General features: G+C 47.2%; 8 protein-coding genes across 54 annotated transcripts; 2 read left to right on the top strand and 6 right to left on the bottom strand.

The window, feature by feature from the left end:
* The first annotated feature begins 10,317 nt into the window (after positions 1-10,317).
* On the top strand, positions 10,318-28,024 carry pargl (poly (ADP-ribose) glycohydrolase, like). Its single transcript, XM_088624351.1, has 17 exons — positions 10,318-10,504; positions 13,366-13,880; positions 14,556-14,917; positions 15,628-15,744; positions 17,516-17,602; positions 18,163-18,234; positions 20,169-20,255; positions 20,402-20,562; positions 21,095-21,168; positions 21,579-21,645; positions 22,287-22,362; positions 22,448-22,595; positions 23,075-23,153; positions 23,617-23,725; positions 23,805-23,913; positions 25,564-25,692; positions 26,281-28,024. Exons 2-17 carry the CDS (start codon positions 13,385-13,387, stop codon positions 26,391-26,393), a joined length of 2,286 nt encoding a protein of 761 aa, XP_088480477.1. The 5' UTR covers positions 10,318-10,504; positions 13,366-13,384; the 3' UTR covers positions 26,394-28,024.
* Positions 28,025-28,638: 614 nt separating this feature from the next.
* ogdhb (oxoglutarate dehydrogenase b) lies at positions 28,639-78,404 on the bottom strand. 3 transcript variants are annotated; one of them, XM_088624348.1, is made up of 24 exons: positions 78,244-78,404; positions 73,066-73,457; positions 61,003-61,191; positions 59,575-59,677; positions 52,779-52,823; positions 44,805-44,920; positions 43,624-43,778; positions 43,035-43,181; positions 42,522-42,612; positions 41,927-42,106; positions 41,472-41,600; positions 40,429-40,608; positions 39,606-39,758; positions 38,956-39,058; positions 38,134-38,262; positions 37,707-37,857; positions 37,467-37,594; positions 36,683-36,861; positions 36,167-36,238; positions 35,811-35,936; positions 35,174-35,246; positions 33,178-33,341; positions 32,721-32,875; positions 28,639-30,512 (listed from the first exon to the last, which is right to left on the bottom strand). In XM_088624348.1, exons 2-24 carry the CDS (start codon positions 73,285-73,287, stop codon positions 30,392-30,394), a joined length of 3,111 nt encoding a protein of 1,036 aa, XP_088480474.1. In that variant the 5' UTR covers positions 73,288-73,457; positions 78,244-78,404; the 3' UTR covers positions 28,639-30,391. The 3 variants fall into 3 exon arrangements, with proteins under 3 accessions (XP_088480474.1, XP_088480475.1, XP_088480476.1); XM_088624349.1 differs by lacking the exon at positions 52,779-52,823; XM_088624350.1 differs by lacking the exons at positions 52,779-52,823; positions 59,575-59,677 and adding an exon at positions 59,894-59,987.
* A 2,434-nt stretch (positions 78,405-80,838) lies between these two features.
* camk2b2 (calcium/calmodulin-dependent protein kinase (CaM kinase) II beta 2) lies at positions 80,839-157,882 on the bottom strand. 44 transcript variants are annotated; one of them, XM_088624355.1, is made up of 25 exons: positions 157,599-157,882; positions 150,443-150,537; positions 141,672-141,731; positions 141,271-141,325; positions 140,019-140,084; positions 133,727-133,799; positions 128,009-128,111; positions 127,423-127,506; positions 126,859-126,953; positions 126,157-126,279; positions 125,648-125,731; positions 124,431-124,473; positions 121,901-121,975; positions 117,726-117,760; positions 112,296-112,328; positions 108,133-108,201; positions 103,267-103,311; positions 100,816-100,864; positions 99,510-99,608; positions 98,436-98,573; positions 96,586-96,735; positions 94,537-94,612; positions 93,928-94,022; positions 93,443-93,677; positions 80,839-90,919 (listed from the first exon to the last, which is right to left on the bottom strand). In XM_088624355.1, the coding sequence occupies exons 1-24, from the start codon at positions 157,658-157,660 to the stop codon at positions 93,445-93,447; spliced, it is 2,040 nt and encodes a 679-aa protein (XP_088480481.1). In that variant the 5' UTR covers positions 157,661-157,882; the 3' UTR covers positions 80,839-90,919; positions 93,443-93,444. The 44 variants fall into 44 exon arrangements, with proteins under 44 accessions (XP_088480481.1, XP_088480479.1, XP_088480482.1 ...); XM_088624353.1 differs by having other exon boundaries at positions 117,726-117,763; XM_088624356.1 differs by lacking the exon at positions 133,727-133,799 and adding an exon at positions 136,773-136,845.
* A 5,215-nt stretch (positions 157,883-163,097) lies between these two features.
* Positions 163,098-170,140, bottom strand: nudcd3 (NudC domain containing 3). Its single transcript, XM_088624399.1, has 6 exons — positions 169,712-170,140; positions 167,926-168,218; positions 167,270-167,402; positions 165,864-166,007; positions 165,378-165,566; positions 163,098-163,950 (listed from the first exon to the last, which is right to left on the bottom strand). The coding sequence occupies exons 1-6, from the start codon at positions 169,907-169,909 to the stop codon at positions 163,840-163,842; spliced, it is 1,068 nt and encodes a 355-aa protein (XP_088480525.1). The 5' UTR covers positions 169,910-170,140; the 3' UTR covers positions 163,098-163,839.
* A 464-nt stretch (positions 170,141-170,604) lies between these two features.
* mrps24 (mitochondrial ribosomal protein S24) lies at positions 170,605-173,146 on the top strand. The gene is made up of 4 exons (XM_088624404.1): positions 170,605-170,694; positions 171,682-171,762; positions 172,320-172,431; positions 172,633-173,146. Exons 1-4 carry the CDS (start codon positions 170,656-170,658, stop codon positions 172,914-172,916), a joined length of 516 nt encoding a protein of 171 aa, XP_088480530.1. The 5' UTR covers positions 170,605-170,655; the 3' UTR covers positions 172,917-173,146.
* A 346-nt stretch (positions 173,147-173,492) lies between these two features.
* LOC148674313 (protein transport protein Sec24C) lies at positions 173,493-185,798 on the bottom strand. 2 transcript variants are annotated; one of them, XM_088624401.1, is made up of 21 exons: positions 185,434-185,798; positions 184,405-184,814; positions 183,077-183,162; positions 182,374-182,442; positions 181,639-181,750; positions 181,269-181,396; positions 181,001-181,145; positions 180,074-180,183; positions 179,192-179,304; positions 178,863-179,057; positions 177,670-177,763; positions 177,459-177,569; positions 177,122-177,289; positions 176,909-177,005; positions 176,682-176,830; positions 176,082-176,193; positions 175,721-175,842; positions 175,435-175,614; positions 174,643-174,840; positions 174,466-174,555; positions 173,493-174,301 (listed from the first exon to the last, which is right to left on the bottom strand). In XM_088624401.1, exons 2-21 carry the CDS (start codon positions 184,724-184,726, stop codon positions 174,161-174,163), a joined length of 2,742 nt encoding a protein of 913 aa, XP_088480527.1. In that variant the 5' UTR covers positions 184,727-184,814; positions 185,434-185,798; the 3' UTR covers positions 173,493-174,160. The 2 variants fall into 2 exon arrangements, with proteins under 2 accessions (XP_088480527.1, XP_088480526.1); XM_088624400.1 differs by having other exon boundaries at positions 176,082-176,220; positions 185,434-185,797.
* A 418-nt stretch (positions 185,799-186,216) lies between these two features.
* On the bottom strand, positions 186,217-196,782 carry LOC148674314 (pituitary homeobox 3-like). Its single transcript, XM_088624402.1, has 3 exons — positions 196,046-196,782; positions 189,871-190,109; positions 186,217-188,831 (listed from the first exon to the last, which is right to left on the bottom strand). The coding sequence occupies exons 1-3, from the start codon at positions 196,128-196,130 to the stop codon at positions 188,358-188,360; spliced, it is 798 nt and encodes a 265-aa protein (XP_088480528.1). The 5' UTR covers positions 196,131-196,782; the 3' UTR covers positions 186,217-188,357.
* A 14,093-nt stretch (positions 196,783-210,875) lies between these two features.
* Positions 210,876-236,773, bottom strand: hk2 (hexokinase 2). Its single transcript, XM_088624405.1, has 18 exons — positions 236,478-236,773; positions 227,734-227,896; positions 223,993-224,141; positions 223,324-223,443; positions 222,658-222,753; positions 222,403-222,502; positions 221,235-221,418; positions 220,640-220,795; positions 220,303-220,536; positions 219,061-219,365; positions 218,342-218,490; positions 218,047-218,166; positions 217,303-217,398; positions 217,109-217,208; positions 216,691-216,874; positions 216,217-216,372; positions 215,242-215,475; positions 210,876-214,273 (listed from the first exon to the last, which is right to left on the bottom strand). Exons 1-18 carry the CDS (start codon positions 236,538-236,540, stop codon positions 214,129-214,131), a joined length of 2,754 nt encoding a protein of 917 aa, XP_088480531.1. The 5' UTR covers positions 236,541-236,773; the 3' UTR covers positions 210,876-214,128.
* Positions 236,774-243,141: the final 6,368 nt, after the last annotated feature.

A 243,141-nucleotide genomic window follows, 5' to 3' on the forward strand; every position in this document is an offset into this window, starting at 1 on the left:
AAGTACCACAGAGGGAAATCAACACAAATAAGGCACCTGTCCTTGGATTAAAATGATAAACTGTCTCTAATCAACAATATTTAACTCATCCTAGAAAACTAAATGTGAGTAATGAGTTGTGCCACCACATCAGATACACAGATTCACAGGCACTTCTAGAGAAAGCTGCACATACCCTTATACTGCTGTTATGCAGCTGTCCACACTGGCTTCGGTGACATGACCAAGGAAGGCATATCATTTTCATCTTGCAGAGAACGTTGGGAAGCAATAATCCAAAGAGAAAGCAAGCAGAATGCTGGGATACATAGTTAGAACCGTTGAATGTTAGTCAAGGGTTGTTAAATTATACAATGTGCTTTTTAGTTCATTTAGAACATTGAGTACAGTTACCACGTTCTGAAATATATTACTGGTCTGAAATCACTTCGGAGAAGAGCATCCACATACATTCCTACATTAAAATCATATCCTACTCTGAAAGGCAAAAAAAAAAAACAGAATCTCTGTAGTCCTGGAGAGTACCTGTGAGGACATGTGGTTCATGTATTCAGAATCCTCAGGGATATTGACAAGGTCAGCCTTTATTATATCTTTTAATGATGTAATCAACCTTACACCTATATAGCACTGTCTTGGTACTTATATACTCCACTTAAAGCGATTTACAGGTAATGGGGACTCCCCTCCACCACTATCAGTGTGAAACCTCACCTGGATGATGTGACGACAGCCATAGTGCACCAGTATGAGCTATCAGTGGGGAGGAGAACAGAGTGATGAAGCCAATTCAGAGATGGGGATTATTAGGAGGCCATTACTGGTAAAGGCCGATGAGAAATTTGGCCAGGACACAGGGGTTACACCCCTACTCTTTTCAAGAAAAATCCTGGGATTTTTAATGACCAGAAAGAGTCAAGACCTTGGTTTTACATCTCATCCAAAGGACGACATCTGTTTTTACAGTATAATATCCCCATCACTATACAGGAGCATTAGGACCCACACAGATCGCAGGTTGAGCGCCCCCTACTGGTCCCACTAACATTTCTTCTAGCAGCAATGGCAAAGCACATTTATAACTGAAACTAGGATGTGTTTTTTTACAGGAGTTTGGAACAAGCTACCTTGTCAAGTTGATGAAGCAGACAATTTGCCATCATCAAGAATGGCTGCATGAGACCCTAGATGGGTCCCTCTGATTCCACTCATTCACAAAATCTGTCCCCTTGTGGGAGTTTACGAACTGCATTACTAGAGATCCCTGCATACACTCAGCACACTTTAAACATCATCGGTCAAATACACACCTACTGCACCCCATGCGCAAATTCATGTGCAGGGGCTTGACTTTGAAGGCAGTGAGAATGCATGTGTGTCTGTGTGTCTATCTGCAGGAGGTGAATCCTCTGCACAGCTCAGTCAGTCCCGGAGTCTGCAGAGCCCCGTTGCCCTGGAAACGGATGCTGAGATTCTGCATTTTCTTCATTTTTTTTTTCTTCTCCCCTTGATCAACTGAGAAACAGTTCAGTCCCCCCCTCACCCCACCCCACCTCCCCCGACCCACCACATACACAGAGACACACAGAGACTCCTCCGACCTGCTGCAGTCATTAAGCACTGTCACAGCCCAACACCCCCCCCACCACCACCACCACCACCACCACCACTGCCACAGCTCCAATACACACACATTCATAGGCTCACATAGTGTCAGCGCAGGCAACGCGCCTGCTATTGATCTCAATGAGCTGTCTGGCTCTGATGTGCGTGCCGGGGACAGTCATGCACTGTGCTGCAACAATCTGACCTCAAGCTAATCATTGGACAGACGACAGCACAAGACAGAGGAGGAGTTTGCCAGTGTGTGTGTGCATGAACATCTGTATACCTTTATACATGCTTGCACTATAGAAAGTGGCATCATGCAGACCAGTATTAGTTTTTCCTTAACATTTGCCTCATCCTGAGCTGGCTCAATTTTGGGCTTGCGTGGTATTTTGTACGGATTAGATCAGGAAACCATCAATTCATTTCGAATCGGAGCAGTATCTGGGTAAAGTCTGCTGCAAGCTGGAATTTGTAAAAATGAACATGATTGAAAAGCTGCTTCTTCACCCGCATTTGTATAGCCAGATTAATTTCTTAGAGGCTCGGCTGTACTGGATCTTCCTCGAAAGCTAGCTAACATACACAGACAAACTGGGCTCGGGATGCAGTTGAAATGTATTACTTGTTGACACAGTCTGTCCTTTGCCATAGTAAATTCAGAGAATCCCTTACACTTTCACGGACTGGCTAACCCCTAAAGACTGTGAAAGGCCCATACTCACGAACGCACCACCCTACACACACATGTGAGTGCGTGCAGGGCAGTGCTGTTCCCTTTTCTAGCCTTTTTAAGTCAATATTATTTTTTTTTTGCTGGGCGCTCTCTGCATTCCAATGCAGTGACTTTGCCTTTCTGGCCAGAGGAGGCACATTCCTGGAAAGTCGCTGACCGACAATAACAGCTCGTCACAGCGGCGCTGGGTAAGGTAGTCCTGCTGGGAGCTGCTGCCCTGCACTGGAGCAGACAGAGACAGGGCAGAGTCGTTATCTCCTGTCCCACACCCACAAGCCCGGAACCCAGTGTCCCCCTTTATACCAGTAACACCTACTTCAGAACTCCATTGTTTCCTGAACCATTAAGACCAGGCTTGTATGCACTGATCAATCTCGGCTGCAACGGATGAAAAACAAAGAACTTCAAAATATAGTGAGCGACTGAGATGCGTCAATCACTTTAAGGGGGCAGCATGACCCTTTTTGTCTGTGAGATGACATGGGACGCGTGTGTCCTGGCTGAAGCACTTGTCGGGGACGACAGCCGCAATGGAAAAAGGCCAAAGAAAATCTGACTCGCCAGTGCTGTTCTTCTGGGAAAAAAAAACCCCAACAACAGCGTGCTCTCGAACGCAGCGCTGCAGAATCTTCTGCTACGAGCGATTAGGAGAGTGGGGTCGGGGCTGAATCATGTGATGTGTCACACACACTGGAGGATGCAGAATAAAAGCCCTCAGGAAAAGCCATCTGACACAAGAGGAGCCTTTCTCATTTAAAACAAGCTGTTGTGTTTCCTGCCATGGAGGATCTGTATTGCTGGGGGGAAGGGTGGAGGTGGTATTGGGAGGGGGGGGGGTGGTAGTGTCATTGTCGTAAAAAGCCTGAGGCCACGACAGCCTGGGACACTGGAACTTCGGCCACGTCCGTTTCACAACAGGAAACAGCCACTCAAGTACACTGTGTGCTTTTGTTGTTCTTCAGAATGTTGACGATTGGGGATTTGTTGTTTTGTGACAATGGTGGTCCCTGTCCCCCTGGCTTTTCACCAAAATTAACTTCACCGGCGTACTTAACTCTCATTGTCTGTAGGCACTGGTGTAACATTGTACTTGACTAGGCACTGGTGTGTGTCACTGCCAGCCCACTACATTCGGAGTCAGAGCTGTATTCTCAGCCGTACGCTGTGTGTACCTCAGTGCAATCACGAACGTCACTGTCGTACTTCAGCTCTTGTAATCAGCACTGAATTCCAAGTTCCTGTTCCCTGCTGACTGGATGCACAGCTGCCATCATTAAAACTGGTCTGACCTGCACTGCTGTAGACATCCGTATCCCATCTCGACCTGTGGTAGCTATGTTGAGTCCCATTTACTTAAACTCATACTCACATACCAGACACATGGACAGACACTCTGGAGATTGCAGCATTTCCAAATCCTTTTTTTATTACTGAATGTAATAGTCAGATGAGACACATTCTGAGAACTTCTGAAACATAACACTGACGTACTCCCACTAACCACCATGCTTTTGACATAAGCACTTTGGCTGGATTTTCTTTTGCTAGCAGTGATCTTTCTTTCCCTCCCTTCCCCCCCTTTCTCCCTTTCTGTCTCTCTCCCCTCCCCCACCCACCAGTCAACTGACTAACCAGGTCACTTGGAATTTACCCACAATGCCGCTGCCAGGCTGCAGCAGAACAGCATATGGCTTGCATTAGGGATTGACCTGACCTCCGACCTCTTTACCTGACCCTTAATAAAAACACCCCCATCCCAATCTCTGTCAATGGAATGGATGCCCATTAGTTATTTTAATTCAACATTTAATTAAATTAATGATTAGTATACAGGTATATAAAATTCTGGGAAAGACATCAATTCTGTAAAGGGTATTCCCAGTTTGCTGTGGGTCTTGTGTATGTTTTAGGGATTTTAGTGAAAGGCAAGTCTGTAACGTGCACATTTTACTTCCTTCTTTCCAGATTCATTTCTTTTACAATGTCAGAGCTGGTGCAGTGCACATCCAGAGAAAAAAATCAACCTACAGGAAAGCCTGCTCTTCCAGAGGTAGATGAGTTTATTGCCATATGTACATGTAGATTGGAATCCTCACTGCTGCGTCATGACCTCAGTAAAGTTAAGGGTGGCACTGCTATGCCAACCACAACAGTCAGTAACTGACAGGCTACCAAATTCCTCAATGTCCCAACAGCTGGAAAATGTTTAAACTGGAGCCCACATTCTCTGAAAGAATATCTCTTCTGAAGCTGTACATTTACATCAGATAAGATCACACATAACAATACACAGTCTTAACATAGTGCATTACATTGCCAGACGTATTGGAATGGCAGACAAAATCTCATTCAGCCACAGTCTTCCGAGAGAAAGCAGCTCTTTTTGGTTTATTCAATGCACTGTAGGCCTATCCATGTCCCTTATGACTGCAGAGAGCCTAAAAGGACTGATCTCAACCACTTGAGGTAGACAGCTGGAAGACTGCTCTGTGATACTCTCCTGCAGTGCAGTTTCTAATTCAGAAAGGCAGGTCTCCACGGTGTCTTTCTGAGTCACCATTTCAGTTCCCTCCCAGGGTGCTGGATGTGACTGAGGCCGACACTGCAAGTGTCATGACGAATGCAGCTTTATTATTCTTGAAACACTGCTGCATTCCCAGAGCTCTAAGATTAGGGCATCATCTTGCTGGTAGGCACACTGGCTCTCACCCACAGACAGAAGCAACACTGGAATGAGCTACCAGCCATGCCTCAAAGTTGATACCTTGGCATGTTTCAAGAATGCAAAGGAACAAGTAAAGGTGAGCAGTACTGTACTTGTTCCTTTGCAGACTACGCATGCTGACGCAGCTACCCACCTGAACCAAGTAAAGGTTTATACCCCCGAACAAGGCTCCACAGCCAAACCGTTGCGTTTTCCCTCTTCTCTTTTCAGCATGGCATAAACCTCGCTCCCTACATGAACATCTTTCAGGAATGGGCTGGATGAGATCTTCATGTCACTCAGCTACCACCAGCCACACTAGATGAACTCATATGATTGATCCGGAAGCCAGAAGGCCTCTTCTTGTTGGGAACCTTCCTTTATGTTCTTCTGCTGCCAGGGCGTTACTCTGTTCGCCGAAACCACCGAGCCTAGCTCGAGCCACGACAAGCTCGCGCCGTCTGAACGCCACCTCACCCTGACTCTCCAACCTGGAGTGATGTGTAACTGCACTCTCCCCTCCCCTCCCACCCCAGACTCGAGGAAACATCCCAGCCTCCCTGGAACCCTCCTGGAACCGTCTCGGGAACAGCAGAGCTCTGCCCTGCACACACTGCCCTCGAGGACAACACAGCGGACACACGCGCGCATGCAAATGGCAGGTTCGGGGCAACAGGCCTTTCCTGTCAGGCAACCGGTTTGACCCCTCGGCGTACATGTGTTGCGCTGGTCTGTCCGAGCTTTTGGCCGGGGCCCCCCATAGCGTCGTGCTCCACAGTCTTTAGCTTCCACATGGCACTCCTCACTCCTCACAACCGGAATTCTGGAGCCATGGAATCTCCAGTGCCTCACAGGTGGCGATCCGAGCTCTGCGGCCGCTGGCCACCACTTGGAGTGAAATAATAACAATACTATTTGTGCTTCTTATAACGCTATAATTATAATTCTTACTCTTATATAATGCTTTTCTGGACACTCCACTCAAAGCACTTTACAGGTAATGGGGACTCCCCTCCACCACCACCAATGGGCAGCCCCCACCTGGATGATGCGACAGCAGCCATAGTGCACCAGTACTCTCACCACACACCAGCTATCAGTGGGGAGGAGAGCAGAGTAACGAAGCCAAATCATAGACGGGGATTGTTAGGAGGCCATGATTGATAAAGGCCGATTTGAAATTTGGCCAGGACGCCGGGGTTACACCCCTACTCTTTTCGAGAAACACCCTGGGATTTTTAATGACCACAGAGAGTCAGGACCTCGGTTTTATGTCTCATCCGAAGGACAGCGCCTGTTTACAGTATAGTGTCCCCGTGACTACACTGGGGCATTAGGACCCACATGAGCAGCAGGGTGAGCGCCCCCTGCTGGCCCCACTAACACCTCTTCCAGCAGCAACCTTAGTTTTTCCCAGGAGGTCTCCCATCCAGGTACTGACCAGGCTCACACCTGCTGAGCTCCAGTGGGTTGCCGGTTGTGAGTTGCAGGGTGATACACATCAGTATAGAGAGATACAGAAATGATCTTTGTGGTATAATAGGAGGAACAGGCAGCAGGGGGTCACAGCTGCCCTTGGGTGTTTCGGTGTTTCGGTGTTTCACACCACACACGGCCTGCTCTAGCCAGAGGGGGGAGGCTTGTCTTGAAAATCTGCTGGCCCCGGTGTAGATGGCATTTTAATTCTTTATCGGTTTAATGATTGACATTCCCCCGTTTTTGTCCTGTATGGCTGCAGTCGTCGCCGGGCGCGGGGCTCAGGAGTTGAGAATCCAAGGCCGGTGTTTGGCTGGCGCGCAGCGCGAGCGCCCCGCAGTCCCATTTCGTGGAGCTGAAAGAACTCCTCCCCGCACCCAGATACACGCAGGTCCTCCTGGGGAGAACTTCACGGTTTCCGCAGAGAGCCCCATAGAGGCAAGGGGGCAGCGCTCTGGCGTCCCTGGACAGCTGAAGGTCAGATGCAGCTCCCGACCAGATGCCTGCGGGCAGAGTCCTCGGCTGCTCCTCCGCAGACAGAGAGGGCGAAATGAAACGACTGGCCCGCCGCATGGATCTCCCCCCCCCCCGGTCTCCAGTCACATTGCACCGTGTGGTCCACAGCGCCGCACCAGCGCCTGGAGCCAGGTACCCAAGCAGCTTCAAAGCCAGGCTCTGGACATACACTGTACCGCACACCACCACACTGAGCCGTGCTGTATTCATGGGCGCATTCCAAAGGCTAAATAGGGTGGTCTGCTTTTCTGAAATGCACCAGGATAGGTAGTGCTTATATATACATACATTCCAGGGTTCTCCCAGCGCAGTTCAGGTGGGTAGCTGCGTCAGCGTAGGCTGCAAAGGAACAGGTAATAGGTTTATCCCATGCTGAAAAGAGAAGAGAGAAAACACAACGTTTTGGCTGTGAAGCCTTCTTCAGGTGTCCAGGTGTCCTGAAGAAGGCTTCCAAGCCGAAACGCTGTGTTCTCTCTCTTCAGCATGGACTAAACCTATTACTCATTCTTCTGCCTGAGCATCTGCGTCAGGCCCACAATGACGTGTCAAGAGGGACGTGATAGCACCGTTGCTGTGCCTGTGTCTGCTCTCAGTCATGCGCCTCAGTATTGCAAGGTACGCGCTGTGTACGCGAAGGCTGTACATTTCATCCTTGCGAGCCTTGGACTACAAAAAAAAACTCAAATCGTTCAAAATGGAATCCGTGACGGCGCTAAAATCCGTTCAAACGGAAACTCAGTATCAGCGTCACTCAAAAAAAAGATAAACCCGTTTTTGAGATGACGTTTGCGACGTTCACTACTTCTATTTTAATATTACTGAAGGCTAATGGTAATACAAACAGCTTCCATGTTCGGCAGAGATCAACGCAAAGGGAAACATGGGCGATGTCAAGACACACGGCCGTCTGATCAACGAGTTCAGCGAAGGGATTTTTTTTCGCAGAGAGTGCGTGTAGGCACAACGTTCCAATGACGTCATTGCAGCAGACTGAGGCGAGGACAAAGATCGCCATGACAACGCAGTGTAATGCACGAGAAGAGTTACTCCCCTGCTCGTGTTACACGAAAAGTGGCACACAAAGACCAAACACCATATGTGCGTGTCGTGGGACGTAGCGGCGGGGTTTAAAGCCTATTAAAGCTGCATATATCCCCATGTGGTAAACACTAAGGGTGTTTAACATGAGCGCTCACCTAAGGATTAAATTAAAATACTTCAATTCTCCTAAACCATCCACCAGACCAAACAAATAGGTGAGCTACCTAACTAGCACTAGGTTTACAATGAAACAACAGCATCCGGTGAAAAAATGTTGTTCTCAGAATTATCGTGATTATCTGGGGGATTTCAAGCGAAACGTTTCGTAACCAGGGCTAAAAATATGCGACTGTCTACCGCAGTTCTCCTGGAAAAAAATGCGCAGACTGAATTTTACGCCTTATCTGTTCCAAACTGTTCTTACAGGGTCAAGCCTTCAGAACATGATGCCAGGACACCACCTAGCGTCCAACGGGTGTAATACTGCTAAATACACCACCTAGTTAAAATACACATTCGGGTGGGGCTTCAATCAAAAATATTCCAACTCTGAATGTTTTCCCAAGTGCTGCATATGGAAACGGCTGGTAAAAATGTAACGCACGTCATGCTTATTTTATATTTAGAAGACAACTCAAAACAATTTTTGAAAGATCAAGACAAAACAAAACTATGTCGCGGATATAGTTTGGATAGGGACCCCAACGAACAGGATACTTTGTAGCCAACCACGCCACTAAGCAATCGAAAGGGATGCTAACGCTCTTTCCCCCGCGCAACGGGCTCTCTATATCTCCCAGAGCCACCAGTGCCCACAGACCAGACAGTAGTACCGCATTCCAGTCCAGCCATCTCGCAGTTACCATGTCTATCGCTGCCGATACGCGACACACGGAGCACATGACACAAATTACCCACCAGGGTACCCCCACACTCACTGACCCCACGGATCCCAGTTTACCAACATCCCCACTGCCCCAGAAGGAAAGTCCACGGCGCTGCTCTCCGACACTGGCTGCGGTCTGTGACCTGGCGTGACTCCTTCCCCCGCGGAAGGATGTCAGGGCTGAGACTCCGGGATAGTCCCCCCGATGGTCTTTGGCCACCCTGTTCAGAAATGGCCAGCCCGAGCACAGTGCTGCCTTAAGCTCCGCATGTATCCCGTTTCCCCTGAGTCCAGGGAGGTAGATGATGCCAGAGTCTGCCTCCAACTGCTGTCTGTAGAGCTCCACCCGGTGTCCCCTTCTGGGTACCAGCGGTGAAAACCGAGTCCCCCCTCCAAATTCAGCTCTGCCGGGTCCTCCTGACAGGCCAGAGTTCAGAGCAGTTGAAGTGACTCTGTCTTGTCACGAGTGGGGCGCGGGCAGAGCGCTAACGACTCGGGTCTGGGTAACATACTGACTTGTATGCGGACGGCCGGCTGTAAGGATTCACCGTCTGTTCTTCCCCTGTTCAGGAGGCCGGCCCCCGAACCCGGTAGCAGGCACAGACACGGGCAAACCTGTCCCGCCATCCCTCGTGTCACCTCCGAGCCGTGGGGCGTGGGGCGGGTCGCGAGCGTCTGAGCGGACAGCGTGTCTGCACCGCGCTGCTGTTGCAGACCGGCTTAAGCGAGGCTGTAATTCGCCGGTCACGCCAAAAGAACAGCTCTTTGAATCTGAATTTTGTTTCGGTAAAGTTGTTGATAGAGACCTCACTGTCTAAGCTAGGAAGACGTCTAATTGAGGAGAAACTCAAAAGAACTAGAAAGATAAACTCCCCGGTGGCAGAGACACCAACCACTATAAGTCCACAGCACCTGCTGCCACACACACGTTTTTACTGCGTCATATCTATCTCAATAGTATAATACTTCCGGCATAAATTATAATAATATAGTTTACAATCATTACATAATATGACGTTGTAATTGGAAAAAAAAACAAGACTGGTTATATGTATGACAGGGCAGAAATAGTGATGAAGCGAAGCGTTTTTGTTTTTAGAATGAAGATGCCTTCATTGAAACAAAACATTTTGATTTCGGTCAAGAAGTGAACGTCGGCGAGTTTTTTTATAAAGGCTGTTTTAAAAGATTCAATCTTATCTGGCACCACCAGGGGAACCTGTACTCCTAAAATGAAAACACAGCTCCCCTGACTGTGAATTTTGAAAACGAAATCTTGTACCGCTATCCGGTACAAGATCCGCTATCAACACCTCGCCGTACTAGAAGTTACTTTCACTATTGAAAGCCGCCCCCTCAGCGAGCCTGTGATTGGCCGCACTCTCACAGTAATGGCTGTATGGAGGTAGTCACAGTGTCTTCGTCTCATAAGAACCGAAAGAAGTTTTGAAAGAGCTATCCGAGTTAGCGCTCAAAAGAGGGACCAGTGAGCGTTGTTTCTTTCTTTGTATACAAACGATTTCATAGATTAAAGCAGGTAAGTTTTACGACATACGAGAGTCGACACTTCTTGCTGTACGGTTAACTGCATCCAGGCAACAACGTATCAGTAATAGCAGTGTGTTTTGTATGTTGCTTGTTTTTGTGGCCGTTACTGCTGTTGTTTAACAGTGATAATAATATTGTATTGTTTGTGCCCGACGTAGGGTGTTGGTATTACTAAACAGAGGTCGTCAAATATTGAAGAGAGAGTGTGACATATTTAATGCTGAAATACGACGGTACAGGCTCTTCGTGATCCGTCACTTGTATGTGTTAAACATATTCTGTGTATTATGTGTGGAGTGGTTAAAAAAAAGATCAGCAAATTATCAATGCAAATCGGAAAGAGGTCAAGTTTCCGTTTCTCCGAAAACGAAACTGAGTGAAAGAGCAGCGCTCACAAGTCATGTGCGCAGGGGAGTCGATGATTGTAATATTAATAATACATTCAGACGAAATCCTCTGCTTACCCAAATGTTTGTTTACCTCTCGTCTGAGTTTCATTTGCTTTCCTGCTTTAGTCAGTAAAAGCAGTCCACTTCTTACGATTGCTCGTGACGTGCTTGGGAGTGCATCCGTAACTGTGGAAAATACCTCCCGCAAATGTTAACATCTAGATTCAGGCTGAAACCTTCTGCGTCAGCTCAGGACAAAGCAATCGTCAGAGAGCGCGATTCGGTCAGTGTGGTGTTATATATCGCTTTTCATGAGCCCTTCTTTCATGAGCAGTTCTTGTCGGTATTATTTTCTGAGAGTGGGAAGGGTGGCTCTTTCCTTTTAATTTTCACCGGTGCGTGCCCGCCCGACTGCATTTCCAAAGCGAACTCAGCTGGTGAAGTTTCTGCTTCTCTCCCTGATCAGCCTTGCAGTGGTGTTGCTGCGTGTCATCAAGATGGGGGCTGCTCTTCGGTGGTGAAGGAAACGGGTCCCCTCCTGTATCTAAAGCGCTTTGGGATTTTTTTAGATAGAAAGTGCTCAATAAATGCAGGAATTTTATTATTATTATTAACACAACTACTACTTGTGGGCAAGGCCCTGAGGCACCTGAACTCTGCTACAAAGGGCAGATGGTCCTCCCTCATGTGGAGATCACGACAGTCAACATACCCTGCACACAGCGGAGATGCTGCCTCCAGACCCCGCAGGGCCCTCTCCATACCCATGTCGGCTGATCGATTTCCTGCTCGTGAAAATCCAGGCGCATCCTGAATCAACTCCCTGAACGCCAAGAACATGGACACATCTCTCCTGCTGAGAGTAGAGAGACCAGATAACATGCTAAATCATGGCAGCATCTCCCGCAAGACGTCTTGAGGAATGTGGCCCTGTGGCTTCCTCAGGTCTACAAAACAAGCGGGCTGGATTGTCAGACTGCCATGTCAACCTTGATTATCTGCGAGAGAGAACTGGGACAGAACTCACTATATTCCTCCTCAACCTGCCGTTCAGCCAGCGGACAGTCTCCTTCCTTCACTCTGGTGTATATTCCTCGGGAAGGCCTGAGTAGTGTGATCACCTATCGGTGAGACACACCCTCTAGCCCCCGTTCTTAAAGATGGGCACCATCTGCAGGGTCTGACAATCCAGAGACTCTGTATCCGCCTTCCACTCAGCATTGAAAAGTTACCTCAACCCTGCCAACTTAAATCACGTCCGGTGACCTCAATATCCCTAGGTGAATCCCGTCCATGCCTGCTGCCCCTTCTCACCGAACGCACTGTATTGACACACTGTGTGTTTGTCATGCGGACCTCCAGCGTCTATCCAGACAGCGAGATTAATCCAGCTCTCCACAAAATGGCGATCAAGTGACCAATATGCTGTCTTCTTCTGAGTGTCCAGAACACGAGCAGGAAAGATGAAAGAGAATAACCTGCTCCTGCGCAGCATCTGTAAATCAAACCCTATGTGCCGTGACTTAATGCAACTTATTCCTTTTAAGAAAAGGTGTCAGCAATAGTGAGTTTAATCGTGTAATCATTTGATTATTAATGACCATTGTGTGGTTGCTGTGCTCACTGGCTACTCTACAGTGCTTAAAAATGGGAATGATTATTGTACTAATATGGCACTACTTGAAGCATGTAGTCGTTATGACTCAAAATTCTAAAACTTCATTTGGAATGTGGTTTTGAACTCAGATGAGCATGCATGTATTTTAAAGGGTGAAAAGGACCACGTTGAGTATTTTCTTATAAGAAAAATGGTGCAATGGGCAATAAACTGTGTTGCGTGTTAGTTGCATCCTCAAGCTCAGTGTTTCTTAACCTTTCTAACCTTCCGAGGGAGCACCCGAACACTCCTTCCCTTCTTGGGAAACACACAAACACTCCTAACTTCTCAGGGACCACCCAAACACTCCTATCTTCCCAAAGCTTTCCCAAACACTCCTATCTTCCAAGAGCTTACCCAAACACTCCTATCTTCCCAGAGCTTACCCAAACACTCCTAACCTCCTCAAGGATCATCCAAACACTCCTAACTTCTCAAAGCTTACCCAAACACTCCTAACTTCCTCAAGGAACATCCAAACACTCCTAACTTCTCAAATCTTACCCAAACACTTCTAACCTCCTCAAGGATCATCCAAACACTTCTAACCTCCTCAAGGATCACCCAAACACTTCTAACCTCCTCAAGGAGCACCCAAACAGTTCCAATCTTCTCGGGAGACCCTCATCGCTCCTAACCTTCTCAGGCATCACCTGAACACTCCTAACCTTCTTGGGGAGCCCAGCTAGGGTTTCCCATGTGTAGTACAGGTAGATTGTCAAAACAGATAGGCACACTTATACATGCTAAGACTGAGGTTGAGGATGGTGAGGCCTGATGTATTGATGCTCAATTGAAATCTAGGGCTTTGAGAGCAGTAAGCATGGAAAGCATCCAGGACAGCTCATCTTCCAAAGAGGGGAATGAGGTTTCAGCTGAGAGCCCGGAGGAAGTGGGCCAGCCCACGCCACCGACGTCAGAAGAGAAAATGGTAACCTTCAGCTCCGAAGAGCAGCCTGGGGCGGACACGAGCGCCTCCTCCTCTCCCATGGTGTCTCAGGAGGAACTGAGACAAGAAAACAAACGACTACGGCTTGAGAACCAGCAGTTGAGGGAACAAATCAAGAGCCATTTGCTTGAGTTAAAGGAACTGAAACAGATTGTTACAAATGCAGAAAGGGCAGATAAAGGCAGGGGAGAGGTGTCTGCAAACAAGTCTGATGGGGCTCTTGGGCCGCCATTATTCTCATCACACACGGGCGGCCCCATGGTGAATGAAGAAGACCCTGGGAAGATGGAGGAAGAGAGTGAAGCTCACGAGGCTGAGTCTGCCATGGCATTACAGAACGAGGCAGTAATGGAGGACAGAGAGGGAGAAGGTAACACTGTCACCTGCCCGTTTATTTAAAAAAAATATATATATATAACTGGCTTTCGTTAATAAGAAGGTGTTAAAAAACACAATACGTTTTCTTTTGTGCTGAAGGATGAAAATCCAGTCCATTGGGATTCATTAATCCCTTGTCCCTAAAAAATAGAGAGGTAAACAAACATTGAAAAAGCAAGTTCTCCAGAGATCGCAGCAGACAGTGCTGTTCTGTGGCCCCTCACAGAGCAGACTCTTGTGAGGGACTGGGGCCTGTTTTAAGCAGAATAAGTAGGGACGTTTCCGAGCAGGATCCCTCAGAGGTGAATACGGAGAAGCTCGGCTAAAACTTGGCTAAGCTTGATATGGATTTTACAGCCTTAGTATAACAACACCTATGGCACATTAAACAGCCCATGTTTAGTGAAGGCGTATTTCTGTGTATTTTAAGTTGCACGGATGAGTATTGCCAACCAGTGCCTGAAGGACCCGTTATGTGAAGTTGTAAATAATTAAAGAGATTATCTCTTGAAAAATCATTTCAAGAGAAATGATTTTTGTTAAATTTTACATAAATGTTACTGATGACTCTTCTTCCTTTATTGGATGCTTGTTCATGCAGAAACGTGTTGTGTGATCCTTCTATTTGCGGTGAGACAATGTGAAACCTTCCCTCCCTCTTTCACAGATATGGCTAAGAGACATCACCAACACGCAAACAGCAGTTCCCAAGTGTTATCCTGTCTCACCTATGATCAAGGCAACACTGATCAGAGAAACGTCAATACAGTGTGTCAGGTGCAGGACCGCGAGTCTGAATCCCCAAGACAAAGATGGGGTTCCTCAAATTCCGAAAGCCGGGAGAGTCCGACAGTTTCGGCTGGAGCGGAGAGGGAGTGGGAGGAGAAGAAGGAGAGCACCGTGGCCCTGGGTTCAGGCAGAGGTGCGCCAGCGATGAAGGAGTGCGCAGGGATATCAGAGATGAAGCCCAAGCACAGAATGTCTCTCCGTCCCCTCTGCTACAGCCATTCACAAACTGTGCTCATAGACGTAAGGCCGTGCGAAACCGCCGTTTTTTTTCTGTTGTTGAAATAAGAGGAACTGGCTTCTTGTATTTGTTTTTCCTTAGTATTGTAGTTGAGTGGGGTTTGAGAGTAGTGGAGCTGTATGATCCAGGTATCGCGGGTTAGAGCCTGGGACAGGTCACTATCTGACCAGAGGGTGGGGTCAGTCAGTTCTCTGGGATCTCAGTGACGCCTGTGGCATCCTGGGAGCTTGCAGGCTCACGGTGCGGTCAGCCAATCAGCGCTGATCCACTGTTTCAGAGCTGTGCTGCCTGTGATGTGTTAAAATGTGATTGGCTGGAAGGGGGGCAGGTGGGAGGAGTCTTCCTGCCCTTCCTTTGTCCCCCTGTATGTGGACATGGGGATCATAGTCATGGGGAAAGTGTTTGGTAGTTGACTCCAGTGAGTTTGTGAAGTGGAATACCCTTTTCACCAGCAGCCTGTATTGTAGTGCTTATCACCAGGAAAGACTGGCTGCACTTCAAGGTGAGGGATCACCCTGCGCTTAATTGCTATTTGATAAAATTGCTAAAGTCCACAGAGACTAAGGAATATTTGAAGTTGGAGGCTAACCTAACTTACATTTTTTGAAACGGTATTGTTAAGAATAGCTGCCTCCTCAAGCTCTGGGTTCCAGCAGGTAAAATGGTGTTTGAGCTGGATTTTACGATCTTTCTTTTTTCCACATCTTTGTAGGTGAATGCTTTTAAGGCCAAGAAAGAACTGAAACCCCAGGAGGGGAGAGATCACTGGCATGGTGCATTTGTGAAAATGCCTTGCTCTGAGCACAGCATGTACACTAAAAAATCCATGGTAGGGCATGTTTTATTTTGTGAATCCTAATTATAATTTATATAATCAAATTGGTCTATTTATTCAATGATGGCTGTTCCAGTTTTTAACCAGGGGTTTTCCCCCTCTCATGTTGTATGTTGTTGGCAGGGGGATTTCTATATAAAGTGGGATTTTAGTGAACAAAGTACATTTGTCCCGATGAAGGCTTTGGCATGAAACATTAACAGTTTGTTAAATAATACACTTATTTTGAAGTATAAAGTGTACATCCAATGATTCCTTTGATAGTTTACTCTGGACTGCATCTCCACGACATTTGGGAACATGTTCTGTTCTTCTCCTTGTAGGCATCTGATATCACATTTGCTGCTTGCAGCTGTTTCCATTTTCAGACCTGATGTTAAACTGTTGTCCTGTATGTAGGAATATGCCCCAAGTATTTTTTTCCAAATCTATAAATGATTTACAGTTTAGCATGTTAAACGGTGAATAAGTGGAAAACCCAAGTTTGGATTTAGACCTTAGGGAAGATTAATGGGTGCCCCAATGGTTGGTCTCAGCACTGGGGCTCCGGGTTAAGTTCCTGGGGTGCTGTCTGTGCGGAGTTAGTATGTTCCCCTCTTGTTCGTGTGGGTTTCCTCTGGGTGCTCCAGTTTCCTCCCACAGTCCAAAGACATACTCGTAGGTTAACTGGCTTCTGGGAAAATTGGCCCTGGTGTGTGTCTGTCTGTGGGTGCCCTGTGATGAACTGGTGTCTAGTCCAGGGTGTACCCCATTTTACTCCCATTGCTTGCCAGGAGGCTCTGGTTCCCCTGCAACCCTGAATTGGATAAGGCATTTTAGGAAATTTAAGGATTACCGATGAGATGAGAGGGTGCCAGTCAGTCCACCTTGCTCATTCTGTTACTAGTATCTTATTGCTCCAGGATCTTGTCTGGCTGTTTCCTTGAAGGATCCCAGGGAATGTGCTTTCGTAACATCGCTAGTTTGTTCCAGACCCGCACCGCCCCTAACGTAAAGAAGGACCTCCTGCTTTCAGCCCTGAAGGCACTTAGTTTCCACCTCTGTCTTCTCTTATGAATGGGAAGGGGGAGAATGGCATCAAGTCATGTTACAGTATATCACACCCTTCATAGACCAATATGTTTTAGCTACTTTAACGGTATTGACAGATGTGGCATCTTTGAATTTAAGTCATCTCTGTTCCTGACTTGGCTGTTCCTTTATGAACCCTTACTATGGTGTATATTTTTACACTTTTACCAAAGTTGTGTTGTGGTATTGCTGCAGTTTCCTATAGTTTTGACACATTTAATGTGTTGGATTCTGGGTAGTTCTACTTATAATGTACTAAAATAAACATTAATTAGAAACATCTGTTATGGTTAAGACTGATTTTGTGAGGGAGATTGTAGAGAAAGTGTGGTCAATAATAAATCACAGAAATATAATAACTATATACTATAATTAAGTTCAATGTGCAGCAGTGTAGAATTGTGGGCAATGTGTTTTTAACTCAGGAGAATAAAATTTCCTTTGTTTTTTTTCATACTGTCTCTCCAGTTTAAGTGGTGTGTACACTTGACTAATGAGCATCATTTTGAACTTCAGAATAGCACATTCTCTTTTTTTGGAGGAAAACCTTAAGAGACTAGATATACAGTAGCTAGGATGTACTGATTTAAGGATGAATACAAAAGGCAGGAAGTAAGTTAACAACTGGTTTTATTTTGTACCATGAGCACTGGATGATGGGAGTGTTTGATGTCGGCTCTGTCCTTTCTTTCAGATCATGAGTGATAGTGTCAGACGTTGGGAGTCCATTAAGAAAAAACTGTCACGCCTGTCCAAGGAGCCTTCAGTCACTGATGTTGAGGTAGGAGCTGTCTGAACTGGGCATAAGGGGTCATAATTAGTAAGGGCAGCACAGAGAAGCTGTTTGGAAAAACGCAAACTCACGCTGCTGTTTGGCATCATCCTGATGCCAGTCTGCCTTCCAGTGAAATTCTCAAGAACCTTCATTATATAGTGTAGTCACTCATCAGTCATCAGTATATAACAGCACGATTTAGAGTATTAGAGTATAACTGCTTGAATTTGGATATAACTTCTTGATGTACATTATAAGTGCTTGATATAGAGTATAACAGCTTGATATAGAATATAAATGCTTGAATTAGTGTATAACATCATGATATAGAGTACAACTGCTTGAATTAGTATATAACAGCATCATTTAGAATATAACTGCTTGAATAAGTATATAACTGCTTGATTTAGAGTATAACCACTTGAATTATGCCCAGATTAGAGCCCAGACCTTTAGCAGTGAAGAAAAAAGACTTGGGCATGATCTTGGAGCCCCAGCAGAGTTCCCAAGCAGAAAGGGTGCTGACCTACAACACCTGATGCATTTTTCCCCTTTATCCTGTGAAGGAGGCTATAAAGAAGTACAATCCAGCTTATAAGGATGAATGGTCATTTGATGCACTCCATGAATTTTATAAGGTCAGTGAATTCCAGACTCACTCCACTGTGCTTTCCATGTTCACCTTGTGCTGTGTTCTGTGATACAAGCCCTGTCTGAGTAAATAGACCAGCCTTTCATGTCTTATACTCTAGTTCAGTGGTTCTCAAACTTTTTGGACCAAGTACCACCCCTAATCCAACCAAAGCATCCAAGTACCACCTACAAGTCATCATCCCATAGGAACCCCAGAAATTCTCAATGACCAACATGAGCGGGCATACATATAATAAATATTATAATAATAAACTTTATTTGATATAGCGCCTTTAAAGGTGGCTTCTCAAAGTGTTTTACAGAAAAAAACAGTAACAACAACAAATAAAAATAATTAAAAAGCACCATTTCAGTGAGAGGGGTGAGCCTGTTTAGTCGAGCAAAGCAGATGTGAATTAATTTTTCGAGCCTTGATACAATTCACAACGGAGTCTAACAGATTTTAAATCGTCAGGCATTTTCTTGACTGCAAAAGTCTCGCGGTGGATGTTGCAATGCGTCCATTAATTTCTGCAGCAACCTCTCTAATTCGTGCAACTACACCGCTGTGTCGGCTTGTCATTGCTCTAGCACCGTCTGTACAAACTCCGACATATTTTATCCCATTCTCTTCGATAAATTCATTCAGAAGCTAAAGTATGTGCTCTCCTGTAGTTCCTGTTCGTAGCGGCTTACAGAACAGAAAGTCCTCATGGGACATGCCCTCAAACTCGTATCTAAAGTAAAATGAGCAAATTGGCCAAATCGACTACAGACTCATCTAATTGCAGTGAAAAGCATCTGCTCATCTTATCGCGCTCTATCAGCGTACATTTGATATAATCCTTCATTTCAATAATTCTATGAGTGACTGTGTCTTTCAGGGGGCAGCAGGTCGAGCTGTTTAGCAGCTTTTTCTCCTCACATAATACGTCAGCTCTTTTGCCAATGGTAAATAAGGTTCTTCAAAAATAGTATGGGGCTTACCTGCTTTAGCAATCCGCAAGCTTGCATTTTTCAGTGTTTCCGTTTTTATTTCCGTATTTATTTTAAGTTTTTATTTCATTCGCATGGGAGTGAAACACAGAGACGCTATGTGTATTTTTCTCAAATTAATTTAGAACAGTTCTTAAATATTTTTCTGTTATCTATCACGCTTTCCTGTGCTCACAAGATTACCAACATTCGTAGCACGTATTTCTTCGCATTCCTGTGCTTACAACATTGACATTGTTCCAAAATCACGTACATTCTCCTACCTCCCTATTTGCTGGAGATACAGTAGCTTTTTTTAAATACAATTGGTCACTTGCTTCCATACCACGCATTCCTATAGAGTGGTATAGAATTACAGAGTATCTCTTGTGTCCACTGAAGTATTAGCGCACACTGTATCGTAGTATTTAGGCTGCGTATTCGACACGTATTAAAATACAAAATATGAAAACCCATCCTGATTTTTCAGCGCACACGACACAGTTCCAGGGTCATTTGGCGTACCACCTAGCGGCACTCCGCGTACCACTTTAGGTACCCGTACCACAGTTTGAGAACCACTGCTCTAGTTCATCACCTGTTACTCTGCTGTAATTTCAGTCACCATGATGTGCTTTAAGTTTCCTTGTCTTCAGTCAATTCTTCTTCTGTACTATACTTTAAAATACTATAGTTCTATAATTTACTACACTACACTGTACACTTCTGTTCTGTGCTCCACTTGAAGCTTTTCTTTCTTCAGCTGTTTAGAGCTGTTCCTTGCCCCCAATTCTAAAGGTCTGTGTTATTCAACCCCGGTCCTGAAGTTAGGGTCTTTTCCTGCTGAGATGTCAGTTACTTAACAAAACTCTCTCCACTGGTTCGAAAACAACAGAAAATGTCAAAATAAGTCAATGTACACCTTTGGGCCCTGATGTACGCCGACTCTCCCTTCTTCCAACAGAACTCTCCCAAGGACAAAAGAGATTGCTCTCGAACCCTGGGCAAGATTGCCGAGCTGGCTGTCAGTCTCCCAGATGTGTGCCAGATGGTAAGGGGCAGTAAGGGACGCATCCAGATCACGTCTCCTCAAAATCGGCATCAGTCTTTCTGAAGAACGTACTGTTGTCTGAGCGCGGACTGGTGTCAGTTCTCCCAGCTTACCTGATCTTGCTGCTGGTGTCCCCGTGTCTGCAGGCGATCCCTTTGTTGAGGCAGGGCCACAATCACTCCATCACTCTGTCGCAGAAGCAGATCGCCTGCCTGCTGGCCAACGCCTTCTACTGCACCTTCCCCAACCGCAACACCACCAAACAGCACTCCGAGTACAGCAACTACCCAGACATCAACTTCAGCAGGTCAGTGACTCGCGATTCCCCCCTACAGCCACCTGCTTGCCTGTTTCAAGCAACCACTACGCAAAAGCACACAACACAGAGTGCCTTCCCTGAAATCGATATCAGCAGCTGTATCTCGAAAGAGGCCGTCCGTTCATCCTGGGAGCCTGTGTCACGATGTCGTCCTATTCTCCTACTCCATCCCCTGCGCTAAGCTCATAATGACATTGGTTAGGGACCCACGTTATGAGCAAAACTCGAAGTAAAGGTGTCAGGATCATGGAACTCAGCCTTTGCTTTTTCAACCACTGGTGAACCTCAATCGCCAGCATTCGTACTCCCGATATAAGAAGATAAGAAAGGTTACAAACTGGCCCATCCTGGTGAATCCTGCCAGCAGTCCTTTCCACTCAGACTTTGATCTGCTTGTGCAGAGTAGCCCTGGGCTGGTCTCCTGACTCACAGGCCTTACTCTCATTTCCACCCTGCACTCCTTAAAGAGGGTCCTGCAGGGGTGAGGCGTGGTGATGCTGTAACTGTGTTCTTCCTGCAGGCTGTTTGGACAGTACTCAGAACGGAAGCACCAGAAACTCCAGACACTTTTCCATTACTTCAGAACTGTGACAGGTATGTTGTTCATCTCTACTCCTCCACTGCCAGCACAGAAACGCTGCAGGCAGGTATGCTCACAACTGTAGTACACTCCTGCAGGGAGCCCTTGTAGAAATAGCACTCATTCGGAGGCTCTGAAACAGGCTCTGTGCGTATTGTATCCTGCTTGTCAGCAGCCAGTGTCTCAGGCACCATGGGCCTGTTCTCTGTTTGCGAAAAAAGACAGCAATGGACCTGTGTGCCTACAGAATGTAACAAGCCAGCACTGATCACCTCTCTGTTCCAGAGCCAAAACTACTGTCCATCACTGAGAAGACAGTGTAGTGGACACTGGAGTAGTGAACAGGGTTACATTTCTCTCTGTTAATCCAAAGCATTTGCCCAATGAAGAACTACACCTGTTCTTTCTGATTGACCCCTCACAGAGGCATGTCCCCGTGGCCTGGTGACCTTTGAGAGACGGCATCTGACAGAACACATCTCATGGCAACAGTAATTATCGCTCTCTCACATTTCGGCGCTCAAGGAAGTTGAAGGACCAGTTGCGCAGTTGTGAAGACAGTCAGTGAGCGTGGGAGCACTGGTCTTCAGTGTTTCACTAACCGCCTCAGCTCATATGTACAGTTTGCTGGCGACAGTGTGGAGGCAGGGTGTGCACATGCCTGTTCTTAAGAACACACGTAATTAGCCCCATGTTAAATGGCCTTTTTTAGTGTTTTTTCACACTTTTTCGCTTCGTTTTTGTTGTGTTTATTGTTTTGCTCTGAAAAAAAGCATTTGTTTAAAGAGTGGTTTGTAGATAGTATGAAACACAGTGTCCCCCACAAGTTTGAGTAAGCTTGTTGGTAATGGAACTGATGCATTTTGGAAAACAATTTTTTTTTTGTTGGTATCGGCCTCACACTTATCAGCAGGACGGAAACAGTGGACATGTGTAGGTGTATGATAAGCTTCCTTTCCCCTTTAACTCTTGATCACCTGTATTATTGGTGACTGAAATGACGAGGACTGCTATAGTTCCTAATAATGTAAGGACAGCGCTGACAGACAGTAGCAATAGAGACCTGAATTTTGACAGGTGCAGAAAGTTTGTTAAAACTCATTGAAGACTCTCTCCCTCTGTTGCTGCTCAGCTGTAACGACACGATCTCCAAACTTCACGTCCAGTCGGACGGCACCATTGAGACCGAAGGCGAGGGAATGTTGCAGGTAGGGAGGGGCCCCGGACATTTTCAAGCAACACAGCGTACCCCTGTGTCTGCAGCCCCCCGCTGACCTTTGTGTGTGCCCGCAGGTGGACTTTGCTTGTAATCTGGTGGGTGGAGGGGTTCTGGGCAACGGCTTGGTCCAGGAGGAGATCCGTTTCCTCATCAACCCCGAGCTGATCGTGGCGCGGCTCTTCACGGAGAAGCTGGGCGACCGAGACTGCCTGCGGATCACAGGTGCGCCAGTGCCACAGTGCCAGCCGCTTACCCTGCCTTCTGTCCTGCACAGGTGTCCCTGTGTGCCGTTGTGCAAGTAGTGTGGCTACCATGGCAGAAATAGTGACTGGCACAGAGAGAACTGAAGAGGCCAAGTGCAGAGACAGGACAGTGGTGGGACACAGCAGGGATCGTGGGTTTGCACTTGTCTCACTTGCTCCTTAACTGCTGTTACAAAATGATGGGCTTTTTATCATTCAGAAACCAGAGAAATGAATTCTTTTCGACAACTGAATCAAGCCTTTCTCACTGCCGTGAGTCCGATGCGAAAGCTGTGGAGGCTGCTGTATGGAGGAGAGCAGGAGCAACTCGAGGCGTTGAGAGACTTCTGACCCCCTGACCCTCTCTCTCTCTCTCTCTCTCTCTCTCTCTCTCTCTCTCTCTCTCTCTCTCTCTCTCTCTCTCTCTCTCTCTCTCTCTCTCTCTCTCTCTCTCTGCAGGGGCACAGCGCTACAGCTGTTACACCGGCTACAGCGACTCCTACAGGTGGACAGCGCCTTACATAGACAACACGGAAAGGTAGCGTTCTTAGATTCTACTCCACAGATCAGTATGGCAACATGTAATCGATGGCAGCAATTTCTAATCACAGTATTTTCCTGGATACTTAAGCTGCGAATAAAACTTTGCAGTTCAAGTGAAGTAAATTGTAAGGTTTTCAAACCACGCAGCGATGATATAATTGTTTCTTAAAAAAATAACATTAGAACACTTACAAACCAGAGAAGGGCAGTTAACAGCTACAGGATTGATCGGACGTTTCTTGAAGGAAGCCAGGGCATCAGCTTCAACAGCATGGTTGGGTAGCTTGCTCCACACTCACACCTCTCTTTGCGTAAAAAAAAGCGCTTCCCTGTAGTTTCCCCTTGTGCCTCATGTTTGTCCTGAGACTCGTCTGAGGTCACAAGTGTGGCTTTGCAGTCCAGGAACGATCGATGAGGCTCCAGAAAAAGTATCCTATCCTGTCTTTTTATGCACACAGAGACGAGTGGATGAGACTCCGTACAGAAATAGTGGCCATCGACGCGCTCAAGTTCCAAAACCCCAGTGAACAGTTCAATATGGGCAGTGTGACCCGAGAGCTGAATAAGGTGGGTGCCTGACCAGGGGGGAGTGTGTGCGGAAGCCACTGTGCACTGCGGGTGTCTAATGTGTATGCGTGTGTTAAAGGCATACTGTGGATTCTATGAAGACTGTGGAATACACCCAGACTACTACACCCCCATTGCCACTGGCAACTGGGGCTGCGGGGCTTTCCATGGTGACCCTCGCCTCAAAGGTGAGTGAGATGGGATGGGGGTTCAGGGTTCGATATTAATTACTGGCAGCCATCAACTAGAGATCAGTGAGCCTGAGCTGAAATTAAAACACAGGGGCTCTTCAGAGCCTAGGACACTAGACCAGTTCTCTGGAACTGAGTAAAGGCCGTTCAGGGCTAAGCATGCTTCTTCCTGAACCATATTATTGTTGTCACGTTGCCCCCTGCTGGAGCACTGTAAAACAAGCTAGCATTACTATGTCAAACAGCAGAGCCTTACCTGTCCTTCAGCTGTCGGGGCTACTTGCTCAGGAAGAAAGTCAGTTCTAGCTTCGCTCACTTTCCGACAAGGCCCGTCTCATGAAAAACAGCCTTTTTAAGATCTGCCTTGGCGGTGTTCTGGGCTCTCCCTTCCCAGTTCCCATGCTAGTTCCTTGCTTTGTGTTTTGGCAGCCTGTTTACCAGGCCTGCCTGTGCTTGCTTGCCGCCCTGCCCTTGGCTTCTTCATGTGACCCACAGACGCTCAACTCCAGTACTTTCACAGCTGTCACATCTGCTTGCACACCATTTCTTCCACCACCTTTAAAGCACTTCTTCTGCAAATGAAAAGACGTGCACATGTGAGGCACCAGCTTTTGGAAAAAAAGAAACCCTTAGGGATGCTATTTCCAGTCCTTGATTTACTCTCGGGGGACATCTGTTCTGTTCTTCATGCAGCACATACAGTATAATACTAGTAATGGTTCTAAAATAGTAAAACAAAATTAATAGCATATCTTTCCTCTGAACTCGTGGTGCTCCTGGGAGATGCACGTGTTCAGTGAAGCAGAAGGAGACAGAGGTCTCATGTCCTCTTTCTGCCTTCCTGCAGGAAAATGATTTGATGCTGTAAGATTAAACTTTTCTGCTTCTGGATGCAAAGTTCTGAAATATTCCTCGACAGTACATTTCAACGGAGAAAAATAGTTAATATAACAACTAGTAGTGTAATATTAAAATTCTGACAGCAGTGGTGGTGTGGCAGTGCTATTGCTTCTGAATTTCAGGCTGGGTAGAGTTTGCATGTTAACTTTCTACACCTATTGGTTTACACGGGGTGCTCTGGATTTCCTTACACAGTGTGTAAGGTTAGTGCACAGCAGGATTCATGAACCGTCTGTCTCAGTCATAGGAGTGCAGCTCAGTACAATAGCAGTCCCCCTTTGCAATTTATCTTTGTGTACTTTTGGACATATAAAACAAAAGAGAAAGACAAGACTAAATCCTCAATTTTAAACAGTCTATGTCCTCACAAATTGGAGCTTCTCTTTCTGCAATTAAACAGCCAAAAAGTGTCTTTTTGCCACTGGACATGAGGACTTGTTCATACAGTATGTATAGCACATTCTCCAGGACCAGCGCTTCGACACACCAGAGAGAAGAACACGAGAGGTGATGAGAAACTCTGATCGATGAAAGCTACAACACACTACTGCACAGGCTCTTTCAGTTGGTGTGTGGGCTGAACTGGCAATTCTACTTAAATAACAATTAATAAAATACGTTCTTAATAAGCCTCGATGATTAAGAATTTAGATGGAATAAGATGCAGGGGTTAAGAGAGGAACTGAGGTCACTGATCATTCTCTCTCCTTCTCTCACTGGCTTCCTTCCTTTTTGTCCTTTTTTCAGCTCTAATCCAGATCATGGCTGCATCTAAAGCCAAGAGAGGCATAGTGTACTTCACCTGCAAAGACCATGCTCTGGAGAAGGAGATTAGGGAAATGCACTGCTTCCTGACCAAACAGCGCGTCACTGTGGGTGAGTGTGGGAGGAGGCTCTGGCCACCAGTGGGGTTTCTGCTGGTGTCATCATTTGGAAAATGCGAACATACCATGCACTTTCCCCTTCTTCACCTCATGAACGCAAAGGCTACAAAGAAGCATGCATTAATATCGTACACAAGTACGAACTTTGTCTGACATGATGGTTTTGAGCCTACATGGATAAAGAAAAGCTTTTTGTCAAGTGACAAAAACAGGTGTGTCGAACCTTGGTCTTGGGTAGCAACAGTGCACATTAATAACTTAATTGGATCAATCAGTTGTTCAATTTATGTTAAAATGCTTTTTAGAGCATTATCTATTGACCATTTAAGGCTGCCTACAACACTTGCAAGTCCTGCAGGTCTCTCCAGGACCAGACAAGGTACCGTCTGATGACCCTGACCAGGAAAATGTGGGAAACTGTCATATTGCATGGATTGACAAATGCCACTGAAAGTTAAAAGTCAACCTCTTTTGAAATTTCAAAGCTAAAACTGTGAATTCAGGGACATTTCAACAGATACAGCAGTTGAAAGTGTTGGAACACATGAAGATTTAACCTTTTTCTCTTTCTTATCCACAGGGAGACTGTATGGCGTGCTGACTCTGTATTGCCAAAAATATTCCCAAGGAGAGAGACAGTCACTGTATGATTTTGTTTACAAAAAAATAATGGAAACTGCAAGTAAGCACTAAGGAAGGATAAACTGCATTAAACATGAGGATGCTCTCCTTAGATCTTAAGGAGGCAGTATTACTTTCTTACTTTAAACTTTAAGCTCTACATTTATAAGGTGGACCAGCTGGTTAAAAAAATGGTAGTTGGAACTTTTAAGTGAAAACGGGATTAAATACTTTGGCTCTCTAAACAGGAAAAGCCATGACGTCTGTCCAGTCAACTGAGCTCTGGCCTTGAAGGTTGAGTCCAGATCCTAACTGGAAAGCTACTGTTGTGTTTATGTTCATGATAATTTGTTTTAAATTTGTTTTTTCTCCGTGGGTTTGTCAAGTAAAGTAAAAGAATGAACCTTTTTTATTTTTGATTTAACAATCCTGCACAAAATTGTACTGAAGTGCAGTGCTGTACTACTGTAAAGTGGGTTTGAATAAATGACGATCTGCAGGGTGCATCAGGGCTGAGTCCACTGAGCGGCTTACTGAAGTGACATTGCAGCCTGTAACACCTCAACAGTGTAGAGTTCTCCTTCAGCCAATGATCTGGTGTTTTGGTGCAGTTTCAGTGGAGTTTACTACTCCAGTGTGAGGATTGATTCATGGCAGGGGCAGAGAAGAGCAGCACTCGTGACCGTGGCACACTGCAGGTATGCAGGTGTCAGCTCCTTCTGAGCACTCGCCTACGTCATCCAGCCTGCTCCGAGCTGGCTCCTTCTGGGCACTCTCCTACGTCATCCAGCCTGCTCCGAGCTGGCTCCTTCTGGGCACTCTCCTACGTCATCCAGCCTGCTCCGAGCTGGCTCCTTCTGGGCACTCACCTACGTCATCCAGCCTGCTCCGAGCTGGCTCCCTCTGGGCACACGCCTACCTCATCCAGCCTGCTCCACGCTGGCTCCTTCTGGCCACTCACCTACATCATCGAGCCTGCTCCGAGCTGGCTCCTTCTGGACACTCACCTACGTCATCCAGCCTGCTCCAAGCTGTCTGGCAGGAAAGGGTCACACGTCCATCTTCCTGCCATACAAGACAAAACTCCAAGGAACATGTAGTGTATGGAGAATCTGTGCCACACTCTATTAAACCAATCAAATCCTGGAAGTGTCTTCGAGATATCTGTTGTTCACTTCGGTTCATTAGTTACCCCATATATTGCTGTAGAATTTGAAACTGGTTAACTGGCTCACTGTAGCCTCTGAGAGCTTTTCAAGCAAAGAACTGGAATGACCACTTGAGAGGAGCAGATTGGGTTTTTGGGCTTGTAGCTTCCATGCTGTACATAACCTTCAGAATGAAGATACATTGCAGTCGTAAGTATTGCTGTCACTTCAACAACATACCGAAACAAGGTACTACTGCACAAGTAGACTGTGCTACTGCACAAGCCTTCTTGACACTGGTGCCTCAAGATTGTGCCATGATCCATCAGTGAAGAATGCCTCTTCTAGCTATTTACGGTACATAACCTTTATTGTGAAGTTTTTTGAAGTGCCTTCCAGACAAAATTTCTCCCATGCTAGTAAAAGGTTGTTGTTTTTAATAGAAGTAGCTCAGGATACAAACTTCACAATGGAAGCCTCTACCATGAAAAGCAAAATGTAAACATCTGTTATTTACTGTATTGCATAATTAAAATCGTGTGTACCAAGGAAAAATGGCTTTTCACTTCCATGTATTGAACTGAATTTTTGGAATTAACTTCTTTCCTCCAGTGAATTGCATAGTATAACATTTGCAAATGCAAATTTTTCTCTCCCAAATACTTTTTTCAGTGTACTTTGTTCAAATCTTTAAAAATGCTTCTGCTAACCTCCACTATCCCAAAAAAAAACTTGGCCAAAGGAGAAACAATTAAGCACAACTTGGGTATCATTTAAAGACGGTGCTCTAATCTCCCACAACCCAGCTCAGCAGATATAAAGATCATTCAAGCTTTTTCATGCCGACAGCTGGGATATTGTCATGTCTAGAAAATGCAGAAGAGAAATCTTGACTATCTTTCTTTTTTAAAGCTTGTTTAAAGGTTTTCAGTAGGATTATTATTCACCTATCACTTTCATTTCAGCCAATTAACATTTTAATTCCTTTCATAATAGCTTAACATTGATTATTCACCTTCTAAAGTCCCATCTTAGAGGTGCGAAAAAAAAATCTGTCAAGTGTTCAGTGCCTGCTAGGGAAAAGGGGGATAAAGATGGAACAGTTTCTAGACATATCTGTATACGGATTTTGTCAAGGGCCGTTTTTCACAAATTCACAAAAGCTCCAGTGAGAAGATAGTCTTTATTGAATGAAGCAAAATAATACAATGGAAAAATTTAATCACCCATACGAAAATAAATAAGTCAGTTACTTTGTCCTGGAGAGTGGTGATTTTATTTTTCTCATTTTTTTTTTGTTTTTGCGCTGTAAGGTATTGGGTTTGTTTTTCCCTTCACGCTTGTTCCAGGTCCTAAATTTTCTTTCCTTTCATAAAAAATCAAACATGACCCTGGGTTTTGGCACGGGAGATCGGAGAGCAGGAGACGAGCGATGGGGGGGGGGGGGAGGAATGGGGAAAGGCGTGGGTTTTTAAACGACAAGCCAGCGGCGATTTAAATCTCCGTCATTCACTACAGAGGAGGTCTGACGGACGGGAACTGACGCCACTGCCGAGACGCGCAGCCGTACAATTAGACCAATCTGCTGTGGCTAGATTGGACAAACAAAGGTTACAGCTTCCAAAAGCAGGGCCTTAGAAACGGCTTTAAAATCACAACTATGATAAAACAGTTTAAAACTACAGCATGACCCGAGGTTCCATCAATGGCGCCATGTCCTGCCAAAGGCTCATTGTACAGTTGATTATAATCTCACAACAGTATACAAGCTGCACTCCTGACGTAGAAATGTGTTCAAGTGTCTCTGTAACATTGTTTTGGTTTACTACTAACAGTCCAGAGGGAAGACGGTGCAGTAAGTAACTAATGACACAACCCTGGTACAGTGTCAGCAATCCCCCCTCCATTTTACTGAAGCTGTGGAGTTTTTAAGTTTAGGTTCTTTTGTGCATACAAATTCTTTATATCCTACAAACATACGTCGAAAAAAAAAAGACAAAACTGAAAAGAGAAAATGTGTGGTGATGAAGAAGTGGCAGATGTCACAGCATGAACAGGTAGTGGTCATACAGAGCTCAGACTGCACGGCCCGGAGGAGGGTGGGAGGGGTCATTGCTGCACGCCCAGAGACGACTAACTTATTCCAGATGCAGTCAGGCAGGACATCAGCATTGCACACCTACTAATGCATCATTATTGCTTTGGCAGTGGGCTTGGGGTATTCCGTAAGACGAGTGATCATGCAGCAAATTGGGTTTGAGTTGTCCACTTCGCACTGTGCAAATGCCACTATGATTACATCATGGCACAGAGGCTGACTCAGTAGCCTTGAGCTGTCACACCCTGCACCCTTCCCCACTTCGCATGGAGGGATGCAGTAAGATGTCTGAGCTGACCTGATGAGGGGAATAATTGTTTACTCATTGACCTGGCTCTCGATCAAGATAGGAGGAGGGTACAATCTCCGCAGTTTCACCCTTTCGGTACAAGCGTTCAGACAAGATAGGAGGGAGACACTCAGTGCTAGCTATCTCGGAATACACAGATACTCGACACGGTGCTTATTAAAAATGTCCCCATTTAAAGACGACACTGGCATGGATGACTGACTGCCTTAGAAGGTTTATTTTGTTTTCAACAGGTCACTGCAGTTCTGTAGTGTCGCTGGGTGGTGTCGTTCTCGTAGGGAGACGGGTGGCGCTGTGGGGGTGCAGCTGGCTTTCAGGGGGACGTGGGGGCAGTGCTGTCGTGTGCGTGCGGAGAGGGGACTGTGGGGAGGGGTCAGGCAAGGGCTGTTGCTCTGAGCGCCAGTATGGGAGTCCAGGAGCTGCGTGTGGGACGGAGGGGAGGGAGAAGACGGGGAAGGGCTGGGGCTGAGCCTCTTTAACCACAGCCTGGGGTCTGGAGTTGGCGGGCAGGGGGCTAGGACTGGCCTTTGAAGCTGCCCAGGTCCATGGCAGTGTCCAGGAAGCGCTTCAGCTCCTGCAGGTGAGCTTTTTTGTTTCCAGTGGCTGGAGCTGCAGCAGGGTCGCGACCTGCATACCTGCACAAAAACACACACGTGCACACGGTTAGGCCACATACACAAGGGATCTAGGGGCACAAAGATCTGTGAGCACAAACAATAGCACAAGAAATCATGCCACAGGCTAACGAGGCGATCAAAAGATAAACATACAGCAGCAGGCAGAGATGACTGAGGTCCAGTCTATAATATTTGCATGACCGTGAAGTAGGCCATGACTTCCAAACTAATGAAAATGTGGATGGATCTGGCATCTCTAAATCACTCTTTCTTCAAATTGATGCTTAACCTCTAGAAACCTAGTCACTGGAGATCAAGCCCTCGATATTTATACTGTTAAACATTGTGAATTACCAGGGAGGTCTGATCCTTTGCTGTCCCAGAAAAAAAAAAAAACTACCTCTGTATTCCATGTCACTTCTTAAAGTGTCCTTTGATCTAAAGTGAACAAGTGGATATCACCCTGCAACTCACAACTGGCAACCCACTGAAGCTAAGCAGGTGTGAGCCTGGTCAGTACCTGGATGGGAGACCTCCTGGGAAAAACTAAGGTTGCTGCTGGAAGAGGTGTTATTGGGGCCAGCAGGGGGCGCTCACCCTGCGGCTCATGTGGGTCCTAATGCCCCAGTGTAGTGATGGGGACACTATACTGTAAACAGGCGCCGTCCTTCGGATAAGACGTAAAACCAAGGTCCTGACTCTCTGTGGGCATTAAAAATCCCTGGGCGTTTCTCGAAAAGAGAAGGGGGTGTACTCCGGCGTCCTGGCCAAATTTCCCATCGGCCTTTATCAATCATGGCCTCCTAACAATCCCCCTCTATGAATTGGCTACATTACTCTGCTCTCCTCCCCACTGATAGCTGATGTGTGGTGAGCGTTCTGGCGCACTATGGCTGCCGTCGCATCATCCAGGTGGGGCTGCACATTGGTGGTGGTGGAGGGGAGTCCCCATTACCTGTAAAGCGCTTTGAGTGGAGTGTCCAGAAAAAGCTCTATATAAGTGTAAGCAATTATTATTATATTTTGGCAGCACTGTGTTGTAATTCTGCTTCTCAACAGCAGGGATCAGTAAGCTTGTCAAGACTAAATGCAAGTATGAGAGCAAAGCATGAGAAAATGCAGTATTTGGAGCAAAGCTCTGGCAAATCCCAGAGGAAAACCTGCTTTAGTCGTAAAGTTGTAAAACAAAATTCACCTTTTTGTGAGACAATGACCCAAAGCACAAAGTCAGAGCTACACTGGAGTGGCTTAGGAATAAAAAAGTGAATGTCTTTGAGTAGCCCAGCCTGAATCCTGTTGAGGATCTGTGGAAAGATGTTTAAACTGCTTTCCATACGCAATCCTTTCTGAGAATTTCATCATTTGAATGCTTTAAGTCATAACCAATTTGGCTACCAAAGCATGCCACCTACTGGCGTAAAATTCCTACTTCCCTAGAGAGGAGTCACTTTACACAAAACGTGCTTCTATCGCCAGCAGCTACATCACCCTGCAACTCAAAACTGACACCTGACTCTCTGTGGTCATTAAAAAAGGGCGTTTCTCGAAAAGAGTACGGGTGTTACCCTGGTGTTCTGACCACATTTCCCCCTGGCCTTTACCCATCATGGCTTCCTAATAATCCCCATCTCTGAATGGGCTTCATCACTCTGTTCTCCTCCCCACTAAGAGCTGGTGTGTGGGGAGTGTTCTGGCAGAAAGCTTTGAGTGGAGGGTCCAGAAAAGCGCTATATAAGTATAAGGAATTATTATTTGAAGTTGTAGCGTTTTTATAAAGGCTTGTAATGTATCAAATTTGTGGTGCATAAATGAATAATGAATCTTTTCTACAGACCAATTATCCAAACAAGTGTTGGGATAAGTTTAAAAATTCTATCATGTCTGTATATAAACAGGTTGAACATTTTTCTTTAGTTCTTTTATATATTTGAATAAATCACATTACCTGCTTGCTAACCCTTTTATATTATCACTATTTGAATATTGCTGAAAAAAGTGATCACCTGGTATGCTTACAGCTATAATTGGGCCCATTACTACTTGTAGTGGAGATAACAAGTAAAGAAAGTCACTGATCCAGTCCTGTTGTACCACTGGATACTGCAGCCACCCAGTTTAAGGGCAACGGTAACTTGGCTGGGATGTCCAGTCAGACACCGAGATGGCATTCAGTGAAAGACCCCTACTGGTAAGAGGAAGTGCAAGATGCAGGGAAAGTCTGCTTACCAGACTGGCCGCTCGCGACCAAACGTGGTGAGGATGCGTGGTTTGACGTAGTCGTAGTAGCCTTGGTTCTTGTGCTCCTCCTGACACCACACCAGGTCCGCCTCCGGGTACTTGTCAGCCTCGGCCTTCACCAGGTCGAAGGGGAACGGAGAGAGCTGCACAGAGAGTGAGGAAGCGTGGGACAGAGCCAGGGGGCAGGGAGACGGGCAGGGCGCGTGCGCAGCTCCACAGAGAAACAGGCCGACGCCTGGAGAGTAAAAGGCTGTGGAGACGGGCTGAATGACAGAGGGGTGGGCACACCCAAAGAGCACAGGAACTCCAGAGTTCAGGGAGCACCCAGGCCTTGGTTTAAAGCTCCAGGTGCATCACAGCAGCATGGAGACCCTGCTCTGTGTGCGTGGGTGGGTGGGTGTGCATGGGGGTACGCGCACGCGCTGGGTACAGCGTGCAGTGGTACCTGCTCCATGCGGGAGATGGCAATCTGGGACTCCAGCCCGCGTGCCTTGCGCTCCTTGGTCAGCTCGTAATACACCTTCCCCGTGCAGAAGAGGAGGCGGCGCACACCCTCGGGGGACTGTGCCGCCGGCCCCTCCTCCCGGATCAGTCGCTGGAAGTGAGTGCCTGGAAGAGACAGCACGCGCTTTCAGTACAGGCCGCACAGGGCGGAGGGCATGCAGGGGACCCCAGCTTGGTCTCACAACACCGAAGCCAGTCTGAAACAGGCACAGCAGCGTCTGCACTTTCTGCGATGCTTAAAGTAAAGCGGTTTGGCTCATGAACCTTTACTGCAGCACCAATGAAAGTATCCTCACTAGTGGTATCACTGTGTGGTACACCAATACTACCATGCGTGACAAAGACACACTACAAAGGGTTGTGGCAAACCAGAGGATTATAGGATGTGATTTACACCATCCGCTGTCGCAATAAGACCCAATCCATCATTCAGGATCCCAAACATCCCGGCCACAAACTGATCTCCCTCCTGCACTCAGGCAAGCGGTGCCGCACTATTAAAGCACGGACCACTTAGCGCAAGAACAGCTTCTACCCTACCGCAGTCCTCATAGTACGCACTCTCAACAGCTAACTGCAATGCCTCAGACTCAGTGCATGTCTGCATGATGCACTTTTTCCATGGACTACCGTGTTTTTTTCCACTACTACAGTATATACTGATGGAAAAAAGAAATGCAACACCTCCTCCTCCACACTCCTGCCCTCCTGTCTGCGTGGAACAGGCTAAAGAGTGACTCATCTGTGAAGAGGACCTGATGCAACTGCTGGCGAGTCCACCGCAGCCTCTGTCTGGCCCAAGAGTCGGGTGTGATGTCTAGGAGGTGTGAGCAGAGGGCCTCTGACAGGTCGCCTTGCTCTAAGGCCAGCAGCATGGAGCCTTACTGTCCTGTCACTGATGTGGGCACTGGTTCTGCCGGCAGTTTTAGCAGCAGTACAGGTGGCAGATCTGAAACGATCTCTCAGATGGACCAGTCTGACGTGTCGGTCCTGCTCTGGTGTGGTCACTCGCAGGCGACTGGATCTTGGACGGTCATCTGTCTTGCCAGTCTGCTGAAAACGTCTCTGTAGTCGGGACACAGTGGAGCAGCTCACTCCATAGTGTCTGGCAACACTGCCACTTGCCATGCCTGCCTGCAGCATGCCAATGGCCCTCTCCCTTACTTCTGGTGACAGTCGAGGCATTATGGAATACACAGAAAACTGACTCAACGTGGACTTTTTCTTGCAGTGACCTAAGCTTTGAATTAAGGCCTTTTTAAAGGTGAGCTGATCAGGGATTGTTCCACCTGGACCTTGTTGGGTAAAAGTGCACCTAACGAGCTTTCGTGTCAAGCTCGTTCAGTTGCAATGCCTCACTGCACAAGCTGTACTGCTGGTCAGAGGGCTTAAAACAAACTGACAACTTTTTGTGAAAGTACATAAGCGATAACTAGAGTATTCTCATTCCAGAAAATGTTGCGTCTCTTTTTTCCATCAGTATATATCATTCTCCACAACATATTTATTGATTTAAAGTTTGTAAGGTACTGTCTACATTGCATGGTGTTGTCTGTTGTACCGTGCCATTTGCTGTACTGTGTATGTCCTGAGAAATCGGTGCGAGTAAGAATTCCAAATTCTTCGAAGAAGGCTCCACAGCCGAAACGTTGTGTTTTCTTTCTTCACCTTTCAGCATGGAATAAACCTTGTACTTGTTCCTTTACATGTACATATGGCGATACGTTCCTCTACTCTACACATTTAAAATGGAGCTGCATCCCCTTAAATGGAGAGTGTCATCCATTGGACACTTTACAGTAAATATTCCCACGTGGAAAACTCCACAAGTCACAGGTAATGTTTGCCTCTCGTTATTCAAGCACAGCTCTGCAAAAAGACCCCCCAGCTATCAGCCCTGTGTCCAGTCTGGCTGGGTTCAGGGGAGCAGGACTCACCTGGCAGCATTTCATCAAAAGTGGACTTGGCCTCAGGGTGACGCAGCAGAGACTTTGGGGTGAAAACAATGAGCTGGGGAAAAAGGAAAGAAATTAAAACGTTTCAAAACATTTCATTTACGGTGTCCGTTCCTTACAAGAAGCCTCCATCAGGTAGCGGTGGACTGTCAATCTTGGGTCAGACTGCTCGTGCAGAGGACCTGCTTTCATGCAGCTAGCAGTTTGTCACGCTCACCCAGTTCCAGGCCTTCGCTAAAGCCTGGGCTGGCTCAGAAGGCTCTGCAGCAGGAGCCTGGCCTGCTGCCTGGGCCAGCTATCACGCAAGCCGAGGACGGTGAAAAAGCAATCGAAGTCAAGCGCTCGGTAGAGGCGTGACTACTGCAATGTGATCGTTAAGTCTTTTCCCACGTCGAACTTCATGGAAGTGAATACTCGAAACAGAGACGGTAAGCTGGGTCTCCTTTTTTTAAAAAAAAATACTGAGCCTCTTTCGTTGTTAGCCTGAGTAGCTAGCCCACAGAAGAGGAACGGGGTGCGAGCGAGTGTCTGTTATCTGAGACACTGTGGGTGGATCTGGTGCGCAAGTGCGGCGGAGTGCTGAGCTGTTCTGCAGCTCTGACAGAGTGCACCGACTCACTGGTTTCCTGAAGGGCAACAGGATCTGCCTCCGCAGCACGTGGAAATAGTTGGCCGGTGAGGAGCAGTTGACGACGATCCAGTTACAGTCGTACAGCTGACGCACAGCAAAGTCCTCGGTGACTCTCTACAGCACGCAAACAAAACCATTTCCGTAAAGCGATGAAATTCCAAACAACAGCCCCTCATAATTAATTCACCTGTCCTGCCTTCAAATCAGCATCCACAAGGGCCTGTTTCTCAAGGATCAGTTCATCATTTTAAATAAACGATCCGCTTCATTCAGTGTGTTAAGCAGGAGAATACGCCAGTTCAATTTATTCTGGGGACAATGTGCTCGTCTTGTGTATGACGTACCGGGAACACATCTGGGTCATCATTGCACATCTGCAAAAACCTCTCTGGACGAGCGGAGGAGTGCTCTGGGCCCTACGGACAGGGACAGCAAACAGAAAGAGCAGGAGAGAGGAAGAGCTGTTAGACCTTTCCTTTCGTTAGATACAAAAGAAAAACTTGAATCCTCACTTTAACTGGCTAAACCCCGCGAGAGCGCATCTGGTTGTCTCCATACTGCCTGGCCCCTAGAACAGAGAGGTCATGCTGTGCTGACAGCCTGTATATTAACATTGCTCGAAGAGCCCCTGGGGCGTGTTGCATGCTGGGTACCCTCCACTGCCTGCGAATGCAGCCTCCTCCAAGGGCGGTGGCGACTAATCTGTTAACTCGGGGTCAAGGAGGGCCATGGCAGGGTTAAGCCGGAGGGGCTCTTTGAGCGACGTCGACATTCAAACCTTCAGTCCAGGCTACGGCAGAGCAAGACCCAATCCCGGCGGAAGCGCATCCCAATCGAGAGCGAGCGCGGGCGGCGGTTACCATTCCTTCCAAGCCGTGGGGCAGCAGCAGGACGATGCCGTTCTGGCGCACCCACTTGGCCTGGCCGGGGCAGATGAACTGGTCGATGATGGCCTGCGCCGTGTTGTGAAAATCCCCGAACTGGGCCTCCCACAGGACGAGGGCGTTGGGGCTCGCCATGGCGAAGCCGAGCTCGAACCCTGCACAACGAGAGAGCGAGAGAGGAAAAAACAGAGAGGAGGGTGAGGAAGGGAGGGGGGGGGGATAAGAAACGTACAGAAGCACAAAAAAACGCCATTCCCTTGGGATTAGTTAGGTTTTGCTGGTTTTCTTTGCTTTCTTGTATACAGCTACTCTGGTGACTTGCAGGAAGTCTGCAAGTGAGAGAGACACTGCTTCTGCAGTTTCGCTCTCCTTTAAGGCGCTGCAATGCACCATATGGCAAAACCTGCAAGTGGGCGCACTGGCGAAGTCTGCCCATGTGTCCAACACTCGCTCTAGAGTGGAGGCAGAAGAAAGCTGGATATTAAAACAACTGACATTTGATTAGGTAGCTGTGTCAGCATACGTAGGCTGCAAAGGAACAGGTAAAGGTTTATTCCATGCTGAGAGGAAAAGAAAAGGAACACTTTTCAGCTCTGGAGCCTTCTTTGGGTGTGAAGAAGGTGTTTCTTCACCTTTCAGCACTGAATTACTTATTCTAATAAAACAACTGGTGATTCCAAATTGGTTGGGAGGATGATAAAAAACAGCAACACGTTGGCCCTTCCGCATTTCAAAAACAAGAGGAGGAAGTGCGACTCACCCAGGACACCGTACTCGGACAGGGAGCTGTTGCACACAGTGTAAGGGGCCTGGTTAGGAGAGATGTGGTTCATGGGGATACAGGTCCTCTTGTCTACATTCTGATCATGCAGTACATGGTGCCGATGGCTGGTAAGAGGCCCAGAGAGAGGGAGAGTGAGACAGCGATCAAGAGCAGCACGAAGAGTGTCTGTGCTCAGCAGTCCCAGGCAAGGCGAGTACTTGAGCCTGCCTCTCCTACCTGAAGGTCCCTCTCTCCACATCCTGTCCACTTAGCCGGACATGGATGCCCTCTTTCAGCAGAGAGCCGAAGGCCATGTACTCCGCCAGAGCCCAGTCCACCATGCGGTTCTTAATCATCTCCCCACGCCCCTTCAGGATACGGGTCAGACCTGCACGCACACAACACATCGTCCTCAGTTAACGGGAAACCAGCTCAAGACAGTCCAGACCTGCGACAAATTGATTTTGCCATCAATTATCAAACTGATCCGAGTTCTCGTATTTAATACATACAATATTTTATGGCTCTTTACATTTTCAATATGAGTTACTTAATCCATTCAAATCAGAAACAATTACATGAGACAGATTAACACTTAAGAGAAAACAAGACGAAGATGTTGTTTCTTGGGTGTTAGAAGCCCCCTAGCTACAGGTGTGCCTACCTCCATGGATGGTGAAGTCCTCGACGGGCACAGAGGAAGCCACCTGTCCAATATGACCGAGCTCCTCCTCGCTCAGGCCGGTTGATGGGCAGGTCATACTCTTAGGCTGGCCGTCCAGAGTGAAGAAACCTGAAGACACACAATGGAATCGGCAAGCAGATATAAGCACACATACAGATTACAGCCCTACACGACAATGCTTATTGCGCTTGCACACTGACAAGTGCCTGCTGTGCAAGATGGCAACAGACAGTTGCTCGTTCGCACATGCACACACGCATGCACGCACGCAAAGCCTTCTTAACAGCCCCCTCACGCAAGATACACACTCTGGTACACACAAACAGAAAGCAGGCACAGGAAAGCATGCTCAATGCACATTCATGTAGCCCTTCATTCCAAGCACCTGACATCAGTGTCTTGGCGAAATCTGTCCCCCTGGCTTTACCAACCATGGCCTCCTACAAATCCCCCTCTATGAATTGGCTTCATCACTCTGTTCTCCACACTGAGAGCTGGTGTGTGGTGAGAGTACTGGCGCAGTATGGCCACCGTCACATCATCCAGGTGGGGGCTGCAGACTGGTGGTGGTGGAGGGGAGTCCCTATTACCTGTAAAGTGCTTTCAGTGTAGGGTCCAGTAAAGAGCTATATAGTTGCACACTATATCAGTTAAAGGAATTATCTCAAACTGCTCCCACTTTATAATGCCAAGGAAAATCAGTACATCACAGTAAATCTCATCTGTTTCACACGGGAGTTACACTATCCTAGGATAAGACCTAACAAAGAACTTTCATCACAGGGAGAAAGTAGAGCTCACCGGGCCAGGGGGAGTCCAACCAGTGCTTGATGTGCAGGATTTTCTCGTCCTTGGAGCGTGTGTACGCCTCCTCACAGATCTTATCATACTTGGAAATTTCCTCCTGGAGAGGGGTGGGTGGGAGAAATGCATTATGGGTCACAGATGTCAGCTTGTGTTTATTCACAGTGCTCTGAGGTGCTTGCACAATGCCCATTCCTTGCTGACTGAACCGTCGTTAATGAGACTTACTCAAAATGAGTGATTGTGTCAACGGTGATATGCAAGTTTATCATTTTTAATGCAGGTATAATGAATAGCTACTGTCTGCGCACCTTCAGACCATCTCTCTTTGTCCATTTGTTAGGAGGACATTTGATACAGCATGACGTATACAACACACTGCAAGCTCACAGAACCCCAGCACCTCAGGACACTGTTGAGCAGGATGCTGTAGCCTTCAAACTAAACCAATCGTCCTTTATCAGATTTTAAACCCACCCTGTTAACTATATGACACAGCAGACCCCACCTGAAACGAGCGCCACGGAATCTGAAGGGCCCATCGTGCCCTCCAAGAACAGGCAGGTGAGCCGAGCCCAGCACACCGACTCGTTTCCTCTGGGAAACACAGGAGCCGAGCTCTGGGTCTGGTTCTGGAGGGGCCTCACCTCGTACTCTTGCCGGGTCACTGTTCCATCAGCAATGAGCTTCTCGGCGTACTTCTGAAGCACCGGTTTTTGCTTCTTGATCTGCTTGTACATCAGGGGCTGGGTGAACATGGGCTCGTCCATCTCATTGTGACCATTCCGCCTGTAGCACACCTGAGACGCAGACACGCAGACAGTCAAGACCACACAACCAGGCTCTATTGCACAGTGAACGTCAAATGAGCTGCGCTTTCACTGCATTTATTTAACTGGCCTAGAAAAAAAGCATCATGCAATTTCTGGAAACTGAGTATAAAACTATACTGCTCCCACTTCACTTAATCCAAATCTTTCCAGTTCTGGCACAGCAGAGTTAGAAGCATCTCTCTCAGGTTTTTCCAGCAGTTCTCACTTTCAGACCTGGGACAAATCAGACTTTTGCTTACATAAGCACTGGTAGCGGAAACACATTTTGTTTCCAAATTTCTGTACTGATCCGTTTCACAATAAAGAGCTTCACGCCTTTGTCTCATGAAAGACTGCATTTACCAGTCATTCACACTTAACACATAACGGGTGTCCTAAAAACACACGTAAACAGGTATGCTGGCAATCACAATTGTCATTTAGCAAGACTATCCCGAAATGCAGTGGAACTCATTTAAAAAAAGCCTGTTTGTTAAATTAAGAAGACTCCAATGAATACATTTATACCTTACAAGATTGTTCGAATCATTACAGCTCCCAGTACGTAAGGGTGCCAGGGCTAAAGAGCAACACACTATCACAGACGTTGCTCTCCTCCCCCCGCTGCCCAAGACGAGCGTCCCGACACACCGCTCACCAAATCCACCACCACGTCCTTGTGGAACGTCGCCCTCCACTCGGCCGCCACGTTACAGACGTACATCACAGCCTCGGGGTCGTCCGCGTTCACGTGGAAGATGGGGGCGTTGACCACGCGCGCCACATCCGTGGGGTACGGCGAGGACCGGGCCATTCGGGGGTCGGTGGTGAATCCGATCTGGGGGAAGGGTGTTTGTTTTTATGATCCGGGGAAAGGGAACGAGATGCTTCCATGGCAGAACGAGGCAGCGCGCGTTTTCTTTAGTTATTCAAAACAAGGCAGCAAAACTGTAGCGCTGTTGTGTGCATGCAGCATAACACTAGCACGAGATGGAAGAGACACAAAGCAGTAACTGTTTTGGCTACTGTTCTGCTGATATTACTGGCGCTTAGTTTAAAGGGGAACTGCAACGCTACTTTATATTTTGGGGTTAGAAAGAATCTGCACTGATAAGTGCATTTCAAACCATGATAAAAGCAAAATGTTCACAGAAACTTGTAAAACCTCCCATATGTATCACAAAATAGATGACATTTCCAGGTATGCGCAGCACCATGTTCTGTGATTCAGAATGAGGCAGCAAAACTTCCAGCGATGCGATATGAATACATCACTTTTAATACAATATAAATATTGCTCTTGACTTCAAAGACGGTTTTGTTGATAAATGGAACTTAACTCTGCATGCAGATCACGTTGGAAACTCTTTCCAGTGAAATATCTGCTGCACAACCTGTACTTATTCGCTTGTACATCACATTACATTAGTCAGTACAGGGAACTAGTGAGCAGGAAGGGCCACATCATGTCGCAATTCGTGAGAACTCTCACTCTCGCCTGTGGTAAGACCAGCAGTTTACAACACTTGGCGACCATAAATTACTTTCACAAAGTGCTTAATTTGAAATTTATACTGTCAATTATTTAATTTTGTTATTGGGATTTAATAAATGGTCTGAGAAACTGGGACTGCAGTTCCCCTGTAAATGTGGCAGAGACCCGTTAAGCCTGGAGACCTTGCAGCCCTGTCCGAGACTGACCTGGTTGTTGACCACGACGTGCACGGTGCCGTAGGTGGTGTAGGAGGGCAGGTCGCTCAGGTGGAAGGTCTCGTACACGATTCCCTGGCCAGCGAAGGCAGCGTCTCCGTGCAGCAAGATCGACATGACCTGGAACACACAGCAATGGCAGTGAGGCGGCTCCTCGCCACGTTCAGACAGGCGGCCAGCTGGCCTGGGACCTGGTCTCTACCCCTCGAACGCTCGCACCGACTTGCGACTGGATAATCTCTCACACACAGACGCCAGCCTTCTTGCATTCAGAGATCCACTCGCTCTCACAGAGTATTTAGAAACCGCCCCACACACTCGCAGGCACGGGTTAGGAAACAGAGACTATATAGTATCCGTGTCCATATCCGGACGGACAGACAGACACACACACGCGCGCACACACACACTCAAACACGTTCGCAGACAGCCCCGTCCAGTGGTACCCTCTTGCCCTCGGTGTCGCCGCAGTAGAACTGCTCGGCCTTCGTCTTGCCCTGCACCACGGGGTCCACGGCCTCCAGGTGGGAGGGGTTGGCCATGAGCGACAGCGTGATGTTGCGGTCGGTCACACGGTTGATCCGCCGGTGGTACATGCCCAGGTGGTACTTCACATCCCCTGAGCCCTGACAGGACAAGAGGGGGGTGGGGGGGGACACAGACACCATTGTAAAATATTAGCTTCCCTGCAGGTTTTAAAAGCCCTTCCAGGACTCTTTGTCCAGGTGTTTAAGTTTTTCACGGCTCTGCACATTTGCTACCATTCCCTGCAAAACATCACATGCTCCAATATCTTTAACACAAATATCACATTTTCCATGGCTTTATTACCTCCCTATGGAAAGAATGTTTGGCTGGTACAAGGTTAAGCTTTTCCCTAAGGTTTATGTGCTGCTGGGGTTGGTTACCATGCAGTCAGCTAGATTTGGACTTTGTGTGAGGACTAGGAGGAGGAGGATTATGAAAACCGAAGCAGACCACTGCCAATTTCAACATTTTCTAGGAGGGAATAAAGGCTCAGAAATGATTGCTGTAACTCGCCTCATCCGCAGCCTCCAGCTTGGAGTCAAACTGGCAGAAGATCTGCTCGAGCTCCTTCCTGATCACGTTTGCCAGGACATTCAGACGACCCCTGAGAGAGAGGTCAAAACATGGGTACACTGAGCTGGGATAAACAAGCAGTGAAGCACCAGAAAGGAGATTTTACAGGAACTATGATGTGGTCCAGTGACTCACGACTGCTAGTACTGTTCAAGGGGGAGTGTTTACTAACATACAGCGTTCACTTAACAGGCTATGACGCACGGATATGTAACACAATTCCTGATCGATTCACTGCTTTTTAAAAGGGTAAACTATAGCAAGATCTTCAATTCAAAACCGTCCCTTTGTAAGCTGCCAACTCGGGCTGTATTCTCTCTTGAGCCGAGTTCCAAAACCAGGACAACTGAAAGTGGCAGAGATGGCTTCACCAACCTGCGAGATTAATAATGAACTAAGTGGAATCAGATGATTCGAGCCCAGCTGCATCGTGCCGATCGCTGCTGCACTGACCTGTGGGACATGCCCATGATGACGTAGTCGACTCCGTTCTCGCTGGACTTGTCGATGATGGTCTTGAGGGCAGGGATCAGCGACTCGCAGCCCTCCAGGCCGAAACGCTTCTCCGACGACCACTTCCTCTGCAGGAACTCCTCGAACCTGTGCCGCACCGTGGTACAGAACGGGACACGTTCACACCTGCCAGCCCCTACAGACACATTTCAGACACCCTCCCTCCTGGTCTAGTCGGATCCCTTCCCCTCCTGGGTCGACGCCAACGAATACCGAGCAAGAAGGGCTCTTGTTATTACTGGCACGAATCAAGCCGAAGCCCTCTCTTCTGTTTGCACAGCTTGTGATTTTGCTGCCAAGTGAGTGAAGGAACACACCCTGCGTCATCTAATGAAATGTATGAGACTTTCAGACACAGTAAAACATTTAGAAGTAAATCAGGACAAAAAATGCAACCTGGTGCACTGCCACTGGTGTTTGCATGAAGCACTACTCCTAGAAAACAATCAGTGGAGTTCAAAAAGAGCCGTGCTGACAGCAGCATAAACGGGAGCTGCGAAGCGCCTGAAGCGTCTTACACAGCGCTCACCTAGTAGAGCGGACCATCCTGGCCAGCAGGGTGCGTTTCTCCTCCAGTGTGAACTGCATCACCCCTGGTTTCTCAAACTTCTGTCGGATCCACTGGCACTGCTCCAGATCATTGATGAACATGAACTCCACGCCGATGTGCTGGCAGTACGCCATCTACAGGCAAGAAGGAGGGGGGGGGGGATGATCACAACACGCACACTTCCATCACTTAACTCACTGAACTACTGTTCATCTCAAGCCTGTGCCATTCACTTTCCAGTTTTAACAGGTTTCGTCTGCAGTGTGCTCCAAGGAGCTTGCATAAAAATGTACTTCCTTACCTTTAATTGTTCCAAATCTGATCACACAAAGGACACAGGCTATGTGATTATGCCACATTCACAGATATAACACCTCCAAACGTTTTCATGAAAACACGAGGCAAGTGTGAAAAAAAAAGTCTGTACTGAATCACTCTGATTTTTGATGCAACACGTTGTAAGTAATTCCCCAAGTCCCACTGATACATCAATCAGCTCTCATCCTTCTTTAACTCCCAGTTCAACTAAAACTACATTTTTTATCCAAGCATTTCCATCCATTCATCCACCCATCTTCTAAGTGTTTTATCCACTATGGGATCACGGGGAGCCGGAGCCTATCCCAGCAAGCAACGGGCGGAAGGGAGGCTACACCCTGGACAGGACGCCAGTCCATCCCAGGGCACACAGACACACTCACACCAGGGCCAATTTCCCCAGAAGTCTGCACCAATGTCACTTTTTCCATAACTTACCAGTATAGTCGTAGGACTGTGGGAAGAAAGCAGAGCACCTAGAGAATGCATAAACTCCACATGGATCATCTGAAATTGAACCCAGGGCAAGGCAGCAATGCTAACCACGGTGCCACTATGCTGTCCAATCCAAGCACACACATTTTTAAAATAGAGGCACAGAAGAACCAATCAAAATTTTTTTTCTGTATTCCCTACTACAGAAGCCACTTGCATGCTTGCATTACCTCGTATAGAGCGAATGACCTACGGGACAGGTATGCGACTATCGGGAGTCTATTCTCAGTCTGAAGCTACAACCCACATGCCAATCTTGCAGCCTGAAAGCACCCCTCCCCCCGATCTCAAGAGCCGCCCCGATGCCCCCCGTTCACCCTCGAGCCAGCGCCCCCTGCAGGCCATACCTCCAGCCGGCGGATGATCTCCCTCAGCGGGAGCGCGCTCTCGTTGCCCCCGATAAAGGTGGTGGTGGGCAGCCGGAAGACCTTGTCCAGGTCCGACTCGTCCAGACCGTAGAACCCTGGGCGAGCGGGCGGGCGGGCGGGCAGAGCCGAGCGGCGGGGGGGTGGGGTAGGAGGAGGAGCGAACGAGAGGGGAGAGGGCGTGGGACAGGACAGGAAGCCAAGGAAGCAGGGGGTGGGGAGGTGATCCAATACAGAAGCGAACAAGACCAGCAGCAAAAAACAACCAGAGAAAAGTTAGAGAGAAGATCATGCCATGTGACATCATGAAAATGACAACAGTGAGGACATTTAAAAAAAAAATGGCAGTACAGGATTAAAACAACAACAAAATGGTGCACCACAGTGATGTTACATGTATTCATTGCGTTATTTTTGCCATTATTGAAATAATAATGCAACACAGCACAATGATGACAAAGCAATGAATGGGACAGGTGTGCAGACATGCGACACCAGTGGACACAGACACACAGAGGGATGAAGAAGCAGGTGGATCAGAGAGCAACAGACAGCGAGGACAGGGAGGGGAAGAGGGAGGGTTACGGTTTGAGCACAAAAAAAAGGAGGAATATTTATGGGGTAAAAAAAAAGAAAAACACGATTAATATGGTAACTGGAAGAAGTTTAACATGTAAAAAAACAGCGATAATCAGGTCATTTATAATCAGGTTGCCTATTCTAAGCAACAGACAAGTGACAGGGCACGTGGTATCACCCTCTGGCTAGTAGTGACTTATGGCTATTGCTCTCACACACGTGGTATATATTAACAAAGATCAACAACTGCATTCTCAAAAACTACTTCTGGCCTAAATTCCTTAAAGTTAAAAAACTGGCGGCGAGTTGCTCGCAGATCTGACGCAGCGGCGACAGGGGTCCTGTCCTATGGGATGCAGTCAGGAGCCAGGCTAGTCGGACTTACTGGGAGGAAGAAGGGAAACCAAGAACACAGCAGCTCGTTCCGTACCCTCTCACCCAGAGCGGCTGCTTCAGTGGGCTAATTATCAAACCCTTCCCTTCAAGCTGTAACCCAGCAAAGTGAAAAGGTCACAACAAAACTCTGGGGTCACTATAGATGCTACAATCATGCGAGATGTATTTGTATGTGTGCCTTGTTTGAGCCTTCAACAGCCACAGAAAATCTGTAAACCTCTAAAAGCCCCTTACCCTTTTGCCAAATGGGGTAAGTAAAGACTATAAATGCAAGGCATTCATAATTTCAACAGTTCAGTAGGTCATTTCCAGAGGCACATTCACAACCCCTCAGCTTCAAGATAGTGCCACTAGAAACCCCAGTCAATTTTTTACTACAGTTGATGATGGGTAGGCAGTGTGAATTTTTTGCTCTAGTCTTAATCACAGGTAATGCAAAACTGAAAAAAAATGGTCACTTTAACCAAAAGCACTTTGGCTTTAAGCATTGCTGAAAAGCACTGCAAGCGTCACTCAGAAACTCTTACCACCAATTCAAAACCAGCAGGTACAAAAATAAACTCTTTTGAGCATTTCCGAAGCAGACCCCTGGAGTTCTTTTGGCTTAACCAAGATAAAAATAAACAAAACCAATTCAAGCTTTCAGAGGTGATTAATGACCAGTGGGAGGCCTGGAAACACTTGTAAGTTATGTCCCCAGGGTTCTTACAGAAATATTAATATTTTAGAACCTGTATCCTCCATAAGATGAAAGGTTAGGCTGAACGTTTATTAAAAGTCATCACTAAACCTCACCTGACACATTGCTAAAAGCACTTTCGGAGCTCTATTCTGGAAAGCACTATTCTTTAAGAGTCAAAGGAGGTGCTATACATGATGAAAGTGTCAAGAGCCCAGCCAAGGCTTGCTTTTATGGCCACAGTCATTGCTGTACTTTTTTTGTCCATGGCCAGGTTACAGATCTTCTGAAGTGGGATCAAATCTGAGGTGGTTTGAAATTTAATGCCCCGTTTCAGGTGGAGCTGGCGAATACCCAAGTGAGATAGAGCCGGCCCAGGGGCAGAGGGATACGCGGATTTCCTGTTACGTGCCGTCACACGCAGCTAGGTCAGGAAGGCCAGGGTTTGTTCTGCAGTTCATTTTCATGAGTAGAATTTAGTGACTCGTTGCATGGTTACAAATGAAGAATGGAAAATTCCTTGTGTATGAATGCTTTGAAGCTATTCTTGTGCATCACAAAAATATCTCGTTCCTATAAGCATGACAAGGAGTTTTTCCAAACAGGGGCTTTGGAGCCTCATTTATCAAGAGAAATTCTTGAATGATTAATTAGCTTAACTTTTATTGTTGTACCTCTGACTTTTTCAATAGTATTTAACCAATACATCAGGACTGTCCAGTCCCAGGGGACCAGTGTCTCTGCAGGTTTTCAAAGTCTCTTTAAGGCAGTGGCTCCTGAAGAACTGGGACAAATTGTTAGTGGCCCAATTAAGCTTTTAATGAGCTGATTTAGGTCATTAAGTGTGGAAATGGAATGATAACCAGCTCTACAATATAACGATTGGACAGCCGTACTACACAAAAATACTGAACCGCAAAAGACAGATTTATCAATTCAGGTATTATTAGAAAACAATACAGTGATATATTGATTAAATGTTTCTGGCTTCATTTGAAATAATTGGTCATTGATGACTAACCATAATACACACAAGCACTAAATCACCTGATTAGTGAGACAGTTAATTAGGCACAGGTGATGAGCTTTTGTGAACGCTGGTAAAAATCAGGAAACAAATATTCCCCCATATCAAGAGAATAATAAGTTTGCTCTGTTTGCAAGTTCTAAGACAGACAAAGTAATCTAAGGTGGACTCGCCAAAAGAAGCCCAGTGCTCTTAGGTGATGAAGAGGAGTGGTTAGTCGCTACAAGACTCCACTAGTAGGGATCATTGGTAACCTGGCTGCATGGTGCTACAATGATCAACTCCTCGGCATTCCTGCAGGACCAGCCCAATGTGGCAAAGTCCCGGCAGGACAACGCAAGTCCTTGCGCTGCTCGAGTAACAGCAGGTCGCTTGCAAGACGACAATGCACTCGTCATGCTGTGGATACCCCACTTGCCAGACTTAAGCCCCACTGAACCTATTCGGGATCTGCAAGGATAACACAAAGCACTTAGGGCTCAGGGACCAGTGAACAGGCACATGCTTGGACAAAAGCTGCAAGAGGAACAGGCAGATTCTCACAAGACAGCATCTGCAACCTGGCATGTGGCTTTCAACTCCAGACACAAATGTTAAACAGTGTAATGAATAAGCCTACGTCATATTTCCTCAATAACCTGATGACTTTGCCAGTTTCCTGTAGCGATAACTGATAAGTCTCTTGCAATAGTCAGCATATTTATAAACACCGACGTAACAATGTATATGTGTGAACAGAAGTGGTTTTATGCTCTCCCATAAATTTCTGTGGCCTGTAAGTCTCTTGTGCTCACCTGTCTACTGACAATCACAAAACTTTATAGTATGCATTTGACATGTACAGAGAAATTCAGGGTCATTAGGCTGTAAATAACACCTGCTGTTAAGTTTCTGTCACATCATTATTTATGTATAAGCTATATATAGGCTTAATTCAGTAGTTAGGCAGCATTAAGTGTTGTTTCTTTATGAAACCAGTAAAAAGCACAGACCCAGGACTTTGAATTAGTGTGCAGGAAGCCAATTTGGTGTGAGATTGTGGAATGAAGAGTCATTTCAGAGGGTCAGATAATATAAAGACATACTCCCCATCTTCCATTTGCATTCCTGTGTCCTTCTTGTCCAGTCTTGTGTGCCTTTTTGTTTTTTAACCCACTTTTTAACAATGCAATTAGTTTTTGCAAAACCAAACCAGCGAAAGCTGCTATTAGCTTAGTGCAGAAGGAAACTATGAAAGAATCTTAAGAAAACAAAGACCACCCGCAATTTCTTATACAAATGAACTGTGCCGACCACACACAGCTAGCAGACTGCTGATAACACTGCCGATCCCAGAGCTATTAGTGCACACTGCACACACACTCAATTCCACATGACTAGGCATATGCTATGTGTGCTAGGAGCCAAACATTGTTAATGCTGGGCTACTGTCACACACAGCAGTGCACAGGCAAGATGTGAACCCTTTGGAGGAAACATTCTCCACCCAGGTATGCCTCTGGTGCATTTAGCCACTTAAAGCGCTCAAAAGAAAGGGCATGACAGGGTCTTGAAGAAGCCCACCACTCTGACTCCCTGTAAAAGCACAGGGGGGCGGGGGAACAGCAGCCAGATGGATTGCAACTACCACTACTGCGGACAATGGGAAGGCAGACAGGGAAGCGCGGAAAAAGGGGAGAAAAGAAGAAAAGGGAGAGGAAATCCAGCGACTGGCAAAGGGGCAGGGAGGGGAGGAGCCATTGAGCAAAAGAGGAAAGAAGAAAGAATATTCGCACTGAAACGAAAGGTTTAAAAAGCGCACAAGAACGGAAGTGCACTGCCAAGGTGTTTCTTCCCCTCCCTTCTGATTTTTTGTGTGTGCTGCGAACATGTTTCTTCCCAGAAGAGAACAAAACAAAGCCTGAATGTGTCACAAAAGTTGCCGCTGCATCACTAACAGGAAACCGGTGAGGCACAAGCCCAAGATCTAGCGCAGCTCTTCTCCGAAGTCACGGGATCATCGCTGCAGAGATCTCCCCAAGGCACAGACTGATTGAGAAGCTGGTCTTCCCCAGGGCTAGCCTTTAGACACCTGTGCTTGGTATTGCAGATGAGCAGCACTTTATTCCCTACTTTTCAGAAACAAGTATCGTTTTTGTAGATGGGGAGTACCGAGTTAAAAAATACTCTGATGTCTTGGGGGGGGGGGGGAGAGATAAAAAGCCAAAAAGACCCCCCTGGACTCAAAGCTGAGATGACAAACTTGGCAATTGTAGAGGGCGAGTTGGATAAGTATAGTGCTAGTGCTTGTCGTGTAGGGGTACAACACTATGTGAACTAGACAGCTCTCTGTTGGTCACCAAACTGCCTCGAGGTCTGTTAAAGTGTAATCAGAACTGACTTTGTAAAAACAAACAGCAATTGATCTGCTCCTAACGAAGCTGTCAAAGAGAAAGATTGATCAGCTTCAGAGAACAGGACTTTAGCTACCTGAGCATGAAAATAACCAAACGGTCACGTGACCTTACCGAGACTGTACCGTTTAAAAGGGTTGGAAAGCTGTAGCAGTCTGTATGTTCTGTGGGGCTGACAACCAGTGCCACGTTGCTATGTATATTGAGGGCAATAAAGGCTGAATCAGCTCAAGACAGTCTCCTGCTCATCTCCTGCATTGGTCATTGTTAAAGAATGTCCCTCAACAGAGGGGGTGTTTTGTTACAGAACTCTAATGTGCTAAGTGGAGCTTGACATTGCAGAGGGTGAACGGAACACTTTGTCCCGTGATTTGTTTTCAGCAAATGGGAAAGATGGTTGAAGGGCCATGCTTGAAGGTCAACACCTTAGCAGTTCGAGAACGAACCAGTTTGCTGGGAGCCAGTCAGCGTGCACTAGCATCATCCACTTTGAGGCTGATGGCCGGCAGGGCTGGAGAAGTCACATAGATGACTAGCAACAGCTAAAATTAAGCCTGTATTAAACTGATAGCCTCCTCTCATTTATAACCATTCCGAAGGGACCCTAAAAGCTTGTTTAACAGATAGCTAAGAATCAAGTAAGATGGGCTGAATGGCCATAGGCAAGTTAAAAAATATATATATTTGCAGTGTTGTTAAAAGTGCATCGATGGAAGATGAAACATTATGGTGGGATTTCTAACTGGTTAGACCTGCAGAATAAAAGAAAAATGAACACTCTTTCATTCAGAGTTAAAACAGAGCAACATGCTACTGAAAAACCAGTCCACATACATATAAAAATGTTTTCACACCCACAAGGAACATAACTAAAATATGAATGGTCTGTCTGTTTATAACTCCCCCACAAAAATATTTTTCTGACGTCAAATGTCACAATAAGAAAAGGTCTAAACTAGAGTTTCTTAAATCCAGCCACATACGTGAAGCTACACAAAATCCAATTCCAGAACATGTTTCTTACAGCATGCTGTACAGGACATTGTAGTATTCACTGACTGGTGAAAATCACTGTCCATGACTGGAATACAGCCTAACTTTTTATTATTATAAATAATAATAAAAAAACAATTTCTTACACTTATAAAGCACTTTTCTGGACACTCCACTCAAAGCACTTTACAGGTAATGGGGACTCCCCTCCACCACCACCCCCACCTGGATGATGCGATGGCAGCCAGAATGTGCACAGTACTCTCACACACATCAGCTATCAGTGGGGAGGAGAAAAGAGTGATGAAGCCAGTTCAGAGATGGGGATTATTAGGAGGCCATGACTGATAAAGGCCAATGGGAAAGTTGGCCAGGGCACCGGCGTAACACCCCTACTCTTTTCTGGAAACAACCCGGGATTTTAAATAACCACAAAGCATCAGGACCTTTGTTTTATGTCTCATTTGAAGGATATTACCTTTTTACAGTATAGTGTCCCCATCACTATACTGGTTCATTAGAACCCACACAGACCACAGGGTGTGCCCCCTGCTGGCCCCACTAACACCTCTTCCAGCAGCAGCCCTAGTTTCTCCCAGAAGGTCTCCCATCTAGGTACGGGCCAGCCTCACACCCGCTGAGCTTCAGTGGGTTGTTAGTTGTGAGTTGTGAGCTGCAGGGTGATATGGCTGCTGACAAGCTCTTCCACCCTTGTTCTGGTCATCCAACTTTTGAGACTTTCACTAGCTTCATATGTTAAAACTAACATGTGCTTACTCAATGATACTGATCCACCACGTGAGTTGGTAGTATAAAGACAACAGAAGAGTCACATCTGCTTGGAAGATGCGTGGTCACTGAGAAATTCTTCTGGCAGGTGGTAATGGGGGAGGAGAGGCATGAAAATACAATGCAGTCGATACATTTCCGGAAACATGAGATCTATCTAGTGTTTGGCTGCCATTTGGAGTTCATGGTCAAATGTTTGAGCAGCGCAGCACTGGATCCAGTTTTTTTATCCTTACGGTTTTTGTTTTAGCGCTTTTTGAAATACGATTCTCCATCTCATTGCTCTCCACCTTCCTCCTGCATCCACCCCCAGTTTCAGAATAAAGTTTTAATGCTTGCATGCCTGTTGGCACAGCAATGCAGAGAAGAATAATGCTCTTTTGCACCAGTACAGCATTTCAGTCCCACAATGCAGCAGCACTGCTCATCTAAGCTGACACTGTGCAGAGATCTCATGCTTCGAATCTGTGCAGATAGAATTTCCACTAATTTTTTCCACTATGGAAAAGTAAAGGAGTATGCCAAACAAAAGCAGTAAGAATGGTTATGACTTATATATCAATTTTAATTTGAATAAACTATATATGTAATTGACATTGACAGAGAAAAACTGTAATTAGATTGACCAAAAGCTTAACTTTTAGAGTCCCCACACAGCAAATACTCCCATAATAAAATGGAACAATCCATTGTTTTTCTTAAATGTACTGCACAGGTCAACGCCAGCTTATCTTGGGACATGAGTGTACCACAGACTGAAGCCCCTCTACTCTGAAGTGTGGCACAGATCCGAGAACACAATGACCATGGGACTCCAATCCCTGCACACGGGGATTCAGGGACACACTGGGCTTCTAGCATTTGAATCCACCACTACTCACTTACTAACCCATTCACTGCACCAGAGAGAGCAAGACAGGATGGAAGGGAGAGACAACAAGTGGGGGAGAGGGGGGAAAACGTGAAGGAAAGAACAAATGCAGAAAGAGGATGGACAGGACAGAGATGCACAGGAGCAGTTAATTGGGGGAAGAGAATAAAGGATGAAAAGGAATGACAGAAATAAAGACGGAAATGGGCACATGGGATCAGATGCATACCTCCGACCGTCAGAATTCCCAGCCGCTCCTTGAACACAGCAAGGTCTGGTGGGGGCAGCAAGGGGAGAGAGACCCGGGGACAATTAGTGACCACAGCTGCCCACACCACCCAGGGGACAGCAGCCCCCTCTGCATCCCACAGGCTGCAGTCACAGCCACTCACTCCAGGCGCAGCACATCGGCCAGCGGCAAAGCGAACCGGCCGCTCGGCGTTCCACATTCCTCAGTCTAGAAAATGATGGTGCCAAGAGGGCCTCCAGGGAGATCATGCATCTCAGCGCGGCAATGGCTGACTGATCAGACTCATTTACCTGGGGCCCGCCCTTTCTAGAGCACACCAGCACGGACTGACTGCAGAGTGCAGGCAGTAAATCAACAGACCTGGGAAACTGGTACAGGCAGAACGAGGATCAGCTACATTCCAGGCAAGCACACCTCTTCCCTGCTGAGAAGCAGCAATTCATCAGTGGGCTATGACCTCCATCAATCAATTTCTAACATTACGGGAAAAACACTACACTTTTTTATGGTTATAATACACAAGCACATTACTCTGTCCAAAAACACGAGGACAAATGATGAAAAACATGATGAAAAATTCTACTGTAGTGACGTTTCCTTAGCTTACTTTCGCTATATATTCACAATATGTCAATGCCAGATTTTATAATAACCCGTACAATCGTAGATAAAAGTAATTATCCTTTCCACAGCCAGGTTAATATCATACTCATCTCTCCGATTCATTTATTATAACTTTGTGGTAGAGAACAACAAAACAAAAAATAAAGGTTAATAATTAAGAATGGTCATCTCCCAAAACTTCTTACATGACACACCATTTCATCAGCTAAGCAAAAAAAAATTTACAAAACAGTGCCGAGTTGTGCAATAAAGACCATCGCTACCTACACAAGGCAGAAACAAACCCAGTGAACTCAGAGCCCCAGCCAAGTCAGTGGCTCACAAGCTGTTTTGCTGCACTCTTGCCAATAAAACTGTCCTCTTTCAGATGTTTCCAGATCTGAGATTCATGCACACTAGGGGAGAAACGCATAGCTCTGGACAGCAAGCAGTTGAGTTGCAGAGGGTCACAATCTTGAAGCATTTACCACAAGCAAACCTCAACACCTACAGTACTTCAAAACACAAGTCACAAGCCACAGAGAGGCATCTGGACTGCCAGTACGAAATCTTAAATGATCACTCTTAACAACTATACCAGACCTGTTTCACAACTTTGTGTTTTGCTGTGTTAAGGAAGAAAAAACAGGTGTAAAGATTATTTGCAACTTCTTTAACTGTGTATACTTATTAATATGAATGAGAAAGGACTGAATAAAGCAAAAAACATTTTCTGTAACAAAATGCTACCGATTATTAAATTATCTGAATACAAACTGAGATCATAAGTTTAGTGAAGGGAACTATGTGCAGCAAAACCAAAAGACAGCAGTAAGTGAAAATAATACCTCATTCTAGTTCTTGAGCCACCAATGTGTCAGTCAGCCCGATCTTCATCTAAAAGCCAATGAGTTATTTTTTCAGCAAAATATTACTACCACAAACTTATTATGTATCCTAATTACTTCAAACATAAAGAAAAACTGGATTTAAAAAACAATCTTCATTTGGTATCCACTGGATCATGTTTCCACATTGTGAAACTGCCTACTCGACTGGCAACCTGCATCCATTTAAAAAAACAACAACACAGCTACATTAAAAGTTGCAAATATGTGTGGTGAATAAATGCAAAATGACTACCATTTTTGGAGATTCAAAATCATCTTCAGCAGAGGAAAAAAAAAACTCCAAACGAGTTTCTGCCTGTCCCAGTAAAAACACAACCACATCCTCTTCAATAACCTAGAGCTCTAGGCAAAAGAAGTTAATTCTAGAATTGTCTTAGAAATGGATACAGCTGAGTGGTAGTAATTCTCTCGATCTAAGATGCAGAGTGTACAGTACACTCTGTGTACAAACCTATTGTACAGACTCACTGTAAAAGTGCCAGGTTTCAAACAATCACTGGCCCTCAAAACATACTGGGGCTACTCCAAAACAGGGGGACAAATGCAATACTCCTTCTGATACACCAATATAAGCCTTCACAGACTAATACTAGTTACTGAAGCCTGAAAGGGTGTGTTACCCTTCTGTTTAAACAGGAATGCATGAAGTTTAGTTTTACAATGATAAGAGTTTTCCCCAAACACACCTAAGATTAATAGCAACACCATTCCTTGGATTTTATGGTAAAATTCACTTGTCTACGCTGCTTTTATTGTTCAAATTAAAATCAGTTGTGATTTTTGTTGCTGTACTGTAAGTAAAAACAATGTGCATTGTGACTGCCTTTCCAGGGAGGACTCTTTGCAGCTGTTTTTTCCAATGGCGTGCTAGCTTTCTTAAAACTGTGCATATCTTTATTTTGCCTTTATACATTGATGAACAATTTTCCTTTGGCATTTGCAGATACACAAAAGGACATTTTACAACAAAATGAAACAATCCTCAGCACTGCAGGGCATTCTAAAGCCACTGGAAGGGTGATTCAGTAGTTAGGTCACTAAGACTAAGATTTGGTGCAAGAGGTTCCCATCTGATTGCATCAGAAGTACTTGAAGGGGTTACAGTATGACCTCTGGGTCTTCAGTAACAATCTGTCTCTTGCAGGTGTTGGGACTGCTTGCCGATTTTATAACCCCAGAACGTTCAAAAATGTTTTACAGAATACATTATGCAGTTGGATTCATGTTGCATGGATGCTGCAACACTCCGCCATTCTGTAAGAATACTGTTGCCAGAGCCTAAGAGACTAGCCCAGTACCTGCAGTGCAATCCTGTAGTTACTCGCATAGCTTTCCCCAATTCAATAAATCCATCTAAAATGTCCCAACAAAGGATATTTGTCATCTGGACTAACTCTACTAACACAGAGATTAAGTCACTTATTGAGAGAACTTTTTAATGTAGCTTTATCTTTTCTACGTTAACCTCCCACTGGCAGCGTTTAACACAAAACATCTTTCCACATGGGTGCTAAAATTCTCTATGATACGTCAGCAGGTTTTGAAAGGCCTCTCTGATAGTCGGTTATTCTTCGGTCACGTACAGTAGCCAGCAACTACCACTAGTGCTCGGCTTTAACAACAATGAAAATCTTAAGAATCCATTCCACCTGTTGAAACCAATTAAATAAACAGAAGAGGAAAATATTTCAGGAAAGTTATTCCGATGAGGATGGCTGTTGCCAAACCAATTCTTTGGATTACTACAAAACAGAACTCGTACATCTCCTTCAACAATACAAAATAATCACATACTGAGAAAGACAAAGCAAAATACTGCACACAACAAACCAGTCTTCATTACCAGGCCCAAATGGGCGTTGCCACATCTTCTCATCTATCTACCTATTAAAACGTGTATTTCTCATACATTACTAAATATGACACAGGCATATAAATATAAACACTTTATATGCATTTTACTATGGATGTACTTCCTTATGGCTTGGATTCTTATAAATCCGTCAATCTTTTAATCTCAATAAAGAGGCTGAAAGGAACAGTAAACAAAGGCTAAAGAAATAACGTCATGCGTTATCACAAGCTGCAAGCACCGAACGATGTTTGGATTGGCCGTGATGTCACCTCCCAGATCACACCTCCCGGTGCCTCCCTGTGTCCCGGGGCAGAAGCAAACACTGGAGTAGAGCAGGGCTCCGTTTGCTCAGGCTAATCTTCAACAGCGGCTCCGGCATGAAGCCTTCAACACCGAGCGCCACACGTAACTGCCTCCCTGCCAGAGCTGTTCAGCAGTTTCACCGTTTCACTCCATGTTCAGAACATGGAGGTTTACTTCAGATAAGCATGGAAGTCAACCGAAGCTTGGGTGCCGTGACTCAGCTATGGATGTTTTTTGTACAGGAGCGGGCAGACGGCAATATTCGTAGCAAAACCATTCTTGATAACGGCATTTTCGAAATCATTTGCTGTGTCTACGTCAGTTTGTCTTCTTCCCAGGAACCGAGCCAAGAAATCAACTGTACATAAATTAATGGGAGAAAAAGATTATGGAACAAGCTCCGATTTTTTGTTGTGCACAACAGCTAATTGGTTTCATGTTTTCAGCATTTCTGATCTTGTACCACCACTTCTGCACTTTTTCTGAGCCGATTTAGCCAATTAAAACAAAGGTTAATTGCTATTAACTACTTACTACTTACACTCCCTCAGTTGCTGGCAGGGGGTTCCATGGCAGTGATGGGGAATGATGTTAACTCTTTATCCCCACATGTGATACTATGATACTATACAAGTGCGACGTAGAAAATTTTGGATTGATTAAAATGCCTAAAACAGTTACGAGGTTGAGTATTTTCCTCTTACCCTAAAAATGCATCACTTGGCAAATAAATTACAGTTCATTGGTAAGCACGAAGTTGGAATACAAATGCTGGAAACAAGGAACCGGATTACTTTATTCAGCCTGTAAAGTACAAAAAGAACACCAATCACTCTTTTCATTGGGATCAAAACTGCACCGCACCACAGCCCCATTCGCCTTACATTTACAACAAATTGCAATTTTCTTGTCTAATGGGAAGTTTATTCCCCTCCCCTGCATTTTGGAAACTGCTGCAGACAGACTTACAGAATGGCATTTTAAAACTGAGGACAGAAGGCACCGCTCTACACAGAAGGTGGTGTGAGTACGGAGGAGGCTGTTCATTGGAGCCAAGACCCCCACTTTATTTGGAAATTGGATCAATTCACGACTAACTACCAAACAGGCCAGGGGCCAGATGGCCTCCTCTCATCCATAGGTTCTCTGGTGTTCTTGTGTAACCACCCAGTTGCAAAGGTAACGGCTACTTGTAGCCAGTGCTGTGCCAGCTGTGCAGCAGTCCAAGTAGCCTTGCTCCCATCCACACCCCGGACCTGCCCCAGAGTTGGGCTACCACTGCCTTATCACCCCAAAAATCGGTCTTACCCCCCCATCACAAATTCAGCCAATCAGTTCTTGCCTCTCGGGGTTAGCGTTCACAAACATCTGCCCCCTTCCGGCAACTGAACAAGGGCAAACGTGGTGACGCTTCCCCGGGTAGCTTCCTGGCAGTGCCTTACGGGCACACTTCTCTCTCGTGATAATCCTGCCCTTGTGAAACAGGAAGGTCAGCAGGTGGCCCCAGCCCAGCACAGGGTGAGTGAAGCAGAGGATTAGTGCAGCATCCCTGGCTCCGAGCAGAACAGAGGCCAAGGCAGCCAGCAAAGATCTGCTAGCATAGTGCTCAGTGTCCAGCGAAAAAAGTTTGGAAACAGAGCATACTGTAAGGGAAACCATTAAATTGAGCATATTTCCAATGGGTAAATTAATCCAAAAAATGAAATGGACAATATCCCTTAACTATTGCATTCAATCTAAGTAAAAAAGATTTTTCAGTCTGCATCTGGCTCTGAGCTTCAAGAACTCACATTAAAAGTTGGATATACCAAAACTGTGACATCACTGTTAGTTTCAAGTCAGATTTAAAGGGGAGCTGCAGTCCCAATTTCTCATACTGGTAATTAAATCTTGGTAACAAAATAAAATAATTGATAGGATCGCAAAATTAAAAAACAAAAATTCCCAATTAAGCACAAAATCGTGAACTTTGTGAAAGTACTGCATGGCTGGCGTGTTGTTGTAAACTCCAGGTCTCACCACGGGAATTGTGACATGATGTGGCCCTTCCTGCCCACTAGTCATTGTAATGACTTACGTAATGCGATGTATGAGCCAAACAGGCAGCGCAGCAGATATTTCATTGCAGAACTGTTTCAATGTGATCTGCATGCAGAGTTAACAAATAGAATTTGTTGGAAAAACCTTCTATTGGATTAAAAAAGATGTATTCACAAGCCTGTTTGTTTACAATGTAATGGGGCCGCTTTACCTCACAGAAAGTTATATTGCCTCGTTCTGAACTGCAGAATACAGCGCTATGCATACCTGGAAATTTCACCTACTTAGTGAAGTAAACTGGAGGTTTTACTTTCATTGTGGTTTGAAATGCACTGATCGGTGCCGATTCTTTGTAACCCCGAAACATTAAAAAAAAGTGTTGCAGTTCCCCTTTAAAAGTGAAGGTTTCAAAACTCCCCGCAGAGTTTAGGACATCAGGGTCCCATGCTGTCCGCTCTTAAATGCAGTGGCGAGAGGAGAGGAGGCTGACTGCAGAGCAGTACAGGCCCTCCGCAGGGGTCTGATTAGTAAACGGAGCTGGGCAGCCCTTAGCAAGCGCTTAGCTGTATTTTCTTTTCCTCCCGCGAAAGCTCAGAAACAGCTGAAAACGAAAATCGGAGGTGTTGCTTCGCTGGCGGCTAACCGGCACAGCCTGCACTCCCGGGCCCTACCGGCTGGTGGCGAGAGTGTCCGACACACGGCCCCCCTCAGGGGAGGAGGGGTCGCGGCTGGACAGGACCCTTACTCCAGGTCGGTTCAAGAAGACCGGGACGCAGGTACAGGCCGGCACGCGCGCGCGCATGCGAGAGAGAGGGGCCTCTACCCATTGCAAAGTCCCAGAAAGGAGAAAGGAAAAGCAAAGACAGAGGCATGCCAGGGGAGATGAAAAACGTCAACTACGCGAGGTGCTAGAGACGGGATGCGTGCTGTCCGGGGGGGAGCGGGATTCCGGAGAGCAGGGGCAGGCCGAGGGAGAGAGGGACAGAGGGCCGGAGAAGAGGGCCGACAGGAAGGAGGACCAGCTCAAACGCGTTTCTCCCCTCGCTGTCCGCCAGTCCCTCACCGAGTTTATCCGAGGACGTGATTATATCCGTCGGGACACAAGAGTCCAGATCTGCGTCCATGATGCCGAGGGGGTCCAGCTGAGCAACATGGTGCCCGCGAATCTACAGGAACACGGGGTTCGGAGAGAAACAAAAATAAAAATAAAGAGGGGGGGGAGAAGGGGAGGGTAATTGGAGAAAAAATATGTAGTGTGGGGAAAAAAAAGGCAACAGAAGGAGATAAAGGAAGGAAGGAGGAAGGAAGGGGGGGAAAAAAGCACAATTAACACAAACAGGTTCATCGTTTGCGCAGAGCAGCTGCAGAGGAATATTTCTCACCAACATTCGGGAACCCGACTGTTACTGGGGCATCGTCAAAATTTACACAACTGATCCCCAGAGGATCGAGTTTGGCAATGTGATGCCCAGTCACCTGTAAACAAGGTAACAGTAGTGACATGAAATATAAGAACATTACACTATTAAGTTAATATTCAATCATTATTACATTGTCGCGACTGGGTAAGGAGAAGCTGTTTTAAGCATATCCATTAAAAAAGCTCCAAATTAAATCATTTGATAATTCTGGTAACAACATTTTGTTAAACAGCTGGCAACAGCTCAAGAATGACCATTAAATGTATGTTTTTTAATGAAACCAGTGTGCTGTTTTAAATTCCCCGTAGTGCAATCAGCTTTACTTGACAGTGAAATGCAGTGCAAAGATCAATAACAAAAGGGTTAAAGATCCCTTCTGTACTGTAACTCTGCATTTATATGAAGAACTTAAACTGAAATAGCCGTCTGAAATTTGGCCTGGTGGTGCTGGTTCCTGTTCAGATTCAGTATAATAAGAGGAAACCAGTCCCAAGCCCCACTTCAGGGAGCAGAATCTGAAATTTATTACAGTGCAGTTTGGCAGGTTAGCAATGCAAAATTATAAACTGGACACAATTTGTTTAATACCCCAAAGTGCTGATCAATATTAAGTTTAGGGCATGGTTACTATAAATATTCAATACAGACACCTGGGGGAGATAATCACCAATGCTAAATACAGCCGGTTCACAGCCCTATCAAATCCAGATATTTCATTAGGTGCTCTTAGCAGAACTGAGAACTGCAGGCAATGAAACGTATTCTAAAGTACGCTGTACAAAAAGGTTTTGCACCGAGAAAGGAGGGTTTTGCAAACATTTGGCCATAATCTACACAGGAATAAAGCTTCTATGCACACACACTGCGAAATGGCCATACAGTATATATCGTATAATGGGTGCGTACGTGTGTCTACAACCACATCTACATACTTGATGTGCACAGGCAAATTGCATGGCCTCCTGAGTGGCTTCAGGTTTAACAAGCTGCCTGAAAGCATTATATTCAGCACCACTTTAACCCTAGGCAGGCCACTGGGGCAGGGTGTGTGGGATACAGAGCGCACTGACCTGATAGGCACGGATGAGCGACTGAACAGCCAGGTGATCCTCCACCAGCTTCTCCACGTTGGGCTGGGTGCTGACCAGCGCCTGAGCCTGCGCCAGCCCCGACAAACTCCTGCCCAGGGGAGGGGGGCTCTGGTAGGCCGTGCCTGGGGCGGCACCCGCGTTGGCATTGCGGAAGAATATGTCCCAGGACTGTGGAGAAGACAGTGATGGTGGGGGGGGGAGGGGAGAGAGAGAGAGAACATAAAACATCATAAGTGACAGTAACAGCACAGCTTGTTGACAGAGGCCAACAAGAAAAACAACCCGTTACGTGAGCAGATACTTCAGAGGAGGCATGTCACAAATTTCCCTCAATGCTTCGGTTGTATTCATACACATAAAAAAAAAAAAGAAACAGAAAGATACAGATACAGAAGATGCGATTCGCTGTTCTGCTTGTGAAGGCTGTGCTATTTAAGAGTCGCAGCGCCCCTAAGCAAATCGCACACGACTGAGATCAGAACAACAGCGGGAGGAATGAGGAATCGGAAAGCCCGACGGCGCACGAGTCACAGGATGAATATTGAAAGAACAGCGTGTACTAAGAGAACACTGCAACTCGCAAAGCAGTAACTGGAAAAGAACTTTGAACTTTCCAGGCACTGTTACAGCAGTGGTCAGGGCCACTGGGCTCACTGCAATATTATGCCTCCGTTATTAATGCTGGTAACAGTTTGCTCTTCCAGGGCTTGGGTTTTCCAGCACGGGCTCTGTGCCAAACAAAACAGTGCAAATCTGCTTTGAAAACAACTGATGAAATGATGACGTCGTGATTGATAAATGTAAAACATTGTATTGTTAAGCCACTTGGAAAAGAGCATTTGCTAAGCGCGTTAATAATATTTTAAATGTTATATTTGCAGGTATTTCTTGTAGTCTTTTTCTTCTTTTAGCGAACAAGCTCTGATGGATTGCTGTCACAAGTTGTCTACAGGCAACTGCCATTCATAAGGGCGGAGACCAACGACCGATGGCGTCGGACTATGCAGCTCATACCTCTGCTTTCCTGTCCTCGCTGATCCCACGAGTTTCGGGACAATAAGACGTGTTTCTGCATCCACTGACAGAAAAGCACCTCACTCTTCCACCACTCAGCATTTTTCACACCTGGTTCACCCGTGCGGTGTGAGTATGTTACACAGTGCGTGTTCCAGCCACGAGCACGCCAACTGCTCAACAAAGCTGGGACACCATTAACATGCGCAATGTGCCGAATCTGCTTTTTCCCCCTATTTTTCTTTTTGGTATTTGTCTCTGAACGGGGCCCTTGTTCAGAAAACAAAAAGAAACCGGTAGGTGACATTTCCATTTGTGTCTTTCTGACTGCAGTGATGGAAAACCATCCAGGTCAGCACTCCCTAACTCCTAACTTACAAGAGAGCCCACAAGCAGCCTGAGCTTTTTAACTATTTCCCCTCCCCAATTTTCAACTGCATCACATCCATAAAGCAATTACAGTATTAACAAGGCTATGCAAGAAAAAGAAGGAAATAATTTTCCCACTACTCCTCAATTACAGATCTGAGAAATCACAGCAGCACAGACTCCGACAGGGAGCAGTAGGCGAGCCAGCATACAGAGCAGGAAACTTGGTGGGGTAGTTGAGTCAGGAAGTTCACAAGTATAAAGGGCATTATTCATGGATTTTTCTGTACAGGAAATAAGAGCCAAAAAGTACCCATTTGTATGAGTCATCCCACAGTTTTCTTAATGGTAACACTGGCAGAGAGCAGCTGGAGGAAAATGTGGAATTATGGGAACTGAATCTGAAAAACACTTTTTAAGACTGCTTATCGTGCCTGCTAGTTTTGTCGAGTTCTTCTGCTAAACATCTCTAATGGTCCCCATAAACGCAAACTGCATGAAATGCAACAACACACAGTTTAACAAAACGTAACCTTTCCACGATGGCCAGGATTTTTTACTAGGGCCTGTTCTCATCGGTTTAAGTCGAGAACTTGAGTTAGGTCACGTGGGGCTTCATAAACAGAAGTGTGGGTTATTCCCCCCGATCTCTGACAGCATACTCATCCAAGAGCCTCAGACAACATCAGCGTTTGGTTAGTTACACAACAGCAGACCTGAGGCTGATGTCACAGCTGGGCATGGCATCACAGGATATGCAAAAACAGGGAAAAAAAAACAGGACTCTGTGTCCCAGACATTTTCCAGCCACAAAAACAGAAACACTCCAATTTCAGATCAGCTCCTAGATCCTGACCGTTACAGAAATGGCATTGATTTTTGTTTCAATTTGGGGTTGAATTTGTTATGCAATAGTATTTGAGTCTCAGTTTTACATGTCATTCTGTTAGTGAAAACTACATGGTAATAAACCTAGCCAAAATGAAAAGCGAAGACAGATCGAGCACTTTCTAAAAAAGGAATGAAATGTAACCTGCATAGAGATCTGCAACCCCAAACCTGTTCCACCAGTAACAACAGACACCTGTTCTTCAAAGGGAATAAAGATGTTCAGAAGAGATAGGTATCCACATTACTCATGCCTCCAGGCAGGGTATTTAAATCAGAACTAAACGCCTAAATCCTCTAACACCAAGAATCACAAATATTACTTCTAATGCTACCCTGGGCAAGAACTGTGCGCACTAGTTGAGGTGATTTTTCGGTCAAACCACATCTTCTAATTTAATAATAAAGAAGAACTGACTTAATGATGCTGAGATGGAGAACTGCCAATCAGGTGTGTAACTGATCTTTTGACTGTAAGAGATGCATAAATCACAAACGTTTCTCTGTAGCAATGTAGACACGGTACTCAGGAAGGCTCAACAATATAAGCTCGTCTTAATGCTCACCAAGATGCCTTTCAAATCTATCAGTCCTTCTGTAGGTCTCTTTCTTCCTTGCGTCCTCAGGCACTAACCTGGTTTACTTTACATCCTGACTTGAAGAAGAGATTACAGCGAGCCACAGACATCCCCGACGTCTAGTTCAAGTTAGGTTTTCTAATGGAGCACTAATTGGTTTTCCTGCGTTAAGAGGTTCCAAAGGTTAAGGTGTTAAAACTACATCGGGACAGAGAGCCGGAACGCAGGCTGTTGGAGGGAATCGGATGAAATCGAACTTTGCAGGTGCTGGATGACAGGCGAATGCAGTAGCACTAAAGGAGCAGCTCCTGCAGTTTCAGAGTGGCAGTATTACTGTCCTTCACAGCATGGCTCTCCCAAGTCCAGTTCAAACTTCCTCTCATAGCAACACTGGCCTCACACCGCTGCTTCTGAAGAGACTTGGCTGTGGCAGAGCAGATTTCTAGTAAAGTGTGGCTCTACAAACTTCATCCAGCACAGACCAATGCAAGTAGGATCAAGGCACATCTGAAACCAAAACAAGGAACTTGCATTCTAAAAGCGATTTATGAAAACGTGCTAGATCAACGTAGCACCAATACGAAGCCTGGTCCTCAGGTAACTCGTTCTTTTCCATTGTGCACTCTGAACAGGTTTATGAGCCACTTGTTACAAGACTCTGAAATACCTGTGGAGGTATCACACCGTTTAATAACAGTGCTCGTCTCGTAGTTCTTAAAGTTAGGGATGGCAATGAACCACAGAATTTGCTTTTGGGAGATCATAAATTACTCAGGCAGCAGTAGTTGGTCAGTTGGTTGATGGGTTTGGGGAGGGCAGTTGCTGCAAGCTGCTCCAGAAACCCATGCTGTGGTTTGAGAGTCAACGACTGGTTTTAATTCCAGCACCTTTTCCAACTATGTCTACAATTATATTTGATAGCCTGAGTCAGTACATGGGGTTTCAGGAAAAGGATAAAATGACTCGACTCTGAACGTTTGCCAACAGGGTGGTAAAAGGCTCTTTTTGATTGTGAATACAGAAAACACGTTGTGTTATTTGTGGTTTGTAAGCAAAATAAGGAATTGATTAGGTCTGTACGGTGCCCTGCCATGTTGCACAGGCTTGCTGCTGCTCAGCCAGGGTAGCAAGCGACGTTTCCGACAAAGCAAAAACTACTCCTCCAAGGGAGGAACAACAGCTGCAGCTCTGTCTGGAGCTGGACACGCAGCTGTAGCCAGATGAAAACGAGCTCTGCTCATGAATATCAAGAGGAAGTATCTTGCTTGCTGCTACTAGCGTCATATCCTTCCAAGAGCAGGTCTGTATGGATGGAGGCAGCACATTGCACAAACGCGTCTCCTAGAGTAAAGGCCTGAGCAAATACACAAACAGGACCCGTCTCTCGAGATGGGTCACGATTGCCAGCGCTCATCCAGCAGGCCTGTGGCTTTTCCTTCACAGGGAGAAACATTTCCCAGCCCGCACACATGCATGCCGACAGACAGGCATTACAAATATAACAAATGAGTAATGCAAACAATAGAATCTGCGGCATTTTTAACACTCTCAATACACTGCATATAGGACTCTTCAAAAGCACAATTACTGAGGCTGGGGAACATTTAAGGTCACAGGAACCAAACGGGAGCTCTGCTGCTTAAAGGACTTTGCATTGCTTAATTTATGCAGCTATTCTTATTTATAAAAAATAAGTACAGCATATATATAGAGATTTTGGATATTGACTGCTTTGGCATGACTGATTAATTTGAGATTTTCAGATGACCACGACAATATTTTTTTTGCAAAAGCACTAAGTGATGAGTCACAGGCGATGAGACAATTTAAGCTGCTGCTGCTCATCAAGCCTGGTTAAAAAATCAAGAAAGAGACCCCAAGAACTAGTTGCTCTGTAGAGAATAACACCTTCTTGCCATCGGTATGCTGGAGGCTGGACTGGTCAAGCGCTGGGAGCTCAGTGGCTGCCCTTCTTGATAAAGCATTGTCCCACTACAAGGGTGTAGGTCTTGATGCTGCTCTGAACATTTGTGGGATGAGCTGGGAAGACACACGGCGTGGACAGAGAACAGCAGACAGGCTTGAGTCCACTGTCCTCCCGGTTCTGCAGAATGAACAATGTTTGCCATGTTCAATAAAGTGTCTGCGCACCTGCCACAAAAAGACTGACATTTTCTCCCCAGAACTTTATTCATCTCTTGAGGACGTAAAAAAATATTATGCTCAGTACAGCTCAAGTGGGGGCATTTTCTGCTTGACTAAGGAGGTTTCATCTCAAAGATGCTGACAATGCCATCTTCAAATTACTGTTTAACAGCGCAGTTGCCCCCCAAAATTAAAGCAACGGTTCAAACATGCACCTTAACGTGTCTCATCAGGCAACGCACACTCCCTTTGCAGTTATACAACTGTCCTGGAATAACAGCGATCAGGGTTGCCTCGTCAGTGACGGCAGTGTTTTATAAAAGAGGAGGCAGCTCTGTGTTCAAGGATGCCGAGACATCAGTTATTACTGAGAAATGGAGCACTGCCAAACCACAGCCGCAACAAAACAGCAGCAATATCTAAATTATACACCTTAACCTTCCAGCCTCCATCAGATAATGGGAACAACAGATTGACTGGAAATATAAATGATTGTATTTATTTTATTCATATTAATTGGCTTAAATGTTTCTACATGACATCTCACTTTCCATTAGTGAAAGGAGAAAAAAAAACAGATAATGATCTTGAGCTGCAGCCCTGAACCTGTTATTAATATGATCATTTTGAAAATACAGGATTATCAACACCCAGGGGAAAACGTAAGATTTACATTTTGATTCAGCAGATTCTAGGAAAGCGGGCAAACACAAAAATATCACAAGTCCCTCTATCTCCTTTGTATTTTTTTCCCCAGTAGGTAACTGATCCAAGAATTTCATCCAGTTGTTTATTGGGGTAACAACATGGCTAGCAGGCTTAATTCACACTCTCAACTTTTTGTGTTAAGAAGTGCCCACCGTTCTCAATTTTAAATCCACTTGTGTCCTTTGGCTTGTGGTTCGTCTTGATTGGGTTAATTCTGTCAGTGCCATTGAGGATTCTGAATACCTTAATCAGGTCTCCTCATACTGTAGGTTTCTCTGTTCAAAGCTAAGTCCTTTATCCTGTCAGTGTACAATATTCCTTTTAGCATGGGAATTCAGGTTCCCAAGTTACTCTAACCTGGACTGATTTCCGAGCAGCAATATCTTTTTTCTATCCTGATGATCAAAATTGGACATAATATTCTAAATTGGGTCTTATCAGAGCACTGCACAGAAACCTGGGTCCCCTGCACAGAAACCTTACAGAGTTGAGAAGTCCTGGGGCACTGCAGTGTGCAATGTCAGATGCAATCTGAATTACAGTGCACATATGGTGAATGACACCGTGACCCTTGTCTCTATTAATGGCGCCTTAAAAGGTCAAGTCATACAGGAACACATCTTAAGTTCCTCCATCTGTGTGTTTTCAGTTTCTGTCTCTTGCCGTACCACCAGGGATTTCATCAGAGACTGCAGCAGAATTAAAAAAAAAAAATTAGGCAAGCATCTCGTAAATGGGCATGAATGTGAAACCTCACCAACCATATCGCCATTGGCCAAGGCTGATGATCCTGAAGCTCCTTCATTTTCTTTTTAATCAACCCACATATGCACATACACACACACAAAAAAAAGCTATTTAACTGCTTATGGCTGAAAAGGTCAAAACAAAACTGTAGCATACTGAGGAGGCTCCAAAAGCAGAACAGCGAAACACAGAACAAGTCCATTATTAAGCAGTAAAGAACGCGACGCAAGCGTCACAAGCATGCATTACTGCGAGCAGGAGGTCACAGAGCTTGCGTGCAATAGGACCCCCGAGTTAGAATGAGGTATCCAGCTGCCATGCGAGTCTCTGCACCTGTGTGTGTGCATGCAGCATGCACGGATTTAAGTTAAGAGTGCTGTAATTGACCCAGTTTATCACTGTGCTCAAGGCTATAAAATGCCCACAATCTGTTAGTGAATAATGAACACTCTTGCTGTGACACCATATGAAAGACTACATCTTGAAGCTTAATTCGGCATGGTGAAACTCCCACAGTAGCTGTCACACGGTGTTAAACCACAAGCACATGAAGAGGAGGAAAGTAGTCATGTTATTTTTACCAGGGAAAACTGCAGCCAGTTTCCATGCATTTCTTTTAAATAACAAAATGTCTTTAAAAAAAAAAATCTGTGTATTTTATTCCAGCCCCATGACTCTTCATATTATTAACCTCTGTAGCCCTCAATTCCTCTCGCAGCGCATTCGTTGATTATCTTGTCAGCAGATTTAGCACGGGTGACAACTGTGTGAACATGTGTAGATGCACTGCCAGCAGCAACTCTGTTGAAAACACCCAAACCCTGTATGTTCAAACTTGAAAGATGCTAAGGCGAAAGGAGAAATACTCACTTCTGCACTTGCCCTGCATTGCTGCATTAAGATTTTCCAATGACTTTTCTAGTTAAATGATGAGGGCATTTCAAACAACGATAAAACCAAAATGTTCACAGTAATGTAAACTGGAGGTTTTACACGTCAAAAAACAGACTAAATTTCCAAGTATGCGCAGTGCAGTGCCACGTTCTGCAATTCAGAACGAGGCAACAAAGTTTTCAGTGACATTGTAAACGAGCAGGTTTGTGAATACATTTCTTTTAATCCAATGGAACAATTACTCTCGACTCCAAGATAGTTTTGACGATAAATGGAATTTACTTATTAACTCAGTGGGGAAATGTCTGGAACAGCTTCCCTGTGTCCATATTAACCGACTGACAAGGGCTCGCAACACTTGCAAAGGAAAAATCTCATTTTTGGATTGTAGAACAGAGCAGAAAAGGGAACTCTGAATGAATGATCAGATGAACTATCATCATCATTAAGGTCATTATCAATATCTCTAAAAATAATTCAAAGAAATAGATTCCTCATTCCAGAGAAAAGAGAAGCCATTTTGGAGAAATATTTCAGAAATGCTAGAGAACAGTGATACGACCAATCTTGCAACACCTCACACAAAGTCAGGTCTGACAAGATTGACACAGGTATTTAAAAGTCTCTTCTGCACATACAGCTAACTATAAGGGCAGAAGAGATTATTTTCCTTTTTTTGGAAGTTGCAAAATGCAGACTTAGGCAAACTTGCAACATTTCTTCTTCAAGGAGAAGCGTTCCACCAAAGCTTTATCAGCTCTGATGTGCAAACAGAAACTAAAGCTTAAAAAGTCTAGAGCAGTTTTCAGATTTCAGAGGATTTTCCAAAAATCTTTTTTCCTGAAAACCGAGAGGGAACGTAAAGGGAAAATGCCGCCTGAAATTCTTTAAAATGCCAAGTCCTCGAGGACAAAGCCGATGAGATCAGATTAATCGTTTTGCGAGAGAAACGAGGTTTTGATTACAGAACCTTAGAATTTCTCATGAAGTCAGCAGTTGTCCAGCAACTGCTGACATGCCTTTAACAGACATGCATTTAAAGGGGAACTGCAATGTTATTTTTATATTTCGGCACTGATTACATTTCAAACCACGTTAAAAGTAAAATTTACACTTTAAAGTGTAAAATGCAAAACCCCAATTTACATCACAAAATAGACCAAATTTCCAGGTATGCGCAGTGCTATATTCTGCGATTCAGAACAAGGCAACAAAACATCTGGTGAGGTGAAGCGGCCCTATGCATGCAGATCACGTTGGAACATTTCTGCTGCACATCCTGTTCTTACTTGCTTGTACGTTGCATTACACGAGTCAGTACAGTGACTAGGGAGCAGAAAGGGCCACATGATGTCGCATGTGGCATGACTGGGGGTTTACAATGAAATGCAGACCATCCAGTACTTTCACAAAGTTCCCGATTTTATTTTTCGTTAAGAATTTGTAAAATTCTGCGACATTCAATTTAATTTGTTACCGAGACTTAATAGCCGGTCTGAGACATTGGGACTTTTAACTCCTCCTGCAAAGGAAAAGGAACATGGGGAAACCAAACACTTTAGAACCATGTCTCCTTAGGGAGTCCGTCCCCCTCAAAGAAAAAGCATGAGCTGTACTGTTCATGAAATGGGCACCACCACACAGACTGGAAAACATCCAGTCTCTTCCGACAATCAAACACTCGACCCCTCATGGCGAGTGGCTGCATCAGGCCTCTGCCGAGCTGCACCAGCTCCAGCTGGCTGGGCACACGTGTGGCGGCTTTGGGTGGTGCTCCGTGCTGTAGCACGCGTGTACGTTCCACACGTCAAGGCCTTGTGTTTCTAATGTGGCAGGACTCTGGAGGACTGCGGGAGAAAGCTCCAGGAAAAGAAAAGGGCTATCCGGTCGTCCACGACTTGTATCCCTCCCTATAACATAGAAGGTGAGGTTTCTGAGAAAACAGGATAACGAGCTTACTCTGCACTGTTGCTCTCCATAATAGTGTTTTAACAACCAACAAGTCTTCTATGCTTGGTGTGTTTGTGGTGGTTTTTGCTGGCTCCTCTGGTCTTCGCCCACCTTACAAGCCAGAATCTGATTTTCTTCTGCCCTAGCTAGATGTCGTGCATTTGCAGTTTTACAGATTGAAGCAGGTATCTGCAGTGATGAACTGTCCACATGCTGCTTACAAAATACACTGATTGGTGAACAAAAAAAAGGGTTTGGTATCCATCGGTTCGTCACAGTCAGAAGAGAGAACTTTTCCATTTAACCTGCAACTGCAACAGTTTATAGAAAACGAACTTTGACCTTTACATGGGTTAAGTGATTCTGACATTTGGGGGGCACTGGCTGCAGCTGGATGTCAAACCTATAATACCTCCATGGATTTGTATTTAATTCATACACCTCAAAATGCTGTGAACAGCAGAACTTTTTTGTGCTCTCCTTGAAACCAAACATCATCATCATAATAATAATTTACCACCTCCTCCCACATAAAGCACAGACAAGATTTACTCCATGATTGATGCTCCGACTGAGCTTGAACATCAGTGGGGTTTCTCATCTCCCATACTGAAATACCTCTTAACTGTCCAGGTTGCAATTTAAGCAATTCATAGCAGTCATATCTCTCTGCAACTCACAACTGGCAACCCATTAAAACTAAGCAGGTTTGAGCCTGGTCAGTACCTGGATGGGAGACCTCCTGGGAAAAACTATGGTTGCTGCTGGAAGAGGCATTAGTGGGGCCAGCAGGGGGCGCTCACCCTGCGGTCCATGTGGGTCCTAATGCCCCAGTATAGTGATGAGGACACTATACTCTAAACAGGCGCCGTCCTTCGGATGAGATGTAAAACTGAGATCCTGACTCTGTGGTCATTAAAAATCCCAGGGTGCTTCTCGAAAAGAGTAGGGGTGTGACCCCAGCGTCCTAGCCAAATTTTTTATTGGCCCTTACCAATCATGGTCTCCTTATAATCCCCATCTATGAATTGGCTTCATTACTCTGCTCTCCTCCCCACTGATAGCTGATGTGTGGTGAGAGTACTGGTGCACTATGGCTGCTGTTGCATCATCCAGGTGGGGCTGCACATTGGTGGTGGTGGAGGGGAGTCCCCATTACCTGTGAAGCGCTTTGAGTGGAGTGTCCAGAAAAGCGCTATATAAGTGTAAGCAATTATTATTATGAATTAAATCAGCGTCTTATTTACATTCTTTTTGGAGTCAGTGTTGATTTAAACGGGACACAAAAGCTCTCATTTATCATAAATCTCAGGCCGTTTCGAGTTTCGCATGCCGATTCTCAACCTTTGGCTCAAAGATCTTTAGGGGTCAGTAGCTTGTCAAATCACCACTCCTGCAGGGTGGATCTGGGCCAGCGTTTACAGCGATGTGCAGCTCTGCTATTAAAATTGAATGATGAATCATACCTTTATTAGGATGAAATACTTTTGCTTGATTAAACGGGGTGTCCTTATTGACACTGAGCACATGAACGATGAAGTGTGCAGCAGAGTTTCAAGTTGCTCCCCAAGTATAATCGCAAACTGAGACTGCTGGGGAAAGGCCAGATTAGGTCACCAACTATTTTTTCTACTCCATTAAAAGATTCTACAATTTCTCAAAAAAGTGTAAGTACGCAGCGCAGACTAAAGCCTTAAAAATAGCACAACGGATAGCCTTTATGTTGACGTTGTTCAATAGTGCTCCCATGTCCATTTATACACTGCACAGATTGCCATTATCTGACCTTCCCTAACAGGTGGCAGTGCAACTTTAAAAAAAGTCCCTGTTGAAATGTGATTGTATCTGACCGGGAATGATGGTTGCTATGCGTTTCCAAAATCTACAGTACAAATAAAGTTTTGTTTGAAAAGTACGTGCGCACACACACACGGTAAAAGGAAAGATAAGAGAACACTGTAGGGATAGTTCTTCAATATACCTGACACAGGGCTTCACAACCAAGTCTTAACGCAAACCAGAGTTCTGTGCTCGCTGCATGTGTAGACACTGACTAATTCTTCTCTAGTTAAGCACGTCTTGGGTAAAGGCAGGAAAGGACGTGCCACATTTAAAAAAGCACTGTAAGTCAAGGTCAGTTTACTGGGAAATAAACCTCGTAAAGGCAAACCACAGCAAAAGCAAAGGAGAAGTGTACAGTTCAACACAGCTCATTCTCTCAACACGCAGAGGCAGCAGACTTTAGCATTCAGGGAGGTCTGCATCCCACCAGCATTTTATAGGTCTCTACGTCTTAGCTTTTCGCAGCTCCTAAAACAATAGATTTATTTTTTCCAAGTCGACTGCATAATTAGAAGATTAGTTAACATCAAAAGCAGCCCACTCATGGGCTCCCAGGGGCTGCTGAAGATCGCATCTGTTTTAGACCACACAACACTACCCCCCCCACCATCACTCATCCAGCTTTCAAAACCTGCTGCAGCACCTTTAAATAGTCAACTGCACTCTGGCAACTGCAAAGTGGAAATCCCAGAAGTGCGCTGGATGTCGAACAGCGAACCCACGCAGCAGGTCCTCTGGGGAAGACTCCTTTCCTTCTCTCGCCTTGCGGCGCCTCCTTCCTCTTCTCCCGACAGATCTCCTCCTCCGTTAAATTTACAGACACAAAGAGACAGAGCCCTCCGAACGCAGGGCGCCTGTCCTCCCCCTCCCCCGGGGCTCGTTAGCCCGATCATCCTCGGCGCCTTACCTTATGTACGCTCTTGGGGTTCTCCAGCCATGCATAGTACATCTCCTCCACATAGTTTGAGCTAGTCCCGCTGAGGAAGGGCTCGGCGGCCACAGGCGCAGTGTAGCACCTGATTGGCTGAAACGTCCTCGGGGCCGCCGGCCTTTTGTGTGAGAAGTTCTGAGCAGTCTGAGAGGCCGTGAGAGGCCTCAGCTTGGCAGCACAAGTCCTTAACCGGTGCATTGCAGTCCCTTAAAACGCACGGCTCCGCCGGCCACCCGCTACTGAAAATCTCTCTTTTTCCCGTCTCGCTGTCGCCCTCTTTCTCTCTCTCTCTCGCTGGGATTGCTGTTCCCTGGAACTCTCCTCTGCGCGTCCCCGGCGTCGTCCTCGCGGATCCCCACGCCCTGTCTCTGCAGAGGCACCGGGAAACAACGGGAGGAAAGACGACAGCGTTACAGCGATCGCGAATTCTCAGGTCACTGTGGCTGTTGTCGAATGGGCATGAAAAAAAAAAACAACAGATTTTTGAAAGCTGCTTTACACAACAGTGAGTCACAATGGAAAAATGCACATTTCCCTAAAGAAAGGAAAGCAGAATAACCAGTATTCTAAGTGTCGGAATGTTTTCTGGACGCAGTTTAGGAAAAACAATGGTGACAGTCACTCAGCACGTGATGAGGAGGACACCATTCCCCAGTCTAGCTTTTGTGGAATAAACCTTGCCCGTTCTATGCCGGATGTTAACATTTTTGTTACGTTAATCTCATTGACAAACATTAGAAGCCGAAAGCCCCAAAGCTAAATATAAATACGACTTCACTGGTCTGAAAAGCAGAACTGGACCACAGTGTAGTCCTCGAGCCACCCTAATGTGACCCAAAGCAGCATTATATAATATCTGAACTTTTAACTGTGTCATTAATAACACAGCACAGCATCGAAATGCTCTAGTGCACACAGAAAAGTGCTACTTAAAGCAACAACATGTGTTGTACTACAAGACCCGAGTCCCGCAGAAGACAGATCATCTTTAATGTTCAAGGAATTTCTATTTACAGAAAGCAGGCCAAACATTCCCAGAACCACAACTATAGCCAGGTCTGATCGCCAAACACTGCAGAGAGACAGCCCTAGTGTCTACTTCAATTTAGCCTACAGGCCTCAGTTGCTTCTGTGCAGGACGTGTACCCTACCTACCTAAAACCCCCAGGCCACCACAATGCACAGACATGCAGTATGGAGACGGAAGGTGTTTTTCTTTACACTGACCCCCAGAGACATTTTGAGAGAGTCGAGAGTAACCTTAACAACCTGACAAAGGCCTGCCAAATCACAGAAGAACTGAAGAATGACTCTGCTGTCAGAGGAGTTTTCGCTGTAACTGAGACAACAGCTGTAGAGAGAAGTAGAGGTGTTGGATATATAAAAAACACGATGGCACACACACTGTAATCCACTGTGGAATCTGTATATTTGTAAGAGGTGAAAAATGTAACATAAAAGGAAAAGGTGAAATACACTGCGAGTAAAACAACTTTGCTGTACCCTCCCATGTCAAATTCCTTCCCTAAACCTCAACCCTGATTATTTCATTTAGGTATCCAGCGGAGAAAACGGTGACAGTGGGTTTCCTTATTTGGCAAAGCTGTTTCCGTCTGCAGTCTAGGGAAGGAAACGCCCTGCAGTCACCAGTCACCTGAATGGGCCTCTGTCAAGGCCCTTGTGTCAGAGACTCCTCTATCACTTGAGCTCTCAGGGGCTCCTTGTCAAGTAACCCCCCCTTGTCCTGGGGACGCAGGCTGAGGCCCGAGGTCTAGAAGAACCTGAGAACCAAACCTGATCTGTTCAGTTCACGCCCCGAGGGGCAGCATGAGGTCACGTGGGGACCCTCTGCTTCTTACCCAACACCCTCACAGGGCGGGCCAGGGCGTGAGCTGAGCTCCAGGGCTACGGCTCTCCTCTTAATAACACCTAACGCTCTGTCGCATCGCTCCTGGAACCTGCAACATGCAAAGCCTGACTTTTATCACTTGTTTGACAATGCAGGTTCATGCAAGCTTTCGAGCTTATCTCAGGCGTGTCCCCAGGTCAGCCTGTGGTCACACCGAGAACTCAGCTTCAGCTGCCAATGGCTAAGGCCTATTTGGCAAGAGGAAGTGTGCCTTCAGCTTGCAAAGTTGAAATCCACACAGTAGATTTTTTCTCTACTGAGCAGGAAGACAGATCATCGGAGCAGACATGTACAGTCAGTAATGTGGGTCCTGTGCGGGCTCTGCCTACCACAGTCAAGACCTGCAACTCCAAATATTCATTAACTGTGGCTCAGGAACACGTGAGCTGTCTGGCAGCCTGCCCCAGTCAGGATTCTCACAGAGCCAGAAAAGAGATTCAAAGTTTCAGTTTTAAAAACTGCACATATTGGGATCCAGAAATATACATGGGCAGTAAAAAAAAAAAAGAAGGATATGTGGGAGGAGAATTCACTGAAGGTCCAAACTCCATGTCTGCAAGTCAAATCGGAAAAGTCTGACTTTGGTTTGTCCAGTAAGAAATCTAATCAGATGAGCATCACCTGTTCCATCCAAAGGGGTAAAAACAGGATTAAGTGTTCCATGTGCAGCTAATTCATAATCCAAGAATTTTTCCAATGTAACCTGAATTCTTCTCAGGACCCTTCCTCTTAAACAAACCAAAAAGACAATTAAAACATTCGTTTGTTCAGCCTTGTCTGGGGGGGGGGGGGGCAAAGGGCAACTGCTTGAAACATGAAAGAGAAGAAAGTCCCACAGACTGTCATCATAGGACTCAAATTTCAATGGAGGAAGAAGGTTAAAGATGGAGTCTCGGGCAGAGCTCGCCATGGGACAAGAGGAAGCTGATGCTGGCTGGTGTTTCTGGGCAGGAAAATGAAGATCCACTCAGGTTCAGATCAGGGAAGTGTCAGGCAAACCAGACTACAGGGCACACAGTGGCATGTTTGAGGACACAACAGTAACAACAGAATGAGCACTCAAGCTGATGGCTCCCCAATCTTCAGGACTGCTCCTGTGCTCCGTATGCAGTCATGTGCTTTCCTGCACAATGTACCACATCAGCAATTACTGTGGCTCTCCCTCGTCTTGCTACAGCAACTGCCATGAAGTCTAACTCCATTGATCCGTTATCGGAAAACTGCGGATTGCTGATATGCATCCTGGAGCCTCTCTCCCAGTGGTTGGGATACTGTGGATGGGACACAGGTCCATCACCGTACCTAGTCAGCAAGTGTTTTTACCAAGTGCTGCGATTTCCTCCCACATTCCAAGCTTCTCACAGAAACAGACCCAGGCTGGAATCGAAGCCAGGACCCAGTTAACTACCATGCTGCCCTCCATTCCGTTTGTATTGAGATAAACGTGAGGTGACTAAGCTCCTCGTCCAGTGCACACATACAGACCTCATTCACTCAGTGCTGTACATCACGCTGAAGCTACTATGAATCATCGGCACTCACCACTCACGAGCAGCACAGCACTGATGCGGCTCATCACAGACACCCGTGTCTGTGAAACTCACTCGTTCCTCTACGTTACATCTAAAACTTCACAGTGAAGATTGTGCCGTGTGCACCAAGCCGAACAGCATGAAATGAAAAAAATAAGGCCCGCGCCTATGCACCGCACAAGGTGAGAACACAAGCAGAAGGAATGATCCAGGACCCAGAGAGAGTGGACACCAAGCAACAACGCAGCAAACAGATTGCGACTGCAAACAAGACGCTAGCGGCCCTTTTGTGAAAGGATGACATGCCTCCTTCCTAAGGTTATTGGAATGCTTTCACAGAGGTACGTTATGATTTTTTTTCCTTCTCCAATTACAGAAGAAGAATGGGCTCCTGTCGACATTCTTGTGCAAGTCCCTGCATCACTCAAGCAGGGCTCTGAACAAGTCACAGGCTTCGCATCCTGCTGGGTAGCCCCAGGACTGTGTGGACTGATCTCCAAGTCCATCAGCACCTTTAAGCCCTGAGATGTATTTCTATCCGTTTCTAATTTCACTATGTTACTGTGAAGATGGTGTACTGTGAAAAGAGATACAAAAGAAGTGCAAGCTCCACATGTAAATGGCCAAGAAAAGATCTTATATAAAAGATCACCTATATGCGAACTGCACTTTTAATTGTGAAATGCAAGAGATACTTCATTTTTTACATGTTATCTGCTTTTCAAGCCCTTGCTGCTTCTACAGCCATGTATCTTCTGTTCTGTTTGAGCTGAACAGCGTTTCTGGCTGAATAACAGACAACTCAAAAGAGCCGTGTTCAGCACAGACCCAAGAAGAGGCGATGGTGGTTGGGGTAGGTCCCAGCACATAGAACTTTGCCCTTTTGCTCGTTTATTTCTAAGCGTTGGAGTAATTTATGCATTCCTCATTATGTATTGATTGCTGAAGTCAGCATTAAAAAGAAAGACTAGAGTACTGTGCGGGGCTGTAAAAAAAAAAAGTGTTATCTCGCCTCATGCTTCCAGGAACGCACACAATGTGCGCACACACACACGCGTTGTGTGTGTATGCGCGGGTCTCTTTTCATGGCAACCCGTAGCCGCAGTGAGTGCAGCAAAACAGCCCTTCTTTAACAACAAGGCAGCTTTCTGCAGCACGGGGACCCGGTCACAGTTCTGCGCTGAACCTCCAGTGAAGTTCCCAGAGAGCCTATTTTCCCCCCCGCGTCTTGTTTGTCCCACTAGCGGACTACGCTTATGTCCTGACCTTGCGTCCTCGCTATACTGCACTTTCTCTCCTTAAACTCAACCAAGCCCAGTCCCGCCCGGCTCAGTCCCGCCTCCATCCTTGCTAAAAGCTTCGCTGATTGGCTGCGTTAGCAGCAGCCCGCCTACACCGCGGCGGTGCGATTGGGTCGTCGCTACTGTCCATCACTGTGTCCTTTCCTTGCGTACCGGGTTACAGAAACAATTTTGCTAGAATATTTCAGCCACCTTTCCTGCAGGGGAAAGAAACTACAGCCTGGCATTCCCAAGGCCTGCCCGGGAGTTCAGACAGGTACTACAGAAGGTCTGCTCCCATCGCTACCTATTACTAAAAGATCCTAAGTTACTTCTCTATGCCGTCACAGAGATGTGCTTCATTCCCCCGGTTTTTAGTCGCGCCGTTCTTTTTCTAAATGCAACCTATCTAGAAATAATGCAGAGGACTTACGTTTTGTTCTCCTTTAGTCGGTTAGCGGGTGAAAGTCTGTAAGTATTTCGGCGAATATTAGTTAACAAGCGGCTCGGCACCTCACAGCCGCACTGCCCTCCGATTCTCCAGACTGGAAATGACAGCGCGCGGAGCAAGACTACTCCGAGTCCAGGCCTTCTGCGTCACCGCGCTCTGACGTCACGAACAGGAATTTTGGCGTGCCGCACCCTCACGCTGGGAGACGTAACCTTAGCTGTAAGGACGAGCTCGCCGCTTGTTGCGCGTATTGTAGTGCCCGTTAGGAAAAAATATTTTTTGCTAAATAAATATAAAAAAAGCAACCGTTTTATTCCTCAGCTTTTTACATTGTGAATTACACGTAGACAAAATAAACTCTTTAGGAAGAAGTTTGCTACTTAAAGTCCTGACAGGGGAGGAAGCGTCCTGATTTCACGAGGTCCGGTGTTTACTAGTTGGGTTACGCTCGGTGTTAAATCCAGGCCCCGAGCACTGGGAATGTGCGTTGCTAAAGGCTTTGTCACACCGTGCTTTGTGTGAGTGGGGAGCCTCCCTAACCTCTTTAAGATGAGTTCACCTGTGTGTTGCTGTGGTCTTGGCCCCTAGAGACCAGAAATCTGCCGCTGCTAGGTGACAGGATGGGATGTGAATGGGAAACTCTAGAGCAGCCTTTGGACAGTCATCCCTGCTGATGAAATGAAGGGCTTGGTGGGAGAAGGCCAAGGGTGGTTTCTCACCCTGGTTACAGTCCGCATGAGGCGTGCCTGCTCCTGACCAGCTGTGCTCCTCTCCCACCTCAGCAGAGAGGCCGCTGCTGCCCTTTCTGAGGCCAAAGAGTGGTGGTCAGTTTTACAGCTGTGTGAGAAGTGAAAACTCTGTCCACCCCCACCCCAAACACCACTGCGTGAAACGCTGTCAATTCAAGCTTTATCTTTTTCAATTCAAACTTTATTGTCCCCTAGGGGAAATTAGTTTCACGACACAAACACAACACAATGACAAATGCACATCATCAAAAGGGAAGAGAATACAGAAGTGTTACAGGAGAAAAGAAACAAGAGACAAGGTAGTGACTTTGCATTGTTCAAGAGTGATTGCAGTGGGGACGAAAGATTTCCTGAGTCTGTTGGTTTTATACCTGGGGGGCACAGAGGCATTTCCCAGATGGGAGAAGTGTGAATTCACAATGGAGGGGGTGAGACACACACTCCCTGATGCTTTTGGCTTTCTTAGTCACCCTCTGTTTGTAAAGGATGCTTAAGTTGAGGGGTGAGTCAGAGAGGCCCTTCCCCCAGTGCAAGCTGCACCAGTCTCAGAAAGCACTGTGCCAGTGTGATTCTGAAGTCTCTGTGCAGGCCTGCTGCCTGGTACAGAAACATGCTGTATGTCTGTCTCACTTGCATCTGTATAGCTGGTGTGGGAGCACAGTCCATCTGCGTCCGTGCAGGCCTGCTGCCTGGTGCAGAAACATGCTGTGTGTGTCTCACCTGCATCTGTATAGCTGGTGTGGGAGCACAGTCCATCTGCGTCCGTGCAGGCCTGCTGCCTGGTGCAGAAACATGCTGTGTGTCTGTCTCACCTGTGTCTGTATAGCTGTCTTTGGGTGTGGGAGCACAGTCCATCTGTCGATGTGAGAGGCTGCGTGCGGGTGTTGTGTACATGTGCCTCCGGGGGGGTGTGTGATCTCGCTGTTATCACTTCGCCTGTGATAGTGAGTGCTGGTGGTGGTGGGGGGGTTCAGGAGGAGAGACTTTGTCCTTTGTTGTGCAAGGAGGAGCTGGACTCTGCTCACACCAGCCTCGCAGCATCAGCACAGCGGGGCGCCGAAGGGGTGCTGGGGGGGGGCACACTCGGCAGTAAGGACAGGGGGGCACATCTTTGGCCAGGTGTAGGGGTCAGAGGGGGATCACGTCCGCAGGTGCGTTGATACGAGAGCCGTCATTTCCACGTCACGAGAGGTTTCTGCCCTGTCAGCTGGTGCAAGTGCATTCCTCCTCTCTGCCAGAAATCAGCGAGACAGCAGCTGGCAATGAGGAAAGGGAACTCTTCGTCCGCCGGACAGACTGCAGGAGACACCGGTCACCACAGGGTGTCATCACCTTGCCCGGAACACTATAACTTCCCCGTTTTATCAGGTTTTGCTCAGTGGCAGCTAAAGAATCTGGTTATTCCATCCACCCATCCCTTTTTAAATTCTTTATTTAATTAAGGGTTGTGGGGGAGTGCCTATCCCAACAAGAAACAGGCACAAGGACACCCTGGACAAGACGGGACGGCACTCCATCACCGGGCACACAGACTCGCACCAGGCCAATTTTCCCAGATGCCAACTCACCCAGTATGTCTTTGAACTGTGGGAGGAAACTGGAGCACCCAGAGGAAACCCATGTGGACCTGGGAAAAACATACAAACTCCTCACAGACAGTACTCCAGGTGCTACAAGGCAGCCATGCTAGCCAACGATAAAAAGACATTTTAATTAGTTTAAGCCAGGATCCACTGGATCAGCTACAGTCCTTCTGGCATTTTCAATGTTTTTCAGACAGAGGAAACGACAACAGCAAGGAGAAAGAGAGAGAGAGAGAAGGGAGGGCTTATATTGAAGTTGTTGCTTTTATTGATAACATTTTAACACATTTCCTTAAGTCAGAGAACACATAGAGCACATCGGAGAACAGTAATCATCAGTATAATCATCCGAGAAATAGAGTAGTTTAATATCTTCATAGAAACCAGAACTGACAGAAACAAAAAAGAAAAGAAAAGAAGGTTTTAAACTGCGGAGAAACTATACTTTGAAAAGAAGGACAAGGGGGGGAAGAAAGGCAGAAGGAATACTACAAAGAGTCGTCAGCTCGGTGTTGTCAGGCAGCAGGAGGAGAGAGAGAGAGCAGCGTCGTACAGAGCCGAAGAGCTGAGCGGACGCAGGACCACCTCTCCGCGGGGCAGGCGGCTTGACCCTGGGCTGGAGGAGCGACGAGAACCCCGAGCGAGTCCGGGTAAGCCCCTCCCCACCAGTTGCTGCCCCTCCCTTTCTTGTTTCGGAAGGGCGGTGTGGTTCCCCCGCCAGCTCCCCCCCACCCTCGCTGCGGGACCCTGCAGTGGGACTGTGACGGGAAGAGCGAATCATGCTACACGGATGTTAAGGTCCTGTCGTCTTCCGGCGGCGCTGCTAGGGGCAATGGGCGAGGACCAGGGCTGCACTGGCCTTCAAAGCGACACCTGAGCGCCTTCCGGCCACTACCGCACAAGCTGCGTGGAGTGTCTGGAGTGTCCTAGTGTCGCATCGTGGGCGCCTCCTGCTGCGATAAAGGGCCCGGGATTAAGATTAAATCTGCACCATTTATTACAAACGTGCCACACCCTTGTCTTTAGTTTTAGTGTCCTTGGAATAATTTAGTTTTCAAACCACAATGCTGTTTGTCCTCTAAACCAGGGAAGGTCAATCGAGATAAAAGATTATAAAACACATTAGATCTACCCTGAAGAGAAAACAGAATCGAAAATTTGGACCCCGATGGAGATAAGGAATAAACTGTTTTAAACTTTTGTTTTTACCAAGGTGCAACTGCACTGTAATAACTGTGCCTTCCACATATCATGTTAAAATAAACATGGCATTTTCAATCACACGCAAGCTCTTAACAACAAACGAAAATAATTACTGTTCTATCAGCCATTATTCTTCACTTTTTAATCGAAAATGTATTTGACAGCGTTTGATTGCGCCATCTAGCGTACGTGTACGTAGCCTGCAGGTCTTGTTTACAAAGGAAATTCAGCAGGATTAAAAGTAAACGTATACTGTTTTCTTCGGACACCCGGCAGCTCACGTACAGGTTTGTCTGGAGTTTCAGACTGAAAAAAACAAGAGAATTCAAGAGCGAAATAACTGTAACCCATAACCGAGGTGTTGAAAAGTGATGGACTGCGCTGAATTTCAAACCAAGTAACAACAGTCTTGCGAGTGGTCATGGCTTCGTGATCGTAAACTGTATTTTGACCCTTTTAAAAATAGACGATTGACTGAAGAATTTTGATTTGATTTAGTGGAGCAGCGGTTTCCCCGAATGGTGTGTGTGTGTGTCTCCTCGCGCTACAGGTGTACGGCGTGGAAGGCCCCACGCGGGGCATCAACAAGCTCAGACTTTGCATTCGCACGAGGCTACAGGAGCGGAACCTGCTGCAGCTGAAGCAGAGCAGTCTTCTCTTTAAAAGGCTTCCGAAAAGGCGAGACCAGTGTACAGTATTTGACTGAAAACAAAAAGAATAAACATATCCGTAGGTTTGAGGGGGCGGAACGGCTCTCCTGTCGACTGAAAATAGGGTTTCAGGCGCCCTATCACAGGTGGTTCACGGGTGTTGATCGTCCGAAACCACGCTACCAGGTTAAGAAGAACCAGCCCTAGCGGTCAATACAAGTATTGCAATCCCCCCCAAAAAAGACGAAAACCGATGCAAGTCGTCTCTCATCTCGATTTTGTTCCCCAAACAAAGGGGGAGGAAATTATTCTCCTTCCCTGAGAATGCAATTAAAACAATGGAAGATGCTTTAGTAGCTTGACAAGAGTTGGGAAAAGAAGACTCTTTAACAGAGTGAAATGGGTCAGGCTCCTCTGGCAGTGCTTGAGAGGAGCTGGCGGTAGCTAAGACCATCAGCTGGGCCCGCCAGGGATGGTGTGACTGGTGTAGAGCCCACCCCCCTCGCCCCCTCCCTGGACCGGCAGCTGTGAGAAGCATGAACAGGTCCCAGCCCCGCAGACCACAGGAGGCATGTCTTTCTGCTCCGGTAAGAGCCTGCGGCAAGGCCAGAACACTCTACAGCTCCTTCTTCGGAAGAGGCCGGCACCTCGGAGACGAAGAAGAAAGAACATAAGACTGGTCACCAGGAGACGCGGAGGAATGCAGGCTGCAGTCTGGTGTGCTCAAGTGAGATGAGCTTGACTTGGGAGAAGAGAGCTGAAGCCTGGTCCAGAAACTCTCCTGAAGAGGAGATCATGTGACCTTGGAGGGGGGCTCACAGTTCCACAGACCTGCAGTTGTTCCAGCTGCCAGGAACATGTGACTGGGACCCTTTGGTTCCAGAAAAGGACAAACGCATGGCCAAACTTTCAGTCATAGCCGTCAGGCTTTTCCGTGGAAGACTGTCGGGCTTCGAGAAACTCTCCAGAACCCCAAGCAGAGGAGCCAGCAAGATGCTGAACTGGGAAAACTGCAGCAAAAGTCCATTGCATTGACCTGTGACCTGAGGGAGAAGAATGAGGTCCTACAGCCTAATGAAGAGCAGAAGAAGAGTCAGTGTGGTCATCTGAGACACTGATGAGTGAATGCCCACTTCAGAACCACCTGACACAAGTAAACAGCGAGCTGCAGACCCAGCTATACCATGAGCCTCCAGGCGGTAGTAGAGGAGGCCCAGTAGGTAATGGCCATCCTCCTAGATCTCTAGTCCAGAGTCTCTTGCACTGCAGTGAAGTAGTCCGTAGAGGTGTTCCCAACTCAAGCAGGCCCTTGCGGAGAGGAGAGGTGGAGGACACAATTCTCTTTACAGAAGCCCAGTTACAGACCAGCCAGAGTAACAGACTACTCCAGAAAGAAGAACTCTAACAACTGAACGTTTGTCTACACTCCTAATCTTTTGCTGGAAAACTCTGTCTGTGGAAAAAGATGCCAAGAGACAGCGAGTTCTGCTCAGACTGAGAAGGGCAGTGTGCAACAGCTGCCACGGCAGTGACAGATGGAGGAGCTTCGGGAGGTCTTCCCATGGATGCACAGCAGGAAATCGGGCTGTAGGAAGTGAAAGTCATTATTAGCCCTTCACCATATTCCCTGGGGAAACCCTATTGACCCAGCACAAGGAGGCAGAAGGGTCTCGGAGAAGACTACAAACCTATAAGCAAGGTCGTCCTGTGCAGTCTGAAGACTTCTGGAGGAAGGTGGAGCAGGGGAGGCTGCCCTGGTCCCCAGATCCAAAGGATTAAGATGTCCCGTCTTAAGTGCTCAATGGGGAAGAGTACCGTAAGGTCTTGAGAGTTTTACCCTTTAGCCCTAAAGGACTGGGGAAGTACCATATTTAGTCTTTGGGAAAGTACTTGGTCCTTTTCCTGGGGAAAAGAGATTGTTTCCTCACCTCAAGTCTAAGACTGAAAGAATTGTTATGGAAAAGGGCTCAATCAAGGAGGACGGCTCCCTGGACTGGATGTTAAAGTGCTTGTTTAGGAGGAGTAGCACGTCTCCTGAATGGACTGGCTCTGCCACAAGAGGCTGCCTAATGATGCCTCACCACCTTCAAAATCCACACTGCGTGCAGGCACTAGCAAAGTAAGCAGCCATAAAGACCCGTCTCTCAGCTGCAGGGTATTTAGACGGCAAGATGGTGGACATGGGTGGGTAGGAAAGGTGCAAGAGAGGAAAAAGTACAGTTTGGCTCGTGGTTGCACTCTCTGGGGAGTGGGTTTACTCCAAGGGTTATGAAAGGAAATGACAGCAGGGCAGAGTACGGTGTGCTCACTCCAAAGGGTTGAGGGTAGCAAGAGGGTAGTCTTGCCTGAGGTTAGAATGGAGGCTGGGAGTGGAATCCCAGCAGACGCAGTAGATGGTGGCATGGGTGCTAGTCTGGGTTCTTGAGTAATAACCCTGCCCAGACAGGATCAGCCTGGCAGGGTTGAGTAGGTTACTAGGTCACTACTTGGAACAGCTTCCTGGTGGTTGAAGCTATAGTGCTGGTGAATTAAAAATGAGGGGGGAAAAAAGACAAAACGGGGGTAAACTTAATGGCTTTCCCTTTCCCCAATAAGGGAAAGTTTACGGTTTACACATCTTGGAGGGGATGTGGGTTGCTGAGTAGGGGTGGGAGGAGTGGTCTAGATTTAATGGTTGGCCATGAAGAATGCACCTACCCGCCATGATTCTACTTCATACAAAAATCCCCGCAGAATGCAGGTCCATGGGATATAAGGGCAGTGGTGGCCAGGGAGCACTCCTGGTGATGTTGGCTAGGGAGAAGAAAGCCCCGTCTCCCTGCTGCTACTGTGAGTTTTCCTGGGGAGGGAAAATGGCTGCGGTTGTTATTTGACAGAGAAACAACTCACCCCACCAGCCTCCCTGACCTAGTGGAGGTCATGGTTGAACAGCTGCAGAATGGCCTTCGTCTGCAGATGGTTCCTGGCTTTGCAGGTGTTCTGTGTTTTGGCCATGGTCCTGTTGATGCCCTAACTTTAGCGCGTTGCCTTGCGTTACGCTGTAACTCCATCCTGGAGATGGAGCTGGGTGGGGGTCGTGGGGGAGATGTGCAACGGAGCTCATGCTTCTCTGAGCGTTTGTGTTACAGGTGAGCGGTGTAGAGGCCATGTAGGGAGAAAAATAGAGCAGGCTTTCACACAAGGTTATAAGCACAAAAATCTATGGTGGCCAATTCAGATCGATCTATTCCATAGAAGCTGCTCTGTCGAGTCAGGCTGGTATTAACCGTTAGAGCAGGGACAAACACTTGTATCGTGCTTTTTCACGACTAGCATCATCTGAAAAAGATTTTATTCCTTATCAATTACAGGGTCTGACATTCAGCAGTATTTCAACGTCAAGGATAAACACTTCAAATTAAACATTTAAATCAATGAATTAGCTCGGTTAAATAACTGGCTAATACTTCCAAGAGCGCAGCCGGATAATCTGTGCCTGGGTGTGATCCATCTACAAATGCACGTGCTGTACGAACACGCTGCTCTCGATCAGCTCTGCAGTGCAGACTCCCGCTGCCGTGACAACACTGAGCCCTGTACAAAAGCATGCCATACAATCATCATGACAGGTTTATCATCATCATCATCATCATCTTGAGACAAAAATAGTTTTATGCACTTACAAAGCTCAGAAAATAGAGAAAGGTTCATAGTTTTACAGCATTCAGTAAAAAAACAAAAAACACCAAACTTATTGTCCTGTAGAATGTCATGCAAAGAAATCCCATCTATGATATTACTAGGTAACTGCAGGTCAGCAATATTTTTTTCTTAGATTTTTTTTAAAAATGATTATTTTTGATGCTAAACACACTGAAGAACAAAAGACCATTTTCAACATGCGGCTATTTCTCCTGGGGGGGGGGGTATTTTTTTTTTCCATTTACAGTTTTTTTTTTAAATTGCGCGCACGCACACACATCCATATCATCACATCAAGCACCGGGGTGAACAAAAAAAAGAAAAGGACCAAAAAAAAAAACCCCTAGCGCATCACAGATTGCAAGTGGCTTGATCGTACCGGTTTTTGCTTAACCTTCAAAGTCTGTAACTTTCCCTCTAGTTTGACTCCCCCAAGTCCCTTCATGGTGAACCCAGATGTGCACAAAATGCCTCTGGAAACTGAATTTTCACCCCTAAAATCAGATCGCTCCAGCAGGCTGTCTCCAGACAGAGCAGGTATCAGCAGCTGGTCTGGTAACAAAAAATGATTTCAAAATTCACCCTCATCTTACTTTCCACAGAACATTAGCGTACGTGAAGGTACTGCAGTGAATAAAAGGAGGCTGTGTTTTGCCGGAATTAACTCCTAAATCCTACAAGTTTCAAGGCCCTTTAAAAAGATCCCTCTACATGTCCTTGGTCAGCTTGTGATCCCCCCCCCCCCCCCAGCCCAGACTGTGCACAGCGTCTGTACTGCCTGGCCTTTCTTTAACTGAATCAGTGACATCCTGTCTGCAGTACTGTTTGCTGCCATTTCCAAGCAGTGACACTGATTCCACTGGCCTGTACAACAGATGTGTTCAGACCCAGCTGTATGGGTCTTGCTGCCCTAGGGAGGTCAGCAGTACCTACGGGACTGCACAGTGCGAGCATCACCAGTGCAACAGCAAATTTCACTGCTGGACTCTCCTCTGCTGCGCCTCCCTTCCTGCATCATCACAGTTTCCCTTGCAGCTCCCTGGAGCGCCACATTGCTGAGCACAATGTTTGCTTTGTGCTTCGAGGGCAGCACACAAGAAGGCTCGGTGCCTCGAGCTGGCAGCCTGGTCACTGTGTCCCTGCTCTGAAGTGGGATAAACGATGGGCATGCAGCCCAGAATCGGGTCCAGGCATCAGGTTCTGCACGGCCAGGCAGTGCCAAGTATCCATAGCACAAAAGTGGTTGGGTTAAAACTAACTGGGATTTCATACTACAGAAGAGCCCTCCCCCATCAGTTCAACATGCTGGAATTATCCAGGTTCCATGCCAATGGTAAAACTTTAAGCATATGCATCAGGCCCTGCATGATGCGTAAGGCCAGGCTCCCGGGTTCGAGCACGTTTGTATGTGCTCCCTTTTTCCATGTGTTGTCACATACCTAGCATCTGTCTCGTCAAGACTGCTCAGTATAATATGGGAAGGCTCTGCACGTCTTGAAGTATTATACTTCTTCAATGCCACCCCTCACGCAGAACGAGAGGTCTGGTTTCCTGTGCTAGAGCTTTGTTTTACAGTGAACAGCCTCCATACTTTCACACATCCAAGCACAAGGCTCCTAAGACCAGACCACTTACAGACCGCAATGCCCCAGCCCTGCTTTGGGGGGCGAATTCCAAATCCAGGTAAGACTGACCCCTCTGTGGATTTGGCCCTTCCTGTCACCGGCAATGTGACATCAAAACCCTCCCCCCCCATCACACAGCTTACTATAATAACAGCAATGAAACATTCAACACACCCATGGCCTTTTTCTGAAATTTGGAAAACCTGGTAAAAGTAAAATAATAAAAAGTACAAATAAATACAGAGATCATTTCAACACACATGAAATAAATTAAAACTTTCAAAGAAAGCAGACAATCCCCCTGAAAACTCCCCAATAACACCGTTCAAATCCCAGTGACCTACATGAAAACAAGATGTCCAAACTCGCTCCTAAAGTGAACATGAATCCCAATAAAATAAATACAAAATAATAGATATGCTTCAGTTTCTGACCTCTTCACTCAAACCTGCGCGTGTACATAGAATTCAGTACAACGCAGTCCCTCTGCGCCTCAGAGGCTCCGAAACTGCAAGAAAACCCCTTATTCCCACACATGGGCCTCATTGCAAGACCCGGGAAATAAGCATTCCAACCCCTCTGCAATGGCGGGGCGAACAAAAACCCGGAGAGACCAGTGAAAAAAAAAGACGGATTTTGGAAAACGCCTCTGGAGAGCTTCCCGCCGATGCGTATCCCCGCGCGCAGATCGCCAGGGAGAGAAACGCGTCTGCGCAGGAGTCTGCGCCAGTGGCGGTAAACCAACCTCGGAAGAGATTAAAAGTGAGAGCCCCTCCCCTGCTTTCCCTTCTTTCTGCTCGCCTGCAAACTCTACCATCACCACCCTGACAAGGAGAAAGAGTACCGAAGCAACAACAAGGATCCTGCAAGCACCGTCTATGGACCATAGCCAATAAGACGCTGAAAAGCACTTGGTTTGACTCTCTGCTGGAGATGGAGAGACTTTCCATTACCAGCATCAGCTCCCAGAAGCAGTAAATCTCTTCGCTGTGCCTCTTTCAGTGACACCGCCCAACACCAAACACAGCAGCCTTCCTCAGAGAGCAAATGCACTCCTCCAAACCCTAAAGTCTCCTGCAAAAACAAGTCCGAAACAAGACACACCTCCTGCTGTCCTCATTAGGATACAAGAACAGACCCTGGGGTGTGGATAACACTTGTCTGTAAACTCTGGTAATTATCAGTCTCAGTGATGAGAGAGTCTGCTCTGCAGCCCCAGACTCCAGGAACATCCACTTTCTGCTACATTCCTTTTTAAAAACTCCACACAACACCCACTGCATTTCTCGCTACGGGCATCCTGTTTGCTCAACACAGATTCGTCTTCGCTACCTGTGGATTATTGTCAGAAACCTCACATCCCCTGTTCTGGTCCTTCCCACAGTGGGCTGATTGCCCGGGCGACACCTATCGCCGACAGAAGCTACGTTCTCGTACTTGCAGAGTACAAGCTCAATCCTGGGCTGGGACAGCTGCGTCCTGGAGCCAGCCCCCCTGGGGGGGATCCATTCCAAATCCAGAAGCAAAGCTGACCCATCAGGCTTATCTTTGACAGCAGAGAGTTTTCCAAGCAAAAACTGGGACAATGCAAATTGGGATCTTATAGTACAGCAAAGCACAGCGCAGTTCTCTGGGAGCTGCAGTTGTAAAACTATGGGACGGTACAATACTGGGAATATTTTCATGATGCACTAGTATAGCTGGGTATGGAGGAAAGGGTTGCATGCAAGATGAGGCGTTGGCGTGTATGAGCCTCTTTGCTGGAGAGAGTCAGGCACAGAGAGGCTCTGCTGTAGAAAGTATTAGTACAGTAAAGTGGGAGTCTAGTAGACTGTGTTAATACAGAACAGAAGACAAGGCAGTGGAGGAGCAGAATGTAGGAAGTGTTATAGGAATACTGCACTGTGGCATGCTTAGAAAAGTATATCATACTACCACTGTCCAGAAGAAATGTAATATAGTACTTTTGGACTTGTGTAGTAGCCATATGCAGTAGATGATGTTAGTATAATACAGGAATTTGGTATATTATAGCGCAGCAAGAGAAATCAGTATAGTACTGAGATACGTTCCTGTAGAAGATGCAGTACTTTGAAGATCCATTCACTGAGGTGATCCCCAGCACAAGCCCTTAAAAGCCAAAAGTCACAAAAAACTAAAAACAAAACCTGTCACTCATGCTCATTAGCCTCATATAGCAAACTCTCCAGCACACAAAAGGATCCATATCACACTAAAGGGTTTTCACAAAATTATCAGACTGGCAGATTGGCAGAAGCAAGATAGCCAATCGTAACCCCTCTGCCCAAGTACGCATAGAAAACGTGAACCAATCATATCGCACTGCTCCAAATCAATCCCGCCCTCCCACCGCCTTCAAACTAAGAAAAACCTCTCCAGTTCTGACCTGGGCTCTCCTCTTGTTATTCCATTTCAGAACCAAACCACACAAGAATCGAACCTGGGCTGCTAGTAGAATTATAAACAGACAGAAGCATATACAAAACTGCCAATGTGTGTTTTACTCAAGCACGATAAAAACAGCCACTGAGAATACTGAAAAAACACTCATGCTTTAAAAAAAAAATTAAATATTCCTCTCTTATATTTCTAGAAACCACTGGCATCAAGAATATGAATTGTACAAATTACATATACAATCGCCATATTATAATAACCATAATCATAATAATATTAATAATAATAATGCATTTTGTTTAAAACTTTACATACTGTATTCGGAGCGCCTGTTCTTGGCACGGTAAACACTCAGCCAGTCGAGACAGAAATGGGATGACGTGATTAAAGAGTTGATACACAAACATGTGAGCGGATTAATACTGGACTGTTAAATAAGTCTTGTTTGATTCGCTGCTGATGCTGCTACTGTTGCTGCTGCCTTGGTCTTGAGTGGCGGTTGTCAGGATCCTTGGTTGTCATGCCGGAGGGTAGGTGAAGTGGATTATGGGATGGGTAAGAGGTTGTCCGGGTAGCCGGTAGATGATCGCTGGTCAGCTGGAAGGTTGCGTTAGCGGGCGCAGCACAGCAGCGGGCGGTTGTAAAGACGTGCATGCGGGTGAGGGCGCTGGCTCAAAGCTCGAACCCTGGACTCGCTCCCTCTTTCTCTCTCGCTGGCACCCTGTCAGACTCGGGCATTGCGGCCGCCCCTGCAACACAGACACAGCACAGGGCGCGGGTCAGCCTGGGACCGGCGGCGCTGGCCAGTCCACCGCGTCCCTCGGTTTCAACAAACCTGCTCGAGAAGCAGTCAGTTGCGTACGCAGAGCTCACAGGTGTCGCGAGAACCTGTGGTGAGGAAGAAGTACATAACACCAGATTCCTAAGACAATCCCCGCCACACCCGAGTTCACACCCGATGTGTTCTTCTACACAGAAAACACAAGTCTGGAAAGTAACGTGAGCATCTTCAAGCGACGCGAATTCAAGAAACTGTGAAAACAGTTCTAAGGCACCGTTTAAGCTTTGCAACATCAGATCTTCTGACCTTCTTTCAAGAATGTGGTTAATCAAGCATGGCAGAAAATGATTCTGTGTCCCACTCAACTCTTATTTCTTGCAGCTACGGACCCTTACGCTGGGACTGCTCACATCTCAACTTGCTGTGCGTGCATCTGTGGCCAGTTTAAGAAGCTATACTTCTTATTACAGTAACATCCTCTATTTCTCTGACTTACATTGCACCTGAATAACAATATTAAGGAGAACTAAGAACATCAGTATCATTATTTATTCAATTTTGTAACCCCAAGATAATATACAGAGAACACTAGAACTGCATTCTAGATAAGCGAGCACAGCAGAGACGAGGGGCTAGTGTAAGTGTACTAGAATTATTCTAGATAAGCGAGCACAGCAGAGACGAGGGGCGAGTGTAAATGTACTAGAATTATTCTAGATAAGCGAGCACAGCAGAGACGAGGGGCGAGTGTAAGTGTACTAGAGTAATTCTAGATAAGCTAACACGGGAGAGACGAGGGGCGAGTGTAAGTGTACTAGAATTATTCTTGATAAGCGAGCACAGCAGAGACGAGGGGCTAGTGTAAGTGTACTAGAATTATTCTAGATAAGCGAGCACAGCAGAGACGAGGGGCGAGCGTAAGTGTACTAGAGTAATTCTAGATAAGCGAGCACAGCAGAGACGAGGGGCGAGTGTAAATTTACTAGAATTATTTTAGATAAGCGAGCACAGCAGAGACGAGGGGCGAGTGTAAGTGTACTAGAATTATTCTAGATAAGCGAGCACAGCAGAGACGAGGGGCGAGTGTAAATGTACTAGAATTATTCTAGATAAGCGAGCACAGCAGAGACGAGGGGCTAATGTAAGTGTACTAGAATTATTCTAGATAAGCGAGCACAGCAGAGACGAGGGGCGAGTGTAAGTGTACTAGAATTATTCTAGATAAGCGAGCACAGCAGAGACGAGGGGCGAGTGTAAATGTACTAGAATTATTCTAGATAAGCGAGCACAGCAGAGACGAGGGGCGAGTGAAAGTGTACTAGAATTATTCTAGGTAAGCGAGCACAGCAGAGACGAGGGGCGAGCGTAAGTGTACTAGAGTAATTCTAGATAAGCTAACACAGGAGAGACGAGGTGCGAGTGTAAGTGTACTAGAATTATTCTAGATAAGCGAGCACAGCAGAGACGAGGGGCGAGTGTAAGTGTACTAGAATTATTCTAGATAAGCGAGCACAGAAGAGACGAGGTGCGAGTGTAAGTGTACGAGAATTATTCTAGATAAGCGAGCACAGCAGAAACGAGGGGCGAGTGTAAGTGTACTAGAATTATTCTAGATAAGCGAGCACAGAAGAGACGAGGAGCGAGTGTAAATGTACTAGAATTATTCTAGATAAGCGAGCACAGCAGAGACGAGGGGCGAGTGAAAGTGTACTAGAATTATTCTAGGTAAGCGAGCACAGCAGAGACGAGGGGCGAGCGTAAGTGTACTAGAGTAATTCTAGATAAGCTAACACAGGAGAGACGAGGTGCGAGTGTAAGTGTACTAGAATTATTCTAGATAAGCGAGCACAGCAGAGACGAGGGGCGAGTGTAAGTGTACTAGAATTATTCTAGATAAGCGAGCACAGAAGAGACGAGGTGCGAGTGTAAGTGTACTAGAATTATTCTAGATAAGCGAGCACAGCAGAAACGAGGGGCGAGTGTAAGTGTACTAGAATTATTCTAGATAAGCGAGCACAGAAGAGACGAGGAGCGAGTGTAAATGTACTAGAATTATTCTAGATAAGCGAGCACAGCAGAGACGAGGGGCGAGTGTAAGTGTACTAGAATTATTCTAGATAAGCGAGCACAGCAGAGACGAGGGGCGAGTGTAAATGTACTAGAATAATTCTAGGTAAGCGAGCACAGCAGAGACGAGGGGCGAGTGTAAATGTACTAGAATAATTCTAGATAAGCGAGCACAGCAGAGACGAGGGGCGAGTGTAAATGTACTAGAATAATTCTAGATAAGCGAGCACAGCAGAGACGAGGGGCGAGTGTAAGTGTACTAGAATTATTCTAGATAAGCGAGCACAGCAGAGACGAGGGGCGAGTGTAAATGTACTAGAATAATTCTGGATAAGCGAGACCAGCAGAGACGGGGGGGCGAGTGTAAATGTACTAGAGTAACTCTCGGCAGAAGGCAGAGCTGGGGCGGGTGGGCGAGCCGTACCTTCACTGTAGCGGCGCGGCAGGGGCCCCTGAGCAGTGGAAGTGCACGTTCTGCCACTTGCTGTCGCGGCGGTGCCACACGCGGGTCTCCTCCGACTGGCTGCTGCGCGGCCGGCCCTGGGCGTCCACGAACTGCGTCAGGCGGATGTAGGCGATGCAGGCGGCGTCCTCTCCGATCAGGTGGACGTGGGGGTTCAGGATGGTGGTGTGGATGGGCTTACTGTTCTTGGACAGCACTGAGCGAGAGCGAGGAGGAGGAGGGAGGATTGTTTTTGTGACATGAGAAGAGCAGTAATTACACGGCACAACGCCAACACTTAAGCTGCACGATGACTGCAATCGGACTGTCTTTCACAAGGCCTGCTGAGCCCTTGTAACGTTTTGTTTTGTGCTTTCCCCACATGCAGGCCTTCTCAAGCATTCTGCCCACTGCATTTCCTCCCCCAGCGCCTCCCTCCTCCCACCCTCTCTTCCTGGCACTCTTACAGTTCTCAAAGTAGAATCTGTGGAAGTCCATCCCCTCCACTAGGTTGCCCAGGGCCTCAGGTTCGAAGGAGGTCAGACCGGGGTCACATATTTTCCTGTGGGGGGAAAAAAAGCCAAAACTGAACTTCCCCGCTGAAAGAAACTCATACTGCACACTGAGAGTGTCTGAAATACACCAGTGGCATCACAGGCACAGAACTATACGGCGGATTAAAAGAATGACACTGTATCCTGGGAGACAGAGGAAAAAAGCTCAACTCGCTTTGTGCTTCAATTTGTTCAATTTCAAGACTTCCTGGTTATAACAGAGAAGAAAAAAGGCCTACCTCAACACGGCTTCATTTTAACTCCACTAGGCTGGCTGTCTGTGCAGAATTGCTCAAAATAAGCTAAGGGTGCATGAAACCTCCAGTAACCGGTGCATGTTTTGTACAAGATGCTACAGCTGGTAAAATGACTCAAACTACAGTGCAACACCACTGTTGTGCTTAAGTGCAGCGCAGAGACACTGCCGAGCATCAGGGTCTTCACCGCCCTCAGCCAATCAGAGCTACCCCAGGACAGGCCCCTCGGCCCCGCCTCCCCCTGCCCTCCGCCCCAGCGACTCACGCGTAGGCCTCGAAGTCTCCGTTGTTGACGGCCTCGATCAGCTGCTCCGTGATCTTGATGATCTCTTGCTTGCGTGCTGAGGAGGAACCAGCAGCATCGTTACTACAGAGCGTGGCACTGCCAGGACCCAGCCAGCTGCAGGACGAGTGCTCACCTTAACCCGCACCATCATGACCTCACACAAACACACACACAAATTCAAAACCTCTTTCACACGCTCACTTCACATGTGTCACGTTTGCTGGTCCCTGCACGCATTCCACAAGCCAGTCACAAGTTCACACCTTCGGCCTCACAGATCACCCCGGAAACACCCCGGCCTCCAATCAGGGAGTTTCCTGACATCCTTCCAGATGTACAAAAAAAAAAACTCTTAAGAAGAGCGCTCGAGCTCCCACGCACAGCCTCTTTTGTGCTCTCATACTGCAAGGACATTTCATTGACAAGTCGCACTTCCAGGGGGATCGTGAACAACATTTCCCTTTACATCTGCCACTAAATTTGACTCACTGTGCACACTGGGCTGCAGTCAATGACCCAATATCCCTAAGTGCTCTCCAAACGCATTCCCTTGAGCTAAAAGTGGAGGAGATCAAAGTGCGGCAAAGCTTTCCATTTAGATAAATATACATGCAACATGTACAGTACATAACTACGCGCAGTACGAACATAGTAAGGCCACTCGGACAGGGAGGGTGAGGGGAGTGGGATCATCGCAGTGCTGTGGGTGTCCATTTAATAAAGCCACAGTGCTTTAGCTCCAGGACCACATGGGCCATCAGTCTTCTTACCTACTGATCAGACGCTAAACAAATAAGACAAAAGCTCCGTCAGGCCCTGCACATGGGATCTAGAGGAGCCTCTCTCACGGACCCACAGCCGGCTCCTTACAGCTGGCCGCAATGAGAAAGCAGCTCGTCGTTTCTGCGCGGCTGTAGCTGCAGGGGCCCCGAGGAGCCGCGGACAGGTCGAGACCGCCCTTCCTCCACCTTACCTGCCGGCCTGTTATTCATGATGGAGCGCGCCACCTCCTCACGCACCGCCGGCCGCTCTCCGCGCGCGCAGCATGGCCTCCCCCTCTCGCACACGGGTGCGCTCTCCCGCTTCCGTGTGCGTGTGCCCTCGTCCCCTGCCGGCTAGCCCAGGATCTCTGCAGCGCGCTGTGGTCACTGCATCGCCAAGGCCCGGCTCAGTGCAATCCACCCTTCGCTTTAACCAGATGGAGTTGCTCTGCCCGGCCCACTCTTCCTTTTCTCATTTTGGTCCTCCCCCCCCCCCCTTCACTGACTCAGTCGTGCGCAGACTGCTGACCTCAACATGCTATTCTCGTCCCCCTCAGTCACTTAGATCAGATTTGCTCCCCCCCTCCTCCCCCCCGGCAGGCCTCGGCTGCGGCACTGTCCCGGGGTGGGCGGGGCCGCTGGGAATCCCGTACACACGGCAGGCGGATGAGCGGGTCACAGTTAACGAGAGGATAATCCCCTAATAGCCAGGGCCGGCTCAGGAGGCATCAAAAAGGCATCAGCACCGCGGCAGCAGGCTAGCAGACAAGAGGAGCCGCTCCTCACTCTGGAAAGTCAGAAACGTCTTGCGGGTAGCAATCTAACTTCTGAAAGGACGGCTTGGGGACGGATAGCTTGGAGCTGCAAAGGGAAGCTGCAATGGCCATTGATGGATAAGCACACGAATAAGGGGAGTTTGGTTAAGCGTGCATCAGCAGCAACACTTCAGGAAAACAACCCCCAGCCCTGCACTTCAGCCCCGTACACAGTCGTTCACCACTGGTCCATGCTCAAGCTGCTCAAGTCCCTTGACAGAGATCAAAGAGCACCTGATGCATCGGCTGCTAAAGACAAGTAAGACAGTAACTGCTGGCTCTCCCTCCAAGATCGCCACAGCGACTGAAGCAGCCCTTTGTACCGAGATGAGTCGCCATCCCGCGCCTTCGCTGAAGGCTCTCAATGGCCTGCACTTTGGCCACCCTGTGCTCATACTGCACCAAGCAGACAAGCTGTAAAACACAGTGCCCCGCCCCCAGCCCGTACTCACTCTGTGGAGACATAGAGGGGCTGGAGGGGGGCAGTGGGGGGGGGGAGGAGCGGGGCGGGGGGACAGAAGGCCTGGCAGACACCCCCTCGGAGTCTGAGTGGGGGGCCGACCCCCGGCGCACACTGCCCACAATGTCTGTCAGCCGGGACGCTGGGGCCGGGAGGGGCAGGGGGGTGGGGACAACAGGAAAGGAGACAAGAACAGGATGAAAAAATAAAACACAGAGAAATGAGACAGGAAAAATGTGCGACAGCAGGAAAAAAAAACGAACTGAATGAACTACGCTCACAGAATTGCTAACATACAGCAAGCTGACGGCCTCTATAGAGTCAGGTTTGGAAATCCACTGCCATGTGGATGATAAAGGCTTTTCCCTTGTGTCTGTGAGACTGGGAGAGAGCCGCAGAACAGGCGTGAGAGAAGCGTGGAGTCACACGTGTGGAACTTTTACTTTCTAATCAAACCACATCCACAAAGCCACATGGCCAGGATTTCTGGGGCGCTCTAAAATCATGTTGTGTGTTTCGGGGTTCAGGCTGTTACCCACAAAAAGTAACACAACACTACAAAACTAGAAATACACTGTGCATACATCTGGGGTCAAGTCACAATGAGTCCTTCAGTACCAACTGTAGGAAATAATTCCTTACAGAAAATATTCAAATTCAAAATGCAATCCGATCGATCTTTAAGATGAATTACGCAAGAAAGCATGTATGACAGCAAAATCTCCAAATCCCAGGTATGAGCTCAGCATGATCCCATGTATATGCACGGTTTCTGCTGCTAATATGCATTAGTGATGTAATGACAGGCCACAGGGGTGCGTAAGGCAATTTCAAAATGACCCTGCATACATACTGTTCTTGTCAGTTCCAGGGAGCAAAATCAGTGGAGGAAAAAAAACATACAATGTAATGAGATAATGAAAGCAATGCAGGAAGACATCTCATGGATTCGCTAGGGTGGTATCTATGCCTATTGAACCTGCAAACCCACCCGGCACAAAGGACTGAGACGCGCTACAGGGACATCCAACAGCCAAGCAGAACAGTGACAACGTGAGGTGCATCGCACAGTGGTCAGTCCATACGGGAGCAGTCATGCCCTGCGTTTCAAAGCGGGCTGCACTCCCACAGCAGGGTAACCAGGAGGCACGTGGCCTGTTTAACAGTGCCGCCTTGAGTAAAAAGACCTGCGAGAAACGTGCCTGCGAAAAACTCATTTCATTCAGAGCACGAGGGGACAGATTCCCGAGCCAGTTTCCGAGCTGGAAAAGCAACCAGGAGGCTGTGAAAACTGATCTGCTGGGCTCTCTCAAGTGGCAGCACGACGAGGGCCTGGGCTAGATAAGCGAATAGCCACCAGCCATGCCAGCCACTCTTCCCATGATCCTTGGATTCTATCATTTTGTTTTCCATTCTGACGTCTCTCTTGCTGCCTGGGGAAGTCAAAAACTGCCCACACAGCGGATCAGAAATACGGTAGGTCGAGGGAACCTCTCTGTAAGCCTGCAGAAGCTGCCTGACATGCTGTTTGGGCCTGCATGCGGGGTTTTGTGTGCTGTGTGTGGCGAGGAAGGGCTGTATTTCTGAGGACCAAGAGTCAGAGGAGGAGCGTGGCCAAGACAGCAGCTCCTGAGAGACGGGTGCGGGGACTGGTGAGGGGATCCTCATGAGACACCCGGCGTCGTCTTTCAAAACGAAAAGCACCAAAAGCCAGCAGTTTTGGGTCGACTTGCACCCCATGTCAGAGTGCCAGCCAGCAGGAGGTCCTCTCAAGTACAGAAATGCAGGCAGCAGTGTGAACGCAGGACCTTGCGCCTGGGCCGATCTCCATGCTGTACTTACTCTGGAGAGGAATGACAGGGGTGTGGGGCGGCAAGGGGCCCTGCTGGGGAGCTGGGGCACTGCTGGCCCCCCCCTCGCTGTCAGACCCGGGTCCCGAACCCCTGCGCACACAGCCCAGAATGTCTGTCAGCTTGGAAGCTGAAGGCGCAAGGGGTGGCGGTTGGAAGAGAAGCAGAGACGTTAGGACTGGAAGGGAGGGAATTAAGAGTTTGTGCAACACAGGCATCACAGAGGGGCAGGCAACCGGCCTGAGAAAGGGAAAACCTCAGACTTCCTTCAGCTGGCATCGTCCAGCGAGGCTTCAGCGGACACGCACAGCTCCAGCTTGGACTTGTCTCCAGTGCCTGTGCTAACCAGGGCAGTACTACTGGCCCCACGGTCTGAAATATACTTCCACTCACGTTCCCTGTGTGTTTTATTAAAAACGACTCATACTAGAACAATTTATCCCTATCAGTCTCCGAATGTAAATTATGAGGGAAGTGCTTGACAAAATCAAGTGATTAAAGGAATAAATCATTTAAAAACTGGGCCTAACTTAGAGATCTTACATGAATTTTGTAGATTTGTTTTGTATAGTACCACAGCTGCAGCTAAAGCAGTTCCGCTTCATACCACAAGAGGGTACAAGGGAGTAGTGTGTTTAAGGCACTAATACACGTGTATTAAAAGCAGTAGCAGGGCTGTTGGTTATTCCATATTAAAGGGGGAAAAGGGGGAGATCATTACAAAAAAGAAAATCAGATTGCTCCTCTTCACAGCATGAGCTGCAGTGAAGTATTAACTTGGAAGAAAAAGTGGTGCAACTTCACTAGAGACAAAAAACAATCTTTGAACAATGTGTTCTTTAACCACACCGTAACAATGTTAAGGAGTGCAGTGGAAGGTGAAGTAGGATGAACAGGCTGAGTAAAGGCTTTTGGTTTTTAGAGGTCCATCTGTCTGTTAAAAGGTGTTAAAAGATTGCAGCCCCATATGCACACAGACACAGCACACAGACTCGCACATCAGCTCACACAAGTGGTGAGCTTGCATGAGGGGCTTGCAGGACTGGGCATGCTCAGATGGACTTACAGAACACAGCGGGGGGCGGGCTTTGTGGTGATTGGACGGCCTCCGAGTGCGAACCGGAGCTGGACTGGGCCTTTACTGAGCTGCTGTCTAGACTCTTCCCTGTTCGGTCAGGGAGGGGGGAGAGTGGAAAGAATGGATGGAAAAGGGAGAATAAAAACATGAGAGGAAAAACAAAAGAGGAATGCAGAAAAGACGGACTCGGGGGAGGGGGCAGGTGTCAACGTGAGGCCAAGGAGAGGGGCGGGGAGGAAGCCACTTGTCCGACCAGGGGCAGCCAACGTCGGCAGCAACCACCAGCCCATCTGGCCACCAGGAGCGAGAGGACAGGTCCGACCTCACCGGACAGAGGCCAGGACACTTTCCCAAGCTGTGTCCAGCCTGGCAGGTTGTGCGCTTGTGAAATCCCACGCCTAAGGGAGTGGATTGTCTGCTGACACCTTACTCAGCCCTACGCCGGGAGGGAAGGGAGGCTGATATGAGCACTGCAATGCAAAGGGCTAGACAACAAAAATACACCAAAACGAAAATCTCAACCCACACCTCCTCAGTACTACAAATAATCCCGTAGCACAGCTGGTCCCGAAGCACCTGAAAACACACTTTTTGTGATATCTTTTACCAAAAAGAGAATATTGATACAGTTTTCATTACAAGGAGATTTCTGCTCCATGGCTTCAGTGGCAAAAGAGGAAAAAACACTAACTTGCATCTGGGACCTGGAATGAACTGAGACTGTGGCAAAGCACAAGAGCTCCTCTGTTCACACCAGCAGATGCTGCACAGGGCCTTGTGCTGAGTTTCCTCTCTTTGACACAGGCACACACACAACACCTCTCTCACACACACACCACATCTCACACATTCCCCTGCCTCTGCTGCACTGCACTGCTGCTCTCCGAGATGTCATTTAAAATAGGCTTCACACCTTCTCTCTTACTTTCCTCACATTGCTAAAAATACACTGCAAGGTGCCCTTGCTCTGTCCCGGGCGAGTGCAGCAGCACAGGGACAGATCTCGCCACCTGAGATGTCTGTGTCTGACACTGTGTGTGTGTGTGTCATACAGACCCCCAGTGTGTGTGTGATACAGACCCCCAGCGTGTGTGTGAAAAGTGTGTGAATGTGTGTGTGTGTGACAGAACCCCGGTGTGTGAATGTGTGTGTGTGTGATACAGACCCCCGGTGTGTGAATGTGTGTGTGTGACACAGACCCCCGGTGTGTGAATGTGTGTGTGATACAGACCCCCAGTGTGTGAATGAAGGATGCCTGGTGTGGGTATGTAAGGCAGTTTAAGCTCAGTCATACCTTTGACATCCTCATCCTCAATGGTTGTGTTACTGCTGTCAGACGACTCCTGCAGAGACCAGAAACATATCTGTTAGTACACACCATTACTCATCATGTGCACACACACAAACACGCCTGCTTTAGGCTTCATTCTCTCACACACCATATTTACCCACACACCCACTTACCTGTTACAGCCATCGTGCTTCCACACAGTCAAACACTCACCCACATCACTCATACAGACAAACACACTCACTGGACACACTGCCGCACAAAACACTGGAGCAAACAAAGACACACAGGCCTGCCTACTGCTTTTCATTTCCAAAGACTGAACAGCACAGGAATGAACTAATGGAACATAAGAGCAATACAGCAGAGGTCACAAGTTGTGTCACAGCCAGCCTCCTTATCCATTGGATTGACTGACTCAGAGCTAAGTCATGGCCCCTGCCATGGTAGTGATACTTCTAGTTGGGGAAGAAAAGAAAAGTCTGACAGCAGTTACAGCTGCATCCACCAGGTGGCAGCACAGTGTCATAGTGGTGACGGACCTCAGAGCATCCTGCTCAAGCACAGTGCCCGATCAGTCCACCCAGCACACATGGGTCACACCCCTACACATACACGTTTGGTGACTCTCTTAAAACGTCATGTTCAACACTGAAACTTCTTTCCATCGGTTGAATCCTCGTTAATACAAAAACATACTGTTCAGAAAAGGTCCACCTGGCAAAAGTTCTTTGCATGCCCAACTCTGTCCCCCCCCACCCCCGCCAGGCGAGAGCTGAGCTCTACAGCCGTCTCTGCTTTGCCTCCTCTATCTGTCAGTTCTGCTAGTTCTGCCCAGGCTGGTCTCGACACCGGTCTTTAAAAGCCGAGCCGCACCCAGCTGGGGTTTCCGAGAGAGGCTCTCCAGACCCCCCCCCCTCCAGTTGTTACGGATGATCGTGACGAGGGAGGCAACAGGAGAGAGTTGTCCTTGTTCTCACCGGGGGATCTGGCGCAGATGAACCGTCAAGAGGCTTCAAATATGGACGACAGCCAGCATGCGATCCCTTTAAGAACACCACAGGCCTGAAAGCCGTGTTCTGAGGCTGACATGAATAGGCCAGCACTAACGCCCCCACCCCAACACTGGCAGCTTCTCCTGACCCGTCTCCCTCTCAGAGGGCACAGCCCTGTGTCTGGGCTTCAGGGCAAACGCCATCATCGCTGTGCCGTCGGTGGATTACGACTTACTGCATTCTTTCGGACTGAATTTCAGCCGTGCAGGACAGACAACAGAAACAGACAGGATAACAGAAACAATACGAGAACAAACCCAAACTCCACAGCTATGACATGTCTAATTCTCCTCTGGGTGGGAGGCGTACAGTACACCACAGACTGCTCCAGGAAAGTGACGTAGCTACAGACTGGCAGGGCTTAACTGTACAGGGCACAAGCTGCTATGATGAGGTGTATGCTGCCAAACGAGACTTGTTTTAGGCACTGGGTGGTGATGAACAGAATGGAAGTCAGAACAGAGAGAAAGAAAGAGGCAAGCAGAAATGCAGACAGAATAGGAAGTGGAGCCCCCACCGACATAGGCTCGGTGTGTCAGAGGTCAAAGGTTTTCCGTGCTCATAATGTGCTATCATTTTCCTGTGCTCAGTCTTTCACTTCCTAAGATTCTCACACTCCATGTGAAAACACAGAGGAGTCCTCACTACATCACCTCTGTTGTGCGGGAGGACACAGGTCTCCTTCGTTAACAGCTACTCCAACTAATTGCTAAAAGGCAAATTGTCCAGTTAAATAATATTTTTTTCATTTAAAAACTTCTAGAACTACCTTTCTTTCCCAGAAAGGAAACTGCAGCAGGGGCTCTAAATTGGGCATTTTAATTTAACTTGCTAGTAAATATTTTTAATGAATTTGTAAGTCTGTTTGAACTGTCTATCATTATCACCTTTGCAGATGCCAGTTTACAAGAGGAAATTGTAATTCAACCCACCTTTGCCACTGAAGAAAAGAATATCTGCCAGTATACCTGCAGCCCAGCTGAGCAGCTCTTTATATACTATGACCTAGCACCACAGTGCCAGAGCTTCAGAACCCACTTCTGGCCTACTGACCAGTGCTGCTATTCCCTGGTCAGCCACAGGGTGGTGCTAGCGTGCACAGGATATTATCCCACCAGGACTAAGAAAAACCCTGTACAAACTCAACACCTAGGACTGGGGACTCCCAGTTTACAAAGCGACACAACAGGGATCAAACTCTGTGACCCCTAGAGAGCATGGCTCACCCTGACCCTGGTGAAACCCGCTTTGACATGAATATACAGACGCACAGGGTGTAGCACAGGGTGATCTGCGTGGGGCAGGCATACGTCCTTGTGTGAACAGGAGGAGTGACAGTCAGGCTGCAGAGAACAGAAGGAGGGATGCAGACAGAGGGAGAGAGGAAAGAAGGATGTACCTTGATCCCATCCACTGGATTATGGATAACAGTGGTCTGAGGCTCCTAGAGAGAGAGAGAGAGAACAAGAGAGGAAGGAAGTGTGGGTGTGGTGGGGGTGGCGAGAGGTGAGAGACAGAGATAGAGAGGAAAGTGGTGAGAAGCCAGTAGAAAAAAAATTGAGATGGAGAAAAGAGCAAAGGGGAAAGAAAAGGGCTTCAGCTCGGAGAAAGAGAATTAAAGGTTCCAAGACAAGAGGTTAAGGGATGGGGGATCAATCCAAGAAGACACCTTAAGCCGAAATAAAAAAGAATAGTAGCACGCAGGGTAATGAAAGCCGTGCCCGCAGTTAAGGCTGTGTTAATAACTCTGCTTTGATCGAGCGCTGTCCGAGAACTGAGGGCAGCCCCACACTTCAACCCTACTTAACTGAGCAACCCCTCTTAGACCTTAGAACTGCAGAGCGTCCTAGTCCTAGGCAGCTGGTGTACACCCTGCAGCATGTTGTATCCTTCAGCACGGGGCCCTTGGTGTAATATTAACTCCCCACAGTGCGCTGACCATAACAGTACAACAACGTCTGCTGCAGAGCAGCGCGGCACAGAATCGCACTACATTAAACAGCTCTTTATGGACAAAGAGCTCCTGCATGCAGTTCAGCTGAAGTACGTCTACTACACGGACCTCAACACGAATAACTGCAAAAGCAGCCCTCCACACTGATCTGCACAAGCTGCACCGTCTGTGCAGGCTCTGCCCGGGAGTGTGGAGGCAGTGAGCCGAGCCTCTGTTTGTGTTGGTGTGAAATGATGCAATCTTGGATCATTAAGAGCTTTCACTGAGGCCTCGTGATTAACGGTGTTCTGCGGGTAAGTGACAATAAATCTGGTTCATGCAGTTTTAATGAGTAACAAGTCCTCTGCGCGCTGCTTATTAATTATAGATACGGGGCCCTCTGGCTGAAGCGGTGCGGAGTCTTGGCGCAGGAAGCGCCGTGGTCACGGTGGGGCGGCAGTGTTGAAGGCCATGGGAGGGGTGGCGACTGGCCTGCCGCGCAGCGCTGCGCAGCCTTGTGGTGCAGGGGTGGGGGGGCTGTCATGCTGTGCGGTGAGCACTGTTGCATTGCCAGGAACCACAAGAAGCCCGAGTGACTGACTGCAGTGCGAGCTGCAAGGGGACAGGAGCTCCAGACGAGAGGAGGCCTGTCTGGCCTGTCTCTGATCCCGCTGATCTCGCTGATCCACGGGTCTCTGGAACGGAGTTAAAGGAGGTAAACCGGCTTTGCATGTCTATTTCAGAAAGCGGTCGAATTCCCTCACTGATCTCAGTGGTATAGACCAGGGATGCTGGGACGGTCACTGGAAATCTTTCCGGCTGTCCATCGGGATGGACGCCCGCAGCTGGCCGAGGCCCTGCCCCCTTCCTCTCGCTGGCTCCTATGGCTCGGTTTCCGGCAACTGCTCTCGGGCCTCCCTCTCCCTTCCGTACAGCTCCTGATCACGTCCCGCTGAGGTCAGGGAGAGGAAACCTGTCGACCTGGTTGGCCACCCCTACACCTTGGCGTCCAGTCAGGATCTGTCCCCGTGGGGCTCTCTGGAATCTGCTCCCGCGGCCCAAACAGGATCGGGCAGCGGGGACAGGAGGGACCCCCTCAGATGCCGAGAAAGGAGAAAGGCCGTGATGCCGGACTGGATGAGGCTCCACAGCAGACGCCCGTTGCCCGTTAAAGCTTGGCTTCCGTTTTCTTGTTTCCAGGTTGAAATGAGCAGCACGCGGAGGCGGTGCCGAACCGCGGCTCAGTGTCCGAAGAGTTCCAGCCTCGTGGTTGCACCCGCCTGCCTGGTTTCTGTGACGCGGAAAGGGCGTGGCGTGTGGACACAAGCGCCTCCGTCTCTGCCCGTCCGCTAGGCAGTCCGACTTGCTGGCCTCTGAAGTTTCCAGCAGGGTTTTTACTTCGCTTGCCTTTTCTTCTTGTTCTCCCCACAGGTTTGGAGCCTGGACCCGTTTAGATGCTTTTTTGGACACTTGTGCTTCTTTCCGCCTTATCCTTCAGGCTTTCCTTGGGGTGGATACTGGTTCAGATGGTTTTACGCAGGAATATATGTTTCAGTAGAAAGATGTGTTCCCACTTTGCTGATATCCCACCGAAATGTATATATCAACCTCACAGTCATTTCCTTTAGAGCACTGTATATCTGATATGGACCCTCTCACTGGACAAAACTGTAACATAATCTGTATTACACTGCTTCCCTGCTGCCAACAGGTCTCCCTGGAAAACCGATCTCCTCTGAGAAACCAGTCACTCTGTCTCTTTCATTACACTGACATCATCTCCATGACAACTATCATCCTCAACAACTGCATTTACAAACACCGGTAATTAGGGATCAGCAGAGTACCTGGAGTTTCATGATAAAGGAAGATGACGGATAGAACAAATGAAAGAAGAGGGGGCTGTACAATTCCCAGGGGTGAAATTCCTCTCGATTTTAACACTTCGGCAGTTTTTAACTAATCTGTTATAAAAACACCTTTGCTGGCTGAGCTTACTTTCACCCAGTCTGTGTTACTACTGCCTTGCAGCAGATGGTCGAGTCTGGAGCCACTTAGCCTGAGAACAACCAAGAGTGGAAATTCGGTATTATCCTCCCAGTCCTTACAGCAAGAGCAAAGCCCTGTCAGATTGTCAGAAAGCAGCAGTTTTGAGACTGGGAAAATATGCCTGTGTTTAACCTTGGGTGCCATGCAGGGCCTGACGCAGACAGTCAAGCAGGCATTTAAATAATGGGATGCAGGAAGTACAGTGAGCACATTGCACTGCTCCTTGGGGTACTCATTTCCCATAGCAGGGCTCCATTGAAAAGTCTGCGAGACACACTTGTGTTATAGCGCCTAACCAGAGGTCTCAGAGTTGCACTGGTGTGAAACGTGTGCTGCCTGATAATGGCCTTTCCCTCTGAATCCCCACATTCCAAAGTCTTGGCCAGCTCCAGGGCCAACCCCGATATCTGGCACACCTCGGACATGAAAGCTACTGCCTGCCGCTGAGGCCTCTGTAAAGCACTGCGCTCAGACACGCAAACCGTAGTGCATCGCTCTTGGCATGCAAACCGAGCACCATTATCCTTCTGTACTTCACCGAGACAGCAACAGCACAGCAATTATTCAGAATCGGCTCAGGACCAAGGGAATGCAGAACTAATGACACCAAGCACCGCTTTAAAGAAGGTTAAAAGGATTAAACAGCAATAATTAGCGTGAAAGAAAGGAAATCAGAACCTGTCGGGAAAGTGAGACCCTTTGCAGAAGGTGTGAAACACAAATGTACAGTGAGACAAGTGAGACACAGGTGTAGAGGAACCGAATGGAAAAAACTGTATGGAGAAGAACTCAGTGAGTCAATGCAGCACAGTTTCTTGATATTTAAAATCATAGTTTCTGCTGACTGTTGTGGAATTCAGTCTGTCACATGCTCAGCAACACAGAGAGACTTGTGATCAAATTAATTTGGCATAAATCAAGGTCATATGAGCTTAAATGAAGATGCTGTGTAGAGCAGCCTTCTTGGGCTCTGTGGCTGCAGCTAAAGCTCCCGTATATCATACCCACGCCCACTCATAAACATGCACCCCCTGCCCCACCCACACATTACAAACAAATACAGCCATGGAAACCATTCTTCCCAGAGGCTCAGATTACAGAACGCACGAGTGTGATGTTTCACAATTACTTTCATGTCTGCATTGACTCTGGAGGGACACAACAGTCCTTTCTCTCACCCTTGCGGTTCTTCTATTTCGTGGGAATGTGATGGAAATGGCGAAGGGGATTATGGCACCTGTGATACACCAGTGTACGAAGGCACCCGTGATACACCGGTGCACAAAGGCATCCGTGATACACTGGTGCACGATGACACTTGTTATACACTGGTGCACGATGGTACTCGTCATACACTGGTGCACAGAAGAGAAAGTCTGTGCTTATGACTTATCTGCAACCTTTCAGAAAAGCATGTGTCATACAGCAGCCATCTCTGTGGTGTGAGAGCCACTACATGCTCACCTGAAAGGGCAGCAGCAGTGCTGGCATAAAGAAAATGTGAAACAGGACTGGTAACACTGACACACAAGCATGCAGCGCAGAAGTCATTTTCAGAGCCACTTTGAGCTCAGCGCAAATCTAATCTAACATCCCTGAATGGAGGTGCTGTACTGTACATTCCAATTCCCTTCTTACAGAAAGAACAGCACACCTGAAGACTGGAGCTACTACTTCTGAGAGGTAGTGTTTAGTTTGAAAAAGCAGTTTCTTTTTAATTTATTATATAAGAATTTAATTGGATGTATCTCCCAACTATACATTAGAGACGGTGGCTAATTAAATTACACACCCATGTAGTGTGTGTTTACGATGTAAATATATGTGGGTGAGTTAACTTTATAGACTGTATAATTTACCATGGTAATTTAAATGCGCCACACAGTGTAAACATTAGGGTTTGCACAATTTGCATATACCAGCATCTATGCATGTGCAAAAGTGATCAAAACCTATTTTACGTCTTATGTTATACACTTTACAAAATACATACTGCATGTTATATCCAGAATCTTGAGAAAATTCAAAACACAAGCTTAGAACAAAGATAAACATGTTCACACTGAAACAGCAGTGAAGACACTACTGTAGTGTATGGCCAGGCTATACTGTGTAGGGCACATAGACAAAGAGGACTGTCAGTAGCATATAGCCTTTTAGATCACTGTGGCACTAGTGGCAAATTCAATGACAGGAAATGGTCTATGGAGTTAGACAGAGACAAAAAACACAGACAGAGGATGAGAGAACGAGAATGAGAAAGACAGATAAAGAGTTAAATACCAGAGCAGGAGAAGGGAGGTTTCCTTTTGGACTGGTGACTATGCTGTTTTTCGTGCTGTTTGACTGCGGCTGTGCAGAAAACACAACACAATGTTAAAATACGTTAAGAGAACACAAGAGACACTTTGCTGGTGCACCTTGAAATCAGCTTACAGCTCCTCAAACCAGGTCTGGCCAGCCACAGGCTATGAAACTGTAGATTCACTACAGCGAGCCCAGTCACGTGATGACAAGAGTTTATTCTCAATATCGAATCCGATCATGAAATCCGATGAGCTCCTATCAGTAGGCAAGAGTGATTAGTCCATCACATGTGCTCGTGTGTCACAATGAGTCACATTCCCTGGTAAATGGTTCTAATGCACTTTTACGCTACAGGTCTGTCAGCCTATCACCTTCGCTACAATGGGACAAATGAACCAATCACAGGTGTTTGTTCACAAAGGCAGTGCTGGGCTGTCCAGACATAAGGAGATAAGAACTCTCAGTTCTACAAAGCCAAAGCAGTGATCAGAGCTCTTGAAGAGCAAAGAGGTAGCTGTCGTTTCGTTCCAGCTCATCAAGAACCGGATCACGATATGAGCAACCACAACATGAGAAAACGACATGGAGAACACAGGGCAGCACAGGAACAGAGACAGAAAGTGCCACTCACACGCCAGAGACATGTCACACCCAGGCACGGCCACACTCAGCGCACATGGCAGCTCTCGCGGGCACCGTCAGAATACTGAGACCACTGTGCACCTGCACCCGACTGATAAACTCGCACATCACAGCCCGGCGGTAAGATCTGGTGGGCGGCGCAAAGACGACATGCTGGCAAGAAGATGTCTAGAATCCCACTTTGTTCACTTGAAGCGGCCTGCCCATCCACTGACGAAGACTGACTGCTTTCGAAACACTTTGAAAATCGGCATTAAGAGGGTGGCGGGCAAAATGCAGTCAAACGTTCAATTTAAAGAGTTTAGCAGCCTGCTGGTTAAAAGGAAGGTTATGACAACACAAACAATGAAAAAAAAAACATGAATATCTCTAAATGCTTCAGGAAAAGGAAGATATCAAGGCAGGAAATGGGACAGTCACTGATGCCAGAGCAAAGCTCATGGTTGTCAGCTAGCACCTGGGGTTAAGGATGTTTTTGACAGCTTTCACAATGACGTCTGACTCAATAATGGCTACTGAAGGCATATCTCATTCTCTCCATCTCGGATACCGCAAAACCTCCTGGATATATATCACATATTGTTGAAATACAACCTCAAGGCCATGACTATTTTGGAAAGCTGGGAATGTTGAAACTACGACCTGAGCGAAGATGCTCCAGTTTTTAGTTCCCATTTTTGAGTGCAGGGGCAAAGGTATTTTTTTCCAGTTATCTGGCTGCCACTCACTCAAGGTCAGGCAAGCCACCTGCTGAACTTAGTGTTCTCCTCCAGCCCACCTGCTTCACACAGCGGACAAGTCAGCTGCCACGATCTTCATACAGCCTGCATGTTTATAGGCACAAAAATGGGGTGTGAGATGCCTATCAGTATGCACAGGTACGTATTAACAATCCTAAGCAGAAATACAATACAACCCCGCACCCTGAAAGGTTAACAAATAAAATTCTTCCAAGCAGACTGCCTGTCCTCGATTTCCTCCACTCCTTTCTTTCACCTCCTCTCCTTTCCTCTCCCCCCCCCCAGGCCCCCCATCGCTCGCTCCTTCCTTCAAGAGCAGAAAAGATCGCCGACAATACACTTTCCCTTGCAGAAATAAAAAGGCCAGCAGTCCTACTGGGAATACTGCTAGGAGAGGTTATTACCCCGGCGACAGCTTTTAATACAGGCTGTGGGAAGAGGAATCAAATTCTTGTCTTTCTTTGTGGGTTTTTTCTTGTGGATTTTTAACAGAGCTGGGCTAGAGGAAATTGGAAAAAAGCTTTCTCATCATTTAGCGTCGAACATTTGACATGACTTGGAGCCATCTGCCATATTTACCACAAGGTTCCCTCCTACTGTTCTGCTTCTTTCTTTCCCATTATTAAGTCTCACTAAGTGTGACCTTACACATTCAACACAAGCTTTTCTGGCTTTTAAGGCTTTAAATAATGTCTCCATCACAGATCTCTGAACTCACAAATCTCTTTCATGTTTACACTCCCTCAAGAGAGAAATTCTTCGACTCTCTAAAAATCTCAAATCAAAACTAACCCTCCATTCTATCCTGTACGTTCCTGTTTCATTTTTTCTTTTACTTTTTGTTTATCAGGATGTACAGAGTCCTTGGGTTTGGAATGGCACTTTATTATTAAGAGTTATTACTAAAACTCCTCATAATACTAATAATAATCCTATTTTGCAGCGCTGAACCCTTCAATCTCCCTTCTCTCCTTAAAAACCCTCTCCTCCACCTCTCTGTGTTTCGGTCTGGTCTGCCCTCCTCTGCAGCAGCTCCTCTCAGTGTTGCAATCTGCAAGGCTTCCTTGCAGGAAGACAGACTCATGAACCCTTTCTGTCTTGTTGGCATTTGAAAGTCTTCACCAGTAGAAAAGCTCTACAAATTCTGAATCTGGGCTTCTGGCCTGGCAGGGCTGCAGAGTCGTGTCAAAAGACATTAGACTGCAGGATGTTGGTGGGAACTGGCCAGAGGTCATCTCACAGACAGCCTGATGTGAACTGTGAGGCACTGGAATTAAACCTCAAAACCTTTTCTTTGTGTGAATGTAAAAATGAACTGCATTTTTAGTTTCACCACACCGCAATAAAATGTGTTTTTCATTAAACCCTGGACTCATTGTTTGTAGATGATCATTATTTTACAGATGTCAAAACTCATTATCTTTTAAAAATACACAAAACTGATATTTAACTATCTAATAAATCACTGAGCACACCTTATATAAAACAATCATTTGACAACCTAATAACATCAGAATATTCTACATAGTTACATCAGCTGGGCAGAGACCTGACAGGAATTAAAGTCCTGTAAATATTTCATTGCATAACAATGAAAACCTTTTTGAGTTACTGGCTATAAGAAAGCATTGATTCTACAATATATGAGCACCTTTTACTTTTACTTTACACCAAAACTAAAATTCAGGCCCTGAATGGTTAACGAGACACAGAGGAAAAAGACACAAGTCCAATATTTTGTCTTCTTTCACCTGTTTACTTCAGAACACTGCTGAGGTTTCTGATGCTATAAAGCCATCTCTGCAAATAAGAAAAAGCTGTCTTCTCTTGGGTTGCAAGGGAAAAAAAATTAAACAAGAACATCTGTCACTCAGCTGAAAGCCACAGTAGGACAGCAGCTCTGCAATTCAATTGCTTTTTAGAGAAATAATCCACTGCCACTGGGACTCTCAGCTTCATAAAGACCCATCCGGACATCAGCAACAAACAGGAAGCATGCTTACAGCAGAGCAAGAGCATAAGAAGTGACCCACAGCTTTAATTTAAAAAATGCAAAGCACAGAAACACCTTTCCAGCTGTGGTCACCTATAATTTCAGTCACTGAGTGCACGAAAATTAACATCCCATCTCATCAATAACTTCAAACGCTCAATCACATGCTATATTGATCCTATAAGAAGCTTAGTCTAGCTCGTGCGTAAATGTCAAATACCATATAAAACCTGGTAAAATACCAAAGGAGATTAGAGTCAGCTTATCTGATAACTTGAAAATGCTTCATCAAAAAATAAATCTCAAAACAAAACAGTTCAATAGCAAGAGAAATACAGTCTCGCTGCACTCCCACTGTACACAGCAGGAAATTAAATTAACGTCACTTAATCCAAGGTTTCACCTTAATCCCAATGAGAAATGTCAGTAATACCAGCAGCAACTGTACCCAGCTCAGCCGCCCCATGGCACCAAACCATCGAATGGCTTGGTGGAGGCACCACTCCAGCAAAAAAGATTGACTTACTCACCAGGAACTGTTTTCTTAAATGATTCGGAATGGATGGAAAGTTCGCAAGATGAAGAAAGAAATACAGAGGGACACGGAAGGTCAAACAAAGTGATCCCCCTCAAAAAAAAAGGAAGCAAAAGCAACAAAAAGGAAACTAAACTCTGCGATGCAGGCAGGGATAGTGAGACGGGGAGCGAGGAAGAGAGGCGGAGAGATTCAGGAGAGAGATTGGGATTAAAAATGACATCCTCACCATGTACTGAACGGTAGAGCTTGATTTCCTTTTCTGGCTCGGCGATGGAAGGATGAAGAGGGAAAGAGAATGAGAGAGTGTGAATATTATGGAGAATGTCTAGCAAGAGTTTCCTGCTTTATTTCCAATTATTTACTTTCTCATCTGCCCAACCCTATTTACTGAGCTGTTCCAATCTCTTAAAGAGCAAATGAATAAATGTCTGTGAATTGGGAAAAAAAAAGTGACTGCTTCATTGTAGTTTGTTTACGCTTGCACATATTCTTTGCTTTCGGTTTGCATGGGGATATAGCACCTAAATTAAATCTGTTCAGGATATCACATTTTTAAAATGACTGAATACAAAAAAAAACCACACACACACACATAGGAAGGATTACACAGGTAATTGTGAGGCAGAGTCACATACTGTACATTATAGGAGTGACAGGTTTAGCGCAGGATCAGGGAAAATTCACTTGTAATGGCACACCCAGGGGGCGCTGTTCTCTCTGCCCGAACCGGTGCCAGCCAAGGCACAGGCGAAGCTGAGCTCCAGTTTCTGGAGTGAACAAATGAACAGAGATCTTGACATGTGATCGCCACAAGAAAACCGTGATCCTCCCCCGAGGACGTCAGAAGAAAGCAGGGCCATTAAAAAAAATGAAATGCACAAGAGATCCAGCGGTCTGGGGGGCAAACTGAAACCTGAAAGGCAGGGATCTCTTCAGGTGGGTTTTACAGAGAGCAGGGCTCACGCCCGCGGGAGATGGGCTTGATCAAGCAAGGGCCCGCTCAGTACTGGCCACTCTGGAGCAGAGACATCAATTATCACCTCAGGGTCTGGGGCTGCTGATCTATCCCTTTAAAGCTCCGTGCTTTAACCTGCCCTAGCTGGGACTCCAGAAAGCCAGCTCTGCTAGAGACTTACAAGCAGGGTAATTTGGTGCCCTGAATTATTGGGGACAGTTGGTGTTGTGCACCATTGGGGACATCCTTCTATACCGCATCATTTTCCTTTGTACTTTGACAGATGGGCTTTGGCAAAAAAGCCCCTACTGTTCCACGTCCTGACTTGCAGGGAGCTCAGAGTTTGAGCCCTTGCACGTGTTTGGCAGATCTGACATCATTCTACTATCATACCCAGCACTGTTAGAAAAACAGTACGATCAAAACAGCAGAGACAAGACGAATGATTAACAGACAGGAGTAAAGAAATGATGACTGCATCATAATAATAACAACAACAGTAAAGCAAACTTAAAAAAAGGTCAAGGACCGTGAGGGGCCGAGTGTGGTGTGTGTGCATGGCAGAGGAGACAGCGCAGCTCTGACAGGCCAGGACAGTGCCCCAGTGCAATCAGGCACAGTGCTGCAGGGGGCTGCATTAGGCAGAGGGAAAAAAAAAACCCTAGAATACCAGAATACGGGTACACGGGGAGCTGGTTGCTAGGCGACGGACGAGGCGCAGTGGAAGTGGAGCGGCTATTTCTGTCTCAGTGTTTCCAGGGTTCAAACACACCAGCTATTCTTGGAACAGGAGTCACATTCCCAGCTGAACTGACTCACAGCACAGACAGAGGAGGTGTGCGGTGGGGGGGAGCGGAGATGGAGAGTGATGGCGAGTGAGAAACAAGGGGAGAAAGAGAGGTACAGATGGAAAGAGAGTAAAACAGGAAGTGTGGGGACAGTGGCGGAGAGAGGGGAAAAGACAGGCGCGCGAGAGAGGAAAATGAAGCGGAGCCCACTGTTTCATGACCTGTCCCTCTTATTCTCGCGCACGTACTTTTTTTGACTTCCAAAAAGTTTTAAAAAACAAAAACAAAAACGCACACTACCAGAGATGGGGGAGACTTTCTTTAGCATAGCCACTTCTCAAGCGGCCCTCTAATAATATGTACAATGCTGTGACAGCTTATTCTAGCTCATCCAGGGCTTCCAAAAGTCCTTTCCCGAGCCTGTTATTGACAGATAAAACACTTACCCTACCTGTGAGCTCTGCCCTCTAGCGTCGGGGCAATACTCAAGGCGGCTCAAGCTGAATTGCAAACTGGGCGTGCAGGAAGAGTAAGCTAACCCTACGCTCTGATCGTGCCCTGAAGAGCAATTATCGCAAAAGCCCCAGGTCAGTCCGAACACACAGGAGACCGCCACCGGAGTACGGTTTTAAGCCCCGTGTTGTCAAAGAACTGGGTGAAGCACACAACCTGTATCCACAGTGCTGCAGGTACAGTATGTACATGGCTGTCTTGTTGGAGAGCCTGGGGTGGAGAGAGGGATGGAGGAAAGCGAATGGAAACTGGAGAACTGAGGGATTTGTTGCGGACGGATGGAGTGATAAGGAAAAAGTTGCAGCCTAATGCACAGGCGGGCAAAACCCAAGGCTACCCTTGGTGTGTAGTGCCAGGCTCCCCAAGGGCACGTGTCCTGGGCTCACCTGTACAGGTGATCATACAGGTGTTGCCTATGGGTTAAAGTTCTGCCTGATAAAATTAATCCGAGATCATCTCTAGACCAGGATCATGGAGGACCTGGTGACTTCCGGTTTCTGTTCCACCCACACAGCTGGTCTAATCATTTCATTAGCTGCATTACATACTAATGCAGCTGTAATACTTCTGCATGATATACTAATTAAATTAGACTATCCAAGGAACTACCTTTAATGAAGTGAATGAATGTCTTGTGTAATTAATTGTTCAGGATTTCAGAAAAGTCCTATATACAGTACATCTAATTGATGAAATAATTGAATTATTTGACTATTCACATTGGAACAAATACCAGAAGACACAAGGCCCCCCAGCAGCCAAATCCGAGACAATATGGGCAGGAATCATCGCTCCTTTTCGGATTTCAGATTCTCCCATTTAAATCACGAAATTAATTACATGAATTATGTTCACAGTAAAAAAACAGATGCCGTGTAACCATCTCAGCAGAAAGTTGAAAGACCAGAAGAGTTGGTTTGACCAGGCTGCTTTTGTTTTTGTCCGAAGGGATTTTGTAGAAAAGAATGGAAAAAACAGTGTCCTTTCTAGGTAATTGCTATACAAAAAGCTTGCAAAACCAGGAATTTTTTCCTTTTATCTGTATTTCCAATATTACTGGAGAATTGTGCTAACATTTGTCTCACACGTAACAGTTTTTCAAACAGGCACAGCTTTCCTGAGGTTAAGAACAGTATAATAGCTTATGCACAACAATCAGTAACATCAGAGTTGAGAATGATCAATAATGAATCTGTGGGTTGCAGTATTGCCCAGCTGGAGGACGCGGGTGTAGCCGACACCAGCTCACAGAGGACCTTCAGGGGCTGAGGTGTTCCCTGAAACAGGGGTAAGCTAACACCAGCTATTCCAGGCCATGTCATTCCATTCCAGTTGGGGCATTACAGGCTCAAATTAAATTGTTTGTGACCTGTGGGGAACTTCAGAGGCATCCCATGAAAGGCAGCCTGTTGCACTTAACATGAGCGAGCATTGTCTCTGGAATGAACCGTGCTGTCAGTGTCAGCTTACGGCATTAACAAACGTAATGAGACAACGTCCCCATAAATCATTTATAAATAACTCTAATAACGATCTCATTCTTAGATGGTGCCTCCTTAACCCCAAACCCCGGTAAGAAAACCGCTTCCAGTCCCTTCCTTAAAGAGATGCACGCCTGTGTGGGCCTACCTGCTGAAAGCTGATTCTGAGCCAGTGGACAAGAAAATGACTCTTCCTTGGCCCTAACTAGCCTGAACAGGGATGCTCCAATCTGACTCTCAAATGCCAATGGATTCTTTAGGTCTCTGTAAATTCTTTTATATAGCTTTTTATATTATCTATGGCTATACAGTGAAGAAAATCCATTCTTGCATTTCACCCTGACCAATACAGCAATTTATCATCGTGGACACTGCACAGGTTGACTTAAAACCTGAACATCACACTTGCACTAGAAGAAGAGAGGACCTCAAAACCTGAACACCACTGCAGCACTAGAAAAAGAGAGGACCTCAAACCTGAACACCACTGCAGCCCTAGAAGAACAGAGGACCTCAAACCTGAACACCACTGCAGCACTAGAAAAAAAGAGGACCTCAAACCTGAACACCAATATGGCACTAGAAGAACAGAGGACCTACAACCTGAACACCACTGCAGTTGCTAGAAGAACAGTCACCATCACTACAACCCCAAACACCCTGGTACATAAAAGTACCAGGTCTCCATCAGTGACAAAGAGACATGTGGTGTGAGCATTTCACATCCCCCCTTCACCACACTCCTCAACACCCTGGCTTGTTTTAAAGAACTGCAAAGCCATTACCCTGTTGGCAGAAGACCTCTGGTCAAGCATTAAAATATGCGACACTGATGTAAAATGTCTTTTGTTAACGAATACTGCAAAAAAAAAAAAGCACTTTCAAGAAATACAAAATGAAGCTGGTTTTATTCACTCCTGCATACTTATTAAAGTAAACTAATTAAGCTACTGCATTTAACTACAACACTAGAACACTGTCAGATCCAACTTTTCATTTTAATGCTTTGTTTACTTTGAAGAGATGGACATACAGTACTTTATTTATTCATTCCATGTTTATATCAATCTTTTTATTCCACCATTCTATTAAAATCTCATTTCCATTTTTGAATGGTTACAACTATGTACGGCAGTGGGCTGTCATTCTTTTAACAAACCCATCTGTACCCTGGTCCTATGGGAGTCAGGTACCGTATGTGACCACTGCAGTATAGCTGCAGAATTTCCTTTTCAAATCTTCAGAGCAAACCATTTCTGAGTTCAAACGCTGGCTACATGTCACCGCAGTGCATACATACCCTAACCCCACAATGCTTCCGAAATCTAGCCGGATGAAAGCATGTGTTCTTATCTCGAGTCACTCCTCTGTGGCACATGGATGAAAGCAAAGGCAAACTGCCTCCTGGGTTTTAGCCAAGAATTCTCTCTGTGGCAACACAAGAGCTGTCTTGTTTAGGCCTCAGACACCTCCTTCCCAAAGTCTCAGGTAGCCTTTATACCGAACATCTTTCATAACGGTGTGATGAGGCGCTGAGATTCTTGTCTGCGGGGCCCCTGGACCAGTGTGCTGCTAAGCTGTAAGATCAGACGCAACTTTGGGGCGTGCTCGCCCACACGCTCCCCAACTCATACAGACACACAAGCACACCCATCCATGAGCCACTGCTCACAGAGACAGAGCTAAATCTACACATAAGAGCCCCCCCCCCCCCCCCCAAGCACTCACACGCTTGCACACATGCGCCAGCAACGAAACACACACAAAACACTCGAGACCTTAAATGAGATCGACAGAGGTGACAGAGGCACACGCAAAGCCAGAGAGCCGGAGGGTAGGGTGGGGGGCAGAGAGAGAGGGAGAAGAGGCACAGAGGCAGAGAGAAAGAGGCAATCAGACCAGGTGTTAGACGGTCTTACCTTCACGTCCGCCTTCTTGTTGAGTAAACTCTTGGCTGCTGCAGGAGGGAGAGAGACACAGACTCAATGGGAAGAACAGACACCGAGCACTGCAGTCTGGACAGACAGGACTGACCACAGCACTGAGCTCTGGGCCTTGTGGCAACACTACAGGGCAGGACTGAGGGCCCACAGCACCACAGAATTAAACACGAGCAACACTTCTAATCAGCAACAGTGCCCTGCTGATTTCTCCACAGGACACGGACATCTTGACACCAAGAAACAATAATGCTGAGAAACCTCAGTGTAAGCTATTGAAAACAGCCAGTGGACAAAGTAATTAAAGACAAAAACTACAGTGAGTTAGACCTTTCTTCGTAGATGCACACTTAGGGTTTTTAAAACTTTTTACTCCAGTAAAATTCTTTTCCCATTTAGTTGTTTCAAATTTTCTTTAAGCTTTTCGAGGAGAAAAAAAAAAATTGATAGCGTTTTCCATATCGATCAGCAGAATAAACAGAAAAACAATGCAGAGCCTTTATTTCTGACACGGGCTGGTGTTTGAACCATCCCAGACATCACACATTGTGCGTATGTGTGCATGGTTCCTACTGAGGACACGTTGCTGCTGTTGACCAGTTAAGATTAAATTGCGCATCCCAGCAAATCAAGTTGGACCTTGTTGCATCCAGCTCCCTAGTTGTCTAATGGAGCTCAGGAAGAAAGGTCATGTGGAGAAGTCGTCTCTGGTGTCCACCTTGGTCACTGTGCACAGTAGTGAGAGGGTCTAGACCCGGGCTGTCCGATCCTGGTCCTGAGGGCCAGTTTATCTGCGGATTTTCATTCCAACTCAGCTCTTAACAAGCTACACCAGCCGGTTACTGGCTTAACTGGACCAATTAAATACCAGCTCCTGGCTCTTCAGGTGCTACTGCTTTATAGAGACCTTACAGACCTGCAGATACATGGCACTCTGGGACCGGGACTGGACAGCCCTGGTCTAGTCACACACCTGTTTGCTCTTCTAGTTTAAGGCCCTTTATGTGCTCTGATGTGCTCTTGTTAAATGACTTGAAATGCACAGCTTTTTTTCAAGTGACTTGAAATGCACAACCATGTGCCCAGCTCTACATTGACGGAGTATAAAAATCCTCACTGCCTAACTACCAGAAATTCAGGTTTCAGACATCCCAAAAATTACAAAGTGTTGTTGTCCACATTTCTGGGTTTGTAATTTACACACTGAAAATCAAGTGCAGATGCATTCTTTAAATCAGAGGGGCCTAACTCCGGTCCTCAAGGGCTGCTGCTCAGCAGGGTTTATAGGTCTCTTTAAATCTTCACTAGAATAATGGAATTAGGCAAATAATAAACTCAATCAGGTAATTAAGAGCCTGGGTGAAAAGAAACCTTCTGGTCCTCCAGGACTGGAGTTATGCCCCTATTTATTTTTTTTTCCATTAAAGGTCTCAGGCATTCATGAACATATGTAATTTTGTTCTCCAGACTGAGCTATTATGAGTTCACATTTCAGTTTTGTTGTGGTAATCCACTGAACGCTTCACAGCAAGATTATGAGCATCAGAATGAATTCTACAGCATGCCAAATGTTGTTTTACGAAGAAACCTATCAGACAGTGCCAGCAGTTCCACTGTTTCAGTTATATATATATATTACTTATGGATGACTCACACTCAAGGGCTGGTGATTGGGGTTATCATCTGCAGAAATTTACAAACAAAGCAAAGAGGTGGAATATTTTAAAACTACATGGAATGACAGCATGTGGATCTCCCTCCATTAAGGCATGCTTCACCGGGACCGCCCAATGTGTGCTACAGTGTGATTATAGCTCCATGGGGCCGGGGTGTGGCAGAACAGGGGCCAGACCCAAGCCAGTGGGTGGCACTGTTCCTCTGTAGCACAGGTCTGAGCCGAGACCTCCTTACCTTGCAACAAATTTAGAGGAGAGTCAAGATGGCAGAGGACAGAGGAAATGAAAAAGAGAGGTTATAAAGAGAGAAAGAGATGATACTAATCGACCATTATACTCTACAGTTTCTACAGAAAGAAAAGGGGAGGGTAGGGGGTTCATATCCACAGCAAAGTTAAAATAAACACCATCCGATTATCCATCTGATCAGCTTCCCAAGAACAATAATCTCGCCTTTTCCATAACCATTCAGCTTTGTCAGTGCTGCAGCTACAGTGGGAAATGGAAAGGTGAATAAATCACAAGAGAGGGGTCTGCCCGTGCACAGGGGACTATTTCACAGATTTCCAGAAGTGTCACAAACCGACTGGGCAGGGCAGAAGAGGGGGTGGGGCTGTTCCAAAGCCCAAACTGCCTAGTGATGCCAAAAGAAAACACCCCCTGGAAGATGGAGGTTTTTAAAAATAAACCCACTTGAGCCAACTGCCAACAACCAGTAAAACTGAGCAACCATTTCCCAGAACAACGCAGAGGGCATCTTTTCGAGACCTACCCTGGAACTCCATGCTACTCATACAGAGATAGAGGCGTCCACTTAATCATCTGATTTGGGTATTTTTTAGCCTTGTTGACTTGGAACCTTTTGTCATTAACAGTGATAAAAGCGCTGCCAACTTTGTGAGAGGAGGAAAAGACGACAAGAGGATGGCCTTCAGCCAAGAGTCCCAGCAGTCTGTCTCCAGGTGTCCCAGGGCGCAGGTGAGCAACGTTTCTCAAGGGCCTTGCCCACCTGTCAGCCGATCAGCCAGTCTGAAAGTCAGGGTTTGGGGGCAGTCGTCTGTCGTGTTCGGGGTTTGTGTTCACGATACATGGGTTCAGGTGACATGGCAATGTTCCAGACGCTCTCATTAAAAAAAACAACCCAGGGCCTCCATGTTTAGATTTCTTCAGTAAGCAGCTCCTTACTTTCATTGCTACCTGCTGTCTTGCTCACTGCCTGGGGCACCTGCTGAATATAACCCCCTATTTCTCCGTGCACTCCCCACAACTCTGGAGACCTCAGGGGAACCTGCTGCTTGAACCTGCTGCCATGTTCTACTCCATTCCAGCGAAGGGTTTTGTTAACTGCTCCTATGTTACCAAACAGAGTCCGGGACACTGCAGTGGAATGGACCGAACTCTCGCCCGTGAGATGCAGCAGGCTAACTGCCTATACCTCTGCAGCTTCCCACAGATCAATCACGATTGCCCAGACAGTTCACTACTGTGAATTTTTTTCTCTGCAGTGTCCGTCTGAGATGGAGACTGGCATTTGCACTGTAAAATCATCAGGACTCTCAACACCATAAAATGTGAAAAAAGACTGAATCTCCCAACTATAGCTTAAGCTTCAGAGATGCATATTCTCCCTAAGCACACCTTTGCTCTTCATACGCACTCTATGCTAGTATACAGACTCTAGACTTACACACAGAACCCCCTATCCTTACATGCAGATTTGATACAGTGCTTGTACACAGACGTCTCACATGCATTCCCACCCCCATGACCCCAGCTCATGCACCAGGCCAGTCTTCACGTCACATGCAGCATTCAGCAGGCCAGCGGGCAGGCAATACTATCCTTCAAGAAAGAGGGGGCGGTCCCACAGGCAGACTGAGAGAGACGGGAGCAGACGGAAGGAGTTGGGAAAGGTGAGGGAAAAGGGGAATGTTAGCAAGACGAAAGCCAAGAAAAAGGAATGAACGTAACACAAACCAAAATGGACAGAAGAGAAGTGACGGAGGGAGGCGGGGGGGGGGTGGGAGAGGGAGTGAGAGAGCGGAGAGGGGCAAGACAGAAAAAGACAGATCGAAAGGCAGGCATGCAGGGTCCAGTGATGGCAATTCAGGAGATGGAGAGGACATGGGAATCGCTCACTTGGGGACAGAGGAGCTCCAGCCCCTCAGGACAGAGCTGGAGAGTCACGGCACTCTTATCACCTTGTACTTTGCAACCAGTCGAGCTTCAGCCCATCAGCCAGATGGAGAATACAGCCTGGAGTGGCCCAGCCAGCTCTGCAATGGGGATCTGCTCTGTGCCCTGAACATGACGGGTGACTGCAGGGGAGAGCTGCATCTCTGTTGCATGCCCAGGCTCCATGCAGGAGGAGGAGGAGGAGTGGGGGGGGGGGAGGGAGGCCAAGGCGGCCAGCAGAGAAAGCAAAGGAGAGGAGGAGAGGGTGAGGGGGTGAGAGGGCGCCCCCTGGTGCGTGGCTACCTTGTTCCACCAGCCCAGCGGCAGTGCCGGCGGCAGCGGCAGTGACTGTAGCCGGAGCCGTAGTCTGCCGGCCCACTGTTAGAGTCACACAACACCACAACAACAACGACGACGACAACAACAACCGAGAGAGAGAAAGAGAGAGCAGAGGGGAAGGAGAGAAATACCATCGTTAGTCAGCAAAAGGAAAAGTCAGAGAGACGCCAAACTCTCCTTCCCGCCAGAAATGCTATCCGATTCATCGTTTAAACACAGGAAGAAAGAAACTAGGACCGTTTCTAGGGAAACCCCTGACCCGGAGCCTCTGCAGTCACCCTGATTTCAGAATCCACAAGCTGCAGAACGTCGTAGGAACATTGCACCACGAATATGTTATTGTAACTGTCTGCACATGCGGATTTCTCTGGGCATGTTGTTCTGTATTTGTTGTCTATACCCACCCAGTTTGGAATGTGCTAACTGTGTCTTTGTGTCTCGGCTGCCAGCGACGACTCCTGTACTGCACAGGGAGGAAGAGGAAGAGCTCTGGTCTGGCTTGCCCCTGCCCAATCTTTTTGCCCCCCACCGACATCGCCTCCCCTGACAGCGCCCGCCCAGCTGTGTGCCACCACCTGGGCGATGCCAGCTCGGCCCAGCCCCATCTGGCCTCCAAACGAGCACCTTTTACTGGAGGAACCACACGGCACAGCCCCTGTCTGTCCAGATTTATTCCCGGTAACAGGCCGTGCCACAAAAAGTATAAAAAGCTCGGAAAAGTGGCTGTAACCGCAGTTCAATGGCAGTATTACCTCCAAAGTACATCGGCGCTGCCTGCAAGAGAAACAAGCTTTCACACAACCTGGGGAAAGTCCTGCTTAGGTCTGGCATTCCTACCAGACAGCTGATCTGGAAAAGAGCCGTGTACTTTTATATATCGAAAGCTCCACCCATTCTCACGGGGCGGACAGGTGCCCCCAAATCCCTGTGCTCTCACTAGCCCTCAAAACGCTTTGGTGTCACGTGAGATGACATCTTTGCATTTACAGCCCTAAAAAGCCTTAAATGACTCCTCCAAAAACCCTGAAGATGAGATAATTACAATAATAATAATGACGGTGGTGATAATGATTAGGTGTAAGGCAGCACACATTCCTTGCTCACCGGAGGACTGGGAGAGCTCTGGGAAGGGGGGATTTGTTAACACCCTGCTGTGCAAGAGAGAGCATGACCGCCCACGACAAAGACCCGAGCAGCCCTGACCCTCTCCAGGCTGCTGTCGGAGTGCATCAGAACAGGCAGGTATCACCGCGCAGTGCCCAGGAGTGCCCAGGAGTGTGAAAGAGTGTGCAAGAGTACACAGGAGTGGGCAGGAGTGGGCAGGAGCGTCAGCCACATCTCTAACTCCAGGCACCTTGCCGCCTGCCTGCACACAGGGCGTCACGACGCGGACAGCCCCCTGCCTGTGCCACACACATTTGAGAAATGCAAAGCAAACTGGACATCCGCTCTCTGACAATCTGACAGTGACCTTCTACAGTAGTCCGGTTCAATTGTCCTCTGCTGTGGACATTAGCCCAGTCTGCAGCATTGCTGTCTGGTCCAGCGGGTCCCTCACCCAACCACCCTGCTTCACCTTCGCCGTCCCCTCGAGAAGGAAAGGGCAGCATCAGTGGGTCTGACAAGCCACGCTCTGGAGGCTACCCACAAATATTGGCGTTTCTAGGTTTTGACGGCTCCCTTCCTTAGACCCCTTGCTCTCGGCTCTCTGCAGCTTTCAGCAGGGACTGTCACAACACCGGCAGGGTGCTGTGTGCTTTTCAAACCCAGCACTTGCTGCGTGGGAGACTGTACTGTCACCAGCATTTCAAGGACGAGCCTATATCCTGTGCCTCGGGCGGTTACATCAACTCCCTACTCTACTCCTGACTTTCTGACGGCGTTGAAGGGTTTCTAACAGGTCAGGGCAGAAGGCTTACTTGTTAGGGCTAAGGGAAGTCCAAGCCTCTATCTTCAAAAGTGTTTTTACTGAAACGGATACTAAGGTTGAAATATAAAAGGGCAGGTATCACACATGACAAGTGATCTTGCCTTGGAATGCTGTAAAAAATGTTACTTAGGAAAACCAGGCCACCCGCGCAGTTCTCTGTTGTTTCATCGGCTCAGACTCTTCGCCACCCTGTCTCCCTCTCTCCAGCAGGAAGGGCGCTGTGAAACGAGTTGGGGTGCAGCGGCAGTGAAGCTCCTCTTGAGCACAACCTTCAGAAACGGAGCTCTCTGCCAGCGGGAAGTTAATTTTCCTGCCCCCAACGCAATTTGATTAAAATAGAGACTCCCCGCTAGAGGATTTTTTTATTCCTTTTTCTAGGACAGTCACCAGAAATGACAATAGACGCAGGAGGCAAGCATCCCAGCTACAATAAGCGGATGTGAGAGGTGACAGTAAAGAAAGGAGGCGTGATGTGACCCGCTGCTCAACAGTCCCCACGACAGTGATGTGTGAAAGGCAGCTCAGCCGAGTCATGAACTTTTTCTACACATATTCCTCACTCACCAGAGAAGTTCCTCGTAGCCAGCATGGTGGTGAGGATTGCCCCCTGCAGAGGAGAGAGAACTGGTTGATGACAGAAAACAGAGTTCAGAGAAGAGGCTAGTGCTCACACTGGGATGATATAATTACCCCAGTTAGTGGAGTACCGCAGGGACCTGTATTTGGACCACTGCTCTTCCTACTGTATCAATGATCTAGACTCTGGTAAACCAGTCAAGATTTGCAAACACCTGCAATACGATTTTTGAGGCAAGTGCGATGTATCAAATGCAGGTAACAGAAATATAAACCATAAATATAACATGGGAAATACTGAATTAGTAGGGGCTACTCATGAACATGATGGAGGTGCTTGCAGTATGTTATGATATCATTAACATTTTCTAGGAAATGTCGGGGAGCAATTCAGAAGACAAGATTGTGTCCTTAACAAGTGACACCACAATTAAAATAGCAGAAAACTTTGGTTTCTACATTACAAAAGATTATACTGCAGCTCTGGAATTAATTCAGGTTCATTCTGGGGCTGAAGGGAGAGCCCTGCACTGACAGGCTGAACAAACTGAGCCTTTTTTGAACAGAGATTTCAAAGGTCCCCGAGACAAGTGTTCAAAATCCTCAAAGGTCAACCCAACAGACTTCTGAAACACCAACCAGAGGACACGAGTGAAAACCATGTGTACATGCATTTTAAACCGAGAACAGGAAGATCTTTTAACAAAGGTCTGTGGGAGTGTGGGACAAGCTGACCAGCCATGCCTTTGAAGTCAATACCTGGGCATCTTTCAAGAGAGAGCTGGAGGATGTCCTTTATATCAATTAGCTCATTAGCAGCCAAATGAGCTAAAGAGGATGAATGCCCTCCTCTCGTCCGTAATTATTCCTCTGCTCTTGTTAGGTCTGACAATGGTGAATTGCTTTCACTTCACTCTCAATATAGTTAGTGTTTCTTAGTCCCCAAATCCATCTCCCACAGCACCTACACTTTCCCCCTTTCCTTATTTTATTAAGTCTGAACCCTGCAGACAGGCATAGGTACAGGTGACCAGACATCAGTTAAGATCACCTAAAAGGTAGCGGATAAGGAGCACTTTCTGCTCATCGGGTTTCCAGAAGCACAGAAGTATCTCATCAAGCTGCGCAAGAACACGAGGAGAAGCTCAATACCCAGTCAATAGAGAAGCAAATGGAGGAAGGGATCGATGACACTGCAGACAGACCTTGAGTTTCCTCCTGGCGTTGAATTTCTTCAGACACTCTACTGTCTCCTGTCTGTGCATCATGGAGGCCACTGTGGAGCGTTGCTGTGAGAGCAGGAGATCAGAGAGGGGTGTCACACAGGCATGTTTTATTAATGGTGGCAGTGGTAGAAGCACTCATAACTATCTATGCCTAATGTAGTGCCATGTTGAGAGCAGAACGGAGCTGCTGATACACAACACACTCGCACCAGCTCTGACAGCACAAACATAGCAGTGCAGTTCTTGAAAAAAAATGACAATTCACATAGCTTTAATACAGTACAAACAACTGTAATGGTATTACAATTTTACTGCAAAAACCTGGACTCTTGAAGGAAGAGATACTGATGACCTATTCTACTGTCTTTAATGTATGACTAGAGTTTCAGATAAGAGAAGCTGAGACTCAGATGCGATGGGTGTCAATAGAATGGTCTCCCCAGGACCCCAGGGGTCAGTGTTGAGAGGGTGCAGGTGGCGATACTCACGCAGACCCATGGGTGCTTCAGGGCCTCCTGTGCAGTGATCCGCTTGGCGGGGTTGATGGTCAGCATCTGGTTGATGAGGTTCTTGGCTTCTGGAGTGACCGTGTCCCACTCGGGGGAGGGGAACTGTGGGAAGGAGAAGGTGGGGTTGGGGGGAGGAGCTGAGTTTGGGGGGACAACCGCACAGATCTCGCGCCACAACCCACACAAGAGGACCAGGTGACCCCCAAAACACAGGAGAGGTCCCCAGAGGTCCCACATGTACACGCAAAAAGGCTCAGGCGCAGATTTAACAGAAACCTTGACCTGCTTGCCATTAGCAAACTAATTTGGAATTAAAACCTGGCCACAAGTCAAAGTTTTAATCTGAGTCAGTCTCCAGCCACAGGTTGAGTAAAACACCTTTTTGTTTTGCTGTCAAGTCTGTCAAAAGCATACGGTCACCGCAGCACACCTGTAGCTGCTGAGAGGTGAGCGAAACATTCACAGGCTAAAACTGTGATGATCACAAATAGCAAAAAAGGATAGACAAATCTACAAAAAAAAACAGTTCGGGTAATTATGTTCATCAGGCTGCATCCCACGATTTAATCTAAGCGAAAGTTAGAACCCCTTGACTTTAGGGGGTGTTCAAACTGGTATCTGTGACTGGAAGGCCGTAACAGTCTCTCCCTGTCCTCACGAACTGAGACAAGGCACACTCACATCATAGGCTCCTGCTTTGATCTGCTGGTACAGCTTGTGCTGGTCTTCATCCCAGAAGGGAGGATATCCCACAAGCAGGATGTACAGAATCACACCTGTGGCACAAACAGACAGAGTGAGAGGGAGAGACAGAGACACACATACCGCCTACAGCAAGAGGCAGGAAAGGACTGGCAAGCCACTATCGCTACTGTGATGCAATCAATGGTGCTGAAGAGATCCTCTGAAACAATACTAATCCACGCCAATTAATAACAGCGTATGATTAAAGAAAAAAAAGATAAGATGGAATCCTGAAAGTATTAGCAACCAGATAATTCCAAAATGATCATGCTGCCAGATAATATCTTGATGAGCTTTTATCCTTCATCACGTCATAACACAGACCCAGACTGCTTCCAGTCAGAAGCAACCGAGAAACAGACGCATCGGCTTCGGAAAGTGTTAAATGAATTGTACACTCATGGCGTGCCACGTAAGCTGGCTTTTCAGACTCGATATCGCTGAAAGAGCTCTCTTCTCGAGAGGGCGCGTCTGAGTGGCAACATGAATCACAGCTCTCACCGCACGCCCAGATATCCACGGGCTTCCCGTACGCCTCCTTCCGCAGGACCTCTGGAGAAAGGTATCCTGGCGTCCCAGCAAACCCTGCCGGGACAAAGAGGGCCCGGCTCAGAAAGTACGGTTCTGTGCCGCGGACAGGCTCAGTCACGGCAACCGCAACAGTTGTTATTAGAGCGGTCATTCAGTTTCCAAAGTTGGGGGGGGCACACTTATCCGGCATTGCGAAACTAAAGTTTTACCTTGCAGCTGATATCGATATGACTCGCTGTCAAGGCTGTTGACAGTGCTGTCAGCTGGCACTCCAGTAGTGATAAAATGCAAAGATAAATGTCAGGTACACTGTCAAGAATCAAGTCCTACAGAGGATTACACAACTCTGCAACTGGAATCGCACTGGCTGCTCCTCAGCTGAAAACCTTTCACGGTGTCACAGGCCATAAGTCAACTGTTGAAGCCTGGAGCTGCTCCACATTTGAGAGTCTAATCCATCTGCCATGAAGTTGAATAATTAATCGTCTGTCTTGATGATGTGAAACCCCCTTGTGTTGTGCTCTGGAGTGATGGTGTGACCCAGGTGCGTACGTACCAAACCAGGCCTGCTGATCGCCCTGCACCTCAATGGCCAGCCCAAAGTCAGCCAGCTTCACAGCAGCATTCTTGCACTTACTGGCCAGGAGCAGGTTCTCTGGCTGGGGGAGAGAGAGGGGTGTGGAGGGTATGGGGGGAGGTCAGATTACAGCTGTACAGGTGCGATCCACGCATACACCACTGAAAGAAACATGTATCCTCTCGCACCCACTAAGTACTTAGTACTAATTACAACAGTAATTATTCAAACAAACCTTACTCACAGACCTTACAATCACATACACACTAACACAGAGCACAAACACTCTCCACACGCAGCACAGAATACATTAACATAAACCACACATACTTTCAAACAGCAAATGCAGCCTCACACACCAACACAATAGCAGATCATACTGTCACAGATCACACATATTCAACAAATATTGTGACACACATTAACACAGACCACTCAAGCTCTCACACACATGCTCCAAATACAGCCAAACACAATAACATAGACCACGCACACTCATATATAAAATCACATATACTAGCACAGACCACGCAGACTCACATAAACAATCACATATACTAGCACAGACCACGCACACTCACATATACAATCACATACACTAGCACAGACCACGCACACTCACATATACAATCACATATACTAGCACAGACCACGCACACTCATATATACAATCACATACACTAGCACAGACCAAGCACACTCATATATACACAATCACATACACTAGCACAGACCACACACACTCAACAAATCCAGCAGCACACACCAACACCGACAGCACATACTGTACTCTCTTTCTCACACAGAAAATCAAGCGGCACACTGACACCATGCACACACAAACCCACACCACTCCGTCTCACAATTATAAACTGACAAGCACACAACCGAACACACTGCCAAGCACGCATTTATAAGCTAACATGAACTGACAAAAGCACAGCAGGACAGACACCAACGCACAGGAACACACTTGCACATAACATACAGTACAGAAGCACCCACACAAACCCTGACTGACAGGCAGACAACATGCCCACACAGCTGAATGGAAAGCACATGACTCTGCTTTCAGAATGGGGAAGAGAGCTCTACCACTGCACCTGCAATGAGGGAAAGTCAACTGCCTGGCGAATCTTTCAACTTGGAAACTGCCCCGCAGCTGTCTTCGTGAAAAACAGTCTTGCAGGGGATGATTTTTTTTTTCTTATTTTTGGGCTAGAAACTGGGAGAGGAGCTCTGGTCCCTTTCTGACTGTCCCAGATTAGGGTTGCTCATTAATCTCTGTCAGCACACGGTTTTAATTGTGCCATCCCAGCTGACAGACTAGCACACTGCAGATTTTGCTGTCGGTGCTTTTTTTAAAAATAAAAATCACACTTCTTAACGCACTGCATTTTATTTTTATCTTGTCCTCTGCCGAGGCAGGTGAAAGAGGCACACGTGCACACACACACACACCTGCAGAGTGAACAGGTACTGTGCCTACAGTACACCACACTGGCTGAATTGATCATCGTCGTGACTACCTCTGCATTGCAGCTGCTCCTGCTAATTTCCCTCTTAGAGAAAAGCACCGAGGAGTCTCAACTCCTTCTCTGCTAGAATGCTGAAGCAAACTGGGGTTTCTCTCTGCTGCAGTCTTTGGCGCATCTGTATTCCAGCGTACCAACTAGGAGGCTAGAGGGTTACCGTTTCTGCACTTCTTGCCTGGAAAAATGTCCCCTGCTTGCCTTAATTGTTGTACTGCTTTTTTTAAATTGGCTTCAGTTTTTTTTTTAAGAAGATTTCTACTCTCTCACCCCCCCCCCCCCTCTTTTGTTATTTTCTTCTCTTGCTGATCAATGTTGTAAGGCAAACATTGTCCCTGTACTCCCCCCCACGCCACCTCTGTCTTCTGTGGGATTGGGGAACTAAAGCTCTTTTTCCTGACAGAAGGCCCACTTGTTGGCATTTTCTTTTCCCCTTCTTTCCTAGCATGAAAAAGGAGGACAAAATGAGTCTGGATCTCAGCTTTCTGATGGGGTGTCCCTTCCCCGTTGCATAGGTGCTCCGAGATGCCGAATGGGACAGCCCACTATTTGACGTCTTAAAGCCCTGAGTATCAATCACGGCGCGCTGATTGCACAGACGCCCAAGAGGTGCTGCAAGCAGCCAGGCACCTCATAGAATAACAAATGATATGGTCTTAGATCTGTATCCAGATTCCCGCAGAGCTGGTTTGTCACTATACAGGTTTGCCAGAGTTTGCACGCCCTTACATAGGCCCAGTCACATATGACCCAGCTCGCACATGCTTGTCAAATCGCACACATTTCTCCCTCCATCCGGCGCTAAGCAAGCAGGTTAGGTTTATCACTCTGCAGTGTCCCCACAGCTTCACGAGAGGACACGTAGAAAAAGAATCCGAGTTCCGTCTCGGCTGGAGAACTGGTGCCTTCACTGAACACGTGGAGGCTTCTTGTGAATGTTGATATAAGGAAACAACTAAAAAAATCTGAATACAAAAAGGGGTGGAAAATATATTTTGGTTTTAACTTTTGCTTAATTTTATATTGTTTTATATTATGTCTAATTACCTGGAGCCCAAACGACATTCAAAACAAACTCAAATCATTGCTCCTCCTGCCAGTTGTAATTTACAAAGTACTTCATGGGAAGTTTCCAGAGGTCACCCATGCCTCTGGCAAAAACAAAAATGCCAAGAACTACCTGAATTTGTAATTGTGTGACTGGTGGACATAATTGATAACATAATAACATAACGTGAGTTCAAGTACAGAAACAATATCCCACAAAACCAATTGATTTCCGATCAACAATTCCAATTCCGAACACCTCCGTGTGGTGAAATGCAAACAAGTCCTCAGACTGGTGGGAAGGTTTCCAGTTCTCGGCCAAAGGGACTGTTTAATTCCACTTGATAATTGTGCACAGAATCCCGCTGTCTTCAGCTCCAAACCATCTCAAACCGCAGACATTTTTGAAGGCCCATGAACCCATTTCAGAGGTCAACTATACTATGACTATGACCCACACATTACTGCCATGTGCTGTAAAGAAACACTGGGGGCTCTTTCGCCACTCTGTGACTGTGACTGACTGCTGCCTGTTCTTCAGTAGCACAGTGCACAGAATGAGTTGCTGGAAAAGAAATCAAGCCATGCTGGGCTGCTTTCAATACTCTTTCACTGCTATCTTATCCACTTCAATTTTTCCTATAATTTTACATTTCTGTTAGTTTTTTTTTCTATTTTGTTTAGACAATTTCTACCAGTACTTATTGATTAGAAATCAAACAGCAGTCGGGCTAGTTCCGAGTGCAGGCTGAGCCCCTACAGGACACACATGATCGGTCTGAAGCAATCGACTGTCTGTGACAGTCACTGGCTCTGCACCCCCAGGGCTGAGGGAGCTTCAGTTAGCCAGGGAATGGGCTGGCGGCCTGCAGCACCTGGGCACCTGTAAGCTTGCAGCGTTGTCAGTGAGAGTCCCCCCCGGCAACGCAAACTCAGCTGTGGGCGCACTGGGACACCCCGTGTGAAGCACAGGGCGCGAGGACAGCACACAGGAAATCCTCCTTCCCCCGGCAAAAGCGAGCAAGCCGACCGACAGCTGCTGATTTCAAGGCTGTGGGGACTGCTGGGAAGAAAATGTATTGGCTCTGCAATACCGTCAAGTCGGCGACAAAGAACCGGAGATCAGTAAGCGATGTGCTTTACCTCTCGGAGCTCTGATCTCTATCCATGACCCAAACCAAGGGCTGGTGTTGACGCAATGGCAATCGAGGGCCTGGGCTCACCTTAGGCGACCTCATCCTTGCATCTACACACATTGCTAAAGGAAAATCTGCCCCGACTGCCTTGAGGCGCCGTCCCCTGTGACCGTTAGATTGATGAGGGTTTCACAGGAGGTATCCGGGCAAAACTAGTCATTCTGTTCTATCATGTGGTGTTCTATATCACAGATGAGGGATCAAAAAACGCTGGAGGAAAGATGGTTAGTGGCAATGCCACCCTTGTGGAGCAAAGCAGAGAGAGCACAGACGGGAAGATCAAGTGAGCACTCTGGACTGAGGACAAGCAGCTGCATTCCCTGCCAGCACAGGTTTCGATCCATAACCACTTTCCCTCATTGCTCACAAACAGCACTGATGTGCTCTGGGCTTCTTTTGGACAAAACTGTTCTACAGATGATTCTTCTGTGATAGTGGCAGCAAATCTTCACAGCACTGGAGAGGGGATGACAATAAGCGCTATGTTTTCTAAACATGCAAACCTCCAAATTTCATCATCTACATATTTGCAAAACAACTCCTATACCTCCTTGGATGAAATTGGATATTGCATCTTTGAAAAGGTTAAAGAAAAAGATTTCACGCCGACTATTCAAAGAAACATAATACACAAAGGGTTAAACTTCAGCATTATAAAAAGTCTTCCTTTTCATGCAGAATAGGCACACTTCATGCACACGCTCAATGCAAGACAGCACAGCTAGCAAGCCATACACAGCAGACTGCACAGGAAGGCCAGTCAGATTCATAATTCCGAGTCATTCCAGGTCTCTGAAAATATCTGCTCCCCTGTACAAGGTGTGGTGCAGATTACATGTGGTCACGAAGGCTTGGAGGACACTCACCCAATCTGACCGAAAGCACAGTTCAGGACACCAGTTAAAATATCTTTGACATCCAACACAGCTAACACATCAAAAAAGCTTTTGGAAAAAGGCACAATTACGGTAGTTTTGTTCCCCCATCAGATGAGTATAATTGCAAAGGCACTGAATACATGCACACAGCATAGGATAACCATAAAACAAATGTATACAGTAAAAAATTAAAGGAGACTTTATCCCCGTCATCGGGCACGAAGTGAGACAGTAAGGGACGATGCTCAAGGTGCTTTCACAATGCACTCAAACCTGTATTGAGGATCACCTGGATCAAAGGCCCAGCTGTCTACAGTGACTCAGTCACTTCGTGTATGACCTGTAATTGCCTGCCTACAGTGAGCATACACTCCATTGATCATGGAATATAGAGCGCTGTATAGTCATCAGATAATCCCTGTGCCTACAGTTTAAATCAGGTTAAAAAACCATTTGTCTTCTAATTACCAAACTAAAAATACTGAATACTGGCCATGCAGCCTACAGGATCTCTGCTTTATTTTTGATCCTACTGGCAGATATGATGAGACCACATTAATCCCAACATCTGACAACTCACCAGTCCACACAGGTGCACCTACTGGTCTTCTGAGTTAAGTCGTGCTGCAATGGTCTAGACTTCACAATTAACTACTGGGGACCAGAAATGAACAGCAGCAGCCTCATTTGACTATTCTGCACACAAACTAAGTGTTGTTATGACTGTGTGTGGCACACAGCACACATATATATATACATGCAAAAAACTATGTGCTAAAAGAATAAATTAAGCATCCAAAAAGCAATAGCTTTCAGAAATCGTGAATGAGATCGAAATACAGATATAGGTATTTGAATAAAAGACTCCCTTTATAACACAAGCACAAACTACCCAAGTCTGTGCTTCCATTCTCTTAATGAAATTTGTCACACAACGATAGCCACAAAATCACACCCATCTCCAAACACCCACACAGAGAAATTGACACGCACAAAGACACACACGCACACGCCGGACACCACATCACATGACCTGTCACTCACCTTCAGGTCTCGGTGCACCACGCCCATTTGGTGGCAATGAAGCACCGCTTCCAGGATCTGCTGGATGCAATGACTGCATGCAAACACCAGGGGGCGCGTGTTAGTCAGAGCAGCGCTACAGTCCCGTGCACAGGCCAGGGCAGGGTGTACTCAACACACAACTGCCTCTCTCAACCCAACCCAACACAACCCACTCCACTCTGCACCGGGGAAGCTACACTGCCCAATTGATTAGTTGACTTAACTAATCAAGAGGCTGGATGGCACTGAGTGGGCCAGGAGCTGAGAGTTTGCTTAGCTTTAAACCTGTACTTGATGTTTTTGCTAAATACACAAACCTGATAGACACACATTGTAGTTATGACGAACAAATTAGCATTATGGCAATGCTTTGGGCACGATTTTGACAAAGATTTCATTTTTGCCCATGTAGACATAGCGTCCATAATCCTTGTTAATGTTATTTTCCATCATGAGCTGTTGCTACTTCAAAATCCCAAAAAGAGGCAAAGATGTCTTTAGTCTCTGACAGGACAGGTGGGGAGTGTTGAAGCTCTGATTTGCTTTCCGGGGAAGGTTACCTCGATACCTCCCAGACACTGAAGCAAGCGGGGGAATGCAAACTGCGCTACCATTCAATTCTTGCAGCTTCTCACTTTTACAACATTCTGTCACTTTCCTAAAGCCCAAGCTAGACCTGGAGCTGCTTCACAGATTTAACTGGGGGGATAGTTATGAAAATTGTGCTATGCAGCTGTTGGGATATATCTATATTACTATAGATATACCGATATAGATTTTATATCTATATATACCATGTATTCAATATGCTTAAAACGCATGCACACATGTTCTGCCGTAGAAAGTATAAACATATCCCCCATGCACAAATCCATGCTGTCTGTGCACTGGAGCTGGCTGGCAAGAATTGCCTGGTTCAGTGTCGTGTTGTTAGGATTTGAGATAGGGGGTGTCTGTCCTGAAAGAGACCAGGCACAGCCCCACTGCCACTCCGCTGTAGTCTTCAGCACCTCTGGTGCCTGCACTTATTCCTTCACTCGAGTGGCGCACTGATATCCCAAGTCAGGGAGCTGATCACAAGACAGAAAGATCTCCATCACCCACCCACCCCTATTCCTTCCTCCCGGTAAAAAACGGAGACCGAGAGAGGAGGAGAGTGGATCTTCCGTTTGAATATCTCAATTATTCATGACAACATGTGCTGTAAGAGGGCGATTCTCCATGCCTCGTTCCCCTTGACTCTCACATGTTCTCTTCATAGATCCTGACTAACGGGGGTTGTGAACTGAGAGACACAGCAAAAGACAGAGACCAGCAGGGAGGGAGGGAGACAGAGGGAAGTGGAAAGCTTGAGATTGTTACAGTGTCTCTCTCCGTCCCCTGCAGTGATTTACTCTGCCCTAACTGCAACAGCAGTAAAAGTTCAGAGTTGTAAATTAGGAGCCTGTGCTTATGTTTTAAAGGTCTTAGGATGAATTAATACTGAGCAGGTCACATCACTGCCTGCTCTGTGGGCGGTGGTGTGTGAGTGCTCCTGTGTGCACACGAGAATTTTCCACGAACGCCTCCGTTAAAGCATTCTGCTTTTCCACAGAGTACCGTTACACCGAGGGTCCTGCAGGTATCTGCACTCAGTCAGAAATATCTTTTTCATGTTGTAAGCCAACAGGTCTCATCCAAAAGCGAAAGGGGACCTAATAAGAGCAATGGAGCTGCAAGACGATATTTCCTGCCTGTTCCTGCAATTTAAAAGTACAGGTTTTTTCAGTACCCCACAACGAGCAGGGAAACACAGCCCTTCCATATGAAAGCTGCCTAACGGCTAGTGCAAACACTGCCTCCTGGTCATTGTTGAATGGAACAGGGCAGGAAATCTCACCCTGCAGATTAAGATGCTTTAACAGGGTGACAGCGTCAGTGTGTGTGCTGAACTGACCTTGACCTTCTGCACTCATTTCAATGTATGAAACTTAATGCTTTTCTGGCCCCAGCAGAGCCCCTTCACCAACCTCCCTCCTCTGTCGCCCGCTCAGCTCTCTGACCTGGGGGGTGTAAAGTGCAGGTGTTTGGGGGCACTGGGAGGGCATGCAGAGGGACTGGACTTGGCTTGGCATCGTCGGATCATATGTTACTGTTATACGGCCCCTGCCTTGGCCCTGAGCAGCAGTGAGCTTCTTGCCTTGCTAAGATTTGAAAGCAGATATGACATAAGCAGGCAAGGTGTGCTTAAAACACAAGACCGGGGGGTTGTGGGAATATCGCCGGTTTGGATTTTGCAGCTTTGTTAAAACTACTGCTTATGTCATCATGGCTGAAAGCAGACCTTTGTTTCAACCCTTTTCAGTCCAGTGGTCTGGCTGTTTTGGATTTGGACCTGCAGCAGTTACTGACAAAATGCAGTTGCTCCAGCCCAGGTACACAAAACTGACCCCTGGACTGCTAGGTTTTTTTTTACAGATGTCCAGATATTCGCTATCAAGCTGGCATACTGCCATCAAAGATCAGCGCTGGTAAACTCCAGCAGCGACCATTTTTTCTTGGAACGAGTAACACAACTCAGAGTCTTAACAGTAACATATTTGCACACCTCATGGTTTAATTCGGGTCCTTTCCAAAGTAAAAAAAAAAAGATACACCAATAAAACAGACATATATACACATCGGTAAATACACATACAGATGCACATATATGTAGGTGCTCAACCGTTTGTATATATATGTAGTGTATAGCCACATATACATACAAACAACATGTTTTTCAACCAATAATGCTTTAAGACATGAAATAACCAAAATAAACAGGTTGGAACACAGGAACTAGTCCAAATAATGACGCCACCAGCAATGCTGTATAGTCAGAGTCGGGGTGAAGGTTAGAGAGAGGGGGTGCATTGCCACAGAGTCAGACAGGGGGGAGAGAGCAGTCAGTGCAGCGGGAGCAAGCTGAGAGTGCTGGAGCCAGAGACAGACAGACAGACGCGCTGGCAGGGCCAGCCCAGGACATTACAGCACTACACATACTGACCTTCAGGTCCCTGTGAACTATGTCATGTTGGTGAATGTGATTGACACTGTCTAGAATCTGATGGATACAGTGACTGTGAAGACAAAACAGAGGGAGGAGAGAGGGATGGAAATGCAGGGGAAGAGGAGAGGGAGCACAGGGATGGAGAGGGAGGGAAGTGAGGAAAAGCATCGGGAACAGGAGGGGAGGAGGGGATGGAGGGGAGTGATGCGGAGTGGAGGGGAAACAAGGGAATCAGAAGAGAGAGGGATATAGGGAAAGGGTAGGGAATGGAAGGCAGGAGAGAGGCATAGGGGACGGAGGAGGGCAGTGTAATAGGACAGAGGAAGAGAACAGGGCAGCACAGTCAAGGGAAGGAGGGGTGAGGAGAGGAGTGAATTCGGTGAGGAGGAGGAGTGAGGAGACAAAACAGTTTAAACAGGATGAGACTCTGAGACAAGGCTAACCACAACACTGCAGCACAGACCAGCCCGGCACACAACACAGAGAGAGAGGAGAGGGGAAAGAGACAGAGAGAGAAGGGCAAAGAGAGAAAGAGCAAGACAGAGGAGGAGAGAAAAGACAGAGGAGTGGGTGGCAGAGCAAGAGATAAAAAAGGGACACGGAGAGACGACAGAGCAATTGGAGGAAACGAGAGAGAGAGAGGAGGCAGCAAAAAAGAGCCAGAACAGAAGGAGAGCTTCGCTTGGGATTGTGTGCACTTGTCACTAAAAATGTCTTTCATGTGTCTTTGTATTTTCTAATCGGTAATCAATGAAAGAAGAAAGATGAGCACACCCAACACCCACTGAGTAAGTGCCGTAGGTAGAAACCTCTGCCCCCCACTGCGTGGGAAATTTAATTTGAAATGTAAATGAAAATTATTTGTAAAAGGGAATAATAAGAAAACATCCAGAGAAGCTTTTTGAAAGGACACCTTTGCACCGTGTTTGCCATTCTAAGAAAGCGTTAATCGGAAAAAACCACAAGCAAGTCCCTTTCCTTCGAGGATGTGACTAATGGCTGCAGCAGAAAGCCAGCTCGCGGGGATACCCACCCACTCAGTGTCTGTGGAGTGGGCAGGAGACGGACTGGGGCGAGAGGGGGTGCACCCAAGATCAGCAAACATACACCCCAACACCCCAGTACAACACACCCAGCATGACACACGCACACACACAGCCTTCTGCAAGGGACAACGTATATTGTATAAGGAAACGTAGCCTGACAATGTCTCTCAGCTAAAATGGACATATTATAAAGTGTACCCATATAGTTTTCATTACTTTTTTAATACTGCAGTACAGTCAGTCACCATATGCTTCTTAACATTTCTCCTCCTTGTGGGAAGACGCACACACACCCTCACCACCATCCAATGAGCACACACCCTGCCTCTGCAGGCTGTACAAGCCCTGCAGACAAACTGTATCCGATCCTTTTTTGGCCCTGCAGAAAAACTGTCTTTGTGTCAGATCCTTCTTTGAACTCTGAGCAGCACACAAGCCCCAGAAGGACCAAGAGCTTGTGCACAGACTTGGCTGCAGCAGCAATGTAATTGTATGCTAGGCTCACACAGCTCTGCCTGGGGGGGAGTGTTGACGATCCAGGAACTGGCATTGTTAAGGTTACTGGAGAGGGGGCGGAGGAAGGGAGCTGCTGCCCCATGGTATCAGATGCCTTCAAGCAGTCAGCAACTACATGCACTGACCCAGACAAGCAGCATAATTAAATTCGATTAAATCTGATTAAAATGCCTTTCTATGTCAGGTTACGGAGATGATTCACCCCTCATGGTGGGCAAAGCTGAGAACGGCAAAGAAAGAAAGCAATGTTCCTGCATCAGTAACAAAAGTGTTCTTGCACACACACTCACACACATGCTCAGGGTGATCTACAGTCCTGTAAAACACAAAAGCAGCACTGGGTACAGAATACTTCCCTACCACACAACCACAATTCCAAAACCCCCTGAAGCCTCAAAAGAGTTAAGTCAGAATTAATAAGTGCATAAGAGGCAGACCCAGGCTCTAATTATCTTCACTAATTAAAGCCCTATTTTCTCCCTGTCTCCTAGGGAAAGGGGGATCACCGGTGGCCTGGATAGTGAGATATGAACAAGGTTCGTTAACTGACCCACTGGGACACGGCTAATGGGAGAACAGTCCCACAGCCTCTCACCCCCAGTACAAGCAGAGGGGTTACAGCATGTTACAGACACACAGGCCCACACAGGCAGCCTAAGCCATACACACCTGCTTCTCACACTGCTCTGAAAAGCTCAGTACACCCACTGCACACCCACGGGCGCACTGCAGCCCCCCGTCACTGAAACAGCCCACTGAACACTCATCTGGCTGGAAAGGCCTTACAGCTGCACTTCAGCACAAAGCTTTGCAGAACAGAAACACGTCGGGCCCACAAAATTTGCTCATCAGGTCAGGAAGGAAAACCCACCCAGTTAGCAAAAGAAAGCTCGGGTCCCTGTTCTACCCCCAGTACTTCAGCCCTGTCGCTCTCTACAGCTGTAAGGAAAGTGCCCATTGGCATCCTGACGTGGGTGTTAAGTGACAACAGAAAGTGTGGTATTGTGGTCAGTGCAGTCTGAACCTGTCTGCAGTTGAACACGACTTAACGTGACTCAGCTAGATCACTGTTCTGGCATCCATGAGTGGTGCGCGAGAGAGAGAGTTCAACAAGCTGAGAGGAAGAGAGAGTATTTGATAGGTGGACAGCTCGGAGATCAGAGCAGACAGCAAGAGAAAGGAAGAGAAAGGCTACCAGAAAGGGATAGAGAGAGGCAGGATGGTGTCTGGACCTGGTTCTGAAATCTCTAGTTCTAGATTAAAATCCTCTTTGATGACATGCAAGTTCAGAAAACAAGTGTGATATGTGACCCTTAAAACACAATGAACTGCTTAATTCTAGTTTCCAAAATGTTTTTCTTTCTTCCACATAGACACATCAGGCAATATTAATTGTTGTTAATTGTGCGTAGAACTACCTGCTGGCTAATTATTTATTGTGCAAACTACTGATTAGGCACCTTGACAAATGGAATTACGGGAACACAAAGCAAGCTTTGCTGTGAGCAGAACATTGCTTCTGCAGCTCACGATGGAGGTGCAAGATTCCTCCAGTTTGTGTGCATGTGAGAGAGGGGGTCAGGAACGCCAGAAGAGGCACAGAGAAGCTAAGGCAGAGATAGAGAGGAAAAGAAAAGGGAGGGGAGGAAGGAGGGAAACAGAAAGCAAGGGATGAACGTACCTGGCATCCGCCTCACTGTAGTATTCTCTGGCAACAATGTCTTCAAACAGCTCTCCTCCAGTCACCCTGAAACACACAGAGACACTATCACAGCTGGCAGACCGGGTGGTGAGCAGTACGCTAAACCAAGGACCAGAACAGCCGTGTTCTGTGGACAATGGACAAGCAGTAATCGACATCCGTTTGCACAGACGAGGACTTCCATGTGCTTCAGCAGGGCCGACGTGTGGCTGGCGTGCCAGTCAGGTCCTGTGGGCCAGAAAGCTGGAATCTGAGCAACACCTATGGCTAGCTAATAGCTGGGTTGTCCTGGCAGAGACACAGGTTGGGCTGATGCCCCTGGAGCGGGGGGTCAGTTGATCTGGATTTACTGTGCTTGACTTGCTGGGCGCTCAGGAGCTTGAGGTGTTACTGCTGAGACAGCTGCTTATGTCCTCTCTGCATTACCAAACAAACTGTTAAACAGGACTGGAGTAGCTAAATTTGAAAAATGCAAGGTAGCTTTGTGTGTACTCCTTTACTTAAAAGCAGGGAACGAGTGATCTTGCTCACAGGGCATGTCCTCTTAAGATGCAGCAGTTAGTGGCACAGGAGTATTCAAATTGCACACAGCTTCACGCACTATGCTAATCTTCATGTTAAGAGCTCGGATACTGAAGGTACAAATAGTAGGAATGTCATCTCATTCTGTAATTATCTAGTTGAACAACTGCCTTGTCGGACTCTTAATTGGCACTTACGTGCAGGGACATAAGAAAGCGAAATTATCGGGGGAAGAAGAAGATCCCTGTTTCACAGCGATTACTGACAGACTTGCTTGTTGTCCCTCTGTCTCGGTCAGGTTCCTTCTCTTGTGCTAAACGCTTCTCTGCCAGCCTTTCCTTTTCGCTGCAGTCTGAGGGAATCCTTTCAACAGGATCTCGGCACACTGAGGGAAACCCCTGTCGGAGGAATCCCATCTGCTGGGCAGCCCAGGGCTGTTGCCATGGAAACGAGCCCGCGCTCAGGAACGCGGCGCGAGGGAGGGAGAAGGAGTGGGCCGACGGGACGATGGATGGGCGAGACGTGACATTCATGGAGAGGGATCGGAGAGGTGGAGAGGGAGCGCGTGCGCGCGGGCGACGGCGACAGATAAGAGGGCGGCAGTGCCGGACAGAGGAGGAGGGACAGACACCAGCCGCAGAGGAAAGGAGGGAGGCAGAGAAACAAAAGGGGAGAGGAAATGGAAGACGGAAGGATGGACGACACTCACAGGTCAAAGAGGAGGTAGTGGAAGCCTTCTTCCGATATACTGTCATGGAGACGAACTGCAAAAGAGGAGGACACTGGGTTACAGGTCTTCAAACAGATTCACAGACACCAAACGAAACCCACGTTTTCGTTTTGCAGTGAACGGTCTATGCTGTGTGGCGTTGTCTGTTGTACTGTGTTGTCTGTGTCCTGAGAGAATGGCATGAAGAAGAACACCAACGCACACGTGCAGAAGGCAGCAAACTCCTCTACTCCACACCGACCGACCACACAAATAGGCAGAAACAAGCACACGCACAACACGCCTACCGGTGACACATGCTCACAGACTCCAGAGGCCAGGACCACACTCAATTCCCAGAAAGCTTTGCAGAACAGAAACCCGCGCACGCAGACCCTCACCGATGTTGGAGTGCTTGAGCAGGCGGCAGATACGAGCCTCGCGCTCCAGCTTCTGGTGGTCTGGGGAGAGAGAGACAGAGACAGAGACAGAGGCGCGTCAGGTAAACGTCGGGAAGAGGGGGGAATCGGAGTCGGAGACGGAGAAAGAGAGAGACGGGGCAGGTAGTGCCAGCCGGGAAAGAGGCCGAGCAAGAGAAGGAGCCAGTCAGCGAGACGACGAGAGACGGCTGTGTTGCGCGGGTGTCTGCGCTACAGCTTTGGCGCCTCCTCTGGTCAGATGGCGGAAGCTCGGCAAGGCCGGGCCTGCTCAGTATTGATAAGGGAGACATCTAAGGGAAACCAGGTCACCTCTGTCCATAGTGTCAGGACTATTGTCTATTGCAAAATTTTTTGTAAAGCGTAAACTGAAAAACAGAGGCAGAACCGATTTTATGGAAAAAGGCGCAGACTTACATGATAAAAGACAGAGCGTGGCAGAGAGAGAAAGATGGGCACTAGTGAAAATACACCCTGCCAGCCAGATCTACAGATTTAATCAGCACTGGAGTGGGGCATTAACTAGGCAGCTCTTACAGATGGCAGCACTCCACAGACCTCAATTCCACTGAATACACTGGCGGTGAAGTTGCAGGGCTACAGCCATGTGCAGGAACTGAGGGAGGGGGAGACTCACAGAAGACATACTGACAGCACTGCAGCCACGGAGTAGCTACAAAGAACGAAGCAGACTGAAACACAGATGCAACATGCTGATCAACATGCTGATCGCTGCAACAATAATAAGAAAGGACCAAAGGCAGCCGTAATGAAACAGACACTCAGACATCAGGGGGTTTAGAAAGTCAGCCGGCCCACCCAAACAAGAAGTACATTATGAAACAGTAGGTGTCCATGAGAGCAGAGCAGACCATTCCAGCCATCACAGACACGGTGAGCCTATATAGCGCCTTCTGGCGTCTACGGTTGCTGTGAGCACTCCCCAGGGGAGTCTTCTGTAGATCTGCAGTCGTCAATTTCACTGCTGCATGGCGCAGAGATTTCAGGATGTAGTTCTTTCAACAGGCAAATTAGGTTTCGAAGCGGTATATACGATAGGTAATAAATCAATATACATCTGCAATAAATCGACCTACTTAGTCTGTCCTCATTAGAGTACAATCAGCTTTCATGTTACACTTGACTTGCAGCATTACTGTGCAGTCTCTCTTCCCCTTTCCACTCCTCCTCCCCCTTGCTCATCTTTCTCGGTATCTTTTTCCGTCTCCACCTGCATGTATTTTCCGTGTGACCCCGCCCCTGCCTCTCCCTTTTTCCCCACCTCTCTTCCTCACGCACACACACACACACTCTCTCGCCAGTAACAGCACACTGGGGGCCCCGAGCTGCGCTGGTCAACTGCCCGTGACGTGACAGGAATGGACGAGGCGGTCAGGGGAGCACACTGCGGCCTTCGCTGACAGATGGGTACCACGGGTGGCACTGGTGCCCCGTACGGTCACCTGCCTCTCGGAAAGCGAGTTCTGTGTGAGATCCTGCAGGGTGACGAGGCAGCTAACGGGCAGTGTCCTCTCGCCCTGTCCTACTGCTCTCCGTCTGCTCAGGACGAGGGCTCACACTGCTCCTTCACCCCTCAGATTCTACACAAGACCACTTTCAGGCTCTCCAGCCTTGAGCCCATCCACCGTAACCCCCACTTTCTGATTCTTCTTCTGTTCCAACGCTGCTGCCCTGCCTTTACTCTGCTATTCCTGTCTTTGCATTATCCCTCTGATAAATTCAGGTATTCCATCAAAAACGTCTACCAGTGCATTTCGATGACAAACATGCTCTCGCTCACTGACATCTGCTCACATGCCAAGAGGAAAACAGCCTAGCAGCCAGGCAGCTCCCTGTCCGTTCATTCATGTGGAACTCCTACACCGCCATCAGGTCATGCTCCAGCCCGGGAATTTCACTGGAACAGGGGTCTGGTCACAAAGCTGGGCAATTCAGTTCACTTTGAATCATTATTGAACCAAATGCACAGAACAAAATCCCCGAAAACCAAACTTCCACCCAGCAACACGCTCTTTGTCACTGTACTGACAAACATCAAGACACGGGTTCTAACAGTATACAGAGAGGATGAGTGAATCTTTCCCTAGGGCAAGGAAAACTTCTGTGAATCCACCTCTTTATCCAAATATCAACACCACTCTTCATAAAACTCGGCCTGTGAATAACACATTTATGACCCTTCAGACAATGCAGGTGCCTTGTGAGCATGTTTCTGTAGGTGGTAGCATTTGCAGGAAGAAAGGTACTAATTGTGTGAAAGTCGACCCATAAAGGAGGGGGCAGCACTGACACAGACCCGGTGGAGCGCAGGAGTCGGGGTGCACTTGCCTCACATACGCTGGAGCAGTGTGCAGTGCAGCTGTCAGCCAGAGCCGGCTAAGGGGGGAGATGGGGCTGGTCAATAATTAAAGAGCAGGAGGAAGACAAACAGAGCTACAAACCACTCTGCAGACCGACATGACTAGAATGCAGACGCACCCAGAGCAGGAGCTCAGCACATACTCGAGCAGACACGGGGGCACCTGCTTTTTGGTATACAAACGAATCAAATGTATGACCATGAACACTAAAACACATGCACACAGCTCAAATCCCTGCAAAAAACCCTAAGCGTCATAAACGGCATCAGAAAAATAAATATATTCAAACAGTAGGGTAGCTGACACCAGTACATGACACTTGTAGCACGAATATAATACACAGCCTCCGATTGCAACCAGGGCCCGTAATGGCTTCTGTCTGTATCCTTTCATCAGCACTGGTACACACTGATCCATGTAGATCTGCTCTCTTCCCATTTGTACAAATAGAAAATGAATGAAAACTATCCCTGATTAACTATTATTAAACTAGAGAGATTAAAATAACATATCAAGATTTTCAATGTTGTTACTTCAGGGCTCAGAATTGGGGTTCAGGACCTGCCAGATTCTGATGGCATCCTGCTTATTTATTTGGATTCTAACCTGCCAGAATGAACAAATGAAGGTTCATTAGGAAGTGTTTAGGGGTTTTGGACTCCAGAGCTGAAGGTCATGGGTTCAAATCCTGGTTGGGACACAGCTGTCTACTCTTGAACAGGCTGCTTTACTCAGATTTCACCACCTAATGTCCTGCTGTAAATTGATATGTTTTACATAGTTACTGCAAATTTGTCCTTATTTGACTCATTTAGCTAAATAAAAGATTTGAACAATCAGACGGTATTGTGGTAGGGTCTAAAACACTTCCATGATGTGTATTTGACATTATGTCGAGCACTGGCCTGTAAACGCAGACCATCCCAAACTGTATCCAGTACGTTTTTGCGCACCTAGTGTAACCATTACATGTTGTTCTGAAATCAGTACTGATGTTAACATCAGGTGCAGAAAAAAAAGTGCTGACATAAGACAAGTGACAAGACGCACATCATATGGAGATCTGTGTACTAATTATTTTTCTCCTATATAATCAAGATGTACTGTACTAGCCTTCTCTATTACAGAACTGTACAGAACGCCAATAAAAATGACAGAACAAGTAGAAAAAAGCCTTCAGGGAGCACACCGTGCAAACGATGTGCTCACTGAGTAAGAAAATCTACAGAATGACAATTCTGTGCCCAGATGCTGCTTATTTACTGTTTTGCTGCTGTGAAACAATATGAGCGCTGCTAGCATCTTCTCATGACTCATCTGCATTTGCAGAAAGAAGAGAGCGCAAAAAGGGATGACTCTCCCAATCAAAGAAATGAAATGCTCCCGTCTTCTCGTCAGCCCACGCTGTTCTCTCTCATCCTTGCCATCGGTGTAACCCTCTCCCTCCCACAGCCCACTGCCACTCACCTGGGCACAGGGACCCACAGGGCCTCAGCTCACCCGGGCACAGGGACCCACAGGGCCTCAGAACACCTGGGCACAGGGACCCACAGGGCCTCAGAACACCTGGGCACAGGGACCCACAGGGCCTCAGAACACCTGGGCACAGGGACCCACAGGGCCTCAGCTCACCCGGGCACAGGGGCCCCACAGGGCCTCAGCTCACCCGGGCACAGGGACCCGCAGGGCCTCAGCTCACCCGGGCACAGGGACCCGCAGGGCCTCAGCTCACCTGGGCACAGGGGCCCCACAGGGCCTCAGCTCACCCGGGCACAGGGACCCACAGGGCCTCAGCTCACCTGGGCACAGGGGCCCCACAGGGCCTCAGCTCACCCGGGCACAGGGACCCGCAGGGCCTCAGCTCACCCGGGCACAGGGGCCCCGCAGGGCCTCAGCTCGCCTGGGCACAGGGGTCTCGCTGGGCTGCTGCTCATCTGGGCACAGGGGCCCTGCTGGGCCGCAGCTCACCTGGGCACAGGGGCCCCAGCTGACCTGTGCCTCTTGCGTGTAACCAATGCAAACCCCAATTATCGTACTTGCATATAGTATTATTGACTGGTGGAGTAAAGTTCATTGCACTGATCAGTTTTATTCAGATGCTACAGACTAAGAATAAAAGAAAACACAAGGTGACATACAGCTGGTATAAAGAAGACCTTTTAGTTGCATCTCTGTGTTGCATAACCATTTAACCTGTACTCTTTACAACTGCAGCCATTATCCTCCACTCTCAAGTCTCTAGAGGAGTACAGCCTTCTGGTTTTTAGGCTACCTGAGCTCTTGATGTCTTAATCGAATCAATTATTTGGTTACTTAATTAGTGTTTAGTCACTGGGGTGTTCAAAGTGTGAGTTTCCCCTGTAACACCAGCAGTGCTGTAGCTCTTCATGACCTAGACTGAGGATCACTTATTTAAGATTTCTTCCTCATGCACCATAAAACAATGAGTGAACTTTTAAAGTATCTTGCATAGTTAAAGTGTCCTAATGTAGTTTGAAGGATACCTGTTACATTACAATAAAGTCTCTCGAATTACAATGCAAAAGCTTGGGATTTGAAATTCATAACCCAGTCATACTGTACATGCAAAAATGCAAATCTGCAGTATAGTACACGACTAAAAAACTACATCAAATTGGACGTCCTCTGTGTTCACAAACATAGATGTTCTAGGATGCCTGGAGGCGGCGTATCTCATTTGCCCTTTGCTCCAAAACTTTAAAAACAAAAACCTATAGATGATCTTTTAGCACACAGCCATATCTACAAAGAGGCAAAATAACAGGGAGGGAGCAGACGATTGTGCGTACTGCACTCATAGCAGGCAGACTTTGCCTGTGCGCAGTCTTTACTCAGTCTGTAAATCCGGGAGCTCCGTCTCTTCCCTCCTCACGCCTCCGCTATTCCTCCGCTGTCTCCTCCGTTCCCCCCCACCCCACCCCCTCTCCCTGCGCCAATCCCGAAGGAGGAGAAGGAGACCGGGAGGGAGCTGCTTTTGGGGCTCCTTGATCCCCACCCCCGGGCTGCGCTCAGCTGAAAGCCATCCTAATGCAAACATCCCTGAAGACAGGGAAGGCGGAACAGCGCAGGCTCTTCCTCTGCAGCAGCACAGTGTTAACCCTTACGGGCTGGCAGCCCTGGCTGTTCTGTCTTCTGCAGCGGGTACGAGTAGCATGCCCAGTGATTAACGGTGCCGACCTGCTTTTCCCACTCCCAGATCTGGCTTCGACAATTCCTCTGAACGAAAACACTGCTTCAGACTCAAAGGGGGATCACTGCGGGGGAAGTAAATGAGTGGCACGCCGAACTTGGAACCCCATTCGGAGGCCAGACCTCACTGAGGCATGGGCACTCGGAAGCACTGGGGAAATCTTTTTGAAAAGGCATCCAAGCAGGAGCAGTCGGCCTGGCTGTATACGGTACGAACTTTCTTTTTCCCCACAAAGGAACTTCACTGGTGTTGCTGGGTACATTAAAAACATCTCTCACCCGTGAAACAAAAAAGACCAAGGTCAACGGTGTGTGTGTGTGTGTTAAATATATTTATAACATTTCCCAACCCTGTTCTAAAAGAGGTGAGTTGATTATAAGGGAGCTGGTGAAAAAGGAGAAGGCTCCTGGGGAAGAACCGATGGAGAAGGATGAAGGAGGTGAGGAGACATATCCCTAAATCTAAGCATCTCCTTTTTTTCCTTTGGGGAAGAATAGAACGTAAGGCATCTATTAAGATGTCATTCGAGTTCAGCAGCCTAATGGACACAGACACAAAGCTGGGACAGTTTTCACAGGCAGGGACTGGATCCTGCACCCATACTGACTACAGCGGGGGTGCACTGACAGAAAATGCCTGGGTTTTCACATCAGGAGACTCCCTAAGAAAACGTGGGAGCTGATCAAGACGGGGGAAGGGGATCCGAGCTGCATAGGTTCCAAACGTTTTCACAGCGTGGAGCCGCAGGGCTCTGCCATACAGCTGAAAAAGCGTGGGTTCAGGTCTCAGGAGGGGTAAACACGGAAAAGAAAAGGGGTTCGTGCGGGGCGAGTTCTGAGCACTTTCATTAACACAATCCACTTCTTAAGGAGAACAATTCAGCATGTTCTGCGGGTGTGTTCAGGTCACCAGACCCTAACTGCCGTGCCTGGAGTTAACGGCTTGATTTGTTTTGATCAGGAGATCCTTTAGGTGAGACAGATGATCTATTACCTGATCTACTGGGGGTACAACAATTGTTCATTTCAAATTCGAATTTATCCTATTGACTAATAGAGAGCTACCAATTAAAAACTTTTTAATTTTCTTTACTCAAAGGGCGGCGCCGAAACAAACTTTTTGACTACTAACGAGTTACTTAGATAGTAGGTTTGGTTACTCATTGAATCCGTGAATTATCTACATACCAGAATAAAAGGCGTATAAAAATCCATCTGCCTTCTAGTTCGGATGTAATTTTAAAGCCGCAATAAAACGTTATACGACTCTCTCTTTCCGTGCCACTACTGACAAGGTACTGTACATTTGAGGTACCGCTAGCGGTGCGGGTAAATTCAGGTCACATTGCTACTGCATTGCAGGTACTGCAGAGCATGCGCGTTGACCAATCACTGTCGTTTGCCAAAGGCTTCCTCCGTGTGCTCATTGGCTACTAGGGATTCCCACCTAGAGGCCCGCCTACTGCACTGCCCCTTTTCTGCAGATCGTATATATCATTGGCTCGCTGTACTGAGAGAAACCACGCCCATCCCCATGTCTGCTCCCGCCCCCTAACACTTTGCTCCAGTTTCCACTCGATGCGGTTGCGATTAACTGCTTAACTTCCGGGCTGCAGTGAGGAACCGTTTCACACTGTCATTATCTTTTCAAATGTAAGAACACTCTCCAAACTCAGTTTTTTTTCGCTGCCGCTTGCATAATACCTAAAAATATGTCAGCACGTAAAAAAATCTATTAAAAACTCTAAAAATAACTATACCAGTGAGAACATTTTCAAAACACTTCATTAAAAATTAAATCCATTGATTTTGCTAGAGTACGAATACGTAATGAAACATTTTTTTTTATTTAAACACCCAGAAATATCCGTAACATCAAGCTTCATCCTCAGTTGTACTGTACTATACTAAGAGATACTAAGTCAAGCTCACCTATTGCAAAGACTCCAAAATGAAATATTTTGCACATTTCCTAGAAAAAAAAAAACCCCAAATGTGTGCATTCTAGGTCAGCAATTCTCAGATGTAGCTACCATGACTGAATCAGGCCACCATCTAAGGCCTCTCCAGCGCCTTGAGTGTGATCTCCAGAGAGTTCTCTTCTGTTTTCTCAACATAAAGCAATTTACCCTGAATCCAGCTCAAGTATTCAGCAAAACTGGTGAGGCAATCAAACATCCCCATTCTATTTATCCTTTGAACTCAAGTTGCATTTTATAAAAAGAACAGAATAAAAGCCAAGCTCAGCATGGTGTCTGTAAGTTTAAGGATGACGTAGTCCCAGATTTAAGCTAAAAATAGCAGTTGACAGAAGCACACCAAAAACTTTTGAGACACTAGAAAAAAAAAACCTGCTTCCTCATGACTTGAGCACTGCGCACAAAGCGCCATGAAGCCTCTGTACGATATCCTCTCAGCAGCGCCTTGTCTCAGTCACATGATCAGTCCCATGCTTGTGGCACGCAGATTCACAGATGCTCTTTCCTGCTGTTGCCAAGTTCCTGGTCTGCATTTAGAAGCTGGAGGCTTGCACCCAGACACACACACCGTCACCGGTCGCAAACAGAGTGACATTCCATGTTCAACTAGGCCAAAGCACGAACATGGCTAGAGCTACAATAGGTCTTCTGGCCTTTGACTATGAATTCAGACCCACGGAGCATAGCGAAAGCCTTTCATGCAAATTTCTTGCACCTTTAAAGCAATGTTCTAAATAATACACTCACCCTCACCAAAGCCAAATATGAAATTCTGGACAGAATGCAACCAGTATTTTTTTCATGCATATATTAAAATAATGGATAATTCAACACACCGAACAATGAAAAAAGCTAAAAGGCAGAAATTCAGCTATTCCTTCCCTGTGACTGACACACCAGTGTCATACTACACTGCAAGCAGGGAATATCAACCTCTGGACTGATGGAAGCGAAACAGAGAGAAACACGTCAGCATCATTCTCTGCAGTCCCCTCCACAGAATCACAATTCTCTGATACGACATGTCTGTTAAAGCGTCTTGCAGCAAGTGAAAGAAGTACACATGAATCAGAATGAAACGGCTCTCTTCATGCTCCGGAAAGGTCATCCTATTACCCCGAGTTGGCTCTCTGGCTGCCGGCCGTGGGCCTGTGGCGTTGCCTACCTCTTGCAGAAAGTTTTTTGGTGTTGATGATTTTGGCTGCGTACTCTTGGCCTGTGCACAGCTTGACACATCGGCGCACCACTGAAAAAGCCCCCCTGGGAAATAAAGACAGAAAAATACACCATTTAGTCCATTCAGTCTTAACTTTCGCAACCTAATAAGTCATAGTAAATCCTGCATTCATGTTTCTTAACCACAGAGAAGTAGTTAACTTAACTACATGTCACAAAAGTGACAGCATTTCAAGTTCCTTTATCATACACTCCTAACATATTCATCAACAGGTGGCATGGTGGAGCAGTGGTTAGCACTGCTGTCTTGCAGCGCTGGTGCCCTGTGTTCAATTCTCAGGGTGTCAGCTGCATGGAGCTTGTATGTCGTCCCCATGTTCTCGCCTGCTTGGAATGTCCTTGTGCGTTGCCATCAGGTGCTCCAGTTCCCTCCCACGGCCCACAGACATACAAGTGTGTTAATTGGCTTCTGGGAAATTAGCCCTGGTATGAGTGTGTTTGTGTCTGTATATGCTGTGAGGGACTGGCGTCCCATCCAGGGTGTATCCTGGCTTGCGCCCCATTGCACTCTAGTTACACTCCAGGTCCCCCTGCGACCCTGTATTGGATAAAGTGGGCTACACAATGGATGGATATTTATTGACTGAAAACGTAACATGCAATGCTAATGAACTTTTCCACCAAAATCAGCTAATGAAAAATACAAAAGGGATTTATTTGAGGAAACAAAATCATAGCATCATGCTGGAGAAAAAAAAAGTCTGTTTTAGCAGCCCTGAAGCCCTTCGGTTGGACACATTCCCACTGTTAATTATTTATTCCATTTAAATTGCGTTACCTCATAGTAAGGGACTCCTGGTAATTCTGCTCTAAGGTGAACATTCACAACTAACATGTCAGCTGATCCATACCCAGAAATAATCATAAGAACTTAAGAAAGGGTACAAACAGCGGAGGCCACTGACGGATAATTAGAAACAAATTCAGCCAAGGATCTCATGCCATTGTTTCACCAGTGAAAGCCAATTCAGCAACATGGCATGACTCCCACAGACCTTGGCATAAAGAAGTTCCTCCTGTTCTCAGTTTTAAATGCACTTCCATGTCCTTTCCACTGGTGTCCATTGGTTTGAGGTTCACTGCTGATACTGAAGAGGTCCACCGGGTTGACTCTGTCAGTGCCTTTGAGGATTGGGAATACTTGAATCTCCTGATAGTCTTCTCTGCAAAACTACAAAGGCTCAGGTCCTTCAGCCTGTCCGGGTAGGAGAGGCCCTGCTCCACACCTGCTGGTTTTCATCCCAGCTGAGCATCATTACCTACAATAACTTAACTCAATTCACTGAATGAATAAGCTGCTTGACTGCAACATTTTTCTTTCAACTTGGGAGTCTGGTGTTTGATTTTAAGTAGGAAATGCAATAGTTAAAAGACCATCTCCAGCACGTTTTTAAATCTGAAAACAGCCACACAGTTCAGATGAATCCTGGTGTAGAAATCAATTTACAGATTCGATGATGGAACTGACAACCCTTGGAAACATCAACCGATAGGAGTGGTGGTCTCCAGGACCAGAACTGGGAACCCCTGCCTTAAACCCTGGAGTGTGTCTGCTTGCTCTTCTTTGGACTAATTCCAGACCAGCAATATCCTTGGTATTTGGCTTATAGTCTTCAAGAAGGGACGTCAGTGAGCACTAGGTATTAAAACTATCCAAAGGATTGGGACACAGTCCTATAGCATGGTGGACCTACAGTGCAAGAAAAGAGGGGTAATCAAAGTTCTAACAGGCTTGGAGTGGAATTATAGGTCTCTGAGCAACACGGTAGTTTTCCCAGCAGAAGTCCGGCTGACCAAATTTTAAAATGTTTGCAAACCAAGCTGTTGGGGGAAAAAAAATGTCCCGCTACAATCAGAGTGGAAACAGCAAATGAAAATCACACAAAAGACAAGGAGTGCTGCAAATAGCGGGACGAGATACAGTTAAAAAATAAAGCAAAGTAACCCTTGCATTTAGATACTAGTTTAAAAACCGCCGTTTCCCAGATGACGAAAAGGTGAAGAAAAACCAAGACCTTCACTACAGTACAGCACTGTATCAGTTAACCTTCCTGGTCAGACAAGTAAAATCAGGTTCAATGTTATCAAGAGCTACATGGCAGCTGCCTCCAATCTTGTTCATTGACCAATTTGCTTCATCAGCGCCATAAGTCTTTATGACATGTCATCCAATATTGTGCTCCTGGACTACTGCATGCAAGGTGCTCACTTTAGCTTGCCTTGTTTTTGTAATACAATATACAGTTTGTCTGCTAAGACGGTCCCCAGTGTCACACTATGCTACATCAGCTGATAGTGTAATGTGTAATGCGAGCCACGAGTGCAGGACAGAGGGGGGGTCATAGTTGGCCTCTGCAAGCCCTTGCCCCAGCCTGCTCTACCCGTCCCAAGCGCTCGGACCCGCCGCACCTGGGGGTCCGACCGGCACGGACGGCAGAGCTGGGTAAATTCACAGCCAGTCCAACCTCCACCACCAGAGGAGCAGCGCCAGTGTGGACCTCACGACTCACGCAGACAGACGCTGGAAAAATCCGTCGGATCACTGACAAAAAACAGAGAGAGGCGAGACGGCAGCGGATGAGCCCATCCAGGGGCGAGCTCTGTACGTCAGGCTGGTGTCCTGGCCATCGACCTCCCTGAGACAAGCCGCCTGCAGGCAGTTCAATCGAGCTTTACCTCTGAAACAGCGCTTGTCATTCAACACATGTCTTTTACAGAAGGCTTTATGCCACACTTTAATAAACAAAGTGAATTTTAAAAAAAAAATCTTTGTTTCTATGAACTGGATAATCAATTTTGCATGTTAGATGAAAGTCTTGTGCATTGATTTTTCTCTTTTGATATTTTTCTTCTTTATTTCTAACAGATTCAAAGGGCAGTGGTTTCAGGTTTTATTTTTAGTGCATTGGATTTAATTCTTTGTGTATTTTGAAGCTCTCTCCCATCTTCATAGCTTGGAGTCAGTTTTCTTGCAGCTTAATTATTCTAAGCAAAGCCTTACTTTTTTTTCCATTTCTGACTCTTTGAATTAAATTAAGATTTCCCAAGAAGTATGTGTCAGAAAGAGCACAAATTAGCATCAAGCCTCCTCCTCTGACCCTGGGCAAACTGAGAAATGGAAATCATGACTCCTATGACATACTGTAACACTGAGGTCAGGGTCAGGTTGAAAGAGCTACAGGCGCCTGCAGAAATCGCACTGTAAAGCAGAGAAGCTGAAACTATTTCTACATTGCGTTTCGGTCCGCAAACGTATTCAAAATAATGTACTAAGCAAGAGAACCTACAGCCCTTAAATACCTGAACTGGATTAAAGTGCTTAGCACAGGCGATTGTGAAGAATATTGGCTCAACCTTTTGCTCCTCAGCCTCTGGGGTGACAGGATTTCTCAATCTTCTGCCCTGCTGTAAGCAGTTAAACCTCAAGTAATAATGAGTGTAGTGTCAGGACAGCAAATGCTACAAAATCAACAGAACAGGACTCACAGCACTGAGGAAACACGGGTTCAGAAATGCAGATATTTTATAGGTTGCTTTTGAGACAGAGAGATATAAGTTACAGAAGGAGCATCCTCTGCTGCCCAGCTCTGTCTGCAGTTATATGCAATCAATGCGTTAACGAAGTGCTATTCATTAGCTCACCGCGTCTGCCTCTGAAGAGATATTAAAGTGATGTACAGCACTTTGACTGTCAAGGAAGGACTGGGAGAGAACCACACAAGTCCGCCCCAGACACCCGTCTGTCCCGGACATTGCTGAAATACTTCGAACTGCTGTGGGAGAAAGAGCAGACTGGAAGGTCTGCATACACAAAAACCCTGAGCTCGGCCAACGGACCCCGCGTGCAAAGTTATTCAATTATGTCGATTAATGGCTGCATGAGATTCACAGGAAAATTAGATCTGAATCTAAAAAAAAAACATAAGATCGTACCTGACTGCTACAGCTGCAAAATGACAAAGCCACACACAAGCTGACTGCGCCCCAACACCCACACAAACAGCGACACACAAATTCTAACACAGATCTGCAGACATAAAAGAGAAATCTCCTGAGCCGACGCTTTGACAATCCATATCGCACACATCGCTCAGGAGATCTAAGACTAACTGCTTGTGCAACACACAAAATAATTATAGGAACCAATAATGCTAAATCACACGCAGAATCTTATACAAGTCTGGATGAACATTAGGACATGCTTTGAATTAAATTAAGGCGACTGGCACCTTAGCACAGCGCCAGACAACAGGAATAGCGGGAATCCCATTAAAATAAATATTAGAACCACTAAATGAATTAACATCTATACAAGCAGGATTTTCACTTTTTCTCTCGCAGACTTTGAAGGAAGATTTTTTTTCCATAGTTCGAACCCGCGTGGTTGGCTATATCGCCCTCAATTATGAATGCATCGCTGCCTGTGACGCTCAGAAGAAAAAAAAATCACTCTGTCGCACATCACGGCTGAAACCACGTGTGAACAATTCAAATGCAAGTGCGCTGAGCGCAGTTTTTCCAACCCGGTGTTAGGTGCTGCGTATACAATGATATACAACGTGTGTTTTCCATAGGACAGGAAGACGGAGTCATTCAGAATTTCCAAAGACACCCGGCGCAGGTCGGCTCACGGGGCGCTCAGCCTGTCGCGTCTCGGCGCTGGGTTAAAGGAAGTCACCGCTCGCAACAGCCAACACCACGCCGAGCCGGAATCCGACAGGGGCTTCTGGCGAGAAGACGCCTCCCCTGAAACACTTGTGTTATCGTATCTTTTCATACAGAACGGGAATGTTGTGAAAAATAAGGGGAAAACAATTACAGGCCCGAAAGCCGTGAGATGAAGAGGCTCTGTTTTATTGAGTGAAACGGGTCGTTTGTCAGGGCATCATAATATAACCCAGTAGTTTGTAACTGCAGCAAAAACAGCAATACTTAATAAAGGGTACATTCATAATAATAAATGTAAGCCAATAACTATGTAGGAGCTAGAAGCGCCCATCCACAGCCCGGCGAATGCCAGGAGATGCAGAATCTCTGTCCCAGGCCAAGGAAGAAAGCACGTTTAGCCCAAATATTTTCATAGGGGATGGGGCGAGGGAGTGTGCGGGGCTGCACAAGACCTGAAAAACCCCGGGCCTGCTGGGAGGCAAAAAAAATGAGCTTCAAAATAAAACAGAACGAGCTTCAAATCAACACTGTCCCTCTCCTTTACAACGACCTCAAGGTTCAGACTCGGAATTTCTAAATATAAAAGCGTGCTTTACACAGATTGTGCAAAAAAAAAGTAGAGTTTGTGCAAACGCAAACCGCTCTTGGTGCAAGTGCCTTACAACCCCCCTATCTCTCCCTATTGAGTCAATGTCAATAACGGCAATGAGAGTAATTTAAAAAAAACAAGCTTTAATTGGAAGGTAAAATTCTCATTTTAATGGCCAGGAACACTTTCGGGTTTGATAAAGAAAGAAAACGCACGCAGCTCCTTTGTACAGCTCATTTCTCAAAACTAACGCCCTCACGTTTTGTCATGGGTCTATAACCTCATATCACCTGGTAACCGTTCAGAAACGTTATTTTTAACAAACATGAAAGTCTGGCACTAACGATTGGTATGGTGTGGGGGAAGTCATTTTTTTTACGTACGCGCGTAATTAAGAAAACATGACAACGCGTTAAAAAGAGGAGGATCTTGGCGGTAAAGAAATGTGCAGTAGTACAGTAGTAAAAAAAAAAGATCTGCTTTTTTAAAAAACCTGACAAAGCGAAAGGAGAGCTCATCAGGAAATCAAGAGTTCTTGTGGGCTCGGCGTAATATCCAGAGAGACTCTGTTACCGCTTAATTTTTTTTTTTCAATTGCTGAAGACCTTGCGGCCGCTACAGCACTAAGTTGAAAAAGGGGGAGGAGGGGAGTCCGACTGCGTGGTGGTGTTTGCGGCTTATGTTTATATCCGAGCCCTTTCGGTGCAGCAGCAAAAAAAAAAAGTCCTAGCTATCACAACGACAGTCCATCGTCACTCGCCCACTCGCGCTCTTAGATCAACGGGATTTTAAGCAAAACTTCTCCGAGGAGATGTTACATTCCCAGCAGGATTCGGCGACGGGGATTTTGGAGAGAGAACAAAAAAAAAAATAAAATAACGCAGCCCCCGTGCTGCTGGAGTGTTTAGCCGTGAAATACGTCAGGCATGTTGACTGAATTATTCATTTGCTCGTCGGGTGAGGAGGGGGAAGATACGTGCTCGGGAGGGTCGACCCCGCTGCCTCCACTCCATCATCGTCAAAAAATAAAACCCTCAAAACGAGCCGTTTTGTCTGTCCGCCTCCTCCTCTTCTCCCCTCTTACGGTACAATGTAGCTATAGCAGTTTTCACCCACCCCCCCATTTCTAATGTAGCGTAGCATGACGCTAGCTCCTAACTATATCCACATCACCAGCCCGGCTCTTCGTGACATTAAACGAGCCCACCGCGGTCAATCAAAGCTGCGTTGTGCATTTGCCTTTCTTTATTGCGCGATTAATATTTAACAGGCGTTGAGGAGCGCCGAGATTATTGAAGTATTCGGCGGAATACGGGGCAAACCCCGCGATGCAAACGGCAGAGGAGGAGGAGGAGGAGGGGTAGCGAGGGAAGGGAGTTAAAAAATACACCTCTAACGTCAGGGCGCAGGCATGCTAACACAGACACATTTTACAGACACCAAACAGCCGCGGAGCATTTCTGACAGCTCAAAATGTCACTAGGTGCCGTCCACTCTGGTGCAGCGGTCCGAGGGGGGTTGGGGGCGGTTACAGCAAATGCTGGGGGACAAAGGCGTCGCTTCACGACCTCTTTTTGGGAAGCCTGCTCGGCACGGTGGGTTTGTTTTCTGGAAAAGCAGGCGCTTGTGTGCGTGCGTGTGTGTGTGTGTGCAGGTTTATTTTGAGAACGGTTACGGCTACAGCTGGCCCCCGACACAAACGCGCACACACACACATACACATTATCCACGAGTCACGTACGGATAATACTAAGCGTCACAAGAACAACAACAGCAATACAACCGACGGCAATGATAATAATGGGACAGAGGGTTACAAAAAGCTTACTTTCCGAGCTCTTCATACAGCTGGTATTCGTCCGTAAATCGTGTACAAGTTGTCGTAGCCATGTCTTCGTCTTGCCGCGGGTTTGTTCTGTTTCGTGAACGCTGTCTTCTACTTTAAGGATAAATAACTTTTTTTACTGTTTATATCTGTGCGCCTCCTCTGGTTTTGCGGCTGTGGGATCCGTTGTAGCCCACTTAAGGAGAGGTTTGCTAGCGCTGGCTGCCTCTACCGCTCTCCTCTCTCCTCTCCCTCTGCTCAATTGCTATGCGCTCTGCTGCTGTCAAAGCCGTATTTACTCCAAAACGCCTCGCTATCTCCCCCTGTCGGGCGCTCCGTGCAACTGCGTGCGTGGGCAGGAATTTGCAGCCCGCTGTACTGAACATAATATTTCATCTCGGGGCCTAATTTTCAAGGAATCCCATTCTTGTTCTAAAGACTTAGACAAATAAGCCTATTTATTTATATGCGTATATCAAAATCGAAATGTATACGTCTGACATATAGCATGATATTGATATTTCCTAAAACAATCGAATCGCTTTTCCTTAAGATCAAACATCGTTCCCTTTGTACCAATATTATTCTCCTGCAAGATTCGTTTTCTAACATTTCTGTAAAGTTGGAGAAGGTCACCACGGGAGGTGACCGTTGTGTGAAGAAGACAAAAGTCTAAACATTTTCTAAAATATCACTCTTGACGTGCCTTTAAAGATATCTTCGGAGTTGTATGTCTTAGTCCGAAAACCGAACTAAGAAAATCCCTGTAGCACACTCACACACACACAGGACTCTTCAGCTCTAACCGTTTTTTTAATCGGCAATTTAAAACGTTTCCGTCTTCTTTCTGTCACGGAGATTAACGAGCCCGAGTCGAGGGACGATTATTCTCCAGATAGAAGCTCTCGCCTGGGGGTCTCAGACATCCCCGCGTTCTTATTAATGTTTATTGGGGAAGGAGAAGCCTGGCCCCCGCTTAAGAGCGCAGAGCCAAGTTCTGCGCTCTCTCCCTGTCGCTGTGTATCAGAAACCCCAAATCCACAAATGAAAATATGTCACTTCGAGCGTTTTCACCAACTGAACAGCTGAAAGACTGAATAAGTTAATAAAGGTTTGGAGAACAGGGAATTTTCGCTACCGCGGGGCAGTTCTCACCTGTAGGGCAAAACGATCACGACTGACAAAAGAATAATAACAAAGCCAAGAGCGTATTGGATCTGAACTCGAAAGATTGGTTATTTTTTCTGTTTTATGTAGATATAAATGAAGACAAACGTAGTTTTTTAAAAAATATATATTTTCTACTCAATCCGTTTAAGAGAATGGGAAACCGTACTGGCTCGGCAGGGGCCTACTCATGTGACAAGGAATAAAAATTTGTCTGCAGAACCCTGCAACGCGAAAATAATGTCTCTGCCGACATGAGAAAGACCAGTCACCAAACGGATCTGACATCGGAACATCCACAGCTGACCCTATCAGTCTGATGCAATATGCAGGGTCTGATGCTGTAGAATCCCTCCGTTCTCTAACCATTTCCTCCAAACCAGGGTCAAGGGGGAGCTGAAGATTATCCTGACCAGCAACAGGCGCAAGGCAGGGTACACCCTGGATGGGACACCAGTCCTTCGCAGGACACACACTCACAACAGGGTCAATTTTCCCAGAATTCCCAGAAGCCATTTAACCTACCAGTAGGCCTTTGGATTGTGGGAGGAAACCCAGGCCAACACGGGGAGAACATATAAACTCCACACAGACAGCACCCCCAGTCCAGAAATGAACCCAGGATTGCGAGGCAGCAATAATAACCACTACTCCCATCATACGGCCCTCCTGTAGATTTCTAGTGGGGAAAGTGGGCTGCAGTGAAGTTTGGACTGGAGGAGGGGGGAGTTCCTTTTTCATTTGTAACCATTCTTGTATTCCTAAGACATCAACCTGATTTAAAGCCCCCTCACCAATGTCCACCTCCCACACCTCCCACAGCTTAAGCCCAACCTGAGTCTAATTTCAAAGCCGGCAGGCAGCCTCATTAGCGTAGATGTCTGAGCATCAGCAAGCAAAGAGAACCAGAAAAGAGAGGGTGGAGGGAGAGAGAGAAGGGGGTGGAAAGGACGGGGAGAGGAAAGGAGAGGGAGAAAGAGGGGATGGGAGCGCGAGTGACAACAATAAAAGGGAGGGAAAGGGAGAGGACTCAAGAAAGGTTCCAAACGAGAGGAGGATCGATTGATTGCTTGTGGACGAAGGGTCCGAGGATCTCATCCAGCCACTTCTTCTTGAGAAGCAGTGATGGATCGACTTTAACAACACAGCTGGGGGGCTCATTCCAGGCTCCAACGACTCTTACTGTAAAAACGCGTCTCCTACTGTCAATTTGAAAGAACAAAATGCCTCCATCACCGACTCACTCGCACCGATGTCTTTTTGTACACGGCTTGTGCTGACTTGTATTTAAGACGTATGTTATTTAACTTTGTTGTTGTTGCTGCTGTTCTGTGTTTCTGTTTGGTGTTTCCTTAATGTCTTTGTATTGGAGTGTACACGCAAATAATAAATTCATGGTGCTTGTGCATATGACAAAAAAACTGAAGTGAACTAAATACACGACATCATATATACCATACAACGTTCTCTGATTCCTGCTTCACTGCTGATTCTGAAGAAGGCACCTTTCTAGCTTTCTGTGTTCAAGATTAACAAGTCTTCAGCCTCAGACTGTAAATTTAAACCAGGGTATGTACCGTTCCTGGTACAGAAGTTACAGACCACCTCTAATATGATACTCAGTGCACATCATGCAATACACACACAATAAAAAAATAATATAACATTTTTGTTATGGACTCGTGTCATTCAAACAGTAGAGGTGCAATTCCAAATTAGGAAAGCAGGTGTTTAAAAAAATAAGAATTTGAAATTAAAAGAAAGGGGGTGAATAAGGGTTCTAAGCAAAGTCGTTGCCAATAGCGACCTCTGGTGGTGTCATTGTGTCACGACTGCATCAGTGTTGCGATCCAAACGCTAACAACCTGCTCCACTTTATTAATATGAGTACATTTTTCACGAAGACGTAATCCTATTTTTCTCCACTCTTCTTTCCAACTAATTATGAAATTCACTCAAATTTATCAAAAGGATGGAATGCCTACTGGCTGAGATAGTTTTAGAGAGCCAGGCAGGGAGTCACAGAGACTGAGTTGGTTTTAGACCAGGAGAAGTGAGAGAGTACAGAACATTAAGTAGTTCAGGTGGGTAGCTGCATCAGCATGCGTAGGCTGCAAAGGAACAAGTAATAGGTTTATTCCATGCTGAAAAGAGAAGAAAGAAAACAGCATTTCGGCGTTGAAGCCTGACACCTCTTTTCAGCATGGAATAAACCTATTACTTATTCCTTCGAGACCACAACATGGTCCCCAGGACATAAAGAGCAAAAGGTAAGACTGAGATGCAGCCTCAATGATAGAGGAGTGTTACTAGTATGCATTAGACAGGCTTCTGAAAGAGCTTCATAAAGAGTGTGGCAGATTAACTTGCAGAACCTGAGTACAGAACAACGGCTGAGTCATGAGAGAAAGAACAGAGACAAAGATTTGGTATTCTTTTCTGTGCACCGATTATCTGGGGACAAATCTTGTCCACCAGCGCCGAGTGATTCAGGGTGCAGCGCCTGGAAACATGTTAAGGGTTTGTACTGAAGAGCACAAACGTAGCGTGACTCACAAAACGCAATGCTTCCTTGGGTTTCCTGGGCACAAGCCAGAAGCCAAGCAGACTGCGATCTGACAGAACAGCTTGAAAACGAGTGCATGCATGGGAAGAAATCTGCTTAAGCGAATCGTTGCTGTTGTCAAGTTTCTAGCAAAGCACGGTCTTTCTTTTAGAGAGAAATGAAATAGTTGGAATTGAATTAAAGCCGTTTGAGCCCTTCATGGCTGAACATAAAACAACAGGTCCTACTGTACGGGGGAATTACTTTTTACATTCTGTTGCTGGAGGTTTTGTATAAGATGAGCCCTGAAATGTCAAACTGCAGAGGTCAGAGTGACGACAATGCATTTAGGAGAACTTGAACATAATGGCTTACACACATTCAGTGAGAGAGAGTGATTCAGTTGTATTCCTCAATTTAGTTCACATTAGAAACATATAGCGCTTCTTGGAAGCATTAAGTATTTCTTCAGGCACTTCTTAATTTGCTCATCATGCAGATCAGAGATGCTCAATGCTTGTTGATCCTCCAATTGACAAAACAAAATGCTTTTCTGTGCAAGTTTTCAACTGGTGAACTTACTAAGGGTTTTTTTTTTGGCAGGGCTACAAACTTCATTTCACAGCATGAATCTGCAGCAACATCTACAACATCTATCCTCAATAATTATAAAGTGAAAAGGAAAGCAAAGCAAATAAAAAAGTACAGTACATCAGAAGATTTGATTTGCATGTGAAAAGTGTGAAAAAGTGAGATGAGAGAAAATCATTTGATGGTTTTCAAATTTATGATTGACACATTGGCACAAAGCATATAGAAATGTACGCACTCAATTCCGATATGGGGACATTGTATAACAGATATTCAGCAAGAATAGCTACTTTTCGGTTCCAAAATGCAGATACAGCTTTGCAAATATTCTAGTTAAGTAGACAGTAACAAATGATGGATATGGATGTTAGGTTTCAAATACGGCTTTGATCAAAGGTGACTCCGTGTTTTATCAAAATCAACTGTGGATTAGCAAAGCATAAAAAGAATTTGACTTTGGTGTTAACAGAGTGGCTTGCTATATGGAGCTGAATGCTTGGCAGTTGGAAAGAGGGAAGAGAACTTGATGAGAAGAACTGAAATGAGGATGTTGAGATGGATTCTGCAGATTTCAATGAAGGATAAGATCAGAAATGAAGAAATCCGTAGACGATGTAGGGTGGTGGATGTGGTTGAGAAGATGCGAGAAGCGAGGTTACGGTGGTATGGACATATCATGAGGAGGGACGTTGAGGAAGTAACAAAGAGGGTAATGGAATTTGAGGTGGAAGGTAACAGAGGAAGAGGCAGGCCTAGAAAGAGATGGATAGATTGTGTGAGAAAAGATATGGAGGTATGTGAAGTGAGTGAGGAAGATGTGCTCGACAGAGACAAATGGAGAAGAGCAACCAAAGCAGCTGACCCCAGGACAGTCTGGGACTAAGGCTGTGAAAAAGAAGAAGAAGAAGAAGAAGAAGTTAACAGAGTGGCTTGCATCGCCAGGTTGATTCAATCGGCATCACTGAAAATGTAGAATAGAAAGAAATCTACTGTTTTTGCAATTCTTTGGCAAGAATGAAACCCTTGATTAGCTTAACTATTATGTAAGTTCACTGTGGCTAAATTTATTAAAATATACTGCTTTATGAAAGATGAAGGTATTTCAACTTTTGGTAAAAAAAAAAGTGTTAATGTGGCACTTAAAAAATGTATACAAATAAAATCCATAATGTTATTAACAATAACGTGCAGAAAAAAAGTATTTTTGTTCATTTTAATTTTGATTCAGCTTTACAGTTGGTAATATTTAAAATCCCAGACTGAGATTGGTTGTTATACAGCAAAAGGCAAGGAACTCAATTTGGAGATCCCCCTCCCCAGAAAGCGACACGGCTCCAGACCCCAGCAAGCATAATCCCCCCCTGCCTGTCACACAGTTCTTTGGATGCGTGTGAAGAAGAACAGTTCAGAACCATCACAATGGTAAATTGGACTTTGGGGAAAAGGAAAAAGAAACAGGGAAGTAGAATGCCAGGTTTTGTTGAAGGAACAAGGGGTGACTGCTCTGAAGGACAACTGTACATACACATCAGTTGAAGAAGAGCTAAATCGCACATGGTTATGGGTCCTTGTTCAACTGATGAGGTTCCATGAGGTCCATTTTTAAGCAATATTGCATTGGCTGTACCTCTGCCTTGTTTAAATGGTCATTCAATGTCATTGCGCCTTTGTCATTTGTTACTTTGCTGTAAAATAAAGAACATTTAACCCTAGCCTTCGGTCAATTCTGCAAACCTCAATGTTTTGACTTTTTTTAAAAAGAGTTTTGTAGTAAACTGCAAATCTTTTAGAGACTTTTTGTTGTGCAGTACCATGCAGACAGCCGATGAGTGCTCTCCTGAATTTGAGTACATATGCATACTCCTTGAGAGTCATGCCAGTGTGTGGTGACTTGAGTTCAGTGTGGCACACTTCCCCCTGGTGCTCCCCCGGTGGCTGGTGTCAGAACTGCACGGCGCTGGGAGGGATCTCAAACATGGAGGGGTCAAACTTCTGTCCTTTGAAGGGGGAGCCCTCAGCATCCCAGCCCTTCTTAAGCATCTCGTGCACCTTCTGAAAAACACACAATGGGCATCGCAATGTTAATAGAGAGGTGCGTCGGAACACAGACATGTAGATACACTCCTTTGAAATAAGAAACTGCAGACGCATTCATGATTTTATAAGTATAAGTTAATGCGTTTATCTTTTCCTAATGAAAGGACCCTGAAGCACCTTATGTACAAGAATGGACCTAGTTCCTCCACCACTCCTACAGAGGTGACACAGGGCAGTCAATCTGCTCCAGCGGCCCCACTACAGAGCTTATCATGGGAAGAAGCAAGCAATTGGATTTCAAGGAAGCCAGACTGTACAAGCCCAGAGTGGAATTTACCCAAGATATTGAGATACTAATAGCCCAACTCTTTTGTAAAATACCACGGGATCTTTAATGACCAACTGGTCAAGACTTTGGTCTATGTGATCAGAACGATGACACTTCCTGCAGCCCAGTGTTGACCACACTGGAAAACTGTTTTGGAAAGTCTAGTCCAAAGGGAAGACCTACTGGTCCACCAAGGTTTGACAAGTCAGAATCAACAGCACTTTACAGGAGAACTGGTGACAACTTGAGAAGTCATGTCTCTCACACCTGCCTGCAGTTCATGTGCAGGAGTCACAAGGAGTCACTCTTGTGCCAAAAACTGGATAGAGCTGGATACAAACCCGGCACCATTAATGCACTCACTCACACATGTAATCAGAGGAGAATTAATTCCCTCTTGTATGTAGCTACCTGGTCATGTGAATGATGCAGACCTGAGGTGAACTAGTACAAAGATTAGTGTGCTACAGAAAACAGAGCAATTTCATAAGAGAGTTAATTTTCAACTGCTGGAAACGTGTTTCAAAAACCTCCAGCTCTCTGTGAAAAGAGCTAAGCCCTAACTCTTCTTCATTTCCACATGTCTTCCCTGATTATGTCCCTGCAAGACAATGACTGTATAAATATAAATATTCTAAATGAACTGCCAGTATGTCAGTAATGACACATAAGGCGATTGTTTTTTTTCTTTATAATCCTGACAAACCACTACAGGGGTAAGTCAATTCCATTGTCTATTAAAACTGTGGTAATCACAATAAAAAGCTCATCTTTACACAAAACGTGCCTGTGGAGTGTGGATCACTACATCACTATTTTAGGGCAAACTGGGATGAATACAAGTGAATCCTTCAAGTGGACAGATATCTGTTTGCGTTCTAAGTAGTTGTGACGTCAGTCTTCTTGCCACATTCTCAATTTCCCATTATCCTCCAAACCTTCCCACATTTTGCTGTGAATAATGATGATGAAAGAATGGATACATGGATGTGTCTGAAGGAATTACATTTTAACACAACAGGTCATAACAACTCAGGTTGCACGTGGGCTCTTGGCCACAAGGAATGCAAGCAAGCCTGCAGACACGAGGCATGAACAACAGCAGAGTACGCACCATCTCGTGGCTCTGTGGCTTGCCCTGCAGCTTCTGATGGTAGTCAAAGGTGAGACGGTCGAGGACGGCGTGCTCTTCCTCATCCACGGTGGCCATAGAGCGCTCACGGTTAATCTGGTTCACATCAATCTCCTCCTCTCCTTGCAGCACTGCTGACCACCAGTACTCTCCACATTTGCTGAGAGACAGCTGGAGAGAGAGATTGATAAGAGTGAGAGGGAGCTACAGCAATGTTCACTGCACTTACTGAAGTGAGAGGGGGAGTGAAGGAGAGAGAAAGAGAGAAGAAAGAGCAGTGCCAAGTATCTATCGGACTTGAATGCTGGGGCAGGAAGAGAAAAAGTAAGGAAAGTGTCACAGGGCAGGACACCATCTATGTCTCTGTGTTACAGGGTGTTCCAGCAAACTGCAGCGTTTGAATGAACTACAGGAGTTACAGTGAGTTTCAAGACTGTGCACTGTACTATGATGAAGTGTCTATCTTACCAGCACACAGCTCCCAGGCTCCAGGCTCCATAGTGAATTCTCCGTGTTGATCTTGTGAGTGAGAGTTCCTTCCATCAGCACCGTCTCCACACCCATCTCCATCACAGAAACACGCAGGCTGTTTGGCTGTAGATTCACTGACACCTGGCCCCAGGAGAAATGATGAGAGAGGAGGAAATAAAGACAAAGGATGTGTGTCAACCGTTTCAGGAAGACAACACTGTAAGAACTGTGGTGAAATGTTAAATATTAACTTTTTCTGTATAGGGCTCAGACATCAAAGCCCCCTTTGCCCTGTTGTCAGTAGTAACTGCCATAGAAGCAACCTAAATCAAACAAGACATGAATGTTTGACCTCAGTCAATATCAAAAATAATCTTATACTGTTTTTACTGGATAGGAGCTCACTCATGTTTTTCTATCCATCTATCCATTTTCTAATCACTTTTTCCCAATATAGGGTCACGGAGAAGCTAAAATTCTATTCTGGCAAGAAATGGGTGCAACAAGCTGAGGATGTTCCACAAATTCTCAGACTTTACAGGGACATTAATCCATGACAGTAGGGGCTCCAAATATGATTCAGCAGTATCCATCTGGAAAGTACTCTGGGGTATATGATCAAGCCTGGCTGGCAGGCAATACTGTGAAGCGTGATTACAAGAATCAAGAAATCGTCATCAGGTTCATGATCGCTGGGTCAGGCAGACAAGGATCCTGTATCCACTGCAGGAAGTTTAACCCTGGGTACCTCTAGAACTTACTCCATGGTTTCTGCCTGTACCATCCACTTACTCAGCATTCAAGAACTTCAGTCCTATGTCTGAAAAAAAATATTCTTCAAAAGAATTGTTATAATAAAATTAAAATTGTATTTCTTATTTGTTAAGGATTTTCTCTTGTATCACTCCTATGCTTTCATGAAAACATTCATTATTAATTTGCTCAAAATACCTACTTGGTAAAAGGTTTTAGGTGGTAACAGAGGGATGAAATTAGGCATTATGGTACAGTCCAGTCCAACTCTGACAGCACTGATCTAGCAGTGGTTTTAGCGAGCAACAGCAGGATTATGTCATTGGCGTAAAAGGGGTATTCTGTTTTGGTGTCCTGAAAAACGTTCAGTCAGCATACTGTTCCAGCAACATGGCTACCTCATTAATAATTATGTTAAAAACACTAAAAAAATCCAGAACTACCTGCATCTCTGTGTGCCTCTCTTTCTTTTTATTGTCTCATTACTTCTCCTTTCCTCCACCTCTTCTTCTGAGTGACATACTGCCATCTCTTTCAGTGTACCCCTATAAACCCTAATACTTCTGTCAGTGTACTCCTCTCTCTCTTGAGTATTGAAATGTCCCTTGATTTTAGGTTTTACCTGCGTCTGCCTCTTTTATTTAGCCTACCTGCTTGCCCTTGCGAATGGTGCTGGGAACGTGCACTTTGACCTCCACATCAGTGTAGTCCTGTGACCAGGTGTAGTTCTGTCTCACTGCTCCATTGTAACTATCAGGATTGCCCTGGAACTGCTCCTGTACCCTGCACATAAAACACACAATACAGGATGGTTGTCACACTGCTACAACCAAAACAACAAACTCAAAAATATAACAGGCTAACTACAACTACACACAGGCAAATAAGTGGACTGTGGAGTGCTGGATAGATGCATACACGAGTGACTAAAGCTATCAGAGTGACAAAGATGCCATAAAGACTGACAAAGATGCCTGCAGGAGCATGACTTGGGAAACTGTGAAATCCACACTGATGATTGTGTGAGCTTTCATCTCCAGCTGTGTTGCAGCCAGTCTAACAAATAATGCAGTCTGACGGCTTTTGTCATGATGCAAAAAAGCCCCAGGCCAAATATTATTAATATTGGATTTCATGCTAGACTTTAAACGGCATACACCAAATTCCCCACTATTTCAATTTCTTTGCTCTCCCCATCCAAGCAAAAATTATGACACCCTCAATGCACCAAACCTTTGCTTCTTATTATAACACATTTGTGCAGAGTAAACGTCCTCTGTGGGGGATAAGAAGTGCCCACACTCACTTCTCTGTGTCATCTGTCTCTGCAATGGGCATGGCCTGAGCTCCTTCTGTTGGTGGGATGTTGTCAGCAGAGGCTGGGTCTGGGCAGGGGGGTTGGACTTGCTCTTGTAAGGGGGGTGAGGGCTGTGTTGACACTTCCTTCTCTGGAACTGGCACTGGCACCTGGACCTCTGCCTCAGACTGTACCACCACCTCCTCCACAGCAGGGGGAGCCTCTTTCCTTCCCTTGTTCTCTGCCTCCTGCAAGCTCTGCTCTCTGTCCTGCGCTGCCAGGCGCTCAAACACCTTGAATGTCTGGGCAGAGAAATGACAGAGAAGAGAGGAATGCTGAGACACTTCAGGTATTTGGGGAGGCAACACAAAGGAAAATATTTGGATTTGAGATTAATGCTGCAGCAAGATCTCATTTCTTATTGGTATCTTGCCGATGTAATACAGCGAATCATCTAAGTACACATCCCTATCACAAAAGTGTTCATCACAACCTTTTGCCGTGTCAGATGGCCCTAAACACAAACTATAACAAATCTGGAAATCTCCAAAAAGGATTTTCAGAGGCATGCTTGGTTAACCAGATGTCTTCATCACCTCTTTCCCCTCAAGCACACTCTTACGTATATTTCACTTTACATTTCAAGGGGCAAACTCCATACCTTCAAGCAGAATTGCAGGGGGGGGCAATTACTGGCAGATATGTGGTGGTATTGATTAACAATGTGAAAACAAGTCTGACAGACAACTACTTAAACATACAGGTAACGCAAATTGTTATGTCAAGTATATATTTTGCATTGCCAGTGACTGTTGGTGGAGATAGCATTTAATGACTAAATTTGGCCCAAGTACAACAGCAAATGCATTTTTTAACGATCTAGTGTTTTCTGCTCCACATAAAAGACAAATAAATAGGGGGTTGTAGCACAACACACGTTTTGATTTGTTGGAATTCATTATTAAACCAGAATTTTATTGAGATTCTATTTTATCTGGGAGAAACGCTGCAGAATACCACCAGGTAGACAACTCGTGGGCATTAGGAGCTTCCATCATGCGCTCTGTTTCTGTGGATGTTAGAAATTGAGCCCACGGACCCTGAAACCAGGAGTTATAAATGTACCTCTATAGGGCATTAATACAAAACACTATGGTTATGAATGTATATAAGAATACGCTTGTAGGGACAAAACTGCTTTTAAACGACGACAATATAAAAAAAACTCTCTAAATGCCATATAGTGTTAACATAAACAAAAGTTAACCGAAACATATTTTATTGAAAGATTTCCAGATACATTTGTATCATTTTAGTTAATTAAAACACGAAATTATGCGTCTCACAGACTGTCCCAAATCACCGTCGTTTTCTTCCAAACCTTTCGAGAAATGGATTAAACCGCTTAAAACCACCAAAAGGCGAATTTCCCGGGATAACAAATAGACAAAGCAAAAGGCAATTAAAAAATGTAAACTCTTAAGAAACTGTTGTCTGAAATCCTTCACTAGGTAACTGTACTTTCAAACAACACAGACTAGAGCGACTTTACAGTTAAATTGGTGAATGCCAGCTGTACACCGAGATAATCTTAGAACATAAACAATGAAACACACCAGGTAAGTTTCTTTCCAAAATCTGCGCAGAGTGGTGCTCTCATACATAACTACAATAAGTCTTTTTGATGGAACACCGAAAGCTCCAGAGAAGTCGCTCCTATTTTATGCACTTATCCCATAGTTTAACAACTTTTTTTTTTATTTGTATCGTTTTTAAAAATTTACTTTCACCTTACCTTAAGCACCATTTTCTCGGCGACCCCAGGAGGAAAACCCATGCGATCGCTGGGGCTCGTTAACAGCCTGTAGAAATCTGTCTTTCGATAGAGAAACCCGAAATAAACCTGTAGAAAATTCTGTATGTTTCCGACGTGCTGCAGTATCCCCAGCAGAGCATTGTCGTACAGCTCAGTCATCTCCAGTTGGGAAGACATTGTGTAAACAACCGAAGTAACACACACGACGCAAATAAAAAGCACTTGTACTGCACACTTATGGTAGGTGTTTACTACGATATTTTCAAAATATCCCTTCTGACGCACTGCTCTGTCTTTACGGTTTACGGTTTCGCCTGCTTCTTGTTGACTCGCGTTTTACAGTCCGTGTGGAAACGCAAAACAACGAAGTTGCCCTGCCCGATTGCCTCTTATAATTTTACGCTCACCCAACAAAAAATGTCAGCACTTTTTAAAAAGGAATGAAGGCATTGTAACATTCAAAAATTCATCACCGAGAAATACTTAAACGCGTCTCTAACGTAATTTTAAGTTACAAATGAACATAACTGAAACTTAACATTTTCGTATGCTTAACTATTACATTCACATTTATGAAGAAATTAAGTTTTATTATTAAGTTATAATTAATTTATAATGTATCCTTTAACAATAATTAAACATTTTTAAAATACTGTCAGAATAAATTATTGCCTCGGAAAAGAACATTCTAGGTATGTATGGAAACAACTCCACGGACTCATTTAATCAGAACACCACTCGTACAATAAAAAGTAAATATGGAAATTATACTTGGTAATTAATAAAAAGAAACAGTATAAAATGTATTTATGCATTTGATTATTATTGTATCTGAATACATATGTTATATTTACAGCAAATTATAGAGATAAAATATTTCTTTTTTATAGCCACTGCTCCCAGAAATCAGTGCGTGTTTCAAGATGGCGACGTCCTTCTGTAGTCGATCTGTGAAGCTGTTGGTAAGAAAACCTTTAGAAATCTTTCAAGTAGTCGTGTAGATCTAGTTAATTAATTAAAACAGTGGTACAGAACCCTAAACGAAAAACAATTACGTGTAATATAATGAGGAAATATGTTGGCTTTTCAGATATTAGGTGATATCTACTGCTGGATCTTGTAAGCTGTGTTATTGCTTGTGTACACTGAATGACACGTTTATTTGGGCAGATTCTGAAAGGATTTGCAAATGATTTACTTAATAAAATAGTCCAGGCTTTCTAAATTAAAATCTGTGTAACTGTAATTTAGGGATTTGTATTTGCGTTGTACAGCATGATGGACGATATATAATCCATCACATTTGACAGGAGTGTTTTACAATTATTGAGTGGAAAAAAGCTTTAGATTAAACGTTTTTATCTTGTGGTAATACACTGCAGATGGCAAAAGTCTCGATGACATATTTCGCTTCTTGAAAATAAACCTTTAATTCAGTATAAAGGCAATAACATTAAGTAAACACACTACGTAGAAGATGGTAGTTCTGTAGTTCTAAATAGTAGTGTTCTGTGGTAATTGGTCATTTATGGCAGACAGTAGTTTGTAGGCATTTTTACATAAATCCCTTTAAACATATTTTACACTGGCAGGACTTTTTGTCACTGGGAACCAAACATATTGGTTGCAAGTTAATCTTTATCGCTGATCGTGCTTCAGTACCAGTCCCTGATAATTGAGTAACTTTACAAGAAACATTTTAATGTGACAATGTAAGAAGCAATACATAATTTGCCAAGCAGTCGATATACAAAGACTTGGCTCAGTGTACACCTCAGTAATTTATATGACTTCCCGTTAATCATGAATTAAATATAGACAGAGACTCGTTGTAGAGTGTTACCTATAATACAAAAGTATCTCCTGGGAGTGTGAAACAGACAGTCATTTTCACTTCCCTCTGGCTGATAGGCAGTGTGTCCTCTTTTTCTCTCTCTCTGCCCCCACAGATCCCACTGGCCCAGGCCAACAGTGCAGTTCGATGTGTTCCCGGAACACGAGCAATTCAGACCACTGCAGTGTGCCTCAAGGTAAGAGGTTCCAGTAGTCCCATTGAATTTATTACTAGTAACTGTAGCCACAGTACTAATTGTACTAATAAACGTTAAAGCAATCATGTATTAAAACTTACACCAGTTGGAATAGCAATAATATTTGTTCAAAAATGTGCTAGATTCGCTGAACTGTTTGTATCTTTGTCATATAATGAGAAGCTTAATTTGGCTAGTAAAAGTGTATAACAGCCAGAGGTGGCAAATTTTACAATATGCCTTGGTGTTAAGTCCTCTAGATTTGGTTACATCGACATGGTCAGTGCAGAGTAATGTTAGTGTGATTCTAGATGACCTCAAATGGCTTTCATTTAACCGTGCTTGAGATAAACAAAAAATTAACCTGATTAAACTTCTCTCTCTCAATGTACAACGGAGTAAGGCTGCACCCTAGTGGTCAGCAGGCAGATATGGCAGCAGGGGTGTTTTCTAGCTCATGTGTAAAGTCCTGTTTTCAGAGAGGGAATTCAGCATTAACTGAAAGCTGTCTTATGGTATTTCTCATCTCCTGATTTCTCCTCTGCCTGTGTTTCCAGAATCGTGCAGCACGAGTGCGAGTTGGGAAGGGTGACAATCCGGTGACGTACGAGCAGGCCCTGGCCCCTCACTACATTGCCCACCGCAAGGGCTGGCTGTCCCAGCACACCAGTGAGTGTTTCCACTGGGTTTGCAGATCCATACTCAGACTTGCCCATTGCATAATTCAGCCATCTTTGTTTGGAGCCAAGTTTTCTTTTTGACATTTATTCATCGTCTCCTCATGTATATTTTTTAGCTGTCATTCTCCACAATGTCCCATTGCTGTCCCACTCCTATGGTCAAGTTAAAGCGCTCATTGTTGTTCCCCAGGTAACCTGGATGGGGTAGGGGGCGCCGCTGAGCGCTCCATTGAGGACGTCTTCGTGCGGCGCTTCATCTCTGGAACTTTCCACGGCTGCCTGGCGAATGAGCTCATCATCAAGCGCCGCGGCAACCTGCTGGTGATCTGCGCCCTGCTGCTGCAGAAGCTCCCACCTCACAAGTTCTATTTCCTGATTGGCTACACAGAGACACTGCTCTCCCATTTTTGTAAGTGCCCTGTCAAGATGGAGGTGCAGACCCTCCAGCAAAAGGCTGTGTATAAATACCTCTGAACAGGGAAGCCAGTTATAAACGTCTCAGAGCTCTGTTGTCTGCCTCATGACCTGTACTCAGTATGCCTCAAGCGTTTAAACAGTGAGCAAGGACAGGAGGCAGCCTACCTTCATTGGGGGGAAAAAAAAGCAGCTCTCCACATGTGCATCAAGAGGAATGTATTAGTTGAAACCATGCATATACTTTACATAAACACATTTGTGTATATAATGAAAATAGCTGAAAGAAATATATTCTGCATTAGCCTTATTAGTGTCCTCAGTTTAAAATGGTTTGTAAGAAATCGGAGGTCAGCGTGTGCTGAAGTGGTATCCATATGTGTGCAGGACCGACTGAGTGTACAGAACACTCTATAGGGGAGTGAGAAACTGAAATGTGGACTGTAAAATTCTTGAGATGCACAGATATTGTGCATTGTTTTAATTACATTTGGAGTATCTGCAACATGCTTAGCATATGAACAGCCTCTGTGGATGAACATGTAGCTAAACAGACCGGTGTTTGGATTCTAAAAAACACCACTTCTTGTTTTTGTCATTTTTCTGTCACGCAATGACGACACACGGCAGTGTCTGTTCCCAGAAAGCTTTTTATTTTCAGAGAAGAAATGAAAAACCCAGTGAGGGGGAATTGCTCCAAAAACAGAGCGAGATGTGGTGGGGCAGACAGGAGGAGAGAGGGGAGGGGTCTCAGACTCAAACTGGGAGGCTTTTCTGCCTGCCCGTGTCATTTCTTACTCATCATGAGTTCTCCTTTAATAGGGTTATTTCCTCAGATTTGACAAAACACATATTCCACTTGCAGGGCCTAGATGTTTCCAGTTCCAGTTGGTTCCCAAACCCTTCATTCCAGTTGCAGGACCTAGATGTTGCTGGGCCTAGATAAAAGTATTACAATTTCCCAAATAATGAAAAGGAGAGCTCAGAACAAAAGAGACACCGCCCCCTCCCCCCCAATCACCACCAGCTTAATTTTAGAGCCCTGGTTTAGGGGATGAACAATGGGGAATGTTTGGACAGGACATTTAGTAAGAGAAAGCACAGCTGTGCTGGTAAAATGAGCCTTACATCCATTCCAGTGCAGCTCTCCGGTGCAACCCCCTCCTTAAAATGATCAATAGATGAACAAAGAAATAAGGAGCTTGTGCCAAATCATGCACTGGGTTGGACTGCAAGTTGGCTGTTTGATTTCTTCTGAACTGCAATATGGAAGGGGAAGAGGAAGAGGAAGAGACGGCTGCCGTTCACGCCAGCAGCTGCAAGGAGTTGATGTGCACGTGATACAGGAAGTCGGGGTACGACGCCCCGCCGTTGGGGCTCTTGTCCTCCACCAGCAGGTGCTGGAGAGCCTCCTCACTGTGGTCTCCCTGCTTCACCACCTGCAGCTGGACACACAAACAGGCCTGGTAGCAAAAACACTGCTTATTTGACTGGTGGCAAACAAGATGTCTTGCCATCATTTGGTTTGCGTGTGTCGGTAGATACACGGATGATGCCAGTGTAGGTGTAATCAAGGATGTGGCATTGAGAGTACCATCGTGGCACCCACCTTTAGGGTGAAGGCTGTGCATGACCTCAGGGTTTCGATTACTGCCCTCACGCGCAGGGACAAGGGGTTGTCCAGGGTGGGCAGGCAGCACTGCAGAAGAGACAAGACCGGGTTTCACTACAAATTCCAAATCGAGGAAATGTTTCTTTAATGCGGGCGGCGGTGTCGGCTCCTGACCTCTCCGCAGGGCAGCTGGCTGAAGGAGCTGGCGTTGAAGAGTTGGGAGAGGACAGACAGCGGGACGTGCTCCCCCACCCAGAGCAGCAGGGCTAGGGAGCTGTGGGCCAGGTACAGCCCCCATGAGTCCAGACTGCTCCCTGAGCAACGAACTGCTGCTGCAGGGGCACCATTGCCAACAGACTGCTCACACAGGGGCTGGGCACAGGGAGAGAATCGCTGTTTCAGAGAGAGTGGGGCACAGATGCAGACAGATGCAGACAGACACCAGTCGTCAGTCAAGAGGACCTGCTGCAGGGGTGTTCTGTCCTGGTACGTGACAGCTGCAGTCTCCCCAAGTCACTAGCACCATACGAATTTCTGTTAAATTGGCCCAATTAAGCCAGTAATTAGTAGAAATGGGCACCTAATGGCCAAGTAGGAATGCAAAATTGCAGGATTAGACACCCTTTCCTGCTGTCTTGGTTGCTATTAGAACTTATGACCAGGTTTTTGCAGCTTCATGCAGGTGTACAGAATTCACCAGTGGTGTCCGAACCCTGAGATGAAAGAAGGAAGTGGTTCTGGATGTAGATGCACATTGGTCCAGTTTTCTGGAATTCTTTCAAAGAAGTACCATCCATTGTCCATTACCGTCAGTCCATTGGAGGCACACACACGGGGAACAATTTAGCCATACTGTGTCTTTGTATCGAGGGAGGAAACCCTCATGGCCAAGGAGAGACCATGCACGCTCCACACAGAGGGCCCACGCCTTCATTTGCAGGTGGCCCCCGGTGTGGCAAGTCTCACCAGTGGGAGGAGCTCAGGATAGAAGTAAGCGGCAGTGTGGGCCGGGTCCATGGCGACCAGTTGGCCACGCAGCTGCAGTCGTTGTGGCACTGAGCTGCGCTGTCCGGGCAACAAGACCTCACTCTTGCGCAGACTGTTCACATAGACTGGGAGGGCCTTCAGACACTGGGGCAGCACCAGCTAACACACACACACGAAAGGACAGGATGAATAGGTGCACAGCATTAAGACGCACACTATATGCAAGCAGTTGCTCTGTCTCTCTGGCCGTGCCCCCCTCTCCCACCTGTCCATGTGTGAGTGCAGTGGAGGAGCAGTGCTGCCGGTAGCAGGCCAGGACCTCTGTAAGCTCAGTGACCAGTTCGTCTCTCACAGCCTGGAGAGGCCTGTCCAGCACGGCGCAGTAAGCTTGCGGACAGATACACAGATCAGCCTAGGAGAGTACACTTAGACATGCAGTACACAGGCACACTGATCAGAGCTGCATTAAAGCAACAGTAAAGGGGTAAAATGACTGCAATGAGAACATCTAGGGGGAAAAATATTCAAGGAATAAAATCGAAGAGAAAGAAAAACATGTCAAAATGGCAGAAAAGAGAAACACAAATGACCAATACAGAAAGGGAGACTGAGAAACCAGACTGCACCTCTCTTGCAGTAGAAGCTCAGCAGTGTCTCGGCCTGGCTGTTGCGGAATGTGTCCACTAGGTGGCGGGAGCAGCGCAGGCCCAGGCTGTGGACCCTGGTCCTCCTCTCTCCCTGGGAGGAAGTGTAGGACAAGCACATCTGTCAAAAGATTTGAAGAACATTACAATAGTAGAAACAAGGTGGCCGTTCAGCCCATCCAGCCTATTTAGTAGACAGTAGTTAATTTATCCAGCCTTTTCTTGAAAGAAACCACAACCACAAGGCTAGGTAACTTGTTCCACACTCCTACCAGCCTTTGGATAAAGACGTGCCTCAGGTTTTAAATACACCTTAAAGTGACATCTACTTGTGCCCTCTAGTACATGTGTCACTGGTTTTAAAAAAAAATCAGAATCCTTGTATCAAGCCCACTAATATCTGATTCTGTCAAGTAGTCAGACACAGAGAGAGAGACTTGGAACCAGAAACAGAGGGGGACATTTACTGTCATTGTCACTTAGCTCCACATGTTTGCACTCAGTAAGTATTTGTCTCAAGCACCCTTACTCAGAAAAGCAACTGCGACCACAACCAGCAGGAAACAGCCAATCCGTGCTCACCTGCATGGCCACGCCCCTGTGCTCGTCCAATGGGCTGTGATGCATAAACTGAACTGCCACAGCGGTGTGCCAATCAATAGCCGCCAGGGAGATGACAGCTGGATCAGGGCCCGGGGAGAATGCCCCAAAGCATCCAGACACCCGCAGACCTGCAACAACAGGGTGGGATCATTTATTGTAACAAACACGCATAACTGTCCTACTACAGCTCCTTGAGGATCCTATACCTTTGCTTACAGAGACCCTGAGCTCAGCCCTGTAGCCTGTTTCTGCCTCCACACACCTCCTCAAATCACTGCCGAACCGCTCCACGTCGGCCTCTCCCTGAGCGAGAGAAAGAGGGAAGCAGACACGGAGAGACAGAGATGGGGAATCTTTATTTATGTCAGTTCTGCTGTCGAGCCCTGCTTTTCCTCTGCTACAGCCCATCAGAAACTAACCTGAAAGCATTCATAGTTGTAGACCCTGCCCCCAGTCAGGGAGGGAGCGTGTCCTGCCCAGGTCCCTCCCACAGCCTGCTGGGAGAACAGGAAGAGGTGTAGACTGCAGCCCTGAGCCACACACTCCCGAGTCAATGAGCCGCAGGATTCTGGGGGCTGGAACAGGGACTGTCGGCAAGAGGAGGGAGACGTCAGAAGAGCAGGGGATGCATCATCCGATCACAAACAGTTCCATTTCCACTTCTGTCTCGTTGCACAGATGCAAAGCTGGTTTCATACGCAAACTCACACATGGAAGCACATGCAGACTTTCCATACACACTGAGAGCTGGATCACCTTCGTTTTGCTGGAGCTAAAGAATCCAGAGGGGCCACTGCTGCAGTTCACCTTCCCGTCACTAGGGGGAGCTGTGTGGAAGACCAGCACTTTTCCTGGACAACCAGCTGCCTGGAGTGCATAAAGATGGAGAGGAATTGAAAATGGCTGCATGTGACAGCCAGACTGTGTGCATTTTCTCCATGCATGCTGGCAGCACCCAGTAACTGACCTTAAAGATCTTCAGGGCAGAGCGCAGAGGCAGGTCCTGTGATACAGGGGTGTCCTCTGCGTCCACAAACAGTCTGGGGATCTGCTCCAGAACACTGCACACGCACACACACAACAGTAAGACTCACTGCAGAGCAGACTGAGGGGGCTCAGACAGAAAGAAAAACGTTTAGTAGCAGAAGAAAAATCATAGTTCAGGTGGGTAGCTGCGTCAGCATGCGTAGGCTGCAAAGGAACAAGTAATAGGTTTATTCCGTGCTGAAAAACAGAAGAGAGAAAACACAACATTTCGGCCGTGGAGCCTTCTTCAGGTGTGAGCTCACACCTGAAGAAGGCTCCATGACCGAAACGTTGTGTTTTCTCTCTTCTTTTTTTCAGCATGGAATAAACCTATTACTTGTTCCAGAAGAAAAATGACAAAATCCTGTTGTTAATGGTATCTACTGTAAGTATTTGCTCTTGATTACAATCGAAAGCTCTGGTATTTTAGTGCAAGAGGTTTATCTTCTTTATTCTAATCTGTTTATCCAAAGTGTGCCTCTGAAATGTTATTCAGCTCTACATACCAGAAAGACACCCATGATACATACATTAAATATAATAATAGGTGAAGAGTTAATAAGTTATAATAAGTTAATAAACTCTCCATAACCCCCTCCCCCCCCCTTTTCTCTCTTTCAAAGGCTACACGTCATGTCTCTCTCACTGCGACTAAATCAGAACATTCAGGGCAGCATCAATTTTAGGATCACCACAGGAAAAAGTAAACTTAGCTCTTTAAATGGGGAAAGTCCCCATCCTTGGGTAAGACTGTGAAAGTAATTAGGAGTAGTTAAAAACAAATTTGAAGAAAAACTTTATACAACACTTTTCACCCTGTGGTGACGTTTTTAAAGACATTAACACTAGGAAATCCCATAAGCCTGGAAATAAATAGCCCTCCCTCAGGGGCTGTTCACACTGCCTGCTGCAGACACCCTCCGGGGGCAGGGGCAGGGACAGAGTCTGTAGTCTCCGTAGTTCTCAAGTGAAGCGGCCTCTGGGTCTCATTCCATTTTCAATTGCCTCATTGTACTAATTACTGGTTAAGACTTCACCTGTTTTTTTAAGTCTTAATCACTTACTGTTTGAATAGCATGTGTAAAACTGTAGTTATGTGCCCATCCCTAACTCTCATCAATATTCTTTTGTTACCAGTCAATGGCGTCTCTGCCGTCTTCCAGTGAGACCAGTAGCCCCTCCCACACAGGTAGTTCCAGATCTTCTGTTTCCGTGACAACCAGCATGTGGGGGCGGGAGAGGGCGGGGCTAAGGTTGTAAAGGTGGAGACTTCTGTCGTAAGTGACCACTCCCACTCTCAGAGCCGACTTGCCCAAGCCGGTATAATCCCTTCAAAACATCAAAAAAGAAGGGGGTGGGAGCAATCCTTTTGTCAGAAGCAGTCACTTATTCGGCAACTTTGCTTTTCCAAAATGGCTCCAAAGTGGAAGTGTCGGTGCCTGTGCTTGTTTGTGTTACCTCACCTGCTTAGAGAGGCAAGGAGAGCGCGGAGCTGATGGCAGACAAGAGCCAGTTGCCCCCCCCTCACTGCCTGACCAGACACATCCACAGCCAACAGCAGACCAGGACACTCCCTCTGCAGACAGAGAGAAGTCATTCATCGCTGGGCAGCACCCATGTGACCTGGAGGGCCAACACATCTGTTCCTAATGACAGAAGTGAACTAATTATTATTTTATTCCATGCTGAAAAGAGAAGAAAGAAAACACAACATTTCAGCTGTGGACACCCAAAGAAGGGTCCACAGCCGAAGAGTTGCGTAATAGGTTCTAGGAACCTATTACTTGTTCCTTTGCAGCCTAAGCATGCTGAAGCAGCTACCCACCTGACCTAATCATTAGCTTACTTTTATAAGGCTTTTTTTCTGTGGCTGACTGAAACCGACTTATCACACCTGCTTGATTCAGGCCCTTTAAGACTGGAGGAGTAAACACCCATACTGATTGGTTAAACACGGTCCCATGTGTTTTAGATAGTGTGGATTACCACTGGCAAGACTGTGGCGGGGTGATTAGTGCTGCTGGCTCAAAACCCTCGAGTTCTGGGTTCCATTCTGGACTGGGGCACCTTCTGTGTGGAGTTTGTATGCTCTCCCCAGGTTTGCTTGGGTTTTGTTAGGTAGGGTTTTCACTGACCTTGCTAAGATTTGCTGGCTAGGTTAACTGTGGCCCCTCGGAGTGTAGTCCCACCTATCACACCATGCTCCTTAGACAGGACCTACGTTCTGCCGGTGGCTCTCTAGTAGTGGGTGGATGACTGCAGGGTGAGGCTCAGGTCAGAGCCTCCTACCTCCCTCTCATGTGGCTCAGCCTTCAGCTCACTGGTGTGTGCTGCATGATGCCTACCTGCGTGTGCGTCTCCAGAATTTCATAAGAGCCTCGGCACAGCTCAGGGTGCAGCTCTGAATCCACCCTGGGACTCCCCCTGTCTGTGGGCTGGTAATTCTGCCAGGGCACTGAAAGGGAGCGATTAGGAGGAAGAGGAGCAAGACATTGAAACTGTCAACAGCTACAAATATCGTAGCACTGTTGCTGATTACAAAGCCAACAGCGATTGTGCTTCCTAAGAAAACTTCGCTCTCTTAACGCATGAGCTACAACAATGACTTTATTCTATATAACTCTCATTGAATCTGTCCTAACATTCACTGCAGACGCCTGGTTTGGGAAGCTTAATACACGCAATAGAAACAGACTGAGCAGGACTGTGAAGGTAGCCAGCAAAATGACTGGTGCACAGCAGGTAGAGCTTTCGGACGTTTTCGTCAAACAAATAGCGCAGCAGGCCAATATGATCACTCACTGTCGTGATCCATCCGGACATCTATTAGACTGATTCAAGAGCGAGAGAACTAACTCATCTTTTATTCCCTCAGCTATGAACCTGCTCAATTCGGACAACTGACTGTGTATCTAACTTCATTTACATGTATTTATTTATTATTTTTCTTGTCATACATGTATGCCTCTTATCTGTTAACTGGTTCATGTGTTAAAAGTAGTGTGTACTGTGTTATATCTGTACCTGCCAGCAAAGGACATTTCCCATCTGGGACAATAAAGTAAGAGAGGAGGTAATGAGGGGAAGTGGTTTTGATACATTTCAAAAGAGAAGACGAAAGATGCCAAAAGAGAAGAGGGCAACAACTGACAAATGAGAAATGTAATCAGTACAATCAAAACTTGCTTAAAGACAGGCATGTATAAAATGTGACATATCTTGTGTCACAATAAGAACGGTAATACCAGTAACAACATCATGTGTGTGCTGACCCTCAGTGATGTGCCCACAGAAGGGGCAGTGGAATCTCTGCCCGCTGTCCTGCCAGGTCATGAAGGGACACATGGAGGATCCACACCCCCCACAGCTCAGCACGCAGCCAGTCTCTGCACCACGCATCAGCACAGGCAGGGGGCGCTGTGGAGAAACAAGCAGTCAGCAGAGGGAAACACGAGAGAGCAAAGCACTGGCACGCAGGCGTATGAGCACAACAGAAACTCCAACGACAAGGCTGTACGGACAGACATTGTGCTCTCTGACCTCTCCGGGCCCCAGCCTCGCGAGGGGGGTAACGACTGCCCCCAGGGGCAGGTGACAACGTTGGGCAGCCCCTCCATCACAGGGAAAGGAGTAGGAGGTACAGCGGATGAAGCGCGGACTGGCGTTACCTGGAGAGAGACAGAGCGAGGGTGAGAAAGATTTTTCAGCAAGCTGACAAGTTCCAGCGGAACGTCCTACGTCTGGCAGGGGAGGAAGGGAAGGGGAGAGAGTGTGCAGGAAGCCGGGACATTACTCTGGGGGGCTTAAATCAGAGGGCAGAGGGAGAGAAAGGCTGAAAGGGAGGAGAACGGGAGGGGACAGAGGCACAGCTAGGGAGAGGAAACAGGGAGACATTGGGGACTCATCGCACCTCTGTCCTCCACGGTGCACTCAGTGCTGGAGAGGGGTGGGAGCTGCCCGCTGGTGTCAGAGACAAACACCTGCCCTGCCCACTCATCTCGGTCGTCTTCTATCACCTTCACCTGGAGGCAGAGAGAGAGAGAAAGATTTAGGGGACAGCTAACATCGGCCCTCGGCCCTCCCATCCCAAGACGTCTTCCTTCTCATCCTGTTCCGACCTATTCAACAGCAGCTAAGACTGGAGGTCAGGGCGGCTCAGGAGGCGGACAAATTATTTTTCACTGTATTAAAGGGGCATACTGGAAATCCAGACAGGAAGCTGTGTCAGTTTGCACAGGCTTCAGAGGAACAGGTAAGGGTTTATTCCATGCTGACAGGAAAAGAAAAGAGACACAGCGTTTCTGCTGTAAAGCCTTCTCCAGGAGTGAGGGGGAGAAGGAAACCGGCAGTTAAGAAGGGTTAAGAAGACTCCACAGCCAAAATGTTGCATCTCTTTTCTTTTCCATTCAACTTGGAATAAACCTTTACCTGTTCCTTTACTGGAAATCTTGTCTATCCGTCGTGCCGGGAAGGACGGAACGATCTTGTTCAACAGCTTCACAGGGAAATAAATGAAAAACATCCACCCGGGAGTTGTTGGAGAAAGCATCAATCAGCCCCGCCTGCTTTTAAGACTTTAATCTTGTTACAAAGACCGGGCCTCCCTTGAGTGTGTCTGTAGGATGGGGAGCGGCCACGGACTCACCGCACTGGGGATCAGCCGGGGGTCCAGCCCGTAGCGAGACTGCGCCCTGGGGCTCTGAGCTCGGCTTGCCTGGGAGAGACAGGAGACGGGGAGCGAGAGACATGGGGAACAGGAGTTAGAGAAAGAAGGAAAGAGGAAGAGTGATAATGAGTGGAAAATGGCAGTGGAGATGCACGGTTCCAAAGTCCTCTACTGTACATTACTTCACTAAGTTCATCATCCATCCATCTTCTAATTCGCTAGGAAAGGGTTCCAGGGGAGTTGGAGTCTATCTCAGCAAAAAATGGGCACAAGGCAGAAGACACCTGCTCATCGCACACACACAGTCACAAAACACAGACACACTCACACCACGGCCAGTTTTCCCAGAAGTAAATTAACCTACCAGTATTTCTTTAGATTGTCACAATGAGATGAAAACAGTTATAATAATACTTGCTTACACTATATATAGCACTTTTCTGGACACTCCACTCAAAGTGCTTCACAGCTAATGGGGACTCCCCTCCACCACCAGTGTGCAGCCCCCACCTGGATTAATTTTTGTAGTCTCGAAAATGTTTTTTTTATTTATAAGCTATTTTTTGTTATTATAATATTTTTTATTATTTTAAACTGTATGTTTAAACCACCCTTTTCTCTGCAGGACATGATTGTAAGCAGCACTGTCCAACTGCTTCGCTTCTGCTTGATCGTGCCTCACCTGCTCTGTGCTGCTGCCCCCTGGTGGTGGCTGAGTGACAGTGTGGCAGGATGGGAAGGGGCTCGGCTCGCAAGAGTCAGACATGCCTGGAAAACAGAAACAAAGCTAAACGGCTGGCCGACGAGCAATTCTAAAGTTTTAGATTGAGGTTTTCTCAAGTTTTCTCTTGAGCAAAGCCAGGAAGTTTAGAGGACAAAGAGGAGCAGAGTTGCCAAATTGTCCTTGATCAATCAGCCAATCTGAGGCAACATTATATTGTACCTTATATGTCATCCATCCATGAGACGTTAAAGCGAGGTCCTGACTCTCAGTGGTCATTAAAGATCCCCTGGCATTTGTCGAGAAGAGTAGGGAGTTATCCCAGTGTCCGGGCCAAATTCCCCTCCTCGGCCTTTACCATGGCCTCCAGATTGTCCCCCTGTACAACTGACTTGCACCTGCCCTGTGATGGACTGGCCCCCTGTCCAGGGTGTACCCTGCCTTGTGCTCGTTGCTTGCCAGGTAGGCTCCGGCTTCCTACGACACCATATGGTATAAAGCGATTTGGTAAATGACATGACATCCATCCATCCGTTTTCTTACTGCTTTATCAAATACAGGGTCACGGGGAACCGGAGGTTATCCCTCTAATTAATGGAGAGAATGCAGGATACACTCCGGATACCATTCCGTCACAGGACACACAAAGACACACACACAAACCACGGGGCCGGTTTTCCCAGAAGCCAATTTACCTACCAGTGCGTCTTTGGACTGTGGGAGGATACCCACCTGAACACAGGGAGAACATGCAAACTCCATCAGAGCACTCCAAACTCCACCATTTAAGCACCCCATGTCCGGAACTGCACCCAGATCCCCAGGGATGCAAGGCAGCATTGTTAGCCACTGCGCCACCACGCTGCTCATACATGCCACCATTGCACAGAGTTCAAATTCCACAACACAATTCGGATGTACACTAGGTGGAAGCACTCAACTGGTTTATTCTCTTTTGTCACCCAACATTTCCTGGCCTGAACAGCAGATCAGCTTTACTGTTGTGTTCAGGAAAAGTCTATATAAAACAGGAAAAATGCCTAAGATTCAAATGCACGTCATGCAATTGCAAAATATTGAAGATACCATCGGTTTATTTTCATATAACAATAATGCACACTTACAATAATGCTGCCAACAGGTCATTAAGCATTTAGCAGCCCGTTTACATGCTGATGTGTTTTAAGGTAGAGGCAAAGGACACCGCTGACCTAGGGTCACTTGGCAACCCTCACAGGACTGATCTGCAGCAGACAGATGAAGGACACGGGCTGCTGCAGTCCACTCACCGTTGGGGAGACTGGGCTCAGCAGGGAGGCCGAGCTGTGGTGGGAGGTCAGTACTGGGAAGATTCCCCCAGGACTGAGGCCCCTCTAACCCTGGCCCAGTGGGGAAGGTGGGAGGGGTTGAGGAGGCTGGACAGTCTGTAAAAAGTAAACGGGGAGGGGCTCCTGATCCTGCAGGGGCAGAGACTTTCTCCAGCCCTCCGACTGGACAGTAGGTCGCTGGTGTCCGGTCCGTGCTGACAGGAGCAGGCCAGGTGCTGTGGCCCTGTGGGCGGGGCCAGGTCGGACTGTCCACATGGCTTTGATTGGCTGCTGGGATGTGCATCGTCCCCTGAGGCGTGTTGCGATTGGTTGGCGTCTACAATGATGACAGCTGGTCTGCAATGACACACGAGCCAGTGAGAGAGGGAGACCTGCAAGAATATATGTCAGCAATCAGGGACAGTAATAATAAGGCAGAAAACAAACTACAATGACAGTAATTGACAGTTACTACACAGAAAAAAATAGCCTAAAAATGCCTTACCAAATGCTTTTCAGAGCATGACAAAGACAAACATCAGCCGGGCTTGGTAAATTGTCCTTATGTAACTACACTACAGTGCATAGGTCTACACCTGAGTGTTGATTTGGCCTTCTCGTTTGGACATACAGTACCTGTACTCAGGGCTACTTTATCTCAGCTTGTGCATATTCAGTCTCAACCTCATAAAACATTTAAAACAGCACTGCTAAATTAAAACAGACAGTGAATACTGTACACGGCCAGCTTATTCTGAGGGTTTCGTTCATTTTTCGTTAGGAAAATGTGGTATGCCCTCGCTTTTAAATTTTGAAACAGGAATGTTTAAATTACCAGCTGGCTATATGAAACAGAAGATCTGATAGCATATAAACAGACCATAAAAACGTCAGCATGCCAGTCCTCAGACAGACCGCTAATTTCTACTACCCCTTCGCCAACAACAACATAATAGTAACCCATGCAGCATTAACGACAACAACACGAATTCCAATGTCTAAGCACCCTACCTTCCGCTTCGTGCGAATCGCAGCGTCCTCACCGCAAGAGTCACTGGCATCCTGTTTTAAAATATACCCCGTCTTCTTGTCCGCACATCGTCGCTGGACAGTGGCTCCGTCATTGCTTGTGCACTGCACAGATGACGCCTGAAACCCATCTATAGGGTATTGATATATGTATATATGTAGTTCGTATGAACATGTAGCAATTCCAGCATATATTTTTTCTGTCTGTATACTAAATGTCTCAATTTTTATGTTTAATACAAAACCGGTCTTGATATGATACTACTAGAAACGCGCTAACGCTGAAACACACCGGCCGACCAGGCTCAGGAGCAGCTGTCTACTCCGTGACGTCACGCCGCCGCGGCGAGCCCCCGCGATACTTGGTCATCGCGCGCTGGGTTCCGCAGTTTGAGATGCTTGGCTAGTGAATCTTTCTTACACGTGAACTTAGAAATCCTCCACTTAGAAATAAAAAAAAAACATTAAGCCCCACGTTGTTTTAGACATATTTAATCACAAAAAGTAGCGGTATCTTGATCCTTGGGTTGGTCATATAATCCACCCCTCCATTTTCTCGCCCCTTTATCTATTACAGTATCCTAGGGGAGCAGGCAGGATGCATCCTGGAATGAACACTGACACTGACACAGACCCACCCTCACACCAGTGCCAGTTTTCCCAGAAGACAACTAAGCTACCAGTATGTCTTTGGACTGTGGAAGGAAACCGGAGCTCCCGGAGAAAACCCACACGTTTTCCATTTTTCAGTCATTTCACAAAGACTTATATTAACTTGTTCTGTTTTATTGGAATTTATCAAAACACAGTCTTTTGGTAACAAAGAAACAAGAGTCAAATACATATATTTTTTACAGCACCTTGGATACTGCCCAAGTAAGTTTGATGCACATTCAAAAATCTGGACAGACAGCCCTCAGCAGAATGAGTCAGGATGGTGCATTCAGCCACTGGCCCTGCCTGGACGATTCTCTGCATTTATTTACGAAAATACCCCCCCCCCCCATACCTCCCACTCCTACCCAGTTTTCCTCTAAACCCTCTGAGCGAAGACATTGGCCGGTTTGATATTTTTCCCTTACAAACCTCTCCACGTCAGGGGCTCTTGATCAAGTTCAAGAAGAAGAATGCCCCCGACCAGCATTAAATATAAAAGTATAAAAGAAAATAGAGATATACAGTATAACACTAATAAATAATGTCACTTTCTACTTAAGACACATACAGTAGAAGCTGCATTGCAAGCACTCAATAAAGCTTTTCATTGAGAGGATGGATCAGTTGAAGAAAAGATTGCTGTTGTTTCCTGTACCATGGACACAATGTTTCCAGATATCCATTGTTATTTTCTGGGGGGTGGGCACCCAGCCCCCAGTCCCAGAGTGACCACATCTCGCTGAAGAGCTGGGCACCCCCCCAGCCAAACTGGCAGAGCACTCACAGGAAGGCATGCAGGGTATTTTAATGGGTGATGAGGTAAAACAACAACTTTTCTTTATTCCCTTGAGATTCCAAAATTAGAAATTGCTTCAGGCACATTTGTTTTCTTGAACGTACAAAACAATGTAAAGACATTCCAAACACTGCTGTGTTTTTTGGTTAGTCTTTGGTCTTGAAATGTTCTAAGTTAGCTTTATCTTCAGAAAATGGTACAATCTCTAGTAAAGAGCTTAACAGCAAGATAATTAAACCATGCAGCTCTTCAGTATTGAAGAATATTGTGCTTCAATCAACCCAGTTTCTGCTGGGATTAGTACTGAGTTGCGTGTTGAACTCCTGACATGGTAACCTGTTTAAACCTTTCAGTCCTGAGTTGAGCTGGCATTGATCTGCATAAGTATGTCAGCAGGATGTTGGCTTTTTTTGCCGCTAAAACCATTCATTAATACTAAATGAATGTATGAATGCTTTCCAAGTAGGGATTTCTGTCTATGATGAAATTTTAAGGCAGTGATGGTCCTTTTTCAGTCTTTCCTTTGCTGAAGTAGAACCTGTCCAAGCACAACCCCTGTTGAGCTGTAGATGAATCCAGGCTGTTGCTCAGATCTGTGGACATTAACTAATGTACAGTGTTCAGACCATGAAAAACAAGCTACAAATGCAAATCACCTCATCCGTATGGCTTATAGAGTCCAGTGCAGGAACTCACTGCGTAGTTACTTAATTTGGGACGTAATGTGGGACAGTGAAAAGCTGAGCTCTGCTGGTGGGCACGTTTCACCTCTACAGCGCTGGCTGTGTGATCTGTGTGAAGTCTGCCTTCCTTCATATTCGTCACGTTACACAAAGGGTGGTGGGAGTCTGGAACGGGCTACCTGGCCTTTCAGGAAACAGCTGGATGAGATCCTTGGTTAACTTAGCTGCCTGCAGCCAAACTAGCTAGACGGGCCAAGTCTTGGTTTATACACTTTGTGGGATTGCTGAAGCTCTGGCTCTGGTAACTGTGTGCCCTTCAGTAGCAGCCATGCTCTGCTTGTCAGCAGAGAGAGTGGAGAAGAAAGAGAGAGAGAGGTGGAGATGGAATACTGAGCTACACAGCTAGAGCAAGACTTTTTCTCACTTAGAATGGTGAGAATGGAGGGCGGAGACCCCCTGTGCTCTGAATAGTGGCACATACTCCATCTAAACCGAATGACATCCCGGGAAATCGGGAAAGATATAAAAAGAGGTTCCTCTCAGCTGCCATACTGTTTCTAGTAACTGAGCCGTCATCAGCTTGTACACAGCACCAGTCCCTGCAGGACTCAAGGAAAAAAGTATGACAGAATGTTGTTTTTGGACTCAAAACAAGTGATTTTTACATTCATTTAGTGGCACATACAGCAAGTCATCCAAATTCCTTCATGTGCGCCTACATGTTTGTTTTCACTGTTTCTCATCTCTGGGCCTCCCGGAGCAGGTCAGGGTTAGACAGGCCGGTCCATACGGTACTCGCAGTGCCCCGGGCTGGGGCTGGGAATCGGCCCATAGGAAAAGGCTGAGCCAGGCTGTTTGGATCGGAACCGCGGGTCAGACAGGCAGGTCTCCCTTAGGAGGAAGTGGGGCTGGGAAGGGCAGTAAGAGGGCGAGGACACAGCTGGGGGGCTGCTGAGGGGGTCCAGACTGGACGGGACGGAATCTGGCATCAGTGGCACTGCGGAGAGGGAGGGGGGTGGTTGCGGAGATGGGCTCAGGTGGCCGACAGGGCTGAAGAAAGGGTACCCCCCTTTGGGGGGCAGTGCTTTGGGTCCCCAGCTGCCATAAGAGGGGTACCCCGAGTACACATCCTCATACGGGGAGAGCAGCCCCCCTAGCGGTGGTCCCAGGCCTGGCTTGCACATGTCTGCGGGCATGTGGCGCTCTTTCTTGCGCCATTTGGCTCGCCGGTTCTTGAACCACACCTGGAGAGACACACAGGGAGAGAAGAGGAGACCATGAAGCTCCAGGAGGAAGAAAGGACCCCCCAACACCAACGAGGAACTGGAAACCCTCTCATTGAAGTGTGGCTGCCAGCCCAAACACCGTGCAGGGTCAGACGCAGACTGTCATGCAGAAGGTTGAGTCTTTCTGGGGTTGTCTTGAGAACTAAAGTACTGGAGGAAACAGGACAATTTTTTGTGTGGGGAGAGAAGAGGTGCTTGTACTACCCAGCCAACCTGCTTTCCTGCAGCTGTCAGCTGCGATCTTCTCCCTCTGACACACCGTGTCTGCGGCCATGCAGCTGTGCAGTCCTTGGCAACAATATTAATATGCAAGATAGAAATTTCAGTCTTATCTATCAATACTGTTCAAGAAACTCACTGGTGCCCTGTGGTGATGTGTCCCGTATGGAACCACAGTTTGTAGGGTAGCCTTTCACTTAACGACAGCCAATTTAAAATCCAAAGGGTTTATTCCCCCTAGGGCAGGAGAGAACAGGGATTCTGGTCTTGGAAAATTAAAGACTGTGGGCTTAAAACCTGAGCGAGGCACTGTTGTTGTAGCCGTGAGCAATGTTCGTCACTCAAATCTCTCCAGTTTAATCCCCTGATGTACAAATCGGTAAATTTGGATAAAAGCATCAGCCAGATAAGTTAATAACAATAGACATTCAAATGTATGAGCTGGGATGGGCAACTCCAGTCATTGAAAGCCCTGGTGTCCTTTGGCGTTAGTCCTATCTCTAAATTGGAATTACAGATCAAATCGAGTGCTTGGTTTGAACTCAACCAGCTGCCCAGAACAGCTGCCAGACCTGCTGGACTCCCTTCCCCGGGGACTGAAGACAGAAAGAGTGGCCCTGCGAGAGCACGGGCGTCTCGCTGGCCTTTCAGGTTGCAATGGCGTCTCCCGATGGGGAAGGGGGCACCCGGGTGAGCTGACGGCTCGCGTTCGGGCAAGCGGCTCGCGCGATTCGAGATGGTTCTGTGCTCCTTGCAGCAGCAGGCTGCTGTGGCTCACCCGCACGCGGGGCTCGGTCAGGTTGGTCCAGCTGGCGATCTCCTCGCGGATGCTCAGGTCCGGGTAGCGGTTCCGCTGGAAGGTGGCCTCCAGCTCCTGCAGCTGCTGGCTGGTGAAGTGGGTCCGCTGGCGCCGCTGCTTCCTCTCCAGCCGGGCGGCGCCGGAGAGCGCGGGCCCCAGCGCCTCCTCGCTGCTGGACTCCGAGCCCGAGCGGACCCGCAGGCTGCCCACGGCCGCGGCTGGAGAGCGACAGGCGGGAACGTTAGAGCACAAGGCAGGTCACGAACCCGAGGAAGGAGGACGGTGCAGCCATTCTCGCCTGTTTGGTAGCTAGCAGGTGACTGATCCAAAGGTCTCCACTAGCCTTTTCTTCAAAGACGCCAGGGTCTCACCTTCAGCAACAAGGCTGGGCAGCTCGTACCACACTCTCACCCCTCTTTGTGTAAAGATCTGCCTGCTGTCCTGACCGGAGGATCTCATCCAGCTGTGTCCTGATCGAAGCCAGGGTTTAGGCTTCAATTGCATGGCTGGGCAGTGCGTTCCAGACTCCCACCCCCCTTTGTGTAAAGAACTGCCTTCTGTTCTTGGTTTTTTAATGCTCTGAGGACTTATAATAATGTAACAGTTCCCCTCTGGATGAGACCCTTGGCCACACAGGCTAGAATGCTCAAACTAAAAATATTGTTTATAATAAGTCTAAGTCATTTTCTAGGATAAGAGAGCTGATATAATTGTGCTAACTGTGGTTCCTATAGAGACTAATTATTTGGTTCCTGTACTAATTATGTATCTGGGTTGCTATTGCAACATGTGCCTGTTTATTGCCTAGTTCCAATGGGTAATCGTTTAGTTCCTGTCCTGCCTATAGGTGCCTTGAGTTTTATGGCCCTGTATTGTTCATATTTCCCCTCCTATTATCAATTTTATTTCAATACATTAGGATCCAAATGCAACAGATGAGAAACAGAGCATTAAGTAACAACGGATTTGGTCATGTCACGCTTTTATTGGACACAACTGGGTTGCCTGACCAGAAAAAGTCGTCCTGCTTGACGAGGAAACATCTCTGCGATGAAACTGGTGTCTGCGCAGGACTCCTCGTCGACAAGGTCACTTAGGGCTAACACTTCAAAACAACGGCCGCAGACCGCACAGCGCAAAGCGGCAAAACTGGGCCGGCGCCGCGTACTTTCCTGTCTCCCGAGTATCACTGAACCCCAACCTCAGCACGGCGGTCCCAGGAACTCTAATCGACATCACGAGTCGGAGGAAGTTTCTTAAAATAATAAAGGGCCGTTCTGATTGTAATTACTATTGTAATTGTTGTTCTTCGCGTCGGATTTTTTCCCGAAGGCCTACCGACCAACAGGCCGGGGCAGAGCGTGACGGGAAAATATACGCTATATTATACGCTTATCAAACCCTCGATGGAAAGAATCAAAGCGCAACAGACTGGTTTATTTTATTGTTAAAATGCGTTTAATGGCCCTTCATAGCGCAATAAAAATATTATTTCAAGATGGTTTTTGAAACTGAAAAGGTTCCAGGGCAGGTCTGGCTATTTCTGTCAGAAAGAACAGAAAATAGGATCGTAACACGTGGTTCGAGAGAGGTTTTCGGAAATAAGACATAAAGTAATGGTGTTAAGTTTTATCAGACTGACGGAAAAATGGACTTGTAAAAATCCGTCCATTCCAAGCCCGAAATCAAAATAATATTTTAATTTGCAGCAAACAGAAGTAAAATACGTTTCTGAACCCGCAAACGAAACGAAGATTCGTTCGAGATCCCGAAAGCGTGTTCAAGAGTTCCGATAAACAGACGTCCTGAATCTCGCTCGTTTCCAAGGGAACAATAAAAAGGATAAATTAATATTAAATGTTGCACTTCTCCAGCATGCCATACTCTCGAAGTTTCGGTTATGTACAGAAATGTTTCCCATCTCCCACGTATCGAAATTGAAATTTCCTTCCTATCGGTATTAGGTTAACTTCGGTTTTGCGAAACGCCGCGGAATAAAACTTGTACTTTTTGCTGTTGGCGCTACTGTACTGCGGCTAAGGTGTACAGTCTCTACCACAGACCAAAAAATAAATCAGTTGGGCTCGTTTATTAAAAAAAGCAGGAATGGGGGCGTAGTCTGTGGATTTTTTCACATAATTAGAGAAAATAGCTGTAAGGGAGGGAGATTATACATGTGTATCAGGAAACGCGGCTTGATGTGTAAATACCTTTATTAGAGCTCATCTCCAGCAACTTCCTCGCCAGCACGTTTCTGAGTAAAACACAACTTAAAAAATTACCGAACCTAACGATTGTTGGCGCCTTTCAGACAGACGCATTTAACCAGTCAGCCCTCTTTCTTTTCATCTGCTTTTACTTTATAATATCCACCGAATATACATGAGGACCAGACCCACATACCCATGAAATCTCCGTAGAATCGTAGACTTTGCTACGAGTGATTAACGGGGCTGTTTCAGTTATACATCACAAGAGGATTTAGTAAATGACCGAATGAAGAAGAAGAATAAATGATTGCTGTACGAAAAAATAATAAACTATGTAATAAAAGGCATTCTTTTCTGGTCGTTGTAGACTATTTTTTTAAGTAGTGTGGAAAGAGAAGTTTGTGTTATGAATACGAAAGGCAAACGGAGAAATACTTCAGAAATACGTCTCTACATGTCTAACAAGAACTGACAAAATTATTTAAAAGCTGTCATTTAAACGTACAGTAACTCCGTTCGCCTGCTTCAAAGACCAAGTGCTAAATAGTGTGCCGCAAATCAAGACTTACAGACGATACTAAATTACCTTTAAATGTTTTTTATTTTAACACTCATTCTTGTACACACAGTACAGTGCTATAATAAAACATTCAGACGGGTTTGTTTTCTGTTGCAATACACTTAATTTTAAACTCTTAATCGTGATTCTATTGTGCACGTTACTGTAGGCCTGAAGGTTTGAAGTCTTCTAAATATAGGGTTTCATACCCTCCTCTTTCAGGCACTGATATTGAAAGTTTTGTTTTTAAGTAGCCGCATGCAATTTTAAACAATTAATTTACCACACGATCTACCGAAACAGGAGTATTGTCAAAACTGAACAAGTGACCATTTAGAACAAATTAACGTTTTGCCTGATAGTTTTTCACAGAGAAATGTTTCCATTATGGGCCTTTATTCCATTATGGGCCTTAATATTATTTAGGTTGTTATCTTAATAATAACAACAAATTAAAGATCCAGCATGCCATGTAGATAACAACACTATAATACATGTACGGTGAGTTTTTATAGTTTTTCTTTTTAAGTTACAGCTGCTTCAGGTAGAGAATTATATCCAGGCAAGGAATTTATTTGGTGTGTACCAGAGAGAGCTTTCTGTTTAAAGAAAATACTGTTGTTTTTTTCATTTTAAACTAATTTCACCTGCGGTGTCCAAAAAAAAGATACATCTCAGATACATTGTATGTCAGCATTAACAACAGTAGCTTAAAATAAAAATGAGTGGCCATTTTCTTTTCAAAGATAACAGTGCTGATGGGACAGGGTCCAAACTGCGTTTATTTTTTTTAAGATAAATATATTGAATGCAGTAATGATCACTTTGTTACCCATTTTATATTATTTTTCTTTTCTTCGGTAACATTTCGATCTGGTAACCTGGTCAGTCGTGGACGCACAATGTGAAGGTTTCAAACTATCTATTACTCGGTACTGAGGACAGAAACACGCATTCGACAACAGCCCGATGGCATTATTATAATTTAAAGTTGCACACTATATCTAATATAAAGCAATACGTTCTGAGGGTCTTTTTTTTGCATTATTTGTCCACGGCGGACAAGCGGTCACCTTGCGTTTAAACGAGGCCAACGTGTTTAAAAAGAAAAAGATTCAATTTATTTGCACGCGTGTTAAAACATCGTGAAAAAAAAAAACCATTGTTGTGGGGAGCCTGGCCTTCAACCGCGACATTTTTTTTCACGTTTGAATCCAGCCTGAATTATGCGAACACTTTAAAAATGTAAAATAAGAATGATACTCGTTTTTGCGACCGGACATCCCGGCCCTGTGTGAGAAAGCCCTCAGCGCCAGCACATATCGCACCGGCTCCCTGTGAAATTCAGAGTTGCTTGTGAACTTCTCCTGCTTAGGGATAAAATCCTCCACGGGCCTGATTCCAGGTTATTTACGGGCATTTCTTGCGGCTACGCGACTATAGGCCAAAAACTCGATCCGAGATTTTAACGACGGACAGCGCGCGCTCGGCGCCGTCTCTGAAACCCGCTTCTCGAATTCGATGCCTCGCCAGCGGTTCCAATTCCTCACCCCTTTTCACCACAACCTTTAATACCAATTAACGCCAATTACCACCCCTAAATACCAATTACAACATTTAATACAGCCCCTAATTTAACTTCACTCGCGTTTTTACTGAGTCAAGGTGCTGTTTTTTTCTTCTTTTTTTGGGGTGTTATTTCAAATAATGTACATTGCTTTGAGTCTCTTCAAAAAACGCTGGTGTTTGTCATTGTACCCGGCGATTCTTACTGTTGTTAGGAGTTGTTACGTTGATGGATCTTACTGTGTAAATGTATTGGTGGTGTTATTTTTGGTAACCAAGAGCCGTGTTAAAAACATACACAGGGTAATCGGTTTGTTAATTGCCATTGTATAATCCCTTTCTTACGACATTACTTGAACACACCGCGCCTCGAAATAAAATAACCGAACATTTTCGGCGCTTGATCTGCCTTACCTTACCCAGTATCCTTCAAATCTCCATGCCAAGACATTTCAATTCCAGCAACTACTGTATTGTTGTGCATTTGATAAATAAACTTTGATTGTTTGATTGATGCGAGGCGCACAATGCGGCATCGGCACCGAGGGCTTGAAAAACTAACGCTCAATAACACATCGCATCGCGCCCTTCTCTCTCGGCCAAGGTTCCTACAGAAGGTTTGTGCCTGCGAAGGAGAGGGAGAGGGGATAATATTCGAGTCGGACCAGTTCGGTAGCTCTTGGAACATTGGGCAGACGCTCCGCCATTCACGTGCAGCATTGCAGAACCCGGTGCTGGAGAGATTCCCACCCAGAGAGCAAACACGCTCCGAGAGCAGCCTGCGCAGAAAAATTGCGGAATGATAACAATGTCCAACTCACTTTCTTTTAAACAAAAAAAAACCGCACGCAGTTTAACATTAATATCGCGAGCGTAATCGATTTGTTTTTAGTGTTGTCCCTTCTGTCAAGGACAGCGATACAGACTGAGGTGTACACGCGTCTTTCGTATGTCATGTATTATTATTATTATTATTATTATTATTATTATTATTATTATTATTATTATTATGAGTAGTAGTGGTATTAGTTGTTGTTGTTGCTGCTGTTTTAGTGACCCATAATGAGGTTACTAGTTCTGTTTGTTATTTCTGTCTTTAAAATCTTTAAACTCTAAACTTGAACCGGCTAACAACACTCGGCTAAGATCGATCGGTCTTTTTATTTGGTATTTGGTATATAACACGTTTTTTTACATGAACCACGTATAATCAATGATCCCAAAGAAGCTAAAATGCACCTTTGCTTTCAGAAACTAAAAATTTCACAACATTATGAAAATCCATATGAACAGAAAGGTCACGGCTATTTTTTTAATTACGAAATGATCATCCATCAGCGTTTCGAAGCCTCTAGCACAGTGGCCGACAGCAGTTTTGAACTTTTTTTTGCAATTAAAGAGGTTTGATAGGATACGGCTCGTGTTCGGGAGGCTAGTTCTGCGCCTACTTACAGAACTTGACTTTGTTGTACAAGTGCTTTGCGTTCATGTAACGTTCAAAGTGCCTGCAAAGTTAAATAATGGATTTTAAAAACTCAAAATCGTCATACTCTACGCACTTTTAGAGAGACAAATGCAAGTATTAATGCTATATTACGCTCATAGTGCCTGCAAAGTTAAATAATGGATTTAAAAAAAATCAAACTCGTTTTACTCTACACACTTATAGAGAGACAAATGCAAGTATTCATGCTATCGCCGTGTAAAAGCCATGCATATGACGCGGTTTTGCTCTTTTATGTATTAGATGTCTTTCCCAGACCCGCGGCTAGTGTCTAGTGTTGTTCTGAACGCAGAAGGAATTCTTGTTTTACCTTACCTCCGTTTTTAGCAGTGGGGATACCAGATAAAGCCCTCAAGTCCACAGCGACATCATTCTCCGCCAGACTCACAGCAGCCATCATAAAAAAAAGATAATGATGCTAACTGCCAATCAAATGAATATCCAAAACACAGTCTGTGCTGACGTTTTTTTTTAACCTGACACGGAATTCGTGAAGCCGAAGCGATCCCGTCCCCGTGCGTGAAGCCAATGAATAGGGAAAGAGGTGACGGCACATCAAAAAGAGAGATATTTGGAAACTTCCCTAAGGTTCCTATGAGGAACACACGCGGGTCACCGGTTAGGAGCCGCGAGCAGCCGCCAGGTGTCGGAACGTCTCGTCCGGCGTGACTCGTCTACCCAGCTCGCCCTCAGAATCGCTGCTCTGAGCTCCGCACCCGAGCCGGGTTCGGTGAAACCGAAACACAGCGCGAAGACAGGAGAAATCTCTCGCGGCACCCAGCCTGGAAAGGGGGCGGGGTGGTCGGACCTAGTATTGACTGACGCTTTGCCAAACTGGAATGCCAACTATAGGGATTGGTTCGGCGAGAGCGCACAGGAGGGGAACTCCCTGTCCCTAATCTGGAAAAGTCACGGCACGGCTGGCCGAGGCTCGGTACAAAGAAGGAGAGTGATGATGAGGATGAAAAAATCACCTTTCGCAGAATATGACCTGAAAGCACCTACAATGAGAAAGCTTCTCCTTACACAGTGATGTCCGTGAACACAGTGACGTTTTAGCTGGCATAAAACCGCCAAACTGAAAAAAAAAAAACATTTCATATTTTGTGCGAGCCTTTTCTATAAAAATCCTATTTTAATTCACCAGTGATTCTTAATTATGTTAGCACTTGTTTTGTTGTTTTTTTAATGCCAGTTTCTCAAAAGCACCAAGTCAAAGAGTCGCCTTGGTACAGAGGGATGACCATATCATATCCAGTACACTTCAAGTATTTTCCTTTATTCATCACGAAAACACTGCACCATCGTGACCGGGGACCCTATGCTATAGGAGGTTAAGCTGAGGTCCTGCTTTGGCATAGAAGATGCCCCCTGTACTGTATGGCAAGAGCCATTCCATATGACTGATAACTCAGTTTCTGTGGGTTTAAAAACCAGATGGGACTCTGCTCTTGGACTCAGGAGCTATGGGCATCACCCAAATTGTTTACGGCAAAATACCCAATAAATTAAATCGCTGGACAATTATACAAGGAAAATGGAATCCCAGTGTCTTGGTTCAATTCCACTGAGTGTAGAATCTGCCCTTCCTGTTTCTCCCATAATGCAGCTGGCGAAGTCTCCTCTCTCCAGCGCCCTGGTCTGGCGCGGAGAGGGGCCGCTGGCGCGGGACACCCGGGTGGGTGGGGTATTTCAGTGGTGGGTGAAGTAGGGCCCCTCGTACAGTATGTGTAACATCTGTAGGGATCCTTAGGGTTGAAAACGCTATTTAAAAGCAGGTTTTACTCTTAATAACAGTAGGTGAGGGCTATATGGTGTGTAGTGTAATTTGCGGATTTGTGACTGAAAAATCGTGGTGTTCTTGTTCGAAAGGCAAACTGGTGTTGTCAATTTGTCTGTGGGAGGTTAAGGGGGTTAATAATAGTATCTCCTTGTACAATATGCCAAAAACGCATGCAATAAACGACTTTTCCATAAGCAAAGCTTTGTCATAAATCGCAAAATCGGGGCCCAATTATTCTTAAAATCTTCTCCAGAACTATGTTAAATAAAACGAGCCCAAATATCCGCCTTCCCTGTGAGGTTTTTGCAGTTAGGCCCATAAGGATCCTGTCTTCACATGGTGCTCGACAGGTATCGCCTCAAACCTAATGAAACGCGCTTGAAGAAAGACAGCCAGTCACTTTTCGGTCACCTTCGACAGACTCGCGGAGCAAGAGCAATGTCTTCCACCGGTGCTTAAAAGGACATCAAATTGATCAAATCCCTAGCGCTGCTCTCGTGAGAAGGACTTGACGTCATGCCGCATCAGCCCCCCCCCCCATTTCAAGTTTCCCAACGCTGAAGTGGTTGCGCTCACACGGGAGGGCTTCAGCCGGAGACGTGTCGGTGTCTGTCGGGGCTTGAGCGGCCGGCGGATTTGCGCGCGAGGAGCGTGGCCCGGGCAGAGCGAGCGGCCGGGCCCCGTCACCGGCGCCCCCACCCTGCGCTCGCGCTCGAGCTCGAGCTCGCGCTCGCGGGCGGCCCGTTTCTTCCTCGCCGCTCCGCTCTCCGCGAGGCAGCCCCGCGTTTCAACCCGTCAAACCGGAGGTCCCCTCCCTCCTCACACCGAAGACAAAGACTCCCCTCACGCCTGCTTTCGCTGCTAATGGCAGACTCCCGCCACGCTCGTGGCTTGTTTGCAACAATTAAGAGGGAGAGAACAGACGCAAAAAGAAAATGACCATAATATTCTGAAGTGGACATCACTGCTACTGATGTGTGCGAAGGCTGCATCTCTTTCTGTTGCGGGCTCGGAGTTCTCACGATCTGTTTCTGCGTGTCTTGGGTTACAACACATCTCCTCGTACTAATCCGTATTTAATTACTACCACACTGCCAGGGAAGCCTGCCCCGGTTCCAAATGGCTTTTTTTTTTTACCCCCACTCTCCGAGCCTGGGTTCTGCGGGGCGCGCGGTGCTCCCGAGCGCGTCGCGGGGCCTCGTCTTCACGAGCACGGGGTGGCTCGCGGGTCCCTGCTGCTCGCTAAAGCCGGCTGGGTTGTGTCCGCTCGTCGGCCGCTCACTGAGGTCATTTTCACCCTGCGGCAGGAGCTCTTTAAGTGAATCAAACTCCGAACGAAGTTTTTATTAGTGAATGAAGTATTTTCCTACAAGTTTTGTCACAGATTCTTATCCGGAGGCTGGCGCGTTGCTGCTTTTTAACTCAATTTGGCCTGCTGTTGCTTTCTCTTGAATTAGCCTGCTTCATGCTTTTTGTCGGCTGCCTAAGATGTTAAAACAACATTCATAGCCTTTTCTGATATTTGCTTCAAAAGACAAAAAACTCACATAGGAGTGTTCAGAACTGTCATATGTGCATAAAACGTGACATTTGACAAATGTTCATAACATTTGTCAAAGACACGTTGGTTTTATGTCTTTGGTTTAGAGTTTTTAGTAATAGGTTTATGCTTAGGGTAAATTTGGGTTTTAGACGTTGGGTTTGGTTTCTCACGAAAACACATTGACCTTTTGGAGAGGTATAATTGTTTTAGTTTGGTATGTAGCCTTTAGGAAGGGTACGAGCTGCCTAAAGTCTAATCCACAGGAAGGGATTCATATAATTGAACTCTTTAATTTTAGTTTGAGGCTATTGGAAAGGGTTTTAATAAACTTAACAGAGTTGTTTAAAGGTGCTATCTGGGACGTATTTTGACTTTCAAGTCGCTTGCGCCTCTTTCTCCACACAGGCGCAATTTTACGTGCTTAGCGCGAACACCGATTCTAAGTTAACTAGGGTATTAAAATAGCTTTAGATTCAGCCTCGCATCGAACACAAGCTTTTGTCGTACGGATGCTAACAGCGGGCCCATGTGCAGATCCCGCGGGCGCAGCCTCGCTCTCGCCCCAACGCACAAGCACGCGCGCCCCCGACCCAGCTGCAGCCCGGCGCTGTGCGCGCGCGCGCGCGCGCGTGGCAGAGAGAGAGAGAGAGAGCGGAGCCGGAGCGCTCGGCGCCCCAGCAACGCGAGTCTCGCCGCTGCTCGGGGGCCCGGCCTGTCAAGCGATGAGACAGACGTTGAGGAAGAGAAAGGCCAAGGGAAGGAGCGGCGCTGGATCAAAGGCTGCTGTGGGAGAGAGCTGGCCCGTCTCCAGGAGCCCTTCCCAGAGCCCTCAACATACAGGTGAAACGCTCGCCTCTCCCCCCCTCCTCTCCCCGGGAGTTTTCACTGAGTCACTCCGGCACAGCCCTGCACGGCGCACGGCGCACAGCTCCAGCTTGCAGCCCCTCCAGTCACCCGCAGGCACATTCTGTTTGCAGCGTGCCAGAAAATGGTCTTGTTCAACTGCCTTCGACATAACATTTTAAGCTTCTTTTATGAGCACAAGATCAAGCAGCGCAGACAGCTACAATCCCACGAACCCTGCCTGAAATTGTCTAATTGTCTCATTTTGTGATCTGCGGGCGGAAGCAGGCCTGCAGACCTGTAAGCCATGCCGAAGTGAGTGACTGAGCTGCCTGCTCGGGGGGGGCCGAGGCGTGCTCGGCCCTGCGGCCCCTTCTGTGTGTTGAAATGTCCCGGCCCCTGGCCCCTGGCCCCAGCGCGGAGGAAGACACCCCTGCATTCACCCCTGGTGCAGAATGAGACTTGAGACCAACGTTCCCCCTAAGCTGTGCGTGTGTGTGCGCGCGCACACAGGTTATGAAACCAGCCCACATAGGAAATTGAACTGCGCGCAAAAAAATGTAATTCCCCCCCGAAATATAATAATAATAAAACAAACACGGCCGTCAATTGAAAAATGCTAAATTGACCACGAGACTGGCTGCGAGAGGCCCGACTTGGCTGTGCGCGTTATTATCGCTGCTCGATCATCGATATCCGTGCTCTCGGAGTCTCGTACCTCCCTGCTCCTGCTCGCTCCACACTCGGTCTCCATGACTGGGCTCGCTGAGTCGCTGTCCCGGTCTTTTAGGTCTCTATGCTTCTATGAGAATGACTATATTGACCTAGAAATGATTTCAGGTTCACAATTTGACATACACTCAACGTCGTGCGCACACGTTGTTGTCACTGCGGAGAACAGTTGCACAACTTGAAATTTCTGTGCGCGCAGGCCATTAAAAGATAAGAGGGAAGATTGCTCGAGACTCCTGTGGGCCACGTGATGTGATGATACACCACCGCCGCCCGGGATCCTGGGCGGCACATAACTGGCGGGATTTGAGGACTGTGGATCGCGAGGAGCCGGAGGGAGAGGAGCCTAGAGGAGCTCAGGGGGAGGACGAAGAGTAACGTCACCAAATGGGGCTTCTCAACGGCGTAGGAGCGCTGGAAGGGGACTGTGGACTGGACAACCGCCGTTTCAGAGCCAGGACCAGGGGAAGGCAGGGACAACAGCAGGAGGTGGGGCTTGGAGGGACTCTTTCAGTGTGCAAATCCAGCCCGAGCATCCACTTGCCCTAACTGACCGATAAAGGACAATCCAATTTTGTTAGGACAGTTGGAATATAATAGAGATTGCATGGCTTTGCGTGAGCGTGCGCTTATTGTGAGATTTGTATGGTGAAATGAAGTTCATTCTGATTGAAAAAAAAGAACTGGTGGGATCGTCGTGCATTGCGCGAGGGTGCTGTTCCCAAGTCAGACCCCCGAAGGGAACCCCGCAGCTGATTCGCGGAGAGCTGTGCAGGTGGTTGCATTTCAGCGCTTCACTTCACCACCTAAATTTGGGGTCCCCAATGGAGCCCCAGAAGCCAGAAACCAAGCACATCATAAGGAGAAAAGGAAAAAAGGGGGGTGCAGTCTTCTGAAGACATAGCTCGGCCTCCTCCAGACCGAACACTCGCCCCCGCCCCGCCCCCCAACTCCTCCTGGGCTGAGGTCTGCAGAAGAGTTTAACGGGACTGTGAGAGCAAGGCCCTCCTGCCTGATTGATGCCTCTGTCATCGCTCTGCTGCGCTGGGGAGGCCCAGGGACAGCCAGCTCCAACCCACCAGGTCATGCCCCTGATGCTTCAAGGATTTCCTGCTTTCCGAGAAAAACCTTGGGCTCGCATATCCCATACTGTACATTTGGTAAGCAATTACTTACTGCATATCCCGGTGGTGGAAAAAACCACCAGCCCACGCCTGCTAGCTTCAAGAGATCAGTGGCTCGTTGATTTATTCTGCAAGATTAGTTCAGGATTCAGGACACAGACAAGAGCGATGAAAAGAGTGGTGTTAAGTTAAAAGGTAAAGGTTGCCTTTTCTTCACAGCGAACCCCATGAAAAAAGCCCGCAACCCTCATTGCCCTCTCTTCCCCACCCAAGAAATTTAGCCAGTGAAGGTGCCTGAGCAAAGGGTGAGCCTTTTGATCTGGTGTCACGGGTTCGAGCCTCGGTCATGTTGCTATCTCATGCAGTGAGAGCAGGGTGGGATTAGTTAGCTAGGGGGGTCTCTCAGCTCCCAGTGACACAGCGCCCCCTGTGGCCTACTCAGTGCTTGCAGGCTCACAGCTCTGCACGTTGCAAACCCTGTGACCCCCTGTGTTCAAGGAGGAGGGGCTAGGGGGTGGGTCAGGGTTGTCTCCTTCCACTTCCTTGTTTTCCCCTTGTGCGGTCACAGGTTTCATAACTGTGAAGCGAAATGTGAAGTTTTCAGCTCCAAATCATGTGGATTAAATATATTGGAGTGTCTAAATTTAAACACTGCATTGGCAATTTTGATTGCAATGAAACATAAACTTGCAACTCCTTACTTTACCTACTGTATGGCTAAATGAACATATTGGAAGCTGGTTGAGGTCTCTAGTACTTAGTACTAGAATACTACTCTACAACATCCCTGTGCTGAATCTCCTCTTGGTATCTCAATGGATGCTGTCCTCACCAGTCTGTGCAACTGTTCCCTGCTTTTCACCATTGCTTTGACACACAGATCCGCCCTAATGCTTGTGGAGCTGTGTTCTTTGAGAGAAGCCTGAGTGTCAGAGTGTAAGACACAAGCTGCTCTGCTTGCAGACTGTGGGGAGACTCAGAGTGATGGAACACTGGGATGAGAGCTGCTGTGGATCATTAGTAGGAGGAGGAGCATCATGCACTTTAGCCACTGCTGGCCAGATTCCATGTGTTCTTAATGGGTCCTATATGGCAGGACTATTTGGCAGGTCCTATATGGATGTGTTAAAGAACTGAGTTTATCCATAAAAGAGTCACTTGTTTTCCTTAGACTTTTAAAACCAATTCATAATATGCATTTTACATTAATTCTCTGCATGTTGGTCAAGAACCATCCTATGATCCGGGGTAGTGCAGAAAAGAGGAATCAGGAAGAAGAAACCACTCCTCTTCCTTTGGGTTCCTGGAATGCACTGGTCATGCAGATGCTTGCTCTATGCTGTTCCAGAATCCTTAGTTATGCCATGCTTCTTCTGAACCAAATACACTTCTGAGATGAAAGAAGAACATTCCACCAGAGGCACTGCACATGGGGGGACTGAACTTCACAGCTCATTCACACTCCGAAGCAATTAAAAAAGCCCTAGGGTCCCCGAACCTCTCAACTATAGTATATAATGTCACCTCACTTCTACTGTTGTGCCCCAGCTGACACAGAACTTCCTACGACAGATGCAAAAAATCTACCAGCCATTTAAGATCATTTGTTTATGTGGCTGACACTTTTGTCCAAAGCACCTTCCATTTGAACCCGGGTACTTTGTTAGAGCAGCTCCCGGTGAAGTATCTTGCTCTGAAGTACAGCAGCAGTGTGCCACCTGGGATTTGAACTCGCAGCCTTCATAGTTACTGGTCCACAACCCAAGTGACTGCTTCGCACTGCTGCCCAACAACACTGCTGTTTGCCTGTAGAGGACAGACCCATGGGTAGCTGACTAGCATCGCAGAATGCCTAGCACGCAGAATGGCTGGGGGCATGAGAGAATGCAAGTGCCCAGGTTCAGCAGTCCTTCAGCTGTTTGCTTTAGCAATGAGATCTGCCCAGCTGCTGCTCTTAAGGGAGGTGTCCGTGGCGTCAGGCCCTGTGCTTTCCCAGCACTGGGAGCCATGCTAAGCTGTTTACAATCCCTTCAGAAAAAGGAGCTCTTTGAGCGGGGGGGGTGTCTGGAGCCAATTAGAGGGCAGGATTATCTACAAGAGACCACTGCAGTGTCTGTGTACATTACCCTAATGGTCCCCATACACTCCCAGTCCCATTCTGCCCAATAACCCAGTTCAAATAAACAGAAAACTGCACTTTCCTGCTCTCCACCTTCTTATCTGTCCACACCATTCCTGCTATACTGTAAAAATGTCTCATTTTCTTGTATTAAAAATCTATCCGATGTACCACAGCCACGTACAAAGCAGCTGAGTCTCTTGACAAGATGGCGCACCGAAACGCCCCTACCTTACTACCTTGTATCTTTAAAAGTGCAGGAGGATTACTGGTGACCCCTGTCTTTCACTGCAGCTCTCCTTCAGAAAGGGGTCCCCCTACAAAGCTGTGCCTCTCGACACCCCCTCCCCCAGTGGATTATGTAGGAAAGGAATCCCTGTGGTGATAATACAGAGACAGTTGTCAAGTGATTGGCAGCTGTCAATTAGATGAGAATTAAGTTAAGACGGGGGGAAAGGCGGGAGGGGGGTTATTAGAGGAATGTCCCGCAGAGCCCCAGGGGTTTGAAAGCGCACACAAACAGCCCCACACACTCATACAAACACACACTTGCACAAAGGCGGGCAGGCTGTTTGTTTAAGGAGAGCCGGCAGGCAGGCTGGGGTGGCGGTGGCCTAATTGGAACAAGCAGACTAAACAAAGGCTTGATGGGAAGGGTTTGGGGGTAGCGCACGGGGGGTTCTGGCCGCTCGGATCAGTACCGGGGCAGGGCAGGTGAGCGTGCTCACGGCCCGCCGGGGGAGTTGGCTCCCGAGCCGCGGCGCTTGTGAACAAGAGGCGCCGAGAGCTCCAGAGCGAGACGGGAGCGTGTCGGGAAACGAACGTGCCTTGAAGCAGCGGGAGACAGCGGTGGGGGAGAAGGGGAGCCGAGGGCCAGGAGTGGCTGTTTGGAGGGGAGGGAGCTGACCTGAGAGAGGCCGGGCCGGGGAGAGAAAGTGAGGGAAACAGGAGACGGAGGGCGCAGGCAGGTGCTGCGGACGGGTGAGCCCGTCAGGCCGCCTGGGGGTGACTCCTGACAGAAATCCAAATCCGAATTCAAATTCAACGAGCTTTTTTTGGCATGGCTGATGAATTTTGCATTGTTGCCAAAGCCACGTACAATCAACATAACATCTGCCGACATTTACGTTACGAGCACATCATTGGTGGATGCTGCACATTGGTGGGGATTATTATTATTATTATTATTATTGGAGAGTCACATACAGTACAGTACATCACATAAAACATACAACATCCAACATTATTGAGAGCCAGGCCTACTGTCTGTTCCTCCTGCTGGGACAGGAGATCACACACTGTATTATTATTATTGAGAGACAGGCTCACTGTTCCTCAGGCTGGGACAGGAGATCACACACTGTATTATTATTATTGAGAGACAGGCTCACTGTTCCTCAGGCTGGGACAGGAGATTACACACTGTATTATTATTATTGAGAGACAGGCTCACTGTTCCTCAGGCTGGGACAGGAGATCACACACTGTATTATTATTATTGAGAGACAGGTTCACTGTCTGTTCCTCAGGCTGGGACAGGAGATCACACACTGTATTATTATTGAGAGACAGGCTCACTGTTCCTCAGGCTGGGACAGGAGATTACACACTGTATTATTATTATTGAGAGACAGGCTCACTGTTCCTCAGGCTGGGACAGGAGATCACACACTGTATTATTATTATTGAGAGACAGGTTCACTGTCTGTTCCTCAGGCTGGGACAGGAGATCACACACTGTATTATTATTGAGAGACAGGCTCACTGTTCCTCAGGCTGGGACAGGAGATCACACACTGTATTATTATTATTGAGAGACAGGTTCACTGTCTGTTCCTCAGGCTGGGACAGGAGATCACACACTGTATTATTATTGAGAGACAGGTTCACTGTCTGTTCCTCAGGCTGGGACAGGAGATCACACACTGTATTATTATTATTATTATTATTATTATTATTATTATTATTATTATTATTATTGAGAGCCAGGCATGTTTGCACTGTACAATATGTGCACTCATTTGTGCAAAGAGAGTGTGGTTCCATCTGTTGCAGTCACCACTGTAGGGAGTGCAGACAGATTGTCAGAGGATTTATGCACTGGTATTTAAACAAAAATGCTAAGTAAATCTGATGATGGTACAACTATTTCCACCATTCAATGTATTTAATGCAATGCAAACAGGATTAGAGTTAAATCCAAGGACTTTAATAACTCATAGGTTGTTCTGTTCTTAGCTTGTTTCAGTTTTTGCATAAAATTAGAAACCTCAGCCACCCTTTCCCTCAGACACAGTGCAAAGCGTCTGTTAGTAGTGGTAGTCATGGGTGTAACCTGCACATATGGAGCGGCTCCAATAACATTTTGTTCAACACCCACGGAGGAAATGCTAACCTGTGCTCCTGCGTGTCATATCAGTGCAGGAGACAGGTGTCGCGTCTGCGGTGCACAGGCCCTGTTCTGCCCTCGGTCCTCCTCTCTCACAGCTCACTTGTTCCAGACATTCTTCCTCTGGGCCAGGGTGGGAGCAGCACACTGGGAGAATGAGAGAGAGAGACAGACAAAAAGAAACACGGAGAGGAAGGATTACTGACTGTTCAATGCCAACAGTAGAGAGGCATAAAAAATCCGCCCCTAATAACCTCCTTAAAAAAACATCCCACGAACATCCCTAATTACCCACAGGGAGGACAAAAGGATAAACCAATTTAGCTAATCCTTAGTCATATTACCACATTCCACTCTTAAGGGCTACTGTACATTCTTCATGAGGCATGCTCAGTTTACAAGCTGGGGAACTGCAAACATCAAATGTAAACCAGCAGTAGGATGTTTTTTTTGTCTATATTGTTGTGAATGAGTAGACAACACTCATCACAGAGGAATGAGCACTTGTATAATAGTACTGGTTTGTCTTTCTGTCTTTAAAAAAGGCATACTTGATTATATATTTGAACTTTAATGGTGATTCATTGGCCCTGCCTGAAAGCAGCATAATCAAACGTTCGTTCTTCTGTTCTCACAAAGACGCAGGTTCCTGCCAAGAGCTGTGGCGACCTGGAACCTGTCCTAGAATCATGGGAGACTTCCCCGGGTGCCGTTCCATCAGACGGTGCATGCACACGCACGCACACACGGAGTAACACGCAAACTCCACACAGAAGGCACCCTTGTCCGGAATCAAACCCAGGAACCGAGAGCTGTGAGGCATCTGGGCTTATTACCGTGCTGCCTGTGTTCATCCATGCTTTTAATAATTCCACAAGAACCCACCGTTGAATATAAAGACCCTCAGACCTATATCAAATGTCCTGCAGCACCTCAGCTGCCCACCCGCTGTGTCTCCCCTCGCACTACTCATGTTTCCCCACTGTCACTCCCCCACACCACGCTTCAGGAGAAAGACCACCCTTCTTAACTGGCTTTCATCTCCCTAATTAGAGTATACCCCAGAGGTGCTGGGAGATCAGTCCGGGAGACAGAGGGATTTGTTGGATTTTTGTGCTGAGTCCACTAGACAGGAGCCGTCACAGGCTCCACGAGGTGAGCACTCGAAATCCATCCGTGCATTTCTCAACCGCTTTTTCCAAGTCAGGGTGGTGGGGGAGCTGGGACTTATCCCAGCATGAACGGGCTCAAGGCAGAGCACACCCTGGATGGGATGCCAGTTCATGTCCGTCTCAGGACACACAGACACACACTCACATCCAGGGCCGGTTTCCCTAGAAGCCCATTATCCTCCCAGCATGTCTTTGGACTGTGGGAGGAAACTGGAGCACCAGGAGGAAACCCAGGGGAGAACATACAAACTCCACACAGACAGCACCTCGGGTCCAGAATTGAACCCAGGGCCTCAGTGCTACAAGGCAGCAATGCTGATCACTGTGCCACTGTTCCATTCCCCCTCAAATCCTAAAACATTTTATTAACCTATTTCATTTATAGAGCATATGCATTCTTTTGAAAATGGTGGCGCACAGCCACTCAGAGAAAAAAAAAATATTCAAAAGAATAAAACCCCATTTTAACAAAGTCAATTTTAACATAAGATTGTTTTGTCATTTTAAAGTTGTGGGTGCGGTCTGATCTGGGCTTCAGTTTTTCAGGGAGACATTCGTGAATCCCAGTGGGAGACTCGGACACACTGCCCCGAGCCTGGGGGATTGGGGGGTAGCCATCAGGCCCTGAAAGGACCAGGGGAGACACAGAGGGTCAGCCCAGGGTGAGAAACTGAACTTCTGACACGCTGTGTGCGTCTGCAGAATTACCCCTCTGTAAACACACCCTCCGTGTTAAAAGGGTTATGAAACTAGAAACTGGAACGACCTCTTGCTGTGAACAATGCAGATGTATTTGATGAGCTTAGAATGATCAGGAACTATTTTATTACAAATAACATGGTTAATAGAGAAGGTAAACTTTGCTACTTGGTTCATGCCATTCTGTATTCAGCAGGACTGTTTCCAAAGCAGTACCTATCAATAAGGTATAGTTCTAATGACATTGATGGATAAAAACTGTTTTGTTGAATGTTATTTAATTGCTATATATTTTGTAGATGGTACAAATAATGATCACTGGGACCTGACTTGAAACTATATAATTATGCTGATACTTGTTATGATTCATGTCATTTATATAGCGCCTTTCACCCTAAAGGATCCTCAAGGTCCTTTACAAATAGGAGGGCACCCGTGCAGTCCTGAATTGCAGCTCTCAAATGGGTGATAAAAGACACCTCACAAACAAGAGTGCCTTTTGGCTAATCTTCCTCAGTTAGTAGTAGTTAGTAGCTAATTGATCCAAGCTAACATCCAGCTGTTTCTTGAAAGAACCAGGGTATCGGCTTTCACAACATGGCTGGGTAGATTGCTCCAGACTCCCACAACCCTTTGCGTAAAGAAGCACCTCCTGTTCTTAAAGACAATTCCACTTATTTAGCTTCCACGTGGAATGTGGGACAGCCATTCTGTGCTAACAGCCTAACTATATGGCTGATCAGGAATAGGAGGGAGAGATTGCTCCACCAGTCGAATCAGGGCGAGCCCTTAGTGAGGCCAGACTGTACAAGCCCAGAGTGGACGACAGCCAGGACACCGAGGTAAACAGCACTACTCTGACAAACGGCGCAATCGGATTTTAAATAACCAAGTAATCAGGGTCCCGCCTCCTGCAGCCTTGTCTCCTGTCCTGAATACTGTACATATTGTAACGCATACGGCCACCATTGATTGTGAGAGCCGGCTTACCAGCGCGGTGACGTCGGGGTAAGAGTGTGAGCCCGCGCCGCGCTACTGACAGACAAGACGCGGCTGACGCCTAATTGCCATCCCAGCCACGTGCTGTGGGAGTGGGGCAGAGTTCACAAAACAGAGGATGTCCACACAAAAACAAGGAGGCCTTATGGAAAGACCCCTGCATTCCCCACCCGGCACGACAAAAAAAACAACAGAAAAGTGGTTCGCCGACAACTGGGGGCCAATCCGCACCCTTAGTGAAGACACGCCGTCATTTTGCGTCTGCCTTTATATTGTATCGTCCGCGGATAAACAAAACAGCTAAAAGTTGACCGAGTCCCCTCTGACTCGGATGTGAAGAAAAAACACTTTGATCGTCGATTGTCAGAGAAGGCTGTCCTTAACTTACGATATCATTTTTGTGTGTGTGATTTTACATAGAATGCAGAACAGTGAATGGTGACATTAGTATTACTTGTTATTTTTTTAATATCAAATTAAAGAGCTTAAAAAATTCAGCACCAGCTTTTGCTATTCATTGTTTTCGGGACGACAATACTGTCAAACTTTAGAAACGTATTACTGCAGGTTTGTTTTCTCACATTACTGATCACAGGGATAAATGAGTGTTTTTAGGGTGCCTGGTGGGCAGTAAGTATCTAAGACGAAAGCTAGTCGTGCCTCAACAAGACCCAATGAAAGAATGGAAAAAGCTTCATTGGCATGACTGATGAATTGCAGTGTTGCCAAAACAATATTTAGCAAGACATATGCAAACATTTACCATACAAACCTGGGAGGTTCACTCTCTGCTCCTCATGGCTGGGCTGAAGCACTACTGAATTTCCTCTCCCTCCCCCAGTAGGACTGGAAGCTGGTCTGATTCTGGCAGATGTGAGAATCCCAGGATTAGATTAGTTAATTAATTAACGGAATAAGAACTGTCCAATCCTGGACAGCATTCTGAAGGACAGCAGAAAGTGCAGCTCTTTCGTTCTCTTTCTGCTGGCTGTGGGCACTGAGCCTGTCCTCTCTGGAGAATAAGGTCTGTCTGTTTTGCCCTTTTTCTGTGGCTCTCCAGCTCTGTCTGAGCTGTCTAGTTTCCGTGGCCAGGCTGAGGTCACTGAGCCTGTCCTCTGTGGCTATCCAAGTCTGCCGGTGTCCAGTTTTCTGTGGCCAGGCTGTGATCACTGAGCCTGTCCTCTGTGGCTATCCAAGTCTGCCGGTGTCCAGTTTTCTGTGGCCAGGCTGTGATCACTGAGCCTGTCCACTGTGGCTATCCAAGTCTGCCGGTGTCCAGTTTTCTGTGGCCAGGCTGTGATCACTGAGCCTGTCCTCTGTGGCTATCCAAGTCTGCCGGTGTCCAGTTTTCTGTGGCCAGGCTGTGATCACTGAGCCTGTCCACTGTGGCTATCCAAGTCTGCCGGTGTCCAGTTTTCTGTGGCCAGGCTGTGATCACTGAGCCTGTCCTCTGTGGCTATCCCAGTCTGCCGGTGTCCAGTTTTCTGTGGCCAGGCTGTGATCACTGAGCCTGTGGGTACCCAGGTCTGCCTGTGTTGCCCAGTTTCTGTGGCGAGCCCATGCTTCCTCAGGATCTGTTTCTTCGTGTGGCAGTCCACAGACTAGTGTGTGACCCAGGATCTCATCCTTACAGAATAAACAATCCAGTTTATAAAGCGCCTTACCACTTTCTCCACAATCTGCCCTGCCCCTTTTTTTCCCCTAATGAAGGCCAACAGTCCAAGTCATCAACACAAGATGAGAACAGTACAGTACCTTTATTTTGTATTGCAATACAATCTTATTCCACAAGAGGGCGCTACTTATCTATCATTTTCTTGTCAAGGTTCAATCACTTGTTAATTCCAGAAGGAAAAAAAGATTAGCAACAGCACTCTTTGTTCAATTCATCCAAGAATTCCACCAGCATCTGTACAAATATTTAATCTCTTTACACCATTTGGCTCAGGTAATAGTTTATACACACATAGGATAAAAAAATAAACTTCTGAACACTGATTTCTCTTCTCCTTTACAGATTAATAAACATTAGAAGTTTATATGGAGCAAACTCTATGTAGAGTATAGCAACCCAGTGATTGTGTTCATGGATGGCAAGAAAGCTCCCATTGCCCAGCCTTTGGATCCATGTCTGGTTTTATGGGGTACAGGCCCTTAGGCAGAGTGTACCATTAGAGAAGAAAAGGACCCTACGTCTATCTACACAAACTTACTCCAAATTGAACAAAGTAAGCAGGATGCATCCAGGGCCTCTTGCAGGCTTATGTCCAGCAGCCAACAACTTTTAAAACCTGCAATGTTTCACACTGCAATGCAATGAGAGTTACCACCACCCCCATCATCAAACAGGTGGATTTGAAGGAAGTTATATGTCCAAAGGAGACCACAGGACTGTGTACTTTAAATGAAAATCAAGGCGCTCCCTTTTCAAAGGTGTTCCCCTTTTGCAGAGACTGCAGCCATAATGAAATCCCTTCTCGGAATATGGTCCGAGTCACCGTTGATCAAATTCACACAGCATCAGAGCCCCCCCTTCATCCTGCACCTTCTGGGAACACAATGGTACATCCCAGACATTTATTCCCTGGATCCTTGTGGAGCAGTCCACTGGAAGTGCAAAGAGGGGTGGATTTTTGTAAGCACACAGTCCTGCTGTCCATGAACAGGAAGAAGACAGGAAAGCAGAGGCCCAGAGCATCTATGCAAAACCCAGAGATTGCAAATGAGGGTGTGGGGGTTGAATCAGGCTGGGTGATTGCCAATTCCTCCCCCAGACCTCCAAACAAACCCCAATCCTAAAAACAGTGACCACTCTGATTTCAAGTCGAAGGCGATGAAAGTCAAAAACTGACATCACGGTTAATATTTACACTTTACTACATTTCTAATAACAACATATAAAACACCTCGCAGTTAAGTGTGTGGTTACAGTACGTACTTACAAAGGCTGGTGAGAGAAAGTGCAGTAGTTTATTTACACCCTAACTGGCTGGCTTTGCTATGGCTGTTGCCAATGGGACACTACAGTCGGTCCCGTTTATCCACACCCTTGATAAACTATAACTAAAAGTTCATTTTGCAAAACAAAAATGAAAAAAAAAAATCAAAATGTTCAAGTTTATTCATACCCTGCAACTGTTAAATGTTGTGTAATGAAAAAAGAACAAATAAGGAATCTGAGTATATAATATCAAGGGTATGAATACATTTGGAGCCCACTGTATACTTCTTTCTGTTGACACGAGAATTGTTCTCGTACCTTTTTAAAGACAAAGGAATAACTTTCTAATTTTATCAAATCCAAAAAGGAAGGAATGAAAAGGCTTGTGGTGACTCCGAAATTAGCATCCTGTAAGATTAAAACTACACTCCACACTTTCATGGTGTTGCGGTGAACTCAGCACTGTGGTCAACATGTTCCGGTTACAATACTTTGGAAACGTCGTTTGTTACTTTGACATTTATACGCAGTGCAAATGACAGAAAGCTTGACCAAGGTGCAAAACGAAGGATCCTTTAGGAGCTCAAACCCCTGTATTAGACATACGTCCTGGAACCCCAATGTGTTTAATATAAAGGGAAAACCGAGACTAATCTCAAGGGGAGTTGTGACTGTAAGAACTTTACTAATATTTAAACCTGATAACAGACTGCAGGCTTCCATACAAGCCATGGATGATCATAGTCCTGCTTGTGCCGGTGAGGGCGTGGGAATCAGGATCGATCCCAGAAGCCCTGTTGGGACTGAAAGCCCATCATGGGCAGGACCCAGGACAGGACGCTAAGCCCATTACAGAGTCACGGAGAAAGGGACAGTTTGGAAGAGCTAATCAAACCCGGGCAACAGGTGTTTGGGAGGTGTGAAGAAACCCATGCAAACTCCACGCAGAAGGTGAGCTACCCCAGAATTGAAACCAGCACCCGAGAGCATCGACAGGCATGCCACCATGCTGCCAGAATGATCGATTTCATGCGACTTCAATTCCCTGGGCATGATGGGAAATCTGCTACACAGCTCCCGAGAGAGTAAATGAAAGAGGTTCGATGAGGCAAATCTAGATCTCTGCTGGATCAGAAACCACAGGAGCAGAGCTACTGCTGCCCCGAACTCCCCCAGCGCACACAGTGCTCTCCCTACAGCAGAGACTGCTGCCACTGCAGCCTCTTCCTCCACGTTTCCTAACCTGCCCACAGGTTTACCCTTGCTGGCTCCAGCCGTTGGCTCTCACCATACTGAACGCGACATTTCACACGCACAAAAAGAACATTCAATAAATAGACACTTAAATATATAAATCAAAAACATAAGACCTATTTCTTCCAGGGGGCTGACTGTGCAGGACACTAGGAACTTATTTCTTTTGAAAATTATTGAACTCAATGCCTGCTGGCTTTAAAGAACCCCAATCAGACTGAACACAAAACAGACACAAAAAAAAAAACACCACATAAGGAAAAAACTTAGACCCTAATCCTAGTGAGGATGACTACTCTAATCATCTGCCTGCTAGGTTTTTTAAATCGCACAAGAACTGGCCCAAACACAGCACAAGTAACACTTCTGCGGTTCCTACATGCAGCTGCTGCAGTTTTAGAGCCGCCCAGCAGGGGGCAGGCATGTTTCTATTTTAACAGAAGGGAGTTTTCTAAATTTCATTGTCCCAGAGGGATTTAGGTTAGAACAAGTGAAATAAAAATCATCCACCATCCGCACCAAAGAAATACAAGCCGTTTCCACAGCAACCAGTGTTAAAAAGAACAAAAACAAAAAAATCCTCAGTGTTACAATTAGTGAACATCGTTTGGCACAGCAATCTCACTTCCCTCCACTCTGGAGATCTTGCTTTTGCTCCTAAAAATTGCATGCTTCTGTTCAGGTCAGTAGGGGGCAGTGGAAGCCACTTGGTTTAATAAGGAAGCTAAATGGAAGCTAAAGTCTGTTCTGTTTCTCTCCTCCCTCCAGCCTGCTGCTCTGCTCTCATTGGCAGAGGAGGTTCAGTGTTGCCCGGCCTCTCTGATACGACAGGCCACTGCTGTGATCAGGGCCGCCCCCTTCCCGCTGCCGTCCTCTGATTGGAGGAAAGTGACGTCACACTGTGGGGCCAGGTCTTGGACAGTCTCATGCAGAATGTTGGAGAAACTGGAAACCAAGAAAGTATCACAGCATTATCACATGGAGATCTAAAGAAAATGATTTAACACTGCAACATATAGCAGCCATATCACCCTGCAACTCACAACTGGCAACCCACTGAAGCTAAGCAGGTGTGAGCCTGGTCAGTACCTGGATGGGAGACCTCCTGGGAAAAACTAAGGTTGCTGCTGGAAGAGGTGTTAGTGGGGCCAGCAGGGGGCGCTCACCCTGTGGTCCATGTGGGTCCTAATGCCCCAGTATAGTGATGGGGACACTATACTGTAAACAGGCGCCGTCCTTCGGATGAGACGTAAAACCGAGGTCCTGACTCTCTGTGGTCATTAAAAATCCCAGGGCGCTTCTCGAAAAGAGTAGGGGTGTACCCCGGTGTCCTGGCCAAATTTCCAATTGGCCCTTACTAATCATGGCCTCCTAATAATCCCCCTCTATGAATTGGCTACATTACTCTGCTCTCCTCCCCACTGATAGCTGATGTGTGGTGAGCGTTCTGGCGCACTATGGCTGCCGTCGCATCATCCAGGTGGATGCTGCACATTGGTGGTGGTGGAGGGGAGTCCCCATTACCTGTAAAGCGCTTTGAGTGGAGTGTCCAGAAAAGCGCTATATAAGTGTAAGCAATTATTATTATTATTATAACTACAGCCTGTCTATACTAATGTACAGTGACTTACACATTGCAGATGAAGGACACATGATGTACAATCTAAGCCATGCTATCTGTATCACAGCAGGTATAGGATATATTCACTATATGCAGAGTATTTATACTAGTGTACACTTGCATGTGTGGATATTAATGCACACAGCAACTCCTGAAGATGGAGACCCACAGGTCAGAAGATTTTATCATTAATCCACAACTGATAAATTAGGTCACTGAAGTGGATTAGGGAATTCGGCAAGTAGCGGAAACGCTGGACACCCTGTGTCCCGTGTCTGTGCGAGTGACTCACTGAGGGTGCAGCTTGTACAGAGTGCCGTCCACTCCCACGGTGACCTTCAGGTGGTCCAGCCGGCGGTTCTCGCGGATCTTGTCCACCACGGCGGCGAGGCCGGCCCCGCAGAGCTGCGCCGCCCGGTGCGCCACGGCCGTGCACACCTCCTTCACGATGATGCTGTCGTCGCACGTGCTGTTCAGGCCCAGGTGCTGCAGGATGGAGCGCACCTGCCGCAGGGCCAGACGGTCACTGCAGAGCGAGCGAGCGAGACAGCAGTGAGGCCGAGAGACGCGCACCGACACCGCCAGGACTTCAAGGGGAACTGCAGGGCCAATTTCTCAGACCACTTACTCCACCTTGGTAACAAACTAGAAATCAACTGACGGGATCGCACAATTGGACAAATTCTGAATTTAAGCACAAAATCATGAACTTTTCGGAAGTACTGTATAGTCAACAGGTTGTTGCAAACCCCTAGTCTCGCTACAGGCGAGAGGGAGAGCTCGCACGAATGTGATGTGGAGCGGCCCTTCCTGCTCACAAGTCACCGTAATGCCTGATGGAATGCGGTGTACGAGCTAATAAGTACAGATTGCGCAGCAGACATTTCTCCGTAGAAAGTTTCCAACGTGATCTGCACGCAGAGTTAACAAGTAGTATTTGTCAGCAAAACCACTTCAAGATCAAGAGCAGTTTTTCTATTGGATTAAAAGAGATGTATTCACTCGCCGGCTCATTTACGCTGTTATAGAACTGCACACGTTACTGGAAGTTGATTCGTTCTGAATCATAGAACACGGAGCTGTGCATACCTGGAAATTTATTTTCCGATGTAAATTGGAGGTTTTACACACTATTGTGTACATTTTACTTGCATTGTAGTTTGAAATGCACTCATCAGTGCTGTTTCTTCCTAACCCCAGAATATGAAAATAGCATAGCCGTTCCCCTTTAAGACTCCATGCCCGCGCAGGAGAGCCTGTGCCCTACCTCTCGATCTGAGACAGGAATTTGGTCTCGAAGATGCCTCGCGTCTTGAGCCGCTCGGAGATCTTGCCCCGGAACAGCAGCCCCCGCTTCGTGAAGTCCAGGAGGATGTTCCGCACGATCTCCCCCAAGTACATCCCGCTGATCATCTTCTCGTACCTGAGAGGGGCGGGGAAAGGCAGGAGGAGAGTCGGTAAGACTGGCACTTACAATGGAGACCTGGATTCCAGACTTGACACGGGCTGACACAGCTGTTACTGTCAAGCAAAAGAACCAGAGAAACGTGGGAGCTGACCCAGAAACCATACCCATTTTCTCCTTTTCGGATTGTAAAATTAGATGCAGTGGCTATAGTGTGAGGGGAGGGTGCCATCTTGAATGATCTCTCTTGGGGAGGAGGCAGCACTCCTAGGTCACTGAATGCCAAGCGTTCCCGATTATGGAGAAGTGGCGCGTGGCACGCTCGTATCCCGGTACCTCTGCTTGCCAGGATTGAGAGACAGCTCGTCCACGGCCTTGTCGAAGGGGGTGAGGAAGTCGTCCAGGCAGCCGTTGTCTCCGAAGGCGCCCCACTCCATGTTGATGCACATCCGCCCCTCGCTGCCCTCCACCAGCTCCACGTTCGCCATCTCCTCCATGTAGCAGGCATTGCTGCCCGTTCCTGAGCACAAAGACAGACAGAAAGGGGCCGTTTACAGGCGCAGCCCCTGGACCGAGAGAGACCATGTACCGTGCTCTGCACGGTGCACACAGCGCGTCACGGTAACGATCTCCCCGGAGTGGACCAGCAGGCATTGCTGCCGCTCCCACGCCAGGATACCGACGTCACAATGACAGGAGCTACATCTCCAACGCTCCTCCCAATCGGAGCAGGGACAACCCCACGCACACTCACCCACAATCAGCCCCACTTCACAGAGGGGGTCTTCGTAGCCACAGGTCATCATGGTGCCCACTGTGTCGTTGACAACGGCAACCACGTCCAGGTCAAACTCCTACAGCAGAGGAGAGGGGACACACGGTCAGCCGAGGTCGGATGAAACGGATGTCCATCTGCAAAGGAAGTGCAAGCGTCTGGTGAAATCTGACCTCACGGCGGTGAATGGCGTCCTTCAGCAGGGTGACCACGTCCTCCCCCTCGCAGCCGGACGCCTTGAAGCCCTTTGTCCACTTTAGCAGGATCCCCTGGGGGCAGAAGGATGAGAGGCATGAGACATGGGGATTAGGCGGTGAGAGTTTGCCTGGAGCAAATGTGTTCTTCCCACGTCAGGAGTGCAATCAGATAAGATCACTTTATTGGCCATATACAATTTCTTGCATTAGGAATTTGTCTTTTCGCATACCCCAGCTTGCTCTCCATGAGACACAAAGACGGGGAGAGAGAAGCTTGGGGTCAGAGCGCAGGATCAGCCATTTATACGGCACTCCTGGAACAGCTGGGGTTGAGGGCCTTGCTCAGAATTTCTCTGCCGGCCGTGGGATTTGAACCCTCCGGCTACAGGTGCAGATCCTTAGCCACAGTGCCACCACACCGCCCCAAAAACTTGTGCCCGAAGTGGGTATTGAACTCGGATCGCCTAGACAGAACCACTAACGGCAAACCCGCTGTACCAACGGGCTGCTCAGGAGACCGGAGCAGTGAAGCACCAGGTAAGTTCTTGCTGCTCCACGTGCAACGAGTGCAGTGAGATGAGAACTCGAGGTCACGAGTGGAAATGAAGAGTATCCAGCTGCAGGACTAAAAAACGGATGTGCAAACATGTGGCACTGCCAGCGCATCTCCAGTGAAGCGCCGGAGCTTGGCGCTTGCCCACCGAGCGGCGCCGTGCCCACCTGGTCCAGGTTGTTCTGGTGGCAGGGGAAGGAGAAGGTGAAGCCCAGCGGCAGGGACACGCCCTTCATGCCCATGTACTCCAGGAAGTCGGCGATGCAGTGGACGATGTGGTCAAAGAGCTGCGGGGGGGGGGGGGGGGGGACACGGGAGATGGAGAGGGACGTCATCACGAGAGGAACACAGCACCGACCCGACTACTTCACACACAGACGCTCCATGGAGGCTGCAGAGGGTCTACTGCAAAACCTGTGCCCCACGCAACGACCACTGTTCTCCCCTCGGGCGAACCCGCACCTCCTCGCCGGTGCCCTGCATGGCCTCCTGCGGGATGGTGTAGATCTTGTTGTGCATCTCCACCGTGCGCCTCTTGCTGTTCCGCACGCGCACCAGCAGCACGCGGAAATTCGTGCCGCCCAGGTCCAGCGCCAGGAAGTCGCCCCTCTCTGTGGGACAACGGCAATAACAACAACAAAAAAAAAAAATCAGCGATGAGCCTTTCGGGAGCAGACGGTCGCAGACACAGTCTTTGACAGGAGAGACACTGTTGATTCAATAACGATGCCGCTGAAAAGAAAAATCGGGTTCTTAGCTCGGTTAAAGGCTGAGAATGGCGCTAACAGCCATTTATCACAGAACCAAATACGTAGCTGTAGCGCTACGTGTGATCCATGATCTGGAGGCCAAGTACATCCCAGGCAGGTGCTAGAGCCTCTCTACCGCTTAAAACCCAGGACCACCAGAGCACCCCCTTCGTCAAGCTGGGAACTGTGTGATCGCGATCACCTGCTTCATTTGGCGTGATAATTCATTTAGGAATGATCTGCAACACACATCTTATGAGGACCAGGGTTTCCTCCCTCACGAACAAATCACCTGGACCCAGCTCGTGTTCCCCATCTTCAGGGCTGGGGTGATTTGGGGGTGACCTCCAGGCATGCTAGGTGGGGGTCCCTCCAGCCCCGCGGCCGCACGGCCCTGGTTGAGACCCAGGGCGAGGGGAATGAGGCGCTCACCTGTGCCGTCGGGCGTGGAGCGGACGTAGGTGGGCAGCATCTTGACGGAGGCGGAGGCGTGCGTCTCCCGGCGCAGCCCGGCACCCATCTCGGCCCTCATGCGCCGCTTGACCTCCAGCAGCGCCTCCCGGTCCAGCCGCAGCCCCTCCAGCGTGGCCTGCCGCTCCGCCTTCTGGCTGGCCAGCCGGTGCGCCACCGCCGTCACCATGGCGGCGCCCTTCCCGCTGCCGTCCTCCGAGCGCAGGAAGCGCACGTCGCAGTCCGGCACCAGCCGGCGGACCATCTTGTGCAGCCGCCGGGCGAACCTGCCGGCGGGAGGGGGAGGGGGTTCGAGTCAGCGCCGCCTTCCAGCGCCACACGGGGGCGCCAGCCGGCCAGGGGGGGAGAGAGGAAGGGAATCGGGGGCGCTGCCAGTGTGGACAAGCCGGTAAGCGGAAGTGCTGGTAGCCGGAGCGGTGAGGGACAGGAGGAGAGAGGGAGCAGGAGGGCTGGAGAGAGGAGGCGGCGGTGAGGGACGGGAGCAGGGAGGAGGAGCAGGAGGGCTGGAGAGAGGAGGCGGTGAGGGACGGGAGCAGAGGAGGAGCAGGAGGGCTGGAGAGAGGAGGCGGTGAGGGACGGGAGGAGAGGAGGAGCAGTGAGGGCTGGAGAGAGGAGGCGGTGGGGGACAGGAGGAGAGGGGGAGCAGTGAGGGCTGGAGAGAGGAGGCGGTGAGGGACGGGAGCAGAGGGGGAGCAGGAGGGCTGGAGAGAGGAGGCGGTGAGGGACGGGAGCAGAGGAGGAGCAGGAGGACTGGAGAGAGGAGGCGGTGAGGGACGGGAGGAGAGGAGGAGCAGTGAGGGCTGAAGAGAGGAGGCGGTGGGGGACAGGAGGAGAGGGGGAGCAGTGAGGGCTGGAGAGAGGAGGCGGGGAGGGACGGGAGGAGAGGGGGAGCAGTGAGGGCTGGAGAGAGGAGGCGGTGAGGGACGGGAGGAGAGGGGGAGCAGTGAGGGCTGGAGAGAGGAGGCGGTGAGGGATGGGAGGAGAGGGGGAGCAGTGAGGGCTGGAGAGAGGAGGCGGTGAGGGACGGGAGCAGAGGGGGAGCATGAGTGCTGGAGAGAGGAGGCGGTGAGGGACAGGAGAGGGGGAGCAGGAGGGCTGGAGAGAGGAGGCGGCAGTGAGGGACAGGAGGAGAGAGGAGGCGGTGAGGGACAGGAGGAGGACGGGAGGAGAGAGTGGGAGTGGGAGCCGGCGAGCGAGCCTTACTGCGGGTGCTTCTTGTACACAGAGCCGTCCACGCCCACCGTGGTCCTCAGCCGCTCCACGCCCTTGTTGTCGCGGATCTGCCGCAGCACGGCGGCCAGCGTGGCGGCGCACAGGTGGGCGGCGCGCGTCGACACGATCTGGCAGATCCGCTGGGTCGCCACGCAGTCCTCCTCCGAGGGGGAGAGGCCCAGGCGGGTCAGGACCTCCTGGGCACGCTCCAGCCCCTCCTTGTCGCTGCGCGGGGGTAGAGAGGGTGAGCGCTCGTGCGTCTTCCGGGCCAGCACACAGCGGACCCCCCGGAGCCCCCCCCACCGAGCCCCCCACGGCCCCCACTTACTTCTCGATGGCGGAGACGAAGCCCGTCTCGAAGTGGCCCGTCGTCAGCAGGTCAGGGGTGATCCTGCCCTCGAACAGCAGGTCCTCCTTGGCCATCTGCACCAGGATCAGGCGCACCAGCTCGCCCATGTACATGCCACTGATCATCTTCTCGAACCTGGGGCACAGCCGCAGACGCATACTTGTCATGATTACAATACAACGTAAGTTTAGTCAGCAAAGCAGAAGAAATGGATTAAAAAAATTTCCAATATTGAATGGTGTCTAAGTAGCGTCTTTAAAAGTAGCATCTCAAAGTGCTTCACAGTAAGCTTAAAAAAACGACATGTTACAGTATAAGGATAGCAAATTGCAGAACGTGCACACAAGAGGCTAGAGGTGCAGCAGATGATACATGATCTTTAGGCAAATTCAGTGTAACACCTAAAGAAGTCACTTCAAAAGGCTCATACAGTCAGCAAAGTGCCAGGGCATGAGGGAAAACTGATTGGACGGCCGCAAGCATGCATTCAGCCCGACTCAAGGCCCATGCCCGCACTGGCAGGGCAGAGTCGAACCCGCGCCCGCAAAGCCGAGTCGAGAGAGCGGCGCCTCACAGCTGCTTCCCGGGGTTCAGCGAGCCCATGTCGATCTCGCGGTCGAAGTCGGTGCGCACGTCATCCAGCGTCCCGTCGTCCCCGAAGGCGCCCCACTCCATGTTCACGCACATGCGCCCCTCGTCGCCCTCCACCAGGTCCATGTGCCGCATCTCCTCCATGTAGCACACGTTGGTGCCCGTGCCTGGGGGGGGGGGGGGGGGGGGCAGGAGATGGCATGAATCAAGCCGGGTTGGCACACAGACGGGTCTCGGAGTGTTTCTGCAGCCTTGCTCCGCCTTCAGAGTCTGCTCTGGACCATGAGAGGCCCTTCACCAGCCTTGACCCAGCCCAGGCTGCCCGATCTTCCGGCTCTGCTCTTGCCAGATGATGGAGGAGCCTTTTGTTCCAGGCACTGCCCATGGGCAGTTTTCTGGGGGGTTGGTATGCGCAAAATTAAAGTAGTCTCAAAAGATGAAATTTAGTCACAGTGGGAGATATGACTCCTTTTTTGCCTTTTAAACCACTTACACCCTGTTATCCAACATGTTCTGTAGACATTTATGTCTTACTGCATCATGTATATTATTTTTAAAAAGCATTATGAAGCCTGAAGACAACACCCTTATGTACACAGATCCCACTTGCTAACCCCATGTGAAAAAGCACATTGCAAACCATGACTATCTACCATTAGTGCAGACGTGTGAGCCTGTTTGCTGTGGTGAAACTACACTTCACCCGGCCTTTGAAGCCGCTGTGGCGGCCTCTAGTGGCAGGTTCTAGTCACTACAGCGCTCTGACTCTGGCAGTCTGCCATGGACCCTATGGAGACATAGTGTGAAATAGGTTTCACAAGGAAACGTGGAAAAGCGGCTTCACTCTGAACCCTGCTCCCTACATGCTTCCTCCCCTTCCCCCCAGCTGAGGTCTCGAGGAAGTGTGACTGGAAACCGCACAGGAACAGTCCGTTTCTCGCCCTGCGTCTACGACAGGCTCTTGGGTAACAGTCACAGACAACAGACAACAGCTCCTGCTCTTGAACAGGAAGGTGAGCAAAACCTCTCACTGGGACACAGATGTGCTGTCGCTGTAAAGCACCAAGCCGATCCTGTCAGGCGCGGACTGTGTGCTCGGACTGGGCTCCCAGGACAGGAGAAAACGAATTCTTAGGTTCTCCAGGACTCACCCACAATCAGCCCGATCTCGCAGTTGTGGTCGTCATAGCCACAGGTCATCATGGTGCCCACGGTGTCGTTCACCACGGCCACGATATCGATGTCGAAGTCCTGCAAGACCACGTTGACCCGTCAGTGCCCGGCTGTGCTGACCGCGGCGTAGGGCGAGAGCAACGACTCGCCCCTCGCCCCCCCCTCCTGGTTCTGTGCCCCCCTCTCCGGTCACCACCCAGCTATGCCCAGCTGCACCCCGAGCCAAGACTCACCCCTCTCTTCTTGATGGCCTTCCTCAGCAGGGCGACCACATCCTTGCCCTCCACCCCGCTGGACTTGAAGCCCTTCGTCCACGTCACCAGGATGCTCTGTGTGCGGACAGACAGGACAGGAGGTCACAGGGGGGTTTGTGGCCCTTTGTCTGAACTATAAAGTTCTGCCTCAACTTCAGTATAAAATAATCATCAGAAGAGCAAAAAACTGAATTCTAATGTCTTAAAAATGCTGAAAATATCTAAAACCTCTGAAATCCTTATTTTTTCACCACTAAGATGCCACAAAGAGGGACAGACAGCATGGAAAAACTACTGTGCTGTTATATCACTGGTGAACCCCTCTCTGTTTCACTGCTCTAGAGAAATGTGAAGATCTGCACCACCAGCGAGATCAGAAAATCCCACCTGACGCAGGAATTCTGTCAACAAGACCAATAGGGAACTGCTGAGACTCCCAGGGAATAGGAAACTATTTATGGAGACTTGTGAACAGTCTTTGGGTAAATGCCCATTTGATAAAATGCAAAAAGACACTTGCAGATTCCCATAAGTTAAGGGAACTAAAAAAAATTGCAGGATTTAGACGGATTTTTAAAAGCAAAGCTCTTTTTTATATTGCACAGCTCTGAGCTACAGGGCCCTGCTGAGCTCAGGCCAGCTCACCTCGTCCAGCTTGGTCTGCTGGCAGGGGAAGGAGAAGGTGAATCCCAGGGGCAGCTTCTTGTCCTTCATGCCCAGCTTGTCCAGGAAGTTGGACAGACACTCAGCGATGTGGTCAAACAGCTGGTGGAGGAGAGGAGGAAGTGCAGTTCTGATGAGATGGACACTGATGTCGGGTTGATTTGTTCCCTCCCATTATCAAACGTTACCCAGACCCACACCTGCGGTCATGAGTGGGGGACCAGCTATCCTGGCCTGTGTGCTTAAATCCGGATTCACTTCCCACCCAGGATACAGAACGTTTCCAAACGACCTTCTTCCTCTCCGAAACTTTCCCACCTCGCTCCTATTCTCTCCTCCCACCTCCACCCATGTCCACGCCCTTCAATGTCTCTTAACTCCGTCTCTCCTCTTTACCCAATCTCAGAAAGTACACCCCACAAAATACGGGGGTGCTCCGCTAAGATGGAAATGCTTGGCTTCTGCCAAAGACGAGCTTCCACACTGGCCAGGCTGCAATCAGAGCCTCGAGCTGGGCAGCCCTCTCAAGAATGGCCTCTCTGCCCCTCCGCTCAAAACCGAGCTCAGGTCTCCCGACGGATCCCTTCCGCTGCCATGTGCCCATCTGGCCACCAGGGGGCAGCATTGACCTCCCCTCCGCCCCTCTCTCACCGCTGTCCCACTGCCTCTCATCAGGTCCTCAGGGATGGCGTAGATCTGGTTCTTCATCTCCACCTTCTGCTTCCCGTTGTCGGACACTTTCACGTACAGCACGCGGAAATTGGTCCCCCCCAGGTCCAACGCCAGGAAGTCTCCCTTCTCTGCGCACAGGCGGGAGGAGGAACAAGAACAGCACAGTCAGCGACAACGAGGGAGAAGGACAAACATGATCAAGCCGCAGACCGGACCTGAACAAAGGCATGTTTGCTTAACACACAGCAGGAGGGGGGGGGTTGGGTGAGCGACTGCCAACGCCGGTGTCGGGCACGACTGCACAATAACGGCAAGGTGCCCCCTGTGAATTGAGCCTGCCAGCCAGGTGAGGGTTATTTTAGGAGTCTCGGCTTTCAAGTCCACGTCAATGTTTTGAGTGAACCCTTGCCTGGCTCGGTTTCGCAAACACTTCTCCTCCAGCCTTCCTGGATCTGTCACTGCCTCGCTGACAGACCCTTTTATTGCGAGTGACTTGCACCGACGTCTGGATCATTAAACTTGCGAGGCCTCTCCAGAAACTCGCTCTCTAGGCTTATTTACTGCTCTGCATCCTACGGAATTAAAATCAGGCAGTGTAGCTGCGAAACAAACAAACAGTTCTGGTTCTGGTAAGCAGTTTGATCCTTACGAATGTAACAATACGTCTGCACCCACTCACACACCCCAGTGTGCACACGCAAGCTGGGTATTGAAACGCAAATGCGTCACAGGAAGATGAAACCAGAAGTTGAGACAAGGGATTTGTCTTTAAAAGAAGTGATGTAAAAGAAACCAAGTACATCAGTTCAAGAACAGGAAGTTTAATGCAAAGATGAACTGTGGTGACTGTGTTCCGCTTGTACAAGAGATAGAACTACTAAAGGAAATAACTCCCAGAGAGAGAGAGAGAGGGGGTTCCTGCTGTTCTTATCAGAATGACGGCAATATAAGCACCTAGTAAGGACCTGTGTCAACAGTGAAGGTAAACAGAGCCCAGCCTGCCCCTGAGCTTCCTCTTGTGCACACAGCGTTCCAGCCAAGAGCAGATCTTTTGCTGGATTACTGCACTAGTGCACTCCTGCTGCCAAACCTGGAATGTGAGCAGTTGTGTACTGTAGGCACGCTTCACTGAAAGTGTGGTCTTCACTGCAGGTTCAACTGCAGCATCCCTGGAGAATGAGTGCAATTCAGTGCCCAGGAGTAAGAACCAGAGAGATACCGACTGCCCAGTCATGCTGTCAAAGGGATTCTGGGATCATTAACCCTTTCACTGACAAACCCAATAAACTGGCTTGTGTCGCTCAGTCGTGCATGGGATTTGGTGCTCATGTTCTCAAACAGGAGGGTAAGCAGACCTTACTAGGATACAAATCTGCTGTTCCCGTTAGGTAGAACAGAATGTAGAAAAGTCACTATCAAACACATTTAGCTATTTGTTGAGAGGATGTTTGTGATCAATGAAATGTAATAAGGCCACTAACTACAGGCTCACTCTGTACAGTGTGGTATAGAAGCAAATTAAGTTTTATTTTTCACTTCCTCCAGATAACTCTGCATGTCTGGACTGTTGCTTGAAACTGGAGGCTTCACGTCTCTCAACACGCCCTGTAATTAAGTGTGTAAAATGGCCAATGGCTCTGCCAAGCATGTGAGAGGGAGGACAGGCACAGGCCTCACTGCTCTCAGGCCCCTCTGGCTGGTACAAGGACTGTTGTGAAACACGGCGATTAACAGCTGCTGAAAAGAAAAGTAACAGGCTCTTCCAAACTGCACCAGATAGGAAAGCAAAGCCCTGCCCTGAGCATGCTCGCAGTGCGCACACCCAGTTACTAACACTCCTTAAAATCTCTCGGAGCACATCTGTTCTGGATTCTGAACTACAGGCCAATCCTCAGTTCCTGGAGTGCCGCCAACATCTACTGCTTTCTGTTCTAACTTAACTTTTCATTTAGCTGCTGTAATAATTATTTTATTGATTTTTTTTTTATTCAAAGGCTTTAAAAGTTGAGGATTTGAACATCCTGACTTTGCTGGACTTAAGTGGTATATTTGTAGATTATATGATAAAATTCTCTCTGTACGTGCTGACCCAGGTCTTTGACTTGCACAGAGCAGCAGGCCGGACTGAGACTGGCCTGCTGCTCTGTGCAAGTCAAAGACCTGGGTCAGCACGTACAGAGATAATAATAATAGAGGACACCAGCTGAAAGGAAAAAAAACACGAAGTGAAAAGGGAGGATTCAAAACAAAAATGTAATCTCTGAAAGGAAACATCTGCACTAGCGCTATCTCCATTCGCACTCGCTGCTGAGCACTGGAGCGGGACACCGAGGTGGCCCTGAGCACAGCGAGGCTGCAGCAGCCAGACTGTCAACACTCTGCTCTTCCCACGGATCAGCTGTGGGACCCAGACATAAACACCGGGCAGCAGAGAAGGCCAGGCCTTGCTTTGGGCCTGTTTCCTCACTATTTCTGCATTCCTTCGTTTGACAAACAAGCTCGACGGTTATCACAGTACACTCCCTAAAGTGGGCCCAAGTTCAGCCCACTGGCAGAGACCACTTGCCGTTTCTCCCAACGGGAGACGATTGCCTGGCACAGGCAACACTGAAGGAACTGGCCTCTTCATTCCACACACGGCAACATCTGAACGACCACACTCACGCATGCAGTTGGCTATTTTTATTCATTCTTAAGATGACCGTTAAGGGTCTTTAGGTGTTACATTGTATGGATTGTAGAGGATGCAGCCTGCTGCGCTGTCTGTGGGCCCAGCTGCGTCGCCTGCGCACGCACGCTCGGCAAGCCTGCACCCGGCTGCGTCGCCTGCGCACGCACGCTCGGCAAGCCTGCACCCGGCTGCGTCGCCTGCGCACGCACGCTCGGCAAGCCTGCACCCGGCTGCGTCGCCTGCGCACGCACGCTCGGCAAGCCTGCACCCGGCTGCGTCGCCTGCGCACGCACGCTCGGCAAGCCTGCACCCGGCTGCGTCGCCTGCGCACGCACGCTCGGCAAGCCTGCACCCGGCTGCGTCGCCTGCGCACGCACGCTCGGCAAGCCTGCACCCGGCTGCGTCGCCTGCGCACGCACGCTCGGCAAGCCTGCACCCGGCTGCGTCGCCTGCGCACGCACGCTCGGCAAGCCTGCACCCGGCTGCGTCGCCTGCGCACGCACGCTCGGCAAGCCTGCACCCGGCTGCGTCGCCTGCGCACGCACGCTCGGCAAGCCTGCACCCGGCTGCGTCGCCTGCGCACGCACGCTCGGCAAGCCTGCACCCGGCTGCGTCGCCTGCGCACGCACGCTCGGCAAGCCTGCACCCGGCTGCGTCGCCTGCGCACGCACGCGCGGCAAGCCTGCACCCGGCTGCGTCGCCTGCGCACGCACGCGCGGCAAGCCTGCACCCGGCTGCGTCGCCTGCGCACGCACGCGCGGCAAGCCTGCACCCGGCTGCGTCGCCTGCGCACGCACGCGCGGCAAGTCTGCACCCGGCTGCGTCGCCTGCGCACCCACGCGCGGCAAGTCTGCACCCGGCTGCGTCGCCTGCGCACACACGCGCGGCAAGTCTGCACCCGGCTGCGTCGCCTGCGCACACACGCGCGGCAAGTCTGCACCCGGCTGCGTCCCCTGCGCATGTTCTTTTACGATCCTGGTGTCGGAGGGCACGTGCAGGTACCCTGTCGTCTCCCTGCATGCATGTGCCCGGCTCCTCAAGTGTCTCACCTGTGCCATCAGGGGTGGAACGCACGAAGGTGGGAAGCATCTTCACGGCGGCGGTGGGGTTGGTGTCGCGGCCGAGACCTTTGTCCATCTCGCGGCGGAAGCGGAGGGAGATGTCCATCAGCGTCTCGTCGGACAGCCGCATGTGATAGAGGTACTTGTCGACCTGAGACAGACAAGCGCACACACGGTCAGAGTGCTCCTCTGACAAACCAACACAGGGAGTCCGATTTCCCGCTCCAAGAAATTTGCAAACTATGTGACTACAAATTTTTAAATGAGGTACTGAAGCAAAAGGTTTAGAAAAAAGAATACTGTACATATTGTACAGCTCAGCAGGGAATTTTGATAGAGTAAAACTTCTGGAAAACCAACACCAGCAGGCCCCATCCTGTTGTCCACTGACCCCTGGTGGTCCACAAAACTACTACAGGGGGTCTACAGAAAAGGAAAATGCAATCTTTACCACGAACCGTATTTAAGGCTAAAACTGGCATCATTCCAACCTGACGTCCTGTTTTTGAGTCCTTAACACTTACACAGACCTTGTTTTTTTCGTGTCTTGTTTAATGAAAAGAGATGGCTGTACTCCCATTCTGTTTGCAAAAATAAACCAAACAACTGTAACACTAACATGAATCCTGGTGGGAGGGCTCCATTCCACTGTGTTAATTTACTAAAAAAAAACCTACGACAACCAATTTGCCCACTCCAGCTGCTGTAGCTTTTCAAGGGTGAGCTTATTTAAACACGCAGGACGATGCAGAATGTATCAGTACAGGCAAAGTCAGAAACAAGTAGTGGTGAATTCATCACACCCTCCTTTCCATTCCTCTCCCAATCCCCACTCCTGGTCTAAGAGAGTGCCGGGCCGGCAGGTTTCAGAAGTCAGACTTTTAAAACAATTTCTAAAGGCCAGGAATTACTATGACCAATGAGGTGGGGGTGTTCCATTAAGTCATTGGGAGATCATTTGAAAGAAAAATCTGAAAATCCTCCAGCCCTCAAGGACCAGAGCTCTCTCCATTGAAACATTACTTATTCATTGATCAACGGCTTAAACCAGTGCTCCCTGATCTTTCAGTACCAGGTGATCCTGGTGACCTAGAAGACTAACAGGACTGGGGCTGGACTAACGGGACCCCTACCCTAGACTCTCACAGCTCCCCTTCCACACTATACACACCCCACAACCCCTACCTGTATGGAGGGACAATTTCCTCTGACTGGGGCAGCCCTGCCACAGGACTCGGGTTCCAATGAGCAAACAAAGAGGCACCATGCAGGTTTCCCGTCATTTGCAGCCTCGCTCATGTTTTGCGCATGTCGCGGCAGGCCAGAACATCGGCACCAGGCTTGCGGAGCCCTCTCGGCTTGACTGCTCAAGAAGAATTCTGCAATGAGCCTTAATCACGGGGCCTTTCGGACAGCAGAGTCACACTGCTCGCCCCACCCACACTCGAGTCATTTCTTGTAAAACCCGTTCCCTCCCTGGAAGCGTCTCTCACAGGCAGGAGGCCCAGTTCCACTGACGCACTTTTTAAACAAACTCCTCCAACAACAGGCCCCCCTGCCTCCACTATAAACCTGATCCGGTCCCAGTCCTGACGGATGTTCAGTCTGTAAGGACCGAAGTACCTGACTGCAGCAAAGGAGTAACATGGGGGTTTGTAGCAACGGCGGTCAAGTAAACAGATGCTAAATAACACCCACTCTAGAGTATCCCACCGAGTTCCCGTACAAGTGTTTTTGACCGAAAATGACCTAAGGCATGTGCCTGAAAAACGAGAAAGTGTTTCTTGACACAGCCATGCAGATTCTCAGTAAACCACTCCTTGCAGGGCAGATCTGGACGACAACTGGCTGCAGTTTTTTTCTTTCAGTCCCTTGATCATATTAACCTGTACTCTCGCCTGAGGACCTACACGCCCTCTCATGCCCCAGTAACCCCAGGTCTGGGGCACCCTCTCTCGCCTCAGGACCTACACTCCCTCTCATGCCCCAGTAACCCCAGCTCTGGGGCACCCTCTCTCGCCTCAGGACCTACACGCCCTCTCATGCCCCAGTAACCCCAGGTCTGGGGCACCCTCTCTCGCCTCAGGACCTACACGCCCTCTCGTGCCCCAGTCGCCCCAGCTCTGGGGCACCCTCTCTCACCTCAGGACCTACACGCCCTCTCGTGCCCCAGTAACCCCAGGTCTGGGGCACCCTCTCACTCCCTCTTGTGCCCCAGTTGCCCCGGTCCCTCCAGGTCCAATGCACTCTCTTGCGCCCCAGCTCAGAGACTCGAGTCAGCAGCTGCCTCTGTTAAGTGACAGGTGGGAAATGTGTCCACTACGATGAGTGCACCACCTATGACAGCACCATTGTAGCTTCCCAACTGAACAGACAGACAGCTCACATAGAAAAGAAGAGTGACCCCAGCAGGATCACCGCCTTGCCTTGCAGGCTGGGCCTGGTATGTTCTTGGATGGGAGACCTCCAGGGCAAACCAGGTTGCTGCTGTAGGTGCTGTTGATAAGGAGCAATCTTGTCTCTAGACCACAATCTCCCAACCAATGCCCCAGGATAGTGACCACTGACAGGAGAGAACACTGTGCCTCGAATGAGACATTAAACTGGGGTGCTGACTACTTGGTCATCAAAGATCTCATGGGATATCTTCAAAACAGTAAGGCATATATAACCCATTGACTTTACAAAGCAATGTTGTGTTTTGAGACAACTCCATCAGCTTGAGGAATGCAGGGGCTTATTATCTAATTGCAATGCTACGAAGAAAAAGAATCTGAAGACCATCCAGGTGTCCTATATAAATATTAAAATAAAAACTGGATGATCAACAGAGGGAAGAATGTGTGGTATACAAGCCTTTCCAAAAGTGCAATTGTCCCTTTTTCCACTGGCTCTCCCATGGTTTCTTGTTGAGCATCTCCATCAGGCCCAGCGTGATGCAAAATCCACCTGCTTTTGTCAAGTTGGTGTTTTGGTACCAACGTGTTGTTTCTCCCTTCATCGGGGCTGCTCATTTTATGGCTTACCACTATAGTATAGCCTACAGATTCCGCTGAGATAAGCGCACAAACCCACAGTCAGAAACACAAATCGCACCATCTTGAAACTAGCAGGCCATGAAACACGAAGGACTTCATTTGCTGGAGGACGGAGGTGTTTTTTTTTTTTGAAGAAAAGATCTTTTGAGAAATCGCTGTGCTAGGGGCCGTGAGCAAGCCATCAAGGTGACCTCAGCAGCCCGGCCAGGAAAAGGACACTTCCCAGAAAGCACCAAACCACCCTCCCCCCAGCTCACAACCACCAGCTTCCTCTTTCCGAAAACTACGCTACCAGAACACCAAGAGCAAGGGGAGGGCAGCACAGCACAGACTTGCACAAGTTCCCCACCCTTCTGCCATGTGACTGGAAAGACACACACACACTCTCTCCCCACGATCCAGCTACACTGCGCAACAAGTTAGCGTCAGCTGTTAAGACATTTAAAAAGAGCAGGAGAACGGTGGGGGAGGAGGAGGAGACAGAGGAGTTAAAGGGCACACGAGCGCACAGAAAGATGCACATATACAGACCGAGCACCTGCTTTTCCTGATAATGCCAAAGGTGAGATTATAACGGCGCACGCTTATACAACTGACCGCTGCAGAACGCTCCATATAAATGCCAGAGACGCCGGCAGTAAATGTGACAAAGGAGGGCAAAGCAGAAAAGTTTTCACTCTGCTGCAGTGTGCAGCCCAACTCACAGGGAGAAAGACAGAGGGAAGAATGTGGACGCAGAAAACGGGAGGAGAGAGCAGAGACGAAAACGAACAGAGAGACAGGGAAAGTGGGGAGGAGAGAGGCATGGAGGTGGGCAAAAAAAAGGGGGGGAGCATAAGAAGGGAACAGCAGGAAGCGAGGGAGCGATGGGGAGAGAGAGAGAGGGAGGGAGAGGGGAGTATGTGCAAATCCACACGCTCTCAGTCTGCCACTGGGTATCGAGTCCTGTTATATAAGGAGTAATCGCGGCATTCAGGCACAAACGCACAGCTGACCGGAGACCAGCAACACTCAGCGGGGACAGGGCACGCACACGGCCCCTGCCCACCCCAGCACAGACCCAAGCTCATGGCCTGCGGTGCCCCTTATGCCATCGCAGGGGGTGGCCTTACATGCCCCTACATTCTCACCCGCTGAGCTTAATCATGACATTGATCTCAATTTTCCAAGCCTTTAGGGGTCAGTAGATGTGAAAATGAGCCTTCCAGAACACACAGCCACAGTCCGAGTGCACCTGTCAGGGTCCCAGCTGACCCGATGCCTCACCTCTTGCTGGATGCTTTAGGATCATTGCATATGAAGTTTTCGAAACTTACCTAAGTCTGGGGGTGCCTATATTGCCCATGAGCTCCTGCCATGAAGGGCTGAGGTTTGTCTTGGGGAGACGCCGGGGAACGTCCCGCTTCGAAATCAGTCACACCAACTGACTGAAGCAGGCGTTGTCCGAGGGGGTCTTTTAGACGCTCCTCCTAGACGAGCCGGACCCCAGCCTTGGGAGAGGCCTTCTCTTTCCAGGACAGGCAGGACAACGTTTTAAGAGCTCAGAAACATTAACAAAGGGGGCAAGAACTGGATGAATCCAGGGCCAGGGCTGGGAACCAGTGCCCTGGGGGCACGGGGCAAAACCGCTTCACACGGAGAGAAGGGCCAGCAGTGCCCCTGTCCTGAAAGCGGGCCCATGTGGCCTCAGGTCCGAGCCAAGCCAGTCGGTACAGGTAGACAGCAGCTAGAAACCCCATGAAGACAAAGCAAGGCCCCTCCGAAATGTGCCGCACAGACCCAAGGTATCCTACAACCACTGGAGGGCTTGCAAGAATACACAAAATAATCACAGAAAATGACTTCCTAGGAATCGTATTTACTTTCCCTTACACAGCCTGCGCTCCTCAAAGGGCTCAGTGGCTAAGGATCTGCGCCTGTGGCTGGAAGGTTGGCGGTTCAAATCCCGCGGCCGGCAGAGGAATCCTGGCCGACCCTGCGCTCTGACCCCAACCTCCTCTCCCCGTCTGTGTGTCTGCGTGTATGCAAAAAAGACGAATTTCTAATGCAAAAAACTGTATGGGGCTAATAAAGTGATCTTATCATTCTCCAGATCAGCCTCCAATGAGAAGTTCCCGAGATGTTTGCCCTTTGCATCTGGGAATATAATAATAATAATAATAATAATAATAATAATAATAATAGCTTACATTATATAGCGCTTTTCTGGACACTCCACTCAAAGCGCTTTACAGGTAATGGGGACTCCCCTCCACCACCACCAATGTGCAGCATCCACCTGGACTTTGCCATATGACTATGCATGCCATATGAATATGACTTTGCCTCGTCTCTCTGCCGGTACTCTACAATGACCCGCACGTACTGGGACACTCAGCATGTCGAGTGAAACTCATCCCTTCACTCCATCATGCACGCTCAGAGCCTGCCAAAGTCCCACAAGCACAGCGCTTGCATGAGAGCTGGGAAGCGGCCAGTTGTAAGGGACCAATAACACCCTTATCTGGAAAACAAGCACAGCGCGGAGATAAGGCATGAAAAGCTGTTAGCAGTTCTCAAAGGTACTTGATAGCTCCTATCGGCACAGCATTCACTGGACAATGAAAATATTAACATCCAAGCCCCACGGCTTCCTGCACGCATGACTTTTATATAGAGAGCGCCATTGACATACTGCGTAAAGTCCCGGGGGAGTTTGGAAAGTTACAAGCCTGATGATACAGAAGTGCTCAGGGGACGCACATATAAAGCTCGAACACATCCACTGTGTCATCGGGCGTGCAAACGCCAGGGATAGTTTTGCCAACACGCCCCACTGCTCGAGCGGCTGAAAATGCGCACGTGGAAATGAGCCCCCGCTGAGGAATCCACCAGAACCGGCTTGTGATTTCACTGCTACAAGTCGGGGCCTTTTTTGTGGCTGGAAGGCCTCCAGACATGAATAATAATGGAAGCAAGTCATGCATGTTTCTTTCCCAGAACTTCACTCCTGTACCATTACTTATACGAGACTGCGAGTGCTTTTCTGGACACTCCACTCAAGCACTTTACAGGTAATGGGGACTCCCCTCCACCACCACCAGTGTGCAGCCCCACCTGGATGATGCGACGGCAGCCATAGTGCGCCAGAACGCTCCCCACACACCAGCTATCGGTGGGGAGGAGAGCAGAGTGATGAAGCCACTTCAGAGATCTTGAGCAAGAACATACTCAAGATCCCTACTCAAACTCCCCCTTGGTGTGCGGGAAAAGGCACAATCTCTCTTCATTGCGCATTCGGGAAAACAGCTCCCGCTGCGTAGCGCTTTGATCCAGCTCAGGTTTTTCAAGCAGGATCTTGCGCAAACTGTACAAAGGGAGTGGAGACGCAATATACAACATTATATTGGCTTTGCAGTCGCATATTTACATGCATTCTGAATCAGGTGGCAGGCAAACACGTATGCAAAGTCACTGCCAGAAGGAGGTTGACAAAGAGGAGCCTGTATCTTCTACAGCCTGGAAGAGGGCCAGGGGCTGTGCAGTAGAGGCCTGATCCGCTTCGGCAGGAGCAGGTCGAGCAGGTCGAACCCTGCTCTGTTAGGGTGCTCTTAGGAGAAACCAGGCACAGGGCACTGGGGTCGAGCCCCAGACTCAAAGGAAATAACAGAACCTCAGTGACTGATCGGCTTCTCCCTCATCACGGTTCAAACCAGCTTTCATATCTTACAGGGGGAAGGAGTGTAGGAAAAACTTGGGGGGAAAAAATGAAATAATGGCTCAGCAGTCGTCATTATCCTGAGCGACTTACAAGTTTTTGTACTTTTAGGGTAAATCCAAGGGAAAAAAAAAAGATTGTAGAAGTTATAGCCAGGAACAAATCATTTGGATCTGACATGGTGTATGTTAAGTGGTAAATTATATAGTTATCCTTTTTGAGGTACTTGTCGACAATGACCTACGCGTGTTCCTATTCTCGTCGTCGCTCTGTAACCTTCAGGGCTGAACTCCGTGACATTAGCCGGGAGCAGGAGACCAGGCTCCAGCCCGCAGCGCGTTCCGGGCCAGAATGACGCCACCTGAACCACGGGGTCACGTGTTCGACCCTTTTTTGTGGGGGTGCTGTTTCACCGCGGTCTGACTGTAGGGGAGACCTGGAGCCCTTGAGGAGGAAGAAGGCTGAGTTTCCTTAAATTTGGGAAAGGCAGGACAGGCACGTCTCTCGCGTGCCCCAGAGCACTTAGGTGTTTTTATTTTGTGTGAGCTATTCAGCACTAAGTCCGAAAGGAAGGAAAAGCGCACCCCAAATATCGACTTTCCTGGGTCTGTGCGAAAACCATTAGTGTTAAACAGCTTGATAAATATATACATCCGGAATCCTAGTTCTTATCTCTGACTTTGACCATCCTGTTAAGAGGATGATAACTATCCTTTAATAGGTCCCTTTAAGTGCGAACTGAGATCGCGGAGCAGATAACACGGAGCGTTTCAGGACAGCCGAGGCTAAACAGGCGTCTGAAATTTAAGAAAAAAAAAAGCCAATGAGAGCTATCTATACCTTTTCGCCTCAGAATAAGACTTTACCACACCGTAAGGTTTTAACTGTGTCTCTGGTGGTACAGGCACGATTCTTTTGTAAATTACGCCGCAAAGGTCACTGGAGGTAAAATGATTGATGCATACATTTAAAACATATCGAAGAATCAAGAAAATACGAGACTTCAAAGGTCTATCAATGCTATTGAAGAGATCGGTTACGTGTTAAGTTCCGTCAACAATACTTTTAAATATGAATAATTGGTTATATTTCGAACACACATCGGCGAGCTTTCCGTGTCTTAAGTGTTTAGCGTGTCGAGTCAGTGGGGAAAAAGACACTCCAAGTCATTCAATCGCAGTCGTCACCGCAATAACTTCTCTCAAAAACTCAGGCGCAGCTAACTGGCCTGCGATTGTTTCAAATTGATCAGGGATTTCAAAGCCGAAAGGAAAGACGAGGAAACCAGCTTCAATTTCCGCGGGGGGGGGAGTTCCACGAAACAGCGGAAAAGGAAAAGAAAGAGCCCTCGTGAATTCTCACCACTTGCGCAATCATACTTTCTTCAAGTTAAAAACAAAATCGAAACGATTTGAAGAGACGACCACTAAATTCGAGCGCCTCGAAGCTACGTGTCTGAACTCAGGCACCACGCAGCGTCACACATCTCCGAAACTGAGGGTAAATGCTCTCGGCGTGTTCTTGCATATTTCATCACGCACAACCAGGAAAGAAGGGCAAATTTGAGCCCGCAAAGTTCCAATTCGTGGGTTGTCACTTATTTACATAATTCTGTAGAATAATACAATCTACACTGAAGAGGTTTTAGACTTTTCCTAACACAGAGCAGAGGACGTCGCTGCAGGACGCACTGTTAAGGTTTTAAACCCGATTGCCCTATTCAAAGGGAAGCTATTGTTAAGGTACGATGTACTATGATGCTAATAAGGCCCAGGGAAATTACGGGCTGCAGATACTCGAACTACTGACAGAACTCACAACATTTAAACTTTAAATTAAAGTTTTTTTAAGGTCTAAATGATAGGAATTAAGTCGGGTTTTCATAGTTTTTCTCGAAATGTGTAAATGAACATGTACACAGTTGACGTAAGTACACGTAAGTGAAATATTACGTATTCATTAAAACATTAATGGGAAAAAAACTTTTAAATACTCACTTTTTGTACTTGGTCATGACTCAGTTCCGTGAAAAAGTATGCCAGTAAATGCGAAGCAATCATGGTTCCCAAATTACGTTCCCCAAAATACAATGTAACAAAAACGAATAAATTAGATTATTTTTTTCTCTTTTTGATTGAAGTCCTCGCCCCTAATAGTCTTGCTTTCTGCGCGGCTATTTGAACCCGTTTTACTTTTCTAGCTATAAAATGTGCTACTCGCGTTCGCCCACGAACATAGCCAGTACTTCGCTTCCAGTTGCCGGCAGATTGATTTCCACGATGTGGACTGACGAAGGGGTTTCCACATGTAACTCGAGCCTCCGCTGACGTCACTCGAGCCGGCCCCCCCGGATTGGCAGAGCGGAAGGTGTGGTGCTGGTCGGGCCAATGAGCGGCGCCGCTATCGAGAGAGAATGGAGCCTTTCGGGAAGCCGCGAGAGGGCGCGGAGTGACTAGACTCATTAGAGCGGTGCGACGCGTGAAAACTGGCTTTGAAAAAGATGGCTTAGGCATTACTCATACATCCTCCATCACACACGTACAATGCGCTTGACTTACGGTCACAAGGCACGTCCCGTTAAGAGGTCAAGACTAACTGGAACGGGGGGAGAAAATGACACAGCTTCTCCCATGTAACCAATGGATTGGCCGGCTGCTTAATTCATCACATGAACTAGAAAACCAGGACCGACCGGTAAACTCCCCTTTGAAGGCAAGCGGCTGCCTACACTTCTTTTTAAATTATCCTAAAGTCTTCTCACTCAGGTACTTGAGTTCCTTTTACAGCAGGTCAGGGGGTCTCCTGCCCCGGTCATAGAGAGAGCCAATCCAGCTTGTCTAACAGGTCACCTGTTTCTACAGATTGTTACTGATGAATTGAGCAAGTCACCTGTTCAATGCACAGAACTCTGTCCCTTGAGGGCCAAAAGCTGCTAAGATTGTGGTGCCAAATATTTCTACATCACTTGATTTCACCAGCTTAATATGCCAAAATGAAATTGCTCCAAATCTCTTGACACCGGAGATGTAGTGGGGAATTATAAAACTGACTGGACAGGAGCTCTTCGGGTCCGGAGGTGAAGACCCTTCCCCCAGGGTTGCCACTGTGTTTAAATGGAAGTGGTGAAATTCAGCGTTTTGGCTCAGTGAAGTGCTCAGCACCCTGGGGACTGGAGCTCTGCGGAGTCTGGAATAATCTGCTTCAGTCAGCTACAGGGCCAAAGAAGCATTTCCACTACCTCCAGGCCCCAAGCCACCCCTGGCGTCTTCTGTGCCTTTCCTGAAAGAGAGCCGATGCGTAGGCCCACTAAACTTTTTAATGAAGCTTGATTGCTTCTTTTCGGAGCTCAGAAAAGGCCACAAAGGTTTAGACACTTACCCTGCGCAGAATAACCTGATCTCAGGTCCACAGCTCCGCTGTTTCACTGTACTATTGTTTCAATGGTAGTCTTTCTGTATGTTTCACCGTTTGTCCAACCAGCACCCAACTTAAACTGTGTTTTTCTTTAAAGCTAATCATACACTCTTCTGTTTGCTCCGGGCTTTGCGCGTCTACCCAGTGGCACAGCTCCTGTGGGCACTCAGTATGAATTACTGTAGTTCTTATCAGTCTGCAAAAGAACAGGTTAAAGGTTTATTCCCTGCTGAAAAGAGAAGAAAGGAAACAACGTTTCAGCTGTGGAGCCGTTTTTGGATGTGAGGGTGTTTCTTATGACTTTGGTCAACATTTTAAAATTGATTTTGGGCTCTGGAATACTTTTTACCGGAGTATTTGATACAGTAAAATAGCAACCGGTGTCTGTATCTGATATTGATCAATTTCTTCTGTTATGCAAGTCCGTTACCCTGAGTGAAGGTGTCTGTCAAATACTACTACCGTTACTACTACCGCTACTACTACTGCTGTCCCGTGACTATTACTACTGCTATTATTATAACTGTCCTACCAGTGCTACTCAGGTGTGCTCCTCACACCCGAAGAAGGCTCCACAGCTGAAATGTTGTGTTTTCTTTCTTCTCCTTACAGCATGGAATAAACCTTTTACTTGTTCCTACTAGTGCTACTACTGCTGTTCCACTAATACTACTGTTACTACTACTACTGCCTCACTAATACTACTGTAAATACTACTGCTACTACTGCTGCCTCACTAATACTACTGTTACTACTACTGCTACTACTACTGCCCTGTTAAAATTACTGTTACTACTACTGCTACTCCTACTGCTGTCCTGCTAATACTACTACTGCTGTCCTGTGATGGTTACCATAACTGTTTTACTGCTACTTGTACTGCTACTACTGCTGCTGTCCTGCAACTGCTAATATAACTGTCCTACTACGTCTAGTTACTGCTACTACTGCTGTCCTGCAACTTCTACTAATACCGCTACAGCCCTACTACAGTTACTGTCCTACTATTCCTACTGTTACTACTACTGCTACCGTCCTTCTACTGCCCTACTACTACTGTCCTGTGACTGTTACTATAACTGTCCTACTCCTACTGTTACTACTACTGCTGTCCTGCAACTTCTACTAATACTGCTACTGTTCCTACTACTGTTCTACTACTGCTAATGCTCTACAACCTCTGCTGCTACTGTTGCTAATACTACGGGTAGTAGTAACCTTCTGAAGTTGATTAGGATGTCAGAAGGGAGAAAGGAGAGGTTGAACAGAGTTTTGTTTTACTTGTGAAATCCTGGAAAAAAATCCTCCTTGAAAATGACATTTCAGGCTCGAGGGGCTGAGGGTAGAAACAAGGTAAATAAAGGGAAGTAAGAAAATAAAAGACGAAACGGGTCAGGCGAGGACGTGTTTCTCAGCAGGTGCAGGATGAGGAAACAGAGTTATTGAGAAGGGTGAACATTTAAAGCATTCTGATGAAACTGAAAGAGGAGGACCCGTGACCCTGTGACTTGATCGCGCTCCTTGTGTAACATGAACCTAGCCTTATTCTATTCCAGAATAGTCATGCCTCTAAGAGTTCATTTAAAAAAAATAGATTCTGAGAAATTCCTACATACTGTCCATCAAGAGGAACCTTCCTACCCCTCTTCACATGAAGACAGGTGTGGAAGAGAATGTCCCGCCTCCTCTAGATGTGTTCCATATTGACTGACACTACAAGTGAGGACTGACCTCAGAACAGGTCGTCCGTCGTGTCTGGTTTCTTTTGTCCCGCCTTAGATTTCACCAGCAAAGTCTCTGGCACAACTGTCTGCGCCCTTCCCCTCTTCGCACGCAGAGTTCCATGACGGATCATTTTCACTCGTTGATTCTGAATAGCCACCCCTCCCGAAATATCTGATACCTTAAACCCAGTTAGTCTGCATTCCCAGGTATCTGGCTGAGAGCAACACCCTCAGATTCCAGCCGTGGAGCACTGAGTACTCCACAGGCTGGAGATGCCTTTATTTGCAGCTCACAGTCCTGAATGAATATAGACCTGGAGGTCATGCCTTAATAACGACCTGCTCGTTATCGTTTCTGGTAAAACCAGATGAACAAGAAGCAACATTTTCATTTGAAAGAATCTGCATTGATTTCATCCCTACTGCTTTTGCTAATAAAATATAATATCCTCAATATTGAAAGCTTTATTTTGTTTGCCTTGTGATTTCCCTTTGGAAATTGTTTGCCTTGCTTTGTGGTACGAGATCGTGCTGGCTTTATAAATACAGTTGTGCTTCCTTGCACAGCGCCACAGGATCCTTCATGGCACTCTGCACAGAGGTGTTTGAGATCAAATAAGCAGAATAACCGATTCCCGCTAATCTCCGTCCAAAGAACCCAGGCTACAAGCACAGAGACAGAGAGACAAGAGAAAATGAAAGAGAAAGTCTTCCTTCCTTATATGCACAAAGTAGTACTTTTCAAGAAGCACATAATGTAAGAAAAATCTCCACGGTACATTACAGTTATCCACACAACTAATGCATTGCGACTATACACTCTCTCATACTAACCCAGGCAATTCACACAGATAATGAAGCACTAAATTATACATAGACTCAGCCTCACGCACTCAGATGGACTCTCGCACAATGGACTCACACACAGAGCACATGCACCGAGGATCCCCTACTTAAAGCACCAAGCCACGTTACAGCCGGTTTGTTAATCCGCGATGGCTGCTACACTGTGGATCTTTTGCAGCAGAGCCAGCGATCCTCTAACCCAATTTAATACCCGGCATTGTTGCATAACCGCCCATTGTGGGGCTAAATGCAGCAGCAGCATTAGTGCCCCTGCTCTCTGGAAAGCAGCTTAAATGGAAAAAAATGTCTCCACATCTGTCTTTGCAGTAAAGTAAGACACTGAAACTTTGAGCAAAACTGCCCCATGTGATTGTTTCTTCCACTATCTAAATCTAGACTAAATCTCAGGACACCGTACCCAGCCTCTGAGTGAAATCTCTACCTGAACGCACATGGGCTGTGCACAAGAAGCACAAGAACTAAGGGGCTATATTTTCTAACAGGTCTGTTTTTTGGAACAGCTACAAGGAGCTGCTAACTTACAGGTAAGAAACGACAATCGGACACCAATGAATAAGCCAGTCCAGTGTGGTTATGGCAGGCATTTTAATCAGATCAAAAACGTGCAAGAACAACAAGTCTAATACACCCAGTCCTCAGTAACAACAGATAGGTGGCTAGTGTGAAAGAAGGAGCACGATTTGCAATCACTTGGGTAGACCCAGTGTTACAGGGTGTGTAGCGCATTTCAGTAATAATAATAATAATAATTGCTTACGCTTATATAGCACTTTTCTGGACACTCCACTCAAAGCGCTTTACAGGTAATGGGGACTCCCCTCCACCACCACCAATGTGCAGCATCCACCTGGATGATGCGATGGCAGCCATAGTGCGCCAGAACGCTCACCACACATCAGCTATCAGTGGGGAGGAGAGCAGAGTAATGAAGCCAATTCATAGATTGATTCATAGATCAATAATGCAGGAGAGCTGGGACAGAATGAGACACAATACCAAAATTTGTTTGCTTCAACTTGCAAGAGGCACTGAAGAAAAACACTCTGGATCTTTGATATCAAGATTTAGCCTCCAGTGTCGGCAACTGGACTTGAATTGTGATAGCTGTTGAAAATGTGTGTGCACAGTGAGCAGCACAGTAAAGCAGTATAACTGTCTATAGCTCCCAGCATTCCCTGGGTGGACAGAATTATTCAGTAATACATGGCTCCATCATCAGATGTAGGTCTTCACAGGAGAGATTGGGAAAAGGTTTAAAAAAAAGATAACCCTAGAAGAATGACAAACAAGTCTTTATGAAGTGGAAACAACACGAACCAGAGTGTTGTCAAATTTAGCAACGAGAAGGGATTTCCCTAGTTTTCCTAAGGCTAGGTAAAGTGAAAAATATATTAAGAATAGGATGTTACAGAGTACTGTGTGGCATAATGATACAGCATATCATGAGGAGGTTTTCACTGTTGTGTGCCTGATTGGGAGAGTCTGTGATTACGTGTGTTGCAATCTGAGTGTGATTGCATTCATGTGATTGTGGTTGAAGGTGACTGTGCAAGGTTGACTGTTTATACTGTACAGCACATAGTTGCTATGGTCTGTACAGTAAATCCACTGTGGTCCATACCTATTCAGATGTAATCAGGACACTGCACATCACCGCTGCACGCTATAAACTGCTTATTCAGCTCAGAAGCAGCAGACATCTGGCACCTGGTCATGTGACAGGGGTGGGGGGGGGAGGTAGGGTATTTAGAAGGGGAAAGGGAGGGAGTGCGCATCAGGAATTCATGTCACCTCTCTCCTAACGCCCAATCCAAAACCTCAACACATGTACTCAAAGCCTCTCCCAGTAACTTGAGCCCCCTTCCTTTTCAGATACTCTCACCCCCCTGGTCTCTCTTTCAGAGGGAGTGAAGCTTCGTCGCACGTTCTACATCACACTCTCTACTGTATATGCCCTGCCCCTTCTTTTGTCTTTTCCTCCCTTTTATCCCTCTGCCTCTCCCTTTGTCTCTCTCTATCCGTCCATACCTTCACCCCTGGTGCTCTGATCCCCCCAAGCGGTTCCCTGCCCCTGTGATGAGTCTGGCCCAGCCAATGGGGTGCCAGTGAGCGGTTGCCATGGTGTTGCTGGGGAGACATTGTAGTAAGGGAGTTCCCCCCCCCCACCCCCTCCCGGGAATGCTCTCCAGCCTCTGGATTGGTACGTGATATCTGACATGCACATCCCATATCAGTGTGCGCTACAGTCCCAGGAGCTGACAGATCGCCTGTGACATTGCTCTCTGTTCACTTATAGATTTTGTCTTTTTTTACAGGACTCCGGGCTTATCAGCTGTGAATTAAACAGAGATGAACAGGTTTCTCTTAATCCCCACCAGCTCACCAGAGTGTAGCCACAGAATGTCTCCATAACCCACCTGCAGGATTCCACATTTCTCACTGAGCAACCATCCTCCGCACAGGCAAGAGGATTTTGAAGGGATTTGAACTCCAGGCCAAATTGCAACTCCCCAAAAATCAAATTGCACCAGGTAAAAGGTGCAAATGTAAGAGAGGGAGAGCGCGGGGGTACAGAGATTGATCATTTAACATCATCACCCTGCACACACTCGATTTGCAAGGTTCATCTAGGCTTGTTGCAAGACAGAAGAGTCTT

This window comes from Lepisosteus platostomus, chromosome 3 (genome assembly GCF_059453375.1).
Source record: "Lepisosteus platostomus isolate fLepPlt1 chromosome 3, fLepPlt1.hap1, whole genome shotgun sequence".
NCBI lineage: Eukaryota > Metazoa > Chordata > Actinopteri > Semionotiformes > Lepisosteidae > Lepisosteus > Lepisosteus platostomus.

What these genes read in the sequence shown, in the direction of transcription:
- hk2 (XM_088624405.1), bottom strand. Translation starts at nt 236,540, where the DNA reads ATGATTGCTTCGCATTTACTGGCATACTTTTTCACGGAACTGAGTCAT. An exon ending in ACCAGAACAACCTGGACCAG is followed by an intron (nt 217,399 to 218,046) that starts GTGGGCACGGCG and finishes TTCTGCCCCCAG; the next exon opens with GGGATCCTGCTAAAGTGGAC. An exon ending in CTCAATCCTGGCAAGCAGAG is followed by an intron (nt 216,373 to 216,690) that starts GTACCGGGATAC and finishes CGCCCCTCTCAG; the next exon opens with GTACGAGAAGATGATCAGCG.
- pargl (XM_088624351.1), top strand. Translation starts at nt 13,385, where the DNA reads ATGGAAAGCATCCAGGACAGCTCATCTTCCAAAGAGGGGAATGAGGTT. An exon ending in TGTACACTAAAAAATCCATG is followed by an intron (nt 15,745 to 17,515) that starts GTAGGGCATGTT and finishes CCTTTCTTTCAG; the next exon opens with ATCATGAGTGATAGTGTCAG. An exon ending in CAAACAGCGCGTCACTGTGG is followed by an intron (nt 25,693 to 26,280) that starts GTGAGTGTGGGA and finishes TCTTATCCACAG; the next exon opens with GGAGACTGTATGGCGTGCTG.
- LOC148674313 (XM_088624400.1), bottom strand. Translation starts at nt 184,726, where the DNA reads ATGCACATCCCAGCAGCCAATCAAAGCCATGTGGACAGTCCGACCTGG. An exon ending in TTCTGGAGACGCACACGCAG is followed by an intron (nt 179,305 to 180,073) that starts GTAGGCATCATG and finishes CTCTGTCTGCAG; the next exon opens with AGGGAGTGTCCTGGTCTGCT. An exon ending in CTGCACTCACACATGGACAG is followed by an intron (nt 175,615 to 175,720) that starts GTGGGAGAGGGG and finishes TGTGTGTGTTAG; the next exon opens with CTGGTGCTGCCCCAGTGTCT.
- nudcd3 (XM_088624399.1), bottom strand. Translation starts at nt 169,909, where the DNA reads ATGTCTTCCCAACTGGAGATGACTGAGCTGTACGACAATGCTCTGCTG. An exon ending in CCGAGAAAATGGTGCTTAAG is followed by an intron (nt 168,219 to 169,711) that starts GTAAGGTGAAAG and finishes TTCTCTGCCCAG; the next exon opens with ACATTCAAGGTGTTTGAGCG. An exon ending in GAGACAGATGACACAGAGAA is followed by an intron (nt 167,403 to 167,925) that starts GTGAGTGTGGGC and finishes TTTTATGTGCAG; the next exon opens with GGTACAGGAGCAGTTCCAGG.
- ogdhb (XM_088624348.1), bottom strand. Translation starts at nt 73,287, where the DNA reads ATGCACCGGTTAAGGACTTGTGCTGCCAAGCTGAGGCCTCTCACGGCC. An exon ending in AGGACGTGGTGGTGGATTTG is followed by an intron (nt 39,759 to 40,428) that starts GTGAGCGGTGTG and finishes TCTGCGTCTCAG; the next exon opens with GTGTGCTACAGGCGGAATGG. An exon ending in TGTTGCCCTTCAGGAAACCA is followed by an intron (nt 35,247 to 35,810) that starts GTGAGTCGGTGC and finishes CTTTTTCCCCAG; the next exon opens with CTCATTGTTTTCACCCCAAA.
- mrps24 (XM_088624404.1), top strand. Translation starts at nt 170,656, where the DNA reads ATGGCGACGTCCTTCTGTAGTCGATCTGTGAAGCTGTTG. An exon ending in CCACTGCAGTGTGCCTCAAG is followed by an intron (nt 171,763 to 172,319) that starts GTAAGAGGTTCC and finishes CTGTGTTTCCAG; the next exon opens with AATCGTGCAGCACGAGTGCG. An exon ending in CTGGCTGTCCCAGCACACCA is followed by an intron (nt 172,432 to 172,632) that starts GTGAGTGTTTCC and finishes GTTGTTCCCCAG; the next exon opens with GTAACCTGGATGGGGTAGGG.
- LOC148674314 (XM_088624402.1), bottom strand. Translation starts at nt 196,130, where the DNA reads ATGATGGCTGCTGTGAGTCTGGCGGAGAATGATGTCGCTGTGGACTTG. An exon ending in CCCCACTGCTAAAAACGGAG is followed by an intron (nt 190,110 to 196,045) that starts GTAAGGTAAAAC and finishes GTCGCTCTCCAG; the next exon opens with CCGCGGCCGTGGGCAGCCTG. An exon ending in TGACCGAGCCCCGCGTGCGG is followed by an intron (nt 188,832 to 189,870) that starts GTGAGCCACAGC and finishes GTGTCTCTCCAG; the next exon opens with GTGTGGTTCAAGAACCGGCG.
- camk2b2 (XM_088624353.1), bottom strand. Translation starts at nt 157,660, where the DNA reads ATGGCTACGACAACTTGTACACGATTTACGGACGAATACCAGCTGTAT. An exon ending in GCTCAAGCACTCCAACATCG is followed by an intron (nt 141,326 to 141,671) that starts GTGAGGGTCTGC and finishes CCTCTTTTGCAG; the next exon opens with TTCGTCTCCATGACAGTATA. An exon ending in TGAAGCACCCATGGGTCTGC is followed by an intron (nt 125,732 to 126,156) that starts GTGAGTATCGCC and finishes CTGCTCTCACAG; the next exon opens with CAACGCTCCACAGTGGCCTC.